Source organism: Hemiscyllium ocellatum, chromosome 30 (assembly GCF_020745735.1).
Source record: "Hemiscyllium ocellatum isolate sHemOce1 chromosome 30, sHemOce1.pat.X.cur, whole genome shotgun sequence".
Classification (NCBI taxonomy): domain Eukaryota; kingdom Metazoa; phylum Chordata; class Chondrichthyes; order Orectolobiformes; family Hemiscylliidae; genus Hemiscyllium; species Hemiscyllium ocellatum.
The window spans coordinates 51,601-339,958 of NC_083430.1; positions in this window are offsets into that span (position 1 = coordinate 51,601).

Consider the following 288,358-nt stretch of genomic DNA (forward strand, 5'->3'; position numbering starts at 1 on the left):
AAGTAAGAGAACACTTAGGAGGCAGCAATCATAATATGGTAGAGTTCAGTCTGCGGGTTGAAAGAGAGAAGGTAAAAATTGGTTGTAATGGTGTTACAGTTAAATAAAGGTAATTACAGGGACATGAGAGAGGAACTGACAAACATCAACTGGAAGCAGAGCCTAGTGGGGAAGACAGCAGAGCAACAATGGCAGGAGTTTCTGGGAGTAATTGAGGACACAATACAAAAGCAAATGTAATGTTGTCATTTATCTCAAGAGGGTTGGAATATAAAAGCAGTGATGTGTTACTGAGACTTTATAAAGTTCTAGTTAGGCCCCGTTTAGAATACTGTGTCCAATTTTGGGCCCCACAACTCAGGAAGGACATACTGGCACTGGAACATATCCAGTAGAGATTCAGACAGATGGTTCCTGGAATGGTAGGCCTATCATACGATGAACAGCTGAGGATCCTGGGATTGTATTCATTAGAGCTTAGAAGGTTGAGGGGAGATCTAATAGAAACTTACAAGATAACTTATGTCTTTGAAAGGGTGGATGCTGGGAATTTGTTTCCGTTAGGTGCGGAGACTAGGACCTATGGGAACAGCCTTAGAGTTAGAGGGGGTCAATTTAGAATGAAAATGAGGAGACATTTCGTCAGCCAGAGTGTGATGGGCCTATGGAATGCATTGCCACAAAGCGCTGTGAAGGCTGGGATGTTAAATGTCTTCAAGACAGAGATTGATAAATTCTTGATCTCGCAAGGAATTAAAGGATGGGGGAGAATGCGGGTAAGTGGAGTTGAAATACCCATCAGCCATGATTGAACGGCAGACTCAATGGACCGAATGGCCTTACTTCCTGTTGGTCTTATGGAACATTGCAGCTGTTCTAGGTCGATGTGTTCTGCCGCACTTACTGATTTCACCAGGGCAGGAGTCAACATCTATACTGTTTGGGGCAGACATCAGCATTATTACTGTGCCCAGGGCAGATGTTAGATTGTTTACTGTGCCCAAAACAGGGATCAGCATCTTTATTGTCCCCAGGACAGGGATTGGCAAATTTTTCTGTCTGCACGTCAGCATCTTTCATAGTCTAGTACATGATAATCATCTTTATTTTACAGGCAAAAATTCCTGGATTCTATTTGGGATGAAAGACCTTTCTCCAAACTGTCTTGAGGGGAGACATTCACTGATGACTCATTCTTGCACAGCTCGCTGTCTTTTTCATTTGGATAGTTTAAGCAGACTGAACCACAGCCATCCAAAGTCAAGATTCTGCAGGGGATCAAAATCCACTCTCAAAACAAAAAATACCTCAGCAGAATAAAAGTTATTGAGAGGGAAATTCAATGAAAGTTCCAGTCGCTACCCCTTTATCTGAACCAGACAGTATCACTATTTAACCATCTACAAATTAGAACTGTGTCATGGAAAGGAGTAGAGGAGCAGGCTTCAGGGAGAATGGCCAACTCTTGCTGCTAATTATTATGTTGCATGGAAGAATAGTGCTTTTTAACGAGAGATTTTGAGGCTGGAGTGACTAACTGACGGAGGGGATGACAGTAGAAGGCAACATTGCCTAACAATGAGAAGTTAATAACCAAATGAGAGAGGAAGAGAAGCAAAAACCAGGTTTAGAGGAGGGCACAATGTGAGCAGCATTGCCAGTAACTGCTCTCTGTTGGAATGGGAGTCATAGACATTGCCTGACAATTTTGTCATGAATGTTGAGTGTGGAACTATCACCAGAGGGTCCAGGTATCCTTGGACACAATAGAAAGTGACAGAAGATGCAGCAACCAAGTGGCAAATGGTAGGTAAGCTTTTATTACAAAAGGGTTTGAAAATGAGTGAATTCGTGGGAGGACTGTGAGCAGTTTCCAGTGAGGATCTGTCCTGGAGGACTGTGAGCAGTTTCCGGGTGAGGGTCTGTCCTGGAGGACTGTGAGCAGTTTCCGGGTGAGGGTCTGTCCTGGAGGACTGTGAGCAGTTTCCGGGTGAGGGTCTGTCCTGGAGGACTGTGAGCAGTTTCCGGGTGAGGGTCTGTCCTGAAGGACTATGGGCAGTTTCCGGGTGAGGGTCTGTCCTGGAGGACTGTGGGCAGTTTCCGAGTGAGGATCTGTCCTGGAGGACTGTGGGCAGTTTCCGGGTGAGGGTCTGTCCTGGAGGACTGTGGGCAGTTTCCCGGTGAGGGTCTGTCCTGGAGGACTGTGAGCAGTGATTGCGACAAAGGTTCTCCAGACTGGCTTCTGGGAAGATGGGATTTTTGAGAAAAAATCAAGTAAACTGGGCTCATTAAATTCTGTTGGACAAAATCAAACTCACTGTAGTACTACTGGACAACAGTGCTCTCTCTCATTAGAGTGACAAGTCGTGGTATTTAAGCTGGTGGTCAGGCAAGGAAAGAAATTGGAGAATGAAAATCCTTCACGGTAACATCAGCAGGTGCAGGATTGGTACCACTACATTTCACAAAGCAGCCATCCTGCTATCTGAACTAACCAACCATAAACCTGTGGGATTTTGAGGAATATAAATCAAATTGATTTTTTTTAATGAAGACGTTTGACAGAAAAAGTGCTGAGCAAATATTTCACCTGGCTCGGGAATCTAGGACCCAGGGCCACAGTTTCAGAATGAAGGGATGACTATTTCTGGGTGAGGTGAGGAGTAATTTCATCACTCACACTGCTGTTAATCTGTGGAATTCTCTATTCCACGGTGCTGTGGATTCTCAACCATTTTGTGTTTCCAAATCAAGCACTGATAGGTTTTTGTACATCAGAAATGAATGGAAATGGGAACAGGAGAAAATGAGGATTGCAGATTCTGGAGATCAGAGTCAAGAGTGTTGCTGGGAAAGCAAGTCAGGCAGCATCCGAGCAGCAGGAGAATCGATGTTTTGGGCATAAGCCCTTCATCAGGAATGAGGCCTGTGGGCCAGGGGCTGAGAGATAAATGGGAGGGGGTGCTGGGCTGGGTAGTTGAGAAAGCGATAGGTGGATGGAGGTGAGGGAGAAGGTGATGTGTCAGAGAGGGGTTGTCCAGGGGTGGGGAGGGGGGGGGTTGCCAAGATGGAAATTTGGGACTGAGATAATGTAGGGGTAGGAGAAACGAGGAATCTGTTGAAATCTATATTTAACCTGTGTGGTTGCAGGGTCCCAAGGCGGAATATGGTGCGTTCTTCCTCCAGGCATCGGGTGGTAATGGTTTGGTGATGGATTCAGCTCAGGACCTGCATGTGCTTGACGGAGTGGGACAGGGAGTTGAAGTGTTCAGCCACGGGGCGGTGGAGTTGGTGGGTGCGGGTGTCCCAGAGATGTTCTCTGAGACAATCCACAAGAAGATGTCATCTCTCCCCTATGTAGTCATGACTACACTGAGCGCAACAGATGACACTGACAGAGGTACAGGTAAATTTTCTGATCAACAAAGAAAGTTCCCTTGGGGTCATGGACGGAGTTGAGGGGAGTGGTGTGGGCACCGGTTTTGCACTTCCTGTGGTAGCAAGGAAAGATACCAGGAGTAGGGTGTGGGCTGGTGGGATGGGATGGGTGTGGACCTGATGAGGGAGTCACAGAGGGAATGGACTCTCCAGAATGCTGATACGGGTAGGGAGGGAAATATATCTTTGTGGTGGGGTCCGTTTTGGAGGTGCCAGAGGACAATGCGATGTATGTGGAGGGTTAGTGGAGTCAAAGGTGAGGACCAGGTGGGTTCTGTCCTTGTTGCATTGGGAGGGGTGGGGTTCAAGGGTGGTGGTGCGTGAGGTGGAGGAGATGCGCAGGAGGGCATCGTCAACCATGTCGGAAGGGAGGTTGCGATCATGGAAGAAGAAGACAAAATGGGAATAGTTTGAGAAAGTAAAACTGAGGTAAAAGACAGGAGGAACAAGCTGAATGGATGTTTCCTGCTCCCATTTCTGCCACTCATTAAACATCAGTCTGGATCCCTCATGCTGCAGAGAGTTTCTTTATAAAGGTACGAGCATAATCAGAATTATCTGGCAGTTCAGTTTTAATGGGAAGAGTGACTTCAGAAAACAAGGAACAATTATGCTATGGTCAGTCAGTGATTCACTGTTAATCAGCACCAATGGATGCTGGGTATCACATCAGGGAGCAGAGTCTGAAGTTCCTTAAATGTCTGGACTCCCATGAGAACTAAAACCAAAACACCCAGCTAGAAGCACTTCACTTTGCAATCTATTAAAAAGCAATGTGAAGTGGTTTTAAGCAATTTCTAAATATAATTCCCTAACATTCACTTAAAAAAAACAATTAACAACTTATTTGTCTCCCTCCAAGTGAAAAGATTAGCTATTGACAGACCGACTAATTCCCCTGTAACTCCTGACTATTCCCAAATAATGCAAGATTCCAATGGTATGCTGTTGCAATAAAATACACATTCCATACACATATCAAAACAATACAATTTAGCCTGTCGAAATTACACCTAGGTTATGTGGTCCTCCAGAAATTTCTATAATCTTCTTGACATTTTCCTCTGCCCAAAATGCCTTCTCCAACATCTGTACCCATGTTATTTAGATTGTGCTTTCTCTAACATTTTGTGACAGCCAATTTTTCTCGAAAGCTGAGGACCTCTTTTTTTGTAAATATATTTATTAGCAATTTTGTTTTAGCTTTACAAACATATAAAATTATTGAAAAATACAATCAATAACAAATGTCAGTGTAATAAAAAGAAAACAAAACACAAATTATAATACAACTACTGTCTACTAACTACTAACCTACCCAATAATACAAAACAAACCATAAACACTGTGCAAAGCAACACCAATAAATAAGTAAATAACTAATAGATCAAAAAAGAGTAAAGCAAAAAAAAACTGAATGCAGAACAGCTATGCTCGGTGCAAAGCTTCCAAACAGAGGAAAGGGAGCATTGTATATCCACCCGTATTAACTCAGGAGACCCTCCAGGGTCCAGGGATTGACAAACCTAACCATCTGGTTAAACAAATGCCCTAGTTAAGATAGCTGACAAATCTATATCCAAATCCCTCAAGTAGGCCTTATAAAAATGGCATGTGTGTGGTGCACCATGTTTGTAAAAAGGTCCAAAGGAATGTGCTCCACAATTAATTTCTGCCATCCCAGCAAGCCTGGCAGGTTCTCAGACACCCAGTTCAGCAGGAAATTCTTCCGTGCACAGTATGCAAGAATGTTAAATAGTTTCTTCACATGCCCGTCTAAAGATGGTAAATTTGGTAGACCTAAGAGGAGAGATATTGTCCTCAATCCTCAATCCCCTCCCTATCTCTCCCGCCACGGCGCTCCAGTAAACATGGAACCTGTGACCTGTCTAGAAGCAATGGGTAAGAATACCTACACTTATTTTACATTTGGGGCACACTGAAGATGCCCCTTTTTTAAACTTTGCCAGACGGTCTGGTGCCAGATGAACCCTGTCCAGATCTTTTATTTGCGTAGCACGTGTCCTATTACAGATTGAGATCTTTCGAGCATTCTCCCATGTTTCAGAAGAGACCTCCACTCCTACCTCTTGCTCCCAGACCTCATGTAAACCGGTTAATATCCTGCCAGGCCCTGCCACCCAGCAGGCAATAGAGGGCACTAACCGAAAGGGTGCTTGTGGAACGTAGCAACAAGCTCTTTATATCGGGTTTATAGGGCTTAGTGAGAAGCATAGTCTTCTTCTGGATGAAATCCCTAACCTGAAAAAAACGGAAAAGGATCTAGAACATAGAACATAGAAAACATAGAACATAGGAAACATAGAAAAATACAGCGCAGTACAGGCCCTTCGGCCCTCGATGTTGCGCCGACCAAAATCTACCTAACCTACACTAGCCCAATAACCTCCATATGCTTATCCAATGCCCGCTTAAATGACCATAAAGAGGGAGAATTCACCACTGCTACTGGCAGGGCATTCCATGAACTCACAACCCGCTGAGTAAAGAATCTACCCCTAACATCTGTCCTTTACCTACCACCCCTTAATTTAAAGCTGTGCCCCCTAGTAACAGCTGACTCCATTAGCGGAAAAAGGTTCTCACTGTCAACCCTATCTAAACCCCTAATCATCTTGTACACCTCTATCAAATCTCCCCTAAACCTTCTTTTCTCCAATGAGAACAGCCCCAAGTGCCTCAGCCTTTCCTCATACAATCTTCCTACCATGCCAGGCAACATCCTGGTAAACCTCCTCTGCACTCGTTCCAATGTCTCCACATCCTTCCTATAGTATGGCGACCAAAACTGCACACAATACTCCAGATGAGGCCGCACCAGAGTCTTATACAACTGCAACATGACCTCAGGACTCTGGAACTCAATTCCTCTACCAATAAAGCCCAGTACTCCATATGCCTTCTTCACAGCACTATTTACCTGGGTGGCAACTTTCAGAGATCTGTGTACATGGACACCAAGATCCCTCTGCTCATCCACACTACCAAGTATCTGACCATTAGCCCAGTAATCCATCTTCTTGTTACTCCTACCAAAGTGAATGACTTCACACTTAGCTACATTGAACTCCATTTGCCACCTTTCTGCCCAGCTCTGCAACTTATCTATATCCCGCTGTAACCTGCCACATCCTTCTTCGCTGTCCACAACTCCACTGACTTTCGTGTCATCCGCAAACTTACTCACCCAGCTTTCAAGCCCCTCCTCTAGATCATTTATAAAGATGACAAACAGCAATGGTCCCAAAACAGATCCTTGTGGAACACCGCTAGTAACTGCACTCCAAGATGAACCTATTCCATCAACTACTACCCTCTGTTTCCTTCCAGCCAGCCAATTCCTAATCCAAAGCTCTAATGCACCCTCAATGCCATATCTCCGTAGTTTTTGCATTAGCCTACCATGGGGTACCTTATCGAACGCCTTGCTAAAATCCATATACACCACTTGCTGGGCAATCCGTATTTGTGGCTCAGTTGCTCAAAAGACATCATAACCTCCACCTCAAACAAGTCTCCCAAACTAGTAACTCCTCTCGCTGCCCATAGTTTGAACCCTGAGTCCATCATTCCTGGTCAGAACCCTGGCATGGCAACTGTGGTAAATTCTTGGATAAACAACCCTCACTCTGACGCATCGCCCTCCATGCCTTGATTGTATTAATGACAATGGGGTTCCGGCAGTGGTCCATAACTGTCCTCATCCTATCCATGAACAACAGGTTAATAAGAGGGCACTTTGCCTGGGAGGCCTCAATATCCAGCCATATTGAGTTTGGATCGTTACATACCCAATCGCAGACAAAGGACAGCAGGGAACTCAATTGATACCTCCTGATGTCGGGGAAATCTACTCCTCCCTCTCGTTGAGGCAACTGCAGTTTAGTTAGTTTTAAGAGGGGCCGCCCATGACGCCAGATAAAGGAACCAAACCACCCCATAAGCTTCCACAGCATTGACCTGGGAAATATTATAGGGAGCATATGCATGGAATAAAGCAAACAAGAAAGAACATTCATCTTAATGAGAGATATTCGGCCCAGCCATGAAATTGGAAGAGCCTCCCATCTCTGGAGATCTCGCCTAATATTGTTGAGCAAGTAAGCAAAGTTAGTCTGAAATAACAGATCAAAATTGGGGGTAATAAAAATGCCTAGGCATCAGAACCCTGCCCATGACCACTCAAAAGGGAACTTAGGGCCACCTACAATTTCTGGCACATACATACGGTTCTCCAAAGGCATAGCCTCCAATTTTGCAAAGTTAACCTTATATCCTGAAATAGCCCCAAATGAATTGATACATTGTATCATGTGGGTACGGAGGTCATTAGGTTCAATAAAAACAGAAGGACATCATCCACATACAGTATAATCTTGTGTGCCCTCGATACCACTTCCGGAACGAATGGCCTCTGCCAGTGGCTCTATCACCAACATAAACAACAATGGTGAGAGGGGGCAGCCTTGCCGATTACCCCTACCAATCCTAAAATTCCCAGATTTCACCCCGTTGATGATGACCATGGCCAGAGGGTGGCAATATAAAACCTCCACCCACCTAGCAAAGACCCCACCCAACCCAAACTGTTCTAAGACATAAAAAAGATACAGCCATTCCACCCAGTCAGATGCTTTCTCTGCATCTAAGGAAATCACCAACCCCTGAATCGATCATTGCTGACAAACTTAAACTATATTCAGCAACCTTTTAATACTATTAGAGGACCTACGGCCCCTTATAAAGCCTACCTGGTCCTCTTTAATAATATGGGGCAACATCCTTTCCAATCTCAGCACCAGGATCTTGGACAATTTCTTGAAATCTGAATTTAATAGAGAGATGGGCCTGTATGAGGCACAATCCTCAGGAACCTTCCCCTTCTTAAGAATTAAGGAAATATTAGCTTCTCTCAAAGATGGTGGTAGGCATTCATGCATATAGGAGTGATTGTCAGGGAGATGTACATCAGCCCTGGCAGAATCCCTATAAATCCCTTATAAACCTCTCCCAGAAGACCATCAGGGCCAGGAGCTTTCCACTCTGAAGTTGCCTAGCTACCTCCTGTATTTCCTGAACTGTCAATGGGGCATTAAGGAGAGAGGCCTGTTCCAAAGTTACCCCTGGGAGGCCCAGGTTCTTAAAAAAAGGCCTCCATTTTAGCCTTCCTGTCTTCACAACCTTCAGACTGATACAATTCAGAGTAAAAGCTCCGAAAAGCCTCATTAATCTTTTTAGCATTGTTTGCAAGGACTCCGGTGCTGTCTCTGATTGTAGCAATGGATTGGGCAGCACGCTTTTTCCTAATCAGGTATGCTTAGTATTTCCCTGGCCTATCCCTATATTTGAACAGCCTTTATCTAGCAAAAGCAAGTCCTTTCTTTGCGTTTTGTGTCAGTATTGAATTTAAGGCAGCCCAGATGGCCGTGATCTGCTGTAGCTTAGTCACCGAAGACCGCGCAAAATGTGCCACCTCAGCGGCTTTCAACCATGTCTAAAGTAGACGCTGCTGTGCCTCCTTCTGTCATTTCTGGCTAGCCGAATAGGAAATAGCTAATCCCTAGCAAAGGCCTTAGCAGTCTCCCATAGGACTACTAGGCATGCCTGATAGTCAAGAATTCCTGAAACTCCTTCAAAACTCCTTGGAAGAACAAATAAGAATGCGGAATACAGGGTTAACGGTAGAGTTCTTAGTCAGGTGGAGGAACAGAGGGATCTTGGGGTCTATGTACATAGATCTTTGAAAGTTGCCACTCAGGTGGATAGAGCTTGTAAGAAGGCCTATGGTGTATTAGCGTTCATTAGCAGAGGGATTGAATTCAAGAGTCGTGAAGTGATGTTGCAGCTGTACAGAACTTTGGTTAGGCCCCATTTGGAGTACTGTGTGCAGTTCTGGTCGCCTCACTTTAGGAAAGATGTGGAAGCTTTGGAGAGGGTGCAGAGAAGATTTACCAGGATGTTGCCTGGAATGGAGAATAGGTCGTACGAGGACAGGTTGAGAGTTCTCGGCCTTTTCTCGTCGGAACGGCGAAGGATGAGGGGTGACTTGATAGAGGTTTATAAGATGATCAGAGGAATAGATAGAGTAGACAGTCAGAAACTTTTTCCCCAGGTACAACAGAGTATTACAAGGGGACATAATAGGGGAGATGTCAGGGGTGGGTCTTTTACCCAGAGAGTGGTGGGGGCATGGAATGCGCTGCCCGTGGGAGTGGTAGAGTCAGAATCATTGGCGACCTTTAAGCGGCAATTGGATAGGTACATGGATGGGTGCTTAATCTAGGATAGATGTTCGGCACAACATCGTGGGCCGAAGGGCCTGTTCTGTGTTGTATTGTTCTATGTTCTATGTTCTATGTTCTAACGTATTCCACAAATTTGGAATCCTTAAGGAGAAAAGGGTCCAAACGCCAGTGCCGTAAACCTAGCCCTTCACTCTTGGCCTTAACCTCCAAATATACCACCGGGTGATCAGAGATAGCTATATTCCCAACTTTACAACCCATAATTAAATCCAGAAGGGACAAGGGAGCCAGAAAGAGATCAATCCTCATTGACATTTATATGAGTTTGAAAAAAAGGTGAAGTCCTTGCCGGTAGGGTGAAAACATCTCCAAATATCCCCCAACTCTTCGCATAAGTCAACCACCTGCTTCGCCTGCAAAGAAATAGTTGGGAGCCTCTTGTCCACTGTCGGATCCAAAAGACAATTAAAATCCCCCCTATAATAATGTGCTGTTTTCCAAAAGCACTCAGCTTAGAGAAAGCACTAATCAAAAATTTGAGGGGATGCATCGGAGGACAATAAACATTTAAAATGCCATATTCCTTCCCATGTATCAGAGCTTTAAGCATCACAAACCATCCCTGCTCATCTTTTGCCTGCTCTAATAATGTGAACGAAAGATTTTTCAGGATAAGTACGGCCACTCCCCTACTTTTAGTAGTAAAGGATTAAAAGAACACACGGTCATAACCCTTCTGTTGTAATTTCAGGTGTTCCCCATCATAGAACATAGAACATAGAACATAGAAAAATACAGCGCAGTACAGGCCCTTCGGCCCTCGATGTTGCGCCGACCGAAGCCTACCTAACCTACACTAGCCCAATAACCTCCATATGCTTATCCAATGCCCGCTTAAATGACCATAAAGAGGGAGAATTCGCCACTGCTACTGGCAGGGAATTCCATGAACTCACAACCCGCTGAGTAAAGAATCTACCCCTAACATTTGTCCTTTACCTACCACCCCTTAATTTAAAGCTGTGCCCCCTAGTAACAGCTGACTCCATTAGCGGAAAAAGGTTCTCACTGTCAACCCTATCTAAACCCCTAATCATCTTGTACACCTCTATCAAATCTCCCCTAAACCTTCTTTTCTCCAATGAGAACAGCCCCAAGTGCCTCAGCCTTTCCTCATACAATCTTCCTACCATGCCAGGCAACATCCTGGTAAACCTCCTCTGCACTCGTTCCAATGCCTCCACATCCTTCCTATAATATGGCAACCAAAACTGCACACAATACTCTAGATGAGGCCGCACCTCATGAGTCTTATACAACTGCAACATGACCTCAGGACTCTGGAACTCAATTCCTCTACCAATAAAGCCCAGTACTCCATATGCCTTCTTCACAACTCTATTTATCTGGGTGGCAACTTTCAGAGATCTGTGTACATGGACACCAAGATCCCTCTGCTCATCCACACTACCAAGTAGCCTACCATTAGCCCAGTAATTCATCTTCTTGTTACTCCTACCAAAGTGAATGACTTCACACTTAGCTACATTGAATTCCATTTGCCACCTTTCTGCCCAGCTCTGCAACTTATCTATATCCAACTCACTATCCACAACTCCACCGACTTTTGTGTCATCCGCAAACTTGCTCACCCAGCCTTCAAGCCCCTCCTCTAGGTCATTTATAAAAATGACAAACAGCAATGGTCCCAAAACAGATCCTTGTGGAACACCGCTAGTAACTGCACTCCAAGATGAACCTATACCATCAATTACTACCCTCTGTCTCCTTCCAGCCACCAATTCCTAATCCAAACCTCTCATGCACCCTCAATGCCATACCTCTGTAGTTTTTGCATTAGCCTGCCATGGGGTACCTTATCGAATGCCTTGCTAAAATCCATATACACCACATCTACTGCTTTACCCTCGTCCACTTCCTTGGTCACCTTTTCAAAGAACTCAATACGGTTTATGAGGCACGACCTGCCCTTCACAAAACCATGCTGACCATCCTTGATCACATTATTCCTATCCAGATGTTCATAAATCCTATCCCTTACAATTCTCTCTAAGACTTTGCCCACAACAGAAGTGAGACTCACTGGCCTACAGTTACTAGGGCTATCCCTACTCCCCTTCTTGAACAAGGGGACCACATTCGCTATCCTCCAGTCTTCTGGCACTATTCCCGTAGACAACAACGACATAAAAATCCAGGCCAATGGCTTCGCTATCTCCTCCCTAGCTTCCCAGAGGATCCTAGGATAAATGCCATCAGGCCCAGGGGACTTATCTATTTTCATCCTTTCCAGTATTCCCCAGACCTCTTCCCTACATACCTCAAGGCCATCCATTCTAATCACTTGTGACACAACATTCACATCAGCAACAGTGTCCTGTTCCTGAGTGAATACTGACGAAAAGTATTGATTTAGTGTCTCTCCAATCTCCTCCGCCTCCACGCACAACTTCCCATTACTATCCTTGACTGGACCGATACCTACCCTAGTCATCCTTTTATTCCTGACATACCAATAGAAAGCCTTTGGGTTTTTCCTAATCCTACTAACTAAGGACTTTTCATGTCCCCTTCTCGCTGCTCTTAGCTCTCTCTTTAGATCCTTCCTGGCTACCTTATAACTCTCAATCGCCCCAACTGAACCTTCACACCTCAACTTTACGTAGGCCGCCCTCTTCCCTTTCACAAGGGATTCCATTTCCTTATTAAACCACGGCTCCCTCACAAGACCCTTTACTCCCTGCCTGACTGGTACATACTTATCAAGGACACCCATTAGCTGTTCCTTGAACCATCTCCACATATCATTTTTGTTCTTCCCTTGAAGCCTATTTTTCCAATCCACGCATTCTAAGTCATGCCTCACCGCATCATAATTTCCCTGCCCCAGCTATAACTTTTGCCCTGCAGTGCACACTTATCCCTCTCCATCACTAGAGTAAAAGTCACCGAGTTGTGGTCACTGTCCCCGAAGTGCTCCAAGTCTAACACCTGGCCTGGTTCATTACCTAGAACCAAATCTAGTATGGCCTCACCTCTTGTTGGCCTGTCTACATATTGTGTCAGGAAACCCTCCTGCACACATTGGACAAACACCGACCCATCTAACGAACTCGAGCTATAGCTTTCCCAGTCAATATCTGGGAAGTTAAAGTCCCCCATAACAACCACCCTGCTACTTTCACTCTTCTCCTGAATTATCCTCGCAATACATTCCTCTACTTCTCTCGGACTATTAGGAGGCCTGTAGAAAACTCCTAACAGGGTGACCTCACCTTTCCTATTTCTAACCTCAGCCCAAACTACCTCAGATGGCAAGTATTCCTCCATCGTCCTTTCCACCGTGTAATACTATCCTTGACAAGCAATGCCACACCTCCCCCTCTTTTACCCCCACCTCTGACCTTACTAAAACATTTAAACCCTGGAACCTGCAACAGCCATTCCTGTCCCTGTTCTACCCACGTCTCTGTAATGGCCACAACATCGAAGTCCCAGGTACCAACCCACGCTGCAAGTTCACCTACCTTATTTCTTATACTTCTGGCATTGAAGTATACACACTTCAAGCCACCTTCCTGTTTACAGGCACCCTCCTTCGAGATCGATGCCTTGTTCCTAACCTCCCTACACTCCAGGTCCTGTACCCTAAAGCTACAGTCCAGGTTCCCATGCCCCTGCAGAATTAGTTTAAACATCCCAAAGAGCACTAGCAAACCTCCCCCCAAGGATACTGGTGCCCCTCAGGTTCAGATGTAGACCATCCTGCTTATAGAGGTCCCACCTTCCCCAGAAAGAACCCCAGTTGTCCAGAAACCAGAATCCCTCCCTCCTGCACCATCCCTGTAGCCACGCATTTAACTGTTCTCTCTCCCTATTCCTCGACTCTCCATCACGTGGCACGGGTAACAAACCAGAGACAACAACTCTGTTCGTTCTAGCTCTGAGCTTCCAATCTAGCTCCCTGAAAGCCTGCCTAACATCCTCACCCCTCTTCCTACCTATGTCGTTGGTGCCAACGTGGACCATGACCTGGGGCTGCTCCCCCTCCCCCTTAAGGACCCGGAAAACACGATCAGAGACATCATGAACCCTTGCACTTGGGAGACAACATACCAATCGTGAGTCTCTGTCACCCCCACAAAACCGCCTATCTGTGCCCCTCACTATTGAGTCCCCAAGAACTATCGCTCTATCTTTCTCCACCCTTCCCTTCTGAGCAACGGGGACAGGCTCCGTGCCAGAGGCCTGAACCTCGTTGCTTACCCCTGGTAAGTCATCCCCCCCAACAAGTATCCAAAACGGTATGCTTGTTCTTGAGGGGAATGACCGCAGGGGGTCCCTGCACTGGCTGCTTCCTCCCACTCCCCCTCACTGTCACCCATCTCTCTATAACTTTCGGAGTAACTACTTCCCTAAAGCTCTGATCTATGACCACCTCTGCCTCCCGAATGATCCACAGTTCATCCAACTCCAGCTCCAGTTCCCTAACACAGTCTTGGAGGAGCTGGAGATGGGTGCACTTCTTGCAAATGTAATCAGCAAGGACGCTAATGGCTTCCCTCACCTCATACATGTTGCAAGAGGAACATTGCACTGCCTTCGCTGCCATCCCTCTAAAAGGTAAACTTTAAAAACTAGATCTAAAGAAACAAACAAGCAAAATGCAGCACTTACCTGCTTACCACAACGGGTCTTATTATTAGGTTAGAGGAGGAGGGCGGGTGGGAGGCTCTACCCCTGTAGTGCCTCGGGTTCCTCGCCTGCGCGCTTTTATAAGCAAAAAAAACCTTCTCAGGTAAGCTAGCGCGACACCAGCTTCCGGGTCCACTAGGAGCTTAAAAAAACTTTAAATTTTAGCCGTTAAAAAAACAATAACTGGACTATACCGTGACTTTAAAAAAACACCACCAGACAGCCATTACCTGCTCCGCCGAGAGAGTGAGCATCATCAAGATGGGTTTCCTGCAACAAAATAATATCAAATCTCAACAGGTTAGAAAGCACTTTTTTCCTTTTAACAAGCAAATGAGTTCCCTTGATGTTCCAGGTGCACCATTTAATAAGACACTTAGCTATATCCCCTTTCAGAGACCCTTGAACCCCTGGGAGGGAGAACCCTGCTTACAGAGCGCCTAGCACAAGTAAATAAAGACTCAGAGTCAAAGAACTTTATAAACAACTATTACTACCAAAAAACTACAAAGAAAACCAACTATCAACCCTTGAATGAACACCCTTCCCCCTGCCCATAGGGGGCACTTACCGTACACATCCCCTCCTTCACAGCTTCTTCAAACCTGGATTGTGCCCCAGTCTTAGGCCAGAAAAAAAACGAGATGATCCTTAAATCAATAGAAAAAAGACAAAGTCAGGATGAGCCCTCCACTCATCCCTGGCTTCATGTCACCTCTATTTGTGACTAAAAGAGAAACAGAACAAACAAAAAAGGGGAGACAACAAAGAACATCTACAAAATTTCCCATCAGAAAATCCAGTTATTAAAGAAAATAGGAACAACTTATTTGAAGTTTCTTCCCCTTTCCAAAAAAGAAATTATTTGGGAGAAAGAAATGAATAACAAAAGGAAGCGAAAACATGGGAAACGAAGGAAAAGAGAACAAACATTAACCATATTCTTCAGGCCAGTCCATCTACTTTAAAGTGTCTACAAAGTTTTTAGTTTTATCCGCTGAGTCAAAAGTATAAACTGAGTCCTCGTGGCTGAAACAGAGCACTGTGGGGTATCTCATGGGGTACTCTTTTTAACTTCATCAAAGGACTTCGTCTTTCGAATTAAAGCTGCAGTGAAATCCTGGAAAAACATGATTTTTGACCCCCTTGTGCAGTTGTGCCTGTGGATCTTTTCCCAGGGATCTTGAAACTTCTATGACTTTTTGCTTGTCCTTATATGAGTGGAAGTGCACTAGGACGGTCGGGAACACTGCACCAGCCCTGACCTGTGCACTGTAACCCGATATGCCCTTTTGATCTGCAGCCTGCTGGATTCGATGTGAAGGCCCAAAAACTTCGGCAGCCAGTTTTCAAAGAAGCTGACTGGCTGCTCACCTTCGTCACCTTAAGGGAGCCCAACAATTTGGAGATTTATCCTCCTACCTCAATTTTCAAGATCATCGATATGGTCTCGCAAGGCCCGCACCCCTCGCTGTAGTACCTGGATCCGACTGGATGAGAATTCCATCGCAGCTTCTGAGGCCTTAGTTCAACCCTCCACCTCCCCCAGCTTCTCCCAAAGGCCCTGGATCTCCTGCTCATGCTTCTGCAGAATTGATGTGATAGGTTAGACCTGGGCACGAATCTCCCATGGATCCCCTCAATCGCAGCCTCAACTTTCAAGCTATGTCTCTCCATCGCCGCAATCAATTCCTGTGAGTCTGTCAGATCCCCGGGGAATTCAGGACAGGCTGCTGCTGCTGCAGTCTCTGGTGGGGTAGGTGCTGCAGGGGAGTGTCCTCCCTGCTGCTGTTTGCTTGCTCCTTTTCCCTTTGGCATCCTTCCCACTCCAAATATTAACAAATATGTGTTCTGTAAGGTTTTAAATTAATATTCCATCACATGAGTTGGCCAGGGGTGGCAAAACACACCAGTGTGCCTTGGTTGTTAGGCAGAGCTGTCCACAGCAGATCTACAGAATCGCCGCCATCTTGCCGAGTCTAAGCTGAGGACTCTTAACTCTGGCAAATGGCAGTTAGCTCTCTCTCTCTCTCTCTCTCTCTCTCTCTGTTCAACTGCCCCGTTCTTTATATCCGTGATGACATAACAATATTTCTTACATAGGATTGGTTTTGTGGAGTCAAAATCACCAGATTGAAATGCAATTGTCTTTTAGTTTCAAAGGGCTTGGATTAAAATAATTGGCTGATTCCAGCTAGTTGTCAAAACATTAAAACAAGCCTAAAATTTCCAATCAGATAGCCAATTGATAGATGTTTCAATTTCAGAACTGTCTGCAATCTACAGATGATAACAGACTTTTTTTTGCATAAATCTCTAAGCTTATAAAAATACTATATCTCTTAAAGGGACCACACACACTTAGTGCCCCCCCCCCACCCCCAACATCGTATTTTACAAATTCTAGTTTCCTGCCTTCCACGTCACTTTACACAACTTTGTAGCAGTCTATCAAACCGATCAGGGTGAGATTCCCAACATTCAGACCTTAAAAGTATCATTTTGCCTGTCAATTTCAAGCTGCAGGAGACTGGATTGTGGTAGCTTATTGATCATCTTCAATTTGATATTGATCCTTAACAGGATTTCAGTTAAAAATAACGCGTAGATATAATGGTCTACTTACACATGACATTGTGGTGACACCATTAAAGAACTGGGAATCAGTCTCTCACTGACTGAGTGAAAAACTGAGTCCTGGATGTGAATATCAGCAGAATCCAATACTTGCTGTTACAGCTGACTAAGGAGAAAGTGAGGACTGCAGATGTTGGTGAGTCACTGTTGAAAAAGTGTGACAATGGAAAAAGCACAGGCAGCATCTGAGGAGCCAGAGCGTTGACATTTCAGGCATAATCCTTCTTCAATACAGGGGAGGAGTAAGGGGACTGAGAAATAAATAGGGGAGGGGGTTGAAGGTGAGGATGGAGGTGATAAAGGAGATGGAAAGCCCGTCAAAATAAATGCGTCTGCTTTAGGAGATAAGGACTAAATGCATAAAAGTTTTAAAAATTTGATTAATATCATTTTTCTCACAAACAGGTAGCTAGACATGTGGTGAGTACAAATGTCACAATGACACAGTCATTAATATTATTGCCTCTCTGAGCCAGAAACCAATGTTGAATTCCAGCTTTGGGTAACTATGTGGAGTTGACACATTCTCCCTGCGTCCGTATGGATTTGCCGGGTGCTCCAGATTCCTCCTACAATGCAAAGATGTGCAGGTTAGGTGGATTGGCTATGCTAAATTGTCCATAGTGTCCAGGGATGTGTAGATTAGGTGAAATAACCAAGTGAAATGCACGGTAACAGGGATAGGTTCGGGGTATGGGTCTGGGTGAAATGCTGTTTGGAGTGTCATATGCATCTGAGGGGCAGAATGACATGTTTCCACACTCCACAGATTCCATGACTATCTAATGATCATCAGAAAGAAGCTCAGAAACATGGTTTGGATCGAGATAACAGTAGCTTCAAAAAATAACCACTAAAATTACTTATAAATTAACTGGTGACAAACCAGGAGATATCTCTCATACAGTACTCAGGTGGACAACCTTTTACCCGCTGAATATGTTGATGTATTGAATTGAATTGAATTTATTTTCACGGTACTTATTTTACCAAGGCACAGCAAAAAGCTTTGTCTTGCAAGCAATACAGGCAGATCACAGAGTTAAGTAGCATAGATAAGTAAATAAGTAAGCAGTAACAAAAACAAAAACACAGGTACAGGCGAATGTTAAGAATTTGAGAGTCCATTCAGTATTCTAACAACAGAAGGGTAGAAACTGTTTCGAAACCAGCTGGTGCATGTTCAGGCTTCTGGTAGAGGTTGTTGAAAAACATTACCAGGGTGGGATGGATCTTTGAGATGCTGGCGGCCTTTCCTTGACAGCGGGCCTGGTAGACGGATGCTATAGATGGGAGGTTAGCCTTTGTGATTGTCCGGGCTGAGTTCTCCACTCTCTATAACAGTCTCCGATCTTGAATGGTACAGTTATCATACCAGGTAGTGATACATCCAGACAGAATGCTCTCGATGGCATACCTATAAAAATTGGCAAGGATATTCACTGTCAGCTGCCTGTTGGGCCTTTGTAAGCAGTGCGTCCACATGAAGAGTTCAAGAAAGCCCGTTGTTGATGACCACTCCCAGAAGCTTGACACTCTCCACTTAGAACATAGAACATAGAAAAATACAGCGCAGTACAGGCGCTTCGGCCCTCGATGTTGCACCGATCCAAGCCCACCTAACCTACACTAGCCCACTATCCTCCATACCCCTATCCAATGCCCGTTTAAATGCCCATAAAGAGGGAGAGTCCACCACTGCTACTGGCAGGGCATTCCATGAACTCACGACTCGCTGAGTAAAGAATCTATCCCTAACATCTGTCCTATACCTACCACCCCTTAATTTAAAGCTATGCCCCCTCGTAATATCTGACTCCATACGTGGAAAAAGGTTTTAGATTAGATTAGATTAGACTTACAGTGTGGAAACAGGCCCTTCGGCCCAACAAGTCCACACCGACCCGCCGAAGCGCAACCCACCCCTTACCTAACGCTACGGGCAATTTAGCTTGGCCAATTCACCTGACCCGCACATCTTTGTGACTGTGGGAGGAAACCGGAGCACCCGAGGAAACCCACGCAGACACGGGGAGAACGTGCAAACTCCACACAGACAGTCGCCTGAGTCGGGAATTGAACCCGGATCTACAGGCGCTGTGAGGCAGCAGTGCTAACCACTGCGGGTCGGTGTGGACTTGTTGGGCCGAAGGGCCTGTTTCCACACTGTAAATCTAATCTAATCTAATCTAATCTAATCAAGCTACATGAAGATTTAAACTCGAGGCAGATTGGGAATGCAGCAAAAAGGAAAGATAACTTAGGACATCTTATGACTTCCAATATCTGTAATGATGAAGTTAGCACTAAGGCACTTTACCTGAATGCTCGTAGCATTCATAACAAAGCAGATGAACTGACAGCACAGATCATAGTGAATGATTATGATGTAGTAGGCATCACAGAGACGTTGTTGCTGGGGGTCAGAACTGGCAGTTAAACCTCCAAGGATTTTCAACTTATCGAAAAGGCAGGGAGATGTGCAGAGGGGATGGGGTTGTCTTGTTAGTTAAGAACAAAATTAAATCTATGGCACTGAATGACATAGCGTTGGATGATGTGGAGTCTGTGTGGGTGGAATTGAGGAACCACAAAGGCAAAAAAACCATAATGGGAGTTATGTACAGACCTCCTAACAGTGGTCAGGCACTGGGACGGGTGCAGAGGAGGTTTACCAGGATATTGCCTGGCATGGTAGGAAGATCGTATGAGGAAAGGCTGAGGCACTTGGGGCTGTTATGGGAGTTATGTACAGACCTCCTAACAGTGGTCAGGACCAGGGGCTCAACATGTACCGGGAAATTGAGAAGGCATGTCAGAAAGGCAAGGTCACAGTGATCATGGGAGGCTTCAATATGCAGGCCGACTGGTAAATAATGTTGCCAGTGGATCCAAAGAAAGGGAATTCATGGAATGCTTTTTGGAACAGCTTGTCATGGGGCCCAAAAGGGAGCAGGCTATTCTGAACCTACTGCTTTGTAATGAACCAGACTTTATAAAAGATCTTAAAGGAAGGGAACCCTTAGGAAGCAGCGATCATAACATGGTAGAGTTCAGTCTGCAGTTTGAAAGAGAGAAGGCAAAATCGGATGTAATGGTGTTGCAGTTAAATAAAGGTAATTATGAGGGCATGAGAGAGGAACTGACAAAAATAGACTAGAAGCAGAGACTAGCGGGGAAGACAGTAGAGCAGAAATGGCTTTGTGGGAATAATTGAGGACATTGTACAGAGGTTCATCCCCAAGAAAAGAAAGATTAACCCGGGGAGGGATTAGACAGCCATTGCTGACAAAAGAAGTCAGGAAATGTATTAAAGTAAAAGAGATGCCTATCTCATTGTCACATCTCCAGCCTTGCTTTCCCATTTCTTTCACATCCCCCACCATTCACTCCAATCTCTGTAACATCTCTTGCTAAGCTGTCCCACCTCTGTAACATCTCCAGCCTTGCTTTCCTATTTCTTTCACATCCCCAACCATGCATTCTTATCTCTGTAACATCTCCTGCTTAGCTGTCCCATCTCTGTGACATCTGCAGACATGCTTTCCTCTCTCTGTAACATCTCCAGCCTTGTTTCCTCTTTCTCTGTCACATATCCAGCCTTGCTTTCTTATCTCTGAATCATCTCCTGCCTAGAATTCCTACCTCTGCAACATCTCCAGTCTTGCTTTCTGAACTCGGTAACATCCCCTGCCTTGCTGTCCCATTTCTGTTACATCTCCAGCCCTGCTTTCCTATCTCTGTAGCATCTCCAGCATTGCTTTCCTGTTTCTCTCACATCCCCGACCTTGCTTTCCTCTCTCTGTAGCATCTCCAGCTTCGCTTTCCTCTCTCTGCAACATCACCAGCCTTTCATTCCTAACTCTGCAACATCTCCAGATTTGCTGTCCCATCTCTGTAGTATTTGCAGCTTTGCTTTCTTATTTCTCTAATATCGCCAGCCTTGCTTTTCTCCCTCTATAACATCTCCAGCCTTGCTTTCCTCTCTCTGTAGCATCTCAAGCCTTGCTGTTCTATCGCTGTAACATCTCCAGCCTCTCTTTCTTCCCTCTGCAACATCACCAGCCTTTCATTCCTAACTCTGCAACATCTCCAGACTTGCTTTCCCATCTCTGTAATATTTGCAGCTTTGCTTTCTTATCTCTCTAATATCGCCACCCTTGCTTTTCTCCCTCTATAACATCTCCAGCCCTGCTTTCCTCTCTCTATGGCATCTCAAGCCTTGCTGTCCTATCGCTGTAACATCTCCAGCCTCTCATTCCTAACTTTGCAAAATCTCCAGCTTTACTTTTCTAACTCAGTAACATCTCCAGCCTTGCTTTCCTATCTCTGTAACATCTCCAGCCTTGTTTTCCTCTCTCTCTGTATCATCTCCAGTCTCACTTTCCTGTTACTCTCACATCCCGACCTTGCTTTCCAATCCCTGTAAAATCTCCAGCCTCACTTTCCTCTTTGTCTGTCACATCTCCAGCCTTGCTTTCTTATCACTGCTACATGTCCAGCCTTGCTTTCCTATCTCTGTAACATCACCAGCCTTGCTCTCCTATCTCTGTAAAATCTCTAGCCTTGTTTTCCTTCCTCTATAACATCTCCAGCCGTCATTTCCCATTTCTGCCACGTCTCCAACCTTGCTTTCCTATCTTGAAAACATCTCCAGCCTTGCTTTCCTGTCCCTGTAACATTTAGAGTCTGCTTTCCCATATGTGTAATATCTCCAGCCTTGCTTTCCTCTCTCTCCATAACATAACCAGCCTTGTTTTCCCATCACTGTAAAATCTCCAGCCTTGCTTTCCTTTCTCTGTTACATCTCCAGCCTAGCTTTCTTAATTCTGTTTTAATGTCCAGCCTAGCTTTCTTATCTCTGTAACATCTCCAGCCTTGCAGTACTATCTCTGTAACATCTCCAGCCTTGCTTTCTTCTCTCTGTAAAATCTCCAGCCTTGTTTTCCTCTCTCTCTGTCCCCTTCCAGCCTTGCTTTCCTAACTCTGTAACGTCTCCAGCCTTGCTTTCCTCTCTCTGTAGCATCTCCAGTGTTGCTTTCCCTTCCCTGTGACATATACTGCCTGCTTTCCTACCTCTGTAACATCTCCAGTCTTGCTTTCCATCCTCTATAACATCTCCAGCCATGTTTTCCGATCTCTGCATCATCTCTAGCCTAGCTTTCCTATCTCTGGAAAGTCTCCAGCCTTTCATTCCTACCTTTGCAACATCTCCAGCCTTGCTGTTCTATCTTTGTAACATCTCCTGTTTGCTTTCTTATCTCTGTAACATCTCCAGCCTTGCTTTCCTCTCTCTGTCACATCTCCAGCCTAGCTTTCCGATCTCTGCGACATCTCCAGCCTTACTCTCCTATCTCTGTAATGTCCCCAGCCTTGCTTTCCTCTCTCGGTAAAATCTCTAGCCTTGTTTTCCTCTCTCTCTGTCACACATCCAGCCTTGCTTTCACATCTCTGTAACATGTCCAGCCTTGCTTTCCTCTCCCCATAACATCTCAAGCCTTGCTTGCCTCTCTCCGTAACATCTCCAGTCTTGCTCTCCTGTCTCTGTAACATCTCCAGCCTTGCTCTCCTATCTCTGTAATATATTCAGCCTTGCTTTCCTCTCTCTGTAACATCTCCAGCCTCGTGTTCCTACCTCTATCATATCTCCAACCTTGCTTTCCTGTCTCTGCAGCATCTCCTGCCTTGCTTTCCCTTCCCTGTAATATATAGTGCCTGCTTTCCCATCTCTGTCACATCTCCAGCCTTGTTTTCCTTTCTCTGTCACATCTCCAGCCTTGCTTTCCTATCTCAATACCATCTCCAGCCTTGTTTTCCTGTTTCTCTCACATCTCCAACCTTGCTTTCTTATCTCTGTAACATCTCCAGCCTCGCTTTCCTCCCTCTGCCACATCACAGGCAGTTCATTCCTAACTCTGCAACATCTCCAGACTTGCTCTCCCATCTCTGTAACATCTGCAGCCTTGCTTTCCTATCTCTCTAATAGCTCCAGCCTTGCTTTCCTCCCTCTATAACATCTCCAGCCCTGCTTTCCTCTCTCCGTAGCATCTCAAGCCTTGCTGTCCTATCTCTGTAACATCTCCAGCCTTTCATTCCTAACTCTGTAAAATCTCCTGCCTTGTTCTCCTCTCTATTTAACATCTCCAACCTTGCTTCCCTCTCTCTATAAGATCTCCAGGCTTGCTTTCCGATATTTGTGACATCTCCAGCCTTGCTTTCCTGTCTCTGAAACATCTCCAGCCTTGCTTTCCCTTCCCTGTAACATGTAGTGCCTGCTTTCCCATCTCTGTAAAATATCCAACCTTGCTTTCCTGTCTCTGTGACATCTCCAGCGTTGCATTCCTATCTATCTAACATCTTGAGCCTTGCCGTCCAATCTCTGTAACATCTCCAGCCTTGCTTTCCTATCTCTGTAACATCTCCAGCCTTGATTTGCTCTCTCTACACAACAACTACAGCCTTCCTTTCCTCTCTGTAAAATCTCCAGCCTTGTTTTCCTCTCTCTCTGTCACATCTCCAGCCTTGCTTTCCTATCTCTGTACCATCTCCAGCCTGACTTTCCTGTTTCTCTCACATCCCCGACCTTGATTTCCTATCCCTGTAACATTTCCAGCCTTGCTTTCTTATCTCTGCTTCATGTCCAGCCCTGCTTTCCTATCTCTGTAACATCTCCAGCCTTGATGTCCAATCTCCGCAACATCTCCAGCCTTGCATTCCCTCCTCTATAATATCTCCAGCCTTGATGTTCCATCTCTGCAACATCTCCAGCCTTGCTTTCCTATCTTTAAAACATCTCCAACCTTGCTTTCCTATCCCTGTAGCATTTAGAGTCTGCTTTCCCACCTTTGTAGTATTTCCAGCCTTGCTTTCCTCTCTCTCCATAACATATCTAGCCTTGATTTCCCATCTCTGCAACATCTCCAGCCTTGCTTTCCTATCTTTAAAGCATCTCCAGCCTTGCTGTCCTATCCCTGCAACATCTCCAGCCTTGCTTTCCTTCCTCTATAATATCTCCAGCCTTCATTTCCCATCTCTGGGACATCTCCAGCCTTGCTTTTGTATCTTTAAAACATCTCCGGCCTTGCTTTCCTATCCCTGTAACATTTAGAGTCTGCTTTCTCATCTTTGCAACATCTCCAGTCTTGCTTTACTCTCTCCATAACATCTCCAGCCTTGCTTGCCACTCTCTGTAACATCTCTAGACTTGCTCTCTGATTTCTGTAACATATCCAGCCTTGTTGTCCCATTTCTGTAACATATCCAGCCTTGCTTTCCTCTCTCTCTGTACAATCTCCAGCCTTGCTTTCCTCTCTCTCTGTCACATCTCCAGCCTCGCTATCCTCTCTCTGCAACATCACCAGCCTTTCATTCCTAACTTAACAACATCTCCAGTCTTGCTGTCCCATCTCTGTAACAGCTCCAGCCTTGCTTTCCTAGCTCTCTAACATCTCCAGCCCTGCTTTCCTTTCTCTGTAGCATCTCAAGCTTTGCTGTCCAATCTCTGTAACATCTCCCGCCTTGCTTTCCCATACCTGTTAATCTCCTGCCTTGCTTTCCACTCTCCATAACGTCTCCAGACTTGCTTCCCTCTGTCTATGACAACTCCAGCCTTGCTTTCCCATATCTGTAACATCTCCAGCCTTGCTTTCTATCTCTGTGAAATATCCAGCCTTGCTTTCCTATCTCTGTGAAATCTCCAGCCTTGCTTTCCTCTGTCTCTATAACATTTCCAGACCTGCTTCGCTCTCTTTGTCACATTTCCAGCCTTGTTTTCAGATCTCTGTGACATCTCCAGCCTTGCTTTCCTATCTCTGTAACAACTCCAGCCTTTCGTTTCTACATTTGCAACATCTCCAGCCTTGTTTTCTTCTTTCTCTGTCACATCTCCAGCCTTGCTTGACTTTCTCTGGAACATCTCCAGCCTTTCATTCCTACCTTTGCAACATCTCCAGCCTTGCTTTCCTACCTCTGTAACATCTCCATCCTAGCTTTCCTCTCTCTGCATAACATCTCCAGCATTGCTTTCCTCTCTCTGTAAAATATCCAGCCTTGTTTTCGTCTCTCTCCCTCACATCTCCAGCCTTGCTTTCCTATGTCTGTACAACCTCCAGCCTTGCTTTCCTGTTTCTCCCACATCCCCGACCTTGCTCTCCTATTTCTATAACATCTCCAGCTTCGCTTTCCTCCCTCTGCAATATCACCAGCTTTTCATTCTGAACTCTGCAACATCTCCAGACTTGCTGTCCCATCTCTGTAACATCTGCAGCCTTGCTTTCCTATTTCTCTAACATCTCCAGCCCTGCTTTCCTCCCTCTATAACATCTCCAGCCCTGCATTCCTCACTCCGTAACATCTCCAACCTTGATTCCCTCCCTCTATAACATCTCCAGCCTTGCTTTCCCATATCTGTAGCATCTCCAGCCTTGCTTTCCTAACTCTGTAACATCTCCAGCGTTGCTTTCCTGTCTCTGCAACATCTCCAACCTTGCTTTTCCTTCCCTGTAACATATAGTGCCTGCTTTCGCATCTCTGTAACATCTCCAGCCTTGCTTTCCAATCTCTGGAACATCTCCAGCCTTTCATTCCTAACTTTGCAACATCTCCAGCTTTGCTTTCCTATCTCTGTAACATCTCCAGCGTTGCTTTCCTCTCTCTCTATAACATTCCCAGCCTTGCTTCACTCTCTCTGTACCATCTCCAGCCTTGCTTTCTGATCTCTGCGATATCTCCAGCCTTACTCTCCTATCACTGTAACATCCCAGCCTTGCTTTCCTATCTCTGTAAGATCTCCAGCCAAAATTCCTTCTCTGTCTGTCACAAATCCAGCCTTGCTTTCACATCTCAGTCACATCTCCAGCCCTGTTTTCCTCTCTCTCCATAACATCTCCAGCCTTGCTTGCCTCTCTGTGTAACATCTCCAGCCTTGTTTTCCTCTTTCTCTGTCACATCTCCAGCCTTCCTTTCTTATCTCTGCTACCTATCCAGCCTTGCTTTCCTATCTCATTAGCATCTCCAGCCTTGCTATCCTATCCCTGCAACATTTTGAGTGGGAGAACCGGCTGAGTATAAACGAACCTGGAAGACTACAGCTAAGGTAAGAAAGTTTGTTTTACTGGTAGCGGGCAGCAATGCTTTTGTTTACTCTCTCTTCACAGACAGAGCGGGAGAAGTAGGGGGAAGTGACGACGACCAGAGGGGCAACCAGGAAGGAATTCAGTGAGTATGTAAATCAGGAAGGCGGCTACTAACAACATAAGAAAAGCTAGGATGTAGGACCTGTTGGGGATTATGAAGCACTAGGAAGGCAATTGAAGTACAGGTCCTCAAGGGTCATAATCTCCGGATTACTGGCCGAGCCACGTGCCAATTAGCATAGGTATAAGAAAATTAGGGAAGTAAACACGTGGCTAAGGGATTCGTGTGGGAAAGAGGGATTACACTTCAAGGGACATTGGCATTAGTTTTGAAATGTGGGATCTGTACCGTTTGGATGGTCTCCACGAATTGGTAGAGAAATTGAGTTCCGGAGTCCTGAGGTCATGTTGCAGTTGCATAAGACTCTGGTGCGGCCTTATCTGAGTAATGTGTGCAGTTTTGGTCGCCATACTATAGGAAGGATGTGGAGGCATTGGAACGAGTGCAGAGGAGGTTTACCAGGATGTTGCCTGGCATGGTAGGAAGATTGTATGAGGAAAGGCTGAGGCACTTGGGGCTGTTCTCATTGGAGAAAAGGTGGTTTAGGGGAGATTTGATAGAGGTGTACAAGATGATTAGGGGTTTAGATAGGGTTGACAGTGAGAACCTTTTTCCGCGTATGGAGTCAGCTGTTACTAGGGGACACAGCTTTAAATTAAGTGGGGGTTGGTATAGGACAGATGTTAGGGGTAGATTCTTTACTCAGCGGGTTGTGAGTTCATGGAATGCCCTGCCGGTATCAGTGGTGGACTCTCCCTCTTTATGGTCATTTAAGCGGGCATTGGATAAGCACATGGAGGTTATTGGGCTAGTGTAGGTTAGGTAGGCTTCAGTCGGCGCAACATCGAGGGCCGAAGGACCTGTATTGCGCTGTATTTTTCTATGTTCTATGTTCTATGAACCGATTAGGTACCAATGTTCTAGCAAAGAGGATAAATAGGGTGGTCAGTAGGACTTTAAACTTATGAGTTGGGGGGAAGGGAAAGTGAAAGCGACAGGGAGTATGGAGTTAAATGGAAAGATAAGCAAAAGGCTCGCATATGTGCAGGAAGATTTAAACTCGAGGCAGACTGGGAATGCAGCAAAAAGGAAAGATAACTTAGGACATCTTATGACTTCCAATATCTGTAATGATGAAGTTAGCACTAAGGCACTTTACCTGAATGCTCGTAGCATTCATAACAAAGCAGATGAACTGACAGCACAGATCATAGTGAATGATTATGATGTAGTAGGCATCACAGAGACGTTGTTGCTGGGGGTCAGAACTGGCAGTTAAACCTCCAAGGATTTTCAACTTATCGAAAAGGCAGGGAGATGTGCAGAGGGGATGGGGTTGTCTTGTTAGTTAAGAACAAAATTAAATCTATGGCACTGAATGACATAGCGTTGGATGATGTGGAGTCTGTGTGGGTGGAATTGAGGAACCACAAAGGCAAAAAAACCATAATGGGAGTTATGTACAGACCTCCTAACAGTGGTCAGGACCAGGGGCGCAACATGTACCGGGAAATAGAGAAGGCATGTCAGAAAGGCAAGGTCACAGTGATCATGGGAGGCTTCAATATGCAGGCCGACTGGTAAATAATGTTGCCAGTGGATCCAAAGAAAGGGAATTCATGGAATGCTTTTTGGAACAGCTTGTCATGGGGCCCAAAAGGGAGCAGGCTATTCTGAACCTACTGCTTTGTAATGAACCAGACTTTATAAAAGATCTTAAAGGAAGGGAACCCTTAGGAAGCAGCGATCATAACATGGTAGAGTTCAGTCTGCAGTTTGAAAGAGAGAAGGCAAAATCGGATGTAATGGTGTTGCAGTTAAATAAAGGTAATTATGAGGGCATGAGAGAGGAACTGACAAAAATAGACTAGAAGCAGAGACTAGCGGGGAAGACAGTAGAGCAGAAATGGCAGGGCTTTGTGGGAATAATAGAGGACATTGTACAGAGGTTCATCCCCAAGAAAAGAAAGATTAACCCGGGGAGGGATTAGACAGCCATTGCTGACAAAGGAAGTCAGGAAATGTATTAAAGAAAAAGAGATGCCTATCTCACTGTAACATCTCCAGCCTTGCTTTCCTACTTCTTTCACATCCCCAACCATGCATTCCTATCTCTGTAACATCTCCTGCTTAGCTGTCCCATCTCTGTGACATCTGCAGACATGCTTTCCTCTCTCTGTAACATCTCCAGCCTTGTTTCCTCTTTCTCTGTCACATATCCAGCCTTGCTTTCTTATCTCTGAATCATCTCCTGCCTAGAATTCCTACCTCTGCAACATCTCCAGTCTTGCTTTCTGAACTCGGTAACATCCCCTGCCTTGCTTTCCTCTCTCTGTAGCATCTCCAGCCCTGCTTTCCTCTCTCTGTAACATCTCCAGCTTCGCTTTCCTCTCTCTGCAACATCACCAGCCTTTCATTCCGAACTCTGCAACATCTTCAGACTTGCTGTCCCATCTCTGTAACATCTCCAGCATTTCATTCCTCTCTCCGTAACATCTCCAACCTTGATTCCCTCTCTCTATAACATCTCCAGCCTTGTTTTCCCATATCTGTAACATCTCCAGCCTTGCTTTCCTGTCTCTGCAACATCTCCAACTTTGCTTTCCCTTCCCTGTAACATCTCCAGCCTTGCTTTCCTATCTCTGTAACATCTCCAGCCTTGCTTTCCTTCCTCTATAACAACTCCAGTCTTCATTTCACATCTCTGCAACATCTCTGGCCTTGCTTTCCTATCTCTGGAACATCTCCAGCCTTTCATTCCCAACTTTGCAACATCTCCAGCGTTGCTTCCCTATCTCTGCGACATCTCCAGCCTTACTCTCCTATCTCTGTAACATCCCCAGCCTTGTTTTCCTCTCTCTGTAAAATCTCCAGCCTTGTTTTCTTCTCTGTCTGTCACAAATCCAGTCTTGCTTTCACACCTCTGTAACATCTCCAGCCTTGCTTTCCTCTCTCTCCATAACATCTCCAGCCTTGCTTGCCTCTCTCCGTAATATCCCCAGCCTTGCTTTCCTCTCTCTGTAAAATCTCCAGCCTTGTTTTCCTCTCTCTCTGTCACATATCCAGCCTTGCCTTCCTAACTCTGAAACATCTCAAGCCTTCTTTTCCTATCACTCTCTGTCACATATCCAGCCTTGCTCTCACATCTCTGTAACATCTCCAGCCTTGCTTACCTCCCCCTCCATAACATCTCCAGCCTTGCTTGCCTCTCTCTATCACATTTCCAGCCTGGTTTTCCTCTTTCTCTTTCACATCTCCAGCCTTGCTTTGTGACCTCTGTGCTAATGTATAGCCTAGCTTTCCCATCTCTGTAACATCTCAAGCCTTGCTGTCCTATCTCTGCAACATATCCAGCCTTGCTTTCCTCTCTCTCTCACACACATCTCCAGCCTTGTTTTCTTATCTCTGTTTTAATGTCCAGCCTAGCTTTCCGATCTCTGAAACATCTCCAGCCTTCCTTTCTTCTCTCTGTAAAATCTCCAGCCTTGTTTTCCTCTCTCTCTGTCACATCTCAAGCCTTGCTGTCCTACCTCTGTAACATCTTCAGCATGGCTTTCCTGTCTCTGCAGCATCTCCAGGCTTGCTTTCCCTTCCCTGCAACGTATAGTGCCTGCTTTCCCAACTCTGGAACATATCCAGCCTTCATTTCCCATCGCTGCAACATCTCTAGCCTTGCTTTCCTATCTCTGGAACATCTCCAGCCTTTCATTCCTACCTTTGCAACATCTCCAGCCTTGCTTTCCTATCTCTGTAACATCTCTAGCCTTGCTTCACTCTTTCTGTCACATCTCCAGCCTGGTTTTCCCATCTCTGCGACATCTCCAGCCTTTCTCACCTTTGTCTGGTACATCCCCAGCCTTGCTTTCCTCTCTATGTAAAATCTCCAGCCTTATTTTCCTCTCTCTCTCTGTCACATATTCAGCCTTGCTTTCACATCTCTGTAACATCTCCAGCCTTGTTTTCCTCTCTCTCTGTCACATATCCAGGCTTGCTTTCCTAACTCTGTAACGTCTCCAGCCTTGCTTTCCTGTCTCTGCAGCATCTCCAGCCTTGCTTACCCTTCCCTGTGACATATAGTGCCTGCTTTCCTACCTCTGTAACATCTCCAGCCTTGCTTTCCTTCCTGTATAACATCGACAGCCTTCATTTCCGATTTCTGCAACATCTCTAGCCTTGCTTTCCTGTCTCTGGAACATCTCCAGCCTTTCATTCCAACCTTTGCAACATCTCCAGTTTTGCTGTCCTATCTTTGTAACATCTCCCGTTTGCTTTCTTATCTCTGTAACATCTCCAGCCTTGCTTTCCGCTCTCTCGACAATATCTCCAGCCTTGCTTCACTCTCTCTGTCACATCTCCAGCCTAGCTTTCCAATCTGTGCGACATCTCCAGCCTTACTCTCCTATCTCTGTAATGTCCCCAGCCTTGCTTTCCTCTCTCGGTAAAATCTCCAGCCTTGTTTTCCTCTCTCTCTGTCACACATCCAGCCTTGCTTTCACATCTCTGTAACATGTCCGGCCTTGCTTTCCTCTCCCCATAACATCTCCAGCCTTGCTTGCCTCTCTCTGTAACATCTCCAGCCTTGTTTTCTATTTCTCTGTCTCATCTCCCGCCTTGCTTTCTTATCTCTGTTTTAATGTCCAGCCTAGCTTTCCTATCTCTGTAACATCTCCAGCCTTGCTCTCCTATCTCTATAACATCTCCAGCCTTGCTCTCCTATCTCTGTATCATATTCAGCCTTGCTTTCCTCTCTCTGTAAACTCTCCAGCCTTGTGTTCCTACCTCTATCACATCTCCAGCGTTGCTTTCCTGTCTCTGCAGCTTCTCCTGCCTTGCTTTCCCTTCCCTGTAATATATAGTGCCTGCTTTCCCATCTCTGTAACATCTACAGCCTTTATTTCCTTTCTCTGTCACATTTCCAGCCTTGCTTTCTTATCTCTGTTTTAATGTCCAGCCTGGCTCTCCTATCTCTGTAACATCTTCAGCCTTGCTCTCCTATCTCTGTAACATTTCCAGCCTTGCTGCCTTACCTCTGTAACATGTCCCGCGCGGCTTTCCTCTCTCTGTAAAATCTCCAGCCTTGTTTTCCTCTCTCTCTGTCACATCTCCAGCCTTGCTTTTCTATCACTCTACCATCTCCAGACTTGCTTTCCTATCTCTGTAACATCTCCAGCCTTGCTTTCCCACATCTGTAACATCTCCAGCCTTGCTTTCCTACCTCTGTAACATCTCCAGCATGGCTTTCCTGTCTCTGCAGCATCTCCAGGCTTGCTTTCCCTTCCCTGTAACATATAGTGCCTGCTTTCCCACCTCTGGAACATATCCAGCCTTGATTTCCTTCCTCTGTAACATCTCCAGCCTTCAGTTTCCATCTCTGCAACATCTCTAGCCTTGCTTTCCTATCTCTGAGACACCTCCAGCCTTTCATTCCTGCCTTTGCAACATCTCCAGCCTTGCTGTCATATCTTATTAACATCTCCTGCTTGCTTTTTTTCTCTGTAACATATCCAGCCTTGCTTTACATTCTCTGTAACATCTCCAGCCTTGCTTTCCGCTCTCTCGACAATATCTCCAGCCTTGCTTCACTCTCTCTGTCACATCTCCAGCCTAGCTTTCCAATCTGTGCGACATCTCCAGCCTTACTCTCCTATCTCTGTAATGTCCCCAGCCTTGCTTTCCTCTCTCGGTAAAATCTCCAGCCTTGTTTTCCTCTCTCTCTGTCACACATCCAGCCTTGCTTTCACATCTCTGTAACATGTCCGGCCTTGCTTTCCTCTCCCCACAACATCTCCAGCCTTGCTTGCCTCTCTCTGTAACATCTCCAGCCTTGTTTTCTATTTCTCTGTCTCATCTCCCGCCTTGCTTTCTTATCTCTGTTTTAATGTCCAGCCTAGCTTTCCTATCTCTGTAACATCTCCAGCCTTGCTCTCCTATCTCTATAACATCTCCAGCCTTGCTCTCCTATCTCTGTATCATATTCAGCCTTGCTTTCCTCTCTCTGTAAACTCTCCAGCCTTGTGTTCCTACCTCTATCACATCTCCAGCGTTGCTTTCCTGTCTCTGCAGCTTCTCCTGCCTTGCTTTCCCTTCCCTGTAATATATAGTGCCTGCTTTCCCATCTCTGTAACATCTACAGCCTTTATTTCCTTTCTCTGTCACATTTCCAGCCTTGCTTTCTTATCTCTGTTTTAATGTCCAGCCTGGCTCTCCTATCTCTGTAACATCTTCAGCCTTGCTCTCCTATCTCTGTAACATTTCCAGCCTTGCTGCCTTACCTCTGTAACATGTCCCGCGCGGCTTTCCTCTCTCTGTAAAATCTCCAGCCTTGTTTTCCTCTCTCTCTGTCACATCTCCAGCCTTGTTTTTCTATCACTCTACCATCTCCAGACTTGCTTTCCTATCTCTGTAACATCTCCAGCCTTGCTTTCCCACATCTGTAACATCTCCAGCCTTGCTTTCCTACCTCTGTAACATCTCCAGCATGGCTTTCCTGTCTCTGCAGCATCTCCAGGCGTGCCTTCCCTTCCCTGTAACATATAGTGCCTGCTTTCCCACCTCTGGAACATATCCAGCCTTGATTTCCTTCCTCTGTAACATCTCCAGCTTTCAGTTTCCATCTCTGCAACATCTCTAGCCTTGCTTTCCTATCTCTGAAACACCTCCAGCCTTTCATTCCTGCCTTTGCAACATCTCCAGCCTTGCTGTCATATCTTATTAACATCTCCTGCTTGCTTTTTTTCTCTGTAACATATCCAGCCTTGCTTTACATTCTCTGTCACATCTCCAGCCTTGTTTTCCGATCTCTGCAACATCTCCAGCCTTACTCTCCCATCTGTGTAATGTCCCCAGTCTTGCTTTCCTCTGTCTGTAAAATCTCCAGCCTTGTTTTCCTCTCTCTCTGTCACACATCCAGCCTTGCTTTCACATCCTCGTTACATGTCCAGCCTTGCTTTCCTCTCCCCATAACATCTCCAGCCTTGCTTTCCTCTTTCTCTGTCACATATCCAGCCTTGCTTTCTGATATCTGTTTTAATGTCCAGCCTAGCTTTCCTATCTCTGTAACATCTCCAGCCTTGCTTTCCTTCCTCTGTAACATCTACAGAATTCATTTCTGATTTCTGCAACATCTCTAGCCTAGCTCTCCTATCTCTGGAACATCTCCAGCCTTTCATTCCTACCTTTGCAACATCTCCAGTTTTGCTGTCCTCTCTTTGTAACATCTCCTGTTTGCTTTCTTATCTCTGTAACATCTCCAGCCTTGCTATCCTCTCTCTCTACAATATCTGCAGCCTTGCTTCACTTTCTCTGTCACATCTCCAGCCTTGCTATCCGATCTCTGCGACATCTCCAGCCTTACTCTCCTATCTGTGTAATTTCCCCAGCCTTGCTTTCCTCTCTCTGTAAAATCTCTAGCCTTGTTTTCCTCTCTCTCTGTCACACATCCAGCCTTGCTTTCACATCTCTGTAACATCTCCAGCCTTGCTTTCCTCTCCCCATAACATCTCCAGCCTTGCTTGCCTCTCTCCGTATAACATCTCCAGCCTTGTTTTCCTCTTTCTCTGCACATCTCCCGCCTTGCTTTCTTATCTCTGTTTTAATGTCCAGCCTAGCTTTCTTATCTCTGTAACATCTCCAGCGTTGCTCTCCTATCTCTGTAACATCTCCAGCCTTGCTTTCCTCTCTCTGCAGCATCTCCAGCCTTGCTTTCCCTTCCCTGTAACATATAGTGCCTGCTTTCCCATCTCTGTAACATCTCCAACCTTGCTTTCCTTTCTCTGTCACAACTCCAGCCTTGCTTTCTTATTTCTGTTTCAATGTCCAGTCTGGCTTTCCTATCTCTGTAACATCTCCAGACTTGCTGTCTTATCTCTGTAACATCTCCAGCCTCTCTTTTTTCCCTCTGCAACATCACCAGCCTTTCATTCCTAACTCTGTAAAATCTCCAGCCTTACTTTTCTAACTCAGTAACATCTCCAGCCTTGCTTTCCTATCTCTGTAACATCTCCAGCCTTGTTTTCCTCTCTCTCTGTATCGTCTCCAGTCTCACTTTCCTGTTACTCTCACATCCCGACCTTGCTTTCCAATCCCTGTAATATCTCCAGCCTCACTTTCCTCTTTGTCTGCCACATTTCTAGCCTTGCTTTCTTATCACTGTTACATGTCCAGCCTTGCTTTCCTATCTCTGTAACATCTTCAGCCTTGCTCTGCTATCTCTGTAAAATCTCTAGCCTTGTTTTCCTTCCTCTATAACATCTCCAGCCGTCATTTCCCATTTCTGCCACATCTCCAACCTTGCTTTCCTATCTTGAAACATCTCCAGCCTTGCTTTCCTGTCCCTGTAACATTTAGAGTCTGCTTTCCCATATGAGTAATATATCCATCCTTGCTTTCCTCTCTCTCCATAACATAACCAGCCTTGTTTTCCCATCACTGTAAAATCTCCAGCCTTGCTTTCCTCTCTCTGTGTCCCCTTCCAGCCTTGCTTTCCTAACTCTGTAACTTCTCCAGCCTTGCTTTCCTCTGTCTGTAACATCTCCAGTCTTGCTTTCCCTGCCCTGTGACATATACTGCCTGCTTTCCTATCTCTGTAACATCTCCAGCCTTGCTTTCCATCCTCTATAACATCTCCAGCCTTGTTTTCTGATCTCTGCAAAATCTCTAGCCTAGCTTTCCTGTCTCTGGAAAATTTCCAGCTTTTAATTCCTACCTTTGCAACATCTCCAGCCTTGCTTTCCTTCCTCAATAACATCTCCAGCCTTCATTTCCGATTTCTGCAACATCTCTAGCCTAGGACTCCTATCTCTGGAACATCTCCAGCCTTTCATTCCTACCTTTGCAACATCTCCAGTTTTGCTGTCCTATCTTTGTAACATCTCCTGTTTGCTTTCTTATCTCTGTAACATCTCCAGCCTTGCTTTCCTCTCTCTCTACAATATCTCCAGCCTTGCTTCACTCTCTCTGTCACATCTCCAGCCTTGCTTTCCGATCTTTGCGACATCTCCAGCCTTACTCTCCTATCTGTGTAATTTCCCCAGCCTTGCTTTCCTCTCTCTGTAAAATCTCGAGCCTTGTTTTCCTCTCTCTCTGTCACACATCCAGCCTTGCTTTCACATCTCTGTAACATCTCCAGCCTTGCTTTCTTATCTCTGTTACATGTCCTGTCTTGCTTTCCTACTTCTGTAACATCTCCAACCTCGCTCTCCTATCCTTGTAACATCTCCAGCCATGATGTCCAATCCCTGCAACCTCTCAAGCCTTGCTTTCCTTCCTCTATAACATCTCCAGCTTTGATTTTCCATCTCTGCAACAGATGCAGCCTTGCTTTCCTATCCCTGTAACATTTAGAGTCTGCTTTCACATATGTGTAATATCTCCAACCGTGCTTTCCTCTCTCTCTTCATAACATATCCACCCTTGCTTTCCCATCTCTGTAACATCTCCAGCCTTGCTTTCCTTTTTTTTTTAGATTACTTACAGTGTGGAAACAGGCCCTTCGGCCCAACAAGTCCACACCGACCCGCCGAAGCGCAACCCACCCATACCCCTACATTTACCCCTTACCTAACACTACAGGCAATTTAGCATGGCCAATTCACCTAACCCGCACATCTTTGGACTGTGGGAGGAAACCGGAGCACCCGGAGGAAACCCATGCAGACATGGGGAGAACGTGCAAACTCCACACAGTCAGTCACCTGAGTCGGGAATCACTCAGTTCCTCTCGGGAAGTTCATCTCTGCATTACATCTCCAGTCTTGCTTGCCTCTGTCTGTAACATCTCCAGCCTTGTTTTCCTTTCTCTGTCACATCTCCAGCCTTGTTTTCTTATCTCTGTTTTAATGTCCAGCCTAGCTTTCCTGTCTCTGAAGCATCTCCAGCCTTCCTTTCTTCCCTCTGTAAAATCTCCAGCCTTGTTTTCCTCTCTCTCTGTCACATCTCAAGACTTGCTGTCCTACATCTGCAACATCTTCAGCATAGCTTTCCTGTCTCTGCAGCACCTCCAGGCTTGCTTTCCCTTCCCTGCAACGTATATTGCCTGCTTTCCCACCTCTGGAACATATCCAGCCTTCATTTCCCAACGCTGCAACATCTCTAGCCTTGCTTTCCTATCTCTGGAACATCTCCAGCCTTTCATTCCTACCTTTGCAACATCTCCAGCCTTGCTTTCCTATCTCTGTAACATCTCCAGCCTTGCTTCACTCTTTCTGTCACATCTCCAGCCTGGTTTTCCCATCTCTGCGACATCTCCAGCCTTTCTCTCCTTTGTCTGGTACATCCCCAGCCTTGCTTTCCTCTCTATGTAAAATCTCCAGCCTTATTTTCCTCTCTCTCTCTGTCACATATCCAGCCTTGCTTTCACATCTCTGTAACATGTCAAGCCTTGCTTTCCTATCCCCATAACATCTCCAGCCTTGTTTTCCTCTTTCTCTGTAACATCTCCTGCCTTGCTTTCTTATCTCTGTTTTAATGTCCAGCCTATTTTTCCTATCTCTATAACATCTCCAGCCTTGCTTTCCACTCTCTGCAGCATCTCCAGCCTTGCTTTCCCTTGCCTGTAACATATAGTGCCTGCTTTCCCATCTCTGTAACATCTCCAGCCTTGCTTTCCTTTCTCTGTCACATCTCCAGCCTTGCTTTCTTATCTCTGTTTTAATGTCCAGTCTGGCTTTCCTATCTCTGTAACATCTCCAGACTTACTGTCCTATCTCTGTAACATCTCCAGCCTCTCTTTTTTCCCTCTGCAACATCACCAGCCTATCATTCCTAACTCTGTAAAATCTCCAGCCTTACTTTTCTAACTCAGTAACATCTCCAGCCTTGCTTTCCTATCTCTGTAACATCTCCAGCCTTGTTTTCCTCTCTCTCTGTATCGTCTCCAGTCTCACTTTCCTGTTACTCTCACATCCCGACCTTGCTTTCCAATCCCTGTAATATCTCCAGCCTCACTTTCCTCTTTGTCTGTCACATTTCTAGCCTTGCTTTCTTATCACTGCTACATGTCCAGCCTAGCTTTCCTATCTCTGTAACATCTTCAGCCTTGCTCTGCTATCTCTGTAAAATCTCTAGCCTTGTTTTCCTTCCTCTATAACATCTCCAGCCGTCATTTCCCATTTCTGCCACATCTCCAACCTTGCTTTCCTATCTTGAAACATCTCCAGCCTTGCTTTCCTGTCCCTGTAACATTTAGAGTCTGCTTTCCCATATGAGTAATATATCCAGCCTTGCTTTCCTCTCTCTCCATAACATAACCAGCCTTGTTTTCCCATCACTGTAAAATCTCCAGCCTTGCTTTCTTAATTCTGTTTTAATGTCCAGCCTAGCTTTCTTATCTCTGTAACATCGCCTGCCTTGCAGTACTATCTCTGTAACATCTCCAACCTTGCTTTCTTCTCTCTGTAAAATCTCCAGCCTTGTTTTCCTCTCTCTCTGTCCCCTTCCAGCCTTGCTTTCCTAACTCTGTAACTTCTCCAGCCTTGCTTTCCTCTCTCTGTAACATCTCCAGTCTTGCTTTCCCTGCCCTGTGACATATACTGCCTGCTTTCCTATCCCTGTAACATCTCCAGCCTTGCTTTGCATTCTCTATAACATCTCCAGCCTTGTTTTCTGATCTCTGCAAAATCTCTAGCCTTGCTTTCCTATCTCTGGAAAATTTCCAGCTTTTAATTCCTACCTTTGCAACATCTCCAGCCTTGCTTTCCCTTCCCTGTGACATATAGTGCCTGCTTTCCTACCTCGATAACATCTCCAGCCTTGCTTTCCTTCCTCAATAACATCTCCAGCCTTCATTTCCGATTTCTGCAACATCTCTCGCCTAGGACTCCTATCACTGGAACATCTCCAGCCTTTCATTCCTACCTTTGCAACATCTCCAGTTTTGCTGTCCTATCTTTGTAACATCTCCTGTTTGCTTTCTTATCTCTGTAACATCTCCAGCCTTGCTTTCCTCTCTCTCTACAATATCTCCAGCCTTGCTTCACTCTCTCTGTCACATCTCCAGCCTTGCTTTCCGATCTTTGCGATATCTCCAGCCTTACTCTCCTATCTGTGTAATTTCCCCAGCCTTGCTTTCCTCTCTCTGTAAAATCTCTAGCCTTGTTTTCCTCTCTCTCTGTCACACATCCAGCCTTGCTTTCACATCTCTGTAACATCTCCAGCCTTGCTTTCTTATCTCTGCTACATGTCCTGTCTTGCTTTCCTACTTCTGTAACATCTCCAACCTTGCTCTCCTATCCTTGTAACATCTCCAGCCATGATGTCCAATCCCTGCAACCTCTCAAGCCTTGCTTTCCTTCCTCTATAACATCTCCAGCTTTGATTTTCCATCTCTGCAACACCTGCAGCCTTGCTTTCCCTTCCCTGTAACATATAGTGCCTGCTTTCCCATCTCTGTAACATCTCCAACCTTGCTTTCCTTTCTCTGTCACAACTCCAGCCTTGCTTTCTTATTTCTGTTTCAATGTCCAGTCTGGCTTTCCTATCTCTGTAACATCTCCAGACTTGCTGTCTTATCTCTGTAACATCTCCAGCCTCTCTTTTTTCCCTCTGCAACATCACCAGCCTTTCATTCCTAACTCTGTAAAATCTCCAGCCTTACTTTTCTAACTCAGTAACATCTCCAGCCTTGCTTTCCTATCTCTGTAACATCTCCAGCCTTGTTTTCCTCTCTCTCTGTATCGTCTCCAGTCTCACTTTCCTGTTACTCTCACATCCCGACCTTGCTTTCCAATCCCTGTAATATCTCCAGCCTCACTTTCCTCTTTGTCTGCCACATTTCTAGCCTTGCTTTCTTATCACTGTTACATGTCCAGCCTTGCTTTCCTATCTCTGTAACATCTTCAGCCTTGCTCTGCTATCTCTGTAAAATCTCTAGCCTTGTTTTCCTTCCTCTATAACATCTCCAGCCGTCATTTCCCATTTCTGCCACATCTCCAACCTTGCTTTCCTATCTTGAAACATCTCCAGCCTTGCTTTCCTGTCCCTGTAACATTTAGAGTCTGCTTTCCCATATGAGTAATATATCCATCCTTGCTTTCCTCTCTCTCCATAACATAACCAGCCTTGTTTTCCCATCACTGTAAAATCTCCAGCCTTGCTTTCCTCTCTCTGTGTCCCCTTCCAGCCTTGCTTTCCTAACTCTGTAACTTCTCCAGCCTTGCTTTCCTCTGTCTGTAACATCTCCAGTCTTGCTTTCCCTGCCCTGTGACATATACTGCCTGCTTTCCTATCTCTGTAACATCTCCAGCCTTGCTTTCCATCCTCTATAACATCTCCAGCCTTGTTTTCTGATCTCTGCAAAATCTCTAGCCTAGCTTTCCTGTCTCTGGAAAATTTCCAGCTTTTAATTCCTACCTTTGCAACATCTCCAGCCTTGCTTTCCTTCCTCGATAACATCTCCAGCCTTCATTTCCGATTTCTGCAACATCTCTAGCCTAGGACTCCTATCTCTGGAACATCTCCAGCCTTTCATTCCTACCTTTGCAACATCTCCAGTTTTGCTGTCCTATCTTTGTAACATCTCCTGTTTGCTTTCTTATCTCTGTAACATCTCCAGCCTTGCTTTCCTCTCTCTCTACAATATCTCCAGCCTTGCTTCACTCTCTCTGTCACATCTCCAGCCTTGCTTTCCGATCTTTGCGACATCTCCAGCCTTACTCTCCTATCTGTGTAATTTCCCCAGCCTTGCTTTCCTCTCTCTGTAAAATCTCTAGCCTTGTTTTCCTCTCTCTCTGTCACACATCCAGCCTTGCTTTCACATCTCTGTAACATCTCCAGCCTTGCTTTCTTATCTCTGTTACATGTCCTGTCTTGCTTTCCTACTTCTGTAACATCTCCAACCTTGCTCTCCTATCCTTGTAACATCTCCAGCCATGATGTCCAATCCCTGCAACCTCTCAAGCCTTGCTTTCCTTCCTCTATAACATCTCCAGCTTTGATTTTCCATCTCTGCAACACCTGCAGCCTTGCTTTCCTATCCCTGTAACATTTAGAGTCTGCTTTCACATATGTGTAATATCTCCAACCGTGCTTTCCTCTCTCTCTTCATAACATATCCACCCTTGCTTTCCCATCTCTGTAACATCTCCAGCCTTGCTTTCCTTTTTTTTTTAGATTACTTACAGTGTGGAAACAGGCCCTTCGGCCCAACAAGTCCACACCGACCCGCCGAAGCGCAACCCACCCATACCCCTACATTTACCCCTTACCTAACACTACGGGCAATTTAGCATGGCCAATTCACCTAACCCGCACATCTTTGGACTGTAGGAGGAAACCGGAGCACCCGGAGGAAACCCATGCAGACATGGGGAGAACGTGCAAACTCCACACAGTCAGTCACCTGAGTCGGGAATCACTCAGTTCCTCTCGGGAAGTTCATCTCTGCATTACATCTCCAGTCTTGCTTGCCTCTGTCTGTAACATCTCCAGCCTTGTTTTCCTTTCTCTGTCACATCTCCAGCCTTGTTTTCTTATCTCTGTTTTAATGTCCAGCCTAGCTTTCCTGTCTCTGAAGCATCTCCAGCCTTCCTTTCTTCCCTCTGTAAAATCTCCAGCCTTGTTTTCCTCTCTCTCTGTCACATCTCAAGCCTTGCTGTCCTACATCTGCAACATCTTCAGCATAGCTTTCCTGTCTCTGCAGCACCTCCAGGCTTGCTTTCCCTTCCCTGCAACGTATATTGCCTGCTTTCCCACCTCTGGAACATATCCAGCCTTCATTTCCCATCGCTGCAACATCTCTAGCCTTGCTTTCCTATCTCTGGAACATCTCCAGCCTTTCATTCCTACCTTTGCAACATCTCCAGCCTTGCTTTCCTATCTCTGTAACATCTCCAGCCTTGCTTCACTCTTTCTGTCACATCTCCAGCCTGGTTTTCCCATCTCTGCGACATCTCCAGCCTTTCTCTCCTTTGTCTGGTACATCCCCAGCCTTGCTTTCCTCTCTATGTAAAATCTCCAGCCTTATTTTCCTCTCTCTCTCTGTCACATATCCAGCCTTGCTTTCACATCTCTGTAACATGTCAAGCCTTGCTTTCCTATCCCCATAACATCTCCAGCCTTGTTTTCCTCTTTCTCTGTAACATCTCCTGCCTTGCTTTCTTATCTCTGTTTTAATGTCCAGCCTATTTTTCCTATCTCTATAACATCTCCAGCCTTGCTTTCCACTCTCTGCAGCATCTCCAGCCTTGCTTTCCCTTGCCTGTAACATATAGTGCCTGCTTTCCCATCTCTGTAACATCTCCAGCCTTGCTTTCCTTTCTCTGTCACATCTCCAGCCTTGCTTTCTTATCTCTGTTTTAATGTCCAGTCTGGCTTTCCTATCTCTGTAACATCTCCAGACTTACTGTCCTATCTCTGTAACATCTCCAGCCTCTCTTTTTTCCCTCTGCAACATCACCAGCCTATCATTCCTAACTCTGTAAAATCTCCAGCCTTACTTTTCTAACTCAGTAACATCTCCAGCCTTGCTTTCCTATCTCTGTAACATCTCCAGCCTTGTTTTCCTCTCTCTCTGTATCGTCTCCAGTCTCACTTTCCTGTTACTCTCACATCCCGACCTTGCTTTCCAATCCCTGTAATATCTCCAGCCTCACTTTCCTCTTTGTCTGTCACATTTCTAGCCTTGCTTTCTTATCACTGCTACATGTCCAGCCTAGCTTTCCTATCTCTGTAACATCTCCAGCCTTGCTCTGCTATCTCTGTAAAATCTCTAGCCTTGTTTTCCTTCCTCTATAACATCTCCAGCCGTCATTTCCCATTTCTGCCACATCTCCAACCTTGCTTTCCTATCTTGAAACATCTCCAGCCTTGCTTTCCTGTCCCTGTAACATTTAGAGTCTGCTTTCCCATATGAGTGATATATCCAGCCTTGCTTTCCTCTCTCTCCATAACATAACCAGCCTTGTTTTCCCATCACTGTAAAATCTCCAGCCTTGCTTTCCTTTCTCTGTTACATCTCCAGCCTTGCTTTCTTAATTCTGTTTTAATGTCCAGCCTAGCTTTCTTATCTCTGTAACATCGCCTGCCTTGCAGTACTATCTCTGTAACATCTCCAACCTTGCTTTCTTCTCTCTGTAAAATCTCCAGCCTTGTTTTCCTCTCTCTCTCTCCCCTTCCAGCCTTGCTTTCCTAACTCTGTAACTTCTCCAGCCTTGCTTTCCTCTCTCTGTAACATCTCCAGTCTTGCTTTCCCTGCCCTGTGACATATACTGCCTGCTTTCCTATCCCTGTAACATCTCCAGCCTTGCTTTCCATCCTCTATAACATCTCCAGCCTTGTTTTCTGATCTCTGCAAAATCTCTAGCCTAGCTTTCCTATCTCTGGAAAATTTCCAGCTTTTAATTCCTACCTTTGCAACATCTCCAGCCTTGCTTTCCCTTCCCTGTGACATATAGTGCCTGCTTTCCTACCTCGATAACATCTCCAGCCTTGCTTTCCTTCCTCAATAACATCTCCAGCCTTCATTTCCGATTTCTGCAACATCTCTAGCCTAGGACTCCTATCACTGGAACATCTCCAGCCTTTCATTCCTACCTTTGCAACATCTCCAGTTTTGCTGTCCTATCTTTGTAACATCTCCTGTTTGCTTTCTTATCTCTGTAACATCTCCAGCCTTGCTTTCCTCTCTCTCTACAATATCTCCAGCCTTGCTTCACTCTCTCTGTCACATCTCCAGCCTTGCTTTCCGATCTTTGCGATATCTCCAGCCTTACTCTCCTATCTGTGTAATTTCCCCAGCCTTGCTTTCCTCTCTCTGTAAAATCTCGAGCCTTGTTTTCCTCTCTCTCTGTCACACATCCAGCCTTGCTTTCACATCTCTGTAACATCTCCAGCCTTGCTTTCTTATCTCTGCTACATGTCCTGTCTTGCTTTCCTACTTCTGTAACATCTCCAACCTTGCTCTCCTATCCTTGTAACATCTCCAGCCATGATGTCCAATCCCTGCAACCTCTCAAGCCTTGCTTTCCTTCCTCTATAACATCTCCAGCTTTGATTTTCCATCTCTGCAACACCTGCAGCCTTGCTTTCCTATCCCTGTAACATTTAGAGTCTGCTTTCACATATGTGTAATATCTCCAACCGTGCTTTCCTCTCTCTCTTCATAACATATCCACCCTTGCTATCCCATCTCTGTAACATCTCCAGCCTTGCTTTCCTTTTTTTTTTAGATTACTTACAGTGTGGAAACAGGCCCTTCGGCCCAACAAGTCCACACCGACCCGCCGAAGCGCAACCCACCCATACCCCTACATTTACCCCTTACCTAACACTACGGGCAATTTAGCATGGCCAATTCACCTAACCCGCACATCTTTGGACTGTAGGAGGAAACCGGAGCACCCGGAGGAAACCCATGCAGACATGGGGAGAACGTGCAAGCTCCACACAGTCAGTCACCTGAGTCGGGAATCACTCAGTTCCTCTCGGGAAGTTCATCTCTGCATTACATCTCCAGTCTTGCTTGCCTCTGTCTGTAACATCTCCAGCCTTGTTTTCCTTTCTCTGTCACATCTCCAGCCTTGTTTTCTTATCTCTGTTTTAATGTCCAGCCTAGCTTTCCTGTCTCTGAAGCATCTCCAGCCTTCCTTTCTTCCCTCTGTAAAATCTCCGGCCTTGTTTTCCTCTCTCTCTGTCACATCTCAAGCCTTGCTGTCCTACATCTGCAACATCTTCAGCATAGCTTTCCTGTCTCTGCAGCACCTCCAGGCTTGCTTTCCCTTCCCTGCAACGTATATTGCCTGCTTTCCCACCTCTGGAACATATCCAGCCTTCATTTCCCATCGCTGCAACATCTCTAGCCTTGCTTTCCTATCTCTGGAACATCTCCAGCCTTTCATTCCTACCTTTGCAACATCTCCAGCCTTGCTTTCCTATCTCTGTAACATCTCCAGCCTTGCTTCACTCTTTCTGTCACATCTCCAGCCTGGTTTTCCCATCTCTGCGACATCTCCAGCCTTTCTCTCCTTTGTCTGGTACATCCCCAGCCTTGCTTTCCTCTCTATGTAAAATCTCCAGCCTTATTTTCCTCTCTCTCTCTGTCACATATCCAGCCTTGCTTTCACATCTCTGTAACATGTCAAGCCTTGCTTTCCTATCCCCATAACATCTCCAGCCTTGTTTTCCTCTTTCTCTGTAACATCTCCTGCCTTGCTTTCTTATCTCTGTTTTAATGTCCAGCCTATTTTTCCTATCTCTATAACATCTCCAGCCTTGCTTTCCACTCTCTGCAGCATCTCCAGCCTTGCTTTCCCTTGCCTGTAACATATAGTGCCTGCTTTCCCATCTCTGTAACATCTCCAGCCTTGCTTTCCTTTCTCTGTCACATCTCCAGCCTTGCTTTCTTATCTCTGTTTTAATGTCCAGTCTGGCTTTCCTATCTCTGTAACATCTCCAGACTTACTGTCCTATCTCTGTAACATCTCCAGCCTCTCTTTTTTCCCTCTGCAACATCACCAGCCTATCATTCCTAACTCTGTAAAATCTCCAGCCTTACATTTCTAACTCAGTAACATCTCCAGCCTTGCTTTCCTATCTCTGTAACATCTCCAGCCTTGTTTTCCTCTCTCTCTGTATCGTCTCCAGTCTCACTTTCCTGTTACTCTCACATCCCGACCTTGCTTTCCAATCCCTGTAATATCTCCAGCCTCACTTTCCTCTTTGTCTGTCACATTTCTAGCCTTGCTTTCTTATCACTGCTACATGTCCAGCCTAGCTTTCCTATCTCTGTAACATCTTCAGCCTTGCTCTGCTATCTCTGTAAAATCTCTAGCCTTGTTTTCCTTCCTCTATAACATCTCCAGCCGTCATTTCCCATTTCTGCCACATCTCCAACCTTGCTTTCCTATCTTGAAACATCTCCAGCCTTGCTTTCCTGTCCCTGTAACATTTAGAGTCTGCTTTCCCATATGAGTAATATATCCAGCCTTGCTTTCCTCTCTCTCCATAACATAACCAGCCTTGTTTTCCCATCACTGTAAAATCTCCAGCCTTGCTTTCCTTTCTCTGTTACATCTCCAGCCTTGCTTTCTTAATTCTGTTTTAATGTCCAGCCTAGCTTTCTTATCTCTGTAACATCGCCTGCCTTGCAGTACTATCTCTGTAACATCTCCAACCTTGCTTTCTTCTCTCTGTAAAATCTCCAGCCTTGTTTTCCTCTCTCTCTCTCCCCTTCCAGCCTTGCTTTCCTAACTCTGTAAGTTCTCCAGCCTTGCTTTCCTCTCTCTGTAACATCTCCAGTCTTGCTTTCCCTGCCCTGTGACATATACTGCCTGCTTTCCTATCCCTGTAACATCTCCAGCCTTGCTTTCCATCCTCTATAACATCTCCAGCCTTGTTTTCTGATCTCTGCAAAATCTCTAGCCTAGCTTTCCTATCTCTGGAAAATTTCCAGCTTTTAATTCCTACCTTTGCAACATCTCCAGCCTTGCTTTCCCTTCCCTGTGACATATAGTGCCTGCTTTCCTACCTCGATAACATCTCCAGCCTTGCTTTCCTTCCTCAATAACATCTCCAGCCTTCATTTCCGATTTCTGCAACATCTCTAGCCTAGGACTCCTATCACTGGAACATCTCCAGCCTTTCATTCCTACCTTTGCAACATCTCCAGTTTTGCTGTCCTATCTTTGTAACATCTCCTGTTTGCTTTCTTATCTCTGTAACATCTCCAGCCTTGCTTTCCTCTCTCTCTACAATATCTCCAGCCTTGCTTCACTCTCTCTGTCACATCTCCAGCCTTGCTTTCCGATCTTTGCGATATCTCCAGCCTTACTCTCCTATCTGTGTAATTTCCCCAGCCTTGCTTTCCTCTCTCTGTAAAATCTCGAGCCTTGTTTTCCTCTCTCTCTGTCACACATCCAGCCTTGCTTTCACATCTCTGTAACATCTCCAGCCTTGCTTTCTTATCTCTGCTACATGTCCTGTCTTGCTTTCCTACTTCTGTAACATCTCCAACCTTGCTCTCCTATCCTTGTAACATCTCCAGCCATGATGTCCAATCCCTGCAACCTCTCAAGCCTTGCTTTCCTTCCTCTATAACATCTCCAGCTTTGATTTTCCATCTCTGCAACACCTGCAGCCTTGCTTTCCTATCCCTGTAACATTTAGAGTCTGCTTTCAAATATGTGTAATATCTCCAACCGTGCTTTCCTCTCTCTCTTCATAACATATCCACCCTTGCTATCCCATCTCTGTAACATCTCCAGCCTTGCTTTCCTTTTTTTTTAGATTACTTACAGTGTGGAAACAGGCCCTTCGGCCCAACAAGTCCACACCGACCCGCCGAAGCGCAACCCACCCAAACCCCTCCATTTACCCCTTACCTAACACTTATGGCAATTTAGCATGGCCAATTCACCTAACCCGCACATCTTTGGACTGTAGGAGGAAACCGGAGCACCCGGAGGAAACCCATGCAGACATGGGGAGAACGTGCAAACTCCACACAGTCAGTCACCTGAGTCGGGAATCACTCAGTTCCTCTCGGGAAGTTCATCTCTGCATTACATCTCCAGTCTTGCTTGCCTCTGTCTGTAACATCTCCAGCCTTGTTTTCCTTTCTCTGTCACATCTCCAGCCTTGTTTTCTTATCTCTGTTTTAATGTCCAGCCTAGCTTTCCTGTCTCTGAAGCATCTCCAGCCTTCCTTTCTTCCCTCTGTAAAATCTCCAGCCTTGTTTTCCTCTCTCTCTGTCACATCTCAAGACTTGCTGTCCTACATCTGTAACATCTTCAGCATAGCTTTCCTGTCTCTGCAGCACCTCCAGGCTTGCTTTCCCTTCCCTGCAACGTATATTGCCTGCTTTCCCACCTCTGGAACATATCCAGCCTTCATTTCCCATCGCTGCAACATCTCTAGCCTTGCTTTCCTATCTCTGGAACATCTCCAGCCTTTCATTCCTACCTTTGCAACATCTCCAGCCTTGCTTTCCTATCTCTGTAACATCTCCAGCCTTGCTTCACTCTTTCTGTCACATCTCCAGCCTGGTTTTCCCATCTCTGCGACATCTCCAGCCTTTCTCTCCTTTGTCTGGTACATCCCCAGCCTTGCTTTCCTCTCTATGTAAAATCTCCAGCCTTATTTTCCTCTCTCTCTCTGTCACATATCCAGCCTTGCTTTCACATCTCTGTAACATGTCAAGCCTTGCTTTCCTATCCCCATAACATCTCCAGCCTTGTTTTCCTCTTTCTCTGTAACATCTCCTGCCTTGCTTTCTTATCTCTGTATTAATGTCCAGCCTAGCTTTCCTATCTCTGTAACATCTCCAGGCTTGCTTTCCTCTCTCTGCAGCATCTCCAGCCTTGCTTTCCCTTGCCTGTAACATATAGTGCCTGCTTTCCCATCTCTGTAACATCTCCAGCCTTGCTTTCCTTTCTCTGTCACATCTCCAGCCTTGCTTTCTTATCTCTGTTTTAATGTCCAGTCTGGCTTTCCTATCTCTGTAACATCTCCAGACTTACTGTCCTATCTCTGTAACATCTCCAGCCTCTCTTTTTCCCCTCTGCAACATCACCAGCCTATCATTCCTAACTCTGTAAAATCTCCAGCCTTACTTTTCTAACTCAGTAACATCTCCAGCCTTGTTTTCCTCTCTCTCTGTATCGTCTCCAGTCTCACTTTCCTGTTACTCTCACATCCCGACCTTGCTTTCCAATCCCTGTAATATCTCCAGCCTCACTTTCCTCTTTGTCTGTCACATTTCTAGCCTTGCTTTCTTATCCCTGCTACATGTCCAGCCTAGCTTTCCTATCTCTGTAACATCTCCAGCCTTGCTCTGCTATCTCTGTAAAATCTCTAGCCTTGTTTTCCTTCCTCTATAACATCTCCAGCCGTCATTTCCCATTTCTGCCACATCTCCAACCTTGCTTTCCTATCTTGAAACATCTCCAGCCTTGCTTTCCTGTCCCTGTAACATTTAGAGTCTGCTTTCCCATATGTGTAATATCTCCAGCCTTGCTTTCCTCTCTCTCCATAACATAACCAGCCTTGTTTTCCCATCACTGTAAAATCTCCAGCCTTGCTTTCCTTTCTCTGTTACATCTACAGCCTTGCTTTCTTAATTCTGTTTTAATGTCCAGCCTAGCTTTCTTATCTCTGTAACATCTCCTGCCTTGCAGTACTATCTCTGTAACATCTGCAGCCTTGCTTTCTTCTCTCTCTAAAATCTCCAGCCTTGTTTTCCTCTCTCTCTGTCCCCTTCCAGCCTTGCTTTCCTAACTCTGTAACTTCTCCAGCCTTGCTTTCCTCTCTCTGTAGTATCTCCAGTCTTGCTTTCTTATCTCTGTTACATGTCCTGTCTTGCTTTCCTACTTCTGTAACATCTCCAACCTTGCTCTCCTATCCTTGTAACATCTCCAGCCATGATGTCCAATCCCTGCAACCTCTCAAGCCTTGCTTTCCTTCCTCTATAACATCTCCAGCTTTGATTTTCCATCTCTGCAACACCAGTAGCCTTGCTTTCCTATCCCTGTAACATTTAGAGTCTGCTTTCACTTATGTGTAATATCTCCAACCGTGCTTTCCTCTCTCTCTTCATAACATATCCACCCTTGCTTTCCCATCTCTGTAACATCTCCAGCCTTGCTTTCCTCTCTGCATTACATCTCCAGCCTTGCTTGCCTCTGTCTGTAACATCTCCAGCCTTGTTTTCCTTTCTCTGTCACATCTCCAGCCTTGTTTTCTTATCTCTGTTTTAATGTCCAGCCTAGCTTTCCTGTCTCTGAAACATCTCCAGTCTTCCTTTCTTCCCTCTGTAAAATCTCCAGCCTTGTTTTCCTCTCTCTCTGTCACATCTCAAGCCTTGCTGTCCTACATCTGTAACATCTTCAGCATAGCTTTCCTGTCTCTGCAGCACCTCCAGGCTTGCCTTCCCTTCCCTGCAACGTATAGTGCCTGCTTTCCCACCTCTGGAACATATCCAGCCTTCATTTCCCATCGCTGCAACATCTCTAGCCTTGCTTTCCTATCTCTGGAACATCTCCAGCCTTTCATTCCTACCTTTGCAACATCTCCAGCCTTGCTTTCCTATCTCTGTAACATCTCCAGCCTTGCTTCACTCTTTCTGTCACATCTCCAACCTGGTTTTTCCCATCTCTGCGACATCTCCAGCCTTTCTCTCCTTTGTCTGGTACATCCCCAGCCTTGCTTTCCTCTCTATGTAAAATCTCCAGCCTTATTTTCCTCTCTCTCTCTGTCACATATCCAGCCTTGCTTTCACATCTCTGTAACATGTCAAGCCTTGCTTTCCTATCCCCATAACATCTCCAGCCTTGTTTTCCTCTTTTTATGTCACATCTCCTGCCTTGCTTTCTTATCTCTGTTTTAATGTCCAGCCTAGCTTTCCTATCTCTGTAAAATCTCCAGCCTTGCTCTCCTATCTCTGTAACATCTCCAGCCTTGCTTTCCTCTCTCTGCAGCATCTCCAGCCTTGCTTTCCCTTCCCTGTAACATATAGTGCCTGCTTTCCCACCTCTGGAACATATCCAGCCTTCATTTCCCAACGCTGCAACATCTCTAGCCTTGCTTTCCTATCTCTGGAACATCTCCAGCCTTTCATTCCTACCTTTGCAACATCTCCAGCCTTGCTTTCCTATCTCTGTAACATCTCCAGCCTTGCTTCACTCTTTCTGTCACATCTCCAGCCTGGTTTTCCCATCTCTGCGACATCTCCAGCCTTTCTCTCCTTTGTCTGGTACATCCCCAGCCTTGCTTTCCTCTCTATGTAAAATCTCCAGCCTTATTTTCCTCTCTCTGTCACATATCCAGCCTTGCTTTCACATCTCTGTAACATGTCAAGCCTTGCTTTCCTATCCCCATAACATCTCCAGCCTTGTTTTCCTCTTTCTCTGTAACATCTCCTGCCTTGCTTTCTTATCTCTGTTTTAATGTCCAGCCTAGCTTTCCTATCTCTATAACATCTCCAGCCTTGCTTTCCACTCTCTGCAGCATCTCCAGCCTTGCATTCCCTTGCCTGTAACATATAGTGCCTGCTTTCACATCTCTGTAACATCTCCAGCCTTGCTTTCCTTTCTCTGTCACATCTCCAGCCTTGCTTTCTTATCTCTGTAACATCGCCTGCCTTGCAGTACTATCTCTGTAACATCTCCAACCTTGCTTTCTTCTCTCTGTAAAATCTCCAGCCTTGTTTTCCTCTCTCTCTCTCCCCTTCCAGCCTTGCTTTCCTAACTCTGTAAGTTCTCCAGCCTTGCTTTCCTCTCTCTGTAACATCTCCAGTCTTGCTTTCCCTGCCCTGTGACATATACTGCCTGCTTTCCTATCTCTGTAACATCTCCAGCCTTGCTTTACATCGTCTATAACATCTCCAGCCTTGTTTTCTGATCTCTGCAAAATCTCTAGCCTAGCTTTCCTATCTCTGGAAAATTTCCAGCTTTTAATTCCTACCTTTGCAACATATCCAGCCTTGCTTTCCCTTCCCTGTGACATATAGTGCCTGCTTTCCTACCTCTGTAACATCTCCAGCCTTGCTTTCCTTCCTCAATAACATCTCCAGCCTTCATTTCCGATTTCTGCAACATCTCTCGCCTAGGACTCCTATCACTGGAACATCTCCAGCCTTTAATTGCTACCTTTGCAACATCTCCAGTTTTGCTGTCCTATCTTTGTAACATCTCCTGTTTGCTTTCTTATCTCTGTAACATCTCCAGCCTTGCTTTCCTCTCTCTCTACAATATCTCCAGCCTTGCTTCACTCTCTCTGTCACATCTCCAGCCTTGCTTTCCGATCTTTGCGACATCTCCAGCCTTACTCTCCTATCTGTGTAATTTCCCCAGCCTTGCTTTCCTCTCTCTGTAAAATCTCGAGCCTTGTTTTCCTCTCTCTCTGTCACACATCCAGCCTTGCTTTCACATCTCTGTAACATCTCCAGCCTTGCTTTCTTATCTCTGCTACATGTCCTGTCTTGCTTTCCTACTTCTGTAACATCTCCAACCTTGCTCTCCTATCCTTGTAACATCTCCAGCCATGATGTCCAATCCCTGCAACCTCTCAAGCCTTGCTTTCCTTCCTCTATAACATCTCCAGCTTTGATTTTCCATCTCTGCAACACCTGCAGCCTTGCTTTCCTATCCCTGTAACATTTAGAGTCTGCTTTCACATATGTGTAATATCTCCAACCGTGCTTTCCTCTCTCTCTTCATAACATATCCACCCTTGCTTTCCCATCTCTGTAACATCTTCAGCCTTGCTTTCCTTTTTTTTTTAGATTACTTACAGTGTGGAAACAGGCCCTTCGGCCCAACAAGTCCACACCGACCCGCCGAAGCGCAACCCACCCATACCCCTACATTTACCCCTTACCTAACACTACGGGCAATTTAGCATGGCCAATTCACTTAACCCGCACATCTTTGGACTGTGGGAGGAAACCGGAGCACCCGGAGGAAACCCATGCAGACATGGGGAGAACGTGCAAACTCCACACAGTCAGTCACCTGAGTCGGGAATCACTCAGTTCCTCTCGGGAAGTTCATCTCTGCATTACATCTCCAGTCTTGCTTGCCTCTGTCTGTAACATCTCCAGCCTTGTTTTCCTTTCTCTGTCACATCTCCAGCCTTGTTTTCTTATCTCTGTTTTAATGTCCAGCCTAGCTTTCCTATCTCTGTAACATCTCCAGCCTTGCTCTCCTATCTCTGTAACATCTCCAGCCTTGCTCTCCTATCTCCTTTGTCTGGTACATCCCCAGCCTTGCTTTTCTCTCTATGTAAAATCTCCAGCCTTATTTTCCTCTCTCTCTCTGTCACATATCCTGCCTTGCTTTCACATCTCTGTAACATCTCCAGCCTTATTTTCCTCCCTCTCTGTCACATATCCAGCCTTGCTTTCCTAACTCTGTAACGTCTCCGGCCTTGCTTTCCTGTCTCTGCAGCATCTCCAGCCTTACTTTCCCTTCCCTGTGACATATAGTGCCTGCTTTCCTACCTCTGTAACATCTCCAGCCTTGCTTTCCTTCCTCAATAACATCTCCAGCCTTCATTTCCGATTTCTGCAACATCTCTAGCCTAGGACTCCTATCACTGGAACATCTCCAGCCTTTCATTCCTACCTTTGCAACATCTCCAGTTTTGCTGTCCTATCTTTGTAACATCTCCTGTTTGCTTTCTTATCTCTGTAACATCTCCAGCCTTGCTTTCCTCTCTCTCTACAATATCTCCAGCCTTGCTTCACTCTCTCTGTCACATCTCCAGCCTTGCTTTCCGATCTTTGCGACATCTCCAGCCTTACTCTCCTATCTGTGTAATTTCCCCAGCCTTGCTTTCCTCTCTCTGTAAAATCTCTAGCCTTGTTTTCCTCTCTCTCTGTCACACATCCAGCCTTGCTTTCACATCTCTGTAACATCTCCAGCCTTGCTTTCTTATCTCTGTTACATGTCCTGTCTTGCTTTCCTACTTCTGTAACATCTCCAACCTTGCTCTCCTATCCTTGTAACATCTCCAGCCATGATGTCCAATCCCTGCAACCTCTCAAGCCTTGCTTTCCTTCCTCTATAACATCTCCAGCTTTGATTTTCACATATGTGTAATATCTCCAACCGTGCTTTCCTCTCTCTCTTCATAACATATCCACCCTTGCTTTCCCATCTCTGTAACATCTCCAGCCTTGCTTTCCTCTCTGCATTACATCTCCAGCCTTGCTTCACTCTTTCTGTCACATCTCCAGCCTGGTTTTCCCATCTCTGCGACATCTCCAGCCTTTCTCTCCTTTGTCTATTACATCCCCAGCCTTGCTTTCCTCTCTATGTAAAATCTCCAGCCTTGTTTTCCTCTCTCTCTCTGTCACATATCCAGCCTTGCTTTCACATCTCTGTAACATGTCAAGCCTTGCTTTCCTATCCCCATAACATCTCCTTTTATGTCACATCTCCTGCCTTGCTTTCTTATCTCTGTTTTAATGTCCAGCCTAGCTTTCCTATATCTGTAACATCTCCAGCCTTGCTCTGCTATCTCTGCAAAATCTCTAGCCTTGTTTTCCTTCCTCTATAACATCTCCAGCCGTCATTTCCCATTTCTGCCACATCTCCAACCTTGCTTTCCTATCTTGAAACATCTCCAGCCTTGCTTTCCTGTCCCTGTAACATTTAGAGTCTGCTTTCCCATATGTGTAACATCTCCAGCCTTGCTTTCCTTCCTCGATAACATCTCCAGCCTTCATTTCCAATTTCTGCAACATCTCTAGCCTAGGACTCCTGTCTCTGGAACATCTCCAGCCTTTCATTCCTACCTTTGCAACATCTCCAGTTTTGCTGTCCTATCTTTGTAACATCTCCTGTTTGCTTTCTTATCTCTGTAACATCTCCAGCCTTGCTTTCCTCTCTCTCTACAATATCTCCAGCCTTGCTTCACTCTCTCTGTCACATCTCCAGCCTTGCTTTCCGATCTTTGCGACATCTCCAGCCTTACTCTCCTATCTGTGTAATTTCCCCAGCCTTGCTTTCCTCTCTCTGTCACACATCCAGCCTTGCTTTCACATCTCTGTAACATCTCCAGCCTTGCTTTCTTATCTCTGCTACATATCCTGTCTTGCTTTCCTACTTCTGTAACATCTCCAACCTTGCTCTCCTAACCTTGTAACATCTCCAGCCATGATGTCCAATCCCTGCAACCTCTCAAGCCTTGCTTTCCTTCCTCTATAACATCTCCAGCTTTGATTTTCCATCTCTGCAACACCTGCAGCCTTGCTTTCCTATCCCTGTAACATTTAGAGTCTGCTTTCACATATGTGTAATATCTCCAACCGTGCTTTCCTCTCTCTCTTCATAACATATCCACCCTTGCTTTCCCATCTCTGTAACATCTCCAGCCTTGCTTTCCTCTCTCTCTACAATATCTCCAGCCTTGCTTCACTCTCTCTGTAACATCTCCAGCCTTGCTTTCCGATCTTTGCGACATCTCCAGCCTTACTCTCCTATCTGTGTAATTTCCCCAGCCTTGCTTTCCTCTCTCTGTAAAATCTCTCGCCTTGTTTTCCTCTCTCTCTGTCACACATCCAGCCTTGCTTTCACATCTCTGTAACATCTCCAGCCTTGCTTTCCCTTCCCTGTGACATATAGTGCCTGCTTTCCTACCTCTGTAACATCTCCAGCCTTGCTTTCCTTCCTCGATAACATCTCCAGCCTTCATTTCCTATTTCTGCAACATCTCTAGCCTAGGACTCCTATCTCTGGAACATCTCCAGCCTTTCATTCCTACCTTTGCAACATCTCCAGTTTTGCTGTCCTATCTTTGTAACATCTCCTGTTTGCTTTCTTATCTCTGTAACATCTCCAGCCTTGTTTTCCTCTCTCTCTACAATATCTCCAGCCTTGCTTCACTCTCTCTGTCACATCTCCAGTCTTGCTTTCCGATCTTTGCGACATCTCCAGCCTTACTCTCCTATCTGTGTAATTTCCCCAGCCTTGCTTTCCTCTCTCTGTAAAATCTCTAGCCTTGTTTTCCTCTCTCTCTGTCACACATCCAGCCTTGCTTTCACATCTCTGTAACATCTCCAGCCTTGCTTTCTTATCTCTGCTACATGTCCTGTCTTGCTTTCCTACTTCTGTAACATCTCCAACCTTGCTCTCCTATCCTTGTAACATCTCCAGCCATGATGTCCAATCCCTGCAACCTCTCAAGCCTTGCTTTCCTTCCTCTATAACATCTCCAGCTTTGATTTTCCATCTCTGCAACACCTGCAGCCTTGCTTTCCTATCCCTGTAACATTTAGAGTCTGCTTTCACATATGTGTAATATCTCCAACCGTGCTTTCCTCTCTCTCTTCATAACATATCCACCCTTGCTTTCCCATCTCTGTAACATCTCCAGCCTTGCTTTCCTCTCTGCATTACATCTCCAGCCTTGCTTGCCTCTGTCTGTAACATCTCCAGCCTTGTTTTCCTTTCTCTGTCACATCACCAGCCTTGTTTTCTTATCTCTGTTTTAATGTCCAGCCTAGCTTTCCTGTCTCTGAAACATCTCCAGCCTTCCTTTCTTCTCTCTGTAAAAGCTCCAGCCTTGTTTTCCTCTCTCTCTGTCACATATCAAGCCTTGCTGTCCTACCTCTGTAACATCTTCAGCATAGCTTTCCTGTCTCTGCAGCACCTCCAGGCTTGCTTTCCCTTCCCTGCAACGTATAGTGCCTGCTTTCCCACCTCTGGAACATATCCAGCCTTCATTTCCCATCGCTGCAACATCTTTAGCCTTGCTTTCCTATCTCTGGAACATCTCCAGCCTTTCATTCCTACCTTTGCAATATCTCCAGCCTTGCTTCACTCTCTCTGACACATCTCCAGCCTAGCTTTCCAATCTCTGCGACATCTCCAGCCTAACTCCCCTATCTCTGTAATGTCTTCAGCCTTGCTTTCCTCTCTCGGTAAAATCTCCAGCCTTGTTTTCCTCTCTCTCTGTCACACATCCAGCCTTGCTTTCATACTTCTGTAACATGTCCAGCCTTGCTTTCCTCTCCCCATAACATCTGCAGGCTTGCTTGCCTCTCTCCGTAACATCTCCAGCCTTGTTTTCCTCTTTCTCTGTCTCATCTCCCGCCTTTCTTTCTTATCTCTGTTTTAATGTCCAGCCTTGCTTTCACATCTCCGTAACATCTCCAGCCTTGCTCTCCTATCTCTGTAACATCTCCAGCCTTGCTCTCCTATCTCCTTTGTCTGGTACATCCCCAGCCTTGCTTTTCTCTCTATGTAAAATCTCCAGCCTTATTTTCCTCTCTCTCTCTGTCACATATCCAGCCTTGCTTTCACATCTCTGTAACACCTCCAGCCTTGTTTTCCTCTCTCTCTGTCACATATCCAGCCTTGCTTTCCTAACTCTGTAACGTCTCCGGCCTTGCTTTCCTGTCTCTGCAGCATCTCCAGCCTTGCTTTCCCTTCCCTGTGACATATAGTGCCTGCTTTCCTACCTCTGTAACATCTCCAGCCTTGCTTTCCTTCCTCGATAACATCTCCAGCCTTCATTTCCTATTTCTGCAACATCTCTAGCCTAGGACTCCTATCTCTGGAACATCTCCAGCCTTTCATTCCTACCTTTGCAACATCTCCAGTTTTGCTGTCCTATCTTTGTAACATCTCCTGTTTGCTTTCTTATCTCTGTAACATCTCCAGCCTTGCTTTCACATCTCTGTAACATCTCCAGTCCTGTTTTCCTCTCTCTCTGTCACATATCCAGCCTTGCTTTCCTAACTCTGTAACGTCTCCGGCCTTGCTTTCCTGTCTCTGCAGCATCTCCAGCCTTGCTTTCCCTTCCCTGTGACATATAGTGCCTGCTGTCCTACCTCGATAACATCTCCAGCCTTGCTTTCCTTTCTCGATAACATCTCCAGCCTTCATTTCCGATTTCTGCAACATATCTAGCCTAGGACTCCTATCTCAGGAACATCTCCAGCCTTTCATTCCTACCTTTGCAACATCTCCAGTTTTGCTGTCCTATCTTTGTAACATCTCCTGTTTGCTTTCTTATCTCTGTAACATCTCCAGCCTTGCTTTCCTCTCTCTCTACAATATCTCCAGCCTTGCTTCACTCGCTCTGTCACATCTTGCTTTCCGATCTTTGCGACATCTCCAGCCTTACTCTCCTATCTGTGTAATTTCCCCAGCCTTGCTTTCCTCTCTCTGTAAAATCTCTAGCCTTGTTTTCATCTATCTCTGTCACACATCCAGCCTTGCTTCACTCTCTCTGTCACATCTCCAGCCTAGCTTTCCAATCTCTGCGACATCTCCAGCCTTACTCTCCTATCTCTGTAATGTCTCCAGCCTTGCTTTCCTCTCTCGGTAAAATCTCCAGCCCTGTTTTCTCTGTCACACATCCAGCCTTGCTTTCATACTTCTGTAACATGTCCAGCCTTGCTTTCCTCTCCCCATAACATCTCCAGCCTTGCTTGCCTCTCTCCGTAACATCTCCAGCCTTGTTTTTCTCTTTCTCTGTCTCATCTCCCGCCTTTCTGTCTTATCTCTGTTTAAATGTCCAGCCTAGCTTTCCTATCTCTGTAACATCTCCAGCCTTGCTCTCCTATCTCTGTAACATCTCCAGCCTTGCTCTCCTATCTCCTTTTTCTGGTACATCCCCAGCCTTGCTTTTCTCTCTATGTAAAATCTCCAGCCTTATTTTCCTCTCTCTCTCTGTCACATATCAAGCCTTGCTTTCACATCTCTGTAACATCTCCAGCCTTGTTTTCCTCCCTCTCTGTCACATATCCAGCCTTGCTTTCCTAACTCTGTAACGTCTCCGGCCTTGCTTTCCTGTCTCTGCAGCATCTCCAGCCTTGCTTTCCTTCCTCGATAACATGTCCAGCCTTCATTTCCGATTTCTGCAACATCTCTAGCATAGGACTCCTATCTCTGGAACATCTCCAGCCTTTCATTCCTACCTTTGCAACATCTCCAGTTTTGCTGTCCTATCTTTGTAACATCTCCTGTTTGCTTTCTTATCTCTGTAACATCTCCAGCCTTGCTTTCCTCTCTCTCTACAATATCTCCAGCCTTGCTTCACTCTCTCTGTCACATCTCCAGCCTTGCTTTCCGATCTTTGCGACATCTCCAGCCTTACTCTCCTATCTGTGTAATTTCCCCAGCCTTGCTTTCCTCTCTCTGTAAAATCTCGAGCCTTGTTTTCCTCTCTCTCTGTCACACATCCAGCCTTGCTTTCACATCTCTGTAACATCTCCAGCCTTGCTTTCTTATCTCTGCTACATGTCCTGTCTTGCTTTCCTACTTCTGTAACATCTCCAACCTTGCTCTCCTATCCTTGTAACATCTCCAGCCATGATGTCCAATCCCTGCAACCTCTCAAGCCTTGCTTTCCTTCCTCTATAACATCTCCAGCTTTGATTTTCCATCTCTGCAACACCTGCAGCCTTGCTTTCCTATCCCTGTAACATTTAGAGTCTGCTTTCACATATGTGTAATATCTCCAACCGTGCTTTCCTCTCTCTCTTCATAACATATCCACCCTTGCTTTCCCATCTCTGTAACATCTCCAGCCTTGTTTTCCTCCCTCTCTGTCACATATCCAGCCTTGCTTTCCTAACTCTGTAACGTCTCCGGCCTTGCTTTCCTGTCTCTGCAGCATCTCCAGCCTTGCTTTCCTTCCTCGATAACATGTCCAGCCTTCATTTCCGATTTCTGCAACATCTCTAGCATAGGACTCCTATCTCTGGAACATCTCCAGCCTTTCATTCCTACCTTTGCAACATCTCCAGTTTTGCTGTCCTATCTTTGTAACATCTCCTGTTTGCTTTCTTATCTCTGTAACATCTCCAGCCTTGCTTTCCTCTCTCTCTACAATATCTCCAGCCTTGCTTCACTCTCTCTGTCACATCTCCAGCCTTGCTTTCCGATCTTTGCGACATCTCCAGCCTTACTCTCCTATCTGTGTAATTTCCCCAGCCTTGCTTTCCTCTCTCTGTAAAATCTCGAGCCTTGTTTTCCTCTCTCTCTGTCACACATCCAGCCTTGCTTTCACATCTCTGTAACATCTGCAGCCTTGCTTTCTTATCTCTGCTACATGTCCTGTCTTGCTTTCCTACTTCCGTAACATCTCCAACCTTGCTCTCCTATCCTTGTAACATCTCCAGCCATGATGTCCAATCCCTGCAACCTCTCAAGCCTTGCTTTCCTTCCTCTATAACATCTCCAGCTTTGATTTTCCATCTCTGCAACACCTGCAGCCTTGCTTTCCTATCCCTGTAACATTTAGAGTCTGCTTTCACATATGTGTAATATCTCCAACCGTGCTTTCCTCTCTCTCTTCATAACATATCCACCCTTGCTTTCCCATCTCTGTAACATCTCCAGCCTTGCTTTCCTCTCTGCATTACATCTCCAGCCTTGCTTGCCTCTGTCTGTAACATCTCCAGCCTTGTTTTCCTTTCTCTGTCACATCTCCAGTCTTGTTTTCTTATCTCTGTTTTAATGTCCAGCCTAGCTTTCCTGTCTCTGAAACATCTCCATCCTTGTTTTCCTCTCTCTCTGTCACATCTCAAGCCTTGCTGTCCTACCTCTGTAACATCTTCAGCATAGCTTTCCTGTCTCTGCAGCACCTCCAGGCTTGCCTTCCCTTCCCTGCAACGTATAGTGCCTGCTTTCCCACCTCTGGAACATATCCAGCCTTCATTTCCCATCGCTGCAGCATCTCTTGCCGCACTTTCCTATCTCTGGAACATCTCCAGCCTTTCATTCCTACCTTTGCAACATCTCCAGCCTTGCTTTCCTATCTCTGTAACATCTCCAGCCTTGCTTTCCGATCTCTGTAACATCTCCAGCCTTGCTTCACTCTTTCTGTCACATCTCCAGCCGGGTTTTCCCATCTCTGCGACATCTCCAGCCTTTCTCCCCTTTGTCTGGTACATCCCCAGCCTTGCTTTCCTCTCTATGTAAAATCTCCAGCCTTATTTTCCTCTCTCTCTCTGTCACATATCCAGCCTTGCTTTCACATCTCTGTAACATATCCAGCCTTGTTTTCCTCTCTCTCTGCCACATATCCAGCCTTGCTTTCCTAACTCTGTAACGTCTCCGGCCTTGCTTTCCTGTCTCTGCAGCATCTCCAGCCTTGCTTTCCCTTCCCTGTGACATATAGTGCCTGCTTTCCTACCTCGATAACATCTCCAGCCTTGCTTTCCTTCCTCGATAACATCTCCAGCCTTCATTTCCGATTTCTGCAACATATCTAGCCTAGGACTCCTATCTCAGGAACATCTCCAGCCTTTCATTCCTACCTTTGCAACATCTCCAGTTTTGCTGTCCTATCTTTGTAACATCTCCTGTTTGCTTTCTTATCTCTGTAACATCTCCAGCCTTGCTTTCCTCTCTCTCTACAATATCTCCAGCCTTGCTTCACTCGCTCTGTCACATCTTGCTTTCCGATCTTTGTGACATCTCCAGCCTTACTCTCCTATCTGTGTAATTTCCCCAGCCTTGCTTTCCTCTCTCTGTAAAATCTCTAGCCTTGTTTTCCTCTATCTCTGTCACACAGCCAGCCTTGCTTCACTCTCTCTGTCACATCTCCAGCCTAGCTTTCCAATCTCTGCGACATCTCCAGCCTTACTCTCCTATCTCTGTAATGTCTCCAGCCTTGCTTTCCTCTCTCGGTAAAATCTCCAGCCCTGTTTTCCTCTCTCTCTGTCACACATCCAGCCTTGCTTTCATACTTCTGTAACATGTCCAGCCTTGCTTTCCTCTCCCCATAACATCTCCAGCCTTGCTTGCCTCTCTCCGTAACATCTCCAGCCTTGTTTTCCTCTTTCTCTGTCTCATCTCCCGCCTTTCTTTCTTATCTCTGTTTAAATGTCCAGCCTAGCTTTCCTATCTCTGTAACATCTCCAGCCTTGCTCTCCTATCTCTGTAACATCTCCAGCCTTGCTCTCCTATCTCCTTTTTCTGGTACATCCCCAGCCTTGCTTTTCTCTCTATGTAAAATCTCCAGCCTTATTTTCCTCTCTCTCTCTGTCACATATCCAGCCTTGCTTTCACATCTCTGTAACATCTCCAGCCTTGTTTTCCTCTCTCTCTGTCACATATCCAGCCTTGCTTTCCTAACTCTGTAACGTCTCCGGCCTTGCTTTCCTGTCTCTGCAGCATCTCCAGCCTTGCTTTCCCTTCCCTGTGACACATAGTGCCTGCTTTCCTACCTCGATAACATCTCCAGCCTTGCTTTCCTTCCTCGATAACATCTCCAGCCTTCATTTCCGATTTCTGCAACATCTCTAGCATAGGACTCCTATCTCTGGAACATCTCCAGCCTTTCATTCCTACCTTTGCAACATTTCCAGTTTTGCTGTCCTATCTTTGTAACATCTCCTGTTTGCTTTCTTATCTCTGTAACATCTCCAGCCTTGCTTTCCTCTCTCTCTACAATATCTCCAGCCTTGCTTCACTCTCTCTGTCACATCTCCAGCCTTGCTTTCCGATCTTTGCGACATCTCCAGCCTTACTCTCCTATCTGTGTAATTTCCCCAGCCTTGCTTTCCTCTCTCTGTAAAATCTCTAGCCTTGTTTTCCTCTCTCTCTGTCACACATCCAGCCTTGCTTTCACATCTCTGTAACATCTCCAGCCTTGCTTTCTTATCTCTGCTACATGTCCTGTCTTGCTTTCCTACTTCTGTAACATCTCCAACCTTGCTCTCCTATCCTTGTAACATCTCCAGCCATGATGTCCAATCCCTGCAACCTCTCAAGCCTTGCTTTCCTTCCTCTATAACATCTCCAGCTTTGATTTTCCATCTCTGCATCACCTGCAGCTTTGCTTTCCTATCCCTGTAACATTTAGAGTCTGCTTTCACATATGTGTAATATCTCCAACCGTGCTTTCCTCTCTCTCTTCATAACATATCCACCCTTGCTTTCCCATCTCTGTAACATCTCCAGCCTTGCTTTCCTCTCTGCATTACATCTCCAGCCTTGCTTGCCTCTGTCTGTAACATCTCCAGCCTTGTTTTCCTTTCTCTGTCACATCTCCAGCCTTGCTGTCCTACCTCTGTAACATCTTCAGCATAGCTTTCCTGTCTCTGCAGCACCTCCAGGCTTGCTTTCCCTTTCCTGCAACGTATAGTGCCTGCTTTCCCACCTCTGGAACATATCCAGCCTTCATTTCCCATCGCTGCAACATCTCTTGCCTTGCTTTCCTATCTCTGGAACATCTCCAGCCTTTCATTCCTACCTTTGCAACATCTCCAGCCTTGCTTTCCTATCTCTGTAACATCTCCAGCCTTGCTTCACTCTTTCTGTCACATCTCCAGCCTGGTTTTCCCATCTCTGCGACATCTCCAGCCTTTCTCTCCTTTGTCTGGTACATCCCCAGCCTTGCTTTCCTCTCTATGTAAAATCTCCAGCCTTGTTTTCCTCTCTCTCTGTCACATATCCAGCCTTGCTTTCCATCCTCTATAACATCTCCAGCCTTGTTTTCCGATCTCTGCAACATCTCTAGCCTAGCTTTCCTATCTCTGGAAAATTTCCAGCCTTTCATTCCGACCTTTGCAACATCTCCAGCCTTGCTGTCCTATCTTTGTAACATCCCATGTTTGCTTCCTTATCTCTGTAACATCTCCAGCCTTGCTTTCCTCTCTCCGTACAATATCTCCAGCCTTGCTTCACTCTCTCTTTCACATCTCCAGCCGAGCTTTCCAATCTCTGCGACATCTCCAGCCGGACTCTCCTATCTCTGTAATGTCTCCAGCCTTGCTTTCCTCTCTCGGTAAAATCTCCAGCCTTGTTTTCCTCTCTCTCTGTCACACATCCAGCCTTGCTTTCATACTTCTGTAACATGTCCAGCCTTGCTTTCCTCTCCCCATAACATCTGCAGGCTTGCTTGCCTCTCTCCGTAACATCTCCAGCCTTGTTTTCCTCTTTCTCTGTCTCATCTCCCGCCTTTCTTTCTTATCTCTGTTTTAATGTCCAGCGTGGCTTTCCTATCTCTGTAACATCTCCAGCCTTGCTCTCCTATCTCTGTAACATCTCCAGCTTTGCTCTCCTATCTCTGTATCATATTCAGCCTTGCCTTCCTCTCTCCTTTGTCTGGTACTTCCCCAGCCTTGCTTTTCTTTCTGTGTAAAATCTCCAGCCTTATTTTCCTCTCTCTCTCTGTTACATATCCAGCCTTGCTTTCACATCTCTGTAACATCTCCAGCCTTGTTTTCCTCTCTCTCTGTCACATATCCAGCCTTGCTTTCCTAACTCTGTAACGTCTCCGGCCTTGCTTTCCTGTCTCTGCAGCATCTCCAGCCTTGCTTTCCCTTCCCTGTGACATATAGTGCCTGCTTTCCTACCTCTGTAACATCTCCAGCCTTGCTTTCCTTCCTCGATAAAATCTCCAGCCTTCATTTCCGATTTCTGCATCATCTCTAGCCTAGGACTCCTATCTCTGGAACATCTCCAGCCTTTCATTCCTACCTTTGCAACATCTCCAGTTTTGCTGTCCTATCTTTGTAACATCTCCTGTTTGCTTTCTTATCTCTGTAACATCTCCAGCCTTGCTTTCCTCTCTCTCTACAATATCTCCAGCCTTGCTTCACTCCCTCTGTCACATCTCCAGCCTTGCTTTCCGATCTTTGCGACATCTCCAGCCTTACTCTCCTATCTGTGTAATTTCCCCAGCCTTGCTTTCCTCTCTCTGTAAAATCTCTAGCCTTGTTTTCCTCTATCTCTGTCACACATCCAGCCTTGCTTTCACATCTCTGTAACATGTCCAGCCTTGCTTTCCTCTCCCCATAACATCTCCAGACTTGTTTTCCTCTTTCTCTGTCACATCTCCCGCCTTGCTTTCTTATCTCTGTTTTAATATCCAGCCTAGCTTTCCTATCTCTGTAACATCTCCAGACTTGCTTTCCTCTCTCTGCAGCATCTCCAGCCTTGCTTTCCCTTCCCTGTAACATATAGTGCCTGCTTTCCCATCTCTGTAACATCTCCAGCCTTGCTTTCCTTTCTCTGTCACATCTCCAGCCTTGCTTTCTTATCTCTGTTTTAATGTCCAGTCTGGCTTTCCTATCTCTGTAACATCTCCAGACTTGCTGTCCTATCTCTGTAACATCTCCAGCCTCTCTTTTTTTCCCTCGGCAACATCACCAGCCTATCATTCCTAACTCTGTAAAATCTCCAGCCTTGTTTTCCTCTCTCTCTCTATCGTCTCCAGTCTAACTTTCCTGTTTCTCTCACATCCTGACCTTGCTTTCCAATCCCTGTAATATCTCCAGCCTCACTTTCCTCTTTGTCTGTCACATCTCCAGCCTTGCTTTCTTATCACTGCTACATGTCCAGCCTAGCTTTCCTATCTCTGTAACATCTCCAGCCTTGCTCTGCTATCTCTGTAAAATCTCTAGCCTTGTTTTCCTTCCTCTATAACATCTCCAGCCTTCATTTCCCATTTCTGCCACATCTCCAACCTGGCTTTCCTATCTTGAAACATCTCCAGCCTTGCTTTCCTGTCCCCGCAACATTTAGAGTCTGCTTTCCCATATGTGTAATATCTCCAGCCTTGCTTTCCTCTCTCTCCATAACATAACCAGCCTTGTTTTCCCATCACTGTAAAATCTCCTGCCTTGCTTTCCTTTCTCTGTTACATCTCCAGCCTTGCTTTCTTAATTCTGTTTTAATGTCCAGCCTAGCATTCTTATCTCTGTAACATCTCCAGCCTTGCAGTACTATCTCTGTAACATCTCCAACCTTGCTTTCTTCTCTCTGTAAAATCTCCAGCCTTGTTTTCCTCTCTCTCTGTCACCATCCAGCCTTGCTTTCCTAACTCTGTAACGTCTCCAACCTTGCTTTCCTATCTCTGTAATATCTCCAGCCTTGCTTTCCATCCTCTATAACATCTCCAGCCTTGTTTTCCGATCTCTGCAACATCTCTAGCCTAGCTTTCCTATCTCTGGAACACCTCTAGCCTTACTCTCCTATCTCTGTAATGTCCCCAGCCTTGCTTTCCTCTCTCTGTAAAATCTCCAGCCTTGTTTTCCTCTCTCTCTGTCACACATCCAGCCTTGCTTTCACATCTCTGTAACATGTCCAGCCTTGCTTTCCTCTTCCCATAACATCTCCAGCCTTGCTTGCCTCTCTCCGTAACATCTCCAGCCTTGTTTTCCTCTTTCTCTGTCTCATCTCCCGCCTTGCTTTCTTATCTCTGTTTTAATGTCCAGCCTAGCTTTCCTATCTCTGTAACATCTCCAGCCTTGCTCTCCTATCTCTGTAACATCTCCAGCCTTGCTCTCCTATCTCTGTATCATATTCAGCCTTGCTTTCCTCTCTCTGTAAAATCTCCAGCATTGTGTTCCTACCTGTATCATATCTCCAGCATTGCTTTCCTGTCTCTGCAGCATCACCTGCCTTGCTTTCCCTTCCCTGTAATATATAGTGCCTGCTTTCCCATCTCTGTAACATCTCCAGCCTTGCTCTCCTATCTCTGTAACATCTCCAGCCTTGCTTTTCTATCACTCTACCATCTCCAGACTTGCTTTCCTACCTCTGTAACATCTCCAGCATGGCTTTCCTGTCTCTGCAGCATCTCCAGGCTTGCTTTCCCTTCCCTGTAACATATCGTGCCTGCGTTCCCTACTCTGGAACATATCCAGCCTTGCTTTCCTTCCTCTGTAACATCTCCAGCCTTCAGTTTCCATCTCTGCAACATCTCTAGCCTTGCTTTCCTATCTCTGGAACACCTCCAGCCTTTCATTCCTGCCTTTGCAACATCTCCAGCCTTGCTGTCCTATCTTTGTAACATCTCCTGCTTGCTTTCCTGTCTCTGTCGCATCTCCAACCTTGCTTTCCCTTCCCTGTAACATATAGTGCCTGCTTTCCCATCTCTGTAACATCTCCAGCCTTGCTTTCCTATCTCTGTAACACTTCCAGCCTTGCTGTCTTATCTCTGTAATACCTCCAGCCTTGTTTTCCTCTCTCTCTGCCATATCTCCAGCCTTGCTTTCCTATCTCTGTAACATCTCCAGACTTGCTGTTCTATCTCTGTAACATCTCCAGCCTCTCTTTTTTCCCTCTGCAACATCACCAGCCTTTCACTCCTAACTCTGCAACATCTCCAGACTTGCTGTCCTATCTCTGTAATATTTGCAGCTTTGCTTTCTTATCTCTCTATTATCGTCAGCCCTGCTTTCCTCTCTCTATGGCATCTCAAGCCTTGCTGTCCTATCGCTGTAACATCTCCAGCCTCTCATTCCTAACTCTGTAAAATCTCCAGCCTTACTTTTCTAAATCAGTAATATCTCCAGCCTTGCTTTCCTATCTCTGTAACATCTCCAGCCTTGTTTTCCCCTCTCTCTGTATCGTCTTCAGTCTAAATTTCCTGTTTCTCTCACATCCCTGACCTTGCTTTCCAATCCCTCTAATATCTCCAGCCTCACTTTCCTCTTTCTCTGTCAAATCTCCAGCCTTGCTTTCCTATCTCTGAAACATCTCCAGCCTTGCTTTTACATCTCTGTAGCATCTCCAGCCTTGCTTTCCTCTCTCTCCATAACATCTCAAACCTTGCTTCCCTCTGTCTATAACATCTCCAGGCTTGCTTTCCCATATCTGCAATATCTCCAGCCTTGCTTTCCTACCTCTATAACATTTCCAGCATTGCCTTCCTGTCTCTGCAGTATCTCCAGCCTTGCTTTCCCTTCCCTGTAACACATAGTGCCTGCTTTCCCATCTCTGTAACATATCCAGCCTTGCTTTCCTGTCTCTGTAACATCTCCAGCCTTGCTTTCCTTCCTCTGTCACATCCCCAGCCTTCATTTGCCCTCTCTGCAAAATCTCTCGCCTTGCTTTCCTGTCTCTGGACCTCCTCCTGCCTTTCATTCCTACCTTTGCAACATCTCCAGCCTTGCTGTCCTATCTGTGTGACATCTCCTGCTTGCTTTCTTATCTCTGTAACATCTCCAGCCTTGCTTTCCTCTCTCTCCATAACATCTCCAGCCTTGCTTCACTCTCTCTGTCACATCTCCAGCCTTGTTTTCCAATCTCTGCGACATCTCCAGCCTTACTCTCCTATCTGTGTAATGTCCCCAGCCTTCCTTTCCTCTCTCTGTAAAATCTCCAGCCTTGTTTTCCTCTCTCTCTGTCACATCTCCAGCCTTGCTTTCCTCTCTCTGTAACATCTCCAGCTTTGTTTTCCACTTTCTCTTTGACATCTCCAGCCTTGCTTTGTGATCTCTGTTTTAAGGTTCTGCCTAGCTTTCCTATCCCTGTAACATCTCCAGCCTTGCTGTCCTATCTCTGTAGCATATCCAGCCTTGCTGTCCTATCTTTGTAACATATCCAGCCTTGCTTTCCTATTTCTCTACAACATCTCTAGCCTTCCTTTTCACTCTCTATAAAATCTCCAGCCTTGCTTCCCTCTCTCTCTATAACATCTCCAGCCTTGCTTTCCTATCTCTGTAACATCTCCAGCTTTAATTTGCTCTCTATACACAACAACTCCAAACTTGCTGTCCTGTCTCTGGAACATCTCCAGCCTTTCAGTCCTACCTTTGCAACATCTCCAGACTTGCTTTCCGCTCTCTCTATAACATCTCCAGCATTGCCTTCCTCTCTGTTAACATCTCCAGCCTTGCTTTCCCGTCTCTGAAACATCTCCAGCCTTTCTTTCCCTTCCCTGTAACATATAGTGCCTGCTTTCCCATCTCTGTAACATCTCCACCCTTGCTTTCTTATTTCTGTTTTAATGTCCAGCCTAGCTTTCCTATCTCTGTAACATCTCTAGACTTGCTCTCTGATTTCTGTAACATATCCAGCCTTGCTGTCCCATCTCTGTAACATATCCAGCCTTGCTTTCCTCTCTCTGTACAATCTCCAGCCTTGCTTTCCTCTCTCTCTGTCACATCTCCAGCCTCGCTTTCCTCTCTCTGCAACATCACCAGCCTTTCATTCCTAACTTAACAACATCTCCAGTCTTGCTGTCCCATCTCTGTAACACCTTCAGCCTTGCTTTCCTAGCTCTCTAACATCTCCAGCCCTGCTTTCCTCTCTCTGTAACATCTCAAGCCTTGCTGTCCCATCTCTGTAACATCTCCCGCCTTGCTTTCCCATACCTGTAACATCTCCAGCCTTGCTTTCCTATCTCTGAAACATCTCCAGCCTTGCTTTCCTATCTCTGTAACATCTCCAGCCTTGATTTGCTCTCTCTACACAACAACTACAGCATTACTTTCCTCTCTGTAAAATTTCGAGCCTTGTTTTCCTCTCTCTCTCTCACATCTCCAGCCTTGCTTTCCTATCTCTGTACCATCTCCAGCCTGACTTTCCTGTTTCTCTCACATCACCGTCCTTGCTTTCCTATTCCTGTAACATCTCCAGCCTTGCTTTCTTATCTCTGCGACATGTCCAGCCTTGCTTTCCTATCTCTGTAACATCTCCAGCCTTGTTTTCCTTCCTCTGTCACATCCCCAGCCTGCATTTGCCCTCTCTGCAACATCTCTAGCCTTGCTTTCCTGTCTCTGGATCTACACCTGCCTTTCATTCCTACCTTTGCAACATCTCCAGCCTTGCTGTCCTATCTGTGTGACATCTCCTGCTTGCTTTCTTATCTCTGTAACATCTCCAGCCTTGCTTTCCTCTCTCTCCATAACATCTCCACCCTTGCATCACTCTCTCTGTCACAACTCCAGCCTTGTTTTCCAATCTCTGTGACATCTCCAGCCTTACTCTCCTATCTGTGTAATGTCCCCAGCCTTCCTTTCCTCTCTCTGTAAAATCTCCAGCCTTGTTTTCCTCTCTCTCTGTCACATATCCAGCCTTGCTTTCCTCTCTCTGTAACATCTCCAGCTTTGTTTTCCTCTTTCTCTTTGACATCTCCAGCCTTGCTTTGTGATCTCTGTTTTAAGGTCCTGCCTAGCTTTCCTATCCCTGTAACATCTCCAGCCTTGCTGTCCTATCTCTATAGCATATCCAGCCTTGCTTTCCTATCTCTGTAACATATCCAGCCTTGCTTTCCTATCTCTGTAACATCTCCAGCCTCGCTTTCCTCTCTCTGCAACATCACCAGCCTTTCATTCCTAACTCTGTAACATCTCCAGACTTGCTGTCCCGTCTCTGCAACATCTCCAGCCTTGCTTTCCTATTTCTCTACAACATCTCTAGCCTTGCTTTTCACCCTCTATAAAATCTCCAGCCTTGCTTCCCTCTCTCGCTATCACATCTCCAGCCTTGCTTTCCTATCTCTGTAACATCTCCAGCCTTAATTTGCTCTCTATACGCAACAACTCCAAACTTGCTGTCCTGTCTCTGGAACATCTCCAGCCTTTCTTTCCTACCTTTGCAACATTAGTATGAGGAAAGACTGAGGCACTTGGGGCTGTTCTCATTGGAGAAAAGAAGGTTTAGGGGAGATTTGATAGAGGTGTACAAGATGATTAGGGGTTTAGATCGGGTAGACACTGAGAACCTTTTACCGCTAATGGAGTCAGCTGTTACAAGGGGACACAGCTTTAAATTAAGGGGTGGAAGGTATAGGACAGATGTTAGGGGTAGATTCTTTACACAGCGGGTTGTGAGTTCATGGAATGCCCTGCCAGTAGCAGTGGTGAACTCTCCCTCTTTATGGTCATTTAAGCGGGCATTGGATAGGCATTTGGAAGTTATTGGGCTAGTGTAGGTTAGGTAGGATTCGGTCGGCGCAACATTGAGGGCCGAAGGGCCTGTACTGCGCTGTATTTTTCTATGTTCTATGTTCTATCTCCAGACTTGCTTTCCTCTCTCTCCATAACATCTCCAGCATTGCCTTCCTCTCTCTTAACATCTGCAGCCTTGCTTTCCTGTCTCTGAAACATCTCCAGCCTTTCTTTCCCTTCCCTGTAACATATAGTGCCTGCTTTCCCATCTCTGTAACATCTCCAGCCTTGCTTTCTTATCTCTGTTTTAAAGTCCAGCCTAGCTTTCCTATCTCTGTAACATCTCTAGACTTGCTCTCTGATTTCTGTAACATATCCAGCCTTGCTTTCCTCTCTCTGTACAATCTCCAGCCTTGCTTTCCTCTCTCTCTGTCACATCTCCAGCCTCGCTTTCCTCTCTCTGCAACATCACCAGCCTTTCATTCCTAACTTAACAACATCTCCAGTCTTGCTGTCCCATCTCTGTAACACCTTCAGCCTTGCTTTCCTAGCTCTCTAACATCTCCCGCCTTGCTTTCCTATCTCTGAAACATCTCCAGCCTTGCTTTCTTATCTCTGAAACATCTCCAGCCTTGCTTTCCTATCTCTGTAACATCTCCAGCCTTGATTTGCTCTCTCTACACAACAACTACAGCATTACTTTCCTCTCTGTAAAATCTCCAGCCTTGTTTTCCTCTCTCTCTCTGACACATCTCCAGCCTTGCTTTCCTATCTCTGGCCATCTCTCACATCACCGTCCTTGCTTTCCTATCTCTGTAACATCTCCAGCCTTGCTTTCCTTCCTCTGTCACATCCCCAGCCTACATTTGCCCTCTCTGCAACATCTCTAGCCTAGCTTTCCTGTCTCTGGATCTCCTCCTGCCTTTCATTCCTACCTTTGCAACATCTCCAGCCTTGCTTTCTTATCTCTGTAACATCTCCAGCCTTGCTTTCCTCTCTCTCCATAACATCCCCACCCTTGCTTCACTCTCTCTGTCACAACTCCAGCCTTGTTTTCCAATCTCTGTGACATGTCCAGCCTTACTCTCCTGTCTGTGTAATGTCCCCAGCCTTCCTTTCCTCTCTCTGTAAAATCTCCAGCCTTCTTTTCCTCTCTGTCACATATCCAGCCTTGCTTTCACATCTATGTAACATCTCCAGCCTTGCTTTCCTCTCTCTGTAACATCTCCAGCTTTGTTTTCCTCTTTCTCTTTGACATCTCCAGCCTTGCTTTGTGATCTCTGTTTTAAGGTCCTGCCTGACTTTTCTATCCCTGTAACATCTCCAGCCTTGCTGTCCTATCTCTGAAACATTTATTAGATTAGATTACTTACAGTGTGGAAACAGGCCCTTCGGCCCAACAAGTCCACACCGACCCACAACCCACCCATACCCCTACATATACCCCTTACCTAACACTACGGGCAATTTAGCATGGCCAATTCACCTGACCCGCACATCTTTGGACTGTGGGAGGAAACCGAAGCACCCGGAGGAAACCCACGCAGACACGGGGAGAACGTGCAAACTCCACACAGTCAGTCGCCTGAGGTGGGAATTGAACCCAGGTCCCTGGTGCTGTGAGGCAGCAGTGCTAACCACTGTACCACCGTGCCGCCCCTGAACATCTCCAGCCTTGCTTTCCAATCTCTCTAACATCTCCAGCCTTGCTTTCCTCTCTCTGCAACATCACCAGCCTTTCATTCCTAACTCTGTAACATCTCCAGCCTTGCTGTCCCATCTCTGCAACATCTCCAGCCTTGCTTTCCTATCTCTGGCCATCTCCAGCCTGACTTTCCTGTTTCTCTCACATCACCGTCCTTGCTTTCCTATTCCTGTAACATCTCCAGCCTTGCTTTCTTATCTCTGCGACATGTCCAGCCTTGCTTTCCTATCTCTGTAACATCTCAGCCTTGCTTTCCTTCCTCTGTCACATCCCCAGCCTGCATTTGCCCTCTCTGCAACATCTCTAGCCTAGCTTTCCTGTCTCTGGATCTCCTCCTGCCTTTCATTCCTACCTTTGCAACATCTCCAGCCTTGCTTTCTTATCTCTGTAACATCTCCAGCCTTGCTTTCCTCTCTCTCCATAACATCTCCACCCTTGCTTCACTCTCTCTGTCACAACTCCAGCCTTGTTTTCCAATCTCTGCGACATCTCCAGCCTTACTCTCCTGTCTGTGTAATGTCCCCAGCCTTCCTTTCCTCTCTCTGTAAAATCTCCAGCCTTGTTTTCCTCTCTGTGACATATCCAGCCTTGCTTTCACATCTATGTAACATCTCCAGCCTTGCTTTCCTCTCTCTGTAACATCTCCCGCTTTGTTTTCCTCTTTCTCTTTGACATCTCCAGCCTTGCTTTGTGATCTCTGTTTTAAGGTCCTGCCTAGCTTTCCTATCCCTGTAACATCTCCAGACTTGCTGTCCCATCTCTGCAACATCTCCAGCCTTGCTTTCCTATTTCTCTACAACATCTCCAGCCTTGCTTTTCACCCTCTATAACATCTCCAGACTTGCTTTCCTCTCTCTGGGGCATCTCAAGCTTTGCTGCCCGTTCACTGTAACACCTCCAGCCTCTCATTCCTAACTCTGTAATATCTCCAACCTTGATTTCCTATCTCCATAAAATCTCCAGCCTTGCTTCCCTCTCTCTCTATCACATCTCCAGCCTTGTTAGCCTCTCTCTCTGTCACATCTCCAGCCTTGATGTCCAATCTCCGCAACATCTCCAGCCTTGCATTCCCTCCTCTATAATATCTCCAGCCTTGATTTTCCATCTCTGCAACATCTCCAGCCTTGCTTTCCAATATCTGTAAATTCTCCAGCCTTGCTCTCCTCTCTCTCCATGACATATCCAGCCTTGATTTCCCATCTCTGCAACATCTCCAGACTTGCTTTCCTATCTTTAAAACATCTCCAGCCTTCTTGTCCTCTCCCTGCAACATCTCCTGCCTTGATGTCCAATCCCTGCAACATCTCCAGCCTTGCTTTCCTTCCTCTATAATATCTCCAGCCTTCATTTCCCATATCTGTGACATCTCCAGCCTTGCTTTTGTATCTTTAAAACATCTCCGGCCTTGCTTTCCTATCCCTGTAACATTTAGAGTCTGCTTTCCCATCTTTGTAACATCTCCAGCCTTGCTTTCCTCTCTTTCCATAACATCTCCAGCCTTGCTTGCCTATCTCTGTAACATCTCCAGTCTTGTTTTCCACTTTCTTTATTACATCTCCAGCCTTGCTTTCTTATGTCTGTTTTAATGTCCAGCCTAGCTTTCCTATCTCTGTAACATCTCTAGACTTGCTCTCTGATTTCTGTAACATATCCAGCCTTGCTGTCCCATCTCTGTAACATATCCAGCATTGCTTTCCTCTCTCTGTACAATCTCCAGCCTTGCTTTCCTCTCTCTCTGTCACATCTCCAGCCTCGCTTTCCTCTCTCTGCAACATCACCAGCATTTCATTCCTAACTTAACAACATCTCCAGCCTTGCTGTCCCATCTCTGTAACACCTTCAGCCTTGCTTTCCTAGCTCTCTAACATCTCCAGCCTTGCTTTCCTATCTCTGTAACATCTCTAGACCTGCTCTCTGATTTCTGTAACATCTCCAGCCTTGCTGTCCCATCTCTGTAACATCTCCCGCCTTGCTTTCCCATACCTGTAACATCTCCAGCCTTGCTTTCCACTCTCCATAACATCTCCAGACTTGCTTTCTCTGTCTATGACATCTCCAGCCTTGCTTTCGCATATCTGTAACATCTCCAGCCTTGCTTTCCTACCTCTGTACCATCTCCAGTGTTGCTTTCCTGTCTCTGCAACATCTCCAGCCTTGCTTTCCCTTCCCTGTAACATATAGTGCCTGCTTTCCCATCTCTGTAACATCTCCAGCTTTGCTTTCCTATCTCTGTAACATCTCCAGCCTTGCTTTCCTTCCTCTATAACATCTGCAGCCATCATTTCCTGTGTCTGCAACATCTCTAGCCTTGCTTTCCTATCTCTGGAGAATCTCCAGCCTTGCTTTCCTCTCACTCTATATCATTTCCAGACCTGCTTCACTCTCTTTGTCACATATCCAGCCTTGTTTTCAGATCTCTGTGACATTTCCAGCCTTGCTTTCCTATCTCTGTACCAACTCCAGCCTTTCATTTCTACATTTGCAACATCTCCAGCCTTGTTTTCTTCTTTCTCTGTCACATCTCCAGCCTTGCTTGACTTTCTCTGGAACATCTCCAGCCTTTCATTCCTACCTTTACAACAACTCCAGCCTGGCTTTCCTATCTCTGTAACATCTCCATCCTGGCTTTCCTCCCTCTGCATGACATCTCCAGCCTTGCTGGCCACTCTCTTAACATCTCCAGCCTCGTTTTCCTCTTTCTCTGTCACATCTCCAGTCTTGCTTTCCTATCTCTGTAACATCTCCAGCCTTGCTCTCCTATCTCAGTAACATATCCAGCCTTGCTTTCCTCTCTCTGTAAAATCTCCAGCCTTGTTTTCGTCTCTCTCCCTCACATCTCCAGCCTTGCCTTCCTATGTCTGTACCAACTCCAGCCTTGCTTTCCTGTTTCTCTCACATTCCCGACCTTGCTCTCCTATCTCTGTAACATCTGCAGCCTTGCTTTCCTATTTCTCTAACATCTCCAGCCCTGCTTTCCTCGCTCTATAACATCTCCAGCCCTGCATTCCTCTCTCCGTAACCTCTCCAACCTTGCTTTCCCATATCTGTAGCATCTCCAGCCTTGCTTTCCTTCATCTATAACAACTCCAGTGTTCATTTCACATCTCTGCAGCATCTCTAGCCTTGCTTTCCTATCTCTGGAACATCTCCAGCCTTTCATTCCTAACTTTGCAACATCTCCAGCTTTGCTTTCCTATCTCTATAACATCTCCAGCGTAGCTTTCCTCTCTGTCTATAACATTGCCAGCCTTGCTTCACTCTCTCTGTCACATCTCCAGCCTTACTCTCCTATCTCTGTAACATCCCCAGCCTTGCTTTCCTCTCTCTGTAAAATCTCCAACCTTGTTTTCTTCTCTGTCACAAATCCAGCCTTGCTTTCCCATCTCTGTAACATCTCCAGCCTTGTTTTCCTCTTTCTCTGTCACAACTCCAACCTTTCTTTCTTATCTCTGCTACCTTTCCAGCCTTGCTTTCCTATTTCTGTAACATCTCCAGCCTTGCTGTCCTATCCCTGCAACATTTTGAGTGGGAGCAGTGACTGACTATAAACGAAACTGGAAGACTACAGCTAAGGTAAGACTGTTTGTTTTACTGGTAGCGGGCAGCGGTTTTTTTTCTCTCTCTCTTCACAGACAGAGCGGGAGAAGTAGGGGGAAGTGACGACGACCAGAGGGGCAGCCAGGAAGGAATTCAGTGAGTATATAAATCAGGAAGGCGGCTACTAACAACATAGGCAAAGCTAGGATGTAGGACCTGTTTGGGGATTACGAAGCACTAGGAAGGCTATTGAAGTACAGGTCCTCAAGGGTCATAACCTCCGGATTACTGGCCGAGCAATGTGCCAATTAGCATAGGTATAAGAAAACTAGGGAAGTAGACATGTGGCTAAGGGATTGGTGTGGGAAAGAGGGATTCCACTTCATGGGGCATTGGTATCAGTTTTGGAACGGGGAATCTGTACTGTTGGGACGGTCTCCATCTGAACAGATAAGGTACAAATGTTCTTCGAAAAGTATAAATAGGGTGGTCAGTAGGACTTTAAACTTCTGAGTTGGGGGGAAGGGAAAGTGAAAGCAGCAGAGAGTATGGAGTTAAATGGAAAGACAAGCAATAGGCTAGCATATGTGCAGGAAGATTTAAACTCGAGGCAGACTGGGAATGCAGCAAAAAGGAAGGATAACTTCCGACATCTTATGACTTTCAATATCTCTAATGATGAAGTTAGCATTAAGGCACTTTACCTGAATGCTCGTAGCAGTCATAACAAAGCAGATGAACTAATGGCACAGATCATAGTGAATGATTATGATGTGGTAGGCATCACAGAGACGTGGTTGCTGGTGGGTCAGGACTGGCAGTTAAACCTCCAAGGATTTTCAACTCATCGAAAAGGCAGGGAGGTGTGCAGAGCGGGTGGGGTTGCCTTGTTAGTTAAGAACAAAATTAAATCTATGGCACTGAATGACATAGCGCCGGATGATGTGGAATCTGTGTGGCTGGAATTGAGGAACTACAAAGGCAAAAACACCCTAATGGGAGTTATGTACAGACCTCTTAACAGTGGTCAGGAACAGGGACGCAACGCTACACATCCCTCGGCACTATGGAGAATTTAGCATGGCCAATTCTCGTATCCACATCGTTGGACTGTGGGAGCACCCGGTGGAACACCATGCAGACACAGGGAGAATGTGAAACTCCACATAGATAGTCGCCTGTGGGTGGAATCGAGCCCAGTGCTCACATCTGAGTTTTGTGATTAGATTCATACAATACTACCCTCTGCTGGCCTCCCCTCACCACTGCATCAGTGGCACAGTTTTTAACACTCTAAGAAGATAACAAATCCTTTACTGTGAATCTGTCAAATTGCATGGCCGTTTGATTTTTCAAATAATATCAGCAGTTTTGTCTGATACTAAGCAATGTTGTTCCTGCGTCATTACCAACACCACTGGACCTTTTTCAGGACTTTTCAATACTTTCTCACATAAGTTTTAAGTATTGCAAGTCACAGAATGAGAAATCAGTTCATCTCGTCTCCTGACAAAATGGTTCACTCAGAGGTGAGCATTTCCATTCTGACAGGCCCAAGTATATTGATGGTGCTGTCAGTTTGGGTGGTGTTGTGAGCTGCTGCCCTCTCTCCCACCCACACTGAATCTTCGGGTGTGGAGGCCAGCTGAGGAAGAGATTTTGCCATTTTAAACACGACAGGCACTGTCAGACCTGCACCCACGTATAGATACCCACACAGTCAAATACAAACACACAGGTATAGGGTGTGTGTGTGTGTGTGTGGGGGGAATGGATATTGGGCACTCCACCACCCAGCTTCACTCTTCGTATCCGATACCGAGCTGTTTGTACTGGAATAGGATACAGGGAAGGATGGAGTGAGGGTGGGAATGGGTGACCCTGCTGTTAATGCTGGTCTGGGTGGGGTAGGGGGGGTAGATGGTGACGTGCCCATAGGGAGTGTGTCAACAGTGTTGCATCCATCCAGTGCTATTAGTGAAGGGGATATAGTAGAGGGGAAAGAGAGAGAGAGAGAGAGAAGGTGCTGCATGCTGGGTGGTGAGCTCAGACCGTGTTCGCTATGTCTCGTGGTGTGGCCCCCTCTGGGAAGAGAATGGTCCTTCTTTGTACTAGTCCATTCACCAGGACCTCCATGCCCGTGTCGACAAACCATGGTGTCTTTGCCCCTTATCTGCCATGGCCAGGATAAACTGTGCAGGGCAACTCCAACCTCAGAAAGCTCAACCATGTGCCCATTGGCCTCTTAAAGATAGCACCAGTGCCAGGGATCACGGAATACCAAGGGGCATGCAGGTGATGGTGATTACCTCCAAGCTAGATTGGTGGGAGAATCGGGCTGGTATTGAATGAGAGGGACACCATGGGGTGAGTTGGGTAGTCAATGAGGTGACGCCGATAAGATAGCACCAGGAAACTAGCTCAGCCTCGTGCAGACAATCCCTCTGTCTCACTCAATGAAAATGTCACTGAGACGAATTATTATTCGATTCAACCCTATGAGTCGAAGACTCTGCTGACCGCAATCTCAGTTGCAACGCTGCAGCTGCTTGACCAATGCTCTTCATCACAGAGAAGGAGCTAAACGTTACCTTACCTTTGGAAAATAAGGTAATGGGGAGGGGGTGGTTGAAGTATCATTGGGGAAGCATTTTATGGCAAAGCCATCATAATTCTATTAGTTTTAAAATAGAGATGGAAAAGGATGAACCACATCTAAAACTTAAAGTTCTAAATTGTTGAAAACCAATTTTGATGATATTAACTAAGAATTTTCCAAATTCGACTGGGACAGATATTCTCAGAAAAGGGGGTCAGTTGGGAAGTGGGTTGTCAGGGGTACAGAGACATTATGGCCCTGTTAGGGTGAAGGGTAACGCTGGCACATGTAAGGAATGCTGTAGGAATGGAGAAGCTGAGGTTCTGGTCACGGATAAACAGGAAGCATATGTCAGGTATCGACAGCAGGAATGAGGATTTTTTTCTTAATTCATTCACGGGATGAGGGCGTGCCTGGCTAGGCAAGCATCTATTACCCAACCCTAATTGCCCAGAGGGCAGTTAGCAGTCAACCACATTGCTGTGAGTCTGAAGTCACTTGTAGGCCAGACCAGGTAAGAATAGCGGTTTGTTTCCTTAAAGCATGTCAGTGAACCAGATGGATTTTTCTGACAATCGAAATGGTCATCATTAGCCTCTTAATTCCTGATTTAAAGTGAATCACTACAAGAGTCTGAAGGCAACAAGAGTATAGTTAATAGGGAAATTGGGAGCATAAAAAGGCAACATGTGATAGCTTTGACAAATAGAGTTAAGGAGAATCCAAAGGAATTCTACAAATACATCAAGGACAAAAGACTAACTGTGGAGAAAATAAGACATCCTTAAAGATCAGCAAGACTGCCCATGTGCACAGCCACAGGAAATGGGGAGGTCCTGAATGAATATTTTGCATGGATACTTACTGTGCGGAGGATATGGAAGCTGGAGAACTTGGGAAATAAGTCTAGGAAAGTGTCTGTATTACAGAGGAGCTGCTGGAAGTCTTAAAACATCAAAGGAAGGAAAATGTCCTGGTTTTTATTAGATGTACACTAGAATTCTGTGGGAAGCTAGGGAAGTGATTGCTGGGCCCCATTAATAGCCACAGGTTGACTGGAGGTTGGCAATGTGGTGCCACTACTTAAAGGATTTAAGAAGGGTAATAAGAAAAAGGTAGTCAGCCTGACGTCAGTGGTGAGTAACTTGTTGGAGGGGCTTATGAGTCATCGGATTTTCACGTATTTTGAAAGGTAACAACTGATTAAGGATAATCAACATGACTTTATGCAAGCAATATTGTGTCTCACTGACTTGATTGAGATTTTTTGAAGAAGCGACTAAAAAGAGTAAATGAGAGAGAGTGGTGTACATTGTTGATGTGGACTCCAGTAAGGCGTTGAATAACATTGCGGTTGGATATCTGTTTTACAAGGTTGGTTCATATGAAAGCCATTTGGATAAAAAACTGGCTCAAATGTTGGAGACAGAGGGTGGTGGTAGAGGGTTGCAATATCCTGGCAAAGGTTTGCAATGCTCTCCATGCTGTGCAGATAGTCCAGTTTATGGAGTAATCCACTAGCACGGCCTGCACAGCTCTCCATCGTAGCCGTTGCCTTACCCTAGTTTATGGTGTCTGGGCTGGTTCTGTGAAGCAGATTCAGAATTTGAGGCAATGGACCATTCTAGCGGATTTGGCAATTTCTCCATTCAATGTTTGCTTTCTTGGGATTAGATCCACCATTGTCTCACTTTTCTTGTTATCCCAATCCCTCCATCTCCGTATCCATATTTTTAGCAAGCTATCAGTTAATAAATTACTTGGTTTTTTTTCTGTATCTTTCCCTGGCCTTAGTTTTTGACTCCCTTGTGCGTCGAGTACTGGCATTGTGATGCTCAGAAACATTGAAATGGTGTGTGTCAGGCTGTTGTTCACTTCCTGGTGTGTCCCATGTGGCGTTCTATGGACAGGGGTGTTCCAGCAGCTCTGACTCACATGGTTGAAACTTGGTATCGGCCTGCCCACGGAACGCCTCTGTTTGTCTCTCTAAGTTGATCGTGCGGTCAGTAACCTGAGGAAAATCCTGGAGTATAATTGTAAAGGACCAGGCATCTAACTTGTAGCTGAGGGGCTTCTGTCTGACTCCTGTTATTGAAAAGTTAGTGGAGCTGCTGGGGATGGTTTGCTGGAGGTTGTGCTGTGAGCTGCCTCAGACATTCAAAGAGACCTGAAGACTTGGTGACCCAACTCTGGATGGAGTATGGGGACTGTAGTTACTGCATCTGGGTCTGTAACATGAAAAACAAATGGAGCAGAGGCTACAGAGATGTGACACTCTGAAAACACGGAGTGAGTGTGTGTGGGGAAAGGGATTTGCTGTATCTGCCCGTGTTTTCGCCTGGACAAGCACATACTCTCCCCATTACATACACTGATGGACACCCTCCCTATCTGCTCCACACACACATTCTCACTCTCCCTCTCTCACATGCGCACACGTGCACTCCACTCAGTCACACACGCACTCACGCACACAATCCCCCTCACTCTCTCTCACATACACACAGTGTTTCTTTGTCTCTCCCCTTCACACAGACATGCCCCTCTCTCCCACATACGCACACACACGTATGAACATATAAATCTGCGGGGAGAATTTGTATTTGACCATTTGTATTTGCAAATGCATTTTATTTTGTTCCAAAAACATACAATTTGTATTCAGTCAGTCAATGTGATATTTTATAACTCCTACTTTGTAAATAAAACCAATCTGACTCCAGGTGAAGATAGACAGCGTCCAAATAAGTTCTCACGCTTAGAATACATTGTCTGACCTCAAATGTTACTTAATTTACCTGAAAGTATCTCCAGGCAGTGACTTGAAATAAATTCTATGATTTGCATAATAATCAATCAAACTTGCATCTCCATTCTAACTGATTAAGTATTTATGAGCCATCTCAGGTGTGTACAATTCATGTGCCTATGTTGTACAACCCTTTGATCTTTTCCTTATACCTTCTGTGTTTAAGATTTTCCTATCTCTCTTACACCTGATGAAGGAGCAGCACAATGAAACCATGTGTTTACAAATAAACCCAGTGGGCTCTCACCGGGTGTCATTTGATTTCTGACCTTGTCCAACCAAATCCAAAACTAGCAACTCCATATCATGGTTTTTACTCGTTAGCTAATCCTCTCCTCCAACAAGTAAATTGTTCCTAACCCCATTTGTTCTTGTCTTGCATAATAATCTTTTCCGAGGCATGTTATGCATTGATGTCTGGAAATCCAGATATAATACATCTATAGGATCCCCATTATCCACCTTGCTTGCTACGTTTTTTTTAAAGAAAGTTAGTCAGATCATTTAAACATGATTTATCCTTCATAAAACTATGTTGACTGTGCTGGATTGTGGTTTGATTTTGGAAATCTTCTGTTATTAATTCCTTTTTAATGGATTCTAACAATTTGTCTTCAATCCCAATAGTTTCTCATTACTTTTCATTCCCAGTGAAGCTGGTAATTCGAAGTCCTTCCCTTTCTATCACCTCTATGTTCCCTTTCACAATTCCTGTGTAACAGGCACAAGGCTGTCAAAGATCTGCTCCAATTGCTGTGTAAGAGGCATGAATGGCTGATTGGATTCATTCTGTTCCTGCTTTACACACTCGCTGGGCTGACTGTCCTCCTGGCTTTCCTACATTATAGTCTCAATGGACTTGCATGTTCTGCTCCTGTCTCTGACCAAGCGCTCAAGATCTCAAGGTCCACTTCCGGTTGCTCAATGAAATGTCTGGGGTCTTATGGAATCTCCTCGTTCAAATGTCACTTTTCATGGGCTGAAATATGCAGGCAAGTTGTGTTGCCTATATTGGGTAGCTCAGTGGTTAGCACTGCTGCCTCACTGCACCAGAGATCCCAGTTCAATTTCCGTCTCCAGTTTCCTCCCACAATCCCAAGATGTGCAGGTAAGGTGGATTGGCCATGCTAAATTACCCATAATGATCGGGGATGTGGAGGCTAGGTGCATCAGTCATGGAAAATGCCAGATTATAAAGATTGGGAGGGGTGGGTCGTGGGGATTGGATGGGATGATCTTTGGAGGGTCAGTGTGGAGTCGATGGGTCAAATGGCCTGCTACCACACTGCAGGGATTCTATGATTAACACCTTTGTTGCAGAAATCAGTTTTTTAGATTAGATTACTTACAGTATGGAAACAGGCCCTTTGGCCCAACAAGTCCATACCGACCCGCTGAAGCGCAACCCGCCAATAGCTCTACATTTACCCCGTACCTAACACTACGGGCAATTTAGCATGGCCAATTCACCTGACTCACACATCTTTGGACTGTGGGAGGAAACCGGAGCACCCGGAGGAAACCCACGCAGACACGGGGAGAACGTGCAAACTCCACACAGTCAGTCGCCTGAGGCGGGAATTGAACCCGGGTCTTTGGCGCTATGCGGCAGCAGTGCTAACCACTATGCCACCGTGCTGCCCAGTTGTGGGAACAATCTTTGAGTTCATTCCAACATCCTTTCCTCGGTGAGGAGATTAATTCTGTGTGCACTACTCCAGATGTGATCTCATTAAGACCCAGTACAGCAGCAGGAACACTTTGCCAGCCAGCTGTAAGGTTCCCACTCAGGTTAGAGCAGTTTCAGCTGTCTGGGGGAATACACAGCAAAGCTGAATGTTCATTGTCCTTCTCTACTCCACCAGCATAACGCGAGATCTGGTGATAATGTCACAATGACACTTGAGAAGAACAGGTAAGGTGTGGTGAGATGATATCAATGTTGAGGTATGCCTTGCTAAAAATCTCTCCTGAATCTACCATTAACCTCACCAGACCCCATGTCATTCAGAATCTGGTAAGATGGAACTTAGAAACGGCAAGGAGAAGCAAACATTGATGAAATTTGTATATCAAAGTCAAAATTGTGATGCAAATGTTTATGGTCCAAAACAGGAAATTAGACATACAAGTTAGTGGGTACTGCAGTAATAATGAGCAGCTTCAAGTTAAATCTAAAGAGTTGTTAATCCAAGTGAATGTTAATGCTGGGAAAATGGATTACATGAGCGTCTATGAGATGGGTTGCTTTAATGATATGTTGAGCACCAAGTCGAGATCAGGCTGTTCTGGAATTGGTGATGTGTGATCAGAAGAGCTAATTGAAGACTTTGTTGTAAAAAAGCTTTTGGGAATAGTGATCTTAAAATTTTCAATTTAAATGACATCTGACCACAAAGCAGTTGTTTTCTTAAATTACTGGTACATACCTGAGTCATGCAAGCCATTAAGATATGAGGATAAAGTTGGCTTCAGTGAATTTAAAAAGTACATTAAAATGATTTAATGAAAGATAGACAATGTCTGTTATTTGTACAAACACTGTAAGGCCTGCAACGACATTCTCGAGATTAATTCCTCAGATGACAAGGTTGTCTGATGAGGGAACTCCGCCTGTGTTCCAGAGAGTTTCAGAGAATGAGAGGTGATCGAAATGAAACTTTTTAAAAAATCACACAGAGGTGAATGACGAACATGGGCATTGACAAGTGAGAGCAATATTAGCGGGAATCCCAAGATATTCCACAAGAACATCAAGCAGAACAGAATAACCATGGAATAATTAGGACCCATTAGACATCAAGGGGACAATCTGTGTGTGAAGCTGGAGAAGATTGATAGATTGTGACATGAGAGCTTCACATCTGTTTTACTTGGGAGAAGAAGGAGGCAGGCGCATATTTCAAGAAGACCGGTTTGGGAAGCTCTTGAGCAGATTGAAATGAGATGCGAGCAGGAAATAATGGTTTGGCTGGAGTAAAATTGGACAAGTCCCCAGGTCTGGAAGAGTTGTATCACAGGCTGCAGTGGGAGACAAGGGAGAAAATGCCCTGACTTGAATGTTTAAGTAGAATCTGGTCACATGGGAGTTGCCAGAGTAATGGAGAGCACCCTTTACAGGAAGGGTTGGTGCAGGTAGACCAGGAAACTATAGATCAGTGAGTATCAGATCCATTTCAGGGAAGCTATTGGGGAAAATAGGGAAGGAGACAATTGATCTTCATTGAGAGAGGCAATGTTTGATCAAGGATCGTCAGCATGCAGTTGTCAGAGGGTAGTCAAGCTGAATGAATTTTATTGAATTTGTTCGAGAAGGTCGTTTGTATGTTTTCGTTTTCAGCAACACCTTTGACAAAGCCTCACATGATAAAGAAAGTACAATCTCATGGTATCAAGGATAACTTGGTAAGTGGCATTCAAATGGTCTTAGAGGCAGGAGAAAGAGGGTGGAGGGAAAAGGCTGTTTGTTTGTCTGGACATACACTGGTACCCCAGGAACCAGTGTGTGTCCCTTATTCTTTGTGGTATTCATAAATGATGTAGGTGTGAATGTGGAGGGGGTGGGAAGTGTGTGATTAGTAAGTCTATCTTTGACACAAAAACGGCCAGGTGTTTGACAGTGAGGGGGAAGGCCTTATGTTACAGGAAGATACAGATTGAATTGGTCAGATTTACAGATCAAAGGCAGATGGAATGTAATCCTGATTAATATGAAGTGATGCACTTTGGATGAAGGAACCAGACAGGGGAGTACTCAATGAATGGCAGCACACTAAGTAGCTCAGAGGGTGCTTCTCCACACATCCCTGAATGTGACTGAACATGATAATAGGTTAGTTCAGAAGGCATTGGGAATAGTAAATAGCCTTTACTCATCAGGACATAGATTATAAGAGCTATACAGGACTTTGGTTCGGCCAAGATGGAATACTGTGAGCCAAATACTGTTCTGGGAGCCAAATTACAGGAGGAATGTGCTTGTACTGGAGGGGGTGCAGAGGAGATTCACCAGTATGTTCCCTGGGATGGAGCATATCAGCTATGGAGAGAGGCTGGATAAGCTCAGGATGTTTACTTTGGAGCAGAAAAGGCTGAGGGGGACGTGATTCAGAAGGATAAGATTATGAGGGGCATGGACAGGGTGGATAGACAGCAGCTGTTCCTTTTAGTCAAAGGGGAAAAAACAGGAAACACACTTTTAAAGTGAAGGGTTTGACGGTTAGAGAGGATTTGCAGATTGCTTTTCACCCAGAGGGTGTTAGGGTCTGGAATGTACTTCCTGAGAAGGGAGTTGTTATGGTAAGCACAAAACAGTTAAATAGGACTTGGACGAGCTCTTGAAGTGTTCTAACATTCCCGGCTACATGTCTCATGTAGGAGAGTGGGACTAGTGTAAACTGTGCTGTATTTTTCACGGTACAAAGACTATGCTTTATGATTGTATGGTGTGGACATAAATTTATGGGTTTCTGAAGAGAATATTAACATGAATTATAAGGGTGAACTGTCAATGGAAAAGGTTAGAGAAAACAAGTGCTGCCTCGTTGCAGTCTGAACCCACAGGAAGGCGAATAGAGTACAGCGCAATACCAAAACAATGAAGCAACTTCTTCAGTTCTGTCTTCACAGAAGGAAACAAATCAAATCTTTCCAGCAAGACTGGAAAGTTTAAGTCTCAGGAGAAAAGAATGAAATTAATAAATAAATGTTTGGGAGAAATTATTGGGACTGAAAATATGTTTGAACTTAGAATAGAGATGGAAGGTGAGAAGGCAAAGTCCAATAACAGGGTCCTGTGTTTAAACAAAGTAAACAGCAATAGCATGAGGGAAGAGTTGGCTAAAGTTATCTGGAAGCAAATACTTTACAGTGGAACTATATATGAACAGTGGATGGCTTTCAAAGTAATTTTTCCAAGTGCTCCGCAACAGCACATAAATGGAAGGACTTAGGAAAAGGGGTAAGCTGTCATGGATGTGTCAGTAAATAAGGGAGGCTATCAAATTACAATAAATCGCATAAATAATGGCAAAGACCAGTGTGAAACTAGAAGATTTGGAAAACTTTAAAGGTCAAAAGAGCAACAAAAAAAAACTTTCAAGAAACATAAGATAGATTATGAGAGTAAACTACTTCAGAATATAAAGATAGATAGCAGAAGATTCTATAAATATATAAAATGAAAAGAGTGGCTCAGGTAAGCATTGGTCCTTTAGAGGGTGAGAAGGGGGATTCAGTAGTGGGATATGAGGAAATAGCCGAGGAATGGAACAGATATTTAGTCGGTCTTCACAGTGAAGAACACCAATAACATGCCAGTAAATGTTAAAGGGAGGAAGGTAGGTGAGGACCTGGAAACAATCATTCCCATGAGAAAGATAGTGTTGGGCAAGCTAATGGATTGAAAGATAGGTAAGTCTCCAGGACCTGCATCCCAGGGTACTAACAGAAGTGGTGGGAGAAATAGCAAATTCATTTGTGAAAACTTTTCTAAATTCACTGGACTCTGATGCAGTTCCAGCAGATTGAAAATAGGAAATCAGACACCACTGTTTAAAAAGGGAAGTAGGAAAAAAATGGCAAATTATAGACTGGTTAGCCTAACATGTGCAGTGGGGAAAATACATCAATCTGTAATCAAAGAATAAATAGCATGCATCGAGATATAAATTGTCCCTTTGGACAGACACAGCATTAGTTCATGAAAGACAGGTTATGCTTAACTAATTTACTAGAAATCTATGAAGACATTATGACCACAGAGACCCAGTAGATGTGATGTACCGAGATTTACAAAAGGTATTCGACACAGTGCCGCCAAAAAGATTGCTGCATAAGGTAAAGATGCATGGCATTATGGGCAAGGTATTAGCATGGGTAAAGGATTGGTTAACTAACAGGAAGCAATGAGTGGGAAAAATGAATGATTTTCTGGTTACTGATCAGTGACTAGTGGTGTGCCTCTGGGATCGGTGCTTGGGACCGCAATTATTCACATAGATGTTTTGGAGTTGGGGACCACATGTAGCATCTCAACAATAGCAGATTACACTAGAAGGAGTGGCAGAGCAAAGTGTACAGAGGACTAATAAACTTTACAATGGGACTTAAATATTATAAGTGAGTGGGCAAAGGTCTGGCAGATGGAGTACAATTATAATAAATGTGAAGTCATCCATTTTGGTAGGAATACCAGTAAAAAAGACTATTATTTGCATGGTAAAAAATGCAGCATGTGTCTGGGCAGAGGGACCTAGATGTCCTTGTGCATGAATCACAGAAGTTGGCCTGTAGGTGCAACAAATAATTAACAAGGCAAATGGAATTGTGTCCTTCATTGCGAAAAGGATTGAATTTAAACACAGGGAGGTTATGTTGCAGCTGTACAGGGTGTTGGGGAGGTCTCACCTGCAATACTGTGTGCAGTTTTGGTCTCCCTACTTGAGAAAGGATGTCCTGGCTACATGGATGCAGAGGAGGTTCGCTAGGTTGGCTCTGGAGTTGAGAGGGTCGGCTTATGAGGAGAGACTGAGTGACTGGAATTATTGATTGGAATTTGAAATAATGAGGGAGGATCGTGTAGAAACATATATGATTATGATTGGAATAGATAAGATAGAAATAGAGAGGATGTTTCCAGTAGCAGGTGAAACTTGGACCAGAGGGCAAAATCTCAAAATTAGGTGTAGCAGATTTAGGACTGAACTGAGAAAGAACTTCTTGACTAAGAAGGTTATGAATTCCCTGCCCACTGAAATAGTTGAGGCTTTATCATTGAATGCTTTTGAAGCTCAGATCGATAATATTTGAGCATTAAAGGAACAATGGGTTATGGAGAGCGGACGGGTAAGTGGAGCTGAGGCCATGAAATGATCAGCCCTGATCTTATTGATGCTCATAGATTTTATGTAATGGGTCAACATGAAATGGGAATCATATTTGAGACAATGACTGGTTGATACATACAGAGAGGCAATGGATGCAATGCATTTGGATTTTCAGAAAGATCTTGGTACAGACTCTGGCCTAGTGTGCAAAATCAAATGTCACAGGATTGGGGCTAAAATATCAACATGGTTTTAGAATTGGAGAGCTGACAGGAAACAGTGAACATGAATAAAGCAATATGTTTTGAAGTGGAAGGAACATGCTGTGTTGCAGGGATCGGTGCTTGGGCCTCAACTGTCCCCAATGCATGTCAAACATTTAGTTGAGGGAATCAAATGCAATACTCCCAAAACTGCTGCAAGCACTAAACGAGGTCGGATTGTGTGTGGGTGAGGAGGATGTAGAAAAGCTACAAGATGATTGAGACAAGTGGAGTGAATGGGCAAATACATGGCAGATGGAAAGCAATGGGAGTGGATGTGACGATGTGTATTTTGGTGGGAACAATAGAACAGCAACCTATCATTTGAAAAGGGATTCGTTGAAACATGTTGATCTTTAAAGGGATTTATGTTCAGTCTTTGTTTATTCTGTGCAACCCTCCGAGGTCCATGCAGGGCAGTGAGTTCTGAACCCAGAAGTCAATAATGGGAATGGCATTGGCACACTGACCAGTGAACACAGACCCAACTAGAGGAGAGTTGTAACATTGAAAAGGACCTGAATCTCCTTGTACACCAGTCTCTGACAGCAATATTGCAGGAAAGAAAGCAGTTAGGAAGATAAATGTTGTTGAAAATGCGTTGCTGGTTAAAGCACAGCAGGTCAGGCAGCATCCAAGGAATAGGAAATTCGACGTTTCGGGCATAAGCCCTTCATCAAGATAAATGTTGTGTTGACCTTCATTTCAGGGAGATTTAAGTCCAGGAGTAAGGGTGTTTTACTGCAGCTGTGCAGGGCTTGTTGAGACCCCATCTCAAACATTGTGCAAGATTATGTGCAGTTTTAGTCTCCGTACCTCATAAAGAACAAACCCAACATTGAGGAAGAGCAGTGAAGGATGACCAGACTGATCTCTGGGATCACTGACTTGTTGTGGGGCAGATCTTGCATTGACTGGATTGGGCCTGTAATCCATGGGCTTTAGGAAAATGAGTGGATATCAATGAAATATATAAAACCCAGACAGGGCGAGAGAGATTGGCAGCAAGGATGGTAATTCCCCTAGCTGGGACGTCTAAAACAAGGAGCCACAGTATTAGGTGCAGGCAGGTCACTCTGCATTGAGATGATAATAATTACAGACTGATGAACCTGGGGAGTTCTCTCCCACATAAGGCTGTGGAAGCCAGAACACTGAATATAAATAAGGATTTCTGGACACTAAAGGGATCAGAAGACAGATGGAGTACAGCTGTCAGAGGATCTCAGATATTAGGAAGGAGATCTCTGCAGTGTCAACAGCACTGTGTTTCCCATTCCTTTTTCTGATACCGAGTTTTCTGTTGGTTTTATCCTTCCAAACCTCGGAGCAGTTTGATATATTTGAGTGTCTTGCTTGTCTGTTTTAGAGACCATTGAAGAGTTTATCACATGTCATGTGTCTTGAGTCATTTTTTTGGCCAGACCAGGAAAGCATGGGAGATTCACTTCCTGAAAGTACATTGGGTAAGGAAATAGATATTTACAGTCAACATTGGCTTCAAGGTCACTGTTGCTGACACCAAAATTTAAATCTTAATATTGTATTAATTGTTTTAACTTCCACCAGCTGCCAGAGCATCAGCCTGGTCTGGATTAGTAATCCAGTGATATTTTCAAAACAGCACCATCTCCACATGGGGACCTATCAGATACCCCACTGAGCAGATTATTTCTGTGCTGCTTGACAGCTCTGTCAGAAAAAAACAGTAATTTGACTTTTGTGAAGACACTGGGGATAACTAGTCAGATTGTAACTATTTGTTTCTTTGAGAACTGGACATAGCTGAGTAATTTTCCGCATTGCCAGGGAGATGTCAGAGTTAAAAGTGAGGTCTGCAGATGCTGGAGATCAGAGCTGAAAATGTGTTGCTGGTTAAAGCACAGCAGGTCAGGCAGCATCCAAGGAACAGGAAATTCGACATTTCGGGCCAGATCCCTTCATCAGAGCCATTCCTGATGAAGGGCTCTGGCCCGAAACATCGAATTCCATGTTCCTTGGATGCTGCCTGAGCTGCTGTACTTTAACCAGCAACACATTTTCAGCTCAGATGTCAGAGTTGTCAGCTTGGTGGAAATGGTCGATTGAGGGATTATCCCAGTCAAAAAGTTACAGATTGTGTTTGAATATAATGCTGCTTCAGTTGCTGCTACTGCTGTGGTGTATAGCACCACATCAATGTCAGGAATTCTGTATTTAAGAAAGTTCAGGGAGTTATGTTATTGAAAGTATTTACAGAGGAATTTTGACTTGGAAACAAATTGAGTGCAATGTAGAATTAGTGATGAAAGAGGAGTTCTCAAGTCATAGACTCTTCGAGTCATACAACATGCAAACAGACACTTTGGCCCAACTCATCCATGCTCACCAGGTTTCCTAAACTTCCAAACCTTTCCTATTCATGTACACATCAGATTGACTTTCAATTGTTGAAATTGCACTCACCAATACCTCTTCCTCTGACAGCTTGCTACATATGCACACCAATCTCTGTGAGAAACAGCTGCCCTTAGATCTCTTTTAAATCTCTTCTCTCTCACCTTCAACTTATCCTCTCTGATTTTGGATACCCCCTCCCTGGGCAAAAGACCTTGTCTATTTATCCTATCCATGCCACTGTTAATTTTATAAACCTCCGTAAGGTCACCCCTCAGCCTCCTATGCAAAAGGAACAAAATCCCTGCCTGTCCATATACCTCAAAACATCCCGTCTCTGTCACATCATTTTAAGTACTTTGTCCCCTTTCCAGGTTATAACATCCTTCCTACAGCAGGGCGACAATAATTGTACTCAGTACTCCAAATGTGGCCTTGTACAGCCACAACATGATGTCCCACTTTCTGTACTTAGTGCTCTATCTGATGGAGGTAAGTGTTCCTAATGCCTTCTTCACAGCGACTCCACTTTCAAGGTACCTGCATCCTGGGTATGTCTGTTCGAATACACTCCCCAATACCCTATCGTTAACTGTATAAATCGTGCCCTAATTTGTCTAACAAAATGCAACACCTCACATTTATCTGCATGAAGCTCTACCTACCAATCCTCAGCCCACTTTTCCAGTTGATCACGATCTCATTGTTCTCTAAGATAACCTTCTTCACTGTCCACTATTAACACCAATTTTGGAAGGTTTGTCTTTGAACTTACTATCCATAATTCCTATATTCTCATCTAAATCATTTACAAAAACAATGAACAGCAGCAGAATGTTCCTTGTGGCACACCACTGGTCACGGGCTTCCGATTTGGGCAACACATCTCTCCCAGCATCATCTACCACCTACTGTCAAGCCAATTTTGTGTCTAATTGGCTAGCTCTCACTGATCCCAGTGATGTAACTTTATGAACCTCCAGCACTTCAGCCATGGCTGTCAATGATACACATAAGAAAGTCAAGAGAAGTGCAGATTTCATAAACCAAAAATCTAAGACAGAAATGTGCTGGAAAAGCTCAGCTGGTCTGGCAGCATCTGTGCAGAGAAATCAGAGTTAATTGGTTACAACACTAATTAACCCCCACCACACCATCAAACCCCCCACCCCCACCCCCCATCCCACACGCAAATTTAAACTTGCAAGACAGAAAAGATTTAGCCCGTGCTGTAATCTGTAAAAATTTGAAGGCCAAGAAACATCCTAAAGATCAGTATTTAAAGTAAAAATTAACAACTTTTTTTTAAAGTCTAACAGGGAATAATTAGCTAACAAGTATTTGCAACTTCTTTGTCTGACCTATCTTTTCTTTTCTCTTCTACAATACTGGTTCGATAAAACCCCAATTAAGATTTACCAAAGCAGACAAATTTCAGAACCTGCCAGCTGTCGAATCTTCTCTTTTCATCTTCCTCTGTCTTCTTTTCTTCCCTTTAGAGTTTCTGTTTCACAGGTCATTTCAGAGAGCTATTCTCCGGGCAATCTGCAGATGTTGGTGCCGTGGCAGTTCTCCCCTAACTGGTAAAAGCATCAGGTCATTTCATTTTTCTATAATATTGCCAAATGCCAAATTTAAACTCAATTGTAGTTTAGTTTCTTGGGGCATAATTTAAACGGATTGATTAAACTTGTTTTTTTTTGTCTCATAGCAATCCAGGTACTGCCAGCTGCTGGACCAAATGTTACGTTGTAAACTTTTCAGAACTCACTGTGTTTTAAATCCTTCAAATCTCTTAAAGGTACAGTACCCTTTACATGCTCATAGCACCTACCCTCTCTAAAAAGAACCATCATAATGAAAACATGGTCTCATTTGTTTTTCTATTCTTTAAACACATTACCATAACATACAGATAATTGAAATCTAAGTTCACCTTAACTTTTCCCATGTACCTATATTTTACATTGGATAAATACAAATCTCATCTAAACTTTATCAGTTAAATCTGTGAGAACGCATCTGTGATTACATTCTTACGACATGCTACATGTCCAATTTTTAAACTAAAAGTCTGTAACTTAAGACTCTAATGAAATAGTCTTTAAAGAGTTCAAAGAATGTAAGCAGATTGGGATCCATGCACATAACCACCTCCAACACACTGTTTGTGAGTACACATTAAAATGTCATAAGGCTAGTACCAAACTCAATAGTTCTTTCTCCATCATGGAATATTTTCTTTGGTGGATGTTGAGTTTCTTTGAAAAGTACAGTCCCATCTCATTGTCCTGTAGCAGTATAGCTCCAACTCCTATGTCAGTAGCGTCGATGGCAACTTTGAAGGGTTTTGAAACATTTGGTGTATGTAGAACTGGTTTGTGGTCAATATTTCTTTTTAATGGTCGAGTGCCTTCTGGCATTGTTCTGTACACCAAAACTTTGTGTTCTTCTTCAGCAAGTCGGTTAATGGTGCCACCACACTGCTGACGTCTGGACCAAACTTCCAATAGAATCTGTTGAGTGCTAAGAAGCAAAGGACCTTTTTCTTCAAGGTCGGTCGTGGAAATTCCTGGGTAACTTTTGTCTCTGTGTTCCATGGAGTCAACTTTCCATGACCAATGCTTTGTCCCAAGAACATCACGTCTGCTTTTGCGAATTCAGTTTTGTTTAATTTTATCACCGGTTTTGTTTCATGTATTCATTCAAAGAGCGCTGCAACTGTACCAAGTGATCTTTCCAGGACTTAGTAAAGATCACTACATCGTCCAAATGGATTGCGCAGTTTATTAATCAGGCCACAACTCTGTTCATGAGCCTTTAAAATGTGTTGGGTGTGTTCTTCATTCCAAAGGGCATCACTTTGAATTGATACAGTCCATTTGGAGTTACAAATCAGAAATTTCTTTTACCGTCTCTGATAAAGGTATCTGCCAGAAACCACGCATTAAGTCCAACTTTGTGATGTAACTGACGTGTCCAACTTTCTCGATACAGTCTTCCAATGTCAATATTGGATATAAGTCTGATTTTGTAACAGTGTTGACCTTCCAATAATCCAATCAAAATCATTGAGTCCCAACCGGTATGGGAATGAAGATAATCAGTGAGCTCCACTCACTCGGGCTTGGTTCGATGATGACCTCATTGAGCATAGCCTCCACCTCCTTCTGGACCTGTCTGGCTTTGAGAGGATTAAGCCGATAGGGGTGTTGATTTATTGGAACAGTATTCCATACATCTACTTCATGTCCAATGGCATTAGTTCTCCCCATACGATTCTTACATTCTTACTGCAATAACAAACGTTTCAACTGCGTTCTATGCTCCTGAGGCAGATTGTTTATTAACCTATCCCTCTGCTCAAGGACTTCTACACTTTTAACATATTTTGATGCACATCAAAATCCACAACGTTTGGAATTGATTCCTCACTCTGTGGAGCAGAAACTAGCACCTGTTTCTCCAATTCTTTCTCTCCTCTACTTTTCAGGAGGTCACACCCATTTATAAGGCATATGAAGGGATTTCTGAATGTGGGAATTGGTGACAGAGGTCCTAGTTTCATTACTACCTGTGGCCTACCTACTATTTGGCATGTATGACACGTATGCCAGAAGTTAACCATATCTTTGTGCATTCCAGGTCAATAAAAATGTTTTTGTCCCTTAGCCTGAGTCTTTTGTACCCTTCGGCGACCTCCCTCAGATAGTTGACGTGCTACCCGTAACAATTCCTGTCTCTATGCTACCGGCAACACAATCTGGTGCACTTCAGCACACTACTCATCTGCACTAACCTGCCATAATCTCCATTTCCATCTTAGGATTCTATATTTCTGATAATAATCCTCAGGAATATCTCTGCCTCACTTTCAGAGGACGCATCCACATGATCTTTTATCATCTTGCCTGTCTGTTGCAAAGCCCTTAGCCTTTCAGGACTAAACACCTTTGTCTGATCCTCTGTTTGTTCATGTTTTCCCTGCACCATTACATCAAATAGGATGTCAGCTAACTGAACCTTAACTCCTTCATCTTGTCTTTAGTTTGTGACTCATGTTGCGACTTATGATAGTGGGATCTGGTTACTGTACAGTCTGGGAAAATACCAGTACATTTCTGTTTTAACTCCTCAGTTTCTTGGTCTGCTTGCGCTTCTCCACAACTAGGGGTATCACTCCTAACTTGGACCCTGCTAAATCATTCTCGAGAACAAACTGGATTCCTGGAACTCACACTCTGTCAGTCACTCCCACGGTTATGTCCCCAGACTTGAGAAGGCACTCCAACCTGATCTTATGGAGAGGAAAGCTAAATTTCTTTCCATCTATCCCACAATTTATGACACTCTCAGGTAACAGATCAGAAATACTGGAAATTTGCACATCTCTTACTATTAGAAACTGGCTAGGTTCTGTATCTCTCAAAATTATAACTTATTCTCCTTCTCCCCTGTTGGTTCTGAATAAATTTTACTCACAGATGTGAATTCTTTATAGAAATCAGGTATTAGCTCCATACCCAGCCTCTGCATAGGCTGTGCACTTTCCTGCAGCTCTTCGGTTCTTGTTGGGGTCTCCTTTAAGACTTTCACTAATGCCACTGGCTTACCTTCTTTTACCACATCTTTTCCACAGTCCCTTTCTTAACGACCAGCACTGTGACCATACAAATCCCTTCCTTATGCCAGTGAAAACATCTTTTTCCAATGCCCTTCTGAAATCACCGGCACTGTAGCTTTCTGTGTCCCACTCTATTACAGTGAAAGCACCTGAGGCCTTTATATCCTCTTGGGCATCTTCTTTAACCTGTGGTAAACTCCTATTCTCTACTGTTTCTTTTACAATTTAGCATCTCCACATCTCCCAAATGCAATCCTTTACAGGACGAAATTCTGGTTGGAAGCTTGTCTTATGCAGCAACATGTATTCATCAGCTAATTCTACTGCCCTTCTCAATTTCTGAACTTTCTGTTCCTCCATGTGAATTCTTATTATCTCTGGAAGTGAGTTTTTCAATTCCTTCAGCAGAATAATCTCCATTAGAACCTCGTAGGTCATATCTGTTTTTAAAACAAGCATCCATCTATCAAAATGCCTATGTTCAATTATTTCAAACTCAAGATAAGTCTGACCTGATTACTTCTTTATGTTTCTGTACTGCTGTCTATATGATTCTGGTACCAATTCGTGAGCACTTAAAAGAGCTTGTTTAACGTCTTGAGAATCTCGTGACTCCTCATCTGACAGCGGAGAAAGTACCTCACTCCCCCTGCCTACCACGTTAGTCAGAACTAGCATTACCCATAAATCCTTGGACCACTCCAAATGCCTAGTCAATTTTTCAAATGAGATAAAGAAGGATCAACATCTTTCTCATTAAAATGTTGCAGAGTATTGACATAGTTGCATATAACACTCCCGTTTCTTTTAATCTCCATCTTTTTAATGTGACTTTGCTGACTAAATCGCAATTTCTCAAGTTCAAATTCTCTCTCTTTTTGGTCAGTTAAGAACTTTCTCCTTCTCTCTTTTTTTCTCTCTCTCTCTGTTCTGTATTGCTTTCTGTTTCTTCTCTCTCTCTTTTTCTCTCCCTTTGTTTATCTTTAAACTGCATTTTCCTCAATTGTAATTTAAGTTTTTTTCTCACTCTACTGCACTTGGCTGTGTTTCTGACACACCTTAGTATGTGAGAAATTCCCAGACAATTTCAGCTTTACTTTTGTCCTTGGTTAAATCCAAATCTAATTTCCTTGCTAATTCTAAAAGTTTGGCCTTTATGTTTCCTTCTAAGATTTCATGGCAAATCTGAGAATCATCTTCAAACCCCTCTTAACTTTTTTAACAGCCATTTCTCTCACTTTTAATTTGAACAAACACAAGTCATTGGAATTAAATGAGTTGTCTCACTGACCTTTTATTTAAAGATCTCAGACACGAATTTGCAAATGTTTAAATATCCTTTGTTTTCTTTTCATCCCTCAAATCTATTCAAATCTGCTCAAATCTCAGACTGGGTCTGTCTAAACCTGTTCATATCGTGGACGAAAGCCCCCAAGCTGATACGACACAGGGTTAACCCCTCTCCTAATTTAAACCAGCCACACAGAAAAATTTCACCTCATGCCATAATCTGTTAAATTTTGAGACACAAAGATCCATTTACAGGGGTCACAATTTAAAGTAAAATTAACAATTTTGTTACTTAAATCCATCAGAGAATAATAAAACAAACAACTATTCAGAACTCCCTTCAGTTAAACGTACCTTTGACCTCCCACTCTGCAATATTGGTCCGATAAAACAAAAAGTTTACAAAAAATTATCACGTTTCAAAACCAGTCAGCTTTGTCGATTCTCCTTTGTGGACTTTCCTCTGTAGAGTTTTCTCTCGGTTGGCATCGATGTTCTGCTGTACAAACCTCTTATAGAGAGATACCTTTCAGAAAGACCTTCAGCTCGCAGTCTATCTTTCTGGATGTCCTTGGCAGTTCTCCCCATAAATGTCCAGTTTTATACCTCTAAACATTGGACCATTTCATTGATTTTGAAGTCATTAAGTTTTCAAACTCATTTTGATTTCAGTGTGTTGGGCAAAATTTAAACTGACCGAATTTGAATTGGTTTTTGTTTCGTGGCAACTCAGCTATTGATTTCACAGTCAAATGTTACATTTAACTTCTTTCAGAACACTTTGTACCAGCTTCCAGTCTCTCTTAAATGTAACATATATCTCTACACCTTCATAACAATAACTTATATCTGCCTTGCATAGCTTTCCATAAATTTGATCAACTTAGTAAGTTCACATAATAGTCTTTTCTGTTCCAAAGAGCCCCATTTTCTCTCATCCTTCCATTACATAAATCCTTCTTTCCAATTATCATTCCAATTACTTACATTGTTACTGGTATTCTTCGACAAAGAATTACATTGTGTGTATGTGTGTGTATATGTGTGTGTGTACTTGCATGTTGTGTGTATGTGTGTGTCTTTATGTGTATGCATGTGCGTGTGTATGTGTGTGTGCATTTTGTGAATGATTCTCTGGAATTGGACTGAGATGAAAGAATGAGATGTTATCACACTCCCATATGAAAGAGTAAATGTGCAACGTTTCAAAGATTTCTGACATCGAAACAGATGCAAAAACCTCCTTTAATCATGGATTGGGAAAGTGAACAAATGATGTTTATGGACAGAACAGCAGTAATGTAATGAACCTTTACAGGGATCATTGAACGACCAAATAATTAGTTTTCTCTTGAGAGTTTAAATTCAGCTTTTGTTTTTCAATTCTGTGTTGCATACGTTTTTATCAATATGCAATCAACATTGGTGACAAAGCCAGAAGTTGCTGGAAATGCTCAGTAGTTCTGTCATTATCTCTTGTGAGAAAGCAGATTCAACATAATGCAGAGGAATGGGTCTGGGTTGTTTGTGCTTTGTCAATAGTGTTCAGCGATATGCCGCTTAGGTGCATTAGTCAGGGGTAAATACAGAATAATAGAGTTGGGGAATGGGTTGGAAAGGGGTAATCTTCAAAGGGTCAGCATGGATGTGCTGTTTGAAATGGCCTGTTTTCCCACCGTAGGAATTCTATGATTCTATGATTTCTTCATAAAAAGAGTGGTCGGTGCCAGGATCAAGAATATCTCTGAGCATGCTCAGTGCACTTTGAAGTGGGAGGGTAAACAACCAGTGGTCGTGGTTCACATTGACACCAATGACATCGGTAAGAAGAGTGAAAGGTTGAAAGGTCCTGCAAAGAAAGTTCAGAGAGTTAGGAGTAAGTTTAAATGCAGGATCTCCAGGGTTGTAATCTTGGGATTACTCCCCGGGCACCTGAAAGTGAGACAAGGAAGAGGAAGATAGTCGAGTTGAATATGTGGCAAAAAGCTAGTTTGGAAGGAGGGTTTCCGATTTTTGGATGATTCGGATCGCGTTCAGGGCAGGTGGGAACTGTACAAAAAGGAAAGTGTGCACTTTAACTGGAGGGGCCCCACATCCTGGAAGGGAGGTGTGATCGTGTAGATTTAAGCTAATGATACAGGAGGATGGGAATCAAAGCAGCAGGTCAGCAAATGAGCAGAGTTTGTCAAATAAATATGCAGAGCCATTTTAATGACCATGCTGAGGGAAGGAATCATAACAATTTTAAAGACGTGAGTTGAAAGTTGGAGTATATGATAAGCTCACTATTATTGGGGATCAATAAATAAGGATGGAGGCCCTGTGAACGCAAGTGTTAAAGGAGAAAGATAAATCAATAGAACGTATGCTGAAAACATTTTTAACTAAATTTGTGTAGTACTTAGTCCTGATGAAGGGCTTATGCCCGAAACGTCGAATTTCCTGTTCCTTGGATGCTGCCTGACCTGCTGCGCTTTAACCAGCAACACATTTTCAGCTCTAGTACTTAGAATAAAATGAATGAGCTGATAGTGCAAATAGAGAAAAAATAAATTATGGCATGGTGGGCATGACTGAAATGTGGTTACATGAACATCAGGACTGGGGTGTTAAATGTCCAAGGCGACTCAGTATTCAGCCAAGAAGGAATAGCAGGTGGAGTGCCTGTATTGGTTAAGAATTATGTCAAGGCTGTATTAAGAAATGATATTAGCACATGGGTCAAAACTGATGAATCAGTCTGGTTTGAAACAAAACAGATGAAAAGAAACCCATTGGTATGAGCATTTCCAGCCCATACACCATCCCCCCCGCCCCCCCACCTCACAAATTACTTTCAGTGTAGGGAATAGCATGAACCAGGGAATAACGATGGCTTTAGACAAGGGCACATGAGTGATTATGGGAATATGAGCATGCATATTGACTGGATTAATCAATTTGGCAAGGGGAACCTCAAAGAATGATGTGTCGAATATATGACGGATTATTTCTTTGATTAACATGTCATGGAACCAACCAGAGAATTGTCTTTGGTATTACATAATGAGGAAGGAGTGATAAATCATATTGTAGTACAGGATCGTCTTAGAAAGGGTGACCACAACATGCAGGAGTTTCACATTCAGACTAACAGTGAAGACAGTCACATAGGAGAGGTTTAGTGTTGGACAATGATAATTGTATTGGCCTGAGGAATGGCTTGGCTTGATTGGACAAGTCAAAAAGCTTAAAGTGCAGGACATTTGAAGAACAGTGGCAACTACTTAGGGAGATAGTCAAAACCCTCAAATAAAGTGTAATCCTGAATGGAAGAGGAATTGTAAATGCGATCTATGTCTTAACAATAACATGACAGTTCTTGCCTGGTGGTATTATCGCTGACTACTAATCTAGATAATGTTCTGGGGACTCAGGTTCAAATGCTGCCATGGCAGATGGTGGAATTTAAATCCAATATGAATCTGCAATTAAGAGTCTATTGATGATAATGAATCCATTGGTCATTGTTGGAAACACCCATATGTTTAATGAAAGTTTTTTAGGGACGGAATCCACCATCTTTACCTCGTCAGACCTATATGTGACTTCCAACCCATACAAATTTGGTTGACGCTTAACTGCCCTCTGGGCAACTAGGGCCAGACAATGAGTGCTGTCTAACCAGTGACACCCTCGTCCTTTAATAAATTAAAAATAAACACTTTACTTGTCAGCAAACATTTACTAAAATCAAAATCAAAATGGCTACGAAGGAAAATGAATAGCAAACTTAAGAAATAATAAAGAACACTTCTCCGAGTAGACAAAAAGTAACAGAATGCTGAAAGTAAATGTTGGCCTTTGAGAGGATGAAAATGGTGAAGTAATAATGGGAAACTCAGAAATGGCAGAGGTAAAGTCAACACTTGCTGTTTTCACAGTGCAAGATAATTTCTTCCCAAAATTTAAAACAACTGCAAAGGATCATGATGGAAGTACGATGACGAGGAAGAAGATGTTAAATACATTGATGGGATTATAGGCAGATCAGACCCTCGGCCTGCAGTCTATTGTATTAAAGGAGGTAACAGCAGAGATAGTGGACATATTAGTTAGGATATTCAAAAAATCCTTGGATTCTGGAACGGTATGAAGTATTGGAAATGTAATTTACTTAGATTTCTTACAGTGCGGAAACAGGCCCTTCGGCCCAACAAGTCCACACCAACCTGCCGAATCGTGACCCACCCAGACCCATTCCCCTACATTTACCCTTGCCCTTAACACTGCAGGCAATTTAGCATGGCCAATTCACCTAACCTGCACATTTTTGGACTGTGGGAGGAAACCGGAGCACCCGGAGGAAACCCACACAGTCAGTCGCCTGAGGTAGGAATTCAACCCAGGGCTCTGGCGCTGTGAGGCAACAGTGCTGACCACTGTGCCACCGTGCCGCTCACAGTTAACATATATCCAGCTTGAACTCTATCTGCTATTTATCAGTCTATTGACCCATTTCATCAAGATCCTTTTGTATTTTGGAAACCCTTCTTCACGGGCCATGTGCCACCAGTTTTGGTGTCATCCGCAAACTTACTAACCTTGCCTTCGATATTCTCATGCAAATCATTTACATAAATGACAACAATGAAAACCAAGAACCAACCTCTGTGGAACACTGCTGGGCACAAGTACCTAGTCCAAAAAGCAAGTGCCCACCATTACTGTCTATCTCCTGTCATTGCACCAACTGAAAGTGCTGGAGAGAAACCCAGCAGTTCAGGCAGTATCGGAGCAGAGAAAAATGGAATTAACTCTTTTTGAGTCCAACATAACTTGTTCAAGATAAGTTCATCTAAGACTTGATATGTTAACTCTGTTTCTCTGCCAAGATCCTGCATCATCTGTTGCATTTCTCCATCAGTTTGCATTTGTTTCAGATTTCCACTATCTCTAATATTTTGCTTTTTCATGATTGGTGTGGATGTTGACCTCGGTTATATTTGGAAAATATGCTCCATTCCTGTTCCCATCACTTGTGCCAGTGACACATATATTACACTGTAGTCTGTTCCTTCTTTAAGTTCTGAAAATAAATACGCAGATCTCATCAAAGTGATTTTGATGTAAAGGGCCTTTTAGGGACAGCTACACTTGATGTAAAAAATAGGAATAGTTTATTAATTATGACATTGTGCGTTTTATGTCTAAACTTGTCTCCCCAGTCTCTGAACATCTTCAATACATTTCTCTGAATAATTTCAGCAAAGATGGTTGTCATGCAGCCCATCATCTCTGTACCAGTTCGGTATGAGCTGTATCCTCATTGTTACTCTGTTGTAACTCACAGTAACCCAACACATTTTGTTATCAGTGTCTGTTTTTATTTCTGAATATCCCGTCCAGATATAAACAATCTTAACAACCTGTATAATCTGTGATTAAACAGTCTGTATATAAGATATAATTTTGCACATCACATTTAAAATTATCCTGTTCTATTCACATTGTTGTTCAGCATTCCATGTCACAAAGTTCATCTGTTATCTTGCTCAGCATTGCTTTTCATTCCATTTGTCAGAAACAGTGATGGCTGAATACTCGTGACTGGGAGATATTACTGTACTCCCCTCAGGTCTCCTCAGTCACTGGCCGCAGCTCTTTCTATCTCATAGCCATTATCATATTCATTCTGTCACTGACTCATTAATTCATGACTGTTAATTATCAAGGTTATTGTACATTTTTATGCGGCAGGCCCGATCCCTCAAAATATTCTTAAGCACGTTGTCCAGACCATAATGTTGCCATTTGTTGAAGTTAAATGTATAGTGGATATTCCCAGAGTGCGTTAGCTGGTGCAAATGCCAACTTTTAAATAAATAGAATTTATTTACAAAAATAAGGAACGAAACACAAAGAACTGAAAATACTGTACCTGAATAATTCATCCTATCCAAAACTGACAGGCAATCTCCAATTAATGATGCTGATCCAAATTGCTTACAACAATCCCAATAAGCAAACCCCTGACCACAAAGAGTAAAAAATACACAAAAAAGAAGCTTATAAGTTACAAAGTCAGAGGGCTGAAAGAGGGGGAGAGCGTTCAGTTTCAACAGTGACCCTGACTCACCTAAGCGTTGAATTGAACTGACCCGTGCAGCCGGAGAGCTGGCCACATCCTCTTGATTACACCAGTTTTCTAAAATGACTTGAAAGCCTTCTATCTGAGGCATTATCTGTTATGTAAAAGAACAAAGGACCCCAATGAAGCATTCAAAATTTTTACATGCTGGAACCTTGGATCATTTAGAACCTCTCTGAAAACAATTCAAAGACAACATAACCTTGTAAAGAGACAGCCTGTGTGACAGCTCCCCAGATCTATAATTGAATCATCAATATGGCTTCGGTTTTCAAGACTCCCAAAAATAGTGGTTCATACTTTAAAATGCGCATGCACATTCGTTTGCTATAAACATGCAAATGTGCACAACTACATCCGAATTCAGTGTGTGGTACTCCCATTATTTGAGTGCCTCCATTTGTCACTCAAGTCTCAACAATGCATTGGCAATCATGTTTTCAAGACCTGTCCCGTGCACAGTTTTCTAATTGAATGGCTGTTAGCAACAGGCTCCAGCTTTACAGTTCAGCATTTTTTGTCTTTAAATGTCTCCAAAGAATTCTCAGATACATTGCTGGTAATTGCCTTCTGAACCTGTGCCAACTTTAGAGAATTATCCCTGTAAGTATGTTGCTTAAACGTAACTGCATCTCCTATAGCTACATTGTGCACAATTAGGTTAGTACTTCCAAGTTAATATCTGCATATATCCCCATGTGATAGTAATAACTCTTTCTGGTCATTTCAATTTTTCTCAGGGAGGTAACTCAATGATGTATCCCAATTTTAGACAAGAACCTCATTGTCCACTTTAATTTGAGGAATATCCGAATCATAATCCTCTGAACTTGGTTCTTCCTTCTGTGCCGTAATCATTAACACCTTGTCCTCTTGCAATCTTTCCCTGTCAACTTACATTTTGAGCCTATTCACATGACATACACTGTGAGATTTCTTTCTGTCTGCAGTCCTTATCAAGTAGTTGGTCTCACTCGATATCCTTTGTATTTGCTAAGGTCTACTGAACCTTACTTTTCAAGGTTCACCTATCCCTGGAAGTAACAGTAATACCTGATCCCCGATTTTAAAATTGCAATATTTTGATTTCCTGTCTGCTTCCTGTTTTATTGCATGTTGCAGTGCTTTTAAATGCTGTCCAGCCAACTCCCCAAGCTATTAATCGTTCCCTAAAATTTCAGACCTAGTCCTTTGCATTCTGATTTACTATTTTCTCATTAATCAATGATAACGGTCCTCTCACTTAATGCCCAGAAACTAATTCGAAATGGATTGAATTTGCTCTAGGTTAATTTGGTGCATCCGTGATCACATAAAGCCCTTACCCTAATCATCAGGATAACCCTGACCATAAACCCTCAACATGATCTTTAATGTTTAATGTCACCTTTCTAGTGATCCCTGCAATTTTGGATGTAACGCAGTCGATTTGAATTGCTTTATTCCTATATTCTGTTGAAGTCCAGGCCAGTAAACATTTCTCTGTATTTCAGCCTGTGTTTTCCTCACTTCTAAGTGACCTTTAGGTGGTAGCTCATGTCCTATCCTTTCTGTACCCCATGGGCAATATGATTTGATGCACCTCTACCCAATTATCATGTCCTTGAATATGTGATCGTCTCCATTTCCTCATTCGGACATCATTTTTAAGGTAATAACACTCGAGGATACATTCAAAATTCCTACCATATGTGCTTTTTGCTACAACTGCTTTAACATTTTATTTTTCCACTGTAATCAATCAGCTTAGCTGAGCTAAAAACATTTGCATGATCACCTATTTGCTCCTGTTTTTCTCAACTATCTGATGGAACAAGTCTCTGTTAATGCCACTTAAGCTTCCTTACCTTTATATTTTTGATCTCTCCTGTTTGAACTGGTGACATTGGGACTTCGTTACCCCACAATCAGGAAAGCTTCCACGATCAAGCTCCTGCATTTCTTCAGTTGCCTGTGTCTCCACTGGCTTTTCAACCAGAGTAGGCAGCACTCCTACTGGTGAATCAGCTATATTTTTCACAAGGACAAATTGTATTCCTGGAGCTGAGAGTTTGTCCAATTTTCCTACCACAATTTCTCCACACCTTTCTGGGCACTCTATCTTCACTTTACATAATTTTGCACTTTTTGTCTCACAGTGAATTCCCTTTAGCAGTACCGTTTTCTGGAAATAGTCCTTCAGAAGTACATATCTCCTTATCCTTCATCATCACAGTCTGAGGGGATACTGTGCCTCTTAATATTGCATCCTCTTTACCTGCCCTATGTGAATAAACTTTCCCTTTGCGGGTATATTTTCAAAGCAGATCCAGCATTTCCAACTTAACAAACCTCCAATCAGCTTGTACGCTCTGATGCAGCTTTCTAGCTTCCACTGTGCCTTCTGTTACCACTCCAATAAAACTCCTAGGCTTATCCGCTTTTCCTGCATCTGTGTTTCTTTTCCTGAACCTACCAACACAGTGATTTCTTGTGACCTAATTTGTTGCAGTGAAAACACCAGAGCTTTTTAACTTCTTTATCTCCTTCAAGTATTTCTTTTTTACCCTGTGATAAATTATCATCGAGACCTTCACCAAGATCTACCTTTCCTTTTCCAAGTGAAGATTTCTCTTTGCCCCACTTTCTATCCCTCAAGGACTGAAATTGATTCTGGAAGCTAAATCAAGTTTTACAATCATTAATCACTAGACGTACTCACATTCATAAGCAACTTTCCTCGACCAAATCAACACCCGAATTAAGAGGCACTAACACCTGCCACTCACCGACTAAATCCCACGAATGGCCCCCAATCTGTTATGGACAAGGCCTGGCCCCCCCAAAATATTTTAAAGCATCTAGCCCAGCTAGACTGTTTGTTGATGTTTAGTGTATCAAAGATATTCTCGGAGTGAATTAACTGTCAGAATGCTGAGTTTTAAATAAACAGATAAACCAATTTACCGAATGAAACACAAGGAACGAAAATGGAATATCTGAATAACTTGTACTATCCAAACTCGACAGGGTATCCCGACTTAAGGATGCTGTTCCAAATGCTTGCAAAATCCCAATAAACAAGCCTCTTAGCACAAGGAGTAAATTTGATGCAAATATCTTACAGGTTATGCAGTCAGAAGGGCAGAAGAAGGGGGAGAGCATCCAGTTTCAACAGTAACCCTGACTCAACTAACCCCCAAACTGAACCAATCTGCTGAGCTAGAAAGATGACCACATCCTCTTGATTATACAAGACATTGTTTTAAGACTTGAAAGCCTACTGCCTGAGGCATTACCTGCTATGTACAAATAAAAGTGACCCAATAAATATTTCAAAATTCAGACATATTGGAATCTTGGATCGTTTAGACCCTCTCTGATAAAAAAAAAATCAAGGACAACATGACCTTGTAAAGGGACTGGCTTTGTGACAACATGCCATATTTAGCTTTGGACTGAATTCAAAAAAATGTTAGTCTTATTCCTTTGAAGCCAATAAAATGTATTAAAGTGTTTGTGAGTTTATATAAACAGTGCTGACGTACATTGTGTGTTGATGAAACAAAATTGCCTTATTAGAGCAATGAGAGGAAAGTCCAAACAGATCCACACTTCCTGCGTCTGGTCAGGGCAAATATGTCCACTGTAAATCTACTGGTTGGCACCTGTTCTAGTCGAGGAGGAATCAGGATGGTAACTGCATCTAGACTGTGTTTATTTCGGGGGGTGTTGGTGGGAAGTTCAGGCAGTTATAACATTGTGAACAGACAACACAGCAGAATCATCTTGCCTGCGATAAGGAAACATCCATCATTCTCCGTCACAACAAACTTCACGAGAGCAATTGGTGATGGGAGATGTGACCAATATTCAAGCGATACCAACATTCAATCCAGTCCAGTTGTTATTGTGATATGAAGGAACCATACTGAAAAGCGTTAACTGGATCTGTTTGTTCAGTGACTGTAATTGATGTCAGTCTCCATGGATCCTAATTATGTCACTGGATGGTTTCCCTCTTCTATTAGTAACGGGCTTCTTGCAATGTTTTGTCCCACTGTAGCAGCAGATGCATCACCTCCACATTAACAGGGATCAACAGCTGCAGAGACCGGAAGAGGAGAGATAAACATCTGAGAATAGTTTGGAATGTTCCATTAATGGATCAGAATCTGGGAAAAGTAGACTGGAATGCTGCAACAATGGACAGGGGTTTATCTGATGGTCTTTTGCATCTTTCATGGTCTTGGCTGACTTTACCAAATCAAATATACGGTGTACTGTTGATTATACAGGCAAGTTACTATCCCTTCCTCGCTATTGTTGGTGTTCCTGGTAAGTGCCTGCATCTCTATCTATTTATTAAGCCCATAAGCCATGGTGAAACTCATTTCTATTTCTGTAATCTGTATCTGGGATGGTCTTTTGCGTCTTTCCTGGTCTTGGCTGACATTACCAGATCGGATATACAGTGTACTGTTGATTATACAGGCAAGTTATTATTCCTTCCTCGCTATTGTTGGTGTTCCTGGTAAGTGTCTGCAAATCTATCCATTTATTAAACCCATAAGCCATGGTAAAACTCATTTCTAATTCTGTTATCTATATCTGGCAAAGACGAAAACTATTGTCTTCAGTTTCAAATGTAAATTCTATTCATTACCCACAAATTTCAGAACCACCCATACCTCCAGCCTCATAAACATCTCAGAACAATACTGTTCACAATCCCAATGTACCGTTTTGTCCTGAATTCATTTATTTCTCAGTATTCTGTCTATCACTAAACCTATCCACAACCAGCTCGATTATACCCCCAGTCCCCACATTGGCGTCAATGCTGATGTTTAATAAACCATTATCTATGCCTTGATAAAATTCTGACTTTATGGTTCCAACTCTCCCGTAAGCACTCTTACAGTTGCAAATATTTCTTGTTCTTGTCTCTAACGTAACTTCATAACAAAGACACTCTGTCAGAGTAGCAATATCGCAAGAAATGTAATTCAGAGGCACAGGTTATTACACATAAAGACACTGTTTCACATGCTACCACAGATGATGTCAGAACATATATTCAAATGCAGGAATTGAAAATAAAAGCGAGTTTCACTAATAACTACCATAACATCACTAACATTTTATCTATAATTTTATCTATTTCACTGATATTCTTTGGTAAATAAATCTAGCATTATTATCTGGTCTGACTCAGTCCCACAGCAATGTGCTTGGCTCTATACTGCCTGAAAGAATGACATCACAATAAAGGGCATTTGTGATGTTCAACAAATGCTGCCCTTGCCAGTGATGCAGGCATCCCATGTAATAACAACATTAAATAAAACAAAGCATGATGCTAGAGATCAGAATCAAAAACAACAAGAAATTGCCAGAGAAACTGAGTAGCATTGGCAGCTTCAGGTCGAGAGAAAAACAAAATTGGCACTTTGAGTCCACTGACCATACATCAGAACTGAACATCGCTGGGAAATAGTGTAATTGATGTTGGTGACAGGGACATCTGTTGTGAAGGGGAGAAGGAGTGAGTTGAATAGATGTAGAAGGAGAGAGATAGACAGAATGAAGCAAACAATGGAATTGTTGATGATCAGCTGGAATGGATATATAAACGAGATTAACCTTATCTGTTTTTCTCCTGTTCCTATCTTACTGAAAATCATATCCATTTAGGGTATACATCAAAGTCCCTGTTTAAAGTGAGTTATGTCCCTTTGTCTCTCTTTGGTAAAGTGTGATCATATACTTTTATTAAATAATGGGATACTAGGTCAGTATTAAATTCCCTTTCCTCATTGTCCTTGAGAAGGTATTGGTGAGCTGCCTTTCTGATCCAATGCAGTTTGTGGGCTGTAAATAGTCAGTGCTGAGGTCCACCCAGTTTCATTTCTTTGAGACTTTGTAGTGAGTGATATAACTGTGTGCCTGGCTTGGCCAATGCAAACTTCAACTGAGAGTTAACCACATTGCTGTAGATCTGGAATCACACATTAGCCCAACCAGGTGAAGATGGTAGATTTCTCTGAAGGGCATAAAGGTGCCAGGTAGGACAATCAACAATGGCTTCATCGTTTTATTTGATACTTAATTCCTCATATTTTAATGAAATCAAATTCCAACATTTGCTGAGGTGGAAATCAAATCCAGGGTCTTGGGTCCCTGGGTTAATATTACAGAGATAATACAGCCTAGGCCATTGCCTCTTCAGCATTTCCAACCATCTCCAATGGCAATAGTGATATTGCTGTTGGTCTGGCTTTGCTTCATAGGGCAAAGAAATGATTTGGTAAAACATATCATCCTTCTCATTTTGTATTTATGAGAAGGCGAAATGGTCCTTGGTCATGAGTCACTGACAGAATTGATATGGAGCAGTAATTAATCAGCACAGGAAATGGGTAGTGTCCTTCATTACACAATGATTAAGTCTAATAGTGAAGACACCATCCTGCAGTTGTAAAGTGTTGTTGAGATAGTACTTGGGGCACTGTGAACAGATTTTCTCTCCTTTATAATGAATGATCTACTTGCTATAGTGACATGGAGTTTCACCAGACTATCCCTACAGTGGTGATACCATGAGGAGACTGTGAAGGAGATGACTGCTTAATATGTATCGCTACAAAATAATAAAAACTGATTGAATTAAAACTTGAGTGTTACGAACTAACACTCAGTATTTTCAAAACAAAACGTTGATACCGTGAAATATAATGTGTTTTCTGCAATACACGTCTTCACGTTTGTTCAAATATATAGATAGGAAACTTTGAGAAGGGCATTGGCCAAGTGCAGGAAAACTGGGTGAGCATGGATAGATATTTTGGTCAGCATGAACCATTTTGAGCTAAAGGGGTTATCTCCGTGGTGTTGGACTCGATGTTTCTATGATAGTTTACATAGCTCTGTGGACCCACATGTTGGTTGAGAGAGAGCTCCAGGTTCTGAATGAACTTTCACTGCCTCAATGTGCAGTTAGTTTGTGACCCTGCACTGAATGTCTTGTTGTTCACCAACGTGTCAGCAGTCACACTTTGATAGAATTAGCCAATCCCACCAGCTTCTGACCTCCATACAGAAAACTAGCCCATCTTCTCTGTCACAAAGCTTTTTTTTTGTTTTCTCAAAGCTTTCCTTGGCTCAAGGAGACTCTGTCCTTGATTATTTTCAGAGGAGCATTAAAGTGTGGCCTGACTCCAATCAGTCTGGCTTTGTACAGAGATGATATATGGAAGCAGATGAAACTTCCAGTCAAAGTGGTCATGCTTTAGAAGGGGCCTGTATAATGAAAGGGGAGTGGTCAGCTTTTTTTTAGCTGAATGAGCTGAGCTGAGCAGTTTTCAGTTGAGTGTTGAACTGGGAAGTTCAACAGGGAACTGTGTGGAAACTCTCTCTCTTTTCTGTTCTTCAACTTTAACCTGAAAACATGTGTTCCATTTCTACTGGTTTTTAAAGGGAGTTTGCATATTGGGACTGTTGTGTATATTTGGAACAGCATAATTAAGTCTAGCTGGATAAGTTGAGTTCGGTAGGGGGTCCTTATTCTGTTCTTTGCATTTCATTGTGTAATTTTGTGAATAAAGTTTTTGTCTGTTTTAAAATTTAGTTGACAACCTCCCTATCTTACTCTTGGTAAATTTTCATTGTACACTTACCAAAACAAATTGCAACGTTATGCCCTGGGCTGCCTGCTTAAGAATATTTTAAGTGGTCTCGCCTAGTCCATAGCAGATTGGGGGCTCTTTGTGGGATTTTAAACAGCAAGTGTGAGGTGCTCGTGTCTTTATTTTGGGTTTTGGTTTTGTTGGGTAGACAAAGCTTGGGATAGCAATGACTCTTTCAGTCGCCAAAGGTTTTCTGCACGTGGATGCAGTAATTGGAAGTTTTGAAGAAAGTAAATAAGGCCAAGGTGTATAAATTAGCAGAGAAGCTGGAATCAGAACTGCCTGCTTCTGTGAGGAAAGGAGAGTTAGTTGTAGCAGTTAGTTATCAATTAAACTTGCTGGAGAAACCATCAGAATCTATACAGATGGTAAGAATTCAATTGTAAAGGAAGCAGCTTGACTTAGCGGCGAGAGGTAAGGAATGGGCAGCAGAAATGAAACAGTTTCAGTTATGATTAAATGCAGAACATAGGGAAAAATAGAGAGCAGCGGAGAAGAAAGAAAGAGACAGCTTTTGAACAGCAAAAACTGACACTTAAAAAGGAAAGTCCACGTAGAAGGCAGGAGATAAAGGTTGGGGGTAGGGTTAGTGAGGAAGAGAGTGAGGATGAACAAGCCCCAGGTAGTCAGAAGCCGAGTCGATTACAAGCATTGTCTAAATTTGATGACATTGATGTGGAAGTCTTTTTCAACTCATTTGAAAAGGTGGCTAAACAAATGCAGTGGCCAGAGGCGATAAGAGTTTTGTTGATCCAAACGAAATTTGTAGGTACGGCTAGTGAGGTACTTGCATCCCTGTCAGAGGAGGGATCTGCGGAATATGAGGAGCTGAAAAAAGCCATTTTAACTGCATATGAGCTTGTACCAGAAGCCTATAGAAAATGTTTCAGGAATCTAACAGATACATTGAGTTTGAAAGGATCAAACAGAGTAATTTCGATAGATGGATAAGAGCTTTAAAAATCAAGCTACCTATGATGCCCTTAGAGAGGTAATTATTTCGGTGTAATTCATAAATTCACTGCCTGAAGTTGTGCGAACTCATGTGGAAGAGCAGAGAGTGATAACATCAAGGTTAGCAGCTGAAGTGGCTGATGACTATGAGCTGTCCCATAAACTTGGTTTGGCTTCCAGAGTCAATTTCAGTCCATCAGAAATAGAAATTGGAGCAAAGAGATGTCCTCACGTGGAAAGGGAAAAGTAGATCTCAGTGAAGATCATATGGCGCATTTACCACAGGGTCAAAAAAGAAACCCTTGAGGGGAACAAACAAGATAAAGTAAAGTGAACCACGCAAAATCACAGAGTTGTGCGAGGAGAAAACCAAATGTAGGAAAACCAGAGAAGATTGTAAGATTTGTTCAAAGGTAACAAAAAGCTCAAGCGAAGTTAGACAACTGCCTCAGAGTGTACAAGATGGTCAGAGGTTGATCGAGGACGTGCCAGATCTGCTTAAAATATCTACAAGCAAGGGTAAAGTTTATTCACATAGGACAGGAGTAATAGATCGGGAAGTTCCAATATTAAGGGACACATGATCTTCTCAGTCTGTAATGCTGAGGAATGAGGAGATATGTACTCCTGAGGGACTATTGCCAGGAAATGTGCGGGTAGCAGGAATTCATGGTGAGACAAAAAGTGCTCAGTTATGTAAATTGAGGCTAGGGAGTCCAGAGAAGAGTGGAGAATGTGTGGGAGGAGTACTGGACCCCAAACTCTCAGCTCCAGTGATAACATTTGTCCTTGCAAATGATGTAGCTGATTCACCAGTAGGCGTGCTGCCTACTCTAATTGGAAAGCCAGTGGAGAACTGGAGAATGGTTGTCCAGGAAGTTTCCCTGACTGTGTGATCACTAGATCACAGATGCACAGTTTGAAGCAGGAGAGATCAAAAGGCACAGATAAGGAAGCTGACATAGAGTTATTGAAACATTTATTTTGACCAGATAAGTGGAACAGAGAAGGAGCAAGTAAGAAAACATGCAAGTATTTTTAGCTCTGCTAAGCTGAATGATTTGCAGCAGAAAGATGGGGAATTAAAACAGTTAAATCAACAGACATTTAGCAAGAAAGAGAATGAATGAATTCCTGTGTGTTATTACTTAACAAATGATGTCTTAATGCAGATATGGAGATCAGTGCACATTGAAGCAGATCAGAGCACATTGAAGCAGATCAGACGTGGGCAGAAATTCATCAAATTGTTTTGCCTGTTGGTTATAGAAAGGTGGTGCTGCGAGTGGCACATGAGCTACTACTTGGAGATCATTTTGGGGTGAGGACAATGCAGGTTGAAATACAAATATATTTTCACCATCGACAAAAAAAACCCCACAATACTACGGTTCCTGGGATTGACTGGCTTCCACCGAAAGTTTGTGCCACACGTTAAGCAGTGTGGCTGCTCCCCTCACTGAATTGTCAAGGGCAAAATTCTCAGTGGACAGAGGACTGTCAAATGGTATTTGACAGCCTAAAAACTGTGTTAACCACTGCCTACAGTGTTAGCTACACAGGATTACACGAAGCATTTCAAGGTGGCTATCGATGCCAGTGATGTGGGTGTCAGTCTGGTGTTCCTGCAGGGGAATGACAAGAGAATAGAAAGATCCATCGGGTGTTTTTCTAAGAAGTTGAACGTTTATCAACAGAAATGCTTACCGGTGTAGAAAGAGACTTTAAGCTTGGTGTTGTCATTAAAACATCACTGTTTATATTACCAACAATGCATCCGAGACAATCATAGACACTGATCACAACACATTGACGTTTGTGGAAAGGTTCAAGGACAAAAATGCCAGACTGTTTAGATGGAGCATGTTGTTGCAGTCGTTCAACCTGACAATTGTGCATGTGGCAGGTCGCGAAACATGAAAGCTGATGAGTTAGTCAGACTCCAATGAGATAAGAGGGTGTTCAGTGGCAGGAATGTGGCGGCCTGAATTTGCAGGGGTTTGTGCATGTTTGCATGTTTAGTTAGTATAGTATATATGTCTGGGTTTGAAGGGATAAAAATGCAACCATCTTTTTGTATTCTGTTTTTTTTAAGGGAGGGGGAGATGTCACAAAGCTAGTCCTTCGTGGGAGCAGATACAGTGGAGGCGGAGGAATTGGGAATATGTGACGGCATCTTTGCAGGAGGTAGGGTGGGAAGAGGTGTAATCCAGTTGGCTGTGGAAGTTGGTGGGTTTGTAAAAGATATCAGTGTCAATTCGGTCTTCATTAATGGAGATGGAGAAGTCCAGGAAGGGAAGGAAGGTGTCAGAGATGGTCCAGGTGAATTTAAGGTCAGGGTGGAAAGCATTGGTGAAGTTGATGAATTGCTCAACCTCATCGCGGGAGCACGAGGTGGCGCCAATACAGTCATCAATGTAGCGGAGGAAGCGGTGGGGAGTGGTGCCTGTGTAATTATGGAAGATCGACTGTTCTACATAGCCAACAAAGGGACAAGCATAGCTGGGGCCCATACGGGGTCCCATGGCTACCCCTTTGGTCTGGAGAAAGTGGGAGGATTTGAAGGAGAAATTGTTAAGGGTGAGCACCAGTTCTTCCAAACGAATGAGAGTGTCAGTGGAAGGGTACTGTTGGAACGTCATGAGATGTGGAAACGGAGGGCTTGGAGGCCCTGGTCATGGCGGATGGATGTGTAGAGGGATTGGATATCCATGGTGAAGATGAGGCATTGGGTGCTGGGGAAACGGAAGTCTTGGAGGAGATGGAGGACGTGGGTAGTGTCTCAAATGTATGTGGGGAGTTCCCGGACTAGGGAGGATAGGACAGTATCAAAGTAGGTGGAGGCGAGTTCGGTGGGGCAGGAGCATGCTGAGACAATGGGTCGGCCAGGGTGGTCAGGTTTGTAGATCTTGGGAAGGAGGTAGAATCGGGCAGTGTGGTTCCCAGACTATGAGGTTGGAAGCTGTGGGTGGGAGACCTCCTGAGCTGATGAGGTTCTGTGTGGTCTGGGAAATGACGTTTCATGATGGGAGTTGGGGTCATGGTCAAGGGGGCGGTAGGAGGACGTGACTTCGAGTTGATGTCTGGCTTCAGCGGTGTAGAGGTCAGTGTGCTAGACTACGACTGCACACCCTTTATCTGCTGGTTTGATGGTGAGGTTGGGATTAGAGCAGAAGGAGTGGAGGGCTGAGCGTTGTGAGGTGGAAGGTTGGAGTGGGGGAGGAGCTTAGACAGGTTGAAGCAGTTATTGTTTCGACAGCAATTGGAAATGAGCTCACCTTCCACCTGACCAACCTTCGCATAAACCACATCATCTGAAGACATTTCTGTCACCTCCAAACTGATTAGATTAGATTACATTACATTACAGTGTGGAAACAGGCCCTTCAGCCCAAAAAGTCCACACCGCCCCGCCAAGGCGCAACCCACCCATACCTCTACATTTACCCCTTACCTAACACTACAGGCCAATTTAGCATGGCCAATTTACCTGACCTGCACATCTTTGGACTGTAGGAGGAAACCGGAGCACCAGGAGGAAACGCACGCCGACACGGGGAGAACGTGCAAACTCCACACAGTCAGTCGCCTGAGGTGGGAATTGAACCGGGGGGCAGCAGTGCTAACCACTGTGCCACGGTGCCACCCACTAACGGACCCCACCACCAGGGATACATTTCCCTCCCCACCCATTCCTGCTTTCCGCAAAGACCATTCCCTCCGTGACTACCTGGTCAGGTCCACGCCCCCAACAACCCACCCTCCCTTCCTGGAACCCTCCCCTACCACCGCAGGAAGGCAAAACCTGCGCCGACACCTCCCCACTCACCTCCATCCAAGGCCCCAAAAGAACTTCCCACATCCAAAGTTTTACCTGCACATCCATCAATATCATTTCTTGTATCCGTTGCTCCCGATGCTGTCTACTCTACATTGGGGAGACTGGACACCTCCTAGCAGAGCACTTTAGGGAACATCTCCGGAATACCCGCAGCAAATCAACCCCAACGCTCTGTGGCCCTACATTTCAACTCCCCCGCCCGCTCTGCCGAGGACATGCAGGTCCTGGGCCTCCTCCATCGACGCTCCCTCGCCTCCCAACACCTGGAGGAAGAATGCCTCATCTTCTGCCTTGGCACAGTTCAACCCCATGGCATCAATGTGGATTTCACCAGTTTCCTCATTTCCCCTTCCCCCACCTCATCCCAGTTCTAACCTTCCAGCTCAATACCGCCTTCATGACCTGTCCTACCTGCCTATCTTCCTTTCCACCTATCCACTCCTCCCTCTTCTCTGACCTATCACCTTTATCCCCATACTCATTCACCCATTGTACTCTTTGATACCTTCCCCCACCCTCTTCTCTGACCTATCACCTCCATCCCACTCCCATTCACCTATTGTACTCTATGCTACTTTCTCCCACCCCCATTCCCCCTCTCATTTATTTCTTCACTCTGCAGCCACTCTGCCTTTATTCCTGATGAAGGGCTTTTGCCCAAAACATCAATTTTCCCGTTCCTCAGATGCTGCCTGACCTGCTGTGCTTTTTCAGCACCACCCTAATCTAGACTCTGGTTTCCAGCATCTGCAGTCCTTGTTTTTACTTAGCAGATAAGGTGTTGTTCCTCTAATTTTCAGTCTGCCTTACCATGGCAACAGAAGAGGCCAAGGATGGTTAAATGGAAATACTGTTTAAAGCCCTATAAGGAGGCGGAGGAGGTGGTGTGCCAGCAAATTTTGCATCATTTGCAGTTGCAGGAGAAGTTACCTGGGGGTGATTGTGTGATTGGTCTGAGATGGGCCCGGTGGTGGGATCCAAACCTGGTTTACTGCATTTGGTGCACCTGATTTGGTCTTCACTGCATTGGGAAGACCAAATGTAAATGAAGGGAATGTTTTGCTGAGTATCTCAGTCGGGCTTGTCAGGCTGACCTGACCTCCAAGTCCCTTCCTATTTCAATTCTCTCTCCAAATCCCTTTCTGATATGGCCATCCTTGACATTAGAACATAGAACATAGAAAAATACAGCGCAGTACAGGCCCTTCGGTCCTCGATGTTGCGCCGATCCAAGCCCACCTAACCTACACTAGCCCACTTTCCTCCATATACCTATCAATGCCCGTTTAAATGCCCATAAAGTGGGAGAGTCCACCACTGTTAGTGGCAGGGCATTCCATGAACTCAAGACTCGCTGAGTAAAGAATCTACTTCGAACATCAGTCCTATACCTACCACCCCTTAATTTAAAGCTATGCCCCCTCGTAATATCTGACTCCATACGTGGAAAAAGGTTCTCATAGTCAACCCTATCTAAACCCCTAACCATCTTGTACACCTCTATCAAGTCACCCCTAAACCTTCTTTTCGCCAATGGAAACAGCCCCAAGTGCCTCAGCCTTTTCTCATATGATCTTCCTACCGTACCAGGCAACATCCTGGTAAACCTCCTTTGCACCCGTTTCAGTGCCTCCACATCATTCCTATAGTACGGCAACCAAAACTGCACGCAATACTCCAGATGCGGCCGCGCCAGAGTCTTATACAACTGCAACATGACCTCAGGACTCCGGAACTCAATTCCTCTGCCAATAAAAGCCTGTACGCCATATGCCTTCTTCACAGCACTATTTACCTGGGTAGCAACTTTCAGAGATCTGTGCGCATGGACACCAAGATCCCTCTGCTCATCCACACTACCAAGTATCTGACCATTAGCCCAGTACTCCATCTTCTTGTTACTCTTACCAAAGTGAATCACTTCACACTTAGCTACATTGAACTCCATTTGCCACCTTTCTGCCCAGCTCTGCAGCTTATCTATATCCCGCTGTAACCTGCCACATCCTTCCTCACTGTCAACAACTCCACCGACTTTCGTATCATCCGCAAACTTGCTCACCCAACCTTCTAGCCTCTCCTCCAGGTCATTTATAAAATGACAAACAGCAATGGTCCCAAAACAGATCCTTGCGGAACACCACTGGTAACTGCCTCCAAGATGAACCTTTACCATCAACTACTACCCTCTGTCTTCTTCCAGCCAGCCAATTCCTAATCCAAACCTCCAACTCACCCTCAATGCCATACCTCTGTATTTTTTGCAGTAGCCTACCATGGGGAACCTTACCAAAAGCCTCACTAAAATCCATATATACCACATCTACCGATTTACCCTCGTCCACCTCCTTAGTCACCTTCTCAAAGAATTCAATAAGGTTTGTGAGGCATGACCTGCCCTTCACAAAACCATGCTGACTATCCTTGATCACATTATTCCTATCCAGATGTTCATAAATCCTATCCCTTACAATTCTCTCTAAGACTTTGCCCACAACAGAGGTAAGACAATAGTTACTAGAGATATCCCTACTCCCCTTCTTGAACATTTGCTATCCTCCAGTCTTCTGGCACTATTCCTGTAGACAACGAGGACATAAAAACCAAGGCCAATGGCTCTGCAATCTCCTCCCTTGCTTCCCAGAGAATCCTAGGTTAAATGCCATCAGGCCCAGGGGACTTATCTACATTCACCCTTTCCAGAATTTCTAACACCTCTTCCCTACATATCTCAAAGCCATCCTTTCTAATTAATTGTGACTCAATATTCACATCGGCAACAATGTCCTGTTCCTGAGTGAATACTGACAAAAAGTATTCATTCAGTGTCTCCCCAATTTCTTCAGCCTTCACACGCAACTTCACACTGGACCTATTCCTACCCTAGTCATCCTTTTATTCCTGACATACCTATAGAAAGCCTTTGGTTTTCCCTAATCCTACCAACCAAGGACTTTTCATGTCCCCTCCTTGCTGCTCTTACTCTCTTTAGATCCTTCTTGGCTACCTTATAACTCTCAATCGCCCCAATTGAACCTTCATGCCTCACCTTTACATAGGCCGCCCTCTTCCCTTTAACAAGGGATTCCAATTCCTTATTAAACCACGGCTCCCTCACACGACCCTTTCCTCCCTGCCTGACAGGTACATACTTATCAAGGACTCAGTAGTTGCTCCTTGAACAAGCTCCACATATCGATTGCACCCTTCCCTTGAAGCCTACTTTTCCAAGCCGCGCATCCTAAGTCATGCCTCACCGTATCATAATTTCCCTGCCCCCAGCTATAACTCTTGCCCTGTAGTGCACACGTATCCCTCTCCATCACTAGAGTAAAAGTCACCAAATTGTGGTCACTGTCCCCAAAGTGCTCACCTACCTCCAATTCTAACACCTGGCCTGGTTCGTTACCCAGAACCAAATCCAGTATGGCCTCACCTCTTGTTGGTCTGTCTACATATTGTGTCAGGAAACGCTCCTGCACACATTGAACAAACACCGACCCATCTAACGTACTCGAGCTATAGCTTTCCCAGTCAATATCTGGAAAGTTAAAGCCCCCATAACAACCACCCTATTACTTTCACTCTTCTCCTGAATCATCCTCGCAATCCTTTCTTCTAAATCTCTCAGACTATTAGGAGGCCTGTAGAAAACTCCTAACAAGGTGACCTCACCTTTCCTATTTCTAAGCTCAGCCCAAACTACCTCAGATGGTGGGTCTTCATCCATCGTCCTTTCCACTGCTGTAATACTATCTTTGACAAGCAATGCCACACCTCCCCTCTTTTACCCCCACCTCTGACCCTACTAAAACATTTAAACCCTGGACCCAACAACCAATCTGGTCCCTGTTCTACCCATGTCTCCGTAATAGCCACAACATCGAACTCCCAAATACCAACTCACGTTGCAAGTTCACCTACCTTATTTCGTATACTTCTCGCATTGAAGTATACACACTTCAAGCCATCTTCCTGTTTACAGGCACCCTCCTTTGAGATTGATGCCATGTTCCTAACCTCCCTACACTCCAGGTCCTGCACCCTAAAGCTACAGTCTAGGTTCCCATGCCCATGCAGAGTTAGTTTAAACCCCCTGAAAGAGCACTAGCAAACCTCCCCCCAAGGATACTGGTGCCCCTCAGGTTCAGGTGCAGACCATCCTATTTATGGAGGTCCCACCTTCCCCAGAAAGAACCCCAGTTATCCAGAAACCAGAATCCCTCCCTTGTGCACCATCCCTGTAGCCACGCATTTAACTGTTCTCTCTCCCTATTCCTCGACTCTCTATCACGTGGCACGGGTAACAAACCAGAGACAACAACTCTGTTTGTTCTAACTCTGAGCTTCCAACCTAGCTCCCTGAAAGCCTGCCTAACATCTTCATCCCTCTTCCTACCTATGTCGTGCCAATGTGGACCACGACTTCTGGCTGCTCCCCTTCCCCTTAAGGACCCGGAAAACATGATCAGAGACATCACGTACCCTTGCACATACTAAACGTGAGTCTCTCTCGCCCCCACAAAACCGCCTATCTGCCACGAACTATCGAGCCTCCAATAACTATTGCTCTACTCTTCTTCACCTTTCCCTCTCCTGCGTGCCTTTATAGGAAAAAACTTACCCAGGTAAGCTTGCGCTACACCAGCTTCCGGGTCCGCTCCGCGCTTTTTTTAATAAAAACTTTCAAGTTTAAACCATTAAACAAACGTCACCGAGCCTTCAAGCAGCCACTGCCAAACAGCCCTTACCTGCTCTGCTGAGACAGTGAGGCCGAGGCCTTGAAGCTGCGCGCCTTTATAGGAAAAACAAAAGTACAGGTCGCTGCTTGGCCTTGGAGAAAGTCTTACGAAAATCTTCTTTCTGGTAGGGGTGACTGTGTCAATGCAAATCCTCACCCTGTCAGGCAATCCGTATTGTCGCAGTCCTCTGGTCCTTTCTGTCTATTAGTATCGTGTTTATGAATTCCTTGAATCCCTTGATTGCATTCCAAACTGTGTATCACTCCATAGTGAGAGAGGTTATTGTAGATACAGGGCTATTGGAAAAGAACACCATTAGACATAGGGGCAACAATATGTCTATCCGCTCACTGAGTCTGCTTTTCCTTTGATTAGGTTATATTTATTTTGATAATGCCCCATTCCACTTTCCTGCGATTTCCCCATAACACTTGTATAAAAATCTGTCTGTTTCAGCCTTGAAGATATTTAATGATCCATCCTCAACAGCCCTCCGAATTTGCAACAATTGTTTCCCTCTCACTGATGTGAGACTTGGTGGTTTTTAATCTGGGGATTTGCCCAACCTTTATCTTGCATAAACTTCCAATTCTTCCTCAGTTCCTGTATCAATTCGCTCAAGGGTCACACAGTCAATCTCCCTGAATCCAGGAACTGCTTCTCCAAACTGAAGACCGATTGTTTGGATGTATTTAACATATTCTCTGGCTCTGTGAACAGTCTGTCCCCTTAGTCCCGAGTACTCCCCATTCTTTCCTGCGCTAACCTCTTCCCCTTAATAAACAAACAAAAAAAAGACTTTGGATTCTTGCTAATATTACCCGCTAATGTTTTATCACCCCTACTTCTGCTCTTCCACTGACCTTTTAAGCTTAGCCCTACACTTTCTATATTCTTTTAAGACCCCCATTGACCCATTCACTTGATACCTGCTTTAAGCTTCTCTTTCCTTTTTCATTCTGTTTGGAATTTGTGTCAACATCTGAGATTCTTTGGGCTTGTTTCCCTAAATTTTATCTGCTGTGTAACATGCTGGGCCGACACTGTCATCAATTCCATTTTGATCAAATGATCCCCCAACCCCCGCCCCACCTTGTTCTGCTACAGTTTTACCCAGAAGCAACTGCATTTTGGCCAGATCCTGTCATTTTTTTCCATAAAATCTGTCTCCCCAATCCAAAAAGCTTTTAGTTTTCAAACTTTTTTGGGGTCTTTTCCTTAGCAAATTCAAAATGTGTAATGTCACGGTCACTGGTCCCATAATGCTCTCCTACTTCTGCCTGGAACAGCTGACTGGCTTCGTTCCCCACAGTGAGGCCCAAAACTGCACTGCCCTTTGTTGTATCTACTCGATGTTGATACAAGAAGCTCTCTGGAATAAATTTCGAAATACCCGTCCCCTCTTAAAATGTTATCACTGACCTAATGAATGTTTGGAATTGAAATGCCTGAACATAATGACCCTACTTTTGTTTTTACACACCTCAATAATTTGGTTATATACCTGCTCCCGTACTTTCCTTTATCTGGGGGTCTAGAATATATCCCTAGCAGCATTTCTGTCATGGTTTTGACCCTGAGCTCTAACCACCAAGCCTCATTAGAAGATCCTTTCATGATATTGTCCCTTCTTACGCCAGTAACTGAATCCATAATTAATAAGGCAACACCACCTCCGTATTTTACCATCTCTCCTGTCCTGACCACAGAATATTGAGTTGTCAGCCCTGACCTCCCTCAAACACTTCTGTGTGATGGCAAAAATGTCACACTTCTACATGTCATCTCGTTCCCTTATCATATCTGTCTGTCTGATAATATTACCAGCATTAAGGTAAAGCACATCCAACCTGGAATATATCACCTGGAATATTCTGTATCTCAGTGTTCTTCAGTCATTCATAGTTCGTTATCAACCTGTCCAATTCATGAATCAAACCTGTAACACTGGGACTGAATGAATGTTGGTTGAATTTTAATTTCGTTTTTAGTAAATGTGTTCGTCAAATGCAACCTTCCAGAACTGAACGAGTTTCGGCAGATTAGTTCACTGCTCAGTGTGCAGAGGGGACAGCCCTCAGTAATGGAGAAGGTGAGGACTGCAGATCCTGTGAGTAGAGTCGAAAATTTGGCGCTGGAAAAGCACAGGCATTTAGGCAGCATCTGAGGAGCATCAGAGTCAAAGCTTTGGGCATCTGCCCTTCCCTGTTTTCCATTCCATAATACACAGGATATTAGGAACCATACTTGCTCAGGAAGGCCGCACTGTACATAGCCCTGAAATGGAAAGCACTCAATCAGTTGGTTGGACAGGGAGTAAACAAGTTGAGGTGAAATACAGTCTGAATGAACATAAGGATAGGTAAACCCCTCGGCCAGAAGGGAAACACCTAGGTTACTCCAGGAAGAGAGGCAAGAGATTTCTGTGCCTTTGGCGATGGTCTTTGCGTCTTCACTCTCCAAAACCTCCAGTTATGGCGTGCGTTGTTACAGTCACCTGAAAGCCAGCATAATATGTGTGGTTATTTAGACCAGACAGAATCCGCCAAGTTCAGTTATTAATGCGATTTGTGGATTGCTGTTTTTAGCTGGTTACTTCACATACATCTTAGTGTGTGATCCATATAGTAATCTCTGACCATTCACAGAGATGTACAATTTTATTTTAATACTGGAGAATGTGAAGGTGACATTTATTGGATATGGCTTTAGAGGTTTTTTTGTGAGACACAAGACACTGTAATAGATTGTCAACTTGTTAACGTCTTCACCCATGTCTGGTCCGGGGTGCAGATGTATGGAGTCTGGGGGGCTGTTCAGATTTCATCATCATAGGTAACTTGTACAGTGTGATGTTGGCTCTCCATGTCAACACATTTGCTCTCTAGGCTAGTCTCTGACTGAAAATGAATTTTAAAACCTGGCTGCTGGTCAGCCATTAGTATTTAACCTGGACAACATTTGTACCTACACTGAGACCAGTGATAATCTGTTGGCAGGTTCTTCCTCTGTCCAAGGTGGATTCCAAATTATTTGTTTTAAAGTAATGTTTGACTGACTGCTTTGGACCAGGTTAGAAGCTCTATGCACAGATTTTGGAACAAGCCACTGAGTCTTTTTGTATCACAGGCAGCTGTGAGGTCCAATAGCATTGTAAATGATTTCAGATCTATTGGAAGCAATTTTCAGCATAACTCATTGCAAGGTGGTGAGTTTACTGACCAGAACAATAATCGGATGTTTGCTATATTTCATTAATTGGGCAAAAATAAGATGTGAACGATAATCACTCAACTGAAATATAATCTCTTAAATCAATTATGTTGATTCTATATTTATGAAACTAAAATATAAACTTCAGTCAAGATTTTCTAACTCAGAAATAAAACATGTATATTTTATTTTAGCAAAGGAAGAACATAACTATTGTGGTGATCAGAATTAAATATTCAATGTCAGGATTCAAAGCAATGTTTTGCCACTCCAATATTTTTAAAGTGGTTGGTTTCTGAATGATTCCATGTTCAGAGTGAGAAAACGATTGAACATACAAACAGAATTAGCGTTCTTATTCATTTATTCATAATCAATCAGTTTAATTTCTCACTAAAATGTACGATCTTCAGCTATTTGCCAGCAATTTAAAAATGGCAATAATTCAGCATAGACTGTGAATATGAAACTAAATAAATTATTTGTTATCAAATTTTAGTGAACGATAATTTGAAAACTTTCAATTTTTTAGAATGAATGATGTTTAATCTGAAATGTGGAGAGTGAAAACAAAAACAATGAACATAATATCGTGTCAGGGAAAAGTCAGCTTTCCAAAGTGTTTTGTGCCAAAGCAATGATATATTTGTTTTAGTAATTGGAATACAACATTTAAAATATTTATGTTCTGAGTAATAATTAGACTTCATAATGAAGCTGACCTTGCAATACTTGCACCTTAAATGATTATGCTGGACCAAATAATCAGATATTTGCGAGCATTTACACTGCGAAATAATTGTATATTGACTTTTATTCACAGCTAACACTTGATAGAGTACAAAACTTTAAAGTACAGGAGGAGGCCGTTGGCCATTATGTATGCATCAGCTGCAAAAAATGTCTCCCAAGCGCCTCCCATTTGCCAGCCCTCTCTCTGTTGCCCGTTAAATCCATAATTTCCAAATATATATCCAGTCCTCTTTTGAATCTTTATCCACAACTTTCCCAGCCAGTCAATTCCAATTCGTAATAACTCTCTAAATAAAGATGCTTTTCCTTATTTCACTCCTAGCTCTTTTGCTGACAACTTTGAAACTAGAATTCCTTGATGCTATAATGCCAACTAATAGAGTTTTTTTTTACTAAACAACTTTTTTCATACTTCTGAGCTCTGCAACAAATTCACATCTTTGTCTGTTCTGCTCAGGATCAATAAGCCTTGCAAGGACTGTAACAAACATTACAACAGAAAAACAAACAGAAAACTAGTCACCAGGATATATAAACATCAACTAGCCACATGACCCCAACCTTAATTTTTTACGTACTGATGAGGAAGTATGCCACTTTGACTAGGTCTGCATACCCATCCTAAGACATGCCAAACAGAGCCAAGCACAAGAATTCCTAGAAACATGGCATTCCAACCGGAACTACATCAACAAACACATGAATTTGACTCCATTTACCACTTTCTGAGAAAAATGATCGGAAATGACATCATCGACACAGGAAATTACATTTCCAACTCAAGGAAACCGAAACACTTAAATAGAAAGTGGAAGGTAAACACCAGCACTTCACTGGAGGCTCACTGACTGAGTACAGTCAATGGAACAAACCAGCAACTGCCATTAGCTATTGGTTCAGAACATATCAGAGTGTTCATGGCTGCCATCACATAGATTCATTGAATGAAAATGCGAGCCTGCACGACCAAGTGCATATCCAAAGGCTTTTTAGAAAGTTTGTGATATTACCTGCTCAATCACCCGCCTAGGCAATGCATTCCAGATACATGTCATCAGGGGCAGAACAGCGCCTCAGTGGTTAGCAATCCTGTCTTAGAGCGCTGGGGACCCAGGTTTGATTCCAGCCTCAGGTGACTGCCTGTAGGGATTTTTCACATTCTCCCTGTGTTTGCATGGTTTCCTCTAGGTACTCCGGTTTTTTCCCACAATCCAAAGATGTGCCGGTTAGGTGAATTGGCCATGCTAAATTGCCCACAGTGCTCAGGGATGTGTAGGTTATTTGCATTACTCAGGAATAAATATAGGAGGAGTGTGTTTGGGTGGGTTATTCTTTGGAGGGTCAGCGTGGATTTGTTGGGCCAAAGAGCCTATTTCCACACTGTAGGAATTTTATATTCTATGTCTGTGCCACCCTCTCAGTTCAAAACAGACTCACAAATCCTTTCTCAATCCCCTGCCTTTCACATTAAATATATGTCCCTTTGCTTTTGACCCTTCAAGTAAGGGAAACAGCTTCTGTCTGTTCATCCTCTCCATTCCCCTTATGCTCTTGTACACCTGTGCTGAAAAAATGTGTTGCTGGAAAAGCGTAGCAGGTCAGGCAGCATCCAAGGAGCAGGAGAATCGACGTTTCGGGCATAAGCCCTTCTTCAGGAATGAGGAAGGTGTGCCAAGCAGGCTAAGATAAGAGGTAGGGAGGAGGAACTTGGGGGAGGGACGTTGGGAATGCAATAGGTGGAAGGAGGTTAAGGTGAGGGTGATAGGCCGGAGAGGGGGTGGGGGCGAAGAAGTCGGGAAGAAGATTGCACGTCAAGAAGGCGGTGCTGAGTCCATGGGTTGGGACTGAGATAAGGTGGGGGGAGGGGAAATGAGAAAGCTGTAGAAATCTGCATTCATCCCTTGTGGTTGGAGGGTTCCTAGGCGGAAGGTGAGGCGCTCTTCTGCCAGGCGTCGTGTTACCATGGACCATCGCCAGGTTTCCTCCTCAACCTTCGAGTAAAAAATGAGGTCTGCAGATGCTGGAGATCACAGCTGCAAATGTGTTGCTGGTCAAAGCACAGCAGGTTAGGCAGCATCTCAGGAATAGAGAATTCGACGTTTCGAGCATAAGCCCTTCATCAGGAATAAGAGAGAGAGAGCCAAGCCGGCTGAGATAAAAGGTAGGGAGGAGGGACTAGGGGGAGGGGCGATGGAAGTGGGATAGGTGGAAGGAGGTCAAGGTGAGGGTGATAGGCTGGAGTGGGGTGGGGGCGGAGAGGTCAGGAAGAGGATTGCAGGTTAGGAGGGCGGTGCTGAGTTGAGGGAACCGACTGAGACAAGGTGGGGGGAGGGGAAATGAGGAAGCTGGAGAAATCTGAATTCATACCTTGTGGTTGGAGGGTTCCCAGGCGGAAGATGAGGCGCTCCTCCTCCAGCCGTCGTGTAGTTGTGTTCTGCCGGTGGAGGAGTCCAAGGACCTGCATGTCCTCGGTGGAGTGGGAGGGGGAGTTAAAGTGTTGAGCCACGGGGTGATTGGGTTGGTTGGTTCGGGCGGCCCAGAGGTGTTCTCTGAAGCGTTCCGCAAGTAAGCGGCCTGTCTCACCAATATAGAGGAGGCCACACCGGGTGCAGCGGATGCAATAGATGATGTGTGTGGAGGTACAGGTGAACTTGTGGCGGATATGGAAGGATCCCTTGGGGCCTTGGAGGGAAGTGAGTGTGGAGGTGTGGGCGCAAGTTTTACATTTCCTGCGGTTGCAGGGGAAGGTGCCGGGGGTGGAGGTTGGGTTGGTGGGGGGTGTGGATCTGACAAGGGAGTCACGAAGGGAGTGGTCCTTGCGGAACGCTGATAGGGGAGGGGAGGGAAATATATCCTTGGTGGTGGGGTCCGTTTGGAGGTGGCGGAAATGGCGGCGGATAATACGTTGTATGCGCAGGTTGGTGGGGTGGTAGGTGAGAACCAGTGGGGTTCTGTCTTGGTGGCGGTTGGAGGAGCGGGGCTCAAGGGCGGAGGAGCGGGAAGTGGAGGAGATGCGGTGGAGGGCATCGTCGATCACGTCTGGGGGGAATCTGCGGTCCTTGAAGAAGGAGGCCATCTGGGTTGTGCGGTGTTGGAATTGGTCCTCCTGGGAGCAGATGCGGCGGAGACGAAGGAATTGGGAATATGGGATGGCGTTTTTACAGGGGGCAGGGTGGGAGGAGGTGTAGTCCAGGTAGCTGTGGGAGTCAGTCGGTTTATAATAGATGTCTGTGTTGAGTCGGTCGCCCGAGATAGAAATGGAAAGGTCTAGGAAGGGGAGGGAGGAGTCTGAGACAGTCCAGGTGAATTTCAGGTCGGGATGGAAGGTGTTAGTAAAGTTGATGAACTGTTCAACCTCCTCGTGGGAGCACGAGGCAGCACCGATACAGTCATCGATGTAGTGGAGGAAAAGGTGGGGGGTGGTGCCAGTGTAGTTGCGGAAGATGGACTGTTCCACATATCCTACGAAGAGGCAGGCATAGCTGGGGCCCATGCGGGTGCCCATGGCAACTCCTTTAGTTTGGAGGAAGTGGGAGGATTGAAAAGAGAAGTTATTCAGGGTGAGGACCAGTTCAGTCAGTCGAAGGAGGGTGTCAGTGGAAGGGTACTGGTTAGTGCGGCGGGAAAGCACGGGCGCCAGTCGGCCGGTGGACAGTCAGTCCTCTTGGGTTCAGTATATTCCTCCTCAACCTTCCCTGCTGCAATGAAAAAAGGAGCAAATTTAGCCCTTACACTTCACAGTTAGAGTACTCACTTGTCTTGTTAATTCAGATGTGCATCATCTCACATTTATCAGTGTTAAACTTCATCGGCCATAAATCTGGATAAAGAAATCATCTGTTCCTCCTCACTGTGAACCACCCATCTAATCTTTGTGTCATCCCCAACATTAGTTATCATTCCACTGCCACCCATCTTCCACATTCTCACCATCATCATTTATGAATATCACTAACAAACTTTGATTTCCTTCCTGTTCTCCAGATGTCATTCACAGAAGAGGAATCAAGAATTCTAGTCTCTTGCTATTCTTATTTTGGGGAATTTACAAAGTGATGTAGTTAAGACCTATTATGAGGGCGCTTCAAATAGCATTTTCGACATAGAGTTGAATTCACCTTTTACACTCTGCCCCTCAGCATGTTTTATTCATAAAGCGTGTACCCAATTTAGGATGAACTAGGGTTTGGCACCTTGCACTGGAACATTAGCCTTTTGTGTGGCACTGTTCTTCGTAACAATAGTCAGAACTGAAGAATTTTTTCATCTGCAGGATGGACACAGACTCATTGCTTGAATCAGCTAATGTGATGAGGATAAATACTCAATTAAATTCTACGTTATGGAGAAACTGCAGATCAAATCATATTCTCATGTCTACCTTGAATTGGAAGCAAATACATACTGTTAAAAAAAATCAAAAAGTGTTCAGACACCATACAGGGGAGAAAAAAAACATGTCGTCTGCATTTGATAGAGATACAGAAATACAGAGTGAGTGTGCAATCTGATCAAGAATCAAGTGATAGAAAAAGAAATACGTCAAATCTTAATTTTCAATGGAACCAGATCCCAACTTTCATGAACAGTGATATTTTTCACCCAATCTCACTTTTGTAAAAGCAAGTTTTTCCCAGTCACTAAAACTTCATTAACCATTCTTCCTCTGCCTTCCTACTCTTTTTTTACACTCCTACTTCCCTTGCATCATCCCTTCTGCTCCTACATACTCTTCCACTGATGATATCTCTTCACATTTTTCTTCTCCCACTCCCACTGTAAGTTACACCAGTTCCCTAGTTACTCCCACTTTCACTGGCTATTCTTTTCCCTTTTTGCTTTCCAACTGGGGTGTTTGGAAACTGCTGGCTTCTGTGCTGCTATTGGTCATCAGTGAATGATGAGATTTGGATGATAATGTCCAATAGGAACAGACAATAGTGTGTGTCCGTCACTGTCCAATGCACCGGGAACAGGGTGGTTTTGTTCCCCATACAGAGTGGAACTTTTTTCCGTCTCTGTGTCACAGTGCGCAACCAAACAGCCTCATCACAAATAGGATGAACCTGTCCTCAGAATCAGAAGTCCATGCATCAGTTTTTCCTGAAACGTTGTGAGGACAGGGACCACATTGTTCAAAAAGCTGTGTTCTATCATTTTGCTCTTTACCATTTTAACTGATTTTCCAATTTCATTCGAGATGATATCAGAGTAACTTTCCTTGCATGGACTCATGCTGCATCATTCGCCCTCAGCAAACTGTGGTGAATGGAAATCAGAGGAAATTCTGTGCTGGTAATTTCCTCAATGAACAATGATACCTTCCCTAGAGCTATTGGGAATGACAAATAAACTCTGCCGTTGCTCGTGCCTTCCAAAACCATGGATGGATTTGTCTTAATAATAACATCAAGATACATCTGTTGTCACAGTTTGGTCTAAAGTCTCAGAAAAGTAAGACCTTGCTGGTTGAGTGTCACCCCAATAAAATCAGAGCATTTCAATAAGACAACGATTCTGATTATTTTCGATCAGTTACTTTCTGAGGACTGATCGTGCAATGTCAGTGCCACAGAGATCAACATTTTCTCTGTCCAACAGCATCACACCACATTGGCTCAAAGCTGCACCATTCCCCAATTCTACTTCATTCTCCAGCTCATTCGCTGTGCTCGCCAGATACACGAGGCCCACAAGATGGAATAACTTAGAGATGCCTATGAGCCTCCGGAACCTGCCACCCCACCCATGCCCTGCAATCTGAGTCCATCCCCTCCCCAAGCCCACCTCCTGTTGTGTATTCATCATCCCTCCTAACCTTCCAAACTCTAATGCTGATTGTTCTGTACTCAGCTAAGGTCTCGGTTTTATCCCTCTGTGCCCCACTTTAATGACTTTCAGGAATGACACAATGTTGAACTTCTCTTCCACCGTCTTCTCCTTGGTGTCCATTTCTTTGGGCAAGAGTCCACACCCCATCTCATAGCCTCTTCGCCTAGCTCCAACACTCTCCCTCCACTTGGACCCATTTCTCTGGCATTTACTTGAACTCAATTTGTTCATTGAGAATGCTCCATGTGAGTTTGGTTGTCTTAAATTCTCTGTATCCCCTCACCCTATTCAACATATCACTCTCTGAACAGACTGTACACTGTATGCTTGGATCCAACCCTGACTATGGTATTCAGCCTGTGCCTATAAGGGTGGTGCTGCTGTAGTCTGGTGGACTCACCTCTACATTTCAGAGGCTGAGTGCCAGCTCTCAGAAACCTCCACATATCACCTGCTGGCCCATAACCCTACCATGCCACATCAGGCTATTTTATTTACTAAATCTGACCACATTTCATCTGGAGATTCCCACCCACTCGCCCCTCCCCCCCACTCACTCTAGCTAACACTCCCGAAGCTGATGGCCCTCAGATAGCAGAGTTCGCTTTTATCTCCTCCTGAAAATCCACAAACAGAACTGCCCATGCAGGCCCATTGCTTCAGCCAGCTCCTGCCATACAGAGGGGGTGCATGGATACATACGTGGGCCCATGTTATACTATTCCTTCATGGGGAATATAGACCATTCCTTGTTCCAGTACTATTCCAGCCCCCATCCACAACTCTTTCTCCGATACATAGATGATATTACGCAGCTGCTCCTCTCTCTTGTCCAGAATTGGAAAAGTTCATCATTTCCAATTTGCACCCATCCCTCACTTTCACCTGGTCTACCTCTGACACCTCCCTTCATTTCCTCGACATCTCTGCTTCTATTTCTGGGGATAGACCTGTCACTGATATCCAGTACTAACCCACCAACTCCCACAGACACCTAGAGTATGCATCCTCACGCCCTGTTTCCTGAAAAGGCTCCATTCCATTCCCTCATTTCCTCCATCTCCACCGCATTGCTTCTGATGATATCAACTTCAAAAATGTGGCCTCTGAAATGTCCACCTTCTTCTTCAACGAGAATTCCCTAACACTGTTGTCAACAGGGCCCCTCAACCAGTTCTGACCCACCTCCTGCACTTCTACCCTCACCCTCTCCCCTCTTTCCTGCAACAGTGTTAGAGTTCCCCTTGTCCTTACCGACCATCCCACCAGCATTCACATGCGTAAGATCGTCAGTCTGCATTCCTCCACCTCCAGTGAGATGCCACCAACAGCCACATATTTGCCTCCTCTCCCTTTTCCACCTTCTGAAGTGATCATTTCCGCCTGGACACCCTGGTCCACTCGTTATTCACTGCTCACACTTCCCCCACCCCACCCCCACCTCCCCCAGCCCCCACCACAGTGGCACCCCACCAACATTTCCCACAATCCGGTCTACTACATTCGCTGCTCACATTGTGGTCTGCTCTACATTGGGGAAACTAAAGATAGACTGGGTGACCACTTCACAGAATATCCAAGCTGTACCTATGCAAAAGACCCTGAGTTTCCAGTTGCCTGCCAGTTTAATACACCATCTTGTTCCCGGGCCAATATCGCTACGTCAGGCTTGCTGCAGTGTTCCAGGACATTTCAACACAAGCTGGAAGAACACCTTATTTTCCGCGCGTGGACCCTGCAGCCCTTCAGACTCGAAATAATGTTCAATAATTTTAGAGACTGAACTCCTCAATGCTCCCTACCCATACACGAGGCCTGGTTCTCACGTGACCTTCCATTACTCACCCCCCCTCTATTGTTAGCTACTAACAGTCTCCATGAACAGCCATTCAGCCTCTGCTGTATATTAATCAACATTTTCAGGGCTAGCATCCGCTCTGATGAAGGGGCACTGAACTAGAAACATTAATTCTGACTTCCCTGCACAGATGCTGCAGAACTTTTGCAGCAACTTCGGGTTTTGTTTCAACAATTTCTCACAATGTTTTTGGATCACAATGCAATACATCGTGGATATTTAGAGGTCTGTCAAACATAGGAACTTTGTAATTTCTCATTTAATGTCCATAAAATGTTACTCCAAATTCAACTGAGATAGCAGCTTTGCTTATATCGTTCAGATCAGTCAATTTGTCAGAGTTCAGAAAGAAAAAGAAATCGATAGAGGGAAACTCAGCAGGTCTGGCACCCACTGTGCAGAGATACACAGAATTTACCTTTGATTCCAATATGATTTTTTTCAGAACGGTGTCACATCATATTCGATATGTTAACTCTGTTTCTCTCTGCAGATACTTTCTCATCTGTTGCACTTCTCCATCATTTCCTGTTTGTATTTCATGTTTCTGTATCATTATATTTCATGTTTCTTGACAGGGCTACATGCTGAATTTGGTTATGTATGGACAATGTAATCCTTTCCTGTTCCTATTATAGTTGGTGTGTCTGTGACACCTGTGTTACCACCGAAATCTGCTTCTTCTTTAAGGTTCAAAGGAAAACAGAATATTTTTCTGATTGTCCTGTAAATCTCAGGAACTCCAGTTTGTTTGAAAAGACAATTTAGAGGCAGCAGAAATTTCATGACATAATAGGAATAGATTATTGATAATGGAGCACTCTGTGTACTTCTTTGAACGAGTTTGTCTACACCCTCTCCAAAGACTTTGATTACATATCACAGAATTATTTACAGCAAAAGTGGGGGAAACTCAGCCCATTGTCTTTTTCAGCTTGGAATGATTATATCTACTGTTAGTCTCCTATATTGTCCCCATTGCCCTTCACATTTTGTTACTAGTGTCTGCTTTTAATTGTAAGTATCCAGCCAGATGTGAACAATATGATCAATCTCAAACAAAAAGAAAAACAGAACTTAGAGGGCAAGGTCAGCAGGTCTGGCAGTATCTGTGAGGAGAAATCAAAGTTAATGTTTCAGATCCAGTGACCCTACTCAATCTGTATTCCCGATGATTAAATGATGTGTATATAAAATATAGTTCACTTTATCACATTTAATATCATCCTTTTAGTTCACATTGTCATTCAGCATTGCATCTCCCAAATGTTGGCTGTTTCCTTGTTATGCATGAGATTTAATTCTGTCTGTCAGAAAGAGGGATGATGTCTAGGGAATATCATTGTATTCCCCATCCAGTCTCCACAGTCACTGCCCCCATTCCGCCCTATCTCCCAGCCAATATCATGTTAATTTGAACCTGACTCATTAATTAATAAATCTTAATGAATACGTTCATTGTAATTATCACTTTTAGTTTTGGACTGAGGCTAAAATGCATACAAAATACAGTTTACAGTAAATAAAACTGCATTTAGAAGTCTGTCAATTTATATAAATAAATTACTGAAGCATATTCCCTATGGAAGTTCCAAAGTTGCCTTATTAGAGCAGTGAGAGGAACATTCAGAGAAGTCCACACTTCCTGTCTATGTTCAGGGCAACTGTGCCCAGTGACAGTCTGTTCGCTGGCATTTGTTCCCGTGGAGGAGAGATCAGCACAGTAACAACATCCTGATTGTGATTCTTTTGGGGGGTGGAGGGATTTTTGGAGAGATGGTTACAGCATAGTAAATGGACAACAGCGGGGTGGAGGGATTTTTGGAGAGATGGTTACAGCATAGTGAACGGATAACAGAGCAGAATCATGTCACCTACGAAAAGAAAATATTCTTATTCTCCCTCATGACTGACTTCATTAGAGCAATTGATGATGGGAGATGTGACCAATAGCCAGCAATGTCAACACATAGTCCAGTCCAGATATATTGTGAACTGAATGTGCTGTTTTGAAAGCAGGGACTGTTTGCTCTGACTGTGGTTGATGTCAGTCTCCATGCAATGTAACTGTGTCACTGGAGGGTTTCCCTTTCCTATTAGTAAGAGGCTTCATTCAGTGCGCTAACCCACTGTAGTAACAGATGCATCAGCTCCAACAGTAACAGAGATCAACAGCTGCATAGATCCGAATCTGAGAGTAGCGGACTGGAATGTTACAACAATGGAGAGGAGGTTTTACTTGAGTCTTTTCAAGATTTCCCCCTCTTGGGGATATCTACCATATCGGATGTCAGCAGTGCTGATGATTATTCTGGGCAGGGTGGAGGGTGTGCTACTAACCTATTCTCGCTATTGTTGGTGTTCTCTACCTCTGTCCATTCATTAATCCCAAAAACCAATTTGAACTTCATTGCAATTACTGTTATCTATATTTGTCAGAGAAAGAACCTATTGTCTTCAGTTTCAATTGCAGTCTCCATTCATTACCCATGAATTGCGGACCACTCCCTCACAAACATCTGAGAACAAAACTGTGCATAACCTCGAGATCCCTTTTTGCCCTGAACTGATTTATGTCTTGTGTTCTCTCTGTCACCAAACCTGTCCACTCCCAGCTCCTAATATCCCCAATCTTCATCTCTGTGCTAGTATTGTTGCTGAACAAACCGTTGGCTGCACTTAATGTTTCAAGCTCTCTTCTGACCACTTTTCCAATTACAAATATTTCAATCACAAAATTGCTCTTGGCTCGGACGTTACTTCATGATTAGGACAATGTATGAATGTAGGAATGTCGCTGGATGTAATTCAGGAGCAAAGCTTATTAAACGCAAGATATTGTTTCGAGTGATTTGTTTGAAGTCCTCCACAGCTGATGACAGAACTTAAATAAAAGTGATAAGAATTGGAATAAAAGTAAATCTCACGAAAAACAAACATAAAAGCACCATTTTGTCTAAAAACCTTCCTCTTTCTCTGATCACCTTCGGTAATGAAATCTAATGTTATTACCCGGTCTGGGTTAATTGTGACTTGAGACCCATGACAATGTGCTTAACTTTATATTGGCTTGTGGAATGGCCTCAGAGTCTGTGATGGTCACCAAATGCTGCCTTTGGCAGAGATGCCAACGTCCCACGAATTAACAAAATTGAAGGTGAAATCAAATAAAGGAAGATGCTGAAAATCTGAAATTATAGAAAGAAATGCAAAGAAACGAACAGAAAGTGCTGGGAAACTTTCCTGAACTGAAAGCAGCTGGAAAGGAGTGTGATTATTATCGTTGATGGGAAGTCTGCTTTGAAGCGGAGGAGGAATCATGAGGGAAAGAGAGGTATAGACTTAAAAAGAGCAAACAAAGAGAATGATGATCAGCTGAGCTGGAAATAAAATGTGAGATTCATCTCATTTATTTTTCGTTTATTCCATCTTCCTGAATATTATACCCATGTAAATACAGGTATCCCCCGCTTTTCAAAAGTTCGCTTTTCAACACTTCCCTTTCTGAATGACTTCCATTAGAATATTGTTTCGCTCATCAAAAGAAATCCGAACAAGATTTTCACTTTTACGAAGAAAACCGAAATTTTTCTCATATAACTTAGTGCTACTGCACTTTATACCATATCAGCTTGAGAACGGTTTTTTTTAGGAACATTACTTACAAATAGTGAGGGAAACCTGTATATATCTAAGATCATGTTTAAAACGATTTGATTCCCTCTATCTGTCCTCCCTAAGTGTGGTCATCTTCTTATATTCATTAATTAGATATGGATATCTCTGACTGGGGCAGCATTAGTTCATTTTTCCAGTTGCCCTTGAGAAGACTTGAGCCACTGCAGTCCACGTGTTTGATCTGATTTGGTTTCATTTATTTTAGTCAAATGTACAATGGAAAGGTTTGTTTTTATTGTAGTGCAGCACATGACCCAAAACAAGAAAACAGAGATCACAGGGTCCTTGGACAGAGTGAGGCATATAAAGGTTACAGCTTCACAGGAGGTGTGCAAAGTAAGATCGACATTAGCACGACTAATATTATTTGAAAAGTGAGAGATGTCAATTTGTCAGTCTAATAATGATAGGAAAGGAATGTTCCTGAGCATGTTGGTCCATGTTTTCAAGCTCTTTGTCTCCTCCCTGTTGGAAGAGGTTGTAGGAGATCATTACTGGTTTGGGAGAGATCTTTGATGCTGCCAGCCTTTCTGCGACAATGACAAATATAAATGGAGGGAAGGTTGTCTTCCTTGGTGGTCTGGACTGTGCACACAACCGTCTGTAGTTTCTTATGGTCCTAGGCAGAGCAGTTACCATGCCAGGTCATTATGCACCTGAATAGAATGCTTTGCCAGTATGCAGAGCACTGGGAGACAGGTGGTTTCAAAATATTTAGATGTAACAATTGGCTGTTAACTGGATACCCACGTTCTGGTTGCTGTTTTGACAACAATTGAAATTTAACTGATAATTTTAAATTATGTCCTCTATACCAAAACCTTATTGAGTGTATTGTATTGCCAACATCGAACCATGAGCCATCACCTGCTTCAAACGAATAGAGAAGCCATCACCATCACAACGAAGGAGAAAGAGAGAGAAAAAAGGGAAGGAGAGAAAGAACACACCGAAGGAAACAGATGCACAGTCAGTCAAAGAGAGAAAGGAAACAAAACAAGGAAACAAACAGTCACATGGGCAGGGAGAAGGGAAGGTAATAGGTTCAGGGAAAGAAACAGAAGACAGGTAAAAGAAAAACACAGGGAAATAGACAGTGTGAGAGAAACAGTGAGACACAAAGGTCACAGGGAGCTGGGGATAGGATCAAGGGGAGCTGGGGGGAATGGGAGGAGCTGGGGTGAGGACCGGAGAGACCTGAGCATGAGCACTGGAGGGAGGGGGGGGGGGTAAGGAGGTGAGGATTTATTTTATCCTGTGCCAAGATGTCCACGAAGATCATGGTAAGCATGGATGTACTGAATGATGGCTGTAAAACATGTCTAAGAGGCATATAGGTTACGCTGCACAGGGCGTGCGCTAGGCGAGATCAATATGAACAAATAGGTTCATATATCAGCACTATCAGCACTATCTGGGATTAGAGAGTCCATTCATCAGTCTAATAACAGCCAGGAAGAAGCTGTTCCTGAACTTGCTGCTCTGTGTGTTCAAGCGTTTGTATCTTTTAGCCGAATGGAAGAGGTTGTGAGAGATCTTTACAAGCATGTTATGGGTCTTTGGTAATGTTAGAACAAAGAACATTAGATTAGATTAGATTACTTACAGTGTGGAAACAGGCCCTTCGGCCCAACAGGTCCACACTGACCCGCCGAAGCGCAACCCACCCATACCCCTACATTTACCCCTTACCTAACACTACGCGCAATTTAACATGGCCAATTCACCTGACCTGCACATCTTTGGACTGTGGGAGTAAACCGGAGCACCCGGAGGAAACCCATGCAGACACGGGGAGAACGTGCAAACTCCACACAGTCAGTCGCCTGAGGTGGAAATTGAACCCGGGTCTCTGGCGCTGTGAGGCAGCAGTGCGAACCACTGTGCCACAAGCCATCCACCGGGGTGGCACGGTGGCTCAGTGGTTAGCACTGCTGCCTTACAGCGCTAGAGACCCAGGTTCAATTCCCACCTCAGGCGACTGACTGTGTGGAGTTTGCACGTTCTCCCCGTGTCTGCGTGGGTTTCCTCCCGGTGCTCCGGTTTACTCCCACAGTCCAAAGATGTGCAGGTTAGGTGAATTGGCCAGGCTAAATTGCCCGTTGTGTTAGGTGTGGGGGAATGGGTCTGGGTAGGTGCGGGTCGGTGTGGATTTGTTGGGCCGAAGGGCCTGTTGCCACACTGTAAGTAATCTAATCTAACATTCCAGTACAGGAACAAGCCATTCGGCAGTCCAAATCCTCTATCTCAATCTGTCTCCTATTTTCTAAAGGTCTGTATCCCTATGCTCCCTGCCCATTCATGTATCTTTCCGGAAACATCTTAAATGGAGCACCACTGGTCACAGTTCTCCATTTTGAGAAACTCCCTTCCCCTACTGCGCTCTGTCTCCTGTTGCCAGGCCAGTTCTTTATCCAAGTAGCTAGCACGCCCTGGACACCATGTGACTTCACTTTCTCCATAACAAGACCATGGGAAATCTTATCAAACGTCTTCCTGAAGTCCATGTACATGACATCTACGCCCTTCCGTCATCAATCAACTTTGTCACTTCCTCAAATAATTCTATTAAGTTGGTAAGACATGACCTTCACTGCACTAAACCATGTTGCCTATCACTGATTAGACCATTTTCATCCAAATGAGAATAGATCCTACCCCTCAGTATCTTCTCTCGCAGCTTCCCTACTCCAGACGTCAAGCTCACCGGTCTATAATTAACTGGATTATTCATGCTACCCTTTTTAAACAAGAGGATGAGAAACTTTCCCATCATCTGGGACCTCAGTTGTGTTCAAGGATGTTACAAAGATATCTCTCTCCTTTCCCTCAATAACCTGGGATAGATATTGGCTGCCTTTCTGTGGCAACGAGCCGTGTAAATAGAGTCAATGATTGGGAGATTGGATTCCGACATACTTTGGGCTCTGAACACAATCTTCTGTAGTTTCTGATGATCCTGGCCAGAGTGTTGCCGTACCAGGCCATTACAAACCCAGACAGTACGTTCACAATAGTGCATCTGTAGAAGTACTGCATGCTAACTATCCTAAGCCAAGTGAGGAAGGAGAGACGTTTTTGAACCATCTTGACTGTCACACCTTTGTGAGAAGTCCAGGGTAGGGACTTGACGCTCTGCACTCTCTCAACCGTTGATGTAGCTCGGGGCTTGTTCCCCTCCTTTCGTTCTAAAGTCAATGCTCAGTTCTTTACTTTTGTCGAATTTGAGAGGGAGGTTATTATCATTCCACCATGCCACCAAACCCACTATCCCCTTGCTGTGTTCAGACTCATCGTTGATTGATGCTCCTCCTGCGTTGGTGATGCCATCAGCAAACCTACAGTTGGAATTTGACAACACAGCCACGTGTGTACTGGAGTACAGTAGGGGCTGAGGGCACAGCCGTGTGTGTACAGGGAGTGCAGTAGGGGGCTGATGACAAAACCATATGTGTGCCGGAGTACATTAGGGGACTGATGACACAGCCGTGGGTATACAGGGAGTACAGTAGGGGCTGAGGGCACAGCCGTGTGTGTACAGGAGTACAGTAGGAGGCTGAGGACACAGCCGTGTGTGTACAGGAAGTACAGTAGGGGACTGCAAACACAGCTGTATGTCTACAGGGAGTACAGTAGGGGATGAGGACACAGCCGTGTGTGTATAGGGAGTGCAGTAGAGAGCTGATGACAAAGCCATATGTGTACCGGAGTACATTAGGGGCTGATGACACAGCCGTGGGTGTACAGGGAGTACAGTAGGGGCTGAGGGCACAGCCATGTGTGTACAGGGAGTACAGTAGGGGGCTGAGGACACAGCCGTGTGTGTACAGGGAGTACAGTAGCAAACTGAGGAACACAGCCGTGTGTATACAGGGAATATAGTAGCGAGCTGAGGGACTCAGCCGTGGGTGTACAGGGAGTACAGTAGGGGGCTGAGGGACTCAGCCGTGGGTGTACAGGGAGTACAGTAGGGGGCTGAAGACACATCTCTTGGTGTACAGGGTGTACAGTCGGGGGTGAGGACACAGCCGTGGGTGTACAGGGAATGCAGTAGGGGGCTGAGAGCACAGCTGTCGGTGTACAGGGAGTACAGTAGGAAGCTGAGAGACACAGTCGTGTGTGCACAGAGGGTAGAGTAGGGGGCTGAGGGCACAGCCATCGGTGTACAAGGAATACAGTAGGGGGCTGAGAGACACAGCCGTGTGTGTACAGGGAGTACAGTAGGAAGCTGAGGGAAACAGCCGTGTGTGCACAGAGGGTACAGTAGGGGGCTGAGAGACACAGCCGTGTGGGTACAGCGAGTACAGTAGTGGGCTGAGGACACATCCTCCAGGAGCTCCAGTGTTGAGTGTTATTGTGCGGAGGTGCAAATGCCTACCTTCACTGATTGTGGTCTGTGGGTCAGAAACCGGGAGATCCAGTTGCAGGGGCTGGAGCTGCGACTAAGGTCACAGAATTTTGAGATCAGTCAGGAGGGGATAATGATGTTTAAGCTGGAGCTGTCGTCAATGGGCGGGAGTCTGGTGTAGGTGTCTTTGTTGTCCAGATGTCCCAGGAATGAATGCAGGGCTCGGGATATGGCACCTGTTGTGGATCCGTTACATCGGTCAGCATATTATAGGGGATCAAGTCCCTTGTGAAAGGGAAGAAGGTAAAGATGAGGCGTGAAGGTTCAGTAGGGGCGATTGAGAGTTATAAGGTAGCCAGGAAGGAGCTAAAGAGGGAGCTAAGAGAAGCGAGAAGGGGACATGAAAAGTCTTTAGCTGGTAGGATTAGGGAAAACCCAAAGGCTTTCTATAGGTATGTCAAGAATAAAAGGATGACTAGGGTAGGTATCGGTCCAGTCAAGGATAGTAGTGGGAAGTTGTGTGTGGAGGCGGAGGAGATTGGAGAGACATTAAATCAGTACTTTTCATCAGTATTCACTCAGGAACAGGACACTGTTGCTGATGTGAATATGGAATCACAAATAATTAGAATGGATGCCCTGGAAATATGCAGGGAAGAGGTTTTGGGAATATTGGAAAGGATGAATATAGATAAGTCTCCTGGGCCTGATGGCATTTACCCCAGGATCCTATGGGAAGCTAGGGAGGAGATAGCAGAGCCATTGACCTGGATTTTTATGTCGTCATTGTCAACGGGAATAGTACCAGAGGACTGGAGGATAGCGAATGTGGTCCCATTGTTCAAGAAAGGGAGTAGGGATAGCCCTAGTAACTATAGGCCAGTGAGTCTGACTTCAGTGGTGGGCAAAGTCTTAGATAGAATGGTAAGGGATAAGATTTATGAACATCTGGGTAGGAATAACGTGATCAGGGATAGCCAGCATGGTTTTGTGAAGGGCAGGTCGTGCCTCACAAACCTTATTGAGTTCTTTGAGAAGGTGACTAAGGAAGTGGACGAGGGTAAAGCAGTAGATGTTGTGTATATGGATTTTAGTAAGGCGTTCGATAAGGTTCCCCATGGTAGGCTAATGCTAAAACTTCGGAGGTATGGCATTGAGGATACATTAGAGGTTTGGATTAGGAATTGGCTGGCTGGAAGGAGACAGAGGGTAGTAGTTGATGGATTATGTTCATCTTGGAGCGCAGTTACTAGCGGTGTACCACAAGGATCTGTTTTGGGACCATTGCTTTTTGTTATCTTTATAAATGATCTAGAGGAAGGACTTGAAAGCTGGGTAAGCAAGTTTGCGGATGACACAAAAGTCGTGGAGTTGTGGATAGTGAGGAAGGAAGTGGTAGGTTACAGCGGGATATAGATAAGTTGCAGAGCTGGGCGGAAATGTGGCAAATGGAATTCAATGTAGCTAAGTGCGAAGTCGTTCACTTTGGTAGGAATAACAAGATGATGGATTACTGGGCTAATGGTAGGCTGCTTGGTAGTGTGGATGAGCAGAGGGATCTTGGTGTCCATGTACACAGATCTCTGAAAGTTGCCACCCAGGTAAATAGTGCTGTGAGGAAGGCATATGGTGTACTGGGCTTTATTGGCAGAGGAATTGAGTTCCGGAGTCCTGAGGTCATGTTGCAGTTGTAGAAGACTCTGGTGAGGCCTCATCTGGAGTATTGTGTGCAGTTTTGGTCGCCATACTATAGGAAGGATGTGGAAGCTTTAGAACGAGTGCAGAGGAGGTTTACCAGGATGTTGCCTGGAATGGTAGGAAAATCTTATGAGGAAAGGCTGAGGCACTTGGGGCTGTTCTCATTGGAGAAGAGAAGATTTAGGGGAGATCTGATAGAAGTGTATAAGATGATTAGGGGTTTAGATAGGGTAGATACTAAGAACCTTTTACCGCTAATGGAGTCAGGTGTTACTAGGGGACATAGCTTTAAATTAAGGGGTGGTAGGTATAGGACAGATGTTAGGGGTAGATTCTTCACACAGCGGGTTGTGAGTTCATGGAATGCCCTGCCCGTATCAGTGGTGAACTCTCCTTCTTTATGGTCATTTAAGCGGGCATTGGATAGGCATTTGGAAGTTATTGGGCTAGTATAGGTTAGGTAGGATTCGGTCGGCGCAACATCGAGGGCCGAAGGGCCTGTACTGCGCTGTATCCTTTTATGTTCTATGTTCTATGTTCTAAGTCAGGCTGGGAGATTGGAGGTGATGTGGGCCATAACCAGCCTTTCAAATCACTCCATGTTTATTGAGGTTTGAGCCACTGGGCGGGATTCATTAAGTCATTAAAGCATGAGCTTTCTCACTTATAAGGTTGATGTTGGTTTTCTTGAAGCAGGTTGGGACTTCAGCTTGTGGGAGGGAAAGGCTGAAATTGTCTGTGAATACCTCTGCCAGTTGGTCCTCACAGAATCTGAGTGCTCAGCTGGAAACACTATCCAAGCCCGTCGCTTTCCTTGATTTGACCTACAGGAAAACTGATCATGCCTGCAGCGGTGACAGCGGGCACAGGTACATCCGAGGCTGTCGGGGCAGGTTTCAGCCTGGCAGTCACACAGTTATTCATCATAGACATCCCCTCGCCGACCTCCCTCCATCGTCATCAATACACAGTGACATGGTTGGTGTGAGCACCATTCAGTTAGTGTTGAGATGGAGCGATATCAATAGACTGGGATTGTGCGCCATAATGAAGTAAACTCACAACAAAAGAGGCTTCTACTGAGAGTCAGTGGTGCAGGGAGGGAAGATTTTACAGGTGTAATTCAAGTCAAGCCACTGCTTCAACCTGAATGGAGTCAAGCACCTTGACTGTTGTGCCTTGTAGATGGTGGACGGTCCTTAGGGAGCCAGGAAATGTATTATATATGAGCAAAGTGAACAAAGGACTTGAGGGCAGTTTTCCTACGTTTTCAGATGATATTGAGGAAGTGGGGAAGTTGCAGAAAGGGTTGAACAGTTTAGGACTGTGGGAAAACACGTGGCTGATGGAACACAATATGGGAACGTGTAAGAATATACACTTTGGCAGGTGGAATAGAGGAGACACTATGTTCTAATAGGATCCATTAAATCTGAAGCCCAAAAGGATTTTGAAGCACTCGTCCTCTCTTATGGTTAACGTGCATGTTCAGTTGGCAGTTAGGAAAGCAAAAGCAATGTTTGCATTCATTTCAAGACAGCGAGAATGCAAGACGGGAGACATACTGCTGAGAATGTAATAGGTGTGGACAGACAGCATTTGCCCAATTGTGAGCTGTTTTGGACACTATCTCTGGAGAAACATCTGCTGGTGTTGGAGGTGATCCATCCTGGGGATGACGGCTTGTCAAATGAGCGGCAGTGTGTGTACTTGATGGAATTTAGAAGAATTGTAGGGATGTGGGGGGGTTCTGATTGTAACTAATGCATTACTGCAAAGATTGATATAGTTAGTGTGTAGAAGATATTTCCACTTTTCATAGAGACAATGACAAAATGGCACAGTATCAGAGTGAAGGAATGGGATAAATGGCCTAAATCTATTGCTATATCTCATGCCGTTTAGGTCATAGGTTATTTAGTATAGACTTCTAAGTCTCTGACCTGCTCTTATAACCCTTGTATTTGTATGTTGATTTTACTTCACGTTCTGGTCAATGGTAACCCCTGTGATATGGACGGTGGGAAGATTCAGTGTCAGCCAATATTCATTAATATTTTGAATATGAGCTACTATCAGTGACTCTCATCTGGTGGGAGTACATTCTCTCTCTGATGATTGTAATTTTCTATCTAGTATTTTTGAAGGATTGATCCTGTTAGGCCAGTATTGTTGATTTAAACAAAACAGGTGCAACTTATCACAACACTCAGCAACAATATGTCATCAAATACTGAATACCCTTCTAATAACAGAAAAGTCTAAAATGTTCAATATTTGAAACACTGCTTTCCTGTTTGTGTTCAAATCAGATAACCTGTCCCATCGAGATGCTCAACTTGGAACTATTTTTAAAAAAGCTTTTTTGGATGTGGGCATCGCTGGATGTGCCCAGCATTTCTTGCCCGTTCCCAGTTGCCCTTGAGAAGGTGTTGCTGAGCTGCCTTCTCGGACTGCTGCAATCTACCTGCTGTGCGGTGACCCACTAGTGATTAAAGAGGGAATTCTGGGGTTTTCACCCAGCAACAGTGAAGGAATGGCAATACATTTCCAAATCAGGACGTTGACTGATTTGGAGGGGAATTTGAAGGTGGTGGTGTTCCCAAAAGTCTACTGCCCTTGTCATTCCAGATGGAAGTGTTCGTGAGATTGGAAGGAGCTGTATGAGCATCTTTGGGGAATTTCTCCATTGTGTCATGTAGATAGTGCACACTGCTGCTCCTGGGTGACCATGGTGAAGGGAGTGAATGCTTGTGGATGTGGTGCAAATCAAATGGGCTGTTTTGTCCTGGATTGTGTCAAGCTTCTTTAGTGTTGTTGGGGCTGCACCCATTCAGACAACTGAGGACATTCCATCTCATTCCTGACTTGTGCCTTGTAGATAACGGACAGGCTTTGGGTAGTCAGGATGTGAGTTTCTCGTGCAGTATTCCTAGCCTCTTGTATTCATGTGGCGAGACCAGTTGAATTTCTGGTTAATGAATACCCCCCCCCACACACACACACACACCTCAGGATATTTATAGTGAGGGAGTTTAGTGATGATAATTCTGCTGAATACAAAATGGTTATATTGATTCTAATTGATGACGGTCATTGTCTGAATTTATGCGGTGCAAATGTTACTTGCCACTTGCCAGCCTGGATATTGCCCAGATATTGTTGCTTTGAGCATGGACTGCTTCCGGATGGTGCTGAACATTGTGCAGTCATCATCGAATATCCCCACTTCTCACCTTATGATGGAAGGAAGGTCATTGTTGAAGCAGCTAAAGATGTTTTGACCGAGGACATTAACCTAAGGGACTACTGCAGAGCTGTTATGGAGCTGAGATGACTGACCTCCAACGACAATGACCATCTTCCTATCTATCAGGTATGACTCCAATAATGGAGTGTTGACCCGCGATACCGTTTTTGCTTGGGGTCCTTGATGTCATACTTGGCAGAATGCAGCCTTGTTGTCAAGGGCTGGAACTTTTCTATGTTTGAACCAAGGCTGTGATGAGTTCAGCTGCTGAGTGACCCTGGCAAAACCCAAACTGGGCATCACTGAGCAGGTTATTTTTAAGTAGATGCTGCTTGATAGCAATGTTGATGACTCCTTCCATCATTTTACTGATGATGGAGAGTAGACTGATTAGGCGGTATTTGGACGGGTCGAATTTGTCCTGCATTTTATGTACAGAAAATACTCGAGCAGTTTTTTCCCCATTGTCGGCTTGTAAACATACTGGAACAGCTTGGCTAGGGGTGCAGAGTGTTCTGGAGTACAAATCTTCAGGACTATTGCCGGCATGTTGTCAGGCCCCTAGCCTTTGCAGTATCCAGTGCCTTCAACCGTTTCTTGATATCAGTTAATCGAATTTGCTGAAGACTGCTATCTGTAATGATGGGGACCACCAGAGGAAGCCGGAATGGATCATCCACTCAATACTTCTGACTGAAGATTGCAACCTTATATTTTGCACTGATGTGCTGGGCTCTTCCATCATTGAGGTTGGGGATATTTGTGGAGACGATAGCTGAAAATGTGTTGCTGGTTAAAGTGCAGCAGGTCAGGCAGCATCCAAGGAACAGGAAGGGCTTATGCCCGAAACGTCAAATTTCCTGTTCCTTGGATGCTACCTGACCTGCTGCGCTTTAACCAGCAACACATTTTCAGCTCTGATCTCCAGCATCTGCAGACCTCACTTTTTCCTCGATATTTGTGGAGACACCTTTTCCGGTGAGTTATTTAATTGTCCGCCACCATTCACGATCAGATTAGCAGGACTGTAGAACTTAAGTCTGATGCATTGTTTCTGTAAACACTAAGCTCTGTCTGTCCCTTGCTATCTGGCGCGCAAGTATTTCTGTTTGGAAGCTTCAGCAGATGAACAGTTTTTCTTTATATATTTCTGGTTCTGCTCCTGGCATGCCCTCCTGCATTCTCCATTGAATCAGGTTTAATCCTCTGGTTTGATGGTAATGTTTGAGTGGGGGACATGCTGGGCCGTGACGTGACACATTGCTGGAGTATAGTTCTGCTGCTATTGATGGTCCACAGTGTCTTATGGACGCTCAGTCTTGAGTTGCGAGATCTGCTAAAATCTGTGCCATTTAGAATGGTGATTGTGCCACACGACACAATAGAGTTTATGGAGACAATAGACTTTGTCTCCACAAGGACAGTGTGGTGGTCACTTTTACCGATACTGTCATGGACATATACATCTGCAGTTGGTAGATTGGTAAGGATTAGGTCAGGTATGTTTTTTTCCCTCACCACCTTCTGCAGATCCAATCTAGTAGCTATGTCCTTAGGAACCGAACAGCATGATCAGTCGTACTGCTGCCAAACCACTCTTGACAGTTGACTTTGAAATCCCCCAGCCAGAATACACTTTGTGCCCTTGCCCCAGTCAATGCTTTCTCCAAGTGTTGTTTAACAAGGAGGAGGACTGATTCAGCTGAGGAACAAAGTTACGTGGTAATCAGTAAGATACTCCTTTGTACATGTAAATTTCTGTTATTTCTGTAAGGTATGATTCCGTGAGTATGGCTATGTCAGGCTGTTGCTTAACTAGTCTGGAAGGCAGTTGTTCCAATGTTGGCACTAGACCTCAGATGAAAATGTGTTGCTGGTTAAAGCACAGCAGGTTAGGCAGCATCCAAGGAACAGGAAATTCGACGTTTCGGGCATAAGCCCTTCATCAGGAATGAGGAGAGAGTGCCAGGCAGGCTAAGATAAAAGGTAGGGAGGAGGGACTTGGGGGAGGGGCGATGGAGATGTGATAGGTGGAAGGAGGTCAAGGTGAGGGTGATAGGCCGGAGTGGGTGGGGGTGGAGAGGTCAGGAAGAAGATTGCAGGTTAGGAGGGCGGTGCTGACTTGAGGGAACCGACTGAGACAAGGTGGGGGGAGGGGAAATGAGGAAACTGGAGAAATCTGAGTTCATTCCGTGTGGTTGGAGGGTTCCCAGGCGGAAGATGAGACGCTCCTCCTCCAGCCGTCGTGTTGTTATGTTCTGACGGTGGAAGAGTCCAAGGACCTGCATGTCCTCGGTGGAGTGGGAGGGAGAGTTAAAGTGTTGAGCCAAGGGGTGGTTGGGTTGGTTGGTCCGGGTGTCCCAGAGGTGTTCTCTGAAGCGTTCTGCAAGTAAGCGGCCCGTCTCCCCAATATAGAGGAGGCCACATCGGGTGCAGCGGATGCAATAGATGATGTGTGTGGAGGTACAGGTGAACTTGTGGCGGATATGGAAGGATCCCTTGGGGCCTTGGAGGGAAGTGAGGGAGGAGGTGTGGGTGCAAGTTTTACATTTCCTGCGGTTGCAGGGGAAGGTGCCAGGAGTGGAGGTTGGGTTGTTGGGGGGTGTGGACCTGACGAGGGAGTCACGAAGGGAGTGGTCTTTGCGGAACGCTGATAGGGGAGGGGAGGGAAATATATCTCTGGTGGTGGGGTCCGTTTGGAGGTGGCGGAAATGACGGCGGATGATACGTTGTATACGGTGGTTGGTGGGGTGGTAGGTAAGAACCAGTGGGGTTCTGTCTTGGAGGCGGTTGGAGGAGCGGGGCTCAAGGGCGGAGGAGCGGGAAGTGGAGAAGATGCTGTGGAGGGCATCGTCGATCACGTCTGGGGGAATCTGCGGTCCTTGAAGAAGGAGGCCATCTGGGCTGTGCGGTGTTGGAAATGGTCCTCCTGGGAGCAGATGCGGCAGAGATGAAGGAATTGGGAATATGGGATTGAGTTTTTACAGGGGGCAGGGTGGGAGGAGGTGTCGTCCAGGTAGCTGTGGGAGTCAGTCGGTTTATAGTAGATGCCTGTGTTGTGTCGGTCGCCCGAGATAGAAATGGACAGGTCTAGGAAGGGGAGGGAAGAGTCTGAGACAGTCCAGGTGAATTTGAGGTCGGGATGGAAGGTTTTAGTAAAGTTGATGAACTGTTCAACCTCCTCGTGGGAGCACGAGGCAGCGCCGATACAGTCATCGATGTAGCGGAGGAAAAGGTGGGGGGTGGTGCCAGTGTAGTTGCGGAAGATGGACTGTTCCACATATCCTACGAAGAGACAGGCATAGCTGGGGCCCATGCGGGTGCCCATGGCAACTCCTTTAGTTTGGAGGAAGTGGGAGGATTGAAAAGAGAAGTTATTCAGGGTGAGGACCAGTTCAGTCAGTCGAAGGAGGGTGTCAGTGGAAGGGTACTGGTTGGTCCTCTTATTGCCCCCTTCCATCTTCCGCAGTGGTGGGATTCAACCTGGATCCACCGAACAAGGAGCTGATTTTTCTGGATTGATAATCTCTTGGTAATACCATGAGACCTACTTGGAACCACATGTTGTTCTCAGCTGCCATTTCTTGTGTTATCCTGTTTTTCATTCATTGCTTATGTTATTCTGGAATCTCATCTTTCATTCAATCCTGATTGAAATACATAGTTATGAACACCTTCTCGACTGCTCGAATTTCATTCAGTCTGTTTTGCTTGAACAGACATTTCAAGGCAGCTTTACACCAGAGAAGAGCAGGAAAAGATAATGGGTGATTGTGCACTGTACCTGTCACCGGACCAGCATGTCTGTCCAGGAAGTATTTATTGTGGGTCAGAGAACGTCAATTATTATGGCATGGATGGAAGCCATTCAGCCCATCGTGGAGTCACAAGCTCTCCAACTGCACAATTGGAGATAGAGAGAGTGCGTGAAGAGAGATTGTGTGAGAGAGAAATAAAGAGAGAGAAAGCAAGTGAAGGGAGGTGTTAGATGAGGGTGAACTTAGATAGATCAGAAGACTGCATTACAGTAGATAAATATGGACAGACAGAAGTTAGGAGCTTTATTGAGAAATTCCTCTGGATGGCAAGCCCTTTGTCTGGGCGACATACACTGTGAGCACTCTGCTGATACCGGCTGTCATCCCAGGTTATTTATTTCCAACAATATCACAGAGCTGGGTTACTGAGAGCTAAACAGATCCCATTAGGCCAATAGATTGGTTCCATGGAGAAAGCAAAGTTTTTAAATAGACTGTGCCAAGAGCAGCAGGAAATTATAACCACCACCCCACCTCCACGACTCACCCATCTTCCCCCTCCCCCCCCCCCCCACCCCATATAACACACTCACACACACACACACACCAAGGCTGTATGAGAGACTAGGCCAGAGAATCTCAGTGAGGGGACTCACTGACAGAGGTGAAATCATGATCTTAGCTGTGGGTCAAATACTGATTGATAAAGTTTCCGCACCACTTTCCTAGTTATGTAATTCACATTTCAATTTATATAGCTCAATATCAGGAGTTTATTTTAACAACTTCATCTCTTTGTACTTTGTATATATTGGTGGGTGCAGAAAATCATTTTGTTCCTGTATTTTATATTGCATAAACGCATTTCATTAATATTGTCTCTGCTAATTCCTCATTGTAGATGTATTCTTGAATCTGTTCTTCACATGAGTTATAAAGAGTAACATTCCAATTCTGGTAAATGGGAACATCACTGTCCCTCCACCCTGTCTAATCAGCCATATCCCCCAGTCCTCTCCGTCTTCTGTCTTTTCTCCAATATCATAATCACAATGTAATTGAAGTCCATTAAATGACACTTCGTCACAGTTCCTTAACATCGATAACATCAACAACATGACCCACACCTGCCCTCTCTGATCCTGGAATAACAATCTGAACTGTGTTTGTCATGTGCAATTCTCAAATCATGGATGATAGATGTTTTCTCAATGTTTTGCTGATTTTGCAATAACTTATCAGTAATTACGGGATTCATTTCTGTATTTATGAACAGAGAAGTATGTTTATGTCCCGTTAAACGTCTAGCATTACATTCATATTCAAGACTGACTGAATGATTACACACAATCAATCTGCCATCTTCAACATTCCTTCCTTCAGTCATACACGCATTTCACACCCAGAATGCATTAAAGTTCAATATTATTTTGAATTTTAATAAAGTAGCATTGAATTCAAAGGGGTTAACTGGAGCTATTTGTTCAGCGATTGTAATTATGTCAGTCTCCATGGATCGTATGCGTCCCTAGAGAGTTTCTCTCTTCTATCAATAAGAGAATGCTTTCAGTGTTTTATCTCATAGTGTGAGTGGAGGCATGTCCAACAGCAGTAAGAGGGATTAGCAGCTTCAGAGAGAAGGGCAGGAGAGATGGACATCTGGGAACATTAGACTGGAATGTTCCAACAATGCACAGGAATTTATCCTGGTCTTTTCTGGCTTTCCCAGCCTTGGATATCATTAGCATCATGGATTGAAGATGTACTGATGGTTATTCAAACTGGTTACTATCCTATCCTTGCTATAGTTGGTGTTCCTGGTAAGTCACTTTGTCTGTTTAGTGAAATGGTCTGAACTGAATCGGTGCTTATGATATGCAGATTTTGGAAAGGTGCAAGCCAATGTTTTCAGCTCCAAAGATTCCATTCCTTAGAAATTATAACTAGCAAACTATTATTTACAAATTACACACCAATACGCGAGGGTAAAACACACTGTTCTCAACATCTTTGATTCATTATCTCCTGCAAAATGTACATCTCCATATCCTCCCCACATACCAATCCAGTCCAGCACCACCATTAAGATGTCCTAGTCTCCTCCTCAGCCTGAGTTCAATTCCTGGATAAACCATTGTTTGTGCCTTTTTAAATTCCAGGTACATCTGTTTCAATTCTCTTCTAACCACGTGTACATTGCAAAATAATTGCACTTGAGATGTTTAATTTGTTCCCTGCACAAAATCTGAAAGATGGGCTGACAGTGTTTGGTTGGTCATGTCATTGGCTCGTATTCTAGAGCCACAGATTAATAATCTGTTGATATCGGCTTGCTTTATACCCACTAGAGAAGGCAGTGGGCCATCCTTCCCTGGTCAGGTCTCTGTTTAACTGCAAACTCCTGGCAATGTGTTTTACTATTTATTGTCCTGTGGAACAGCTGAAACAGCCGCTCTGTTCAAGATCGGCCTGACCATGGCTGCACACATCCCGTGAGGGCAGAAGAAAAGGAAAGTTGGTTCCCTTCATCTGCCTGCATCCCATATTCCAATGGCTCATTTCCATTCAGGTAGGTAGCCATTCACTGTTTTAGATGTATTTTTGTGACTGAGTCTCTCCCAAGAGTGATGTCCATCTCAATGGGCACCTCTGGTGCTGGCTTTATTGATGCTGACCTACAGATGTAAGCATGTTTTTAAATTCTACATCAGTGGCAGTGCATTGTAAATGAATGGTTTCCTGTGTCACAAGAAAGAAATGAAGCCAGCTAAGTGAGGGAAAGGAATTATTGTGATCAAACCTGAGAGTGTTGTTGAGGCAGTGTTTGGGGCATTGTGGACAGATTTTTTTTTCCTTTATATGGAGTGATCTCCTTCCCACAGAGAGAGTGAAGAGGAGTTCCACCAGATTAATCCCTGGGATGATGGCACCATGAGGAGTGAGTGAAGGTTGATCTAGCGCTGTGAGAGAATAAGAGGTGATTGCATTGAACCCTGAGAGGGATGGACAATCACTCCTGATATTCTAAACAGACAATGAGAAGGTGATAAATTCCATGACTGCTATTTCACTCAGAATGCATGATTCAGGATAGTTTAAGTGCCTGGGTGGACGTTACGACCCACCCACCCCAACCATTACTCCCCATTGAGTGAGACGGAGAGGTCCAAGTTTTGAATAAACTCTCCCTACATTAATACAGTGCAGTTGGTGTGTGATCCTGCACTGAATGTCATATTATCCACACTCCAACAACAGCCACAATACCTTCATTCTAAAACAGTTAACTAGTCCCAACAGCTTCTGATCTTCATGAAGAACATGAATCTATCTTCTCAGAGATGCAAGGTACTTCCTTAATGTTTATACCAAAAGACTATAAGACATTGGAGCATAGATTAGGACAGTTAGCCCATCGGGTCTGCTCCATCATTCAATCATCGCTGTTAGGTTTCTCAAACCCATTCTCTGACCTTCTCCCCGTAACCCTTCATCCCCTGGATAATCAGAAACTATTTATCTCTGTCTCAAATATACTCAATGGCCTGCCCCCACAGCCTTCTGTGGCAATAAATTTCAAAGATTCACCATTCTGTGGTTAAATAACTTTCTCCTTATCACTGTTCTAAAAGGTGCTCCCTTTCATCTAAGGCTGTGCCCTCGGATCCTTGTCCAATGGAAACATCTTACCAACATCCACTCTCTCCAGGTCATTCAGTATTCTGTCTATTTCAATTACATTCCTTCTCATCCTTTCAAACTTTATCAAGTATAGACCCAAAGTAGTCAAACATTCCTCATGCAATAAACTTTTCATTCCTATGACCATTCTCATGAAAATCTTCTGAACACGCTCCAGGACCAGTATATCCTTCCTGAGATATGGAGCTCAAAAATGAGCACAATACTCCAAATGTGGTCTGACCAGAGCCGTATACAGTCAGTTTTTATATTCAATTCTTCTCGTAGTAAATCCTCCCAATCAAAATTGCAATTGCCCTCCTAACTACTGCCTCAACCTGCAAGCTGACCTTGAGAGAACCCTGCACTAGAACTCCCAAGTCCCTTTGCACTTCAGATTTCTGAATTTTCTCGCCATTTAGAAAATAGACCAAGCCTCTACTCTTCGTGCCAAAGTACATGACCTCACACTTTCCAATGTTGGAATGCATCTGACGATCTATTTACCTGTCCAAATCCTTGTTCAGCCTCTCTACTTCCTCAGTACGATCTGTCCATCTGCCTATCTTTGTATCGTCTGCAAACCTAGCCAGAGTGTTCTCAATTCCCTCATCGAGATTGTTAATGTAACAAGTAAAAAGTTATGATTCCAAAACTGAGCATTCTGCATCACCACTTGTCACCGTACTATTTTATCCTCACTCTCTGCTTTCTGCTAGACAGACAAGCTTCTATCCATGCCACTACCTTGCCTCTAACACCACGGACCCTTATCATACTCAGTAATCTCCTGTGTGACACCTTGTCGAAGGCCTTCTTGAATTCCAGGTGGATAATATATATTGGCTCTGCTTGGTCGAGCTGCTCATTTCCTCTTCAAATAATTCCAATAGATTTGTCAGGCATTAACTTCCCTTGATGAAATCATGCCAACTTTGCCCTATTTTACCAAACAGTTTCAAATATTCAGAAATCTCACCCTTCACAATGGATTCCAGGATCTTACCCATGACAGAGGTTAAACTATTCAGGGGTTTTTTTTTTGGTCTTTTTCCTTACTCCCTTGTTAAAAAGGGTGTCACGTTAGTGGGTTTCCAGTGGTCTGGGATCGTTCCTTACTCTAGTGATTCCTAAAAGATCACCACGATCGCCTCCACTCCCTCTTCAGCTATCTCCCTTACAACACTGGGATGTAATCCATCTGGTCAAGGTTATTTAACCACCTTCGGGCCATTACATTTTTTTCTAGTATGTTTTCCACGGTGGGGGCCATCATACTCAGCTCTGGCCCCTCAATCTCTTGAATGTTTAAGGTATTACTTGTGCCTTCCACCATGAAAGCTGACACAAAGTAATTATTCAGTTCCTTGGACATTTTCGCATTTCCCACTGCTATCTCTCCAATGTTCACTTTTGCCTCTCTTTTGTACTCGAAAGAAACTGTTACAGTCTTCCTTTATTTTACTGGCTAGCGTGCCCCCATATTTGCTAATCTCCCTCCTTATTTTATTTTGTTTGCCCTCTGTTTTGCCTTTGTAAGCTTTCCAATCCTCAGGTTTCCCATTGCACTTTGCCACATTATATCATTTCTCTTTTGCTTTTATGCTATACTTGACTTTCCTAGTCAGCTATAGTTGTCCCATCCTCCCTATACAAGACTCTTTTTCCTCAGGATAAATCTCTGTTGTATCCTGAATTACTCCAAAAATCTCCTGCCATTGCTTTCCTGCTGGGCCTGTCTCCCAGTCAATTCTACCCAGCTCGTCTCATGTCTGTGTAATTGCCTTTATTCAGTTGTAATATCGTTATTTCTGATTCTAACTTCTCCATCTGAAATTGCAGAGTAAATTCAATCATATTATGACCACTGTCACCTTAAGCTCCCCTCATCCAGTCTGCCTGCACAAACAGCTCCAAAAAGCCATCTCATAGACATTCCACAAATTCCTTTTCCTGCCAACCACTGTCAATCTGAATTCCCAGTCCAGCTGTATAATAAAATTCCACATGATCACTGTAACTTTGCCTTTCCTGCAGATCTTTCTAACTCCTGGTGTATCTTACACCCCAGCTCCTTGTATATAACTCCAACTGCATTTTTTTCACCTTTTTGATTCCTCAATTCTACCGACACATATTCTACACCATCTGACCTTATTTCATTTCTTATTATTGATTATTGATTCAATTCCATTCTTAATACTGAAACAACTCTATCTCTCTGCCCACCTGCCTCTCTTTTTGACAGGATGAATATCCTTGAATATTCAGCTCCTGATACTCTTGCAGCGATATCACTGTAATGCCCACTCTGTCGTACCTGCCAATGTATGGATGAGGCACAAGTTCATTTACCTTATTGCTTATACTGCATGCATTCCGATATAATAGTTTAGTCCTGTATTACTTGTCACTCTTCTCATTGTCATTTGTTTGTCCAGCCGTTGGTACCTATACAGACCCTGACCACTGGATCATTCCCCTCCCGGTCCAAGTTCTGCAACCCAGATGATATATCCCAAACCTGAGCACCATGTAGGCAACACAACCTTCAGGACTCTTAATCCCGATCACGGAGAACAGTATCTATGCTTTTAACTATACTATCCCCAATTATCCATCATTGGGCAGCACGGTGAAACAGCAATGCTGCCTCACAGTGCTCGGGACTAGGGTTCATTTCCAATCTCTGGACCCTGTCTTTGTACGTTCTTCCCATGTATGCATTGGGAGCATTAACTCTTTTCTCTCTCCACAGTACATCTCTGTGTTTGCTTCAGATTTCTACCATCTACAGTATTTTTGCTTTTGTTCAATGGATAAATTCAGCAAATGTGACAGGTTTTTGTAAAAGCAGCCATGTTTCGCGGGTTCCTCTGGATGTTTAGGAATATTGCCCGACCACTTGCCTGAGTGCAGTGTCCCTGGATGCCCATTCCATCTCTCTCAGTTCATTCAGTCCATCGTCACTACATGCAGCCTTTCCTTGTGCCCCCCCCCCCCCACGGGACTCTCCACACCCCATTGCCTAGCAGTAGATACTCCCTTCGCAGGACTGTGCACACGATGACACTGGTAACTTTCTGACCCGCTGGGGATGCTGGGTAAAGACCCTGCCATTGAAAGGAACAGAATAACTAGAATCCAATTTAATAACAAAGCTGAGTAAACAGGCTGAATTACATCCATCTGCTCTGACATTTTCTAATCTTCTGTTTACCCTCGTCTACCTGCAAATAGATGATCCATATGTATGCCTTGTCAAACAGGTTTGGTGGCGGGGATAGATATCAGATCTGGTGGTCATTGGACTGATTCAGTGGTCTCACTTTCCTGATGTCACATTTAAGTTTTTATTATCAAGTCAATCCAGTTTAAAGGAAAGGCCTTGCTGGAGTTGTGTTGAAAGGATATTTGAATTTTGGAGACATTAGAATATGTCACGTGAGAGTGAGGTTAGGAATCGTAAGGTAACACATTTAAATACACGGCCAAAGAGCTGGTCGGGGAGGCAGCACTCCCGATATGTAGATCATTGGGATTCCCAAGTCAGTAGGATATACACAAAAAGGATGGTATGAACCTGAATTGACAGCAATTTACAATATGTGGATTATTGGGATTCACGGGTCAGTAGGATACACACAAGAAGGACGGGATGCACATGAACTGATAACAATCTCCGATATGTGGATAATTGGGATTCCCGGATTGGTAGGATACATACAAGATGGACGCGATGGACTTGAACTGGCAGCAATCTCCTGTCAGACAGGTTTGGTATTGTCCTTTACGAGGGTTAAACTAGCATGTGGCAGCGGTGGGGGAGGGGTGTGTGGAACCACAGCAGTAGGTCCACAGGTACAGTGACTGAGGGGGAGTTGGAGACTAATCCCAGTACAGCTAAGACCAACACAAAAACAGACAGTACTGAACACAGTGGCCTGGCAGTCTGAAGTGTGCTGATTTTAATATGAAGAATCTGTTTGTTTGAACAGATATTTTGATATCGCTGCATGTCAGAAAATAGGAAGAGATAATGGTTAATTGTCCACTGTGTCCTTCACTGGACCCAGCTTGTCTCTCCAGGCACCAAAACTTGTTACTGTGGGTCAGAGAACTTCAGAATTAATACAACACAGAAGCAGGCCATTCGGCCCACCATGCATCCATGATCTCTCCAACTTGACAACTTGAAAATAGAGGGAATGATGGGAGCTCAACTGAGAGGGAGAGAAATAAACAGAGAGAAAGACAGTGAAGTGAGATAAACAGAGTGAAAAAAGGAGCAACAGAGTGAGTGAGAGCAAGGGGTGTCAGACGAATGTGAAGTTAGATCAGGAGACAGCATGAGGAGAAATACACAGAAACTTTTCTTAGAAACTCTCACAGACTGTAAGCCCTTTGTCTGGTGCCATACCCTGAGAGCACCATGCTGATACTGGCTGTCATCCCAGATCATTTATCGTCAATAACGTCCCAGAGCTGAGTTGCTGACAGCTAAACACAATCCAATAGACCAATAGATTGGTTCCAGGGAGAAGGTGGATTAATTTAAATATTCTGGGCCAACAGGAACTTGTAGCCCCTCTAGACACTGCGTGAGAGGCTGGGTGGAATCTCAGTGAAGGGAATCGCTGGCAGAGGGGAAAGCAGGATCTCAGCTCTGGGTCAAATAATGATTGATAAAGTTTGCACACCACTTCCATGGTTTTGTAATTCACATTACAATTTATATAGCTCCACATAGTAAGTGTATTTTAACAATATTGTCTTTTTGTAGTTTTCATATTTTGGTATGTACGGAAAAGCTTTTTTATCCTTGTATTTTGTGTTGAATAAACACGTTTTATTACTAAGGAAGAAAGGGCCCGCTCAGATGGGACAGATGAACCGTGCTGGGACCAGAATCTGAGTGAATCCTAACCAGGGCTGTAGACAGAACTTTAAACTGAGTGTGTGTGTGTGTGCGCGCGCAGAGTGGGGGTGCAGTCATTAGGTCTAATTAGAAAAGCCGAATTAAAAGAGGAGATAAGAGTATAGAACTCAGGAGACGTTATTGAAATCTCCAGCATAGACACAAATAGGATAGAGCATCTGGAAATGTTTAGCATATCAAACTTCAAGCGCACTGCACAAATGAATGACAATGAGAATAGGGACGGTTAATGCAGGACTGAAGGGGTTATAACTGAATGCATGCTGTGTAAGGAATAAGGTAAATGAGCTTGTGGCACAGAATTAAATCGACAGGTATGAAGCGAGGGGCATCACAGAGATATGGCTGCAAGGAGATCTGAATATTTAAGGATATTTATCCTATCGAAAACATAGGCAGGTGGGCAGGGTGGGGGGGGGGAAATTGCATTATTAGTAAGAAATGAAATTAAATCAATAGTAAGAAAGGAAATAAGGTCAGATGGTGTAGAATCTGCGTGGGTAGAATTGAGGAACCACAAAGGTAAGAAAACCACAGTTGAAGTCTTGTACAGCGCCCCAAAGCGTAGTCAGGAGTGGGGCACAAGATGCACCAGGAGATAGAAAAGATGTGTAGGAAAGGCAATCATGGGTGATTTCCATATATAGGGGAACTGGGTACATTGGATTGCTAGTGGTTCACAAGAAAAGGAATTTTAGGAATGTTTATGAGATGGCTTTTTGGAGCAACCTCTGGTGGAGCACACTCGGGAACAGACGATACTGAATTTAATGATGTAGGATTCGTAATGGAGATTAGGGTGAAGGTAAACCTAGAAAGCAATGATCAGAACATGGTTTAATTTATTCTGCAATTTGAGAGAGAGAAGATAGAATCAGAGGTAACAGTATTTCAGCTGAATAAAGGCAACTACAGAGGCATAAGGAAGAAGCTGGGTGAAATTGACTGGGAGAGGGGTCAAGCATGAATGACGGGGGAACAGCAATGGCAGCAGATTCCAAGATTAATTCAGGAGACACAGCAGAGATTCTTGCCGAGGAATAGAGGCATGGTACTGGGAGGACGAGGCAGCCAGGGCTGACGAGGGAAGTCAGGAATTGCAAACAAGCAAATGAGCAAGCGTATAAAGTGGAGAGGGGCAGTGGGAAACTAGAGAATTGGGAAACTTACAAAGACTAACAGAGGGCAAAAAAGAGAGAGAAGATTACAAATGGAGGTAAGCTAACCAGTAATAGAAAGGAGATTGTATGAGGTTCTTTAGATATATAAAGTGCAAAAGACAGGCAAAAGTGAATATAGACCACAGGAAAATGATGCTGGAGAGACAGTAGTGGAAAACAAAAAAAAATGAATGAGCAATTTTGCATCAATGTTCATGGTGGAAGACACGAGTAATTTCCCAAAAATTGAAGAGAGTGAGAGGGAAGAGCTGAGTACGGTGGCCATCAGCAAGAAGAACATGCTAGAAAACTGAATGGCCTGAATTTGGAGAAATCACCTGAACCATATGGACTACACCCCAGCATTGTAAGGAAGATAGCTGAAGAGGTAGTGAAAGTGAAAGTGGTAATCTTTCAGGAATGACTAAAATCAGGAAAGGGTGGAAAATTGCTAACATGACACACCATTTAATAAGGGAGTTAGGCAGAAGGTGGAAAATTACAGACTGATTAGCCTAACCTTGGTTGTAGGTAACATCCTGGAATCCATCGTGAAGTATGGGATTTCTGAATACTTGGAAGTATTTAGTAAAATAGTGCAAAGTCAGCATTGTTTCATCAATGGGAGCTCATGCCTGACAAAACTGCTGGAATACTTTGAGGGAGTAATGAGTAGATTTGATCAAGGAGAACCAGTAGATGTTATCCACCAGCTTCTCTAAATTCCTTTGATAAGGTGCCACACAGGAGGCCATTGAGGAAGATTAGGGCCCCTGGTGTTACAGGCAAGGTGCTATCTTGGATAGTTTCATGGCTGTCTGACAGAAAGCAGAGAGTGGGGATAAAAGTGTCCTTCTCAGGATGGCATCCAGTGACAAGTGGCATTCCTCAAGACTCAGTGTTGGGACCACAAAATTCGCTTTGTGCATTAATGGTCTACATGAAGGAACTGAGGGCATTCCAGCTAAGTTTTCAAACAATGCAAAGATGGAATAGGGGGATAGGTAGCATCGAAGAGGTGGTTCGGCTGCAGGAGGGTGCAGTAGCATCCTCTAGCACCCCTCTGATGCTCGCCTTCCAGACCACCAACCTAAGGATACAACACATCATCCTCCACCATTTCTGCCACCAACAGTGAGACCACACCCCAATCAGCATTATGCAGAGACCAATCCCTTGTTAGGTTCACGCGTCCCCCCTCCCATACCCAAACAAGCCAACTTCCACTCCTGGCACCTTCCCTTGCCATTGCAAGAGGTATGAAACCTATACAAACAACTTCCTCCTCACCTCCATCCAAGGCCCCAAAGGATCCTTCCACATCAGGCAGAGAATATCCTGTTCATCCAAACACCTCATCTACTCTGTCCATTTCTCGTGACCTCCTCTACATTGGGGAGACAGGACATCAACCTGCAGAATGGTTCAAGGAACACTTTCCATCACACAATCAACAATCCCACTTCCCTGTGGCTGAATACTTCGCCTCTCCCTACCACTCCTCCAAGGACATGCAAGTTCTTGGCCTCCTCCACTGTCACATTCTAGCCACCAGACGTCTGGAGGAAGAGCGCATCATCTTCCACCTTGGGACCCTTCAACCACATGGTATCCAGCGCAATGTCACCAGTTTCATCTCCCCTCCCTCCACCTTATCCCAGATCTAACCCGCCAACTGAGCACCGCCTGTTGTCTATCTTCCTTCCCATCGATCCACTCCACCTTCCACTTTCACCACCCACCTTCATTTAGCCATCGCCTTCCAAGTTACCTTCCCACCAGCCCTTCCCATTCATCTCTCAACCCCCTTCTGCCCACCCACTTCATTCCTGATAAAGACTTTATGACTTAAACTTCAAGTATCCTGTTCCTCAGAGTCCACCTGACTGGCTGTGCTTTTCTAACACCACACTTTTTGACTCTGATCTCCAGCATCTACGGTCCTCACTTTCTCCTGCTGAATGATTTGCACAGGTTAGGGGAGTGAGCAAAGAAGTGGCAGGTGGAGTATAACGTGGGTAAGAGTGAGGTCTTACAGCTTGCCAGGAAAAATAAAGGCATGGACTATTTTCTAAATAACGAGCAGAAGACTGTGGGGGGAGGGGGAAGCAGGTGGGGTTTCTAGTCCAAGGATCTTGAAAGGTAAACCTAGAGGTTGTCATCAGCTGGGAGGGCAGATGAAAGCATTCCATTTATTTCAAGAGGGCTTGAATATAAATGCACGGATGTACTTCTGGGTCTCTATAAGATTTTGGTCAGGCCACATTTGGATTATTGTGCACAGTTTGGGTCCCATATCTCAGGAAGGATGCACTGGCCCTGGAGCATTTTCTGGTGAGATTCAGGAAAGTGGTCCCAGGAATGAAAAGCTTAACATATGAAGAACATCTGGATCTATATTTGATGGAGTTCAGAAGGATATTAGGAGGTATAATTTAAACTTACAGAATATTGAATGACCTGGACAGGGTGGATTTTGGGGAGATATTTCCAATGGAGGGGAGACTAGGACTCAAGGGGACAGAGTAAAGAGAAGACTTTTTCAAATGCAGATAAAGATGAACCTCTTCAGCCAGAGAGTGGTGAATCTAGGGAATTCGCTGCTACAGAAGGATGTCAAGACCAGGTCATTGAGTATATTTAAGAGTAAGACAGATAGGTTCTTGATTGTAAAGGGGATAAAGGGTTACAGGCAGAAAGCAGAAGAATGGGGTTGAGAAGCTTAACAGCCATCATTGAATGGCGGAGCAGGCTCACTGGGCTGAAAGGCCAAATTTCTGCTCCAATGTATTCTGGTCTTATGGTTAATATTGGCTCTCCTCATTCCTCATTGGAGATGTATCCTGGAATTTGATCTTCTTATGATTTATAAAGAGTAATATTCCAATACTGATGACTGGGACACTGAATAATCACACTGAAATTGAAAACCAGTACAGGACCCTTCACCACAGTTGATCGACATCGCCAACATTAACAGCATGATCCTCACCTGCCCTCTCTAATCCTCGACTAACCAGTTGAATTGTGCTTCACGTCATATTCTCTGTTAACATATCCATGCCATTTGTCTGTTATAACTCATGTTGTCATAGACACATTTGCCTATCAGATTATGGACGAGAAAAGTTCTCTCCATATTTTACTGACATTACAATCACTGATCAGTAGTTACAGACTGTATGTTTCCATTTATAAACAGAGAAACTTGTTTATGTTCTGACAATCCTTTGACATTACTCCCATATCCAAGGCAGATTAAATTATTACACGCAATCAATCTACCATCTCCAATATTCTGTCACTCAGCCACCGCCACATATCCCAAGCTAAATGAGTAAATTTTAATCATTATTTTGAATTTTAATAACATCAATATTGAGCTCAAAGGGCTTAAATGGAGTTATTTGTACAGTGACTGTGATTAATGTCCATCTCCATGAATCCTAGTTAGCACAGTAGAGAGTTTTCATCGTTGAAAGATAAATGGGCTCTGTTCAATGTGTTATCCCATAGTGTGAGTAGGAACATCACTGACAGCACTAACAGGGATCAACAGCTGGGGAGGAGAGATCAGAATCTGAGAACATTAGACAGGAACGTTACAATAATTGTTCATAATCTGAGGACCAATGATTGGAATGTTCCAATAATGGATCAGAATCTGAGAACATTACACTGGAATGTTCCACCAATGGATCAGAATCTGAGAACATTACAATGGAATGTTCCACCAATGGATCAGAATCTGAGAACATTAGACTGGAATGTTCCAATAATGGAACTCATAATCTGGGGCCACAGAATAATGGTCTGTTGATATCTCATGAAGGAAATTGGGGAGTTCAAAAGCAACCACTATCATTTGTTATAAAAACCAATCTGCTTGCCTCAAGTCCTTTAGGGAAGTCAATGTGTCATGGTTCCCTCGTCAGGTTTCTGTGTGACTTCTGTGATGAACACGTGGGTGTACTGTACCTTTGAGAGAATTAAAAACAAACAATAACTACCTGACAGCAGCAAGAGTTCTGAAAAATAGATATAATATAACATTTGGTTGAACAACCCGATCAGCTCATTGTCTCGAAACAAATTCAGCAAGACATTTTTAATTATACCCCAAGATACTCACCTCCAACCAAGTTTCAATTTATTATGTTGACAATCTTAACAGCCAATGATACAATCCAATAGTTTGGCAGTACAAGACCATGGAAAATTGAACAGTTGGGAGGAGAACTGCCAAACTACCAGCATGCAAAGACTGCCTGAAAAATAGGTCTCCTATAGATACCTTTATTGATTAGTAACTGGTGAAGCAGAGTCCCCAAGAAGAAAAGAAGACAGGAATATGGAGAAGAACCGAAAGCTTCCTAGTTTTGATATGAGAAGTTTTTTTTATCGTAAATCTTAATTCAGAGTTTTAACGGACTAGTATTGTGGAGGGGGAAGGTAAAAGACAGGTCAGAGGAAAAAGTTGTAAATAGGCGTTCATTTATTATTCTCTGTTATACTTTAAGAAATAAAGTTAATTTTTACGTTTAATAGATTTGGACTCTAGAATTATCACAGATTACTATATGGGATAAATCTTTTCTCTGTCGCTGGTTTTAATTAAGCAGGAAGATTTATCCTGTGTTGTAACACTACAAAAACATAGCTATGCGTTTTACTCTTTACAGTCCTGTGGAACAGCTGAACCAGCCACTTAGTTCAAGATCTGCACAACATGCTGCCCTGACCAGGGCTTCATACATCCTGTGAAAGAAGAACAAAGGTAAAGATAGCTCCCTTTCTCTACCTGTTTTCTGTATTGCTACATCTCATTTCCATTCAGGTACGTGATCATCACCTGTTTTAGGGGTATTCAATCCCATTGAAATTCTCCCCGAGAGTGATGCACATCTCCATAGGTATCTCTGGTGTTGGCTTTACTGATGCTGACGTTCAGATGTAAGGGACTTATAAATCCCATGTCAGTCATAGTGCAGAGAGAAGGAATGGCTTTTTGTGGCACAGGAAAGAAATGGCGATGTCTAAGTGAGAGAAAAGATGTTTTTTGACAATCCCTGAGAGTGTTGTTGAGGCAGTATTTGGGATACTGTGGATAGGCTTTCTCCCAAGTTACACCAGACTAATCCCTGGGATAATGGCACCAAGAGCAGTGAGTGAAGATCAGTGAGAGAATAAGAGGTGATTGCATTGAACCTTAAGGGGGCTGGACAATCACTCATGATGTTCTAAACAGGCACTGAGACAGAGATGAATTCCATTGCCTTTTTTTCAATCATGTTGCATGATTCTCGATAGTTTAAGAGCCTCTGCGAATGTTCCACCCAACCACATGCACTCCCTATTTTGATTGAGACAGAGAGAGAGAGAGAGAGAGAGAGAGAGAGAGAGAGAGAGGTTCAGGGTTTTGAATAAACTCTCCAAACATTAGAACAGTTCAATTGGTGTGTGATCCTGAAATGAACGTCATGTTATCCATAATCCTGACAACAGCCACAAGACCTTCATTATAAAAGCGTTAACTCTTCCCAGCAACATCTGACCTCCATGGAGATCATGGGTGTGTATTCTCGGAGATGGAAGATGCCTCCTTGAGACCTAACGCAAAACATTTGGCTTCCCTCCTCACTGCCAGCAAATCGTGTTAAGGTAGCACATGTTCTACAAATATTGGAACCAAGATTAACAACGCAGAACCCTCTATCAGTGCAGTGTCGGTTTCATTGGTTTGTCTTGTTGGACTATCAATGACATCCTCCTGTTCCCATATAACTGTCTCGTGGGGCTGAATAGCTTTCTCCTGGTCTCATGGAACAGGGTTAAGGGTCTGATTGGGCTCTGTCTGTTCCTGTTTAACAGCTCGATGAACTGACAGACCCCTTCTCTTCCTGTGAAACAGGCAGGAGGATTGAATGGGCCGTCCCTCTTCTTGTTCAGTAGTTTGCTGAATGGCTTCCACATATCCATGTGTAACCAGCTTGAGATGGTGAGTGAGCTCCTCTTTTAACTGTAGAAATGTGCAGTGTCTGGCTGTGCTGTTACATGAATGTTACCGACACTTTAACAGCACAAACCGGAATGTTGCCCGCGTTGCCATGCTGCACATGGACACAGAATGGTTCAGGAGCTGATGAGGGACAAAATGTTCTGAACATTGTCTGATCTTCAGTCATCATCCCCACTTCAGATCTTATGATGGCGATTGACATTGATGGAGCAGCTGAAGATGTTTATGCTGAGGAGGTTAACCTGAGGAACTCCTGCAGAGATATCCCTGAACTGAGAAGACTGTTGGCCACTGATCACAAGCATCTTTCTTTGTGCTCTGAAAGACCCAGACAAGTGGGAGGTTACACCTGATTCCCATTCAGCTCAAGTAAGTAGGTGGTCCCGATGCCATCCTCAGTCAAATACTGCCTTGATATCAAAGCCATTCACTGTTTGCTGAGCTCCTGTGTTCACCTCTTGTTCATATCAATAGGTGACGGTGTATGTGTAGGACGTGTTTTCCTCTCACAGAGGGTAATCACTGTCAGAAATTATCTGGGCTCGAGAGTTATTGGAGCTACATCACTGAAAGTATTTAAGGAGGATGTAGATGGATTTTTGACGTCAGAGGGCTAAGGGGTGTGAAGAATTGGGCATTAAAGAGGAGTTAATGTCAACAAAAGATCAGCCATGATTGTATACAACGGCTTGATTGTCCGAATTACTGATCCTGTTCCTTATGTCCTCATATTCTGTAATTACAAAGTTAATGGTTGTAATTTTCCTGGACATTCTGTTATTAAATGTTACAATTAGAGAGAGTAAAGTATTTTGTGAGTCATCTCTGGGTGAGGTATGGGGGCTGTATTCACAGGGAATCTGGGTCTATAATATGACCAACAAATAAAGCACAAGTTGCAGAGAGGAGACACTGTGTAAAGAGACCAGAGGCATCTTTCGAACCGAACCTCTATTTCCCAATAACATTTTCCAACCCACACCAAACCGTATGTGATAGACTGGAGGGAATGAATCCTGTGTTACTGTGGATCAGGTATTTTGAGGAAGTGGCCTCGATCTGCTCCTTGCAGGAACGTGAGGGGTTGAATGGAACATAGGAACATCGGGCTGAGCAGCAGGAGTGAGCCATTAGACACTTTGTCACCGTTCCACCGCGCACAAAGGTCATGGGTGATGTGATTGTGGTATCAGCAGCACTTTTCTGTCTGTATGCCATTTTCTAAATTGACTTGTCTGTCAAATGTTACCAAATACAACTTTGTATAAATGTAAACGGCACGGTGGCACAGTGGTTAGCACTGCTGCCTCACAGCGCCAGGGACCTGGGTTCAATTCCTGACTCAGGCGACTGACTGTGTGGAGTTTGCACGTTCTCCCCGTGTCTGTGTGGGTTTCCTCCGGGTGCTCCGGTTTCCTCCCACAGTTCAAAGATGTGCGGGTCAGGTGAATTGGCCATGCTAAATTGCCCATAGTGTTAGGTAAGGGGTATATGTAGGGGTATGGGTGGGTTGCTCTTCGGCGGGTCAGTGTGGACTTGTTGGGCCGAAGGGCCTGTTTCCATACTGTAAGTAATCTAAATCTAAACATCCAGGCACCACAAACATCTGGGGAATTGCACTTGAACAGCCCTTTGAGAATTTCTCATTTGTGTTCCAGCCAAAGTTGGAGGGCCACTGTTTCCTTTTTCAGTCCCACTCCTCCACTGGTGACACAATCTTAAATTCAACCAGTTTAGTGATGTGGCTAATGATATAGGTCTCAGAGTAGGTCATTTTCAAGAGAAATGTGAGACACAGAAAGTTGAACTCATAACAAATGTTAAGATGATAGAGTGTCCCTAATGTTATTCTGCATTTGAACTTATTCTGCTCGCACAATGTACTGGCTGTGGGATTTCTTTCCAGAACAGTTGGATTTGGCTGAATTCCCTTTTATTTCAGTCAGTGGAGAGATTCCAATGAATCCTCACCGGGAATCCTTCACAAGTGGTAAAGGTAACTCAGGGATTTTCTGGTCTCACACTTTGCTATCGGGCGGAACAAAGTAAGAGAGAGGGATCAATTGGCTGCTGCTTCTCAGACAGGGAACATTTTTCTCCCTCTCTGTGTTGCAACATACAATAATATCGACTAAATACCAAACTGGACCATGTGTGCACTACTGGAACATACTTTGGAAAACTTGATTATAGATTATATGCAAGTACATCATTCCTTTAAATTGCAAAAAACAGTCCCCACTTTTTAATTTAAAGATATGTGTCTGTGTACGTTGTAAATATTGGTAGGTATCATCATAGTATGTGTGTTAATATCAATACATCTTTTTCTTAAAATTTATTCAAGAGATAATATGCATCCAGTTGATACACTTTTCAGAAAGTCATGGATGGTTCAATACTATTTCTCAGCTAAAATTGAAACTGATAATCCCCCATAACAAAAGGCCGGCATTCCAGGAATGAGTAAAGGGAAACCTCTTTGAAAAGAATTATATCCTTTCATTTTATTTCAGGAGATGAAAACTGCACACAGTGCATCAGGTGTGGTCTTAGCAATGCTCTGTACAGATGCAGTTAAACATTCCTGCAATTAAACCTGATACCTTTTGCAAAAACAGCATCATTCCATTTACCTCCCAACTCACTTGCTGCATTTGCAGACTGACTTCATATGATTCATGTACCAAGAACATGGAAACCGCTTGTATCACAGAATCTGCAATCTCTCTCCATTTAAATTAATTACCATCTTTCATCCTTCATGCAACATAGACAACTTACCTTATGTTATTTCTGCTGAAGGTTTGTTCACTAACCTTCCCTATCTATATCACATTTCAGACTCATTAACTCCATTTGACAAAACATTGAATGGCCATCTTGGTATACAAGCTACTAAGTTCCAAGTCATTCCCTCCCCTTCCTCCAGATCTTTGAAACAGATTATTGGTCATTGATGACCCCACAGTGATCTCTAAGGCATTCCATCAGTTACAGCTTTGCAGCCTGAAAATAAACATTTGTGTCTATTCTCTATTTCCTGTTTGCGACAGATTGCCTGTTCCTGTGTAGCCATTCAGGCAGTTTGAAAGGCCTCCTCCTGGGCTGTGTAATGTACTAAACAAGCTGAATTATTTCATTCTATAATCCTGTGTAATTCCTTAGAGGGGCAGAATAATCTCCTCTTGTCTCATTTTAACGATCCTGTCTGACTGAATGGGGTGGTCCCCAACCCTGTAACAGCATTAGGGGCTGGAATGAGGGAACAACAAATGGGGTAGGGGCAGCAGTATATCTCTGTAACAACCTCGGGGGAGTGGATTGAGGGAACAACACATGGGGTAGGGACAGAAGTTGTTCATTCGGCTGCACCATTCAGAATGCTCATGGCTGATTCGATTGTGTCTGACCATCCATTTCCTGTCCCAATAAACACTGACCCATCTGTCCAGCAAAGATCAGTCGAGCTGAGCCTTGAAAATCTTCAATAACCGATGCTTCACTGCTCCCTGAGGATGAGGACACCACAGGTAGCTCAACACTAAAGTGAAACGGACGTCCTTATTTCATTGTGGGACTGTTATTTTAAAACTGTGTTAACTGAACAGCAAATCACCACCTCTTTTCAGACAAAAGGTCAGAATAATTAGGAATAAAGATTAACTGAACCTGGCCCATATTCCCACTATCCCTTTCCAATCAAATGTATATCACACCCCGCGTCTGCTGATGTCTCAGGCAAAGAATGCCTGATAGCATAATACCGCAGGAGCATTAAGGAAATAAGCAGATTGAGGCCATTCAGCCTATCGAGTCTAAAATTCCATTCAATAATTTCTTATATGTACCTCGACCTCATTCTTCTTCCTTCTCCCTAGAATCCTTGATCCCCTTACAAATGAAAATCATATCGTTTTGTGTCTTAGTGTGCTTCTGTGTGTCTCTATGTGTGTGCCTGTATGTGTGTGTGTGTGTGTGTGTGTGTGCGCGCGCGTGTGTGCGTCAATGTGCTTGTTATCTGCGTGTTTGCATGTCTACATCAGTCTGTCTGTGTTTCAGTCTGTGCTTCTATCTGTGTTTGTGTCAATTTGTATATGACTATATGTCTCTGTGTGTTTCTGCATGTGTCTATGCCTATCTCCTTGGAAGTATTGTGTGTGTGTTCGTATATTGGGGTGTTTAGCAATACCTCTGTGTATTTCTGTGTCTGTGTCTCTGTGCAGTGAGGAATCTGTGTTTTTCTTTTGGAAGTGAATGGACTGTTGTTGGAACTACCAGTGGGTTTAAAGTGAGAATTGCTCTTCACTGAACATTGCTCCTTACTCGGTCAATGGGACGTGGATGTTTCAGAATCTCCACACGAGGCGTCCCAGTCCTCTGCGGCTCTTTCAGGGTCCTCCCCACATGGCAGAGGGAGGGGGTGTGAGGGAACGGATATCGGGCACTCCACCACCCGGCTTGGCCCTTTCTGTCCCATTCCAGGCTGTTTCTCCTGGAATGGGAGAAAGGGATGGAGGGAGAGTGAGAGTGGGTGACCTTGCTGTTTATGTTGGTGTAGTGGGGGGAGTTGTGAGTTATCTGGAATAAGTCAGTCGACAGTTTTGAATCCATATAGTATTGTTAGTGTGGGGGGTATTGTGTAGGTGACAGAGAAATTGAGGAAGAAAGTTACTGAATTCAATAGTGAGAGTGATGGTGCCTGAATCTTATTTGGAGATAGAGCGTGAAACTTGTTCAGGGGTAGGTGCTATAACAGCTATTCAGAGAGTGTGAGGGAGCAGAGAGTATATGGTAACTCTTATCCTGACAGAGCAAGGAGGATATTGTTGCTTGTCCTGTCTTGCGGGACATTTCTTCAGATCATCTCAGCATCGAGGTGAGCCTCCTCGAATGTCTTGTCCAGGTCTATCACTAATAACGACACAGACCTGTCCCTCAGCTGCCACAGCATCAGTTTAGGTAGAGCTTACAGATAGCAAGGAGAAGAAAATATTGGTGAGTTATATATCAATACTAAAACGCTAGCAGAAAATCTGAGCATCATATGCTGGAAATTAGATAGGCAAGTATTGTGGATACCATAGTCTTATTGTTTGATCTCAATGTTGTGAAACTTGAAAGGGTTCAGAAAAGATTTACAAGGATGTTGCCAGGGTTGGAGGATCTGAGCTACAGGGAGGGGCTGAACAGGCTGTGGCTGTTTTCCCTGGAGCGTCGGAGGCTGAGGGGTGACCTTATAGAAGTTTACAAAATTATGAGGGGCATGGATAGGATAAATAGGCAAAGTCTTTTCCCTGGGGTCGGGGAGTCCAGAACTAGAGGGCATAGGTTTAGGGTGAGAGGGGAAAGATATAAAAGAAACCTAAGGGGCAACTTTTTCACGCAGACGGTGGTAAGTGTATGGAATGAGCTGCCAGAGGAAGTGGTGGAGGCTGGTACAATTACAACATTTAAGTGGAATTTGGATGGGTATATGAATAGGAAGAGTTTGGAGGGATATGGGCTGGGTGCTGGCAGGTGGGACTAGATTGGGTTGGATATCTGGTCGGCATGGACGGGTTGAACTGACGGTCTGTTTCCTTGCTTACATCTCTATGACTCTATGACTCTAAGTTGCATCTAAACTGCATTAACTAAGTGACTGCTCAAGCTGTCAAAAATTAGCTCTGTAAGTGGAGATGGGGTAGGTTGACGAGTATGTTGTGAAGCAAACTAGAGAGCAGGTTATTTCGGATTTGATGCTGTGGGGCCAGAAGGACGAATTATTAACCTTGGTCTGAAGCAGCTTTTAACGAACAATGATATTACTAAGATGCGTTTTACACGGTGTCTGCATACAATATAGAATGCTTGAACATTCTGGTCAAACATCATGGAAGACTAGAGGCTCGAGTGTCAAGGTAGCTTCAGTGAATTTGGAAAGTGCAATATAACATTCAGTGGGAGACAAGCAAGTTATAGAGTCCAATAGCACGGTGACAGTCCCTCCAATCCGAACAAAATGTCCATCCACGCTAACCCCATTTCCTTGCCATTGTCCCATATCCTTCTAATCCTTTCCTATCCATGTATTTGTCCAAATGCCTTTTAAATGTTGGTAATGTATCCGCCTCAATCACTTCCCCTGGCATCTCATTCCATATGCGTACCAGCCCCTGTGTTAAAAAGTTGTTCCTCAGGTTCTCTTTTATTCTTTCTCCTCTGACCTTAAACTGATGCCCTCTAGTCTGTGATTGCCGAACCCTGGGAAAAAATACTGGGTGTATTCACTCTATCCATGCCTGTCATGATCTTATTGACTTCAATATGATCCTCCCTCAGTCTCATACACACAAAAGTAAAAGGTCCTAGCTGTTGAAACTCTCCCTGTTACTCAGATCATTGAGACCTTGACAACAGCCTTGTAAATTTCTTCTGCATTCTTTCCAGTTAAATAACACCCTTCCTATAGCAAAGTGAACAAAACTGAACATAACACTACCAATATGGCCTCAGCAGCATCCTGTATAACTGCAACGTAACTCCCTAATTTCGATACTCAGTGAAATACACTGATGAAGGACAGTGTGCCAAAAGTTTTCTTCACTGTCCTGTCTACCTCTGAATCAACTTCCAGAGAACTATGCACCTGAATTCCAAGGTCCCTCTGTTCCACTACACTTTCTAAAATGCAAAACTTACACTGATCAATATTAAAATCCATATGCCATTTCCCAGCCCATTTCCCCAGCTGATCAAAATACTGCTGTAATTTCTGAATCACTTCCCCACTCGCCATGATGCTGCCTATTTTAATGTCGTCTTCAAACTTACAAATCATGCCTGTACATTCTCATCTAAATCATAGATAAATGTAATATGCAGTAGTCCCAGTACCAACCCCTAAGGCATTCCACTAGTCATATGCCTCCAGTCTGACCAGCATTTTTTCAGTATTACCCTCTACTTTTGACCATCAAGACAATTTTGTACCTAATTTGCCAGCTCCCCCTCATTTCCATGCGACCTAAACTTCCAGAGCAGCATACAATGTGGAACCTTATTGAAGGCTTTACTGGAATCCATCTAGACTATGTATAGCACCCGGACCTCCTCAAAGTTGCTGGTCACTTCATCAAAGAACTCCAACAAAATTGTGAGTCATGATCTCCCTTTCACAAACTCCCGTGCTGACTTTGATGAAGGGCTTTCGCCCAAAACATCGATTTTCCTGCTCCTCGGGTGCTGCATGACCTGCTCTGCTGTTCCAGAACTGTTCTAATCTTATTCCGAATCACACCCTGTCTTTCCAAATGCAGGTATACCCAATCTCTCTGAATCTTCTCAGGTAATCTACCCACTAGATATTAGGTTTGCTGGTCTTTAGTTCCCAGGTTTATATTTGTAGCCTTTCTTGAATATGGGCTCAGAATGTTGGCCAGTGATGATGAAAAAGAGCCAACCAGGGCTCCCGCAATTTCTCTTCTATCCTTCTATCCTCCTGCAGTGTTCCTGAATATATCTGGTCAGGACTAGGCGGTTTTAGAAATACTACAGAGTCTGAAAAAATACGTCGATTTATTTCAGGTACAAACACCAAAGAGTGAGAAAGTGACTCAATGATGGTTAACATAATAAATTAGAAAATTTATTAATCATAGGAAGTGACTTCAGAAGAATTCCAGATATTGTGGAAACCTGAGAATTCTGAGAAATTAACGACCCAGAAAAGGAAGGCCATGAAACTGATAAGAAGTCAAAAAGAGAACATGCATGCTAACAAACAGGAACACGAAGACTGCATAAATCTATGGTCTATATTTCAAGGGAAACAAAATAAAAGCAAGATCAAATGTGGAAATTTGTAATTGGGAGAGGAGAGGTTATTGTGGAGAATAGGGAAATGGTCAAGAAAATAACCTATTACTTTGCATCTGTCTTCATGGAGGAAGATCCAGAAAATCACCCAGTAATACCACATGATCATATCAGACTTCTGCAGCTAAAGACATAAAGTCAATTCATATCAGTAACTAGGTAGTACTTGAACATGTAGCTGGATTGAGCATTGCTGAGTCTGACGAAACAGATGTGCTTCCTATCAGAATGTCAGAAATAAACCACCAACAGTAGTACTGATTGCACTGACAATGACTTTGTTTTATTTTCCTGTACATTCTGCAGAATCCAGAAACTATTGTCGATAAACATGATCCAAGCACGATCAATGAATAGAAGGGATCCAAACAGCTACAAAGGGAAAACTGCAGACATAGTGTGGACCAATTAGCTTGACATCTGTAGGGAAACTGTTAGAATCTATTTCATAGGATGTGACTTTTGATATTTAAAAATTAACAGCAACAATGGAGAGAATCAGCATGCATTTCTGATAGAGATATCATACTTGATTGTTTGAAGTTGTTTCTTACAGCATAGTTAATGTGGAACCAGTAGAAGTGATATATATTAGATTTTCGGAAAGGTTTCTAAAACAACTCAGTGAGTTTGTAAATGCAGTGAATGTGAAGGGTATTTGGAGGAATATATTTAAGTGGAATGTTAAAGTTTGGTTTGCCTTCATTTAAGAGTCAGAACATTGATGTAAAGACATGTTGAAGCAGTTTCACAGTGTGTTGGTTGGACTGTGCCTGGAGTATTGAGTACAGTTTTGGTGACTGTAGGCAGTGCAATGGACATTCTCCGGATTAATTCCTCAGATGGTGAGATTGCCTGACGAGGAAATTCGGCCTGTGTTCTCTAGAGATTAAAAATGAGAGGTGGGTCACAGTGAAATTTAAAAAATTCACAAAACATTTGACAAGTTGGAAATTAATAGAACGCTTCCCTCGCTGTCTATTCCACATTCAAGGCAAATAATGGCAGGATCTGGGTCAGGCCAGTTAAGACTGCAATAAGGAGGAAATTCATCACTTGGAGGGGACTAATTAACACAGGAGCATGGAAGCCTACTGACAGGCAAGATTAGGGAGAATCTTTAGATATCCTATAAATGTGTCCAGCGGAACAGAATAACCAGGGAACAGGTAGGACTCATTACTGACTGGCCAAGTTGCATCCAAATCGACTTTAGTGGTAGGAGACAGAGGGTGGTGATAAAAGGCTGTTTGTGTCATTGCAGGCTAGTGTCCAATGGTGTACCACAGGGAGCAGTGCTGTGTCTCTTATTATTTATGATACGGAAGTGTTGGTGTTGGACTGGGGAGGACAAAGCTAAAATTTACAGAACACTAGGTTATAGTCCAAAAGGTTTATTTGGCATCACTAGCTTTCGAAGCGCTTCATCAAAGCACACAACCACCTGATGAAAAAGCAGCGCTTCGAAAGCACGTGCCTCCGAATAAACCTGTTTGACAACAAGCTGATGCTTTGTGATTTTAAACCTTATCATAAATGATGCAGCTGTGAATATGGATGAGGGGTAGGGGATGTCATAGACAATAGACAATAGGTTCAGGAGTAGGCCATTCTATCTTTCGAGCCTGCACCACCATTCAATATGATCATGGCTGATCGTCCTCAATCAATATCCTGTTCCTGCCTTATCTCCATAACCCTTGATTCCACTAACCTTGAGAGCTCTATCCAACTCTTTCTTAAATGAATCCAGAGACAGGGCCTCCCTCTGGGGCAGAGCATTCCATACAGCCACCACTCTCTGGGTGAAGAAGTTTCTCCTCATCTCTGTCCTAAATGGTCTACCCCGTATTTTTAAGCTATGTCCTCTGGTTCAGCACTCACCCATCAGTGGAGAAATGTTTCCTGCCTCCAGAGTGTCCAATCCTTTAATAATCTTATATGTCTCAATCATATCCCCTCTCAGTCTTCTAAATTCAAGGGTATACAAGCCCAGTCGCTCCAGTCTTTCAGCGTAAGGTAGTCCTGCCATTCCAGGAATTTACCTCGTGAACCTACGCTGCACTCCCTCAATTGCCAGAATGTCTTTTCTCAAATTTGGAGACCGGAACTGCACACAATACTCCAGGTGTGGTCTCACCAGGGCCTTGTACAGCTGCAGAAGAATCTCTTTGCTTCTATACTCAATCCCTCTTGTTATGAAGGCCAGCATGCTATTAACCTTCTTCACTACCTGCTGTACCTGCATGCTTACCTTCATTGACTGGTGTACAAGAACACCCAGATCTCTCTGTACTGTTCCTTTATCTAAATTGATTCAATTTAGGTAGTAATCTGCCCTCCAGGTCTTGCCACAAAAGTGGATAACCATACATGTATCTACATTAAACTGCATCTACCATGCATCTGACCCCTCACCTAACCTGTCCAGGTTACCCTCTAAGCTCCTAACATCCTCCTCACAGTTTATCCTGCCACCCAGCTTTGTATCATCAGCAAATTTGCTAATGTTATTACTAATACCATCTTCTATATCATTAATATATATTGTAAAAAGCTGCGGTCCCAGCACTGATCCCTGTGGTACCCCACTGGTTACCGCCTGCCATTCCGAAGTGGAGCCGTTTATCACTACTCTTTGTTTCCTGTCAGCCAACCAATTTTCAATCCAAGTCAGTACTTTGCCCCCAATACCATGCGCCCTAATTTTGCTCACTATCCTCCTATGTGGGCCTTTATCTAAAGCTTTCTGAAAGTCCAGGTACACTACATCTAGTGGATCTCTCTCGTCCATCTTCAGAGTTATGTCCCCCAAAACTTCCAGAAGATTAGTCAAGCATGATTTCCCCTTCATAAATCCATGCTGACTCTGACCTATCCTGTTACTACTATCAAGATGTGTCGTAATTTAATCCTTTATAATAAACTCCAGCATCTTTCCCACCACTGAGGTCAGACTAACTGTTCTATAATTGCCTGCTTTCTCTCTCCCACCTTTCTTAAAAAGTGGTACAACATTAGTCACCCTCCAATCTGCAGCTATTGATCCCGAATCTATCAAACTCTGGAAAATAATCACCAATGCATTCATGATTTCTTGAGCCACCTCCTTCAGTACCTAGGGATGTAGGACCATCAGGCCCCGGGGACTTATCAACCTTCAGACCTAACAGTCTCTCCAACACCAATTCTTGACAAATATAAATTCCCATTAGTTCAAGTCCTTCAGCCACTGCTCCTTCAGGGTCATAAATAAGTTTGTGTTTGATACAAAGATTAGCCGGGTGGTTGGCAGTGAGGAGGAAGGCCTTATGTTTCATGAAGATACAGAGGAAATGGTGAGATGGGTGGGTCAACGGCAGATGGAATGTAACTCTGATAAATATGAGATGATGAACTTTGCAAGAAGGAACCTGACAGGGGAGGATTCAATGAATGACAGCACACTAGGAAGCTCAGAGGGTGCTTCTCCACACATCCCTGAATGTGTCTGGACAGGTAATAACACAATTTGGGAAAGCATAGGGGAGCGTAAACACAGCCTTTATACATCGAAGTAAAGATTATAAGAGTTATGCGGAACTTTGGTTAGGCCAAGATGGAATACTGTGTGTAGTTATGGGAGCCACATTACAGGAAGGATGTGATTATATTGGAGGGGTGCAGAGGAGATTCACCAGGATGTTCCCTGGGATGGAGTATATCAGCTACGGAGAGAGGCTGGATAAGCTCGGGTTGTTTACTTTGGAGCAGAGAAGGCTGAGCAGGCCGTGAATCAGAAGGATAAGATTACGAGGGACATGGACACGGTGGATAGACAGCAGCTATTCCTTTTAGTCAAAGGGAACCTTTAAAGTGAAGGGTTTGCGGTTTACTGAGGATTTGAGGAGTGTTTTTCACCCAGGACTGTGTTGGGATGTGGAATGCACTTCTTGAGAGGGGAGTTGTCATAGTAACCTCAAAACCATTAGAAAATACATGGTTGGGCACTTGAAATGCCATAAGATTCACAGCTGCAGGCCTTGTGTCAGAAAGTGGGCCTAATGTAGACCGTGTTGTATTTCTGATGGTACAGAAACTGTAACTTCTGTTATTAAATGGATGTGAGAGGTCAATCATTGAGTAGCATAAGACAGGAATTGATTTGTTTCTGAAGTTTATCTTATCAAAGTATATAAGAGAGAACTTGTAATATCTTCTGAAAATATGTCAATGGCAAAATTAAGAGAAAAAGGTGCAGATTTCTTACAGTCTAATACCAGATAATTGAGGATAAGGAAATAGCAGAACTATGGAGCAAATACTTCAGTTAGGCCTTCACAGAAGAAAAAAAACCAAAAAAGAACACTTCCTAGAACTACTACGGAATTTTAGTCTGGAGAGAAAAGGAATAGCAACTAAATAGTTTCAGAGAAAAATATTGGACTGAAATTAATGGACATAGACAAAGTGAACAGAGAATAATGAAATGGGAATCATGTTTGGGAAAGTGGCTTTTAGCAAAATTATGGAGAAGGTATCAATATAATATAATTGGAATCTCAGAAAGATTTTTGATAAAGCCCCAAGCCTTTTGTGCAAATTCAAATCCTGTGGGTCTGGGGCTAATATATGGTCATGGTTTTAGAATGTGAGAGCTGGAAAGAAACAATGAGTAAGAGTAAAACCATGTTTGGAAGGCTTGTAGGATATAACAAGGATCGAGATTTGGCGTTCAGCTATTCGCAATACACATCATATCTTTGGTTGAGGGGCTTAAAAGCATTCTTCCTAAGTCTGCTGACAGTACTAAACAATGTCAGCTTGTGAGTGGATGAGGAGGATGCGAAAAAGGCTCCAAAGTGATTGAGACAAGTGGAGAGACTGGGCAAATATGTGGTGGATGGAGAGCAATGGGAGAGATGAGATGTTGTGCACTTTGATGGGAACAATAGAATGGCAGCCTATCATTTGAAAAGGGAGTAATTGAAAATTGTTGCTGTCTAAATGAACTTAAGCTGCATTTATGGCTTATTTTTGTGCACCCCTCTGAGTCCATGTAGGGCAGTGAGTTCTGAAGCCAGAAGTCAATACTGGGAATGGATTTGGCACGCTGACCAGTGTATATAGACCCAGCAAGTGGGGAACTGTAACATTGAAAATAATCTGGATCTCCCTGTACACCAGTCACTGAAAGCAACATTGCAGGAGCAGAAAGCAGGTAGGCCGATAAATAGTGTATTAACCTTCATTTCAGGGGAATTTGAATACAGAAGTAAGGGTCATTTACTGCAGCTGTACAGGGCCTTAGTGGGACCCCATCTTGGACATTGTGCAGTATTGTGTACAGTTTTGGTCTCCCTGCCTAGTAAAGGACAAACCTGATATTGAGGGAGAGCAGTGAAGGATGACCAGACTGATCTCTGGGATGACAGGCTTGTTTTGGGAGCAGAGTCTGGGCCTGTATTTCATGTGGATTAGGAAAATGAGTGGAGATCTCATTGAAATATATCAAACTCTGACAGTGTGAGACAAACTGGATGCAGGGATGATAGTTCACTTTATAGAAAACAGTCAAATCGTTATCGGAGAACCTCATGTATATTGAATAGAGGAGCAAACTTGATGGGCCGAGAGCACTACATCAGTTCTCATTTTATATTTCACAATGTTTAAACATATTACGGGATATGAACATTGTATGGGAAAAACTGCTTTGAGGAAATGTTCGGACTTGAACTAGCATGAGGAAAGCTTAATGTATTGAATGACCTCCTCCTTTCCCGATGTTTCTGTGCAGTCTGTGGGAAAGCTCTGTAAATGTTGTCACATGCTCTCAGATGTTAGGAAGGATGTCTCTGCAGGGTCGACAGGACTATGTTTCCCGTACCCTTTTCTGATAATGAGGCTAATGCCAGGTGTTCTGTCCGGTTTTATCCTTTAAGACCTCAGAACAGTGTGATACAATTGAGTGTCTTACTTGGCCAATTCAGAGACCATGACTGTGCGTTTGGAGTCACTTTTAGGCCAGACCAGGAAAGCATGGGAGGTTCACTTCCTGAAAGTATATTGGTGTAGGAGATCGATGTTTACAATCAACATTGGACACAAGATCACGATTAAATCCACCAGATTTTAGGTCTCGATATCTTATTAATTAAGCTGCCAGAGCATTATCCTGGTCTGGATTAGTAATCCAGTGATATTTCCACAACAGCATCATCTCCACATGGGGAACTATCGGAAACCACACTGACCTGATTATTTCGGTGCTACTTGACAGCTCTGTCAAAAAGAATTACCACCAATTTGACTATCGTGATGAGACTGAGGGGGTGGTAATTCATCAGATTGTAATTATTCACGTCTTCGGGGACTGGAGAAAGCTGAGTAATTTTCCACATTGCCAGGGAGATGTCAGAGCTGGAGCTGGAATGAAATAGCTTCCCCAATGATATGGCTTGCTGTGCAGCACAAGTGTTCAGTCCTATTACAGGAATGGTGTCAGGGCCCACTGTCTTTGTCATATCTACTGCGTTCAGGTGTTTCTTCATGTCATGTACAGCAAATCGAATTGCTGGAAGACTGGCATCTGTGAGTCTGTGGACATCATGATGAGTGTGAGTTGGATCATCCACTCAACACTTCTGGCTGAGGATAGTGCAGACACCATACCCTCAACTTTTTTTCACTGATGTACAGAGTTGTTCCGATATTAAGAAAGAGTTGGATAGAGCTCTCAAGGATAGTGGATTCAAGGGTTATGGAGATAAGGCAAGAACAGGATACTGATTAAGGATGATCAGCCATGATCATATTGAATGGTGGTGCAGGCTCGAAGGGCAGAATGGCCTACTCCTGCACCTATTGTCTATTTGTGGAGTCCTCTCCTCCAGTAAATTGTTTAATAGTCCATCGACATTTATGCTTGGATTTACCAGGATGACAGAGCTTAGATCCGATCTGTTAGACTTGGGATCATCGCTCCCTCTCCATCAGAAGTTAATTCTGCTATTTGGAATGCAACCAGTCACATGTGGCAGCTTTAATGAGTTGTCAACAGGTTTAGGTACACATGATTCCGACCTTAGCATCAGCCCTGTATTCAGTGACCTAACCTGGTTTCTGATGCGGTGATACTTCCATTTTCATATTCTCATTCTGCTGAGGGCATCTCCCTGGTGTCACACCTCCAATTTATTACTTTAACTCAATCCATTTAAGATAATAATCTAAATCATTTCTTTTCCACAATGTCAACTTCTGTATTTGAAGTGGATGTGTTTCCCTCTATTTTTCTCCCTGACCATGATTAAAAGCTCTGTAGTGTCAGTGATGCAAGTCTTATGCAGTTTCAGAGTCAAGGCATTTGTGCAACATGCATCATTGTTCAATTCCCAGTGTACGGCACTCCATGTTGGACAGGATGTGTGAGCACCTTTGACATCCTTCTTTGGAAATTGTCCAAAAACAGAAATTGCTGAAGAAATGTTGCAGCATCTTCTGGAGTGTATGCAGAGTTAAACTTTCAGGTCCAGTGACCCTTTACAAAGCTCCCAGTTTCTCCAGCATTTTTTGCATTTTTATTTCCAGTATCCATTGTTATTTGTTTTAGTAAAAATTTGTTGTGTGCCTATTCATTTCTGGAGAAACTCAGCATGTCTGAGAGCATCTGCAGAGACAGAGAAACAGCGTGAGCATTTCAAGCCCCGTGTGACACTTCTTCAGCACTGAAAAGGATTGGAAACTTGGATTTTTAATCCCTTGTCAGAGGTGGGGGATGGGTGACAGGGAAAAGAGGGTGTGGCAACGATAAACGGGCTTTTAGCACTGGTGAATGAGTGGATGATGCAAAATGGGTTTAAATTAAGGTGTGAATGTTGGAAAGGGGTTCTTTCTATTGAGTGCAAGATAAAGAAGACACAACCACACAAGGTCATAGGAGGCCAGGAGGGAGAATGTTGAACATGTGGCATCATACAGATCTGGCCATAGATACGTTTTTACTGTCGAGATCATCGTCCCATTTGGACAAAGGAATCCAGGTGCTTGACTTCTTATTGGCACTAGTAAGCACTTCATGCTGCCTAAGTATTGTAATATGGAGAAAAACAAATCACCAAATGGAGTTTGGGCTGAGTATTGTTTACCTGTCATGTTAAATATTGTTTCAAATTTACAGTGCTTATCTTTAAGTGTTTGTTCTTGAAATTAGGATCAGATGGGGTGTAGGAGTTTGGGTGGTGACATTGTAAAAGTTTCTAAAATCATGAGAGATATGGATAGAGTGAATAGCCAAGATCTTTCCAACGGCATGGGGGAGTTCAGCCATAGTAGGCATAGGTTTAAGGTGAAAGTGGGAAGATTTAAAAGGAACAGAGGGTGGTGTGGGTATGGAGTGAGCTGCCAGAGGAAGAGTAGTAGATGCCAGTACAGCTACAACATTTAAAACTCATTTGGATAAACGTATGAATGGGAAACATTTCGAGGCATATGGGCCAAAAGAAAGCAGGTGGGACGAGCTTAATTTGGAAAACTCGGCCAGCATGGACATTTAGAAAAGCTTCATGCAGGGTCAGAGTGGTTTTGTGAAAGGGAAATTATACTTTGCCCTGTAAAATTATGCAAAGTATTTCTGAGACGCCTGGGAATGTAACAAGCGGATTTGATAAAATGTATCTGGTAGACACAAGGCTTTCCCGAGATTTTCCACAAGGTATTACAAAATAAAAGTTCTTACACAAGACAGAGGTTCATAGAATGATAGATAATGTATTAACATGGAATGATGATTGGTTATCACATAGAAATCGGAGAGTCAGGATTAATGAATCTTCATGATAAAGGTGTATCTGCTGGAGTACCAAAGCTATGAGTCTGATGGCACCAGTTATTTACAATCTAAACTGATAGCCCAAAGGAGGGAGTTGTGTGCAATGTACATCCGAATATGTGGATGACACTGAGAACCAAAAGGCAGGCTGTTATGTAATGGAGAGGACTTTCAGAAAAGGAGCAGTGCAAAGGGATTGGGGTCTTCCTGTGCATGAAACATAAAGTCAGCATGCTGGTGCAGCCAGTAACTGAGTTGGTTCATTAGACGGGTTCCTGGGATGAAAGGTTTGTGTTATTGAGAATCTCTAAAATGGTGAGGCGATTAAATTGGGGTTTAAATGAATGAGGAGTGATACTGCTGAAAAATACAAGACACAGAGAGGGGTTGACACGGTAGATGTTGAGAAGTTGTTACCATTCCTGGGTGGAGTCCCGACCTCGTGGACATAGATACCAAATATAGAACATCGATTTCAGTCTGAGATGCAAAGTGATGTCTTCTCTCAGAAGGTAGTGAATGTCTGGAATTCCCTAACCCGGAGAGGTGTGGAGGGACAACACATTTGGACTATACAAACACCCAGCGGGTATGTACCTAATCCACTCTCCTCAAAGAGTCGGCAAAAAAATGGAGTTGAGCCCTGGAGTAAATCAGCCATGTTCGTATTAAATGACAGAGCAAACTTCAGGGGCCGAATAGCCTACTGTTTATTAATTATTAATTTCACATGTCATGCTTTTGGAAAGTAACTGGTTATTTTCCTGGAAGCTGTGTTGTGTAATGCTACATTCGGATGAGCAGTGGTTTGTTTGAGTTAACCCTGGGTAGGGTATTGGAGCTGTAATCACAGCGAATCTGGGTCTGGGACATGACTTACATCTGGAGCAAAATTTACAGAGAGTGAAAGCCTGGAAACAGGGATTGGGGGTGAGGGTCACTTCCTGATCCAGCCTGGATTTTCCAAGTACATTTCCAAAACTACACCTAACCATTGGAGTGGCCTCGATATGCCCCTGTGTCGCAGGTCTAAAGGGCTGATTGGAACATCAGAACATACGACTGAGGGACACGAGGTGGCCATTCGGCCCTTTGACCCTACTCCACCAGTAAATAAGGTCGTGGCTCATCTAATTGCGATCCCAGTTACACTTTTCTCTCCATGCACCATTATCCCTGATACACCTGTCTATGGAAAATCAAACAAAGCCTTGATATAAAATAAAGATTCAGCCATCCCAAACTTCTGGGAAAGAGGATTTCCACTTGAATAAATTCCCACTTTGTGAATTTCTTCTCACTCCAGTTGTGACTGAGGATGGAAGGTGTCACTATTTCCTTTTCTAGTCCCACTCCTCCGCTGCTCACAACAAATTCTAAATGTAACCAGGTGGGTGATAAGGCTGATGATAAAGATTTCAGACTGGGTTAGATTCAGTGATAAGAACAAGTCAGGCAGATTTCTTTAGTCAGTTACTAAAGTTACTAACAGACCTAATGGAGGAGTATGGTGGATCTGTGGGTGGCACTGCTTCCTCACATCACCAAGGAGCTGGGTTCAATTCCAACCTCGGGTGACCCTCTATGTGGAGTTTGAACATTCTCCCCGTGCCTGTGTGGGTTTCCAGCCACAGTCCAAAGATGTGCAGTTTAAAGTGGATTACCCATAGTGCCTAGGGATGTGTAGGTTGCGTGGGTTAGTTATGGAAAATGCAGGGTTACATGGATAAGGTAGGGTGGCACGTCCAGGTGGGATGCTGTTTGGTGGATCAGTGCAGACTTAATGGACGGAATATCCTGCCTCCACACTGTAGAGGTTCTATGACAATGACAACAAATTTGGACTATACAAACACCCAGCGGGTTTATACCTAATCCACTCTTCTCAAGATCTTGTATGTTTCATTCTCATTCCAAGAGTAACCTGTTAAAGCCTTCATAATATAAGCCCTTCACCCAGGAATACGTGAAATGAAACATCTTTGAACTGCTTTCAATGTAATTATATCCTTTCTCAGATAAGGAGACAGAAAAAAACTAATCTCACACTCAGATCATAATGTTTATATTTGTTTTCTCAACGTGCTGTGAGTCTTTGGAACATTCTTCTCCATATACCATTGGAGGTAGAAATATTGAATGTTTTTGAGACAACGACAGAGGATTCATGAATAACAAAAGAGTCAAGGATTATGGAGGAATGGGCAGCAATTTGCAGCATAGGGGAAAATGTAGACAGTGGTATCAAATTACACTGGTCCAAAACATCCAAAAATATAATGCAAAATGAAATGATAATATCGATAAAACATTAAGGGGAATCCAAGATGGCGGCGTTTCGGAAGGTCTGCTTTGCTGGGCTCTGCATCACAGCATGGGCAAAGTGGTTCTCTAACCCATCCCATCCCAGCCACTTTTGTAAAATTCAACACTAAAAGAGCGATAGAATCTTTACTAATCCCGTTTTATCAAGTGGAAATGACAAAGCATGGGAAAGGATCGAGTAAATCCCAACAAGTGGTGCACCCGTCAGAAGCATCAAGCATGCCTGAGGCTGTAGCTGCAACCCACTCTGCTCGTTCCATGGGCCCAGTTACTCACCAGGCTTTGGTCACTGAGTTCACCAAGTTATGTGAAATGATTGAAGCCATGATTGAAGAACAGTTCAGCCGTGGCTAGAGCCGCTCTCAGCTGTGCTCCAAAAACATGAGCAGCAAATTGACAGCCTTGGAAACAGAACAGACAATGTCAAACGCCGAACTTCAGTGGCAGAGACCGCGATCAATTTCTTTCATGAGAGGAAAAACAGGTCCATACCTTAACTGAACATGACGACGACCTCGAGAGCAGGAGTAGGATGAAGAATGTTCACATCATCGGTTTGCTGGACCAGACGGAAGGTGGTCAGCCAATGAGTTTATTGAGAACTGGCTGCTGTGATCCCTTCACTTCAAAACTGAAAAGGGACGGGTGAAGACTGAGACAGTTCATCGGGTTACAGCACGGAGGTCAGACTCAGACCAACGTCTTCGCCCTATCCTTGTGTGGTTACATAGTTATGGGGGCAAACAAAGACTGATGGAATCTTCCAGAACCCAGGGGAAAGATCCAATGGTTTTAATTCAGGAGGGCTCCAGTATTATGTTCTTTCAGGACTTTTCAGGCAGTGATTCAGGAAAGAAAATCTTTAGATGATATCAAGAGAAGAGTAAGGGAATTCGGGATTCAGTGCTCCTTACAGTTCCCAGCGGTGCTCCATATTGCTTTCAATGGATCCATACACTCTTCTGACTCTCCAGAGAAAGCAAAACCTTTGTGGACATTTTAAAGTAAGTTGGAGTTTAGATAATCATGTTTCTCTCTTAAAGAAATTTTCTTGAATTTATCTGATATTAACCAGTGTTAAATTATAGTCGGGGCTGGGTAGAGTACTCACTTCTAACCTCTTCATTAGTATTAATACTCTTTTTCTCTTTCCTTGCTTGTTTCTGTGGTGCGGCTCAAGCTGGAGCAAGTTACAAAGGTTGTTGTGATGACTAAATACCAACCAAAGGGCAATTGAAGCCCGATTTTTGTTGTTAATTGCCCTGGATGTCATATTGGTAGCGAGCAGAAGATAAGGTTTTGGGATATGTAACCGTCCCCACTGGGTGGGCGCGTAGTAAATTCCCTATGGAGTGTCATTGGCACTGTGGATTTTGCTTCATTTTCTGTTTTTTTATTATGTGTTTAGTTTTGGAAAGTTTTGAGAGCTTGTTAGATCTAGTCGTCTTAGTTTGTGTTGTTTTGAAGCTCTATGAGTCTTTTGTCATTCACGATCAATGATGTGTAATTCAAGTTCTTCCTCTCTAGAGCTCAAATGTTGCTATAGTGTGTGATGGATAATGATGTGCTTAAATGGTGTACCTGGAACAATAAGCAGAGCCATCATCCAGTCAAGAAGAAAAATGTACTTTCTGGTCTTAGAAAGGAGAGGGTAGATGTTGTCCTATTGCAGAAGATGTACCTTGATGACAAGGAACATTTAACATTACAGCAGGGGGGGGTTTGATTGGGCTGATTTCTTGTTTTTTTTTAATAGAAGGAGAAGGGGAGAGGGATAGGAAGAATCTTCCAGTTAAATTACGAGATTATATTAGACAATCACAGGAGGATCATAATCCCCAAACCTTTGAACTATGGGAAAGAATACAGCATTTTGAATGGTTAAGAAAAAACATAGAACATAGAACAATACAGCACAGAACAGGTCCTTCGGCTCACAATGTTGTGTCAAACATTTGTCCTAACTTAAGCATCTATCCATGTACCTATCCAATTGCCCCTTAAAGGTCACCAATGATTCTGACTCTGCTACTCCCACAGGCAGCGCATTCCATGCCCCCACCACTCTCTGGGTAAAGAACCTACCCCTGACAGCCCCCCTATACCTTCCACCCTTCACCTTAAATTTATGCCCCCTTGTAACACTCTGTTGTACCTGGGGAAAAAGTCTCTGACTGTCTACTCTATCTATTCCCCTGATCATCTTATAAACCTCTGTCAAGTCACCCTTCATCCTTCGCTGTTCCAATGAGAAAAGGCCGAGCACTCGCAACCTTTCCTCGTACGACCTATTCTCCATTCCAGGCAACATCCTGGTAAATCTCCTCTGCACCCTCTCCAAAGTTTCACATCTTTCCTAAAGTGAGGCGACCAGTACTCCAAATGTGGCCTAACCAAAGTCCTGTACAGCTGCAACATCACTTCACGACTCTTGAATTCAATCCCTCTGCTAATGAACGCTAATACACCATAGGCCTTCTTACAAGCTCTATCCACCTGAGTGGCAACTTTCAAAGAGCTATGAACATAGACCCCAAGATCCCTCTGCTCCTCCACCTTACTAAGAACCCTACCGTTAACCCTGTATTCCGCATTCTTATTTGTCCTTCCAAAATGGACAACCTCACACTTGACGGGGTTGAATTCCATCTGCCAGTCCTCAGCCCAGCTCTGCATCATATCTAAGTCCCTTTACAGCTGACAACAGCCCTCCTCACTATCCACAACTCCACCAATCTTTGTATCATCTGCAAATTTACTGACCCACCCTTCGACTCCCTCTTCCAAGTCATTAATAAAACCTACAAACAGCAGAGGACCCAGAACTGATACCTGCGGAAATCCACTTGTAACTGGGCTCCAGACCGAATATTTACCATCTACCACCACTCTCTGACTTTGACCAGTTAGCCAGTTCACTATCCAACTGGCCAAATTTCCCACTATTCCATGCCTCCTGACTTTCCGCATGAGCCTACCATGGGGAACCTTATCGAATGCCTTACTAAAATCCATGTACACTACATCCACTTCTCTACCCTCATCCACATGCTTGGTCACCTCATCAAAGAATTCAATAAGACTTGTAAGGCAAGACCTACCCCTCACAAATCCGTGTTGGCTGTCCCTAATCAAGCAGTGTCTTTCCAGATACTCATAAATCCTATCCCTCAATACCCTTTCCATTACTTTGCCTACCACCAAAGTAAGACTAACTGGCCTGTAATTCCCAGGGTTACCTCTATTGCCTTTTTTGAACAGGGGGCACAACATTTGCCACTGTCCAGTCCCCCATTGACAATTATTGCCTCCCGGCGCACCCTCTTAAAACCGTGGTAGATGCATTTTCCAAATTAAGTTATCTTGCCTCATGGCACATTAGTGTAGAAGATTTCAAATATTTTATGGACCCCACAGTGGACAGAATGTCCAAAGGTCCCTCAATACCTTCGTCAGAATGTAAGCAATTAGTTGATTCTTGTGCAGAACTAGAGCTGGTGGATGTCTGGAGGCAGATCTACCTCACAAGTAGGGATTTTATTTTCTCGTTTAACCCGCAGAAATGCCACATGAAGGTTGATCTCTTCCACATCCCTGCAAAAATCTTAGATTCGGTGGCATCCTGCACAATTGGGAAAGTTACCATTTCTGACCATGAAGCAGTAGAACAGTTTCCAGGTGCTGGCGAATGGATTCCTGTTTTCTTAAGGTTAGTTAGTTCATTGAGTATTTCTGTAATGATTTCAGATCTTTAGATTAGATTACTTCGGCCCAACAAGTCCACACCGACCCGCCGAAGCGCAACCCTACATTTACCCCTTACCTAACACTACGGGCAATTTAGCATGGCCAATTCACCTGACCCGCACATCTTTGGACTGTGGGAGGAAACCGGAGCACCCAGAGGAAACCCACGCAGACACGGGGAGAACGTGCAAACTCCACACAGTCAGTCGCCTGAGTCGGGAATTGAACCCAGGTCTCAGGCGCTGTGAGGCAGCAGTGCTAACCACTGTGCCACCGTGCCGCCCACATCTTTCTTAGCCATTAATTCAGATTCACCCAGTAACCCATCAATTCTATGGGAAACTGCTAACGCTCATGCCAAGGGAATAATTATTCCTCAGGAAGCGTCAGAAGGGGGAGCAGCAATGCTTGCTTGAAACATGGCTGAGGACAGCCTAGAGGGCTTACTATGATAGACCTCACTGGCTAAGCTGCAGAGGATCACAACGCTTTGGTCTACAGTGAACTCCACGCTCACACAGACAGCCAAGAAGGAAATTACTTTTGCAAAACAAAGGCTGTTTGAACATCGTGATAAGCCAGGCAAGTATTTAGCCTAACTTGCCAGGAAGACGAGCAACCCCTCAAACCATTACCTCAATTAGGGAAGGTACTAGGATCCTTCCCTCCGATTCCAAAAATATTAATGCAGCCTGTCCAAGATTTTCCACCGAATTATTTCAGACTGAACATTTTGAGGATAGATGGATTAAGGTGGAGTCATTATTCAAGAACCTGGGTTTTCCAGGAGTAACCTCTGAATAAGCGTTGTGTCTTAATGCACCATTGTCAGTACGGGAGGGTGGGAAGCAGTTTCAGAATGTAAAGGTACACGTTCCTGATGGAGTTCTGAGAGAATTTTAGAAATAATGTATAAACCTTTTGTCAGGGCTGATGTTTAACATGTTCTGTCACTCATTCAGTCAGGAACCCCTCCCTCTATCCTTAAGAAAGCCTCATATCTCTCTGATGCTTAAGAAAGGAAAACCCTGGAGGATTGTGCTTCTTAAACGCCAATCTCACTTTTAAATGTTGGTTTCAAAATCCCGTCTGAAACCCGTGCATTAAGGTTGAAAACGTTGCTGCCTTCCATTGCCAAAGAGGACCAAACAGGCTTTAAAAAGGGCCACAGATCTTCCTACATTGTTAAGATGTTGCTCAATATGATCCAAAAGTGTCAACAACAATCTGTCCAGGGATTATTCATTTCTCTAGCTGAGAGAAGGCATTTGATTGGGTTGAGTGGCCGGATCTCTTCTGTACATTAGAACGGTTTGGTCTACGCAAAGTTTTCAACAAGTTGATGAGGGTCCTTTACCGTGATCCTCTGGCTGTGGTACTTACTAATGGTGTGCCAATCAATAATATTAATATTTCTCCACGTAGCCGCAAAGGTTGACACCTTTTGCCATTATTGTTTACGTTGGTGATTGAGCCCCTGGCAGAGGCCATCCGTAGGGATGCCAACATACCTGCCCCAGAAGTGGGATAGAAGTGAAGTAAGATTACATTGTATGCAGATGAGGGTCTTATGTTTTTTGTCAATTCCCACAATTTCGGTATTCGTGTGACGCAATGCATTAATTCACTTGTTGCCTTTCCGGGCGATAAGATTAATTTTACAAAGTTGGAGGCCATGCCTATGGAAGGTCTTAGGGAAATACCTGATACTGAGGCCAAATCCCGGTTTCCTTTTAAATGCTCACTGGGGTGGATTCCCTATTTCAGTATATTCATTACATCTGTCTTTGATTATTTATTTAACGTGAACTGTGTCCATTTGTTTGGCAAAATTAAAAAAGACTTTCAAAGATGGGAGGCATTTCCAATATCCTGGCTCGGTCGGATAGCTGTTATTAAAATGAATGTCCTTACTCATTTCCTACACCCTGTGCGAATGCTTTCTTTGATGTTTCCCAGACAGATATTTAGGAAACATAATGGCTGGTTTAGCTCTTTTATTTGGCACCATAAGCAATTCTTTATCAAGTTAACAAAATTGAAACTGCCCCACATATTGTGGGGAGTAGATCTCCTCGATTAAAAGCAATCAGTTAAGTTGTTTTATCATCCTATGTACGTGCCCGGGCCGCTGAGGACTCGGTGTCAATACGGCTAGACATTGAGCCCTCTCAGACAAAGTGAACCCTTATTAGTCTGTTGTTCTTAGATAAAATGACAACATTTATGGAGCATTGTTATAAACTAATGATTATCAGTACTGTTAAAACTTGAAGGTCAATGGGTCAGATCGAGGGAAATACAGCCATTACCATGTTTCTTACCCCTATAATTGGTATACTGGGTTGTCAACCAGGAATAAAGGATTCCAGGTTTAAACTGTGGGCAGCGAGGGGACTACCTTGCTTGGGTGATTTAGAATTAGTAGAATCCCTACAGTGTGGAAACAGGTCCTTGGGCCCAACAAGTCAACTACGACCCTCTGAAGACCCACCCAGACCCATTCCCCTACCATCTTATATTTATCCTGACTAATGTCTGAACTTACAGATCCTGGAACACTATGAGCAATTTAGCAATGGCCAATTCATCTTTGTGACTGTAGGAGGAAACCTACGCAGACACAGTTGAGAACATACTAACTCCACACAGCCAGTCACCCAACACTGGAACCAAACCCGTGACCCTGGCGCTGTGAGTCAGCAGTGCTGCTACCATTGAGACACCACATGTTACTTGAGGGAGAAACGATGATATCATTTAATCAAATAACTCGTAAGTATGGACTAAATCAAATTAGAGATTTGATTTTAAAAACACACATTTTTAACAAACTCTCACAGAACCGATACAGAGAAGCAGGTGATTATTGTAAAGAATACACTCTCTGTCAGTACCCTTTATCATTTATTGGAGAGTGTCCCCTCAGACAAGACAATGCAGCTTTGACACGTATGTGCGAGAGAGTTGGGGGTTTTGATGTCTTTGGAGACATGGGAGGATATTTGTGAAAATGCTCGAAGGATTTTAATCTGTAATAGGACCCATTCCATGCAGTTGAAAATTCTTCATAGGGTCTATCTGACACCAGATTTTCTCTCAGATTTCAGTGTGGGATTATCTTCAGCATGTCCTAAATGCAGAATGACGACAGGCACTATTACTCATTTCATGTGGTCCTGCTGCAGGCTTTGTTTATATTGGATCCCTGTGTTAGGTGTGGGAGAGTAGGACTTGGGGACCGAATTGGAAATGGACTCAGTTTCTCTTTTCATGGGCCTGTTCAGAGTAACTTATGCAGATGCACATGGGAAAAAAAATCCTTATTTTCTGTGCTAGGAAAAAATATTCTGTTGTGTTGGATGTCTGAAACTCCCAGGGCCTGTTGGGTCTTTGTAAGCTCATCATGGAGAATATCCCTTTGGACTTTCTCACCAGTATGGTGCACCAAAAAAACAGAGAATAATATAAATAATAGAGTCATAGAGATGTACAGAATGGAAACAGACCCTTTGGTCCAACCCATCCATGCTGACCGCATATCCCAAACCAATCTAGTCCCACCTGCCAGCTCCCAACCCATAAGCCTCCAACCTCTTCTAATTCATATACCCATCCAAATGCCTCTTAAATGTTGCATTTGTACCAGCGTCCCCCACTTCACCTAACAGCTCATTCCATACGCGTACCACTGTCTGTGTGAAATAATTGCCCGTAGGTCTCTTTTATATCTTTCCCCTCACCCTAAAACTATGCCCTCCACTTCTGGACTCCATGACCCCAGGGAAAAGACTTTACCTATTTACCCTATCCATGCCCCTTATAATTTTGAAAACCTCTATAACATCACCCCTCAGCTTCCAATGCTCCAGCAAAAACAGCCCCAGCCTATGAATGGCGGATTTCAATGTCCACCACCAAGAGTGGCTCTGCCGCAGTGTTACTGATCGAGCTGTTCGGATCCTAAAGGATATAAAAGCTAGACTGGGTCTGTGGCAGGTGGCGAAGGAACCAACTAGAGGAAAATACATACTTGACCACATCCTTACTATTTTTCCAATTGCAGAAGTATCTGCCCATGTCTATATTGGTAAGAATTACTACTGCATTGTCATTGTGGAGACAAAGTCACATCTTCACATTGAGAATAACCTCCATCATTTTGAGTGGCACTATCCATGTGCTAAATAAGATAGACTTCGAACAGATCTAGCAGCTCAAGTCTGGATTTCCATAACGTATTGTGGGTCAGCAGCAGCAGCAGAATTGTACTCCCCCACAAACTCATGGCCTAGCATGTCTCCATCGCAACAATTACCATCAAGACAGAGGATCATCCTTGGTTCAATGGAGTGTGCAGGAGGGCAGGAGCAGCACCAGGCACACTTGACATTGAGATGTCAGCCTGGTGAAGCCACCAAACCAGACTACATGTGTGCCAAACAGCAGAAGCAGTAAGTGATAGACAGAGCTAAGTGATCCCACAAACAATGGATCAAATCTAAACTCTGCAGTCCTTCCACTTCTAGTCAAAAAATGCTGAGGACAATTAAACAATTCACTGGAGGAAGAGGTTCCGTAAATATCCCCATCCTTAATGATGGAAAAGCCCAGCACTTCAGTGTAAAAGATAAGGCTGATGCATTCACAACAATCTTCAGTCAGAAATGCTGAGTGGATGATCCATCTCGACCTCCTTCAGTGGTCCTCAGTAATTCAGTTACCAGTCATCAACCAATTTGATTCACTCCACGTAATATCCAGATTCAGTTGGAGAAACTGAATACTCCAAAGGGTACACACGCTGACAACATTCTGACAGTAGTACTGAAAACTTGTGCTCCAGAACTTGTCACTGCCATGGCCACGCTGTTCCAATACCGTTACAACAACAACATTTAACCGATTACGTGGAAAATTACCCAAGTATCTCCTGTATATAAAAAGCAGAACAAATCCAATCCGGCCAATTACCATCCCATCAGTCTACTCTCGATCGGTAGTAGAGTGACGGAAGGTGTCAATGCTTTCAAGCAGCAGCTGCTCAGCAATAACCTGGATAATGTCGCCCAGTTTGGGCTCCCCCAGAGCCACTCAGCTCCTCACCTCATTACCTTGGTTCAAACATGGACAAAAGAGCTGAATTCCAGAGGTGCGGTGAGAGTGACAACCCTTTAAATCAAGGCTGTCTTCGACCAAGTGTGCTATCAAGGGGCCTTAACAAAACTGGAATCAATAGGTATCAGGGGCAAACTCCCTGCTGGTTAGAATCATACCTGACATGTAGGAAGATGGGAATGGTTGATGAAGGTCAGTCAACTCAGCTCCAGGACAAGTCTGTAGGAGTCCATCGGGCAGTGGCTACGCCCAAACATCTTCAGGGCTCCTTCATCAATAACTTTCCGTCTATTACAATGTCAGAAGTGGGAATGTTCGCCAATGATTGCACAACAATCAGCAATATTTATGGCTCCTCAGATACTGAAGCAGTCCATGTCCAAATGCGACAAGATCTGGACAGTATCCAGGCTGACAAGTGGCAAGTAATATTCAGGCCACACAAATGCCAGACCGTGACTATCACCACAAAAATACAATCTAACCACTGCTCCTTAGCATTCAATGGTGTTCCATGACTGAATACCCCAGTATCAAAATCCTGGGGGTGGGGGGGGGGGGGGGTAATCATTGCTGAGAAACTAACTGGACTCACCACATAAATTCAGTAAGTACAAGAGAAGGTCGGAAGCTAGGAATACTGCAGTGAGCATTTCACATCCAGACTTCCAAGAGCCTGTCCATCATCTACAAAGCATAAGTCAGAAGTGTGATAGCATACTCCCTATTTGCCTGAATGAGTGCAGTCCCAACAACACTCAAGAAGCTTGATACCATCCAGGACACAGCAGCCAGTTTGGGTGTCGTTTCATCCACAATGTTCCACCATCAACGCTCAGCAGCAGCAGTTTTTTTACAATCTACAAGCTTCGCTGAAATGATTCACCAAAGATCCTCAGACACCATCTTCCCAACTCACAACCACGTCCATCCAGAAGGACAAGGGCGGCAGATGTATGGGAACACCACCATCTTCAAGTTCCCCTCCAAGCCATTCACCATCCTGACTTGGAAATATATTACCGTTCCTTGATTGTCACTGAGTCAGAATCCTGGGATTCCCTCCCGAATGGCATTGTGGGTCAACCACAGCGGGTGGACTACAGCGGTACAACAAGACAGATCACCACCACCATCTCAAGGGCAACTAGGGACAGACAATAAATGCTGGCCCAGCCGTGACACCCAGATTCACGAAATAAATAAATTGAAAAACAATATTTTTTAACAGAGGAAGGTTGCTGAGATATCACAGGGATGAGTGCTCGGGCCCCAGCTGTTCACACTACCCATTAAACATTTGGTTGTGGGAATAAAATGCAATATATCCCAACCTGCTGACAGAACTCAAGGATGTTGGATTGTGAGTGGATGAGGAGGTTGCAAAAAAGCTTCAAGTTGACTAAGACAAGTGGTGTGAATGGGCAAATACGTTGCAGATGGAGAGCAATGTGGGTAGAGGTGACGGTGTGCCCTTTGTTGGGAACAATAGATTGGCAGCCTATCGTTAGAAAAGGGATTGTTTGAAACATGTAGATCTACAAAGGGACGTATGCTCCTTTTTGTTTTTTCCTTCTGCGCAGACCTCCGACGTCCCTGCAGCACAGTGAGCTCTGAACTCAGAAGCAACACTAGGAATGGCAATGGCACACTGTCCAGTGTACATAGACCCAGCAAGTGGGGAGCTGTATCATTGAAAAGGATCTGCATCTCTTTGTACACCAGTCACTGAAAGCAATATTGCAGGAACAGAAAGCAGTTAGGAAGGAAAATGCTGTGTTGACCTTCATTTTACGGGGACTTGAGTCCAGGAGTAAGGGTGTCTTACTGCAGCTGTACAGGGCATTGGTGACACCCCAACTCGAACACTGTGCAGTGTTGTGTGCAGTTTTGGTCTCCTTACCGAATAAAGGATAAACCTGACATTGAGGGAATGCAGTGAAGGATGACCAGATTGATCTCTGGGAATGACAGGCTTGTTGTGGGAGCAGAGTTCCGGGCAACTGGTCCTGTATTCCATGGGTTTTTGGAAAATGAGTGGTGATCTCAGTGACATATATAAAACTCCGACAGGGCGAGACAGGTTGGAAGCAGGGATGATAATTGCCCTGTCTGGGACGTCTAAAAAAAGGCGCCACAGTAGTAGGTACAGGCAGGCCACTCTGCATTGAGATCAGAATAAATGTCTGCACTCAGAGACTGGAAACCCTGGGGAATTCTCTCACACCTGGAAGCCAAGACACTGAATATAAGTAAGCATTTACAGACATGTAATGAGGGATGAGGGGAGAGCAGGAGTACAGTGTGGAAATAAAAGGGCTAGTCATCATGATATTGAATTGTGTTTCTGTCAGGTTTAGGTTCTCGTGGTTCTGACCCAGTCATGTTCACCCACAGTCATTGCTAAAACATTGAATTGTATTGATCTACCAAAGGGACTACTGCACTTGCTATTTTGTAGCTTCCCAAGGTAACTCACATTAAATGATATATTCAGTGTGAGGGATAAGTGCATTGAGGAGATGTTTGAACATGAAGTAGAATGGGCGAGGCTCAATGTGTTGTAGGACCTACTCCTTTCCCGGTGTTTCAGTGTAGTCTGTGGGAAAGTTGTCACAAGCTCTCAGATGTTTGGAAGGAGGTCTCTGCAGAGTCGACAGGACTGTGTCTCCCATTCCCTTTTCCAATACCGAGCTGGTGCTGGGTGTTCTGTCCGGTTTTATCCTTTAAGACCTTGAAACAGTTTGATACAATTGAGTGTCTTGCTTGGCCAATTCAGAGACCATTGAATAGTTTATGATATGTCTGTGTGTCTGGAGTCACTGTTAGGCCAAAACAGGAAAGCACAGGAGATTCACTTTCTGAACGTACATTGGGGAAGCAAATTGGTGTTTACAATCGACATTGGCTTCAAGATCTCTGTTACTGCCACCAGATTTTGCATCTTAATATTTTATTAATTACTTTTAACTTCCACCAGCTGCCAGAGCTGGATTAGTAATCCAGTGATATTTCCACAACAGCACCATCTCCACATGGGGACCAATCTGAAACCACACTGAGCTGGTTATTTCTGTGCTGCTTGACAGCTCTATCAAATAGAACTCCCACCAATTTGATGGTCTTGATGGGACTGAGGGGGTAGCAATTGGTCAGATTGTAATTATTCTCCTCTTAGGGGACCAGACATGGCTGAGAAATTTTCCAGATTGCCAGGTAGGTGTCAGACTTGGAGCTGGAATGAAATAGCTTCCTCAGGGACACAGCTTGTTGTGCAGCACAAATCTTCAGTCCTATTACAGGAATGGTGTCAGGGCCCTTTGCCTTTGTCATATCTGCTGCGTCTAGTTGTTTCTTCATGTCACGTGAAGCAAATCGAATTTTTTAAAGACTGGCATCTCTGATTCTGTGGGCACTTTGGCGATGGTGAGGTGAATCACCAACTCAACACTTCTGGCTGAGGATGGTGCAGACACCAATCCTTGTCTTTTACTCTAATGAACAGAGCTGTTCGATTATTTAGGATGGGAATGTTTGTGGAGCCCTTTCCTCCAGTCATTTGTTTAATTGTCCATCACCATTTATGGCAGAATGTGACAGGACTGCAGAGCTTCGATCAGATCTGTTGGTCAAGTGTGGTAGCTTTAATGGGTTCACGTCAACTTTAGGTTCACGTGGTTCTGACCCAGTCATGTTCACCCACAGTCATTACTGAAACATGGATGGTAACGGCAGGCTGAGAAGGTTATCCTAGGGAAAATGTTACAGGTTGTGGTTGAATGCAGGTCTGCTTCTCCTGCTGCTGTGGTCTACAGCACTACATAAATACGCAGTTTCGAGCTGCAATATCTGCAATGCAATTCTGCTGTCTGTCCCTTCGTTCACTTCGAAACCCATTCTCCCATCAGCCCTGTACTCAGAGACTACTCTGGTTTCTAATGTGGAAATACTTACATTTTCATAGTCTCATTCTGCTGAGGGTCTCTCCCTGGGTCATGATTCCAATCTGAAACATTCTGCAAAACCAATTAACTGATTTTAATCAATTGTTTAATTCATCTGAATCTTTTTTCCTTGAGTAATACCATCTTCTGTGTTTAAAATGAATGCCTTTCCCTCTGTTTCTCTCCCTGACCGTGATTAAGAGCTCTGTAGTGTCCGTGGTGCCAGACTTATGTAATTTAAGAGCCAATGAATTCTCTGGATCCCCAGTCATCTTCACCACATTGTATGTTTCCTCTTTTGGTTTGATGCCTTATCACTCATGGCTGCCTTGTCCTCCCATGAGTATGTTTCATCTCCTTTGGGATGAATTTCTGATATCCTCCAAATTATCTCCAGAAATTCCTGCCTTTGCTGCTCCATGGTCTTTCCTGCTTGACTCCCCTAACAATTAACTCTGGCAAGCTCCTCCCGCATGTCCTTGTAGTTACATTGTTCAATTATAATCACATTACATCGAGAAGAGAGCAATAGATATAAACTGAAAGAAGGAGTTTTGAGAGAAGGCATGTGAAGAATAATTGATAAATTTCTTAACTAGCTACAAAGAGAGAAAGAGAGAGAGACATGTGAAAAATGAGAAAACTAGATTATTGAAAGAAGTAGATGCAGATTCCTCAATATTTTGGCAATTCCAGTGTGCTGTGGTCCTTTGTACAATGCATGGACAACAGAGTAATATGTTCAAATGCTGGACCTGATGCCAGAATATTTATCTCCAATAATATGACAGACACTAGCTTTGGAAAGAACCCAGCAGGCCAATATGTTGAATTCCTGGTAGAAAGGGGATTAACTGAAATAAGTTGGGACACCAGAAGCAAGAATATATAACACACATCCTGATAAGAATGAGATATTAGAGTAGTGAATTCCAGAAATTTTAGGGAACGTCGAGAGAAGGGGAGCATATCACTTTAGGTGAGCATCAAATAATGTTTTAATGTTTTAATGTTTTACAAATTTTCTACATCATATGCATCATTTTCCATTAACTGTGTCTCTGTTGTTCATTTAGAATGTTGGGCATATATGAAAAATATTACTGATCTGCACACACATATTGATTAAAAAATGTATATAAAATCATTTATCCACCATTGTAATGGTGCTGTTGTCGTGCTACCAGGATACATGAACACCAACTGACCCCCAAAAGACACGGCCCACTATCACTGTGTTCCTTATATACAGAGAAAGATGGGCACCACATTGACTGGGGCAACACACACACATGTTAAGACATGCAAGGACCTTCTTAGAGGAATGGCATTCTAACCAAGTCTGTCAATAAGCACATCGATTCAGATCCTATCTATATTCTCTTGCAAAAAAAAAACCGGAAATGACATCACTCACTTTAAGAAACCAAGAGCTTTCAATAGAGCGGTGGAGCATACCACCGGCGCTTCACCAAGACAACTTGCAAACATATAAATTGTCATTTTTCCTTTATTAATGGAATTTAGGAGTTCTCTGTCACTCACATTTCAACAGATTACAAGGTGAGGTGAGATTTTCTGGGTGTGTGGTTTTAATTAACAGAGAGGTTCGATATTGATGTCATAACAATTTGCAGCCATGCCGTATGGGATTTGGACAGATTTGAACAGATTTGGGATACAAAAGGACTCAGCAGATTTCAACACGTGGCAATTAGTGACCTAGATCTTCAAATAAAACCGGTGGGAAAATTCATTTAATTTTGTTTACCTGTGGTTGGTTAAATTACAAGTGAGAGAAATGGCTTTTAACATTACTAAAGAGGTTCATAAATTTGCCAAGGAAGTTTAGAAAGACAGAAGAAGGAATATCTTTAGAATTAGCAAATAATTTGGAATTGGGGTTAACCATAGAGAAAAGGAAAGTTGAAATTGTAAAGGAGTTGGTCAAGCACTTTGGAGTATCAGAGAAACAGACAAGTGCAGTAGAGTTATAAAAAGCTTAAATTGCAAATATGGCAACTGGAGTCAGAAGGTGAAAAAAGGGACAGAAACAGAGAGAGAACAAAGAGAAAGGGAAAGAGGAAAAAGAGAGAGAGAATTTGAAATTCAGAAGTTGGGAATTAGACAAGAAAGTTAAATTAACAGGATAGAGATGAAGGGATGATGTGGGGATGTATACAGCTGTGTTAATACATTACCATATTTCGGTGAGAAAAACATCAAAATCTGTTTTGATTTCATTTGAAAAAAATGGCTCGGCCGATGGTGTGTCCAGTGAACTTGTGGGTAATGCTCCTTCAGACTAAGCTGGTGGACACAACTATTGAGGTATGTGCAGCACTGTCAGATGAGGGATCAAGAGGTTATGCAGATTTTAAACTGGCTAGTTTGAGTGGTTGTGCATTGGTACTAGAAGCATATAGACAGATATTCAGAAATAGAGAGAGGGAACCAGGTCAGACATGTGTTGCGTTTGAAAGAATTAAATACTATCATTTTGATAGACGGGTGCTGCCTTAAAAATGGGTAAGACCTGTGGGGCTCGAAGGGAGATTATTCTGCTGGTGGAGTTTAAAAACTCACTTTCAGTGAGTTCATAGGAATTCATGTGAATGAACAGAAAGTTCAAGAAGTGAGATGTGCGGCAGAAATGGGAGATAAATACGTATTGGTGCATGAGATGAAATTTAGCTTTTGTGAGTATTTTCATCCTTTAAGGGATAGAAATTGGAAGAAGGGAGATCCTACACTACAAAACAAACAGTAGGTCACACTGGCAATAGTTTACCACAGGTGAAAAAAGAAGCCCAAAGATCTTGAAAGGTGATGAAAGGCCTCAAGTGTTCTCACTATAAGGGAGTGGAACAAATAAAATTATAATGCCGATGGTTTCATAGGGGCACAGGGAAAAAGGTGTTTTCATTGCAGTAAGCTCGGACACAGATGTGGTAAAAGCGGTTAAGCCAGTAGCATGAGTGAAAACTGGTAAAGGAAACCCCAAGTGAAGCCGAGGAGTTGCAGGAAAGTGTACAGCCGAAGCAGGGACTGGTTGTGGAGTCAGTGCGTAATCTCTACAAAGAATTTGCCTCCGTGGATGACGTTTACTCAGAAAGAACAGGAGGAGAAGGGCAGGATGCTATAATTTTGTGAGATACAAAATCTGCTCAGTCTCTAAAAGTTGAGAAGTGGGGCACTGGAAAAGCATAACAAATCAGGCAGCATCTGAAAAGCAGGACAATTGACACATCAGGCATAAACCCATCATCAGGAATATGCCGGGGGCTGAAAGATAAATAGGAGCATAGGAGCTGGGCTGGGGGGGAGGGTCACTAAGAGGTGGTAGGAAGATGTAAGTGGGACTGATAGTGATATGTCAGAGGGGAGGGTGGAGTGCATAGGTGGGAAGATGGGCAATTAAGACAGTTCAAGAGGGAGGTGCTAAATTCAACGGTTGGATCTGGGATGAGGTTGGGGACGGGAGATTTGGAAATTGGTGAAGTCAATGTTAATGCTGTATATTTTGAGGGTTCCAGCTGTCCTACCACCTACCCACTTCACCCTCCTCTCCGACCTATCACCATCACCCTCCACCTGCATCTACCTATCGCCTTCCAAGCCACCTTCCACCCAGCTCCGTACCCACCCTCCTATTTATTTCTTAACCCCCTTTCCTCTCCCTTGTCCCCACTTTCATGATGAAGGACTTGTGCCTGAAACGTCAACTCTCCCACCTCTCGGGTGCTTCCTGACCTGCTGTGCTTTTCCATCCCCACACTTTCCAACTCAGATCTACAGCATCTGCAGTCCTCACTTTCTCTCAGCCTCTAATAGTAACAGATGGAAGTATTTTCACTCTTTCTGACATGGTACTCAACAGCGTTATAATTTGTGGAATGGGGACAGAAATTAAGCTGTTCAATCTCTCCCTGTAGCTCAAATCCTCCAACCCTGGCAACATTCTTGTAAATCGTTTCTGAGCCCTTTCAAGTTTCACAACATCTTTCTGATAGGAAGGAGACCAGAATTGCATGCACAATTCCAAGAGTGACCTAATCAATGTTTTGTTCAGCTGCAACATGACCTCCCAAGTCCTGAACTCAGTACTCTGACCAATAAAGGAAAGCATACCAAGCGCCTTCTTCACTATCCTATCTACCTGCGACTCCACTTTCAAGGAGCTATGAACCTGCACTCCAAGGTCTCTTTGTTCAGCAACACTCCCTAGGACCTGACCATTAAATGTAGAAGTCCTGCTAAAATTTGCTTTCCTGAAATGCAGCACTTCGCATTTATCTGAATTAAACTCCATCTGCTACTTCTCAGCCCATTGGTCCATCTGGTCCAGATCCTATTTAATCTGAGGAAACCCTCTTTGCTGTCCACTACACCTGCAATTTTGTTGTCATCTGCAAACTTACTAACTGTACCTCTTATGCTCGCATCCAAATCATTTACGTAAATGACAAAAAGTAGAGAGTCCAGCACCAATCCTTGTAGCACTCCACTAGTCACAGGCCTCCACCACCACCCTCTGTCTTCTACCTTTGAGCCAGTTCTGTATCCAAATGGCTACTTCTCCCTTTATTCCATGAGATCTAACCTTGCTAATCAGTCTCCCATGGGGAACCTTGTCGAATGCCTTACTGAAGTCCATTTGGATCACATCTACACCTCTGCCCTCATCAATCTTCTTTGTTACTTCTTCAAAAAACTCAATCAAGTTTGTGAGACATGATTTCCCACCCATAAAGGCATGTTGACTATCCCGAATCAGTCCTTGCCTTTCCAAATACATGTACATCCTATCCCTCAGGATTCCCTTCAACAACTTGCCCACCGCCAAGGTCAGGCTCACTGGCTTATAGTTACCTGGCTTGTCTTTACAGCCCTTCTTAAACAGTGGCACCACGTTTGTCAACCTCCAGTCTTCTGGCACCTCACCCATGACTATCGATGATACAAATATCTCAGCAAGAGGCCCAGCAATCACTTCTCTAGCTTGCCACAGAGTTCTCGGGTGCACCTGATTAGGTCCTGGGGATTTATCCACCTTTAACCATTTCAAGACATCCAGCACTTCCTCCTCTGTAATCTGGACATTTTGCAAGACGTCACCATCGATTTCCCTACAGTCTACATCTTCCATGTCCTTTTCCACAGTAAATACTGATGCAAAATATTCATTTAATATCTCCCCATTTTCTGTGGCTTCCCACAAAGGCCGCCATGCTGATGTTTGAGGGAGCCTATTCTCTCCCGAGTTACCCTTTGTCCTTGAAATATTTGTAAAAACACTTTGGATTCTCCTTAATTCTATTTACCAAAGCTATCTCATGTCCCTGTTTTGCCCTCCTGATTCCCCTCTAAAGTATACTCCTACTTCCTTTATACTCTTCTAAGGATTCACTCGCTCTTTTCTGTCTATACCTGACATATGCTTCCTTGTTTTTCTGAACCAAACCCTCAATTTCGTTAGTCAGCCAGCATTCCCTATAACTACCAGCCTTCCCTTTCAACCCTGACAGGAAGTTGCAGCCTGGAATCTAATACAGGGGTTCAGAGTTGCTTACATACACTATAACACATACCCCAGAGTGAGTTACAGACTGAAATCTAATCGAGGGGTTCAGGGTGGTTTATATGCAGAATATCCCGGGATGTGTTACAGCCTGGAATCTAATCAACGGTTCAAGGTGGTTTATATACAGAATAACAGCTACCCCGGACTGAGTTACGGCCTAGAATCTAATCGAGGGTTTCAGGATGGTTTGGATGTTGAATAACAAATAGCTTGGAGTGAGTTACACACGAGGGGTTCAGGGTGGTTTATATAAAGAATAACAGATTACTCGGAGTGAGTTACAGACTTCAATGTAATCAAGGGGTTCAGGGTGGTTTATACACAGAATAACAGATAGGCCAGAGTGATTTACAGCCTGGCATCTAAGCGAGGGTTTCAGTCCTGCTTAGGTACAGAATAGCAGATGCTCCGCATTGGGTTACATTCTGGAATCTAATGTAGGGATATGTGAAGCTTTATATAAGGAATAACCTGTAAGTGGGAGGGAGTCACAAAGTGGCCAATAGGCCAAGTGGTTTGAAATCTTATCTCACCTTAAACGTAATGCAGTCACAAACTACACGACTTTACTGAATCCCCACGGTCCTAGTTTGAAGACTATCCACCTCGGTTTTCCCCTTTCACTGAAGATATTAATATTCCTTTCATAATGCACTGCCATTCTGGTTACAGTGCTGCCTATCTCTCACTGTCTCATTTATCTTCAAACTTGTTTGAAGACACTGAAACCAACAGACACTCATAGTTCTAGAAAGAGCATTGTTTAATTGCAGATGCATTGTTTGCTTTTATTTGTAGACAACACACAATTTGAACCCACAGAAGGTCAGTGTGGGATTTGAGAAACGATTCAATTTGGGATGAGGCCTAGCAAGGCAGGATTCTGATCCAACGTTGCAAATCTACAATTCAGTGGCTGAGCTCGTTCAGGTTTTGTATACTATGTTTCTCTTATATATTAGCATCTTGGAAAGTAAGGCAGACCTCACTGAAATATCACATTGTCTCTCCGCATTCACTGTAAATAGGTTCTAGGATTTGCATTTTAATCACCTTCAAAGAGCTGTCTCCATTTCCTATCTCTGTTAGCATCAATGAATGGAAATGGCTTTTGACACATTGTCCCCTCCCCCTTGCTGAAAGTATTCCTGACACAAAACAGTCAGGTAGACATCTTAGATTTGTCCACAGCCGTCATTTTATATCAGGTAGGTAAAAACAATGACTGCAGATGCTGGAAACCAGATTCTGGATCAGTGGTGCTGGAAGAGCACAGCAGTTCAGGCAGCATCCAAAGTGCAGCGAAATTGACGTTTCAGGCAAAGCCCTTCATCAGCTTTATTCCTGGTGAAAGGCTTTTGCCCGAAACGTTGATTTCGTTGCACTTTGGATGCTGCCTGAACTGCTGTGCTCTTCCAGCACCACTGATCCAGAACCATTTTATATCAGCACAGCGATGACATTGAGTTTCTAAAGAAGGAAAAGCAAGAGAGACTGGCAACATCAATTGAAAATATTTAACATTGAACACACACACACACACAGAATCACACACGAACAGACATACACAGACACACAGAATCACACACACACACACACAGATACAGACACCTTCAAGGAGTGTCTACATTTCCTGTCTTGCAAGGGAATTCATGTCTCAAACAGTTTTTGAGACTTTCCCCATTGTGACAGAAATTCAAGCCCAATCTGAAACTTGGAGATATGTAACAGAAGAGAAATGTACCAGCAGCTTTCTGTGTTCCTGCTCCCAATGTAACATTTGACTCTTTAGTTTATCTTGTCTCCAGTCTAATATCCAACAAGGATCACTTCACAGATCCATTAACAGATACCCAGGAGTGAGTTACAGAATAACAGATAACCCGTAGTGAGTTACAGCCTGGAACCTAATCGAGGGGTTCAGGGTGGTTTATGTACAGAATAACAGATACCCCAGAGAGCGTTACAGACTGGAATTTAATCAATGGGTTCTGGGTGGTTTATACACAGAATATCAGATACCCAGGAGTGAGGGAAAAACCGGAATATAATCAAGGAGTCAGGGTGGCAGATCCAGGAAGGTTTTGTTCCTGACCGAGGGCAGGTTACTGACTGGATATTATTACATTGCAACATGAAGGTACTGAGTGTAACAATTTGCTACATACCATCATGTCATCTTCTTTGCTGTCCTGGAGTACTGTGTGCAGTTCTGGTCACCAAATTTGAGAAAAGACATTCTGGCTATTGAGGAGTGCAGCGTAGGTTCACGAGGTCAATTCCTGGAATGGAGGGATTACCTTACACTGAAAGACTGAAGCGACTGGGCTTGTACACCCTTGAGTTTAGAAGACTGAGAGGGGATATGATTGAGACATATAAGATTATGAAAGGATTGGACACTCTGGCAGCCAGAAACATGTTTCCGTTGATGGGTGAGTGCCGAACCAGAGGACACAGCTTAAAAATATGGGGTAGACCATTTAGGACAGAGATGAGGAGAAACTTCTTCACCCAGAGAGTGGTGGCTGTGTGGAATGCTCTGCCCCAGAGGACAGTGGAGGCCCAGTCTCTGGATTCATTTAAGAAAGAGTTGATAGAGCTCTCAAAGATAGTGGAATCAAGGGTTATGGAGATAAGGCAGGAAGCAGGTACTGATTGGGAATGATCAGCCATGAATATGAATGGCGGTGCAGGCTCGAAGGGCTGAATGGCCTACTCCTGTACCTATTGTCTATTGTCTATTGTCTGTCAGTGTTTTGTGAATTACATTGGAAACATTGGCAGGTGCAAGAGAATATTCTGGAACATGATTTGCAGGAAGAATAGAAAAAGAATGTTTCTATGTAAAATGATGAGAAATTCTGAAACAGTAATGTTCAGAGGCTACGGCTGATCATGTACAACAACATCAGAATGTTAACATGATGGTAGTGCCAGCAGATAGGAGGACCAGTGACACATTGATCATTACTGAGATTAGATTGTGTTGGGAACATGAGCTTAACATGACAGGAAATGGAATCAAACCAATGGGTGCAGGGATGGTTTAGACACAGAATAACAGCTAGCCTGGAGTGAGTTACAGCCTGGAATCTAATTGAGGGGTTCAGGGAGGTTTATATACAGAATAACAGATACCCCAGAGTGAGATACAGACTGGAATCTAATCGAGCAGTTCAGGACGGTTAATGTGCAGAATAACAGATTCCCGAGAGAGAGTTACAGACTGGACTCTAATCAAGGGGTTCAGGGTGGTTGATATACAAAATATCAGATACCCAGGAGTGAGGGACAGACCAGAATATAATCAAGAGTCCAGGGTGTTTTATATACAGCATGCCAGATACCCAGGAGTGAGTTACAGACTGGACTGTAATCAAGTGGTTTAGGATTTATATACAGAATAACAGATATCCAATTGTGAGGGACAGACTGGAATCTAATCAAGAGGTTCAGGTAGTTTGAATACCAGATACCCAGGAGTGAGTTTCAGATTGGAATCTAACGGAGGGATTTGGGGAAGTTTATATTCAGAATAACTGATAACTTATACTCAGAATAACTGAGTCACAAAATCGCGGAGTCATAGAGTCATAGAGATGTACAGCATGGAAAACACACCCTTTGGTCCAACCGTCCATGCCGACCACATATCCAAAATTACTCGAGTCTCTTTTGTCAGCACTTGGACCATATCCCTCCAAACCTTCCCATTCATACACCCATCTAGCTGCATTTTAAATGTTGCAATTGTACCAGCCTCCACCACTTCTCTGACAGTTCATTCCATTCATGTACCACCCTGTGAGTGAACAAGTTGCCCCTTAGGTCTCTTTCATATCTTTCCCCCTCACACTAAATCTATGACCTCTAGTTCTGGACTCTCCCATCGCAGGGAAAAGACTTTGTCTATTTATCCTATCCATGACCCTCATGATTTTATAAACCTCGATAAGGTCACCCCTCAGCCTCTGATGCACCGGGAAAAAACAGCCCAGCCTATTCAGCCTCTCCCTGTAGCTCAAATCCTCTGACACTGACAACTTCCTTGTAAATCTTTTCTGAAACCTTTCAAGTTTCACAACATCCTCCCTATAGGAAGGAGACCAGAATTGCACACAATATTCCAACAGTGGCATCACCAATGTCCTGTCCAGCCGCAACATGGCCTCTTAATGCCTATACTCAATAAAGGAAAGCATACCAAATGCTGCCTTCATTATCTTATCCACCTGCTACTCTACTTTCTAGGAGCTACAAACCTGCACTTCAAAGTTTCTTTGTTCAGCAACTTACCCTCGGACCTGACCATTAAGTGTATAAGTCCTGCTCAAATTTGCTTTTTCAAAGTGCAGCACCTCGTGTTTATCCAAATTAAACTCCATCAAGTGGAATAGAATTGAAGGTTTTGGGGTGTTTTTGAAACATGCGAGTCACACATACATGGAAGTGAGTTACACATTGGAATATAATCGAGAGGGTTCCGGGTGATTCATATAATCCCGACAGTTGGGAAACAAGCCCTTCAGCTCAACAAGACCACACTGACTCTCAGAAGAATAACCCATCCAGACCCACTTCCCTACATTTACCCCTGAATAGTGCACCTCACCTACACATCCCTGAACACTGTGGGCAATTTTAACAGGGATTGGATTGGATGGTTCGTTTATAGAACAACAGATACCCAGTATTGATTGGATTCCAGGCTGTAACTCACTCCATGGTATCTCTTATTCTGTGTATAAACCACCCTGAAATCATTGATTTGATACCAATTCCTGTCATGTTAAGCTCATGTTCCCAACACAATCTAATCTCAATAATGATCAATGTGTCACTGGTCCTCCTATCTGCTGGCACTACCATCATGTTAAGTTTCTGATGTTTATGAACATAATCAGCCGTAGCCCCTGAACATTACTGTTTCAGAATTTCTCGTCATTTTACACAGAAACATTCTGCTTTTTCTATTCTTCCTGCAAATCATGTTCCAGAATATTCTCTTGCACCTGCCAATGTTTTCAATGTAATTCACAAAACACTGACAGCAAAGTAGATGACATGATGTGATGTAACAAATTGTTACACTCAGTACTTTCATGTTGCAATGTAATAATATCCAGTCAGAAACCTGCCCTGGGTCAGGGACAAAACCTCCCTGGGTCTGGAAGTGGGGACTGGGCAGAGGATGGGGATTTTTGTCTGTCACTGAGTTAGTTTGGAAATCGGTCCTGCACATGGACATTTCTCCACATTATATTCCGTTTCTATACGTGTGTGTGTGTGTGTGTGTGTGTGTGTGTGTGTGTGTGTGTGTGTGTGTGTGTGTGTGTGTGTGTGGAGAGAGTTTAAATTGAGTATAACTCTGCGTCTCTGCTTAGGGATTCCCTGTCCTTCAGCTATTTGACTGCATCATTATAGAGTGTGAGAGTATCTGCCTGTTTTTCTCCCATCTTTCAGAACACATGGAAAGCTCCACATACAGCTGTTGAATCCTGTCTGGCTCAGCTCATTGTTGAATTTGTCACTGGCGGGTACTTTCTCCTCTGCTTTCCCCCCTCACGTATCCCGTTGCTCTGTCTATAAATCACCCAATCCATTCAATTTGATTGCAGCCTGCAGCTCACTCCTGGGTATCTGTTATTCTACACATCATCATCCCGAATCGTCTTGATAAAATTCCAATGTGTGACTGACTGGTATTTTTAAGGGACTCTGTACATTAGCAACCCCAATCCTTTGATTAGATTCCAGTCTGTATAGATGTAATCGAGGGGTTCAGGGTGGTTTATATACAGAATAACAGATAGACCGGGGTGTGTTACATCCTGGAATCTAATCGAGGGCTTCAGGGTGGTTCATATTACAGAATAACAGATAACCCAGAGTGAGTTACAGCCTGGCATCTAAGCGAGGGTTTCAGTCCTGCTTAGGTACAGAATAGCACATGCTCCGCATTGAGTTACATTCTGGATCTAATGTAGTGATATTTGAAGCTTTTTATGTGGAATAACCTGTAAATGGGAGGGAGTCACTAAGTGGACTATAGGCCAAGTGGTTTGAAATCTTGTCTCACCTTAAACGTAGTGCAGTCACAAACTACACGAATTTACTGACTCCCCACGGTCCTAATTTAAAGACTATCCTCCTCTGTTCACCCCTTCACTGAAGATATTAATATACCTTTTATAATGCACTGCCATTCTGGTTACAGTGCTGCCTATCTCTCACTGTCTCATTTATCTTCAATCCTGTTTGAAGATACTGAAGCCAACGGACACACATAGTTCTAGAAAGAGCATTGTTTAATTGTAGATGCATTATTTGCTTTTATTTGTAGACAACACACAATTTGAACCCTCAGAAGATCAGTGTGGGATTTGAGAAACCCTTCAATTTGGGATGAGGCCTAGCCAGGCAGGATTCTGATCCAACGCTGCAAATCTACAATTCAGTGGGTGATCTCTTTCTGGTTTTGTATATTATATTTCTCTCATACATTAGGAGCTTGGAAAATAAGGAAGACCTTACTGGAATGTCACATTGTCTCTCCGCATGCTCTGTAAACACTTTCTGGGATTTGCATTTTAATTACCTTCAAAGAGCTGTCTCCATTTCCTATCTCTGTTAGCATCAATGAATGGAAATGGCTTTTGATACATTGCCCTCTCTCCCTTGCTGAAAGTATTCTTGACGCAAATCAGTCAGGCAAACATCTTAGATTTGTCTACAGCCACCATTTTCTATCCATACAGCGATGACATGGAGTTTCAAAATAAGGAAAAGCAAGACACTAGCAACATCAATACAGACTGAAAATATTTAACATTGAACACACACACAGAATCACACACACAGAGATACAGACACCTTCAAAGAGCTGTCTCCATTTCCTACCTTGCAAGGGAATTCATATTTTGATGATGCATTCATGCAGGAAAGTAAAATGCTTTTGAGACTTTCCCCATTGTGACAGAAATTCAAGCCCAATCTGAAACTTTGTGATATGTAACAGAAGAGAAATGTACCAGCAGCTTTCTGTGTTCCTGCCCCCAATGTAACATTTGACCCTTTAGTTTATCTTGTCTTCAGTCTAATATCCAACAAGGATCACTTCACAGATACATTAACAGATACCCAGGTGTGAGAATAACAGATGCCCTGGAGTGAGTTACAGCCTGGAATCTAATTGAGGGGTTCAGGGAGGTTTATATACAGAATAACAGATATCCCAGAGTGAGATACAGACTGGAATCTAATCAAGCAGTTCAGGATGGTTAATGTACAGAATAGCAGATACCCCAGAGAGAGTTACAGACTGGAGTCTAATCAACGGGTTCTGGGTGGTTTATATACAGAATATCATACCCAGTAGTGAGGGGCAGACTGGAATGTAATCGAGGAGTTTAGGGTTTATATACAGCATATCAGGTACCCAGGAGTGAGTTACAGACTGGAATGTAATCGATCAGTTTATGTTTTATATACTGAATAACAGATACCCAGTTGAGAGGGACAGACTGGAATCTAATCGAGGGCTTTAGGGTTTATACACAGCATATCCGAGACCCAGGAGTGAGTTTCAGATTGGAATCAAATCGAGGGTTTTGGAGAAGTTTATATTCAGAATAACTGATAACCCGGAGTGAGTCACAAAATCGCGGAGTCATAGAGATGTACAGCATGGAAACACACCCTTTGGTCCAACCCGTCCATGCCGACCACATATCCAAAACTACTCTAGTCTCTTTTGTCAGCACTTGGACCATATCCCTCCAAACCTTCCCATTCACACACCCATCAAGCTGCATTTTAAATGTTGCAATTGTACCAGCCTCCACAACTTCCTCTGACAGTTCATTCCATCCATATACCTCCCTGTGAGTGAACAAGTTGCCCCTTAGGTCTCTTTCATATCTTTCCCCTCTCACACTAAACCTATGCTCTCTAGTTCTGGACTCCCCCACCCCAAGGAAAAGACTTTGTTATTTATCCTATCCATGCCCCTCATGACTTTATAAACCTCAATAAGGTCACCCCTCAGCCTCTGATGCTCCAGGGAAAACAGCCCCAGCGTATTCAGCCTCTCCCTGTAGTTCAAATCCTTCAACCCTGGCAACATCCTTGTAAATTTTTTCTGAACCCCTTCAAGTTTTGCAACATACTTCCCATAGGAAGGAGACCAGAATTGCAAGCTATATTCTAACAGTGGCCTAACCAATGTCAATTCCAGCCACAACAGGACCTCTCAATGTCTATATCAAAACTCTGACCAATACGGGAAATCATACCAAACGCTGCCTTCAATATCATATCCACCTGCTACTCTACATTCAAGGAGCTACAAACCTGCACTTCAAAGTCTTTTTGTTCAGGAACTCTCCATTGGATCTGACCATAAAGTGCATAAGTCCTGCTCAAATTTGCTTTCCCAAAATGGAGCACCTCCATTTAAATTAAATTAAACTCCATCAAGTGGAATAGAATTGAAGGATTTGAGGTGTTTTGAAACATTTGACTCACATATGCATGGAAGTGAGTTACACATTGGAATATAGGGTTCCAGGTGATTTATATAATCCTGACAGTTGGAAGCAAGCCCTTCAGCCCAACAAGACCACACTGATCGTCAGAAGAATAACCCATCCAGACCCACTTCCCCACATTTACCCTGAATAATGCACCTCAATTACACATCCCTGAACACTGTGGGCAATTTTAACAGGGATTGGATTGGATGGTTCATGTATAGAACAACAGATACCCAGTCATGTGATAGAGACTGGAATCTAATCATAGGATTGGGGTTGCTAATGTACAGAGTCCCTTAAAAATACAAGTCAGTTATAGATTGGAATTTTACAAGGGGATTCGGGATGATGATGTGTAGAATAATAGATACCCAGGAGTGAGGTGCAGGCCGCAGTCAAATTGAGGGGATTGGGTGATTTGTACACAGAGCAACGGGGTACGAGAGGGGGGAAAGCAGAGGAGAAATTACCCACCATGGACCAACTCAACAATGAGCGGAGCCAGACAGGATTCAACAGCTGTATATGGAGGTTTCCATGTGTTCTGAAAGATGGGAGAGAAACAGGCAGATACTCTCACTTTCTATGATGCTGCAGTCAAATAGCTGAAGGACAGGGAATCCTTAATCAGAGACGCAGAGTGAGACTCAGTTTAATCTCTTTCCATCACACACACATAGAAACGGAATATAATGTGGAGAAATGTCCATGTGCAACACAGATTTCAAAACTAACTCAGTGACAGAGGAAAATCCCCGTTCTCTGCCCAGTCCCCATTTCCAGACCCAGGGAGATTTTGTCCCTGACGTAGGGCAGGTTTCTGACTGGATATTATTACATTGCAACATGAAGGTGCTGAGTGTAACAATTTGCTACATCCCATCACATCATCTACTTTGCTGTCAGTGTTTTAGATTTAGACTTAGATTACTTATAATGTGGAAACAGGCCCTTCTGCCCAACAAGTCCACACTGACCCGCTGAAGCACAACCCATCCAGACCCATTCCCCTACATTTACCCTTTCACCTAACTCTACAGACAATTTAGCATGGCCAATTCACCTAACCGGCACATCTTTGCTCTATGGGGGGAAACCGGAGCACCCAGAGGAAACCCACGCAGATACGCGGAGAATGAGTCGCCTGAGGCGGGAATTGAACTCAGGTCTCTGGCGCTGTGAAGCAGCAGTGCGAATCATTGTGCCACCGTGCAGCACCAATTACATTGGAAACATTGGCAGGTGCAAGAGAATATTCTGGAACATGATTTGCAGGAAGAATAGAAAAAGATAAATGTTTCTGTGTAAAGATTAGATTAGATTACTTACAGTGTGGAAACAGGCCCTTCGGCCCAACAAGTCCACACCGACCCGCCGAAGCGCAACCCACCCATACCCCTATATTTACACCTTACCTAACACTACGGGCAATTTAGCATGGCCAATTCACCTGACCCGCACATCTTTGTGACTGTGGGAGGAAACCGGAGCACCCGGAGGAAACCCACGCAGACACGGGGAGAACGTGCAAACTCCACACAGTCAGTCGCCTGTGGTGGGAATTGAACCCGGGTCTCTGGCGCTGTGAGGCAGCAGTGCTAACCACTGTGCCACCGTGCCACCCTGATGATGAGTAATCCTGAAACAGTAATGTTCAGAGGCTACAGCTGATCATGTACAACAACATCAGAAAGTTAGCATGGTGGGTGTGCCAGCAGATACAAGGACCAGTGATACATTGATCATTACCGAGATTAGATTGTGTTGGGAACATGAGCTTAACATGACAGGAAGTGGAATCAAATCAATGGGTTCAGGGATGGTTTATACACAGAATAACAGCTAGCCGGGAGTGAGTTACAGCCTGAAATCTAATCGAGGGGTCAGGGAGGTTTATATACCGAATAACAGATACCTCAGAATGAGATACAGACTGGAATCTAATCGAGGGGTTCAGGGTGGTTTATATACAGAATAACAGATAGCCCAGAGTGCGGTACAGCCTGAAATCTAATCAAGTATTTCAGGGTTGTTTTTATATAGAATAACAGATGCCCCGGAGTGAGTTACAGCCTGGAATCTAATCAAGAGTGTCAGGGTTGTTTTTATACAGAATAACAGATGCCCCGGAGTGAGTTACAGCCTGGAATCTAATGGAGGGGTTCAGGATGGTTAACATACAAAATAACAGCTATCCTAGAGTGAGTTACAGCCTGGAATCTAATCGAGGGGTTCAGGGTGCTTCATATTGCAGAATAACAGATACCCCAGAGTGAGTTACAACCTGGAATCTAATCGAGGGTTTCAGTCCTGTTGAGGCACAGAATAACAGATCCTCAATAGCGTTGAGTTACATTCTTGAATCTAATGTAGGGATATGTGAAGCTTTATATATGGAATAACCTGTGAGTGGGAGGGAGTCACAAAGTGGACTATAGGCCAAGTGGTTTGAAATCTTATCTCACCTTAAACATAATGCAGTCACAAACTACACGACTTTACTGACTCCCCACGGTCCTAGTTTAAAGACTATCTTCCTCGGTTTTCCCCTTTCACTGAAGATATTAATATTCCTTTTATAATGCACTGCCATTCTGGTTACAGTGCTGCCTATCTCTCACTGTCTCATTTATCTTCAAACTTGTTTGAAGACACTGAAACCAACAGACACACATAGTTCTAGAAAGAGCTTTGTTTAATTGTAGATGCATTATTTTCTTTTATTCGTAGACAACACACAATTTGAACCCACAAAAGGTCAGTGTGGGATTTGAGAAACCCTTCAATTTGGGATGAGGTCTAGCCAGGCAGGATTCTGATCCAACGCTGCAAATCTATAATTCAGTGGATGATCTCTTTCTGGTTTTGTGTATTATGTTTCTCTCATATATTAGGAGTTAGGAAAGTAAGGCAGACCTCACTGGAATATCACATTGTCTCTCTGTATTCACTGTAAGCAGGTTCTGGGATTTGCATTTTAATCACCTTCAAAGAGCTGTCTCTATTTCCTATTTCTGGTAGCATCAATACATGGAAATGGCTTTTGACACATTGCCCCCTCTCCCTTGCTGAAAGTATTCTTGACGCAAATCAGTCAGGCAGACATCTTAGATTTGTCCAAAGCCACCATTTTCTATCCATACAGCGATGACATTGAGTTTATAAATAAGGAAAAGAAAGAGATACTGGCAACATCAATACAGATTGAAAATATTTAACATTGAACACACACACACACACACACATACACACACAGAATCACACACAAACAGACATATACAGACACACAGAATCACACACACAGAGAGATACAGACACCTTCAAAGAGCTGTCTCTATTTCCTACCTTGCAAGGGAGTTCATGTTTTGATGATGCATTCAGGCAGGACAGTGAACAGTGTTTGAGACTTTCCCCATTGTGACAAAAATTCAGCCTCAATCTGAAACTTGGAGGTATGTAACAGAAGAGAAATGTACCAGCAGCTTTCTGTGTTCCTGCTCCCAATGTAACATTTGACCCTTTAGTTTCTCATGTCTTCAGTCTAATATCCAACAAAGATAACAGATGACCCAGAGTGAGTTACAGCCTGGAGTCTAATCGAGGGGTTCAGGGTGTGTGGGGTTTATATACAGAATAACAGATACCCAAGAGTGAGTTACCGATTGGGATGTAATCAAGCGGTTCTGGGTGGTTTATATACAGAATAACAGATACCCAGGAGAGAGTTACAGACTGGAATCTAATGAACGTGTTCTGAGTGGTTGATGTACAGAATATCAGATACCCGAAAGTGAGGGACAGACTGGAATCTAATCGAGGGGTTTAGGGTTATTATATACAGCATATCAGATACCCAGGTGGTACACACTGGAATGTAATCGAGGTGTTTAGGGTTTATATACAGCATATCAGATATCCAAGAGTGAGGGACAGACTGGAATCTAATCGAGGGTTTTGGGTGGTTCACATACAGAAGAACAGATAACAAGGAGTTAGCCACAAAATCGCAGAGTCTTAGAGTCATAGAGATGTACAGCATGGAAACACACCCTTTGGTCCAACCTGTCCATGCCGACCAGATATCCTAACCTACTCTAGTCTCTTTTGCCAGCACTTGGCCCATCTCCCTCCAAACCTTCCCATTCACACACCCATCGAGCTGCATTTTAAATGTTGCAATTGTACCAGCCTCCACCACTCCCTCCGACAGCTCATTCCATTCACATACCACCCTGTGAGTGAACACGTTGCCCCTTAGGTCTCTTTCACATCTTTCAGCTCTCATACTAAACCTATGCCCTCTAGTTCTGGACTCCCCCACGCTATGGAAAAGACTTTGTCTATTTATCCTATTGATGCCCCTCATGATGTTATTAACCTCGGTAAGGTCACCCCTCAGCCTCTGATGCGCCAGGGAAAACAGCCCCAGCCTATTCAGCCTCTCCCTGTTGCTCAAATCCTCTAACACTGGCAACCTCCTTGTAAATCTTTTCTGAACACTTTGAAGTTTCACAACATCCTTCCCATAGGAAGGAGACCAGAATTGCAAGCTATATTCTAACAGTGGCCTCACCAATGTCCAGTCCAGCCACGACATGACTTCTCAATGCCTATACTCAAAACTCTAACCAATACAGGAAAGCATACCAAACGCTGCCTTCAATATCTTATCCACCTGCCACTCTACTTTCAAGGAGCTATGAACCTTCAAAGTCTCTTTGTTCAGGAACTCACCCTCGGACCTGACCATAAAGTGCATAACTCCTGTTCAACTTTGCTTTCACAAAATGCAGCACCTCACATTTATCTAAATTAAACTCCATCAAGTGGAATAGAATTGAAAGTTTTGGAGTGTTTTTGAAACATGTGACTCACATATACATGGAAGTGAGTTACACATTGGAATATAATCGAGAGGGACCCGGGTGATTCATATACTCCTGACAGTTGGAAGCAAGCCCTTCAGCCCAACAAGACCACACTGACCCTCAGAAGAATAATCCATTCAGACCCATTTCCCCACATTTACCCCTAACTAATGCACCTCACCTACACATCTCTGAACACTGTGGGCAATTTTAACAGGGATTGGATTGGATAGTTCATATGTAGAACAACAGATCAAAGTTAGTGAGAAGATTTGTAGCTCGGGTGCTCGTTGTTGCTCCTGAACTATGAAAGCAACCACCCCAACACACACAAACGAAGTTGCATCAGGACATTATTCAAAAGGGCCACAACACACTGCAGCACACCTGAACTACAAAAAGAGGAAGAAGAACACCTATACAAGGTATTCACCAAAAACGGATACCCGCGCAATTTCATCAACAGATGCCTTAGGGAAAGACAATGAAATGAAGATATGCCAAAACCCAAAGGACTGACCACACTCCCATACATCAGGAGCATTTCTGAACTGACAGCCAGACTGCTGCGACCACTAGGACTCATAACAGCACACAAACCAACAGCCACTCTCAGACAACAACTCACCAGGACAAAGGACCCGATACCCAGCAGGAGCAAAACCAACGTAGTATACAAAATCCCATGCAAGGACTGCACAAAACACTACATAGGACAAACAGGAAGACAGCTAACAACCCGCATCCCTGAACACCAACTAGCCACTAAACGACACGACCAGCTATCCCTAGTAGCCATACACTCAGATGACAAACAACACAAATTCGATTGGGACAACACAACTATTATAGGGCAGGCCAAACAGAGAACAGCCAGGGAATTCCTAGAAGCATGGCACTCATCCACAAATTCTATCAACAGACACATCGAACTAGACCCTATATACGGACCACTGCAGCGGACAGCAACTGACAACCGGAAGCGGCAGATTCAAACCAGAATAAATGCCGGAGGAATCAGCACAGAAGCGCTTCACAGGAGGCTCCCAAGCACTGAGGATGTCACCTAGAAAGGGGACGAAACGTTTGCAACAAAAACTCCCAACTCGGTGAACAGAACCACAACAACAGAACAACAGATACCCAGTCGTGTGATAGAGACTGGAATTTAATTAAAGGATTGGGGTTGCTAATGTACTGAGTCCCTTAAAAATACAAATCAGTTACAGATTGGAATTTTACAAAGTGGGTTCGGGATGGTACAAACTGAAGGAGGGAGTTTTGAGACATAGGACACGAAGAATAATTGGTGGATTTCTTAACTAGATACAAAGAGAGAACGAGAGACAGGATGTAGATGTGACGGTAAGAAAAAATAGAAAACTAGGGTATTAAAAGAACTATATGTACATTCCTCAATGTTTTGGCAATTCCTGTGTGCTTTGGTCCTTTCTACAGTGCAATTACAACAGAGTAATATGTTCAAATGCTGAGACTGATGCCAGAAGTTTTCTCTCCATTAATATGACAAACACGAGCTTTGGAAAGAACCCAGCAGGCCAATATATTGAATTCCTGGTAGATAGGGGATTAACTGAAATAAGTTGGAATACCGTAAGTGACATCCTGATAAGAATGAGAGCCAAGAGTAAGGAATCCCATAAAAGGGGGGACGTTGAGAGAAGGGGAACATATCACTTCAGATGAGGATCAAATAATGTTATAATGCTTTATAAATTTTATACATCATGTGCTCCATTTTTTGTTAACTGTATCTCCGTTGTTCATTCAGAATATGAACAATTTTCCTTATCTGAACACACACTGATTAAACAGTGTATATAAAATCATTTTTCCTCCATTTAAAACTATCCTGTTGTCGTGCTACCACGATACATGAACACCAGCTAGCCACTAAAAGACATGCCCCACTATCACTAGTTTCCATACGTACAAACAAAGAAGGGCAGCACTTTGACTGGGACTACACACACCCTAGGACAGGCAAAACAAAGACACGCACGAAAGTTCTGAGAGGCATGGCATTCTAACCAGAAGTACATTAATAAACATAGCAATTTAGATCCTATCCACCTTCCCTTGCAAAAAAGAAGTGGAAATGAAATCACCCAACTTAACAAACCAAAACCTATAAACAGAGAGCCAGGACATACCACCAGTGTGTCAGAGGAGACTTTAACTGATGATGTTACCTAGTCACGGTGATGAAACATCTGAATTCAAACCTTCAAACTCAGCGAGCTAAATTACATACTTATAAATTGCTATTTTTCTTTTAATAGTTGAATTTGGGACTTCTCTGTCACTCATGTTTTAACAGATTACGAGGGGAGGTGAACTTTTCTGTGTGTGTGGTTTTAATTAGCAGATGAGTTTGACATCGACATCATAACAGTTTGACGGCTTGTCGTATGGGATTTGAACAAATTTGGGGTACAAAAGGTCCTAGCAGATTCCATCACTTGGCAATTAGTGACCTAGAACTTCAAATAAAACAGGTAAGAAAATTCATTTAATTTTGTTTCCTTGTGGTTGGTTAAATTAAAAGAAATGGCTTTGAACATTACTAAAGAGGTTCTGGGGTTTAAAGATGATTCCCAAATTTGCCAAGTAAATTTAGAAAGACAGAGGAAGGGCATACTTTTAAAATTAACAAATAGATTAGAATTGGGTTTCACCAGGGACAAAAGGAAAGCTGAAATTGTAATGGAATTGGTCAAGCACTTCGGTGTATCAGAGAAACAGGCAACTGCAGTCGAGTGAGAAAAAACTTAAATTGCAAATGTGGCAATTGGACTTCGAAGATAAAGAAAGTGACAGAAAGGAAGAGAGAGAAAAGAGAAAGAGAGGAAAAAGAAAGAGAGAGAATTTGAAATTCAGAAGTTGGAAATTAGATAAGAAAGTTAAATTAACAGGATAAAGATAAAGGGATGTATAAAACTATGTTAAATTATTGCCATATTTCAGTAAGAAAAATGTCAAAACAGTTTTTATTTCATTTGAAAAATAGACTCGGCAGATGGCACGTCCAGTGAACTTGCGGATAATGTTAGTTCAGACTAAGATGGTGGGCACAGTTGGTGAGGTATGTGCAGTGCTGTTAGATGAGGGATCAAGAGATTATGCAGATGTCAAACACGCTGTTTTGAGTGCTCATGAATTGGTACTAGAGGCATATAGACGGAAGTTCAGAAATATAGAGATGGAACCAGACCAAACTTATATTGAGTTTGAAAGAATTAATCATAGTCATTTTGACAGATGGGTGCAGGTTTTAAATATGGATAAGCCCTGTGAGGCACGAAGCGAGATTATTCTGCTAGAGATGTTTAAGAACTCACTTCCAGAGATGGTAAGAATTTATGTGAATGAATAGAAAGTTCAAGAAGTGAGAAGCGTGGCAGAAATGGCAGGTAAATACGCATTTGTGCACGAGATGAAATTTACCTTCTGGGAGGATTTTCATCCTGTGAGGGATAGAAACTGGGAGAAGGGAAAAACATAGAGTAAAGCGCACTGGCAATACTTTACCACAGATGAAAACAGAAGTCCAAGGGTTTTGAAAGGTGGTGAAAGGCCTCAGGTGATCTCACTATAAAGGTGTGGGACACATAAAATTATGGTGCCGATGGTTTAAGAAGGGCACTGGGAATAGGTGTTTTCACTGCAGTAAGCTGGGACACATCGTGCTGGGCATTGAAGGAAGACACTTAGGGAAAAGCTGTGGTAAAAGAGGTTAAGCCAGTGACATTAGTGAAACTGATAAAAGAGACCCCAAGTGGAGTCGAGGAGCTGCAGGAGAGAGTACATCCTCGGCAGGGGCTGGTATGGAGTCAGTGCCTGATCCCTTCAAAGAATTCGCCTCTCTGGATAAAGTTTACTCAGAAAGAACGGGAGGGGGAGGTGGGTGGGGAGGACAAGAGGTTACAATTTGCGAGATATGGGATCTGCTCAGTCTCTAACAGTTGAGAAGTGAGGAGCAGGAAAATCACAATAGATCAGGCAGCATCCAAAGAGCAGGACAATTGGCATATCAGGCATAAACCCATCGTCAGGAATGTTGTGGGGGGCAAGGGGACAAAAAAATAAATAGGAGGGTAGGAGCTGGATTGGCGGGAGGGTTACCGGGATGGCGATGGGAAGTTGTAGGTGGGAGTGACAGTGATATGTCGGAGAGGAGGGTGGAATGGATAGGTGGGAAGATGGACAATTAAGATAGTTCAAGAGGGTGGGGCTGATTTGAAAGGTTGGATCTGGGATGAGGTTTTGGGAGGGGAGACTTGGAAATTGGTGAAGTCAACATTGATGCAGTATAGTTTGAGGGTTCCAGCTGTCCTACCACCTATCCACTTCACCTCCTCTCCAACCTATCACCATCAAACCCACCTGCATCTACCTATCGCCTTTCAAGCTACCTCCCACCCAGCTCCACCTCTATCCTCCTATTTATTTTTTAGCCCACTTCCCCCTCCCTTACCCCCCACTTTCCTGATGAAGGACCTGTGCCTGAAATGTTGATTCTCCTACCTCTCGGATGCTGCCTGACCTGCTGTGCTTTTCCAGCCCCACACTTTCCAACTCTGATCTCCAGCATCAGCAGCCCTCACTTTCTCTCAGCTTCTAATAGTAAGTGATAGAAGTGTTTTCACTTTTCCTGACATGGTACACAAGAACTTGATAATTTGTGGAATGGGGACAGAAATTAAGCGTTCCCTTGTGAAACATCAGGTTGAAATGCCAAATCAAGTTTGGGGAAGTAACAGTGACAGTGAGTAACAGAGTGTCATTTCCAGGAATACAGTTTTTTCTTGGGAACGACTTAGCAGGATTCAAGGTGGGAGAAGCACCCCTTGTGATGGAGAAGCTAATGGAAGACTAGGGAACTGGGGAGTTAAAATAAAAATACCGAGGAATTTTTCCAGATTGCGTAGTAACAAGATCCCACTGTCATAAGTTACAGCAGGGTAAAAAAGGAGGTTTGCAGATGCTGGAGATCACAGCTGAAAATGTGTTGCTGGTTAAAGCACAGCAGGTTAGGCAGCATCCAAGGAATAGGAAATTCGACGTTTCGGGCATAAGCCCTTCATCAGGAATCCATGCATAAGTTACAGCAGTAAAGGTAAACAAAAGAAAAAGACAAAGGAGTTGATGTTCAGTTAATTGATACCCTGTTTGATGTAACGGTGCATGAAAAACCTGAACAGGCAGAGGGTCAGGCAGAGATGTTTAGTCCTGGGGGACTTACAACACACATATAAACACACACATATATGTACATATACACACACAAACACTGAGAAAATGAATCAGAATATATTGTCGGACGTTATCAACATAAAGATAGAATCCTAAAATTAAAATGGAGACCACAACAACTTATTGCAGAAACAGGCCGAAGTGCACCAGATCGTGTTAGCGGCAGCATACAGTGTTACGGATAGCACATGAACTAAACGTAGGCGGTCACCTAGGTGTACGGAAGACTCAGCTAAGGTAAAGAAGCATTTCTAATGGCCTGGAATGCAGAAGGACGTGGTTAATTTTTGTTGTATATGTCATACATGCCAAGTGGTAGGTAAGTCACAGTCAAATATGAAACCAGCACCTTTGTTGACAATTACTACATTCGAAGTACCTTTTCTGTAGGTTATGATTAATTGTGTAGCTCCCCTTTTTAAATAAAAGTGGAAACCAATATTTGCTGACCATAATGGACGTGTCTGCCAGATTTCCAGAGGCAATTCCATTATGGAGTGTTAAGGCAAAAAGGGAGGTGGAGGGGTTGGTAGCTTTCTTTACTCAGTACGGGCTACCCAGAAAATTCCTGTCAGTCTAAGGGAGTCATTTTACCGCTCAGCTGTTTAAGGAAGTCATGGATAGCTTAGGCATACATCACTTCAAATCAGGTGCATCTCATCCTAAATCCCAGAAAGCCTTGGAAAATTAGCATCAGACACTGAAGACTATGTTAACTGCATACTGCCAGGATTGGCCAAATGTTTGGGATAAAGGTGTCCCATTACATTGTTTGCCATTAGATGTCCCAAATAAATCTACTCAGTTTACTTCCATTGAGTTAATATTCATACATGAAATGAGAGGTCCTTTGAAATTAATTAAATATAAAGCGACAAGACCGAAGTCGGAGATCTCAGACTTGGATTATGTACGTGAGGTGAGGGAGAGATTAGACCGAGTAGGTGAGTTAGCTAAACAGTACCCGAAGAGGCACAGTACAGAGTGATGCAGGTGGCAGATAAAAACTCTGAAACTTTGACGATTTCCCGTGGGGATGACGTATTAGTATTGCCACCAATAGTAGGAAATCCCTTCAAAGCAGGTTTAGTGGCCCCTTTCAAACTAAAAAAATGTTGAGTCAGTAAACTATCTGGTAGAGATAGCGGATATGACAAAAACATTATCGAGTATGTCATGTGAATGAATAGTGCACCATCCAAAATTAAGACTCAGGAACAGAGTTGTGGCCAGATGAACAAATTGTGCGGTTTATCTGTATGATGTAGTGATCTTTAGTAAGTGATTGTAAGCTCACATGTTACAGTTGGCAGAGCATGTTTTTTTTGTAGATATTTTTATTGAAATTTAACATTTTTGCAAATTTACAAAAATAAACAAAACTCTCAAATACAAACATTGATGTACAATTAAATCATATATACAATAGTCATAATTTAACAAAGAAAAGAGAAAGAAAGAAAACAAAAAAAGAAAAAAAAGAAACGAGAAAAGAAAAAAAAACTCAACTTTCTACTAATCTAACCTATAACTAACCAGAGTGTATACCTAAGTCTCTTACATGCTCGGAATGTATAAACATCAAATATAATAAAACCCGTATTCGCGCAGGATTCCTCTCCCAAGGGGCCCCGGAGCAGCCCGGTCTGAAATCTTCACTAAATAAAAGCCCTTGTTAGGATAGCTGAAATATCTGCATTTATATAATTCAAAAAGGGCTGCCATATTTTATAAAATAATTCAGTCTTTCGGTGCACCATATTTGTGAGGAAGTCAAGGGGGATATATTCCATAATTAATCTGTGCCAATTTGAAAGTCCAGGGGGGCCCTCAGCCACCCAGTTCACCAAAATATTTTCCCTTGCACAGAAAGAGAGAATAGAAAATAGTCTCTTCCCATGCATATCCAGAGATGAGAGGTTCGAAAAGCCCAAAAGGAGAGATACAGGGTCCACCCTAATTTCCGTTCCTAAAATTTCTGTCAGGGTATTTGCCACTTTAGTCCAGTATCTGCGGATTTTCTGACAAGTCCACAGACAATGTACAAGAGTACCCACCTCTATTTTGCATTTGGGACACATTGGAGATGCTCCTGCCTTACATTTTGCCAGTCGAGCCGGAGCTATATGGGCCCTATGAAGTATCTTTAGTTGGATAGCCTGAGTTCTGTTACAGATAGCAATTCTTCTAGCATTTTCCCAAATGTCATTCCACATATCCTCAGAGATTTCTAGCCCCAAGTCCTGCTCCCATGTTTTAAGCAGGTCATCCATGTCTCCTGAGACTCCATCATGTAGCAAATGGTATATAGTACTAACGGAGGATGCCCCCGCTGGTCGTAAGACATTACGTTCTCTGTCTGATTTATAAAGACTATCTATTAATGTAGTCAAGAGATCCCCATTAGGTATTCCGAATTTCAGACGCAGCTGCTCAAAGGACATCAGGATCCCATCTTTAAATAGGTCCCCTAAGCATGAGATGCCCCTGGATCTCCAGAGTTTAAAGGTGGCATCTGTAATCCCCGGTTGGAATCCCCATGCGCCTACTATTGGTACATGGGGGGATGTTTTATGTGAGTTACCCTCATTTTGCCGCATTATATTCCAGGCCTTAATTGTGTTTAATATTATGGGATTTTTACAGTGGTCTGTAATGATTTTCCTCTTATCTGAAAATAAAAGGTTAATAAGTGGGTATTTTACTTGGGAGGCTTCGATATCCAGCCAAATTGATTGTGGATCAGATGAAACCCAATCAGCTATGTAACTTAGTAGGGAGCTTAACTGATATTTCCTAAAGTCTGGGAAGTCCAGTCCTCCCCTTGCCTGTGGAAGCTGTAGCTTCTTCAGCTTAATAAGGGGCCGTCTATGGTTCCAAATAAAGGAGCCCAACCAGCCATATAATTTACGTAGGGCTAGCCTTGGCAGCATCAGCGGGAGCATTCTCATAGGATATAAGAGACGGGGCAGAACATTCATTTTAATTAATGCTATTCTCCCTAGCCAGGAAATCGGAAGGTCTCTCCATCGCTGGAGGTCCTGCCTTATCCTTTCCATTAATTGTACAAAATTAGCCTTATACAGCTGATCAAATACTGGCGTGATAAAAATACCTAAATATAAGAAGCTCTCCAGGGACCAACGGAAGGGAAAAGGGGATCCGTCCATTAAGTGGGGTATCATAGCCAGACCACCCATTGGCATGGCTTCCGATTTTGAAAAATTAATTTTATAGCCTGAGAATGCACTAAATGTATTAATAACTTGAATTAGACGAGGCACTGACATGAAAGGATTACTGAGGAATAAGAGAATGTCATCTGCATAGAGGGTAATTTTGTGTTTACCTGTACCAATCCTCGGGCCATTATATTAGGATCAGTCCGGATGGCTTCTGCTAATGGTTCGATTATCAGTGTAAACAACAATGGTGAGAGAGGACATCCTTGACGGCAGCCCCTACCCACACTGAAGCCATCCGATCTTAACCCATTAGTAATAACAGCTACTTTGGGGTCATTATACAATGTTGAAACCCATTTGGTAAACACCAGTCCAACGCCAAACCTTTCCAATGTGTAAAATAAATATGACCATTCAACCCTATCAAATGCCTTTTCCGCATCCAATGAAATTACTACTCCTGGTATCTTTCCCTGATGACAGGCTTGGATCATATTCAAGACCCTTCTGATATTATTGGATGATCTGCGGCCCTTAATAAATCCCGTCTGGTCCTCCTTTATAATATATGGCAGTACCCTTTCTAGTCTTAATGCTAACATTTTTGAGAGAATTTTAAAGTCTACATTTAGTAAGGATATTGGTCTGTAAGATGCACAATCTTCTGGGTCTTTTCCTTTTTTGAGGATAAGAGAAATATTTGCTTCTTTCAGCGTGGGCGGGAGACAGACCTGACTATGCGCAAAATTATACATATCCATAAGTGGGTCAACCAATATTCCTGTAAATTCTTTATAGAATTCAGCTTGAAAACCATCCGGGCCCGGTGCTTTTCCGCTCTGAAGTTGCCTAATTGCCTCAAGTATTTCTTGGACTGTTAAAGGGGTATTTAGGGCCGACACCTGTTCCGGAGTCAGGCCCGGGAAGGTCAAATTTTTTAAAAATGACTGCATCCTCCGAATCCTTTCTTCACAATCCTGCGATCTATATAGTTCAGAATAAAATTCTTTAAAGGTCGCATTGATCTTTTTATGATCATGAGTCAGGGTACCTGTACTCTCCTTGATGGTCGGAATAGTTTGAGGGGCTTTCTTTTTCTTTGCAAGAAATGCTAAGTATCTACCCGGTTTGTCGCCATATTCATATAATATTTGTTTCGCAAATAATATTTCCCTTTTAGCCGTTTGAGTAAGCGCGGTGTTTAAAGCTGTCCTAAGAGCTGTAATCCTCTGCAATTTTGTGATAGAAGGTCTATCAGCGTATGCTGTTTCGGCTGCTTTTAGGCGAGCTTCGAGCAGACGCTGTTGCTCTCCCTTCATTTTCCTCTGGGTCGCTGAATAGGAGAAGATCAAACCTCGTGCATAAGCTTTGATGGTCTCCCACATCATTGACGGATTGCTAGCCGTACCAGTATTAATTTCTAAAAAGGTTTTAAGTTCTTGGGAGAAGTACTTTAAAAATTTGCTATCTTTTATCAGGAAGGGGTCCATACGCCAATGCCGAGCAGATGTCCCATTGTTCTTTACCTTAGTTTCCATGTATACAGCGGCATGGTCAGAGATTGCTATAGTACCTATTTTACAGGTTGCTATAGAGTTTAGAAAAATCGATGGGGCAAAAAACATATCAATTCTTGTGTGACATTTATGTGGATTAGAGTAGAAAGAAAAATCTCTACCCTGTGGATGGAGACATCTCCATACATCTACCAATCCTAATTCTTTATTCAGGTCCGCCAGTTGTCTAGATCTGGGAGATACTCCAGCGGCACTCTTGGGAATCCTGTCTATTTCCGGATCCATAATACAATTAAAGTCTCCCCCTATAATTGTATGACGGGCACCAAAGGCCATCAGTTTTGAAAAAGCTTCCGTTATGAATTTAAAGGGGTGTGCCGGGGGGCAGTATACATTTAAGATCCCATATTCCTCTCCATTTATGAGGGCTTTAATCAAAATATATCGTCCAGATTCGTCTTTTATCTGATTTAGAATTTTCAAAGGGAAGTTCTTCCTGACAAGGATATCCACTCCCCTGCTTTTTGAATTAAAAGAGGAAAAAAAGGCCTGATCAAATCCGCCCTGTCGTAATTTTAAGTGTTCTTTATCCGACAGGTGTGTCTCCTGCAGGAGAGCTATATCAACTCTCTCCTTCTTAAGATTTGATAATATTTTCTTCCTTTTAACTGGCGAATTACTCCCCCTGACATTCCAGGTGCACCACTTAACCGACTGTTCAGCCATAATCATCTGGACAGATCCGAGACCCCTCGGGAGGGGAAACCCTATCTAGAACATCCCGAGCATGGAGCATACAAGATTTACAAAAGTAAAGATTCTCTGATACACTCAAAACAATATAACAAAAAACTCTTTCTAAGTATAAAAAATATAAAACATTCCGAATTGGAGATTTTCTCCCTTGTTCCCAGGGAGCGTCACTTCCTCTCCCACAGTCCATCTTACCCTCTTCCAACCAGTGCCCCACCCTTGACCCAGGTGTTCCTCAATAAAATGAGGAGAATTCAAATATAATATAAAGCAAGAGTTAACAGTGAACACCCCACCCCCACCCACACCCACATCTAAATATATTTGGGAATATTAATACCATATATAACTATAAGATTACAATCTCAACACGTAATACTTAAATATAATACCACAAAATAACAGGGGAAAGAAAAACAACCCCGCTCCTAAAAACAGAAGTAAAATAGAATAAGGTAACCACCTCCCCCCATCAACATTAACCAAACGCCCCAACATATATATATATATACATACACACATGGGGGAAAGATAAGAAAAGATGAAGGGATGTAAACCAAAATAATGGGAAAGGCAGACCAGCGTCCACAATCTCTTACAGCTTATTTAAGAGAGTCCAAGAATTCCTTAGCCTTCTCCGGTGATCCGAAGTTACAGAACATAGAACATAGAACATAGAAGGATACAGCGCAGTACAGGCCCTTCGGCCCTCGATGTTGCGCCGACCGAATCCTACCTAACCTATACTAGCCCAATAACTTCCAAATGCCTATCCAATGCCCGCTTAAATGACCATAAAGAAGGAGAGTTCACCACTGATACGGGCAGGGCATTCCATGAACTCACAACCCGCTGTGTGAAGAATCTACCCCTAACATCTGTCCTATACCTACCACCCCTTAATTTAAAGCTATGTCCCCTAGTAACACCTGACTCCATTAGCGGTAAAAGGTTCTTAGTATCTACCCTATCTAAACCCCTAATCATCTTATACACTTCTATCAGATCTCCCCCAAACCTTCTCTTCTCCAATGAGAACAGCCCCAAGTGCCTCAGCCTTTCCTCATAAGATTTTCCTACCATTCCAGGCAACATCCTGGTAAACCTCCTCTGCACTCGTTCTAAAGCTTCCACATCCTTCCTATAGTATGTCAACCAAAACTGCACACAATACTCCAGATGAGGCCTCACCAGAGTCTTCTACAACTGCAACATGACCTCAGGACTCCGGAACTCAATTCCTCTGCCAATAAAGCCCAGTACACCATATGCCTTCCTCACAGCACTATTTACCTGGGTGGCAACTTTCAGAGATCTGTGTACATGGACACCAAGATCCCTCTGCTCATCCACACTACCAAGTAGCCTACCATTAGCCCAGTAATCCATCATCTTGTTATTCCTACCAAAGTGAACGACTTCGCACTTAGCTACATTGAATTCCATTTGCCACATTTCCGCCCAGCTCTGCAACTTATCTATATCCCGCTGTAACCTACCACTTCCTTCCTCACTATCCACAACTCCACCGACTTTTGTGTCATCCGCAAACTTGCTTACCCAGCTTTCAAGTCCTTCCTCTAGATCATTTATAAAGATAACAAAAAGCAATGGTCGCAAAACCGATCCTTGTGGTACACTGCTAGTAACTGCGCTCCAAGATGAACATAATCCATCAACTACTACCCTCTGTCTCCTTCCAGCCAGCCAATTCCTAATCCTAATAATTATATATGGATCCTTCGTGGCTAAGGCGTAGCGTCGCTGGATATCGTAAGGAGTACTGGATATTTAAGTCCCTTAAACGCTTCTTCGCCTCATCGAATGCCTTCCTCTTTCGGACCAAAGCTGGGGAGAAGTCCTGGAACAGCATGATCCTGGATCCTTTGTGGGTCATAGCTTGGGGATCTTTTCCCAGATTTCTTGAGGCTTCCAGGAGCATCTGCCTCTCCCTATAGCTCTGCAGCTGGAACAGGACCGGGCGTGGGCGCTGGGTTGAGCCGGGCCCACGTACTGTGACCCGGTAGGCCCATTCTACCCTTACCTGGCCTGATCCATTATGCAGATTTAAAAGTTGTGGCAGCCAATGCTCTAAGAATGCTGTCAGCTGGCCTCCCTCTTCCTGCTCAGGAAGGCCCAACAACCGAATATTTTTTCTACGACATCGATTTTCGAGGTCATCAATGTGGTTTTCTAGGTTCTGGACTCGATTCTCGAGAAAACGGATGTGGTCGGCTGTTGATTTTATCCCAGTCTCTGAAGCTGCGGCCTTCGACTCCACCTCTCTGACTCGGCACTCCAATTCCTGAATGTCTCTGCCCTGCTTCTGCAGCTCGGCTGATAGTGCTTCTCTGCTCTGCCGAGACTCATCGATAAAAGCATCAATCTTCGCCTCCCACCTGGCAAACATCTCCTCAAAGCTCATCTTCATTGGTAAATCTCCTGAAGTAGCTGAAGACACCTTTGTTGCAGCTGAAGAGGGAGAGGGTGGGGGAGGGGTCCCTGCTTTCTTAGAGCCGCCTGTTCCCTTCGCTTTACTCATTTTCCAGCTAGTATTAGACTATTTAAATGTACTAATAGGTAACTATTTAAGGTTAACAACTATTATAAATGGTTTAGTGAGTGTGGTGGGGGTGGATAGCCCACTTTTCCCAAGTTTTGGGTAGAGCACTGTGGACTCAGTCTTGCTGGGTCGCCGCCATCTTGGATCCCCGGCAGAGCATGTTGAACGATTACAAGAAGCAAACTTGGTAATAAACTTAAAGAAAGCAGAATCCACAAAGGCAGAGGGGACGTTCTTGGGACATTACATTGGCCATGGAAGGTTGACCCCATGGAACACAAAGACGAAGGGCTTTGAGAAATTTCTACGATTATCCTCGAAGAAAGAGGTGGTTCGATTTTTGGGACTGAACGGATTCTATCGGAAGTTTGTTGCAAACTTCAGCAGTATATTGGCAACACTGATGGATTTAGTAAAGAAGAACACAGAATTATGGTGGACAGAACAATGCCAGGAGGCATTTGAGAATTTTAAAGAAGGATTGATCACTGCACCAGTTTTAGCTGCACCAAATATTTTGAATCCCTTTGAAAATTGTGTTTGTTGCTCGGGATATAGGGCTCGGAGATGTACTGATACAGAAAGATGATGATGGAATTGAATGGCCAATTAGCTACTTGTCGAAAAAAGCTCAACATCCACCAGAGAAAAAAAATCTCCATTATTGAAAAAGAATGATTGAGTTTGGTAATGGCCTGACAACACTTCGATGTTTATGTGACAAACAAACTGTCGGAGACGGTTGTGCACAACGACAATCCTCTTGCATGTTTTGGAATATTTAAGGAGCAGAATATGAAATTATTTCATTGGAGTCTTATGTTACCAACTTTAAACTTACAAAATATACATGCTGTGGGTCCTAAAAATGTGATAGAAGATGTGTTATCGTAGATTTAAAAGAAATAATGTAGATAAGATTTGACTTATTCCAGTGTTATATATGTGTACAGAATTAATATGAATGGTACAACTGAGATTAATACTTTTGTATTTCATCATAATGGGATTAAGATTAGAGGAAAATAAATGAGGCCATCTTTTCTTTCTGATGATTCTTTTTTTTCTGAAGGGGGGAGGTGTTATGAAGCCAAAAGCATGTCTGGTCACTTTAAGACAGAACGGGTTTTGCGGAATAGAAAGTACACCCACAGATGCCAGCTAAAGGTCAGGCTGTTCCACATGTCACCATTAGCTGGGAAATGGATACCTGAGTTTTGGTTGCTGTTTTGACAGCAATTCAAATATAACCAAAGAGTTTAAATAACGCTCAGGATACCAGTAGCCAACGGGATTTGAATATTATTGTTTGGACACCTGGAAAGCAATCAAATTATAAGAATTATTGTATCATGGGGAGTATATAAACCCAGCATTTTGAACACTAGAAGGAGAGCCACTGCCATCCAACAACAGAGAAACTGCTGTAGAGCAGGAATGCTAACTGTCCATCTCAAACACTCTCTATCAAAGATACATGTTCATGTCAAACCTACTTGCTGTAAAAAAATATACGACGCAGGGAGATCAGCAGCTGGAAGAGTGAACACAGTGGGGAAGATGGAGAATGTGTTGTCTTGAGATTGTAATGTTTAATATGTGGGTTGTTGGAACAGCATATGTTTACAGAGTTGGAGTCAGATAGTAAGTTGTTAAGAAAAGAGGAGCTTGTATTTGTGAATAGTTGTTGTTTAGAGTTCACTATTAAAGTTAAGAAACTAACTTGCTATTTTTTGTTTAAATAGTGGAATGTAGGAGATCTGTGTCGCTCATATCTTAACAGATTACAAGGTGAGGTGAGCTTTTCTGGGGATTTGGTTTTAATTAACAGAGAGGTTCGACTCCACCTTGTAAGTGTCCATCCACGCTAACCCCATTTCCCTGCAGTTGGCCCATATCCTTCTAGTCCTTTCCTATCTACATACTTATCCAAATGCTTTTGAAATGTTGTTAATGTACCCCCCTCAAACACATCTGCTGGTAGCTCATCCACGTATCATCCTCTGTGTAAAGAAGTGGCCCCTCAGGTTCCCTTTTATTCCTTCCCCTTTAACCTTAAACTGATCCCATCTAATCCTCGATTATCTACACCTTGGAAAAAGAATGAGAGCATTAATCCTATCCATACCCCTCGTGATTTTATACAGCTCTATAAGAACTCCCTCAGTCTCCTACACGCTAAAGAAAATGACCTAGCTTATTCAACCTCTCCCTATAACTCAGACCATTGGGTCCTGGCAACGTCTTTGTAAATTTCTTCTGCATTCTTTCTAATTTAATAACATGCTCCCTGTACCAGGGTGGCAAAAACTGAACACAATTCTCCAACTGCGGCCTGGCCAAAGTCCTGTGCAACTGCAACATAAGTTCCCAACTTCTATACTCAATATCCTGCCTGATGAAGGCCAGTGTCCCAAAAGCCTTCTTCACTGCCCTGTCTACCTGTGAGTCCACTCTTAGAGAACCATGCACCTGAACACCAAGGTCTTTCTGCCCACTGCATCCCTTAAGACCCTCCCATTCACCATGAAATTCCTACCTTGATTTGAGTTTCTAAAATGCAAGACCTCACACTTCTATATTAAATTCCATTTGCCATTTCTCGGCCTACTTCCCCACCTGACTAAGGTCCTGCTGCAATTTCTGATAAACTTCCTCACTGATCAAGATAGCACTTATTTTAGTGTCAGCTGCAAACTTACTAATCATGGCTTGTACATTCTCAACCCAATCCTGGATAACAAACAGCAATGAACCAACCTCCAGTCTGCAAGCATCTTTCCCCTAAACCCTCTGCTTCCTACCATCAAGCCAACTGTGTATCCAATTGGCCAGTTTCCCCAGCATTCCATGCAATGTAACCTCCCAGAGCAGCCTGCCATATGGAACCTTATCAAAGGCCTTACTGAAATCCATGGAAACTATGTCTACCGCTCTGTCCTTGTCAACCTTCCTGGTCGCTTCACCAAAGAACTCCAACAAATTTGGGAAGTATGATCACCCACTCATAAGTCTATGCTGACTTCTCCAAATCAAACCCTGTGTAAGTAATGGGTGCAGTCAACGGTATGCTGTCCTTCATCGTAAAATGATTTGAGTACATAAGTAAAGCCATCTTCCTGCTGTTGCAGAGCCTTGCTGAGAGAGGATTTGGAGCACTCTGTACAGATTTGATCTCCTTTGTAAGGAATGATCTCCTTACCATGGTAACATAAGGATAGCGTGAATAAGCTGAGGGTTTAATCTATAGAGCTGTGAGAGAAGAAGAAATGGTGATGCTGAAACACGAGGAGTGGCAGCGATCACTTATTTCCAAAAGAGACATTGATAGGGTGAGAAGTTCCATTCTATACCAGGATTGATTGGTTTGATTTATTGTCACATGCACCTCAGTTCAGGGAAAAATCTTTATTAATGAGCAGTGGAGGTAAATCATAGTAAGCATGACCAGTCAGATTACAGGGTTGAAATAACTTGGGCAGAATAAGGCATACAAATTGCACTGCACTAGACAAGATCAACATGAACAAGATCAGCATTATTTGGACAAAAGAGAGTCCATTCATCAGACTAATATGGCTTTCCTAATACTTTATATGCCTTAATTAATTCTACCCACGTTATCGTGCAATCGGTATGTGAACCCGTACTGAACACCATGTAGTTCACAATCCTCAACAGCAGCCACAATACCTTCCATCTGAAACAGGTAGCCATTCCCACCAGCTTCCACCCTACACAGAGAACACCAGGCTGTCTTCTCGGAGATAGCAGATGCCTTCTTGAGACTTCACACAAGACATATGGCTTCTCTCCTCACTACTAGAAAACCACGTTAAAGTCGCACGTGTGTATCATGAGCAATGGAGCCAGGGGGAACAACGTGGAGCAGTCTGTCTGTGCAACCTCTGCTCCACTTGTTCATCATGTTAGTGCATCAATTAGGAGACAGTGAGGATTGCCGATGCTGGAGATCAGAGTCGGGAGTGTGGTGCTGGAAAAGCACAGCAGGTCGCGCAGCTTCCGAGAAGCAGGTGAACCGACGTTTTGGGCATATACCATTCATCAGGAATCAATATCAATTACCTCATTCTGTCCCTGTGTAAGTATGTTGACAGGGAATGGCCTCCTACTGTTGCTGTGTAAGTGACTCAAGGCACTGACTTGCTTCTTCCTCGTCTGATTGGACAGAGGCAAGGGCCTGATTGGGTTACCCCTGGTTCTTGTTTGAAAGTTCGATGTGCTCACAAGTGTGATGATGCTGCAGCTTTAAGAAGGTATTTTGTTGTAGTTTCTTCTAAGAAAGAGATTGAATGATCGTTACCAAGCTGGTTAGTTAAGACCACTTGAGTAAATAGCGAGGGAGGCCTTGGGTTTATTTTAATGCAGCCTGAATGGATGTGGCCAGCTCTCACAGATTAGGATCTCTGGGTTTTGCTTTCTCAGTAACATCAGAAACTATTGGGGTCTCCCCAGAGATGGAAGCTTCAGTGACTATTTCCTGGCTGCTACTCTGTCTGAATTTTCTCTTGATGCTGTTTTTAATTCCTGGATTGGAGAAATGATTGTGACAATCTTTTTCTGAATATTCCTTTTTGGCAAGGGCTGTGTTTATGGGAGTTTCCTATATTGGAACAGTTCATTAGTAATAGCTCCACGGTCTATTATTCTGTTAACTTGTCCAATAGAAATATGTTATTCTAAATTCCTTTTTCTTTGTTTTAATTTTATCTTTCTTGTTTAAATAAATGGTGTTCTGCTTCACACTGAGTAGTTTGACCTGTCACATTGCATCTGGAACAGACACTTTACATTTCCTTTAAAATAAGAAAACATTAGAGTCTAGGCTACCGCCTTGAAATATTTTCAAGGGGCTCCGGTGTGGTCCATCACACTAGACTCCCTCTCTTCCTGAGTAATAGGCTGGAGGAACTGAATGGGATGTCCCTGTTCTTCTCCAGTAGTGTCAATGGGCTGAATGACATCCTCATATTCCTGTGAAACCAGCATGAGGTGCTGAATGAACGCCTGTTTTGCTGTGGCAGTGTGCAGTGTCAGGAAGTGCTGTTACATGAATGTTACAGACAATTTATCAGCACAAATCTCAATGGAGTCTGGGTTTTGCTGTACATGGACACAGGCTGGTTCAAGAACTGACAAAGACAAAACATTCTGAAAATTGTGAAATCTTCAGTGACCATCCCCACTTCTGATCTTATGGTGGGGAGGGGGAGGTTGAGGAGACATTGATGAAGCAGCTGAAGATGTTTGTGAAAAGGAAGCTACCCTGAGGACCTCCCACAAAGGTGACCTATGACAGAGATGATGAACATCTTCCTTTGTGCCATGTTTGATACCAAACACTGGAGAGTTTACTCAGATTCCCGTTAAGTCCTGTTTTGTTCAGTTCCTTGATGTCAACAGAAGTTAACCACTGTCTTCATATCAGGGCCAGTCATTTTTATCTGAACCCTTGTGTCAACCTCTTTTGTTCACATCAATAAGCCATGGTATAGGAGCAGCAAGTGCTTTCTTCAAACAAATAGTATTGAATGTCAGGATTTCTCTTCTCAAGAGTGTTCAGGGAGCTTGATGACTGAAAGTTCCATTTGCTAGTATTTAGTCAATATGCCTCCTCTTTCAGATACTTTTTAAGTGTGCGATTGTAACCGCCTTCAGCACTTCCTCTGACAGCACTTTCTGTACACACACCACTCTCTGTGTGAAACATTTATCTTCAGGTCCCTTCTAAATCATTCGCCCTCTCGCCTCCAACCTATGCCCTCTTGTTCTGGACTCCCCTACCCTGGTGAATGGAACGTGGCTGTTCAAAATATCCATGCCCCTGATGGTTTTATAAACCTCTATAATGTCACCCCTCAGCCTCTGACACTCCAGGGGGAAACACCTCAACCTAATCAACCTTTCCCTAAAGCTCAAATCCTCCAGTCTCAGAACATCCACGTAAATCTTTTCTGCAGACAACTGAATTGTATGCAGTATTCTTAAAGTGGCCTTACCGACATCCTGTACAGATGCAACATCCCACCACAACTCCTATACTCAATGCTCTGACTGATTAAGGCAAATGTGCCAAATGTGTTCAGCACCACACTGTCTACCTGCGACTCCACTTTCAAGGAACAATGTACCTGCAGTCCTAGGTCCCTTTGTTTCACAACACTCCCCAGGACCTTACCATTAAGTGTATAATTTCAGCACTGATTTGCCTTCCCAAAATGCAAAACCTCATATTTATCTAAATTAAACTTCATCTTTCACTCCTTGCCCTTTTGTCTCATCTAATTGTGATCTCGTTGTATTCTGAGATCATCCACAATACCACTGTCATCTGTAAACTTACTAACTATGCATCCGATATTCATATCCAAACCCTTTCATCATCCAAATGATGAAATGTTTTGTGAACTCAGTCCTGATTCTTACAGCACACTGCTGCTCACAAGCCTCCAGTCTGAAAAATACCCCTCTTCCTTCAAGCCAGTTGTGACTAACTTCCCCTGTATCCCATGTGACCGGACCTTACTAATCTGTCTACCAATCAGAATGTTATGAACACCTTGCTGAGGTCTATGTCGACAATGTTTACCAAACTGCCTTCATCAATCTCCTCTGTCACCTCTTCATAAAACTCAATTAAATTAATGAGACATGATTTCCCATGCAGAAAGACACGTTGATTACCCCGATCAGCCCTTGCCTTCCCACATGTGTGTAAATCCTGTTCTTCAGGATCCCCTCCAACTTACTAATCGCTGACATCAGGCTTACCAGTCTATAGTTCCCCGGCTTTTTGGGTCTCAGCTTCCTTTTCTAGTCCCACTCCTCCACTGCTCACAACAAATGTTAAATGTAACCAGGTTGGTGATATGGCCGATGATATCAGTCTCAGACTGGGTCCGGGTCAGTTTCAGGAACAAGTCAGGCTAGATTTTTTAATCTGCTGAAACAACACATTTATGATCCAGAGCAATGTTACTCAAACTATGATGGAAAGATGAATGGCATATTGTTTGGGTATTGCAAATACATAATATGTAATGGGCAGCACGGTGGCACAGTGGTTAGCACTGAGACAAGCGCCAGAGACCCGGGTTCAATTCCAGCCTCGACCGACAGTCTGTGTGGAGTTTGCATATTCTCCCAGTTTCTCCGTGGGTTTCCTCCCACAGTTCAAAGGTTAGGTGAATTGGCCATGCTAAATTGCCCGTAGTGTTAGGTGAAGGGGTAAATGTAGGGGAATGGTTCTGGGTGAATTGCTCTTCGGAAGGTCAGTGTAGACTTGTTGGGCTGAAGGGCCTGTTTCCACACTGTAAGTAATCTAATCAATATTTCCCCTTCTAAAAACACTGGCGCGTGCGCACACACAATCGGTGAACACAATCTCTGCAATTTCAAGTTTAAAGAATTTTGTCAAGATATTAGTGTAATTCATGACAAAGGGAAAAATTGAGAGATTCTGCTTCTGAAGATATCCTACTCACACAAGCTGCTAGGTGTGGGATTTCATCCTGGAAAATTTGGATTTGGCTGAATTACCTTTGTATTAGGCAGTAAGGAGATTTAAATGATTTCTGGTCAGGGATCGCTCAAAGGGTAGCACAGTGACTCAATGGTTAGCACTGCTGCCTCACAGCACCAGGGACTTGGTTTCAATTGCAGACTCGGGTGACTATTTGTGTGGAGTTTCCATCCTCTCCCCTTGGCTGTGTGAGCTTCTAATGGGTGCTCCATTTGTTCCACAGTCCAAACCTGCGCTGGTTAGGTGGATTGGTCATGCTAAATTGTCCGTTGCGTTCAGGTTAGGTGAATTGGTCGGGGTAAATGTAAGGGAGCGGGCCTGGGAAGGTTCCTTTTTGGAAGGTTGGTATGGACTTGTTGGGCCGAAGGGCCTGTTTCAACACTGCAGGGATTCTATAAAAGTAAGAATGGTAACAATGACTGTAGAGTTTTTTTTTTAAGCTCACACACATTGCTGTGATGAGGAACAATGAAGGAGAGAGAGTGCAATAGGCCATTCCTTCTTAGGCAGATTACACGTTCTCCCACTCTGAGTTGAATCACACAGTAATGTCATCCTTTCTCAAAGTGGACCATGTGAGGTCTCCTTGTACATTGTCCAAACTATGTCTCCATCACATTCCCTGCTCCATGTAGGTGCATCATTGCTACTGTCATACACAGAGCCACATCCTCAGCAGAAAATGGTCTTGATCAATTTGAAGATATGTTTATATGTCCCTGCGTCATTAAAAAAATGTTTAATGTATTCAGACTACTTGTGTCCAAATGAATTCTTTTTTTAACAAATGCAGAAATTGCTGGAAAAGCTCGGCAGGCCTATCAGTACCCAGATGCCTTTTACATGCTGCAGTTGTACCAGCCCCCACCATTTCCTCTGGCAGCTCATCCATACGCACACCACCCTCTCGTGAAATGGTGCCCCTTTAGGCCTCATCAAAACCTTTCCCCTCTCACTTTCAACCAATGCCCTCTAGTTGTGGATGCCCCTAAACTGGGGAAAAACCCTGGCTACTCACCTTATCCATGACCTTTCTGATTTTATAAACCTCTACTGCTACGAAATGAGACTCCAATCAACACGAATAACTGTACTTTCAATCATCCTGGGCCTAAATTCTGAACTTCAATGCTGACACCTCTTCCTTCTCCATCAAGTCACAATTCTAAATCCATTTTAATCAGTTTGTTCCGCTGTATCATGGGACACTTCTATGGGATTTACACCTAGACCTTTGTGCCCAGAGGTAGGGACACTAGCATCACTCAGCAATACCCATAAAGCTTTAACATTATTCTCCTGTGTGTTTGCTCATCAGTATCTTCTGACCCGCAGTGACATACTTCTGCAACAGGCAGGACTTGAATCCAGACCTGCTAGTCCAGAGCTAGCAACACTACCACACAAGTTCAGGAATTGGAATCACATCCAGAGCTCTGGCTCAGAGGCAGGGACTCTACCCACTACACTACCATACCCAGATTTTGGGTCATATTTTAAGTGCCTGCTTTCAGCTCGATGTGGATTTATTATAATCAGGTTACCATTACTGAGCTACACAAAGCACTTTGTATTGTTAAACAAATGCAAGATACTTGTCTCAACTATAGGATATTGAGTGCACTGCCTTGCCTCGAAGTTAACTATGAACGTCTTTAATCGCTATTATTTGTAGTCTGCAATATTAGGGAAAGAAATCCTATAGGCACACTCTGCACAATGAAGGGTCACAAATAGATATTTATTACTGAACACCAGAGACATAGAAATACTATAATTTCTGGCCCCAAAACACCGATCAGTAGTACTCAACTCACGTGTGTCTGCCCTCTGCCTAAAACCATGATATGATACCTGGTCGCTGATTACTGTCCTTCCTCCCCTCCCCTCCCCTTCCCATTTACTGTGTCTGCAATCTGTCCCTCCTCCCCTTAACCACACAAGGCAAACCAAGTTCAGGGTCTTTGTGAAAATCAAGGTCGGAGTGTGCAGGACTCCTGGAGATGGGGAGAAAATTTTAAAATTAAATGGGGAAGGTGAGGATGTAGTAATATCACTCACTGGGCTGAGGAGTGGCAGATGGAGTTTAGTTTGGATTCATGCGAAGTATTGGATTTGGTAAATCAAAAAAGAGCAGGACCTATACAATTAAAAGTAGGGCCTTTGGCAGTGCTGTATAACAGAGACCTAGGCCGTCAGTTATAATTCTTTAAAATTTGTATCTCATATATATAGTGTGAATAAGAAAGTGTTTAACACACTTGTCTTCATTGGTCAGACCTTTGAGTATTGGAATTGGGATGTCATGTTGAGATTGTACAGGACGTTGGTGAGACCTCATCTGGAATACTGTGCCCAGTCTGGGCATCCTGCCCGCTCATTCCATCGGCACACCACCCTCTGGGTTAAAAAGCTGCCCCTTCGGTCACTTTTAAATTTTCCCCATCTCACTTTAAAACTATGTCCTCTAGTTTTGGTCTCCCCTACCCTCAAAAAATACCTTGACTCTTCACTTTAATATTATTGACCTTGATATTATTAAGATGAAGAGGATTAAGAACAGATTAACCTGGATGTTGCTGGGAATGGAGGGAGTGAGTGAAAAGGAGAGGCTGGATAGGCTGGGACTTTTTTCACTGGAGCAGATGGGATTAAGAGATAACTTTACAGAAGTTTATAAAAAATGAGCGGTACAGAGAAACTGAAGGGCTGATGTCTTTTCCTTCGTGTTGGGGATTCAAAACTGAGGGATATTTTAAGGTGCAAGGAAAAAGATTTAGAAGTCATGAGAGGTAATTATTTTAGATAGAAGGGGGCTTGTGTGTGGAAAGAACTTCTAGAGGAAGTGGTGAAAGCAGGGATAGTTACAACGTTTAAAGGACATTTAGATCAGTACATGGATAAGACATCAGTTTGGATGGTGCTGTGAGCAGCTGCCCTCTCCCTCCCCCTCTCTGAGCGAATCCCTGTTGGTTTTTCACCCTCTGCCAATGCCTATGCAGTGGCATGGGGAGGCCAGCAGAGGGTGGCATTGCATCACTTTAAGCACCACAGAAACTGCCAGACTTGCCCCACACAGAGACACACAGATACACACACGGGAATAGTTAGGACATGACGTGAAGCTCACCTGGTAATTTAAATGGAACATAAAGAAATACTCAATTCGCCTTGTAAACTGTTAAAATATGAGGGACAGAGAACTCCCAAATTCCACTGTTTAAAAAAAAATCAATTTATTTTTTGAAATCTGAAAGTGAACATTTTACATTAACTCTGCACAATCCTGAGACTCCCTTTCTGTTAACTGCTTATTACCCGACTCCAGCTCCAATGTATTGTTTCTGAGTCTGCCATCCTCTCATATCACAGGTGCTTGTAATGTCTCAGTTCAGAACAGCATTCACCCTCGCTTAAAGTTACAGTACATGCTTTCAACTTCATCACATTATACCCTGATGAATATAGCTAAGTAAAGCTTATCCGGATTTTTTTTGCTCTGTGGTTTGTCAATATTTCATTTGCTCCATCTGGTGAGTGTCAAGATCTTTGTTGCTCCATTGACAGCACGTTATTATTCAACTCCGTCCGTGGGAATATATCAGTATTTCACTTGCTCACACTTGTGAGTGTGGCAGGATTTCAGTTGTTTCATGGGGACTGTGACACTATGAAAATCTCAGTGTTTGTAGATGGCACCGAACCTGGAAGAATTGTAAAGTCTATGGAGGACCGTGTGGAACTCTTAACAGAACAGTGACACATTGGTGTCGTGTTCAGGTGTATCGCAGCTGGGGATCAATGCAGAGCAGTGTGTGGTGATGCACTTTGGTAGGAAAGACATTGAACAATAATATAAAATAGGTTGTGCCATTATAAAGGGGGTGCTGGAGCAGAAGGTCCTGTGTGTATATGAGCACAGATTGTTGAAGATATCAGGGCAGGTAGGGAGAGCAGTAACTATCACATATTAGTTTCAGTATCTGAGCTGTTTACAGGAGGAGGTGGAGGAGGGAGTCACAGTGCTCCGTTCCTGGGAGGTGGTGATGACGATGTGTTGTGAGCCCACCCTCCTGCCCACCGAGACCATGGGGATTCCATTTGTACCAGTTCGACACAAAAGGGAGATGGCATCAGGGCCACGGCTTCTAAGTTGTGCCGAGGGAAACGGAACTGCCAGTGGGTTTAAAGTGAGAATTGCCTTCACTGAACACTGCTCCTTACTCGGTCATTGGGATGTGGATGTTTCAGAATCTCCACACGAGGTGTCCCTGTCCTCTCCGGCTCCTACCAGGGTCCTCCCCACATGGCAGGGGAAGGCGGGGGGGGGAGGGGGGGAGGGAACAGGTAATGGGCACTCCACCACCCGGCTTGGCCCTTTCTGTCCTATTCCAGGCTGTTTCTCCTGGAATGGGAGAAAGGGAGGGAGGGAGGGAGGGTGGGAGTGGGTGGCCCTGCTGTTAGTGCTGGTGTAGGTGGGGGGACATGGTGACTGGTTCAGAGGAAGTCAGTCCACATTGTTGGATCCATGCAGTGTTATTAGTGTGGGGAGGTGGGGTAAAGTGGAGGAGAGAGAGAAAGAGAGAGAGATGCAGGTAGAGGGAAAGATGCTGCATGCAGTGAGAGTGGTGGAACATGAGCCTTGTTCGGGGGTCGGTGCTATAACAAATATACAGTGAGTGTGAGGGAGCAGACAGAATACGGTGACCCTTATCCTGACAGAGCGCGAAAGATTATTGATGCTTGTCCTATATTGCTGGACATTTATTCTGACCGCAGATACTGCACTGAGCTGGGTGGTGAGCTCAGACCTTGTTCGGTGGATCTGATGGTGTTGCCCAACCCCTGGGGAAGAGAATGGTCCCCTTCTGTACTAGCCCATCCATCAGGACTTCCATGCCCCTGTCGACAAACCGTGGTGTAATTGCCCCTTATCTGCCATGGTCGGAATATCCAGGGGTATCCAGGCAATGGTGATTCCCTCTAGCCATAATGAGTGGGAGAACCAGACTGGTATTGAATGAGAGGAATATCATGGGGTGGGGTGGGTAGTTAATGAGGTGAGTCCGATATGATAACACGAGGAAACTGGCTCAGACTCGTGCAGATAGTCTCTCTGTCACTCTCAAGGATAATCAGACAAAAATAAATTACTGTTCGAATCCGCCCAGTGAGTCATAGATTCTGTCGAAACCAATTCCAGTTACAAAGCTGAAGAACAAATGCTCATCTGACCTCACACCAATATCCCTTTTTCCCATCTTTCCTGGGAACACTGGCTCATTTTACAGGATTCTATTGAAGTGTCTACATTTCAGAATTCTGAAACCTGAGAACACATCCTTCCATGACAATGTCTCTCAGTCTCCCCCTCTCTGTCTATACACCAAACCCTCCCATGTGGTGATATTTAAACTGATTCCCTCACCATCTCTCTCTGGCAGTGATGTTCACACCCATAGCACCCCCTTGTCATGGCACAATGGAGATAGGGAGCTGGAAATGAATGGGAGCTGCATGTCCTGTCACTTCCAGCCTGGACATCAAGTTGCTCCTTACTGGGCAGGGAGCTAACACTGTGTTACTGAGCAATGCACTGGGCAGGTGTACACAGTCCTACATGCTGGGAGGGTAACTGCCCCTGGTTTACAGGTTAATTCATGGGTGATCGCTGCACAGGTCGCTGTGCTGGGCAGAGTATCTGGTTGAGGTTTATAGATAATGCAATGATGTGGTTTGTGTAGCTCCTTATGCTGGATTGATATTTGTTTCAGGTTTACACGATCCTGCTCTGCTATGGTGCACAGCTCCCCGTGCTGGACAGATATCTAGTCCGGGTTTATATAATAATGCACTGCAGTGGTCTGCATAGCTCACTGCGCTGTACAGATGTATGGTCTGGGTTTATAGATCAATGCCCTGATCTAATCTGTGCAGTGTTCCATGGATTGTGTTGACCAGTGCAATGGATGAATATGCACAGGGTTCCACTCTGGACAGATTGCTGGATTGTATTGATCAGTGCAATGGATGAATCTGGACAGATTGCTGGGTTGTACTGAGCAGTACACTGGCCTGGTCTGCACAGTGTTCCACGGTGAACAGATATCTCCTCTGGGTTTACAGTGTCTGGGCTGGTTCTGTGAGGTGGATTGAGAATGTGATATATCTAACCATTTCAGCTGATCTGGCAATGCCTTTAGTTCCCATTCCTGTGATTGGACCCTCTGCCTCTCACCCCATTAATGTTACAGTGTGCCCAGGCACAGTACATCATGTTGATGGGATGGATAGGGGGAAAGGTGATGGCCAGGTCAAGGAGTTCCCCGGAACGTTCTGTCCCTGACATTCTATAACTGACATTCCCGGAACGTTCTGTCCCTGACATTCTATAACTGACATTCCCTGGAACGTTCTATCCCCAACATTCTATAACTGACATTCACGGAATGTTCTGTCCCCAACATTCTATAACTGACATTCCCCGGAACGTTCTATCCCCAACATTCTTTAACTGACATTCCCCGGAACGTTCTGTCCCTGACATTGTTTGTGAACGGCCGGACGTCAGTGAATTGAACAAACGATAAGCTCCCGAGATCACGTTCCAGGGAGAAGGAGACATTGTTCTGAAGGCCCCTCAGGCAGTTAAAGGGGTGCATATGTTTTCCCTGCATTTCGACTTCTTCATGACACAGGATCAACCACAATTTAGACCAAAATACAGAAATTCCCAAACTCCATTTGTCTTCAGAAAACTGGGAGAGAATCCTTCAGGACAGCAACGTTTCCACCCTCTGTGTTAGGAACTGGGAAGGAGTGACCTGTGTCTGCTCTCGAGTGATCAAGTGTGTGGGAGTGTTCTAGTAACCTTCTGTCCTTATGGATGTGTCTCTGTGTGCTTGGAGAGGGAGGATTTCTTGTGATTTATGTCACATTTTTGTCAGTAATTCAGACCTTCCTATTTGTTATTCCAGCTCCAATTATTTTAATAAATCCCTGAATGCAGGGACATATTTGAAAATCTCACTGGGTCCCCAATCAAACGGGTCCCTTTGCCTCCAGGCTGATGGATAATGGGTTTGTTTTCCTTCCTCACAGTTAACGTAGTGACCATCTACGTACTGCTTTATAAAGATTGTGGATTATCTCAATGTGTCAGACGTTACCTGTGGGCCATGGCAGCGGCGGATCTCCTGGTCATTATCCTCGACCTGATACTGAGACACATTCCCATTATTTATCCAGAACAGTTTTATTTCCTGAAGTACTCTGTCCCTGTGTGTAATATCCACGCCGTCCTGCTTTATGCAGCCACTGACTGCTCTGTCTGGTTCACCGTCACTTTCACCTTTGATCGGTTTGTGGCCATTTGTTGCCAGAAGCTGAAAAGTAAATATTGCAGTGAGAAAACGGCGGCTGTGGTTCTGGGAGCAATGACTGTGCTGAGCTGTTTAAAGGACATATTCTGGTATTTTATGCTCACGGCTCGGTACTTGCTGAGGAACCAGCCCTGGTTTTGTGATGCAACACTCGCTGTTCCATTCTCCAGGGTCTGGGTCACAATCGAGTTCCTCCATCACATTCTAACCCCGTGTGTCCCATTTCTCCTGATTCTCCTGCTCAATGTTCTCACCGTCAGACACATTTTAGTGACCAGCAGAGCCCGCAGGAGACTCCGCGCTCACACCAATGGGGACGCTCAGTCTGACACGGAAATGAGAAACCGAAAAAAATCCATCATTTTACTGTTTGTCATCTCAGCCAATTTCATCCTGTTATGGTCAACGTTCATGCTGTTTTCTATATGGATCCGGATGTCGTATATTGGGTATCAGTCTGTGCATCTCCATCCCTTTGTGCAGGAATTGGGCTTCATGCTGCAGCTCCTCAGTTGCTGCACAAACACCGCGATTTATGCCATGACTCAGACTAAGTTCAGGCAGCAGCTGAAGAATGTGCTGAAATATCCCTTCACCCAAATCCATCCGTCAATCAAATTCCCTCATTAATCACACCATCCGGGATTTTCTCATTTCAGTTCAGTGTGTCAGCGATGGAGCAGCCTGTCGCTGTGGTAACAGACTGAGGGGAGCGCTGGTTTGTCCATCCTTATCCCACAGGGGGGTTACAGGGAAGCAATTCAGTGTTTCTCACAACTCAGGGGCCAGTGAGAAAAGGCACCATCCCACTGACTGTATCCATCACTTCCATTTGTAAACAACAAAAATGTTCATTAAAGCGTGCCGAGGAGCAGAGTGACCGATGTTGTTGTGTGTCTTTGTGTTGGAGAAGCTGAGCTGGAGAGAGACAGACTCAGCCCCAAGTCCTGGTCCTCAGGGAAGGGGAGGGCACTGCGCCCTGAGCTCATTGAGCTGGGTTTAACTCACTCTGTCCACTCGACTCCAAACTGGACTCCCCATTGCTTCTCCCTTACTCTTTCTCATCATTTCTCTCCCTCTCTCTGCACACTCCCTCTTTCACACCACCTCTCCCTTTCACTCTCCCTCGTCCACCCCTCGCTCACACACACACACCCAACCCTGGTTTCTCCACCTGCCTTCACTGAATCCTCTCCCCTCCTCCGCTGCACTCTCTCTCTCCTGCCATCTGTCTCCCTCCCACAATTCCGTCTCTACCCCATTTTTCCCCTCCCCCCACCTCTCTCATCTCTCTATCATCTCACAACCATCCCTCCAACCACATGCGGCCACAGCACCAACCACTTCATCCACCCTGCACCCCCCTCCCCCCACCCTTCCCACCCCCATCCCCCTCCCCAGTCTCTGGATTTGAGGGAGAGGGACGTGTCAGGGAGACAGAGTGTAACAGAGAGAGAGGGAGGGGCAGGGGGGAGAGAGATTTAGTCAGAGAGAAACAGAGGGAGGTGGGGGGAAAGAGAGACTGAGGTAGGGGGATCGAGAGTGAGAGAAGGTGGAGAGAGTGAAGGAGCAGGGAGAGAGAGAGAGAAAGAGAGAGAGGGCAAGGGAGAGATAAGGTGAGGGAGGGAGAGAGAGAGAAATCGGGGAAGACATAATGAGAGAGGGGGACAGAGAGCGGGGGACAGAGAGAGGGGGACAGAGGGAGGGGGACAGAAAGGGGGGACAGAGAGCGGGGACAGAGAAGGGGACGGACAGCAGGGTACAGATTGAGAGGGGACAGAGAGAGGGGGACAGAGGGAGGGGGACAGAGGGTGGGGGAAAGAGCAAGGGGGACAGAGAGGGGAGAAAGAAAGGGTGAACAGAGAGAGGGGGACAGAGGGAGGGGGACAGAGTGAGGGGGACAGAGAGAGGAGGGAGAGGGAGGGGGACAGAGAGAGAGGGGGAACAGAGAGAGGGCAACAGAGAAGGGGGGACAGAGAGCTTGGGGACAGAGAGAGAAGGGGACATAGAGTGGGGGAGATAGAAGGGGTCAGAGTGAGGGGGACAGAGAGACGGGGACAGCGAGAGGGAGCAGAGAGATGGGGGGCACAGAGAGCGGGGCAGATGGAGGACGAGTAGGAGGGAGTCAGAGATGCAGGGTCAGAGAGAGGGGGTCGCAGAGAGGGGGACAGAGAGAGGGGGACAGAGAGAGATGGACAGAAGGGAAGATAGAGGGGGGTCACAGAGAGGGGGTACAGAGAGTGGGGGGATGGAGAGAGGGGGACAGAGGGAGGGGATAGAGGGGGGGACAGAGAGGGAGGGGACAGAGAGAGGGTGGAAAGAAGGGGGGCAGAGAGAGACGCGGACAGAGAGGGAGGGGGCAAAAAGAGAGAGATGGGGAGCGGCGGGGGGACAGAGAGGGAGAGAGAGAGAGGGGCAAGGGAGAGATAAGGTGAGGGAGGGAGAGAGAAAGAAATAGGGGAGGACAATGAGAGAGAAGGACAGAGAGAGGGGACAGAGAGAGTGGGGCAGTGAGCGGGGACAGAGATCGGGGGACGGAGAGGGGCCACAGAGAGAGAGAGAGCGGGGGGACAGAGGGAGGTGACAGAGAGGGGGGACAGAGAGGGAGGACAGAGGGAGGGGAACAGAGAAAAGGGGCAGAGAGTCGGGGACAGAGATGGGGATGGAGAGAGGGGTACAGAGAGGGGGAGATAGAGGGGGTCAGAGAGATAGGGTCAGAGAGAGGGGTACAGAGAGGGGGCGGAGAGAGGGGGACAGAGAGAGGGGGGAGAGAGAGTGGGGGATGGAGAGGGGAGGACAGAAGTGGGGGAGAGGGGGGCACAGAGAGGGAGGGGACAGAGAGGGAGGGAGGAAGAGAGAGAGATGGGTAACAGAGAGGTGATACAGAGGGGAGCACACAGAGGTAAGGGAAAGAGAGAGGGGGACGGGGGGTCAGAAAGAGAGAGGGGAACAGAGAGAGAGGGACAGAGAGAGGGGGGCCAGAGAGGGGGGAGACAGAGAGAGGGGTGCAAAGAGAGCGGTAGGCAGAGAGAGGGGTAGACAGAGAGAGGGGGCAGAGAAGGAGGAGGGACAGAGAGGGAGGGGGACAAAAAGAGGGGGACAGAGAGACGTGAAGACAGAGGGGGGACAGAGAGAGGAGGCAGAGAGAAGGGGGACAGAGAGGGAGGACAGAGAGTTAGGGTGGACAGAGTAGGGGTGACAGAGAGAGGGAACAGAGAGTGGGGGACAGATAGAGGGGGCACAGAGAGGGGGGGCAGAGAGAGAGAGGGACAGAGAGGGGGTACAGAGAGAGGGGGACAGAGAGAGGGGGGTACAGAGAGGGAGGGACAGAAAGAGGGGGACAGAGATGGAGGGACAGAGAGCGGGGGACAGACAGAGGGGGAACAGAGAGAAGGGGCAGAGAGAGGGGGACAGAGAGAGGGGACAGAGAGAGGGGGGACAGAGGTGGTGGGACAGAGATTGGGGGACAGAGGTTGGGGGGACAGAGAGGGGGGAAATAGAAGGGGTCAGAGAGTGGGCAGACAGAGAGTGGGGGCACGGAGAGTGGAGGGACAGAGTGGGGGGACAGAGAGAGGGACAGAGTGAGGGGGACAGAGAGAGACTCAGAGAGGGAGGTGGGACAGAGAGAGGGTCGGAGCAGTGTGGGGGACAGAGAGAGGGGGACAGAGAGAGGGGGTACAGAGAGGGGACACAGATAGAGGGGGCAGAGAGAGAGGGGGGACAGAAAGACAGAGAGAGAGGGGTACAGAGAGGGGACACAGATAGAGGGGGGCAGAGAGAGAGGGGGGACAGAAAGAGAGGGGGACAGAGAGGGGGACAGAGAGAGGAGGGCAGAGTGAGGGGGCAGACAGAGCGAGAGAGGGGATAGAGAAAGAGTGGGGACAGAGAGACGGGGGACAGAGAGAGAGGGAGTGACAGAGAGAGGGGGACAGAGAGAGGGAGGACAAAGAGAGGGGGCAGAGAAGGAGGAGAGAGAGGAGAGACAGAGAGATGGGGACAGAGAGTGGGGGCAGAGAAGTAGTGGGGACAGAGAGGGAGGGGGACAAAGGGGAAGGTGGACAGAGAGAGGGGAAGACAGAGAGAGGGGGACAGAGAGAGAGGGGACAAAGAGGGAGGACAGAGAGTGAGGGTGGACAGAGTGTGGGTGGCAGAGAGAGGGAATAGAGAGTAGGGGACAGACGGGGGTCAGAGAGAGAGAGGACAGAGAGAGAGGGGGTCAGAGAGGGGGAGAGAGAGAGGGGGACAGAGAGGGAGGGACAGAGAGGGAGGAAAGAGAGAGGGGGACAGACAGAGGGGGGACAGAGAGAGGGGGGCAGAGAGAGGGGTCAGAGAGAGAGAGGACAGAGAATGGGGGGACAGAGGGGCCGGGACAGAGAGAGGGGGAACAGAAAGGGTGGCAAAGAATGGGGGGACAGAGAGAGGGGGACAGAGAGAGGGGGAAATAGAAGGGGTCAGAGCTGGGTGGGACAGAGGGGGTGACAGAGAGAGGGGGACAGAGAGGGGGTGAAAGAGACACGGGGACAGAGAGAGGGGGATAGAGAGAGAGGGGTACAGAGGGGCGGGACAGAGAAAGGGGGACAAAGAGAGGGGGTCAGAGAGGGGGATAGAGAGCAGGGGCAGAGAGAGGGGGAGATAGAAGGAGTCAGAGAGTTGGGGGACAGAGAGTGGGGGGACAGAGAAAGGTGGACAGAGAGAGGGGGAATAGAGAGAGTGTCGGAGCAGAGTGGGGAACAGAGAGCGCAGGGTACAGAGAGGGTGGACAGAGAGAGAAGGGGACAGAGAGAGAGGGGACAGAGAGAGGGTCCGAGAGAGGAGAGGCAGAGAGCGCGAGAGAGTGGGCAGTACGGTGGCACAGTGGTTAGCACTGTCGCCTCACAGCGCCTGAGACCCGGGTTCAATTCCCGACTCAGGCGACTGACTGTGTGGAGTTTGCACGTTCTCCCCGTGTCTGCGTGGGTTTCCTCCGGGTGCTCCGGTTTCCTCCCACAGTCCAAAGATGTGCAGGTCAGGTGAATTGGCCATGCTAAATTGCCCGTAGTGTTAGGTAAGGGGTAAATGTAGGGGTATGGGTGGATTGCGCTTCGGCGGGTCAGTGTGGACTTGTTGGGCTGAAGGGCCTGTTTTCACACTGTAGGTAATCTAATCTAATCAATCAGAGGGGATGGGGGGGTGCAGAGAGAGAAAGAAAGGTGACAGAGAGAGAGGGAGTCAGAGAGAGGGAACAGAGAGAGGGGGGACAGAGACAGGGGGACAGAGAAAGTTGGACAGACAGGGGGCACAGAGGGAGAGTGGACAGAGAGGGGTAGGACAGAGAGAGGGGGACAAAGAGAGAGGGGACAGAGAGCGTCGCAGGACAGAAAAAGGGGTGGCAGAGAGAGGGGGACAGAGAGTGTGGGGACATAGGGAGAGCAGGGGCCAAGAAAGGGGGAATAGATACAGGGAACAGAGAGAGAGGGGGGACAGAGAGACGCGGGACAGGGAGAGGGGGGGTGCGGGGTGGGCCAGAGAGAGGTGGGACAGAGAGGAGTGGCAGAGAGAGAGGGACAGAGAGAGTGGACAGAGAGAGGGGGGAACTGAGAGAGGGGGACAGAGAGGGAGGGCGGGAGAGAGGAGGGCAAGAGAGAGCAGGGCAAGAGAGAGAGGGGGGAGTGAGGGGGTAGATGGGGAAGAGAAGGGGAGAAAGATTAGATTAGATTAGATTAGATTACCTACAGTGTGGAAACAGGCCCTTCGGCCCAACAAGTCCACACCGACCTGCCGAAGTGCAACCCACCCATATCCCTACATTTAGCCCTTACCCCACACTACGGGCAATTTAGCATGGCCAATTCACCTGACCTGCACATCTTTGGACTGTGGGAGGAAACTGGAGCACCCGGAGGAAACCCACGCAGACACAGGGAGAATGTGCAAACTCCAAACAGTCAGTCGCCTGAGTCGGGAATTGAACCCAGGTCTCTGACGCTGTGAGACATCAGTGCTAACCACTGTGCCACCGTACTGCCCACAAGATGGGGTGAGAGAGGTGGGAATAGAGACGGGGAGAGAGGGGGAGAGAGGGGGTGGGGGGAGAGAGAGTGGGGGAGAAAGGGGGAAGAGAGAGGTGGTGGGGGGTGCGAGAGGAAGGAGGGGGAGAGAGTGGGGGAGAGAGGGGTGAGGAGAGATATAGGGGAGAGAGATGGGGAGGGGGGAGAGAGAGGCGGAGAGAGAGTGGTGAGAGAGGGGGGTAGAGAGCAGGGGGAGAGAGTGGTGGGTGAGGCAGTGTAGGAGGGAGAGTGGGGAGGAGAGAGGCTGTGGTAAGAGAGCGGGGTAAGAGAGCATGGTAAGAGAGCGGGGAGAGAGAGGGGATGGAGTGGGAGAGGGGGAGAGAGAGGAGATGAGAGGGGGCGATAGAGAGAGAAGGAAAAAAGAGAGGAGCGAGACAGGAGATGGAGAGAGGGGAGTTGGAGAGGGAGAGAGAGAGGGGTGTGGGAAGAGAGGGGAGAGAGAGAGGGTAGAGAAACAGGGGTTAGAGAGAGAAGGGGAGAGATACAGGGGGGTAGAGAGAGAGGGGGAAGAGAGAGAGAGGGGAGAGAGAGAGAAGGAGGTGGGAGAGGGAAGGGGGTGAGAGACAGGGCAGTGAGAGGTGGGAGAGAGTGGGGAGAGAGATTTGGAGGAAAGAGATTTGGGGAGAGAAAGGGGAGAGAGAAATTGGGGAGGGGAGCGGGGGAGAGAGAGGTATGTGAGAGGGTGTAAGAGATTTTGTAGGAGAGGGTTTGAGAGAGGGTGGAGGGGAGAGAGAGGCAGAGATTGGGATGGGGAGAAATGGGGAGAGAAAAAGGAAAGGGGACAGAGAGGGGGAGAGTTGGAAGGGAGGGTGTGAGGGAGGATGGAGAGAGATGGGGAGAGAGTGGGGGCAGAGAGAGGGGTAGAGAGAGCGGTGAGAGAGAGGTGGGTGGAGAGAGAGGGGAAGAAAGAGGAGGAAAGAGAGGGCAGGGTGAAGGGTTGGGAGGGAGAGAAGGAGGGATAGGGTTAGGGTTCGGGTTCAGGTTAGGGTTAGGGTTAATGTTAGGGAGGCCCGCGATAGGGTTAGGGTTAGGGTTGGATTTAGGGTTAGGGTTAGGGTTAGAGTAAGGGTTAAGGTTGGGATAGGGTTAGGTTAACGTTAGCGTTAGGGTTAGGGTTAGGGATATGGACAGATTAGGGTTGGGGTTGGGGTTGGGGTTAGGGTTGGGATTAGGGTTAGGGTGAGGGTTAGGGTTAGGGGTAGGGTTGTGGGGGAGGCCTGCGTGATAGGGTTAGGATTAGGGTTAGGGGGTTAGGGTTAGGGTTAGTGTTTGGGTTAGGGTTAGGTTTAGGTTTAGGGTTAGGGTTGGGATTGAGTTAGGGTTAGGGTTAGGGCTAGAGTTTGGGCTTGGGCTAGGGTTAGGTTTAGGGTTTGTGGAGTGGAGTGTGGTTAGGGTTAGGGTTAGGGTAGGTTAGGGTTAGGGTTAGGGTTAGGGTTAGTGTTAGGGTCAGAAATAGGGTAATGGGCAGGGTTAGGTTTAAGGTCAGGATTAGGGTTATAGGGTTAGGCTTAGGGAAATGGTTAGGTTTAGGGTTAGGGTTAGGGATAGGGTTAGGGTTAGGGTTAGGGTTACGGTAGGGTTAGGGTTAGGATTAGGGTCAGGGTCAGGGTTAGGTTCAGGGTCAGGGTCATGGTCAGGGTCAGGGTTAGGGATAAGGCTAGTTTTATTGTTATAGGGTTAAGGTTAGTGCTAGGGCTCGAGCTAAGGCTTGGTCTAGTGCTCGGGTTAGGGTTAGGGTCAGGGCCGGGCTAAGGGTCAGGGTCAGGGTTAGCGTTAGGGTGAGGGCTAGGTTTTGGGTCAGGGTCAGGTTTAGTGTCAGGGTCAGTGTCAGGGTTTGGTTCAGGGTTAGGTTCAGGGTTAAGGTCAAAGTCAGGTTCAGGGTCAGGGTTAGGGAACTATTAAGTGTCCTTTATAAGTATGTACCTGTCAGGCAGGAAGGAAACGGTCGTGTGAGGGAGCCGCGGTTTAATAAGGAATTGGAATCCCTTGTTAAAGGGAAGAGGGCAGCCTCTGTAAAGATGAGGCGTGAAGGTTCAATTGGGGTGATTGAGAGTTATAAGGTAGCCAGGAAGGATCTAAAGAGAGAGCTAAGAGCAGCAAGGAGGGGACATGAAAAGTCCTTGGTTGGTAGGATTAGGGAAAATCCAAAGGCTTTCTATAGCTATGTCAGGAATAATAGAATGACTCGGATTGGAATAGGTCCAGTCAAGGATACTAGTGGGAGGTTGCGTGTGGAGGCTGAAGAACTTGGGGAGACACTGAATGAATACTTTTCGTCAGTATTCACTCAGGAACAGGACATTGTTGCCGATGTGAATATTGAGTCACAATTAATTAGAATGGATGGTTTTGAGGTATGTAGGGAAGAGGTGTTGGAAATTCTGGAAAAGGTGAAAATAGATGAGTCCCCTGGGCCTGATGGCATTTATCCTAGGATTCTCTGGGAAGCAAGGGAGGAGATTACAGAGCCATTGGCCTTGATTTTTATGTCCTCGTTGTCTACAGGAATAGTGTCAGAAGTCTGGAGGATAGCAAATGTGGTTCCCCTGTTCAAGAAGGGGAGTAGGGATAACCCTCGTAACTATAGGCCAGTGAGTCTTACCTCTGTTGTGGGCAAAGTCTTAGAGAGAATTGTAAGGGATAGGATTTATGAACATTTGGATAGGAATAATGTGATCAAGGATAGTCAGCATGGTTTTGTGAAGGGCAGGTCGTGCCTCACAAACCTTATTGAATTCTTTGAGAAGGTGACTAAGGAGGTGGACGAGGGTAAAGCGGTAGATGTGGTGTATCTGGATTTTAGTAAGGCGTTTGATAAGGTTCCCCATGGTAGGCTAATGCAAAAACTACAGAGTTATGGCATTGAGGGTGCATTAGAGGTTTGGATTAGGAATTGGCTGGCTGGAAGGAGACAGAGGGTAGTAGTTGATGGTAAAGGTTCATCTTGGAGTGCAGTTACCAGCAGTGTTCCGCAAGGATCTGTTTTGGGACCATTGCTGTTTGTCATTTTTATAAATGACCTGGAGGATGGGCTAGAAGATTGGATGAGTAAGTTTGCGGATGATACGAAAGTCAGTGGAGTTGTTGACAGTGAGGAAGGATGTGGCAGGTTACAGCGGGATATAGATAAGCTGCAGAGCTGGGCAGAAAGGTGGCAAATGGAGTTCAGTGTAGGTAAGTGTGAAGTGATTCACTTTGGTAAGAGTAACAAGAAGATGGATTACTGGGCTAATGGTCAGATACTTGGTAGTGTGGATGAGCAGAGGGATCTTGGTGTCCATGTACACAGATCTCTGAAAGTTGCCACCCAGGTAAATAGTGCTGTGGAGAAGGCTTATGGCGTACTGGCTTTTATTGGTAGAGGAATTGAGTTCCGGAGTCCTGAGGTCATGTTGCAATTGTATAAGACTCTGGCGCGGCCGCATCTGGAGTATTGTGTGCAGTGTTGGTCGCCATACTATAGGAAGGATGTGGAGGCACTGGAACAGGTGCAAGGGAGGTTTACCAGGATGTTGCCTGGTATGGTAGGAAGATCGTATGAGGAAAGGCACTTGGGGCTGTTTTCATTGGAGAAAAGAAGGTTTAGGGGTGACCTGATAGAGGTGTACAAGATGGTTAGGGGTTTAGATAGGGTTGACCATGAGAACCTGCACATATGCGAGCCTTTTGCTTATCTTTCCATTTAACTCCATCCTCCCTGTCGCTTTCACTTTCCCTTCCCCCCAACTCAGAAGTTTAAAGTCCTACTGACCACCCTATTTATCCTCTTTGCTAGAACATTGGTACCTAATCGGTTCATAGAACATAGAACATAGAAAAATACAGCGCAATACAGGTCCTTCGGCCCTCGATGTTGCGCCGACTGAAGCCTACCTAACCTACACTAGCCCAATAACCTCCATGTGCTTATCCAATGCCCGCTTGAATGACCATAAAGAGGAGAGTCCACCACTGATACCGGCAGGGCATTCCATGAACTCACAACCCGCTGAGTAAAGAATCTACCCCTAACATCTGTCCTATACCAACCCCCACTTAATTTAAAGCTGTGTCCCCTAGTAACAGCTGACTCCATACGCGGAAAAAGGTTCTCACTGTCAACCCTATCTAAACCCCTAATCATCTTGTACACCTCTACCAAATCTCCCCTAAACCACCTTTTCTCCAATGAGAACAGCCCCAAGTGCCTCAGCCTTTCCTCATACGATCTTTCTACCATGCCAGGCAACATCCTGGTAAACCTCCTCTGCACTCGTTCCAATGCCTCCACATCCTTCCTATAGTATGGCGACCAAAACTGCACACATTACTCAGATAAGGCTGCACCAGAGTCTTATGCAACTGCAACATGACCTCAGGACTCCGGAACTCAATTTCTCTACCAATTCGTGGAGACCATCCAAACGGTACAGATCCCACATTTCAAAACTAATGCCAATGCCCCTTGAAGTGTAATCCCTCTTTCCCACACGAATCCCTTAGCCACGTGTTTACTTCCCTAATTTTCTTATACCTATGCTAATTGGCACGTGGCTCGGCCAGTAATCCGGAGATTATGACCCTTGAGGACCTGTACTTCAATTGCCTTCCTAGTGCTTCATAATCCCCAACAGGTCCTACATCCTAGCTTTTCTTATGTTGTTAGTAGCCGCCTTCCTGATTTACATACTCACTGAATTCCTTCCTGGCTGCCCCTCTGGTCGTCGTCACTTCCCCCTACTTCTCCCGCTCTGTCTGTGAAGAGAGAGTAAACAAAAGCATTGCTGCCCGCTACCAGTAAAACAAACTTTCTTACCTTAGCTGTAGTCTTCCAGGTTCGTTTATACTCAGCCGGTTCTCCCACTCAAAATGTTGCAGGGATAGGATAGCAAGGCTGGAGATGCTACAGAGATAGGAAAGCAAGGCTGGAGATGTAGCAGAGATAAGAAAGGAAGGCTGAAGATGTGACAGAGAAAGAGGAAAACAAGGCTGGAGATGTTACAGAGAGAGGCAAGCAAGGCTGGAGATGTTATGGAGAGAGAGGAAAACAGGGCTGGAGATGTGACTGAGATGTGAAAGCAAGGCTGGATTTGTGACAGACAGAGAAGGAAGTTTGGCTGGAGATCTTACAGAGATAGGAAAGCAAGGCTGGGATGTTACAGTGATAGGAGAGTAAGGCTGGAGATATCGCAGAGATCAGAACGCAAGGCTGGAGATGGTACAGAGAGAGTGAAGCAAGGCTGGGAATGTTATAGAGAGAGAGAAAAACAACGCTGGAGATGTTACAGAGATAGGAAAGCAAAGCTGGAGATGTTGCAAAGTTAGGAATGAAAGGCTGGAGATGTTCCAGAGATAGGAAAGCAAGGCTGGAGATGTTACAGAGATGCGAAAGCAGGCACTATATGTTACAGGGAAGGAAAAGCAAGGTTGGAGATGTTGCAGAGACAGGACCGCAACGCTGGAGATGTTACAGAGTTAGGAAAGCAAGGCTGGAGATGCTACAGATATGGGAAAGCAAGGCTGGAGATGTTATAGAGGGAGGGAATCAAGGTTGGAGATGTTACGGAGTGAGGAATGCAGGGCTGGAGATGTTATAGAGGGAGGAAAGCAGGGCTGGAGATGTTAGAGAAATAGGAAAGCAAGGCTGCAGATGTTACAGAGATGGGACAGCAAGTCTGGAGATGTTGCAGAGTTCAGAATGAAAAGCTGGTGATATTGCAGAGGGAGGAAAGCGAAGCTGGAGATGTTATAGAAATAGGAGAGCAAGGTCGGGGATGTGGGAGAAACAGGAAAGCAAGGCTGGAGGTTGTACAGACATAGGAAAGCAAGGCTGGAGATGTGAGGGAGAGAGACGAAAACAAGGCTGGATATTTTACAGAGAGAGGAAAGCAATGCTGGAGATGTTATGCAGAGAGAGGAAAGCTAGGATGGAGATGTTACAGAGGTAGGAAAGCAAGGCTGGAGATGTTGCAAAGGTAGGAATGAAAGGCTGGAGATGTTCCAGAGAAAGTCAAGCAAGGCTGGAGATGTGACAGAGAAAGAAGAAAACAAGGCTGGAGATGTTGCAAATGTAGAAACGAAAGGCTGGAGTTGTTACAGAGATAGGAAAGCAAGGCTGGAGATGTCACAGAGATCTGAAAACAAGGCTGGATATGTGACAAAGAGAGCGAAGCAGGTCTGGAAATGTTATAGAGACAGAGGAAAGCAAGGCTGGAGATTTCACAGAGATAGGAAAGCAAGGCTGGAGATTTCACAGAGATAGGAAAGCAAGGCTGGAGATGTTACAGATATGGGAAAGCAAGGCTGGAGTTGTCATAGACAGAGGGAAGCAAGTCTGGAGACGTTATGGAGAGTGGAAAGCAAGGCAGGAGATTAACAGGTATGGGAAAGCAAGGCGGGAGATGTTACAGAGATTGGACAGCAAGGCTTGAGATGCTACAGAGAGAGGAAAGCAGGGCTGGAGATGTTAGAGAGCTAGGAAAGCAAGGCTGGAGCTGTTACAGAGATGGGACAGCAAGACTGGAGATGTTGTTAAGTTAGGAATGAAAGGCTGGTGATGTTGCAGAGAGAGGAAAGCGAGGCTGGAGATGTGACAGAGAGAGAGGAAAGCAAGGCTGGAGATTGTACAGAGAGAGAGGAAAGCAAGGCTGGATATGTTACAGAAATGGGACAACAAGGCTGGATATGTTACAGAAATCAGAGAGCAAGTCTAGAGATGTTACAGAGAGAGGCAAGCAAGGCTGGAGATGTTATGGAGAGAGTAAAGCAAGACTGGAGATGTTGCAAAGATGAGAAAGCAGACTCTAAATGTTACAGGGATAGGAAAGCAAGGCCGGAGATGTTTTAAAGATACAAAAGCAAGGCTGGAGATGTCCCAGAGATGGGAAATGAAGGCTGGAGATATTATAGAGGAAGGAAAGCAAGGCTGGAGATGTTGCAGGGATTGGACATCAAGGCAGGAGATGTTGCAGGGATAGGACAGCAAGGCTGGAGATGCTTTAAAGATAGGAAAGCAAGGCTGGAGATGTTGCAGAGATGGGAAATCAAGGCTAGATTTGTTATGGAGAGAGAGGAAAGCAAGGCTGGAAATACTACAAAGGTGGGAAAGCAGACTCTAAATGCTACAGGGATAGGAAAGCAAGGTTGGAGATGTTTTAAAGATAGGAAAGCAAGGCTAGAGATGTTGCAGAGATGGAACATCAAGGCTGGAGATATTATAGAGGAGGGAATGCAAGGCTGGAGATGTTGCGGAGATTGGACATCAAGGCTGGAGATGTTACAGAGATAGGAAAGCAGGGCTGGACATGAAGCAGAGATAAGAAAGCAAGGCTGGAAATGTTACAGGGATAGGAAATCAAGGTCGGGGATGTGAGAGAAACAGGAAAGTCAGGCTGGAGATGGTACAGAGATAGGAAAGCAAGGCTGGAGATGTGACAGAGAGAGAGGAAAACAAGGCTGGAGATTTTACAGAGAGGAAAGGAAGGCTGTAGTTGTTGTGTAGAGAGAGCAAATCAAGGCTGGAGATGTTACAGAGATAGGAAAGCAAGGCTGGAGATGTTACAGAGATTGGACGGCAAGGCTCAAGATGTTAGATAGATAGGAATGCAACGCTGGAGATGTCACAGAGACAGGAAAGCAAGGTTGGATATTTTACAGAGATGGGAAAGCAGGCACTACATGTTACAGGGAAGGGAAAGCAAGGCTGGAGATGTTTCAGAGACAGGAAAGCAAGGCTGGAGATGTCACAAATATCGGAAAGCAAGCCTGGAGATCTTATAGAGAGAGGGAAGCAAGGTTGGAGATGTTAAATAGAGAGGAGAACAAGGCAGGAGATTTTACAGAGTTAGGAATGAAAGGCTGGAGATGTTACAGAGATAGGACAGCAAGACTTGAGATGCTACGGAGAGAGGAAAGCAGGGCTGGAGATGTTATAGAGGGAGGAAAGCAAGGCTGGAGCTATTAGAGAGATAGGAAAGCAAGGCTGCAGATGTTACAGAGATGGGAGAGCAAGTCTGGAGATGTTGCAGAGTTAGGAATGAACTGCCTGTGATGTGGCAGAGGGAGGAAAGCGAGGCTGGAGATGTTACAGAGATAAGAAAGCAAGGTTGGAGATGTGACAGAAACAGGAAAACAAGGCTGGAGATGGTATAGAGATAGGAAAGCAAGGCTGGAGATGTGACAGAGAAAGAAGAAAACAAGGCTGGAGATGTGACAGAGATGGGAAAGCAGGCACTATATATTACAGGGAAGGGAAAGCAAGGCAGGAGATGTGACAGAGAAAGAAGAAAACAAGGCTGGAGATGTTGCAAACGTAGAAACGAAAGGCTGGAGTTGTTACAGAGATAGGAAAGCAAGGCTGGAGATGTCACAGAGATTGGAAAACAAGGCTGGAGATGTGACAGAGAGAGTGAAGCAAGGCTGGAGATGTTATGGAGAGATAGGAAAGCAAGGCTGGAGATTCTGCAGAGATGGGAAAGCGGACTCTAAGTGTTACAGAGACAGGAAAGCAAGGCTGGAGATGTGGCAGAAATGGGAACTGACGGCTGGAGATATTATAGAGGAAGGAAAACAAGGCTAGAGATTTTACAGAGAAAGGAGAGCAAGGCTGGAGATATTACAGAGATAGGAAAGTAAGGCTGGACATGTAGCAGAGATAAGAAAGCAAGGCTGGAGATGTGACAGACAAAGAGGAAAGTGAGAGAAACGGAAAAGTTAGACTGGAGACGATACAGAGAGAGAGGAAAACAAGGCTGGAGATGTTACAGAGATAGGAAAGCAAGGCTGGAGATGTTACTGAGTTAGAAAAGTAAGGCTGGAGATTTTACAGAGTTAGGAATGAGAGGCTGGAGATGTTACAGCGATAGGACAGCAAGGCTTGAGATGCCACAGAGAGAGGAAAGCAAGGCTGGAGATGTTATAGAGGGAGAAAAGCAAGGCTGGCGATATTAGAGAGATAAGAAAGCAAAGCTGCAAATACTACAGAGATGGGACAGCAAGTCTGGAGATGTTGCAGAGTTAGGAATGAAAGGCTGGTGATGTTGCAGAGGGAAAAAGAGAGGCTGGAGGTGTTACAGAGATAGGAAAGCAAGGCTGGAGATGTTACAGAGATGGGAAAGCAGGCACTATATGTTACAGGGAAGAGAAAGCAAGGCTGGAGATGCTACAAAGACAGGAAAGCAATGCTGGAGATGTTATAGAGGTAGGAACACAAGGCTGGAGATTTTACAGAGACAGGAAAGCAATGCTGGATATGTTACAGAAATAGGAGAGCAAGGCTGTAGATGTTACAGAGACAGGAGAGCAAGGCTGGAGATGTTACAGTGATAGGAAAGTTAAGCCTGACATTAAAACAGAGATCAGAAAGCAAGGCGGGAGATGTGACAGAGAAAGAGGAAAACAAGGCTGGAGATGTTATGGGGAGAGGAGAGCAAGGCTGGACATGTTACAGAGATGTGAAGACAAGGCTGTTTGTGTGACAGAGAGAGAGGAAAACAAGGCTGGAGATTTTACAGAGAGAGGAAAGCAAGACTGGGGACATTACACAGATAGGAGAGTAAGGCTGGAGATGTCGCAGAGATCAGAAAACAAGGCTGGAGATGTGACAGGGAGAGTAAAGCAAGGCTGGATATGTTACAGAGATAAGAAAGCAAGCAAGAGATGTTCCAAAGATATGACAGCAAGGCTGGAGATGTTGCAAATGCAGGAATGAAAGGCTGGAGGTGTTCCAGAGATAGGAAAGCAAGGCTAGAGATGTTGCAGAGATGGAAACTGAAGGCTGGAGATGTTACAGATGAAGGACAGCATGGCTGGATATGTTCCAGAGGTGAGAAAGCAGGCACTATATGTTACAGGGAAGGGAAAACAAGCCTGGAGATGCTGCAGAGACAGGAAAGCCATGCATGAGATGTTACAGAGGTAGGAAAGCAAGGCTGGAGATGTTACACAGATAGGAAAGCAAGTCTGGAGATGATAGAGTGATAGAAAAGCAAGGCTGAAGATGTGACAGAGAGAGAGGAAAACAAGGCTTGGGATTTTGCAGAGAGAGGACAGCCACGCTGGACATGTTACAGAGGTAAGACAAGGCGGGAGTTGTTACAGATATAGGAGAGCAAGGCTGGAGATGTTACAGAGATAGGAAAGCAAGTCTGGAGATGGTAGAGTGATAGAAAAGCAAGGCTGGAGATGTGACACAGAGAGAGGAAAACAAGGCTGGAGATTTTACAGAGAGAGGAAAGCCATGCTGGACATGTTACAGAGATGTGAAAGCAAGGCTGGATGTGTGACGGAGAGAGAGGAAAACAAGGCTGGAGATTTTACCGAGAGAGGAAAGCAAGGCTGGGGACATTACAGAGAGAGGAGAGTAAGGCTGGAGATGTCGCAGAGATCGGAAAGCTAGGCTGGAGAAGTGATAGAGAGAGTGAAGCAAGGCTGGAGATATTGTAGGGAGAGAGGAAAGCAAGGCTGGAGATGTTACAGAGATAAGAGAGCAAACAGGAGATGTTACAAAGATAGGACAGCAAGGCTGGAGATGTTGCAAAGGTAGGAATGAAAGGCTGGAGATTTTCCAGAGATAGGAAAGCTAGGCTAGAGATGTTGCAGAGATCGGAAAACAAGGCTGGAGATGTTATAGAGGAAGGAAAGCAAGGCTGGAGATGTTACAGAGGTAGGAAAGCAGGCAGCATATGTCACAGGGAAGGGAAAGCAAGACTGGAGATTTAACAGAGATTGTACTGCAAGGCAGGAGATGTTACAGAGATAAGAAAGCTAGGCTGGACATTAAAACAGAATTAAGAAAGCAAGGCTGGAGATGTAACAGAGAAAGGAAAGCAAGGCTGGAGATTTTACAGAGATGGGAAAACAAGGCTGGTTATGTTATGGAGAGAGAGGAAAGCAAGCATGGAGATATTACACATATGGGAAAGCAGACTCTGAATGTTGAAGGGACAGGAAAGCAAGGCTGGAGATGTTTTCAAGATAGGAAAGCAAGTTTGGAGATGAGCCAGAAATGGGAAATGACGGCTGGAGATGTTATAGAGGAAGGCAAACAAGGCTAGAGATTTTACTGAGATAGCAGAGCAAGGCTGGAGATGTTACAGAGATAGGAAAGCAAGGCTGGAATGTAGCAGTGATAAGAAAGCAAGGCTCTAGATGTGACAGACAAAGAGGAAAGTGAGGCTGGAGATATTACAGGGATTGGAAAGCCAGGTCGGGATGTGAGAGAAACAGGAAAGTTAGACTGGAGACGATACAGAGAGAGAGGAAAACAAGGCTGGAGATGTTACAGAGATAGGAAAGCAAGGCTGGAGACGTTACTGAGTTAGAAAAATAAGGCTGGAGATTTTACAGAGTTAGGAATGAGAGGCTGGAGATGTTACAGATGAAGGAAAGCATGGCTGGATATGTTCCAGAGGTGAGAAAGCAGGCACTATATGTTACAGGGAAGGGAAAACAAGCCTGGAGATGCTGCAGAGACAGGAAAGCCATGCATGAGATGTTACAGAGGTAGGAATGCAAGGCTGGAGATGTTACACAGATAGGAAAGCAAGTCTGGAGATGGTAGAGTGATAGAAAAGCAAGGCTGAAGATGTGACAGAGAGAGAGGAAAACAAGGCTGGAGATTTTACAGAGAGAGGACAGCCACGCTGGTCATGTTACAGAGGTAAGACAACAAGGCTGGAGATGTCACAGAGATAGGAGAGCAAGGCTGGAGATGTTACAGAGATAGGAAAGCAAGTCTGGAGATGGTAGAGAGATAGAAAAGTAAGGCTGAAAGATGTGACAGAAAGAGAGGAAAACAAGGCTGGAGATTTTACAGAGAGAGGAAAGCCACGCTGGACATGTTACAGAGGGAAGACAGCAAGGCTGGAGATGTTACAGAGATAGGAGAGCAAGGCTGGAGATGTTACAGAGATAGGACAGCCAGACTGGACATTAAAACAGAGATAAGAAAGCAAGGCTGGAGATGTGACAGAGAAAGGAAAACAAGGCTGGAGATGTTACAGAGATGGGAAAGCAGGCACTATATGTTACAGGGAAGGAAAAGCAACGCTGGAGATGCTGCAGAGACAGGAAAGCAACGCTGGAGATGTTACAGAGGTAGGAACACAAGGCTGGAGATTTTGCAGAGAGAGGAAAGCATGGCTGGAGATGTTTTAGAAACAGGAGAGCAAGGCTGGAGATGGTACAAAGATAGGAAAGCTAGGCTGGACATTAAAACAGAGATAAGAGAGCTAGGCTGGAGATGTTACAGAGATAGGAAAGCAAGGCTGGAAATGTAGCAGTGATAAGAAAGCAAGGCTGGAGATGTGACAGACAAAGAGGAAAGTGAGGCTGGAGATTTTACAGGGATTGGAAAGCCAGGTCGGGATGTGAGAGAAACAGGAAAGTTAGACTGGAGACGATACAGAGAGAGAGGAAAACAAGGCTGGAGATGTTACAGAGATAGGAAAGCAAGGCTGGAGATGTTACTGAGTTAGAAAAGTAAGGCTGGAGATTTTACAGAGTTAGGAATGAGAGGCTGGAGATGTTACAGCGATAGGACAGCAACGCTTGAGATGCCAAAGAGAGAGGAAAGCAAGGCTGGAGATGTTATAGAGAGAGAAAAGCAAGGCTGGCGATACTAGAGAGATAAGAAAGCAAAGCTGCACATACTACAGAGATGGGACAGCAAGGCTGGAGATGTTACACAGATAGGAAAGCAAGTCTGGAGATGGTAGAGTGATAGAAAAGCAAGGCTGAAGATGTGACAGAGAGAGAGGAAAACAAGGCTTGGGATTTTACAGAGAGAGGACAGCCACGCTGGACATGTTACAGAGGTAAGACAAGGCGGGAGATGGTACAGATATAGGTGAGCATGGCTGGAGATGTTACAGAGATAGGAAAGCAAGTCTGGAGTTGGTAGAGTGATAGAAAAGCAAGGCTGGAGATGTGACACAGAGAGAGGAAAACAAGGCTGGAGATTTTACAGAGAGAGGAAAGCCATGCTGGACATGTTACAGAGATGTGAAAGCAAGGCTGGATGTGTGACGGAGAGAGAGGAAAACAAGGCTGGAGATTTTACCGAGAGAGGAAAGCAAGGCTGGAGATGTTACTGAGTTAGAAAAGTAAGGCTGGAGATTTTACAGAGTTAGGAATGAGAGGCTGGAGATGTTACAGCGATAGGACAGCAAGGCTTGAGATGCCACAGAGAGAGGAAAGCAAGGCTGGAGATGTTATAGAGGGAGAAAAGCAAGGCTGGCGATATTAGAGAGATAAGAAAGCAAAGCTGCAAATACTACAGAGATGGGACAGCAAGTCTGGAGATGTTGCAGAGTTAGGAATGAAAGGCTGGTGATGTTGCAGAGGGAGGAATGAGAGGCTGGAGATGTTACAGAGATAGGAAAGCAAGGCTGGAGATATGACAGAGAGAGAGGAAAACAAGGCTGGAGATTTTACAGAGATAAGACAGCAAGGCTGGAGGTGTTACAGAGATAGGAAAGCAAGGCTGGAGATGTTACAGAGATGGAAAAGCAGGCACTATATGTTACAGGGAAGAGAAAGCAAGGCTGGAGATGCTACAAAGACAGGAAAGCAATGCTGGAGATGTTATAGAGGTAGGAACACAAGGCTGGAGATTTTACAGAGACAGGAAAGCAATGCTGGATATGTTACAGAAATAGGAGAGCAAGGCTGGAGATGTTACAGAGACAGGAGAGCAAGGCTGGAGATGTTACAGTGATAGGAAAGTTAAGCCTGAATTTAAAACAGAGATCAGAAAGCAAGGCGGGAGATGTGACAGAGAAAGAGGAAAACAAGGCTGGAGATGTTATGGGGAGGAGAGCAAGGCTGGACATGTTACAGAGATGTGAAGACAAGGCTGTTTGTGTGACAGAGAGAGAGGAAAACAAGGCTGGAGATTTTACAGAGAGAGGAAAGCAAGACTGGGGACATTACACAGATAGGAGAGTAAGGCTGGAGATGTCGCAGAGATCAGAAAACAAGGCTGGAGATGTGACAGGGAGAGTAAAGCAAGGCTAGATATGTTACAGAGATAAGAAAGCAAGCAAGAGATGTTCCAAAGATATGACAGCAAGGCTGGAGATGTTGCAAATGCAGGAATGAAAGGCTGGAGGTGTTCCAGAGATAGGAAAGCAAGGCTAGAGATGTTGCAGAGATGGAAACTGAAGGCTGGAGATGTTACAGATGAAGGACAGCATGGCTGGATATGTTCCAGAGGTGAGAGAGCAGGCACTATATGTTACAGGGAAGGGAAAACAAGCCTGGAGATGCTGCAGAGACAGGAAAGCCATGCATGAGATGTTACAGAGGTAGGAAAGCAAGGCTGGAGATGTTACACAGATAGGAAAGCAAGTCTGGAGATGGTAGAGTGATAGAAAAGCAAGGCTGAAGATGTCACAGAGAGAGAGGAAAACAAGGCTTGGGATTTAACAGAGAGAGGACAGCCACGCTGGACATGTTACAGAGGTAAGACAAGGCGGGAGATGTTACAGATATAGGAGAGCAAGGCTGGAGATGTTACAGAGATAGGAAAGCAAGTCTGGAGATGGTAGAGTGATAGAAAAGCAAGGCTGGAGATGTGACACAGAGAGAGGAAAACAAGGCTGGAGATTTTACAGAGATAGTACTGCAAGGCAGGAGATGTTACAGAGATAAGAAAGCTAGGCTGGATGTGTGACGGAGAGAGAGGAAAACAAGGCTGGAGATTTTACCGAGAGAGGAAAGCAAGGCTGGGGACATTACAGAGAGAGGAGAGTAAGGCTGGAGATGTCGCAGAGATCGGAAAGCTAGGCTGGAGATGTGATAGAGAGAGTGAAGCAAGGCTGGAGATATTGTAGGGAGAGAGGAAAGCAAGGCTGGAGATGTTACAGAGATAAGAGAGCAAACAGGAGATGTTACAAAGATAGGACAGCAAGGCTGGAGATGTTGCAAAGGTAGGAATGAAAGGCTGGAGATTTTCCAGAGATAGGAAAGCTAGGCTAGAGATGTTGCAGAGATCGGAAAACAAGGCTGGAGATGTTATAGAGGAAGGAAAGCAAGGCTGGAGATGTTACAGAGGTAGGAAAGCAGGCAGCATATGTCACAGGGAAGGGAAAGCAAGACTGGAGATTTAACAGAGATTGTACTGCAAGGCAGGAGATGTTACAGAGATAAGAAAGCTAGGCTGGACATTAAAACAGAATTAAGAAAGCAAGGCTGGAGATGTAACAGAGAAAGGAAAGCAAGGCTGGAGATTTTACAGAGATGGGAAAACAAGGCTGGTTATGTTATGGAGAGAGAGGAAAGCAAGCATGGAGATATTACACATATGGGAAAGCAGACTCTGAATGTTGAAGGGACAGGAAAGCAAGGCTGGAGATGTTTTCAAGATAGGAAAGCAAGTTTGGAGATGTGGCAGAAATGGGAAATGACGGCTGGAGATGTTATAGAGGAAGGCAAACAAGGCTAGAGATTTTACTGAGATAGCAGAGCAAGGCTGGAGATGTTACAGAGATAGGAAAGCAAGGCTGGAATGTAGCAGTGATAAGAAAGCAAGGCTCTAGATGTGACAGACAAAGAGGAAAGTGAGGCTGGAGATATTACAGGAATTGGAAAGCCAGGTCGGGATGTGAGAGAAACAGGAAAGTTAGACTGGAGACGATACAGAGAGAGAGGAAAACAAGGCTGGAGATGTTACAGAGATAGGAAAGCAAGGCTGGAGACGTTACTGAGTTAGAAAAATAAGGCTGGAGATTTTACAGAGTTAGGAATGAGAGGCTGGAGATGTTACAGATGAAGGAAAGCATGGCTGGATATGTTCCAGAGGTGAGAAAGCAGGCACTATATGTTACAGGGAAGGGAAAACAAGCCTGGAGATGCTGCAGAGACAGGAAAGCCATGCATGAGATGTTACAGAGGTAGGAATGCAAGGCTGGAGATGTTACACAGATAGGAAAGCAAGTCTGGAGATGGTAGAGTGATAGAAAAGCAAGGCTGAAGATGTGACAGAGAGAGAGGAAAACAAGGCTGGAGATTTTACAGAGAGAGGACAGCCACGCTGGTCATGTTACAGAGGTAAGACAACAAGGCTGGAGATGTCACAGAGATAGGAGAGCAAGGCTCGAGATGTTACAGAGATAGGAAAGCAAGTCTGGAGATGGTAGAGTGATAGAAAAGCAAGGCTGAAAGATGTGACAGAAAGAGAGGAAAACAAGGCTGGAGATTTTACAGAGAGAGGAAAGCCACGCTGGACATGTTACAGAGGGAAGACAGCAAGGCTGGAGATGTTACAGAGATAGGAGAGCAAGGCTGGAGATGTTACAGAGATAGGACAGCCAGACTGGACATTAAAACAGAGATAAGAAAGCAAGGCTGGAGATGTGACAGAGAAAGGAAAACAAGGCTGGAGATGTTACAGAGATGGGAAAGCAGGCACTATATGTTACAGGGAAGGAAAAGCAACGCTGGAGATGCTGCAGAGACAGGAAAGCAACGCTGGAGATGTTACAGAGGTAGGAACACAAGGATGGAGATTTTGCAGAGAGAGGAAAGCATGGCTGGAGATGTTTTAGAAACAGGAGAGCAAGGCTGGAGATGGTACAAAGATAGGAAAGCTAGGCTGGACATTAAAACAGAGATAAGAGAGCTAGGCTGGAGATGTTACAGAGATAGGAAAGCAAGGCTGGAAATGTAGCAGTGATAAGAAAGCAAGGCTGGAGATGTGACAGACAAAGAGGAAAGTGAGGCTGGAGATTTTACAGGGATTGGAAAGCCAGGTCGGGATGTGAGAGAAACAGGAAAGTTAGACTGGAGACGATACAGAGAGAGAGGAAAACAAAGCTGGAGATGTTACAGAGATAGGAAAGCAAGGCTGGAGATGTTATGGAGAGAGAGGAAAGCAAGCATGGAGATATTACACATATGGGAAAGCAGACTCTAAATGTTGAAGGGACAGGAAAGCAAGGCTGGAGATGTTTTCAAGATAGGAAAGCAAGTTTGGAGATGTGGCAGAAATGGGAAATGACGGCTGGAGATGTTATAGAGGAAGGCAAACAAGGCTATAGATTTTACAGAGATTGCAGAGCAAGGCTGGAGATGTTACAGAGATAGGAAAGCAAGGCTGGACATGCAGCAGTGATAAGAAAGCAAGGCTCTAGATGTGACAGACAAAGAGGAAAGTGAGGCTGGAGATATTACAGGGATTGGAAAGCCAGGTCGGGATGTGAGAGAAACAGGAAAGTTAGACTGGAGACGATACAGAGAGAGAGGAAAACAAGGCTGGAGATGTTACAGAGATAGGAAAGCAAGGCTGGAGACGTTACTGAGTTAGAAAAATAAGGCTGGAGATTTTACAGAGTTAGTAATGAGAGGCTGGAGATGTTACAGATGAAGGAAAGCATGGCTGGATATGTTCCAGAGGTGAGAAAGCAGGCACTATTTGTTACAGGGAAGGGAAAACAAGCCTGGAGATGCTGCAGAGACAGGAAAGCCATGCATGAGATGTTACAGAGGTAGGAAAGCAAGGCTGGAGATGTTACACAGATAGGAAAGCAAGTCTGGAGATGGTAGAGTGATAGAAAAGCAAGGCTGAAGATGTGACGGAGAGAGAGGAAAACAAGGCTGGAGATTTTACAGAGAGAGGACAGCCACGCTGGTCATGTTACAGAGGTAAGACAACAAGGCTGGAGATGTCACAGAGATAGGAGAGCAAGGCTGGAGATGTTACAGAGATAGGAAAGCAAGTCTGGAGATGGTAGAGTGATAGAAAAGCAAGGCTGAAAGATGTGACAGAAAGAGAGGAAAACAAGGCTGGAGATTTTACAGAGAGAGGAAAGCCACGCTGGACATGTTACAGAGGGAAGACAGCAAGGCTGGAGATGTTACAGAGATAGGAGAGCAAGGCTGGAGATGTTACAGAGATAGGACAGCCAGACTGGACATTAAAACAGAGATAAGAAAGCAAGGCTGGAGATGTGACAGAGAAAGGAAAACAAGGCTGGAGATGTTACAGAGATGGGAAAGCAGGCACTATATGTTACAGGGAAGGAAAAGCAACGCTGGAGATGCTGCAGAGACAGGAAAGCAACGCTGGAGATGTTACAGAGGTAGGAACACAAGGATGGAGGTGTTACAGAGAGAGGAAAGCATGGCTGGAGATGTTTTAGAAACAGGAGAGCAAGGCTGGAGATGGTACAAAGATAGGAAAGCTAGGCTGGACATTAAAACAGAGATAAGAGAGCTAGGCTGGAGATGTTACAGAGATAGGAAAGCAAGGCTGGAAATGTAGCAGTGATAAGAAAGCAAGGCTGGAGATGTGACAGACAAAGAGGAAAGTGAGGCTGGAGATATTACAGGGATTGGAAAGCCAGGTCGGGATGTGAGAGAAACAGGAAAGGTAGACTGGAGACGATACAGAGAGAGAGGAAAACAAGGCTGGAGATGTTACAGAGATAGGAAAGCAAGGCTGGAGATGCTACTGAGTTAGAAAAGTAAGGCTGGAGATTTTACAGAGTTAGGAATGAGAGGCTGGAGATGTTACAGCGATAGGACAGCAAGGCTTGAGATGCCACAGAGAGAGGAAAGCAAGGCTGGAGATGTTCTCGAGGGAGAAAAGCAAGGCTGGCGATATTAGAGAGATAAGAAAGCAAAGCTGCAAATACTACAGAGATGGGACAGCAAGTCTGGAGATGTTGCAGAGTTAGGAATGAAAGGCTGGTGATGTTGCAGAGGGAAAAAAGAGAGGCTGGAGATGTTACAGAGATAGGAAAGCAAGGCTGGAGATATGACAGAGAGAGAGGAAAACAAGGCTGGAGATTTTACAGAGATAAGACAGCAAGGCTGGAGGTGTTACAGAGATAGGAAAGCAAGGCTGGCGATGTTACAGAGATGGAAAAGCAGGCACTATATGTTACAGGGAAGAGAAAGCAAGGCTGGAGATGTTACAGAGATAGGACAGCCACGCTGGTCATGTTACAGAGGTAAGACAACAAGGCTGGAGATGTCACAGAGGTAGGAGAGCAAGGCTGGATATGTTCCAGAGGTGAGAAAGCAGGCACTATATGTTACAGGGAATGGAAAACAAGCCTGGAGATGCTGCAGAGACAGGAAAGCCATGCATGAGATGTTACAGAGGTAGGAAAGCAAGGCTGGAGATGTTACACAGATAGGAAAGCAAGTCTGGAGATGGTAGAGTGATAGAAAAGCAAGGCTGAAGATGTCACAGAGAGAGAGGAAAACAAGGCTTGGGATTTAACAGAGAGAGGACAGCCACGCTGGACATGTTACAGAGGTAAGACAAGGCGGGAGATGTTACAGATATAGGAGAGCAAGGCTGGAGATGTTACAGAGATAGGAAAGCAAGTCTGGAGATGGTAGAGTGATAGAAAAGCAAGGCTGGAGATGTGACACAGAGAGAGGAAAACAAGGCTGGAGATTTTACAGAGATAGTACTGCAAGGCAGGAGATGTTACAGAGATAAGAAAGCTAGGCTGGATGTGTGACGGAGAGAGAGGAAAACAAGGCTGGAGATTTTACCGAGAGAGGAAAGCAAGGCTGGGGACATTACAGAGAGAGGAGAGTAAGGCTGGAGATGTCGCAGAGATCGGAAAGCTAGGCTGGAGATGTGATAGAGAGAGTGAAGCAAGGCTGGAGATATTGTAGGGAGAGAGGAAAGCAAGGCTGGAGATGTTACAGAGATAAGAGAGCAAACAGGAGATGTTACAAAGATAGGACAGCAAGGCTGGAGATGTTGCAAAGGTAGGAATGAAAGGCTGGAGATTTTCCAGAGATAGGAAAGCTAGGCTAGAGATGTTGCAGAGATCGGAAAACAAGGCTGGAGATGTTATAGAGGAAGGAAAGCAAGGCTGGAGATGTTACAGAGGTAGGAAAGCAGGCAGCATATGTCACAGGGAAGGGAAAGCAAGACTGGAGATGTTACAGAGATTGTACTGCAAGGCAGGAGATGTTACAGAGATAAGAAAGCTAGGCTGGACATTAAAACAGAATTAAGAAAGCAAGGCTGGAGATGTAACAGAGAAAGGAAAGCAAGGCTGGAGATTTTACAGAGATGGGAAAACAAGGCTGGTTATGTTATGGAGAGAGAGGAAAGCAAGCATGGAGATATTACACATATGGGAAAGCAGACTCTGAATGTTGAAGGGACAGGAAAGCAAGCCTGGAGATGTTTTCAAGATAGGAAAGCAAGTTTGGAGATGTGGCAGAAATGGGAAATGACGGCTGGAGATGTTATAGAGGAAGGCAAACAAGGCTAGAGATTTTACTGAGATAGCAGAGCAAGGCTGGAGATGTTACAGAGATAGGAAAGCAAGGCTGGAATGTAGCAGTGATAAGAAAGCAAGGCTCTAGATGTGACAGACAAAGAGGAAAGTGAGGCTGGAGATATTACAGGAATTGGAAAGCCTGGTCGGGATGTGAGAGAAACAGGAAAGTTAGACTGGAGACGATACAGAGAGAGAGGAAAACAAGGCTGGAGATGTTACAGAGATAGGAAAGCAAGGCTGGAGACGTTACTGAGTTAGAAAAATAAGGCTGGAGATTTTACAGAGTTAGGAATGAGAGGCTGGAGATGTTACAGATGAAGGAAAGCATGGCTGGATATGTTCCAGAGGTGAGAAAGCAGGCACTATATGTTACAGGGAAGGGAAAACAAGCCTGGAGATGCTGCAGAGACAGGAAAGCCATGCATGAGATGTTACAGAGGTAGGAATGCAAGGCTGGAGATGTTACACAGATAGGAAAGCAAGTCTGGAGATGGTAGAGTGATAGAAAAGCAAGGCTGAAGATGTGACAGAGAGAGAGGAAAACAAGGCTGGAGATTTTACAGAGAGAGGACAGCCACGCTGGTCATGTTACAGAGGTAAGACAACAAGGCTGGAGATGTCACAGAGATAGGAGAGCAAGGCTGGAGATGTTACAGAGATAGGAAAGCAAGTCTGGAGATGGTAGAGTGATAGAAAAGCAAGGCTGAAAGATGTGACAGAAAGAGAGGAAAACAAGGCTGGAGCTTTTACAGAGAGCGGAAAGCCACGCTGGACATGTTACAGAGGGAAGACAGCAAGGCTGGAGATGTTACAGAGATAGGAGAGCAAGGCTGGAGATGTTACAGAGATAGGACAGCCAGACTGGACATTAAAACAGAGATAAGAAAGCAAGGCTGGAGATGTGACAGAGAAAGGAAAACAAGGCTGGAGATGTTACAGAGATGGGAAAGCAGGCACTATATGTTACAGGGAAGGAAAAGCAACGCTGGAGATGCTGCAGAGACAGGAAAGCAACGCTGGAGATGTTACAGAGGTAGGAACACAAGGATGGAGATTTTGCAGAGAGAGGAAAGCATGGCTGGAGATGTTTTAGAAACAGGAGAGCAAGGCTGGAGATGGTACAAAGATAGGAAAGCTAGGCTGGACATTAAAACAGAGATAAGAGAGCTAGGCTGGAGATGTTACAGAGATAGGAAAGCAAGGCTGGAAATGTAGCAGTGATAAGAAAGCAAGGCTGGAGATGTGACAGACAAAGAGGAAAGTGAGGCTGGAGATTTTACAGGGATTGGAAAGCCAGGTCGGGATGTGAGAGAAACAGGAAAGTTAGACTGGAGACGATACAGAGAGAGAGGAAAACAAAGCTGGAGATGTTACAGAGATAGGAAAGCAAGGCTGGAGATGTTATGGAGAGAGAGGAAAGCAAGCATGGAGATATTACACATATGGGAAAGCAGACTCTAAATGTTGAAGGGACAGGAAAGCAAGGCTGGAGATGTTTTCAAGATAGGAAAGCAAGTTTGGAGATGTGGCAGAAATGGGAATGACGGCTGGAGATGTTATAGAGGAAGGCAAACAAGGCTATAGATTTTACAGAGATTGCAGAGCAAGGCTGGAGATGTTACAGAGATAGGAAAGCAAGGCTGGACATGTAGCAGTGATAAGAAAGCAAGGCTCTAGATGTGACAGACAAAGAGGAAAGTGAGGCTGGAGATATTACAGGGATTGGAAAGCCAGGTCGGGATGTGAGAGAAACAGGAAAGTTAGACTGGAGACGATACAGAGAGAGAGGAAAACAAGGCTGGAGATGTTACAGAGATAGGAAAGCAAGGCTGGAGACGTTACTGAGTTAGAAAAATAAGGCTGGAGATTTTACAGAGTTAGTAATGAGAGGCTGGAGATGTTACAGATGAAGGAAAGCATGGCTGGATATGTTCCAGAGGTGAGAAAGCAGGCACTATTTGTTACAGGGAAGGGAAAACAAGCCTGGAGATGCTGCAGAGACAGGAAAGCCATGCATGAGATGTTACAGAGGTAGGAAAGCAAGGCTGGAGATGTTACACAGATAGGAAAGCAAGTCTGGAGATGGTAGAGTGATAGAAAAGCAAGGCTGAAGATGTGACGGAGAGAGAGGAAAACAAGGCTGGAGATTTTACAGAGAGAGGACAGCCACGCTGGTCATGTTACAGAGGTAAGACAACAAGGCTGGAGATGTCACAGAGATAGGAGAGCAAGGCTGGAGATGTTACTGAGATAGGAAAGCAAGTCTGGAGATGGTAGAGTGATAGAAAAGCAAGGCTGAAAGATGTGACAGAAAGAGAGGAAAACAAGGCTGGAGATTTTACAGAGAGAGGAAAGCCACGCTGGACATGTTACAGAGGGAAGACAGCAAGGCTGGAGATGTTACAGAGATAGGAGAGCAAGGCTGGAGATGTTACAGAGATAGGACAGCCAGACTGGACATTAAAACAGAGATAAGAAAGCAAGGCTGGAGATGTGACAGAGAAAGGAAAACAAGGCTGGAGATGTTACAGAGATGGGAAAGCAGGCACTATATGTTACAGGGAAGGGAAAACAAGCCTGGAGATGCTGCAGAGACAGGAAAGCCATGCATGAGATGTTACAGAGGTAGGAATGCAAGGCTGGAGATGTTACACAGATAGGAAAGCAAGTCTGGAGATGGTAGAGTGATAGAAAAGCAAGGCTGAAGATGTGACAGAGAGAGAGGAAAACAAGGCTGGAGATTTTACAGAGCGAGGACAGCCACGCTGGTCATGTTACAGAGGTAAGACAACAAGGCTGGAGATGTCACAGAGATAGGAGAGCAAGGCTGGAGATGTTACAGAGATAGGACAGCCAGACTGGACATTAAAACAGAGATAAGAAAGCAAGGCTGGAGATGTGACAGAGAAAGGAAAACAAGGCTGGAGATGTTACAGAGATGGGAAAGCAGGCACTATATGTTACAGGGAAGGAAAAGCAACGCTGGAGATGCTGCAGAGACAGGAAAGCAACGCTGAAGATGTTACAGAGGTAGGAACACAAGGATGGAGATGTTACAGAGAGAGGAAAGCATGGCTGGAGATGTTTTAGAAACAGGAGAGCAAGGCTGGAGATGGTACAAAGATAGGAAAGCTAGGCTGGACATTAAAACAGAGATAAGAGAGCTAGGCTGGAGATGTTACAGAGATAGGAAAGCAAGGCTGGAAATGTAGCAGTGATAAGAAAGCAAGGCTGGAGATGTGACAGACAAAGAGGAAAGTGAGGCTGGAGATATTACAGGGATTGGAAAGCCAGGTCGGGATGTGAGAGAAACAGGAAAGTTAGACTGGAGACGATACAGAGAGAGAGGAAAACAAGGCTGGAGATGTTACAGAGATAGGAAAGCAAGGCTGGAGATGCTACTGAGTTAGAAAAGTAAGGCTGGAGATTTTACAGAGTTAGGAATGAGAGGCTGGAGATGTTACAGCGATAGGACAGCAAGGCTTGAGATGCCACAGAGAGAGGAACGCAAGGCTGGAGATGTTATAGAGGGAGAAAAGCAAGGCTGGCGATATTAGAGAGATAAGAAAGCAAAGCTGCAAATACTACAGAGATGGGACAGCAAGTCTGGAGATGTTGCAGAGTTAGGAATGAAAGGCTGGTGATGTTGCAGAGGGAAAAAAGAGAGGCTGGAGATGTTACAGAGATAGGAAAGCAAGGCTGGAGATATGACAGAGAGAGAGGAAAACAAGGCTGGAGATTTTACAGAGATAAGACAGCAAGGCTGGAGGTGTTACAGAGATAGGAAAGCAAGGCTGGCGATGTTACAGAGATGGAAAAGCAGGCACTATATGTTACAGGGAAGAGAAAGCAAGGCTGGAGATGTTACAGAGATAGGACAGCCAGACTGGACATTAAAACAGAGATAAGAAAGCAAGGCTGGAGATGTGACAGAGAAAGGAAAACAAGGCTGGAGATGTTACAGAGATGGGAAAGCAGGCACTATATGTTACAGGGAAGGGAAAACAAGCCTGGAGATGCTGCAGAGACAGGAAAGCCATGCATGAGATGTTACAGAGGTAGGAATGCAAGGCTGGAGATGTTACACAGATAGGAAAGCAAGTCTGGAGATGGTAGAGTGATAGAAAAGCAAGGCTGAAGATGTGACAGAGAGAGAGGAAAACAAGGCTGGAGATTTTACAGAGAGAGGACAGCCACGCTGGTCATGTTACAGAGGTAAGACAACAAGGCTGGAGATGTCACAGAGATAGGAGAGCAAGGCTGGAGATGTTACTGAGATAGGAAAGCAAGTCTGGAGATGGTAGAGTGACAGAAAAGCAAGGCTGAAAGATGTGACAGAAAGAGAGGAAAACAAGGCTGGAGATTTTACAGAGAGAAGAAGGCCACGCTGGACATGTTACAGAGGGAAGACAGCAAGGCTGGAGATGTTACAGAGATAGGAGAGCAAGGCTGGAGATGTTACAGAGATAGGACAGCCAGACTGGACATTAAAACAGAGATAAGAAAGCAAGGCTGGAGATGTGACAGAGAAAGGAAAACAAGGCTGGAGATGTTACAGAGATGGGAAAGCAGGCACTATATGTTACAGGGAAGGAAAAGCAACGCTGGAGATGCTGCAGAGACAGGAAAGCAACGCTGAAGATGTTACAGAGGTAGGAACACAAGGATGGAGATGTTACAGAGAGAGGAAAGCATGGCTGGAGATGTTTTAGAAACAGGAGAGCAAGGCTGGAGATGGTACAAAGTTAGGAAAGCTAGGCTGGACATTAAAACAGAGATAAGAGAGCTAGGCTGGAGATGTTACAGAGATAGGAAAGCAAGGCTGGAAATGTAGCAGTGATAAGAAAGCAAGGCTGGAGATGTGACAGACAAAGAGGAAAGTGAGGCTGGAGATATTACAGGGATTGGAAAGCCAGGTCGGGATGTGAGAGAAACAGGAAAGGTAGACTGGAGACGATACAGAGAGAGAGGAAAACAAGGCTGGAGATGTTACAGAGATAGGAAAGCAAGGCTGGAGATGCTACTGAGTTAGAAAAGTAAGGCTGGAGATTTTACAGAGTTAGGAATGAGAGGCTGGAGATGTTACAGCGATAGGACAGCAAGGCTTGAGATGCCACAGAGAGAGGAAAGCAAGGCTGGAGATGTTATAGAGGGAGAAAAGCAAGGCTGGCGATATTAGAGAGATAAGAAAGCAAAGCTGCAAATACTACAGAGATGGGAGAGCAAGTCTGGAGATGTTGCAGAGTTAGGAATGAAAGGCTGGTGATGTTGCAGAGGGAAAAAAGAGAGGCTGGAGATGTTACAGAGATAGGAAAGCAAGGCTGGAGATATGACACAGAGAGAGGAAAACAAGGCTGGAGATTTTACAGAGATAAGACAGCAAGGCTGGAGGTGTTACAGAGATAGGAAAGCAAGGCTGGCGATGTTACAGAGATGGAAAAGCAGGCACTATATGTTACAGGGAAGAGAAAGCAAGGCTGGAGATGTTACAGAGATAGGACAGCCAGACTGGACATTAAAACAGAGATAAGAAAGCAAGGCTGGAGATGTGACAGAGAAAGGAAAACAAGGCTGGAGATGTTACAGAGATGGGAAAGCAGGCACTATATGTTACAGGGAAGGAAAAGCAACGCTGGAGATGCTGCAGAGACAGGATAAGCAACGCTGGAGATGTTACAGAGGTAGGAACACAAGGATGGAGATGTTACAGAGAGAGGAAAGCATGGCTGGAGATGTTTTAGAAACAGGAGAGCAAGGCTGGAGATGGTACAAAGATAGGAAAGCTAGGCTGGACATTAAAACAGAGATAAGAGAGCTAGGCTGGAGATGTTACAGAGATAGGAAAGCAAGGCTGGAAATGTAGCAGTGATAAGAAAGCAAGGCTGGAGATGTGACAGACAAAGAGGAAAGTGAGGCTGGAGATATTACAGGGATTGGAAAGCCAGGTCGAGATGTGAGAGAAACAGGAAAGTTAGACTGGAGACGATACAGAGAGAGAGGAAAACAAGGCTGGAGATGTTACAGAGATAGGAAAGCAAGGCTGGAGATGTTACTGAGTTAGAAAAGTAAGGCTGGAGATTTTACAGAGTTAGGAATGAGAGGCTGGAGATGTTACAGCGATAGGACAGCAAGGCTTGAGATGCCACAGAGAGAGGAAAGCAAGGCTGGAGATGTTCTCGAGGGAGAAAAGCAAGGCTGGCGATATTAGAGAGATAAGAAAGCAAAGCTGCAAATACTACAGAGATGGGACAGCAAGTCTGGAGATGTTGCAGAGTTAGGAATGAAAGGCTGGTGATGTTGCAGAGGGAAAAAAGAGAGGCTGGAGATGTTACAGAGATAGGAAAGCAAGGCTGGAGATATGACAGAGAGAGAGGAAAACAAGGCTGGAGATTTTACAGAGATAAGACAGCAAGGCTGGAGGTGTTACAGAGATAGGAAAGCAAGGCTGGAGATGTTACAGAGATGGAAAAGCAGGCGCTATATGTTACAGGGAAGAGAAAGCAAGGCTGGAGATGCTACAAAGACAGGAAAGCAATGCTGGAGATGTTATAGAGGTAGGAACACAAGGCTGGAGATTTTACAGAGACAGGAAAGCAATGCTGGATATGTTACAGAAATAGGAGAGCAAGGCTGTAGATGTTACAGAGACAGGAGAGCAAGGCTGGAGATGTTACATAGACAGGAAAGTTAAGCCTGACATTAAAACAGAGATCAGAAAGCAAGGCGGGAGATGTGACAGAGAAAGAGGAAAACAAGGCTGGAGATGTTATGGGGAGGAGAGCAAGGCTGGACATGTTACAGAGATGTGAAGACAAGGCTGGATGTGTGACAGAGAGAGAGGAAAACAAGGCTGGAGATTTTACAGAGAGAGGAAAGCAAGACTGGGGACATTACACAGATAGGAGAGTAAGGCTGGAGATGTCGCAGAGATCAGAAAACAAGGCTGGAGATGTGACAGGGAGAGTAAAGCAAGGCTGGATATGTTACAGAGATAAGAAAGCAAGCAAGAGATGTTCCAAAGATAGGACAGCAAGGCTGGAGATGTTGCAAATGCAGGAATGAAAGGCTGGAGGTGTTCCAGAGATAGGAAAGCAAGGCTAGAGATGTTGCAGAGATGGAAACTGAAGGCTGGAGATGTTACAGATGAAGGAAAGCATGGCTGGATATGTTGCAGAGGTGAGAAAGCAGGCACTATATGTTACAGGGAAGTGAAAACAAGCCTGGAGATGCTGCAGAGACAGGAAAGCCATGCATGAGATGTTACAGAGGTAGGAAAGCAAGGCTGGAGATGTTACACAGATAGGAAAGCAAGTCTGGAGATGGTAGAGTGATAGAAAAGCAAGGCTGAAGATGTGACGGAGAGAGAGGAAAACAAGGCTTGGGATTTTACAGAGCGAGGACAGCCACGCTGGACATGTTACAGAGGTAAGACAACAAGGCGGGAGATGTTACAGATATAGGAGAGCAAGGCTGGAGATGTTACAGAGATAGGAAAGCAAGTCTGGAGATGGTAGAATGATAGAAAAGCAAGGCTGGAGATGTGACACAGAGAGAGGAAAACAAGGCTGGAGATTTTACAGAGAGAGGAAAGCCATGCTGGACATGTTACAGAGGGAAGACAGAAAGGCTGGAGATGTTACAGAGATAGGAAAGCAAGGCTGGAGATGTTACAGAGATAGGAAAGCTAGGCTGGACAGTAAAACAGAGATCAGAAAGCAAGGCGGGAGATGTGACAGAGAAAGAGGAAAACAAGGCTGGAGATGTTATGGGGAGAGGAGAGCAAGGCTGGACATGTTACAGAGATGTGAAGACAAGGCTGGATGTGTGACAGAGAGAGAGGAAAACAAGGCTGGAGATTTTACAGAGAGAGGAAAGCAAGACTGGGGACATTACACAGATAGGAGAGTAAGGCTGGAGATGTCGCAGAGATCAGAAAACAAGGCTGGAGATGTGACAGGGAGAGTAAAGCAAGGCTGGATATGTTACAGAGATAAGAAAGCAAGCAAGAGATGTTCCAAAGTTATGACAGCAAGGCTGGAGATGTTGCAAATGCAGGAATGAAAGGCTGGAGGTGTTCCAGAGATAGGAAAGCAAGGCTAGAGATGTTGCAGAGATGGAAACTGAAGGCTGGAGATGTTACAGATGAAGGAAAGCATGGCTGGATATGTTGCAGAGGTGAGAAAGCAGGCACTATATGTTACAGGGAAGGGAAAACAAGCCTGGAGATGCTGCAGAGACAGGAAAGCCATGCATGAGATGTTACAGAGGTAGGAAAGCAAGGCTGGAGATGTTACACAGATAGGAAAGCAAGTCTGGAGATGGTAGAGTGATAGAAAAGCAAGGCTGAAGATGTGACGGAGAGAGAGGAAAACAAGGCTTGGGATTTTACAGAGCGAGGACAGCCACGCTGGACATGTTACAGAGGTAAGACAACAAGGCGGGAGATGTTACAGATATAGGAGAGCAAGGCTGGAGATGTTACAGAGATAAGAAAGCAAGTCTGGAGATGGTAGAATGATAGAAAAGCAAGGCTGGAGATGTGACACAGAGAGAGGAAAACAAGGCTGGAGATTTTACAGAGAGAGGAAAGCCATGCTGGACATGTTACAGAGGGAAGACAGAAAGGCTGGAGATGTTACAGAGATAGGAGAGCAAGGCTGGAGATGTTACAGAGATAGGAAAGCTAGGCTGGACAGTAAAACAGAGATAAGAAAGCAAGGCTGGAGATGTGACAGAGAAAGGAAAACAAGGCTGGAGATGTTACAGAGATGGGAAAGCAGGCACTATATATTACAGGGAAGGGAAAACAAAGCAGGAGATGCTGCAGAGACAGGAAAGCAACGCTGGAGATATTACAGAGATAGGAACATAAGGCTGGAGATTTTACAGAGAGAGGAAAGCAAGGCTGAATATGATACAGAGATAGGAGAGCAAGGCTGGAGATGTTACAGAGACAGGAGAGCAAGGCTGGAGATGTTACAGAGATAGGAAAGCTAGGCTGGACATTAAAACAGAGATAAGAAAGCAAGGCAGGAGATGAGACAGAGAAAGAGGAAAACAAGGCTGGAGTTGTTATACGGAGAGAGGCAAGCAAGGCTGGAGATGTTATGGGGAGAGGAAAGCAAGGCTGGACATGTTACAGAGATGTGAAAGCAAGGCTGGATGTGTGACAGAGAGAGAGGAAAACAAGGCTGGAGATTTTGCAGAGTGAGGACAGCCACGCTGGACATGTTACAGAGGTAAGACAAGGCGGGAGATGTTACAGATATAGGAGAGCAAGGCTGGAGATGTTACAGAGATAAGAAAGCAAGTCTGGAGATGGGAGAGTGATAGAAAAGCAAGGCTGGAGATGTGACACAGAGAGAGGAAAACAAGGCTGGAGATTTTACAGAGAGAGGAAAGCCATGCTGGACATGTTACGGAGATGTGAAAGCAAGGCTGGATGTGTGACGGAGAGAGAGGAAAACAAGGCTGGAGATTTTACCGAGAGAGGAAAGCAAGGCTGGGGACATTACAGAGAGAGGAGAGTAAGGCTGGAGATGTCGCAGAGATCGGAAAGCTAGGCTGGAGAAGTGATAGAGAGAGTGAAGCAAGGCTGGAGATATTGTAGGGAGAGAGGAAAGCAAGGCTGGAGATGTTACAGAGATAAGAGAGCAAACAGGAGATGTTACAAAGATAGGACAGCAAGGCTGGAGATGTTGCAAAGGTAGGAATGAAAGGCTGGAGATTTTCCAGAGATAGGAGAGCTAGGCTAGAGATGTTGCAGAGATCGGAAAACAAGGCTGGAGATGTTATAGAGGAAGGAAAGCAAGGCTGGAGATGTTACAGAGGTAGGAAAGCAGGCAGCATATGTCACAGGGAAGGGAAAGCAAGACTGGAGATGTTACAGAGATAGTACTGCAAGGCAGGAGATGTTACAGAGATAAGAAAGCTAGGCTGGACATTAAAACAGAATTAAGAAAGCAAGGCTGGAGATGTAACAGAGAAAGGAAAGCAAGGCTGGAGATTTTACAGAGATGGGAAAACAAGGCTGGTTATGTTATGGAGAGAGAGGAAAGCAAGCATGGACATATTACACATATGGGAAAGCAGACTCTGAATGTTGAAGGGACAGGAAAGCAAGCCTGGAGATGTTTTCAAGATAGGAAAGCAAGTTTGGAGATGTGGCAGAAATGGGAAATGACGGCTGGAGATGTTATAGAGGGAGGCAAACAAGGCTAGAGATTTTACTGAGATAGCAGAGCAAGGCTGGAGATGTTACAGAGATAGGAAAGCAAGGCTGGAATGTAGCAGTGATAAGAAAGCAAGGCTCTAGATGTGACAGACAAAGAGGAAAGTGAGGCTGGAGATATTACAGGGATTGGAAAGCCAGGTCGGGATGTGAGAGGAACAGGAAAGTTAGACTGGAGACGATACAGAGAGAGAGGAAAACAAGGCTGGAGATGTTACAGAGATAGGAAAGCAAGGCTGGAGACGTTATTGAGTTAGAAAAATAAGGCTGGAGATTTTACAGAGTTAGGAATGAGAGGCTGGAGATGTTACAGATGAAGGAAAGCATGGCTGGATATGTTCCAGAGGTGAGAAAGCAGGCACTATATGTTACAGGGAAGGGAAAACAAGCCTGGAGATGCTGCAGAGACAGGAAAGCCATGCATGAGATGTTACAGAGGTAGGAATGCAAGGCTGGAGATGTTACACAGATAGGAAAGCAAGTCTGGAGATGGTAGAGTGATAGAAAAGCAAGGCTGAAGATGTGACAGAGAGAGAGGAAAACAAGGCTGGAGATTTTACAGAGAGAGGACAGCCACGCTGGTCATGTTACAGAGGTAAGACAACAAGGCTGGAGATGTCACAGAGATAGGAGAGCAAGGCTGGAGATGTTACAGAGATAGGACAGCCAGACTGGACATTAAAACAGAGATAAGAAAGCAAGGCTGGAGATGTGACAGAGAAAGGAAAACAAGGCTGGAGATGTTACAGAGATGGGAAAGCAGGCACTATATGTTACAGGGAAGGAAAAGCAACGCTGGAGATGCTGCAGAGACAGGAAAGCAACGCTGAAGATGTTACAGAGGTAGGAACACAAGGATGGAGATGTTACAGAGAGAGGAAAGCATGGCTGGAGATGTTTTAGAAACAGGAGAGCAAGGCTGGAGATGGTACAAAGATAGGAAAGCTAGGCTGGACATTAAAACAGAGATAAGAGAGCTAGGCTGGAGATGTTACAGAGATAGGAAAGCAAGGCTGGAAATGTAGCAGTGATAAGAAAGCAAGGCTGGAGATGTGACAGACAAAGAGGAAAGTGAGGCTGGAGATATTACAGGGATTGGAAAGCCAGGTCGGGATGTGAGAGAAACAGGAAAGGTAGACTGGAGACGATACAGAGAGAGAGGAAAACAAGGCTGGAGATGTTACAGAGATAGGAAAGCAAGGCTGGAGATGCTACTGAGTTAGAAAAGTAAGGCTGGAGATTTTACAGAGTTAGGAATGAGAGGCTGGAGATGTTACAGCGATAGGACAGCAAGGCTTGAGATGCCACAGAGAGAGGAAAGCAAGGCTGGAGATGTTCTCGAGGGAGAAAAGCAAGGCTGGCGATATTAGAGAGATAAGAAAGCAAAGCTGCAAATACTACAGAGATGGGACAGCAAGTCTGGAGATGTTGCAGAGTTAGGAATGAAAGGCTGGTGATGTTGCAGAGGGAAAAAAGAGAGGCTGGAGATGTTACAGAGATAGGAAAGCAAGGCTGGAGATATGACAGAGAGAGGGGAAAACAAGGCTGGAGATTTTACAGAGATAAGACAGCAAGGCTGGAGGTGTTACAGAGATAGGAAAGCAAGGCTGGCGATGTTACAGAGATGGAAAAGCAGGCACTATATGTTACAGGGAAGAGAAAGCAAGGCTGGAGATGTTACAGAGATAGGACAGCCAGACTGGACATTAAAACAGAGATAAGAAAGCAAGGCTGGAGATGTGACAGAGAAAGGAAAACAAGGCTGGAGATGTTACAGAGATGGGAAAGCAGGCACTATATGTTACAGGGAAGGAAAAGCAACGCTGGAGATGCTGCAGAGACAGGAAAGCAACGCTGGAGATGTTACAGAGGTAGGAACACAAGGATGGAGATTTTACAGAGAGAGGAAAGCATGGCTGGAGATGTTTTAGAAACAGGAGAGCAAGGCTGGAGATGGTACAAAGATAGGAAAGCTAGGCTGGACATTAAAACAGAGATAAGAGAGCTAGGCTGGAGATGTTACAGAGATAGGAAAGCAAGGCTGGAAATGTAGCAGTGATAAGAAAGCAAGGCTGGAGATGTGACAGACAAAGAGGAAAGTGAGGCTGGAGATATTACAGGGATTGGAAAGCCAGGTCGAGATGTGAGAGAAACAGGAAAGTTAGACTGGAGACGATACAGAGAGACAGGAAAACAAGGCTGGAGATGTTACAGAGATAGGAAAGCAAGGCTGGAGATGTTACTGAGTTAGAAAAGTAAGGCTGGAGATTTTACAGAGTTAGGAATGAGAGGCTGGAGATGTTACAGCGATAGGACAGCAAGGCTTGAGATGCCACAGAGAGAGGAAAGCAAGGCTGGAGATGTTCTCGAGGGAGAAAAGCAAGGCTGGCGATATTAGAGAGATAAGAAAGCAAAGCTGCAAATACTACAGAGATGGGACAGCAAGTCTGGAGATGTTGCAGAGTTAGGAATGAAAGGCTGGTGATGTTGCAGAGGGAAAAAAGAGAGGCTGGAGATGTTACAGAGATAGGAAAGCAAGGCTGGAGATATGACAGAGAGAGAGGAAAACAAGGCTGGAGATTTTACAGAGATAAGACAGCAAGGCTGGAGGTGTTACAGAGATAGGAAAGCAAGGCTGGAGATGTTACAGAGATGGAAAAGCAGGCGCTATATGTTACAGGGAAGAGAAAGCAAGGCTGGAGATGCTACAAAGACAGGAAAGCAATGCTGGAGATGTTATAGAGGTAGGAACACAAGGCTGGAGATTTTACAGAGACAGGAAAGCAATGCTGGATATGTTACAGAAATAGGAGAGCAAGGCTGTAGATGTTACAGAGACAGGAGAGCAAGGCTGGAGATGTTACATAGACAGGAAAGTTAAGCCTGACATTAAAACAGAGATCAGAAAGCAAGGCGGGAGATGTGACAGAGAAAGAGGAAAACAAGGCTGGAGATGTTATGGGGAGAGGAGAGCAAGGCTGGACATGTTACAGAGATGTGAAGACAAGGCTGGATGTGTGACAGAGAGAGAGGAATACAAGGCTGGAGATTTTACAGAGAGAGGAAAGCAAGACTGGGGACATTACACAGATAGGAGAGTAAGGCTGGAGATGTCGCAGAGATCAGAAAACAAGGCTGGAGATGTGACAGGGAGAGTAAAGCAAGGCTGGATATGTTACAGAGATAAGAAAGCAAGCAAGAGATGTTCCAAAGATAGGACAGCAAGGCTGGAGATGTTGCAAATGCAGGAATGAAAGGCTGGAGGTGTTCCAGAGATAGGAAAGCAAGGCTAGAGATGTTGCAGAGATGGAAACTGAAGGCTGGAGATGTTACAGATGAAGGAAAGCATGGCTGGATATGTTGCAGAGGTGAGAAAGCAGGCACTATATGTTACAGGGAAGTGAAAACAAGCCTGGAGATGCTGCAGAGACAGGAAAGCCATGCATGAGATGTTACAGAGGTAGGAAAGCAAGGCTGGAGATGTTACACAGATAGGAAAGCAAGTCTGGAGATGGTAGAGTGATAGAAAAGCAAGGCTGAAGATGTGACGGAGAGAGAGGAAAACAAGGCTTGGGATTTTACAGAGCGAGGACAGCCACGCTGGACATGTTACAGAGGTAAGACAACAAGGCGGGAGATGTTACAGATATAGGAGAGCAAGGCTGGAGATGTTACAGAGATAGGAAAGCAAGTCTGGAGATGGTAGAATGATAGAAAAGCAAGGCTGGAGATGTGACACAGAGAGAGGAAAACAAGGCTGGAGATTTTACAGAGAGAGGAAAGCCATGCTGGACATGTTACAGAGGGACGACAGAAAGGCTGGAGATGTTACAGAGATAGGAGAGCAAGGCTGGAGATGTTACAGAGATAGGAAAGCTAGGCTGGACAGCAAAACAGAGATAAGAAAGCAAGGCTGGAGATGTGACAGAGAAAGGAAAACAAGGCTGGAGATGTTACAGAGATGGGAAAGCAGGCACTATATATTACAGGGAAGGGAAAGCAAAGCAGGAGATGCTGCAGAGACAGGAAAGCAACGCTGGAGATATTACAGAGATAGGAACATAAGGCTGGAGATTTTACAGAGAGAGGAAAGCAAGGCTGAATATGATACAGAGATAGGAGAGCAAGGCTGGAGATGTTACAGAGACAGGAGAGCAAGGCTGGAGATGTTACAGAGATAGGAAAGCTAGGCTGGACATTAAAACAGAGATAAGAAAGCAAGGCAGGAGATGAGACAGAGAAAGAGGAAAACAAGGCTGGAGTTGTTATACGGAGAGAGGCAAGCAAGGCTGGAGATGTTATGGGGAGAGGAAAGCAAGGCTGGACATGTTACAGAGATGTGAAAGCAAGGCTGGATGTGTGACAGAGAGAGAGGAAAACAAGGCTGGAGAATTACCGAGAGAGGAAAGCAAGGCTGGGGACATTGCAGAGATAGGAGAGTAAAGCTGGAGATGTCGCAGAGATCAGAAAACAAGGCTGGAGATGTGACAGGGAGAGTAAAGCAAGGCTGGATATGTTACAGAGATAAGAAAGCAAGCAAGAGATGTTCCAAAGATAGGACAGCAAGGCTGGAGATGTTGCAAATGCAGGAATGAAAGGCTGGAGGTGTTCCAGAGATAGGAAAGCAAGGCTAGAGATGTTGCAGAGATGGAAACTGAAGGCTGGAGATGTTACAGATGAAGGATAGCATGGCTGGATATGTTCCAGAGGTGAGAAAGCAGGCACTATATGTTACAGGGAAGTGAAAACAAGCGTGGAGATGCTGCAGAGACAGGAAAGCCATGCATGAGATGTTACAGAGGTAGGAAAGCAAGGCTGGAGATGTTACACAGATAGGAAAGCAAGTCTGGAGATGGTAGAGTGATAGAAAAGCAAGGCTGAAGATGTGACAGAGAGAGAGGAAAACAAGGCTTGGGATTTTGCAGAGTGAGGACAGCCACGCTGGACATGTTACAGAGGTAAGACAAGGCGGGAGATGTTACAGATATAGGAGAGCAAGGCTGGAGATGTTACAGAGATAAGAAAGCAAGTCTGGAGATGGTAGAGTGATAGAAAAGCAAGGCTGAAAGATGTGACAGAAAGAGAGGAAAACAAGGCTGGAGATTTTACAGAGAGAAGAAGGCCACGCTGGACATGTTACAGAGGGAAGACAGCAAGGCTGGAGATGTTACAGAGATAGGAGAGCAAGGCTGGAGATGTTACAGAGATAGGACAGCCAGACTGGACATTAAAACAGAGATAAGAAAGCAAGGCTGGAGATGTGACAGAGAAAGGAAAACAAGGCTGGAGATGTTACAGAGATGGGAAAGCAGGCACTATATGTTACAGGGAAGGAAAAGCAACGCTGGAGATGCTGCAGAGACAGGAAAGCAACGCTGAAGATGTTACAGAGGTAGGAACACAAGGATGGAGATGTTACAGAGAGAGGAAAGCATGGCTGGAGATGTTTTAGAAACAGGAGAGCAAGGCTGGAGATGGTACAAAGATAGGAAAGCTAGGCTGGACATTAAAACAGAGATAAGAGAGCTAGGCTGGAGATGTTACAGAGATAGGAAAGCAAGGCTGGAAATGTAGCAGTGATAAGAAAGCAAGGCTGGAGATGTGACAGACAAAGAGGAAAGTGAGGCTGGAGATATTACAGGGATTGGAAAGCCAGGTCGGGATGTGAGAGAAACAGGAAAGGTAGACTGGAGACGATACAGAGAGAGAGGAAAACAAGGCTGGAGATGTTACAGAGATAGGAAAGCAAGGCTGGAGATGCTACTGAGTTAGAAAAGTAAGGCTGGAGATTTTACAGAGTTAGGAATGAGAGGCTGGAGATGTTACAGCGATAGGACAGCAAGGCTTGAGATGCCACAGAGAGAGGAAAGCAAGGCTGGAGATGTTCTCGAGGGAGAAAAGCAAGCCTGGCGATATTAGAGAGATAAGAAAGCAAAGCTGCAAATACTACAGAGATGGGACAGCAAGTCTGGAGATGTTGCAGAGTTAGGAATGAAAGGCTGGTGATGTTGCAGAGGGAAAAAAGAGAGGCTGGAGATGTTACAGAGATAGGAAAGCAAGGCTGGAGATATGACAGAGAGAGAGGAAAACAAGGCTGGAGATTTTACAGAGATAAGACAGCAAGGCTGGAGGTGTTACAGAGATAGGAAAGCAAGGCTGGCGATGTTACAGAGATGGAAAAGCAGGCACTATATGTTACAGGGAAGAGAAAGCAAGGCTGGAGATGTTACAGAGATAGGACAGCCAGACTGGACATTAAAACAGAGATAAGAAAGCAAGGCTGGAGATGTGACAGAGAAAGGAAAACAAGGCTGGAGATGTTACAGAGATGGGAAAGCAGGCACTATATGTTACAGGGAAGGAAAAGCAACGCTGGAGATGCTGCAGAGACAGGAAAGCAACGCTGGAGATGTTACAGAGGTAGGAACACAAGGATGGAGATTTTACAGAGAGAGGAAAGCATGGCTGGAGATGTTTTAGAAACAGGAGAGCAAGGCTGGAGATGGTACAAAGATAGGAAAGCTAGGCTGGACATTAAAACAGAGATAAGAGAGCTAGGCTGGAGATGTTACAGAGATAGGAAAGCAAGGCTGGAAATGTAGCAGTGATAAGAAAGCAAGGCTGGAGATGTGACAGACAAAGAGGAAAGTGAGGCTGGAGATATTACAGGGATTGGAAAGCCAGGTCGAGATGTGAGAGAAACAGGAAAGTTAGACTGGAGACGATACAGAGAGAGAGGAAAACAAGGCTGGAGATGTTACAGAGATAGGAAAGCAAGGCTGGAGATGTTACTGAGTTAGAAAAGTAAGGCTGGAGATTTTACAGAGTTAGGAATGAGAGGCTGGAGATGTTACAGCGATAGGACAGCAAGGCTTGAGATGCCACAGAGAGAGGAAAGCAAGGCTGGAGATGTTCTCGAGGGAGAAAAGCAAGGCTGGCGATATTAGAGAGATAAGAAAGCAAAGCTGCAAATACTACAGAGATGGGACAGCAAGTCTGGAGATGTTGCAGAGTTAGGAATGGAAGGCTGGTGATGTTGCAGAGGGAAAAAAGAGAGGCTGGAGATGTTACAGAGATAGGAAAGCAAGGCTGGAGATATGACAGAGAGAGAGGAAAACAAGGCTGGAGATTTTACAGAGATAAGACAGCAAGGCTGGAGGTGTTACAGAGATAGGAAAGCAAGGCTGGAGATGTTACAGAGATGGAAAAGCAGGCGCTATATGTTACAGGGAAGAGAAAGCAAGGCTGGAGATGCTACAAAGACAGGAAAGCAATGCTGGAGATGTTATAGAGGTAGGAACACAAGGCTGGAGATTTTACAGAGACAGGAAAGCAATGCTGGATATTTTACAGAAATAGGAGAGCAAGGCTGTAGATGTTACAGAGACAGGAGAGCAAGGCTGGAGATGTTACATAGACAGGAAAGTTAAGCCTGACATTAAAACAGAGATCAGAAAGCAAGGCGGGAGATGTGACAGAGAAAGAGGAAAACAAGGCTGGAGATGTTATGGGGAGAGGAGAGCAAGGCTGGACATGTTACAGAGATGTGAAGACAAGGCTGGATGTGTGACAGAGAGAGAGGAAAACAAGGCTGGAGATTTTACAGAGAGAGGAAAGCAAGACTGGGGACATTACACAGATAGGAGAGTAAGGCTGGAGATGTCGCAGAGATCAGAAAACAAGGCTGGAGATGTGACAGGGAGAGTAAAGCAAGGCTGGATATGTTACAGAGATAAGAAAGCAAGCAAGAGATGTTCCAAAGATAGGACAGCAAGGCTGGAGATGTTGCAAATGCAGGAATGAAAGGCTGGAGGTGTTCCAGAGATAGGAAAGCAAGGCTAGAGATGTTGCAGAGATGGAAACTGAAGGCTGGAGATGTTACAGATGAAGGAAAGCATGGCTGGATATGTTGCAGAGGTGAGAAAGCAGGCACTATATGTTACAGGGAAGTGAAAACAAGCCTGGAGATGCTGCAGAGACAGGAAAGCCATGCATGAGATGTTACAGAGGTAGGAAAGCAAGGCTGGAGATGTTACACAGATAGGAAAGCAAGTCTGGAGATGGTAGAGTGATAGAAAAGCAAGGCTGAAGATGTGACGGAGAGAGAGGAAAACAAGGCTTGGGATTTTACAGAGCGAGGACAGCCACGCTGGACATGTTACAGAGGTAAGACAACAAGGCGGGAGATGTTACAGATATAGGAGAGCAAGGCTGGAGATGTTACAGAGATAGGAAAGCAAGTCTGGAGATGGTAGAATGATAGAAAAGCAAGGCTGGAGATGTGACACAGAGAGAGGAAAACAAGGCTGGAGATTTTACAGAGAGAGGAAAGCCATGCTGGACATGTTACAGAGGGACGACAGAAAGGCTGGAGATGTTACAGAGATAGGAGAGCAAGGCTGGAGATGTTACAGAGATAGGAAAGCTAGGCTGGACAGCAAAACAGAGATAAGAAAGCAAGGCTGGAGATGTGACAGAGAAAGGAAAACAAGGCTGGAGATGTTACAGAGATGGGAAAGCAGGCACTATATATTACAGGGAAGGGAAAGCAAAGCAGGAGATGCTGCAGAGACAGGAAAGCAACGCTGGAGATATTACAGAGATAGGAACATAAGGCTGGAGATTTTACAGAGAGAGGAAAGCAAGGCTGAATATGATACAGAGATAGGAGAGCAAGGCTGGAGATGTTACAGAGACAGGAGAGCAAGGCTGGAGATGTTACAGAGATAGGAAAGCTAGGCTGGACATTAAAACAGAGATAAGAAAGCAAGGCAGGAGATGAGACAGAGAAAGAGGAAAACAAGGCTGGAGTTGTTATACGGAGAGAGGCAAGCAAGGCTGGAGATGTTATGGGGAGAGGAAAGCAAGGCTGGACATGTTACAGAGATGTGAAAGCAAGGCTGGATGTGTGACAGAGAGAGAGGAAAACAAGGCTGGAGAATTACCGAGAGAGGAAAGCAAGGCTGGGGACATTGCAGAGATAGGAGAGTAAAGCTGGAGATGTCGCAGAGATCAGAAAACAAGGCTGGAGATGTGACAGGGAGAGTAAAGCAAGGCTGGATATGTTACAGAGATAAGAAAGCAAGCAAGAGATGTTCCAAAGATAGGACAGCAAGGCTGGAGATGTTGCAAATGCAGGAATGAAAGGCTGGAGGTGTTCCAGAGATAGGAAAGCAAGGCTAGAGATGTTGCAGAGATGGAAACTGAAGGCTGGAGATGTTACAGATGAAGGATAGCATGGCTGGATATGTTCCAGAGGTGAGAAAGCAGGCACTATATGTTACAGGGAAGTGAAAACAAGCGTGGAGATGCTGCAGAGACAGGAAAGCCATGCATGAGATGTTACAGAGGTAGGAAAGCAAGGCTGGAGATGTTACACAGATAGGAAAGCAAGTCTGGAGATGGTAGAGTGATAGAAAAGCAAGGCTGAAGATGTGACAGAGAGAGAGGAAAACAAGGCTTGGGATTTTGCAGAGTGAGGACAGCCACGCTGGACATGTTACAGAGGTAAGACAAGGCGGGAGATGTTACAGATATAGGAGAGCAAGGCTGGAGATGTTACAGAGATAAGAAAGCAAGTCTGGAGATGGTAGAGTGATAGAAAAGCAAGGCTGAAAGATGTGACAGAAAGAGAGGAAAACAAGGCTGGAGATTTTACAGAGAGAAGAAGGCCACGCTGGACATGTTACAGAGGGAAGACAGCAAGGCTGGAGATGTTACAGAGATAGGAGAGCAAGGCTGGAGATGTTACAGAGATAGGACAGCCAGACTGGACATTAAAACAGAGATAAGAAAGCAAGGCTGGAGATGTGACAGAGAAAGGAAAACAAGGCTGGAGATGTTACAGAGATGGGAAAGCAGGCACTATATGTTACAGGGAAGGAAAAGCAACGCTGGAGATGCTGCAGAGACAGGAAAGCAACGCTGAAGATGTTACAGAGGTAGGAACACAAGGATGGAGATGTTACAGAGAGAGGAAAGCATGGCTGGAGATGTTTTAGAAACAGGAGAGC